The sequence below is a fragment of the Lutra lutra genome, chromosome 14 (genome assembly GCF_902655055.1).
Source record: "Lutra lutra chromosome 14, mLutLut1.2, whole genome shotgun sequence".
NCBI classification, from domain to species: Eukaryota; Metazoa; Chordata; class Mammalia; order Carnivora; family Mustelidae; genus Lutra; species Lutra lutra.
This window is the reverse complement of record NC_062291.1, coordinates 8,250,906-8,539,263: the sequence shown is the minus strand read 5'-3', so window position 1 is coordinate 8,539,263 and position 288,358 is coordinate 8,250,906. Positions and strand designations below refer to the sequence as shown.

At 43.6% G+C, this 288,358-nt stretch overlaps 1 protein-coding gene across 1 annotated transcript; it reads right to left on the bottom strand.

Moving 5' to 3' along the window:
- Nucleotides 1–88,673: 88,673 nt before the first annotated feature.
- LOC125084687 (contactin-associated protein-like 3) lies at nucleotides 88,674–247,657 on the bottom strand. The gene is made up of 24 exons (XM_047702357.1): nucleotides 247,478–247,657; nucleotides 226,290–226,400; nucleotides 216,960–217,153; nucleotides 191,713–191,860; nucleotides 183,932–184,135; nucleotides 183,060–183,244; nucleotides 181,837–181,980; nucleotides 178,958–179,219; nucleotides 173,669–173,815; nucleotides 165,288–165,459; nucleotides 150,466–150,572; nucleotides 146,373–146,492; nucleotides 133,891–134,091; nucleotides 130,513–130,669; nucleotides 124,186–124,313; nucleotides 112,632–112,802; nucleotides 111,496–111,714; nucleotides 109,041–109,280; nucleotides 108,268–108,498; nucleotides 106,918–107,051; nucleotides 106,030–106,117; nucleotides 94,158–94,388; nucleotides 93,860–93,931; nucleotides 88,674–89,359 (listed from the first exon to the last, which is right to left on the bottom strand). The coding sequence occupies exons 1-24, from the start codon at nucleotides 247,560–247,562 to the stop codon at nucleotides 89,169–89,171; spliced, it is 3,942 nt and encodes a 1,313-aa protein (XP_047558313.1). The 5' UTR covers nucleotides 247,563–247,657; the 3' UTR covers nucleotides 88,674–89,168.
- Nucleotides 247,658–288,358: the final 40,701 nt, after the last annotated feature.

Below are 288,358 nucleotides of genomic sequence, written 5' to 3'. Positions count from 1 at the left end.
GGAGCCTGCTTCCTCCTCTCTCTCTGCCTGCCTCTCTGCCTACTTGTGATCTCTCTGTCAAATAAATAAATAAAATCTTTAAAAAAAAAAAAGAAAGAAATGATTGGAGAGGCCTGCTGGTTGCATGGAGCTTGCCTCCTCAGGTGGAGTAAGTGAAGAATGTAATTGATGGTCATCTGCTGGGTGATTACTAAAAACAATGCAAGGATAAGAGTTTAATAAGGTGAATGGTGACTTTATAAAGTAACATTGGAGATTGTTTATATTTGAACAAATAGACCAGAAGACCACAGGCCCACCACCACTACCAACGACAACAGCAATAAGACAGAGAAAGGAAAACAAAACAAAACACCTTTCTGATTTAAAATATTTGGCTTTTGTTTTGTCTTCTTTTTTGTTTTTGTTTGTTTGTTTGTTTTTGGGTTTTGGTTTTGGCTTTCCTGTCACAAAAGATCAAGACAAATAAAATAGAAAATGTTACCTATCGTTGGAGTTTTTCAGTAAATATCTGTACTCAGCAAAACTAAAACTAAAACACAAGCAAGGGAGCCTTAGTTTTCTGCTTTCTGCAAGTCAGCTTAAATTTAATGAATGAAATCATTACTTTCAAAATTGGTAATGAACAAAGTCAACAGATAAGTCTGGAAATTTCTCCATTAAAAATTCTTTTTCAAGAACAATGCCTGAAGAATTAACATCTTTATTTCATTTGAAAAAAAAAAAGTATTCATACTGACTACAATATCATTACAGAGCTCTCATTGTACTGGTCCACGTAAGACCACATCTGCCTGTGGGGGAAGGGGTGACTCCTTTAATCCTTTCCACATGTAGCTTTGACAATGGATCCTCTGGGGGTACATTTCTCAGCATTAATATAAATTATAATTTCTGTCAAAAGACTGACATACTGGTTGGTTTAGAAAGGCTTATTTTTGAATTCAAGATAGGCTTGGCAGGTTTTGACACAAGTCCCATCCTCAGATACTGTCATATTTGGAATCTGAGAGATCCATCTTGCTGGAGATGTGGATTTAAAGCTTGCTGGCATGAATTTGAAGCCTGATTGCTTTTCAGGTGCAGCAGCTTGACAAGGTGGAGTCGTCAACTGTCCTATAAAAAAGTCACATTGCTGTGGACAACAGGCAAACCTCACCTGCTGGCCTTGTGAACCTCAGGGTTGAGTAAAAGGAGACTGCATGTGGCTCTTACATTGTAGAAAGCCAGCAGAATGGCTTTTATTTTCAGGCCTGACACTAAGATACTATTCTGTCAAGACTGGCATCTTTGTGAATTCCTAGTGTTTGTTTCCCCACTGTGATTCCATGTCCACATGAGAAGCAAAAACTGGCATAATAATTAAAATTACAATACAAGAGAACTATTAGAGGGGTCTCCCCTATTCTCTGGAGAGTTAGATAAAATTTAATGAAATGCTCAATTCTATGTTCTGTGGAATGCCAGTACTTTCCTCCAAACTCATGAAATTTTCCAGATGATAGCAAATCTCATAATTTTCCTGGATGAGAATTTCTGTTTCTTCATTTCATAGATCACTTTGTATCCATGATGCATATATATTAAGTCATAAATGAAACTAATTCCCTTCCTCAATTTCAACAATCAAGCTAATGAGGAAATAACAAGATTGTCATAGCAACGCTGGGCCACAAAATATGAAAATAAACAAGTGGACATCTTGGAAATGTAATATGACATTGAAATGAAAACCAGGTAAACCTCAAAAGAGATGAGTAGAAAATTACCAGAATTAGTCAATTACAATAGAATTAATGATTTTAAAGTTTATTCTGAAAAAAAAATTACCATTTATTCTGAAATGAAGTTTTTTTTTTTTTAGGTTTTTAATTTTTTTATTTTTTTCAGCATAACAATATTCATTATTTTTGCACCACACCCAGTGCTCCATGCAATCCGTGCCCTCTACAATACCCACCACCTGGTGCCCCCAACCTCCCACCCCCCACCCCTTCAAATCAAGATCAAAAGCTTTTGCACAGCAAAGGAAACAGTTAACAAAACCAAAAGACAACTGACAGAATGGGAGAAGATATTTGCAAATGACATATCAGATAAAGGGCTAGTGTCCAAAATCTATAAAGAACTTAGCAAACTCAACACCCAAAGAACAAATAATCCAATCAAGAAATGGGCAGAGGACGTGAACAGACATTTCTGCAAAGAAGACATCCAGATGGCCAACAGACACATGAAAAAGTGCTCCACATCACTCAGCATCAGGGAAATACAAATCAAAACCACAATGAGATATCACCTCACACCAGTCAGAATGGCTAAAATTAACAAGTCAGGAAATGACAGATGCTGGCGAGGATGCGGAGAAAGGGGAACCCTCCTACACTGTTGGTGGGAATGCAAGCTGGTGCAACCACTCTGGAAAACAGCATGGAGGTTCCTCAAAATGTTGAAAATAGAACTACCCTATGACCCAGCAATTGCACTGCTGGGTATTTACCCTAAAGATACAAACGTAGTGATCCGAAGGGGCACGTGCACCCGAATGTTTATAGCAGCAATGTCTACAATAGCCAAACTATGGAAAGAACCTAGATGTCCATCAACAGACGAATGGATAAAGAAGATGTGGTATATATACACAATGGAATACTATGCAGCCATCAAAAGAAATGAAATCTTGCCATTTGCGACGACGTGGATGGAACTAGAGGGTATCATGCTTAGTGAAATAAGTCAATTGGAGAAAGACAACTATCATATGATCTCCCTGATATGAGGGAGAGGAGATGCAACATGGGGGGTTGAGGGGGTAGGAGAAGAGTAAATGAAACAAGATGGGATTGGGAGGGAGACAAACCATAAGTGACTCTTAATCTCACAAAACAAACTGAGGTTTGATGGGGGGAGGGGGTTGGGAGGGGGGGTGGGGTTATGGATATTGGGGAAAGTATGTGCTATGGTGAGTGCTGTGAAGTTTGTAAACCTGGCGATTCACAGACCTGTACCCCTGGGGATAAAAATATATGTTTATAAAGCTGTAAAAAAAAAAAAAAAGAAGAAAAAAGAAAAAAGAAAGGATGAATACCCAAGTTTTGTAGCAACATGGACGGGACTGGAAGAGATTATGCTGAGTGAAATAAGTCAAGCAGAGAGAGTCAATTATCATATGGTTTCACTTATTTGTGTTGCATAACAAATAGCATGGAGGACAAGGGGAGATGGAGAGGAGAAGGGAGTTGAGGGAAATTGGAAGGGGAGGTGAACCATGAGAGACTATGGACTCTGAAAAACGATCTGAAATGAAGTTTAATGTGATGTACCTAGAATAAGGACTATACTCTGAACACAGTACAGTGGTATTAAGAAACAGAAAGTTAAATAAAAGAGTTTAAAAGAGATTGAAAATGTCACTCAAGATAGACCAATTAACTTACTGGAGTTTGAAAAGTAGAGAATAGCAAAGAAAGGGGCATTATTTTATCTTGTCTGCCTAATTCCAAAACACAATACATCAATTAATTTTGAAATAACTACACGCTCTGTTGTTCCTCAGTTCATTTTGTTCTTGAGCTGGCAATGAGATCTCCTCTGCATTTCCTTATGATCTGTACTATGTCTCTCTTTTCTTGCAGATTTCTGTCAGTAGAAGTTAAAAGGAAATAATGTTGCTCAAAGTGTGCTATACAAAAGATATCACCAGAGGCTGTGATGAAACATAACAAATCCACGGTCCAACAAATTGGGAAATCGGTCCACCTATGAAAGGCTATGGGAACTTCCGCAGCAAAGAAACATGCCTGGCCTAATTGTAAGACATGTTCTGAAATGACTTCATTTTGGAACTTCTTTTTCACTTGTAAAATTGAACGATGCCAGAACTTCCAGCTCTAATGGAGGAAGGAAGAAGGGCTGCCACTCCCTCCCCACAAAAGCAGCTATAGATGAGCAAAAGTAACAAAACAATTCTTTTGGATGTCTGGGAAATCAACCAAAGTCTTGAAACAATCTGAGAACTGTCCCTTCTCGGAAAAGTGCTAAGTCTGGGGTCAGAACAGAGGAATCGCAGGCGCTCTAGCCCGGGGCTCAGCGGGCGCAGACAGGCAGACATGAAGTGGTGGGCGGTGGCAACCGCCAACTTCTCTCCCATGGTAAACAGAGCTCGCTGGCAGAAAGAAAGGTCTCCAGTTAGCCACAAATACAGCAGATCCCGAGGCTGTCTTCAGGCACAGAAAAAAGGGGAATGAGCAAGCACAATGTATAAGCCAGGCTTGAAAACAGCCCAAAACTTGAACTTGTTCTTCCAAACCCACAGACACTGGCAGAGATAAATACCTCATGGGCTTGAGGTCTTGGAGCACAATCTGCTGGAGCTTCGGATTAAGCAATGCGGATATAGGGAAGTCAGAATTGTAAATTAAGAATATAAAAATTTTTTGAGCAGAGACATCAGCTTCTGCATGCCACAGAACTTATAGAGTCTGTCAAGACAGGATAATAGAGAAACCAGCAAGTGAACAAAACCAATAATAACAGCAACCGAAGACGAAAGTCAGAGTCCAACTCTGATACGTTATGTAAACTGTTCAGTTTTTAACCCAAACTAGGAGACATGGAAAGAAAGAGGGATCCATGGCCCATGCTCGAAATGAAAGGGAACAAATCCCTTCATATATGCCTAGATGTTATACTTGTAGGAGAGACTTAAAGCAGCCAAGACAAGTATGTTCAAACAAGTGAAGAAAACTGGACATAAGGAATTACAGTATGAAAATAATCTCTGTTTCAATAAACCAGTAGAGAGTCTAAAAGGGATACAATTTATTTGTTACAAAAATGATCTAAAGGAATTTCTGCAGTTGGATAAGAATAATAACAGAAATGAAAAAAATCACCTAAGGGGCTCAACATCAAATCAAGATAGCAGAAATAAAAGCAGGGAAATAGCATCTAGATAAACAACAATTAGCTTATCTACAAAACATGGGAAATGACAGAATAAATCCCAACAGGAGAGACCCACAGGAAACCACTGCTGTCATACAAGTCTCAAAGGAGAGAACAGAGAAGAAATGTAGAAAACATATTCCACCAATGAATGGCTAACAACATACCAAGAAACTCAACAAATTCCACAGAAAATAAATATAAAGAGATCCACACCTAGGCACATCATAGTCAAAGATACAGTCAAAGTTAAAGAGAAAATCATAGAAGCAGAAGAGAAAGAAAGAAAGAAAGAAAGAAAGAAAGAAAGAAAGAAAGAAAGAAAGAAGAAAGAAAGGAAAGAAAGAAAGAAAGAAAAAAAGAAAGAAAGAAAAAGACTAATGACTTGTCACATATAGAGAAGTATCAATGGGATTCATCATGGCTGATGGACATCTAACCAGACACAACGTAAGGCAAAGAATATTGGAATGCCATATCCAAAGTGCTGGGGGACAAGTGGGATAGTCCACCAAGAATTCTATTTCCAGAAAAAGGATCCTTCAAAACCAAAAGTGAAATAGAGATATTTCCAGATAATGGAGTGAAAGAGTTTTTTGCCAGCAAAAAGGACATACTGGAAATATTAAAGAAGACTTGTTGTCTGGGGAAAAAATTATATCAGATGGCAACTTGAAGCCACAGGAAGAAAAAAAAAAAAGCCATGAGAATGGTAAATGTGTGGGTTAGTATAAATATTCTATAAGCGATGTTTTTCTCGTTTCTTCTCTTAACTATGTTAAAAAGCATGAGATTGTACAAGTGATAATAATAACAGTATTATTAGACTTACACAAAAATGGAATATATATGGCAATGATAGCACAGAGGTGGGTATGCAAATGCATCTATATTAGAGAAAAAGTTTCCATATTTTGTCAAAATTAGGTTCTTGCTAATCTGACCTAGGTTGTGAAAATTGGGAAATATTGTAATCCCTATAGTAACCACTAAAAACAAAAACAAACAAACAAACAAAAAAACCCCTCAAAAACATAGTTAAGAATCAACATAGTCTTTAAAATGCCGCAGTGAAATAAATTTATTACAAAAGGTAGCGGCGAGTGGAAAGACAGAGGATCAAAAGACAGGATGTTTTCTGACTGCAACAGAATCAGAAATTGACGGCAAAAAGAAAGCTGGTAAACCTAAACATATGTGGAAACTAAAGAACTCACTTCTAAATGACCATTCAAAAAATTTCACAAGAGAGTTTGGAAAAGATCTTAAACTGAATGAAAGTAAAAAACATGACCTATCCTAATTTATGGGGTACAGTTTCTGCAGGGTTGAGAGAAAAACCTATGTATGTAAATGCTAATGTTAGGGAAACAGTAAGGCTCAAGTCAACCACCTAAGATTCCCCTCAAGAAACTAGAAAAATATGTAATAAAAAGTCTGACTGTTTGATGTTCGACTACTGATAACACTTATATCTCACCATCCCAGTTCCCCCTCTGCCTGCCATCTGGACAAGCTGGTAAGAAAGTCCCCGTGCTCCTTCCTTCGTGCCCATGGGGAGTTGAAATACACCTGAACATCCACACCCAAGCCCCAGACCCTAAGCACTGTCAGAACCGCAGGCCAGTCTTCTCTTCTTGGTTTTCTCCAGCAATTCTCATTCCTGCCAGGGAGCCTCCTTTCCTTCTGAGAAAGCTTCATTATGCTAGTAATAGACATTTCAGCTCCTCGTGGTGGATGCCTGTGGCATCATCAGTTTTGACATCCAGACCAAATTTGGGGTGCACAGAAAATAAAACAGAGTTCCGTTGAGGCAAGGAATCCAGTTAGTACGACACAGGCAACCTGGATGAGGAGGAACCAGAGGTCACTCTGGGAGGATGGCAGTGTGTCTGGGGCCACAAAGTAGCACGGAATCTCAGACAGAGAGGACCCAGGGGTTCGCAGGAAGTGCCGAATGTGGCATTTTACCTGATCTCCTCTACTGGGCAGGAGGGAAACTCACAACCACCAAGAGAAGTTCCTAAAATTTGGCTTATCTTAACAGATTGATTCTTATGTTACTGTAGCTTAAGAAGTTTAAGCAATGCAAGTCTACATTTGTTGCTTTTTTTTGTTTTGTTTTGTTTTTTGTTTTTTTTTCCCAGTGTTCCAAGATTCATTGTTTATGCACCACACCCAGTGCTCCATGCAATATGTGCCCTCCTTAATATCCACCACCAGGCTCACCCACCCCCTACCCATCTCCCTTCCAAAACCCTCAGTTTGTTTCTCAGAGTCCACAGTCTCTCGTGGTTCATGTCCCTCTCCAATTTACGCCAATTCACTTTTCCTTTCCTTCTCCCAATGTCCTCTGTGCTATTCCTTATGCTCCACAAGTAAGTGAAACCTTATGATAATTAACTTTCTCTGAGTGACTTATTTCACTCAGCATAATCTCCTCCAGTCCCATCTATGTTGATACAAAAGTTGAGTATTCATCATATCTGATAGAGACATAATACTCCATTGTATATATGGACCATATCTTCCTTATCCATTCATCTGTTGAAGGGCATCTTGGCTCTTTCCACAGTTTGGTTATGGTGGCCATTGCTGCTATGAATGCTGAGGTACAGATGGCCCTTCTTTTCACTACATCTGTATCTAGATGTGCAGATATCCAGAAGTGCAATTGCAGGTTCATAGGGTAGCTCTATTTTTAATTTTTTGAGGAACCTCCACACTGTTTTCCAAAGTGGCTGCACCAACTTGCATTCCCACCAACAGTGTAAGAGGGTTCCCCTTTCCCCGCATCCTCTCCAACACACGTTGTTTCCTGCCCTGTTCATTTTGGCCATTCTAACTGGTATAAAGTAGTATCTCAATGTGGTTTTCATTTGAATCTCCCTGATGGCTAATGATGATGAACATTTTTTCATGTGTCTGTTCGCCATTTGTATGTCTTCTTGGAGCAGTGTCTGTTCATGTCTTCTGCCCATTTTTTGATATGATTATCTGTATTTTGGGTGTGGAGTTTTAGGAGTTCTTTATAGATCTTGGATATCAGCCCTTCATCTGTAGTGTTATTTGTGAATATCTTCTGCCATTCTGTGGGTTGCCTCTTCATTTTGTTGACTGTTTCCTTTGCTGTGCAGAAGCTCTTGATGAAGTCCCAAAAGTTCATTTTCACTTTTGTTTCCTTTGCCTTTGGAGACCTGTCTTTGAAAGAAGTTGCTGTGGTCAGTGTCAAAGAAGTTACTGCCTATGTTCTCCTCTAGGATTTTGATAGATTCCTGCCTCATGTTGAAGTCTTTTACCCATTTCGAATTTATCTTTGTGTGTGGTGTAAAAGAGTGGTCAAGTTTCATTCTTCTATATATAGCTGTCCAGTTTTCCCCGCACCATTTATTGAAGAAACTTTCTTTTTTCCAATAGATATTTTTTCCTCCTTTGTCAAAGATTATTTGACCACAGAGTTGGGGGTTCATATCTGAGTTCTCTACTCTGCTCCACTGGTCTATGTGTCTGTTTTTGTGCTAGTACCATGCTGTCTTGGTGATCACAGCTTTGTAGTAAAGTTTGAAATCAGGTAACATGATGCTTCCAGCTTTGTTTTTCTTTTTCAACATTTCCTTAATGATTCAGGGTCTTTTCTGGTTCCATATAAATTTTAGGATTGTTTGTTCCAGCACTTTGAAAAATGCCGGTGGAATTTTTTTTTTAAGATTTTATTTATTTATTTGACAGACAGAGATCACAAGTAGGCAGAGAGGCAGGCAGAGAGAGAGAGAGGAGGAAGCAGGCTCCCCGCTGAGCAGAGAGCCTGATGTGGGGCTCGATCCCAGGACCCTGGGATCATGACCTGAACCGAAGGCAGAGGCTTAACCCACTGAGCCACCCAGGCACCCCAAATGCCGGTGGAATTTTGATCCAGATGCCATTGAAAGTATAGATTGCTCTGGGCAGTATAGACATTTTAACAATGTTTATTCTTCCAATCCATGAGCATGGAATGGTCTTCCATCTTATTGTGTCTTCAATTTCTTTCATGAGTGTTCTGTAGTTCCTCAAGTACAGATCCTTTACATCTTCAGTTAGGTTTATTCCCAGGTATCTTATGGCTTTTGGTGCTCTAGTAAATGGAATCAATTCTCTAATTTCCCTTTCTATATTTTCATTGTTAGTGTATAAGAAAGCAACTGATTTCTGTGCATTGATTTCTGTATCCTGCCACATTATTGAATTGCTGTATGAGTTCTAGTAGTTTGGGGGTGGAGTCTTGTGGGTTCGCCATATAAAGTATCATGCCATCTGTGAAGAGAGAATTTGACTTCTTCTTTGCCAATTTGAATACCTTCTATTTCTTTTTGTTGTCTGATTGCTGTCGCTAGGACTTCTATTACTATGTTGAACAACAGTGGTGAGAGTGGGCATCCTTGTGGTGTTCCTGATCTCAGTGGGAAGGCTGTCTGTTTTTCCCCATTGAGAATGATATTCACTGTGGGTTTTTCATAGATAGACTTTATGACATTGAGGAATATTCCCTCTATCCCTATACTTTGAAGAGTTTTAATCAGGAATGGATGCTGTATTTTGTTAAATGCTTTTTCCTGCATTAACTGAGAGGACCATATGGTTCTTCTCTCTTCTTTTATTGATTTGTTCTGTCACATTGATTGATTTGTGAATGTTGAACCACCTTTGCATCCCAGGGATAAATCCCACCTAGTCATGGTGGATAATCTTTTTAATGTATTGCTGGATCCTATTAGCTAGGATCTTTTTGTGAATCTTGGCATCCATATTCCTCAGGATATTGGTCTGAAATTCTCCTTTTTGATGGGGTCTTTGCCTGGTTTGGGAATCAAGGTAATGCTGACTTCATAGAAAGAGACTGGAAGTTCTCCTTCTGTTTCTTTCTTTTTTCTTTTTTTTTTTATAAACATATATTTTTATCCCCAGGGGTACAGGTCTGCGAATTGCCAGGTTTACACACTTCACAGCACTCACCATAGCACATACCTCCCCAATATCCATAACCCCACCCCCCCTCTCCCAACACCCTTCCCCCCATCAACCCTCAGTTTGTTTTGTGAGATTAAGAGTCACTTATGGTTTGTCTCCCTCCCAATCCCATCTTGTTTCATTTACTCTTCTCCTACCCCCTCAACCCCCCATGTTGCATCTCCTCTCCCTCATATCAGGGAGATCATATGATAGTTGTCTTTCTCCGATTGACTTATTTCACTAAGCATGATACCCTCTAGTTCCATCCACGTCATCGCAAATGGCAAGATTTCATTTCTTTTGATGGCTGCATAGTATTCCATTGTGTATATATACCACATCTTCTTTATCCATTCGTCTGTTGATGGACATCTAGGTTCTTTCCATAGTTTGGCTATTGTAGACATTCTGCTATAAACATTCGGGTGCACGTGCCCCTTCGGATCACTACGTTTGTATCTTTAGGGTAAATACCCAGCAGTGCAATTGCTGGGTCATAGGGTAGTTCTATTTTCAACATTTTGAGGAACCTCCATGCTGTTTTCCAGAGTGGTTGCACCAGCTTGCATTCCCACCAACAGTGTAGGAGGGTTCCCCTTTCTCCGCATCCTCGCCAGCATCTGTCCTTTCCTGACTTGTTAATTTTAGCCATTCTGACTGGTGTGAGGTGATATCTCATGGTGGTTTTGATTTGTACTTCCCTGATGCCGAGTGATGTGGAGCACTTTTTCATGTGTCTGTTGGCCATCTGGATGTCTTCTTTGCAGAAATGTCTGTTCACGTCCTCTGCCCATTTCTTGATTGGATTATTTGTTCTTTGGGTGTTGAGTTTGCTAAGTTCTTTATAGATTTTGGACACTAGCCCTTTATCTGATATGTCATTTGCAAATATCTTCTCCCATTCTGTCAGTTGTCTTTTGGTTTTTTTAACTGTTTCCTTTGCTGTGCAAAAGTTTTGATCTTGATAAAATCCCAATAGTTCATTTTTGCCCTTGCTTCCCTTGCCTTTGGCAATGTTCGTAGGAAGATGTTGCTGCGGCTGAGGTCGAAGAGGTTGCTGCCTGTGTTCTCCTCGAGGATTTTGATGGATTCCTTTCTCACATTGAGATCCTTCATCCATTTTGAGTCTATTTTCGTGTGTGGTGTAAGGAAATGATCCAATTTCATTTTTCTGCATGTGGCTGTCCAATTTTCCCAACACCATTTATTGAAGAGGCTGTCTTTTTTCCATTGGACATTCTTTCCTGCTTTGTCGAAGATGAGTTGACCATAGAGTTGAGGGTCTATTTCTGGACTCTCTATTCTGTTCCATTGATCTATGTGTCTGTTTTTGTGCCAGTACCATGCTGTCTTGATGATGACAGCTTTGTAATAGAGCTTGAAGTCCTGTTTCTATTTTTTTTTAAACAGCATCAGGAGAATAGATACTATTTCTTCTTTGACTGTTGGTAGAATTTCCCATGGAATCTGTCAGGTCTTAGACTCTTGTTTTTGGGAGGTTTTTATCACTGCTTCAATCTCGTTACTAGATATTGGTCTATTCAGGTTGTTGATTTCTTCCTGTTTCAGTCTTGGAAGTTTATAAGTTTCCAGGAATGCATCCATTTCTTCTAGGTTGTTTAACTTATTGGCATATAACTGTTGATAATAATTTCTGATGATTGTTTCCATTTCCTTAGTGTTAGTCATTATCTCTCCCCTTTCATTCATAATTTTATTAATTTGGGTTCTCTCTCTTTTCTTTTGGATTAATTTGGTCAGTGGTTTATTTACTTTATTAATTCTTTCAAAGAACCACCTTCAGTTTCATTGATATATTATACTGTATCTCTAGTTTCTAACTCACTGATCTCTCCTATAATCTTAATTATTTCCCTCCTTGTGCGTGGGGTTGGCTTAACTTGCTATTGATTTTCCAGTTTTTTAAGGTGTATTGGTGTATTCTGGATTTTTCAATTTTTTTTGAATGAGGCTAGGATGGCTATGTATTTCCTCCTCAGGACCACCTTTGCTATATCCCCTAAGGTTTGGACCAAGGTGTTTTCATTCTCATTGGTTTCCAGGAATTGTTTAAGTTCTTTGATTTCCTGGTTGATCCAAACATTCTTGAGCAGGAAGGTCTTTAGCTTCCAAGTGTTTGAATTCCTCCCAAACTTTTTCTTATGGTGAGTTCCAGTTTCAAAGCATTGTGGTCTGAGAATATGCAGGGAATAATCTCAATCTTTTGGTATCAGTTGAGAACTGATTTGTGATGGATTATGTGGTCTATTCTGGAGAAAATTCTGTGAACACTTGAGAAGAATGAGTATTCTGTTGTTTTAGGGTGGAATGTTCTGTATATATCTATATAGTCCACCTGGTCCAATGTGTCATTCAAAGCTCTTGTTTCTTTGTTGATTTTCTGTTTAGATGATCTGTCTACTACTGAGAGTGGTGTGTTAAAATCCCCTACAATTAATGTATTCATATCAATATGACTCTTTATTTTGATTAACAGTTGGCTTATGTAGTTGGCTGCTTCCACGTTGGGTGCATAAATATTTATAATTGTTGGATCTTCTTGGTGGATAGACCCTTCAAGAATGATGTAGTGTCCTTCTGTATCACTGTCTACAGTCCTTAGCTTGAAATCTAATTCATCTGATATAAGAATTGCTACCCCAGCTTTCTTTTGAGGCCCAATGACATGAAAGATGGTTCTCCATCCCTTCACTTTCAGTCTGGATGTATCTTTAGGTTCCAAATGTGTCTCTTGTAGACAGCATATGGACAGGTCCTGTCATTTTATCCAGTCTGCAACCTTGTGCTCTTTTATAGGAGCATCTCGGCCGTTCACATTGAAAGTGATTATTGAAAGATAAGTTTTTATTGACATCATGTTGCCTGTGAAGTCCTTGTTTCTATAGATTGTCTCTGGAAATTTCTGTTCTATGTCACTCTTGGGTTTGTTCTTCTTTTATAGAACCCCACTTAATATTTCTTGTAGTGCCAGCTTGGTGGTCACATAATCTTTTGAACTTTAACTGTCTGGGAAGCTCTTTATCTCTCCATCCATTCTGAATGACAGCCTTGCTGGATAAAGTATTCTTGGCTGCCTGTTCTTCTCATTTATTGTCCTGAATATGTCTTGCCAGCCCTTTCTGGCTTGCCAGGTTTCTGTGGACAGGTCTGACGTTATTCTGATGGTCCTTCCTCTGTACATAAGAAATCTCTTCCCCCCAGCTGCCCTTAAGATCCTCTCTGAATTTATGTCTCATGAATTTCACAATTGTGTGCCTGGTGGTATTTCTAGACCTGTTGATCCTGGGGGTGTCTTTTCTGCCTCTAAGGACATAAACACCTGTTCTAGTCCCCAGATTGGGGAAATTTTCATGCAGTGTCTGTTCAACTATATCTTCTAGTCTTCTCACTCTCTCCACCCCTTTGGGGATCCCAATAATTCTAACATTGGAACATTTCATGGCATCATCCATTTCCCTAATTCTGTATTCATGGCTTCTAAGCTGTTTGTTACAGACCTCCTTCGGATCCTTCCTTCCTATCAGTTTTTCTTCTAGATCACTAATTTGATCTTCTGCCTCGGTTACCTTAGCTGTTGGAGTATTTAGATTAGATTGGATCTCATTGATAGCACTTTTAAGTTCTGCAAGATCAGCTCTCACTTCTGTCCTCAGAGATTCTATGTTGCCACTAATGGTTTTCTCCACCCAAGCCATTGCCTGGATAATTGTCACCCTGATTTCCATTTCTGACATATTGTTTATGTACGTATCCAATAATTCTGTGGCAGAGGGCATAGTCTCAATTTTTCCTCTGTTGGGTGTTCATTCTCCTAGTCATTTTGGTGAGATGTGCTTGAGGGGATATATAGCTGAATGTATCAACCACAATCTAGGCAAGATGCACCCTGGAAAGTTCCAGAGCAATCAGAAATCACCACCAAAAAGAAAGAAGAAAGTAAAAAGGGAGAGAAAAAGAATAAAAAAAGAAAAAAACCCATCCAAAATGAGCTCCAAAAGTAAGATTTATAAGATAAACAAAATGAACAAACAAAAAGATTGACAAAAGTAAAAGAAGAAAAAAGAAAAACCCAGACAAAATGAACCCCGAGAATAAGATTTATATAGTACAAAAAAGAAAAAATACACAGAAACACTGATAGAAGAATAAGATGGGAAGATGGTTATAAACTCTCGATGTGGGCGAGGAAGGTTATTTCAGTTCTTCATGGGTGTATCTTGTTATCCTTGTTAAAAGACTCAACATTCCAGAGATATAGGGAAATTAAAACTGTTTTATATGTAGGGGTAGTATTAAATAGGGAAAAAGGATTACCTTGAAGTTTTTATCTATCTATCTATCTATCTATCTATATCTATATATATAAAGAAACATAAGTTTATGTATGAAAAAATTCAAGTTAAAAAGTTATTATGTAACATATTGTATTAAACATCTAGTTGTAATGGTAAATAGGTTAAAAAAATAAAATAAGAATCGTGAGAATGAATTTTTTTTTAAAGATTTTATTTATTTATTCGACAGACAGAGATCACAATTAGGTAGAGAGGCGGGGGGGTGGAAGCAGGCTCCCCACTGAGCAGAGAGTCAGATGCAGGGCTCAATTCCAGGACCCCGAGATCATGACCTGAGCTGAAGGCAGAGGCTTAACCTACTGAACACTCAGGTGCCTCCATGAGAACAAATTAAAAAAAAAAAAAGTTGTATCTATGAAATATACAGGTTTGGGGGCAATACTGGAAGCTTAATATATTGTTTTCCCCTGATGTTGGGGTTTTAAAGTTTTATGGGGACCCTGTGGTGGTTGTCCTCTGGGTTTTGGGCTTGTGTTCTTGGGGAGGGGCTTGCTGCATTGTTTTCCCATCAGTCTTGCTAGGGCTGAGTCACCCTGCCCCCTATCAAGGGGCTGGGCTCTGTGGAAACCAGTTTTTCAGGCTTTGTTCTCTGGAGGTTTTTGTTCTTTGGCAGCTTTTTGCTAGCAAAACTAGATTTGCGTGACCCGGATCTGTGTCAAAGTTGGACACATTCTATCTAGTTTGTCTCTTGTCCTAGAGAAGCTTTTAAAGAGGGTCCCTCATGGAACCTAATTTTTCCAAAGTGAGGTGACTGCTCTTTGGCAAATCTTTCTTTCTTTCTTTCTTTCTTTCTTTCTTTCTTTCTTTCTTTCTTTCTTAAGATTTTTATTTATTTGACACACATAGAGAGAGAGAGAGAGAGAGAGGGAACACAAGAAGGAGGAGTGGGAGATGGAGAAGTAGGCTTCCTGCAGAGCAGGGAGCCCAATGCAGGACTCAATCCCAGGACCCTGGGATCATGATCTGAGCTTAAGGCAGACACCCAGCTGACTGAGCCACCCTTGGCCCCCCAGGGAATCCTTTCTGACAGTTTCATCTCAGCTGTGAATATCTGGGTAATTGTGTAGCTTGGAAAGAGGTGCCTGTGGTAACCCGGATTGTTGTGGGTCATCACTGTTCTTTGCCACTTTGTCTCTCCCCTGCATCCCTGCATGGTTGTGGGACCTGCTGGGGAGAATAAGTCATCAGACACCTCCAATGAGAGAGTTTATTGAAGTCACAAGAATTATTTTATATTTACAATCATCGATCATGTTTTCCAAGTAGATGTTTAGTGAAAACGGTCACCTTTTAAATGTATGATGAATGGGCAAATATGTTTACAGCAACATTTAGGTAAAAAAATGAGGTCATGATTTATTTCAGATGCTAGGTAGTTGTCAAACAGTATTAATGTCTGCAAATCAATAGATGAGCACAGAAGAATTACAGCGAGGTCTGTGACACAAGCATAATGGAGTCCATCTTTCATCAACTTAACCAAATTCCTCCTGTTCCTAATGCCTCTTCCCATAGGATGAATGGGCTTTGCTGAGGCGTGTGCACAAGCCATCTCCTACTTAACAGCTACTGAGGGCTGTGTGCTGACAGGGAAGAGCCAGATGGTTATTAGAGAAGCCCCTCACATGAATGACAACTCTATGCAGAGGTGACAAGACATAAGCAGACTTCTCATCTAAGTTTTAGAACATTGGAGGAAACTGAGAGCTTACAGATAATGCAGACCAAGGCACTTATTTCATGTTTGGCTCAGTGATGAACTAGGGAAAGCCAAGCCCAAGCTCAGTGAGGAGGAGCCAGGAAAGCTAGCAGAGACCTCTGGGAAAGCCTTGAGCAGTATGGCCATGCTATGAGACAGCTTCGGGGAGTCAGAGCAGACAGAGCCTCAGGCTCTGCATTGAGCCCCACTCCCTGGGCTCAACCAGGGTAGTTGGGGGGACCTTTTACCTTGGACAATTTGCAAGCCAGCCTCAAGGGGACCCTGACCTCCGTCATCCAGCAGGAAAAGGTGAGCCCATTTTGTTAGAGATGGCAGACCTGCAAGAGGCTCACCTAAGGTTTCTCTTCTGTGAAATCTAAACACCAGCCCACTCCAGGAAGATTCCAGCTGCCCAGCTGCCCAGTGACATTCTCCAAGGGACAACACTCAGGAGTCTGTGGGTAAAACCCTGTTTGATTCTTCTGTCCCTGTACTTAAAGCATCATGAGATTTACTGGTGATCCAGAAGACAAACATAACCATTTGGCTGAATTTCTTAACTTAAAAAATGAATCCCAAACGTTGCTTATCAAGGCAGATTACGTATTAGTCACTATAAGGAATTTAACAGATATGCAGGGTACTCAAAACTCCCAGGGCCCAGAAGCTAAATCAAGATATAATGAAGAAGATCAGGAGAATATCAACATCTGAAACCATATGTTTTCATGTAAAAAGAAGCAAAGCCTAGGGAAATGAAAGCTAGAGGGAGAGATGCAGAAAGCAAAAGAAGAGAAAACCCAACTTTATATTTTGTGTGTGAGAGTGATGAAAATCCCTCTCTGCCACTCAGAGACAAAGAAAACAGTAAAACATTCTTAACTTGGCAAACTGAACAAACCATAAATCACTCATTCAAGAATCCTACCCAAATTAGTGAGGTATAGTTTAAGGGAACATTCACAAAGTACTAATTATTTTCTAGGTGAAAATTTAGCTGTGATTAAATCCAGTTTCTAATGCATGATGAATTATCATGCTGTAAAATACCATGACTTCTAAAATAACTTTTCCTTCATAAAATTGGAGGTTTACAACCTTAAAAATTAATCTAGGACAGCTCATTGGAAAATGGAACACAGAATGTAAGATAAATGATTATAACACAACAGGTTTATTCACATGAAGTTAAACAATCAGGAGAGAAGTGAACATAATTTGATGTCACTGAGGAAACAACAAAAACTTTGTTTTCTAAAAAAAAAAAAAATTAAGATGTTTATGACTCTGTACCAGAGAAAGAGAGATAGTATCCAATGAGATTTTTTTCTTTTAGAAGAAATTTCCAGGGGCGCCTGGGTGGCTCAGTGGGTTAAGCCGCTGCCTTCGGCTCAGGTCATGATCCCAGGTCCTGGGTTCGAGCCCCGCATCGGGCTTTCTGCTCAGCAGGGAGCCTGCTTCCTCCTCTCTCTCTGCCTGCCTCTCTGCCTACTTGTGATTTCTCTCTGTCAAATAAATAAATAAAATCTTTAAAAAAGAAAAAAAAAAAAGAAGAAATTTCCAAACCACAGTTTATTCTTACATGTACTATTTACAATCTAATCTAAGCTTCTGGTAAAATGTTTTTGTTCTTTTTTTTTCAATAATAAGCCATCATTTATTAAAATAAAGTAAAATGGAATAAAAACATATAATTCTTAGTATTTATAATATTTTGATAGAGTTAATGGTGGAGATTCTGAATTTATAGGCACTCATGAAAGTCTTCTCTTTAGAATTTTGACTGTATGACTTCTTAGTTAGCCTGGCTGGAGGCTTGTGTGTTTTATTGATCTTTTCAAAGAATCAGCTTTGGTTTTGTTGATTTTCTCTGTTGATTTCTTACTTTCAATTTCACTGATTTCTGCTCTAATTTTTATTGTTCCTTTACTCTTCCTTACTTTGTATTTAATTTGCTCTTCTTTTTCTAGTTGATTCAGGTGAAAATTTAGATAATTGATTTTTAGATATTAGGTCTAAATATAGATCTATGGAGGTGGAGGTTCTTAGATCTTAGATCTTTCTTCTTTTCTGGCGCACTCAGTGAATGCTATCCATCTCCTTTGAAGCACAGCTTTGGCTGTACCTTGAAGACTTTGATGAGTTATGGTTTCATTTTTACTTCATTGAAAATTTTTAAAAATTTCTCTTGAGATGTCTCCTTCACCCATGTGGTATTTAGAAGTGTGTTGTTGAATCTTCAGGTATTTTGAGATTTTCCAGCTATTGATTTCTACTCTAATTTCAGTATGGTCTGAGAACAGACATTGTATAATTCCCCCCACCCTTTTTTTAATCTGTTAAGGTCTGTTTTATGGCCCATGATGTGGTCTATTTTGGTGACTGTTCCAAGCGATCTTGACAGTGATGGGTGCTCTGCTGGTGTTGGATGAAGTGGTCTATAGCTGTCCATTATGTGTGGTTGGTGGAAGATGCTGCTGAGTTCAACCTTGTTCTTACTGCTTCTCTACCTGCTGACACACCCATTTCTAACTGACAAGCGTTGGTGTCTCCAACTGTAATAAGTTCACTGATTTATCTTATTCTTCTTATGGTTCTATCAGTTTTTGTCTCATATGTTTAAATGCTCTAAAACATACTTTATCATTATGTAATACTTTTCTTTATTTGTTTTACATTTATAATCTCTACACCCAGTGTGGGGTTTGAACTCATGGTCCTGAGATTAAGAGTCACATGTTTTCCTGACTGAGCCAGCCAAGTGCCCCAATGCTTTTCTTTATCCCTGGTAGCCATTCATTGTCCTGAAGTGCTCTGTCTGAAACCAATAGAGCCACTTCTGCTTTTTTTTTAAATTAAGGTTAGCATGGTATATTTATCTTCATACCTTTCTACTTTTAATCTATATGTGTCTTTATATTTAAAGTGGGTTTCTTCTAGACAACATATAATTGGGCTTTGTTTTTTGATCTACTGATGGTCTGTGCCTCTTAATTATTGATACAGTTGGATTACTATCTATTATATTTGCTACTATTTTCTACTTGTTGTCCTTCTTTCTTCCTGGTTTTGTTTTCCACTCATTTTCTACATGGTGTGGCTTAAACATTTGATTCCATTTTCTCTCCTTTCTTAATGTATCCATTATATGTATACCTCTCCTTTTTTACTAATAGACTTTTATTCAATCACTTTTATTTCTTATTTTTATTTTTTTTACTTTAATCATTTTTACTTGGCTTTGTTATATTTGTGCCTTTTATTGTAAAACCACCATAGATGTCTTTTGGAATTAAGTAGATATAAACAATTTTAAATGTAGAGGCAAAATCAGCTTAACATATCTATTGCATCTAAGAAAATGAAAAGTCAGCTCTTTTAATCCAGAGAGAAATAAGAAGATAGAAATTACATTTAAAATTAAAAACACATTTTAGAAATGTAAATATCAAGTCTGGTTTTACAATTGTATCTTGACTTTATTTGGTTTATGTTATCTGGGACATTGACCTCATGATTCAGGGGAAAGAGAAGAGCCAGGGAGAGGGATCTCTAAACACCATGGAAGAGAGAGTAACTGAGAGTGTCAACATGTTCAAATAACCATAAAATTCAGGGCTAAAAATATGGCACTGGACTGGGAAAATGGTGGGCCACTCATTGGCTTGTAGAGAAATTGGATGTTGTTCACATAGAGACAAGGTGTATCCTGTTGGAACCTTTGCTGGGGCTCCGATTTCTTGGAAGAAGTGCAGAGTAAGCACCATTTGTCTTAATTATACCCATGCTATTCAGGCATTTCCCACTCCCCATGAACTTGGATCATATTTATAAAATGCTATAATTAGTACCAAAGTAAAATATATGTGAGAATTTCCAACTACTATGCACAATTTTGAGAGACTTTGATGCTTGATGCATTTAAATAAGATATGCAAAGACTTATTCTATTTAGTTGGATAATTTATTTAATAAACTATGAAATTCACAGGATTTTTTCCTTAAAATTGGAAGTAAGTTTGGAAAATGGAAGTTTTGTGGAAAAGCACTAAAGCTTTCATTTCGCCTGAACCACAAACTCAAGAGATTATCTCATCTTAAAAGAACTCAGCTGAAAAAAAGAAAAATCCAAGACACTAAAAACATGGATAAGGTCAGAAGTAGCATCTTCTGAATGCAGAATTCAGCAGATAATGTAGACATAAGGAATGCAGTAAAATTCAATGAAAAATCTAGAAATACATTATTTTGACATTTTGCTTCCCCAACAGAGACTTGGGGAATAGTGTCCGCATTTGGATTTCTAGTAGGTGTGTGTCCAAAATCTTCAATATATGCATCAGGGAAATGAGGGGTGGGGTTGGGGGAGGAGTATCAAGGGCTTCCAATTCAATTAAAAGGATTGTAATATTTATCTCTACTCTCTTATCAAGTCTTTTTTAAAGGACAGTAAATGGATTTATGAAAGACATGTACCCACAGGACTGTAGTAAAATAGAGAAGATAACAGCAAAATAATTTTGCAAGTGAGCAACAAACCCAAAGAAACCAACCCCAGGCTGGGAGATGGAAAGCTGAGGACACCTAAATCCGTGTTCTGAGAGACCCCGGAAGCTGGGGAGCTGGAGATAGCCCAAGTCCCCGGAAGTGCAGGCAAGGGGCCCGTTGGCAGCGCCCCACCCCAGGGAATGTGTCCAAAGGCCAGGGGGTGACACGGGGCAATAACACCTGGCTGCTGAATCATCAGGGTCCATTCTGGGGGCTGCCCACCTCAGTCAGTATTGATTTCCCCAGGGAGAGTCAATGTGAGAAAAGACCATCTTTGGTAAGAATTAAGTGAAATCAGCCTTAGAAATGAGAAATGTTAAATGCAGTTTTCAGGGCTTTGTCAGAGATGGAGACTGGATAAAATAATAGAAAAATGCATTCATGCAGAAAATGAAGATGTTAGGAAAACCTTACATTGTAGGTAGTTGTTACTCACCTGACTGATTTCTTCCTCTCAGATCAATGGACTGACTTTCAGGATCCCAGACTCTCGAATGCCTATTTTAAGAGTTACAAATAAAAGTTCAAGGTTTGTGAACTTGGCATGTTGACATTGTGCAATTATTTCCATTTGTCCTTCTGCTGTAATGGTGGATCATATTGTGCCGAAGTTCATGAGTTGGTCAGTAATCTGGGTTGTTATGTTGATTAATTATCACTGCTGTAATAATACCCACTATTTACCAATAACCATTATGTTCCAAAGCACCAGGTGAAACTTTTCATCATGACTCTAAAAAATGTACAGACTTGACTTCTGGGCATCCTCTTGTGGTCCAGACCATCAGCTTCTAGCATATCTGACGCTGTTCTGAGATCGGCTGAGCAACAGCCAAGCCTGCAGTTTTGGACCCTCCCCCACTGTAAAGCCCATTTTTTCCTCTTGTCAGAGTGAGAGTCTCAAGACTGGTCCTTTCTTCATGGTGGCTTTTCTGCTTTCCTCCGTGGAGAACCCACAAAGCTAGAAGACAACACTAAGTGAATCATGTGGGCTCCACCATCGCAATCAATGACTTCTTATAACAAGTGATGCTCGTTTTAAAGAGCAGCATGGGTATGGCACAGTCTCTACCAGGTCGATTCACCAAAACCCACACAAAGCTTTAGAGGTGGCCAGGTAATTTATCAAAGGGAAACGGGAAGAGCCATGAAGGGGATCTTGCTTCATCGGTAGAAGGATGGACGAATGCACAGAGGAATTTTGAATGAAGCTAGGATTACTGCGCGACAGAGGAACGGTGCCTTCCCTCTGGCAGAGAGCACTTTGAAGGGAGGAAACCTGGACAAGGAGCAGAAGAGAACACTGAAAGAGAATGGGATGGAGAATGGAGGCAAGTGATGGAAATGGCCGAGAGGACACTTAGCGGGTGGGGCCTCGGCAGAGACAAAGCACAGCCCCCACCACTCCCGAGCACACCTGCCCCCTCGACACTCCCTACACAGGGCTGGTGTAATTTAAATTACAGAACATCCAAAAGCCTTTGCTCAACGGCCTTGGTGTGCCCCACAGGAGACAACGGCAGGAGCAGGTGTGAGTCTAACCCAAAGGAAGAACACAGGAGGGTCCTATGGAAGCCGTGGAACCAGCGTCAGTAAGGCCCATTTGTATTAAAAAAAAAAAAAAAAATAGCCCAGCACTCTGATCTTTGACTTTTTTTTTAGCACTTTTCTGAAAATACAGTGCTTCTAATTAACTTAAAAATCGAGGAAGAAAATTGCAGTTCCGCCTCTGGATGGGAGGAAGCCCTCAGGCCGCACCCCAGCCTGTCCGCGCTGCAGGCGAGCATGCAGCCTGGATCTGCCCCACTCGAAGCCACTGAGCTGCCCCGCCCCGTCAGCAGTGAGCAACGCGGAGTGAGGAGTTGTTCCCCATCAGATGACCAGACCCCAGGGAGTGACGGGGAGCACCATGGTGGACAAGTTATGTGAGGGCCGGGCCAGGAAAGCATGGTTTCCCTCCCCCTTGCAATACAGGACTATGATCTCCTTTCCCTGGTTTCTAAGATTCCAAATTTAAAAATCCTTTTATAGCCTCCTCTCCGGGTTGCAAGTGGTGGAGAGAGAATAGAACCAAAGTGGCGGGCTGCTGTCTACCGATTAGTGGGTAGAAGAAGGGGACGTATTTTCATGATGATAAAGTACGTATCCCTAAGTCAGTTTCCCCAACAGGATGCCTCTTTCAAACAATACTTGCATTTCAAAGTAATGATGTCTATTTTCCGATTTATACTTATAAATAAAACTTATTTATTCTATATTGTATCTTCTATTTGATGGTGTTTTGGAATCTAGGAGATATGGAGGGATGAGGCTTTATCTGGACTCAATAAAGTAAACATTTATTGTTGGGGTGAATGGGAAAAATAAGAAAATAATGTCTGTGAATGCGATCCTTGATATAAAAAGGATGATCAGAGGAGGAGGAGGGGAAGGAAGGAAGGCTGAAGGTTTTACCCAGAAGAAGAGGTAGGGGAGAATGTGAGGCACCCCCCCCAAAGCTGCTGGTCTCCCCGTTTTGGAGGACAGACCACTGTTAGGACACGCAGTTGTGCAAATTCACCCCTTAGCTGGAACCCATTTATGATCTGTGCGGACATATTTAAAAGGAGAGTTGTTAGCCATCCAGAGAGGGAAGGATCTTGAAACTTGGGAAGTTAAAAGTCAGCAGCAAGGACGAGAGACAAAGAGGAGAGAGCTGGAGAGGCCCCATGATTAGCAGAAGGGACTGTGGAGCCTGTTGGAGGAGGGGAGTTGGAAGCTAGGAAGAGAGGTTCTGCATGCCCTGCAGGACAGTTTCTGTCTGGGACTGCATGTGTGAGCACCCGATCTTCTCCTGGCTGCTCTGTCCACAGTCACATCGGGCTCAGGGAACAGCTCAGAGACCCAACACCAAAAAATGGAGCAAGCAGTGTGAAAGGCACAGAGGTACCCACCACAGAGACATGCTTTATTCGGCAGCCGTGGCTAAGCAAAGTGAGCCGCCAAGCCACGGAGGCCACCGAAAGGGTCTTGGCTCCCTTGGTAAACCCTGCCTGCCCAGCCGTTGCAAATCAGGCGGGAAAGAGGCACCGTGGGAGAAGTAACTAGACACAAAACTTTAAGAGGCCAGCAGAGAAAACCTCTCACAAAGCAGAAGACAAAGAAAGCATCCGTACCGCTAAGGAAGTGCTGAGCTGCATGTCACAAGCCTGTCAGGGTCAGGGTTAGTGTTAGGGTCAGGGTCAGGGTTGGGGTCAGGGTCAGGGTTGGGGATTGCAGAGACAGAAGGAAATCTCACCCTTCAGTGCAGCCAAGCCAGGATGTGCATGATCTCGGGGTAAGTGACAAGCTGCCCTAAAGGACAAGGACTGGAAAGTGCCATTTGTCACACGCAGCTCATCCTCAGCACTCCTGGCCCTCGGGGGGCCACCTGTGTTTGCTAGTTGCCTTTATCCAGGGGAAAAAAGAAACTTCTTGTTTCTTAACAATAAGAGATCATTCGTACACTTTAGGCCAAACAGTTGGGTTAGTCTCCTACCCTCCCACTGAGACTGGGAGGTGGGACCTCACCTTTCTCGATGATTACATTTTAGAGACGGTTCCTGGGTCCCCAAGAAGAGTGTCTTGGGTGGTAAAGTGGCCAGAAGCTTGTGCAGGCTGTATAAGGATTTCCACTTATCTGAAAAGCAAAGGGCAAGGATTGATAATTACAGGGTTTCTAAAGGAAACGTCCTCAGAAAAGGGAAGGAGAACATTATTTTGCCCTCCTTTCCACCTGGGACAGCTAAAAAAAAAAAAAACAAAAAAACCAAAACGCTTCTTTTTAAAAATTGGTATTTGCCCTACAGCACCTGAGCATCTGAGGTTTTACTTCAAGAACAGAAAATTTCCAGGCCTTAGAAGCCCCAGGAGTGCTCTGTTTGCCCTATAGGGGATTCTGTTCATTTTTAAGTTTGCTGTCAAAATTTAAATATCACACGAGGGCCTGAGAAATCCAGACTTCCTGCATCTCAGAGAACTCAGAGCATTTTGTGGCAGTCAGCTGGACCGAAAAGTAAAATATTAAAATGTCATCCAAGTGTTATTTCAAAGTGGATTTATTTACTGTTAGTGAGCTACACGCTAGGCTAAAATCTACATTGCACAGCACAGGGGCTGAGGACATTTCCAGATACAATAAAAACGATCATTCGTTGAGCACCTGTCATGTACTGTGCTGTTGTAATCATCTCCTCTTCACCCCCTTGGTGAGGGAGGGATTCCCATCCTAGGGTGGCAGGGATGGCCGCACACATGGCTTGGACAGACATGATGGGTGGCATTCAGCTGCCACAGGTGGGGCAGGGGAGGTCAGTGCACATACTGGGAAGGGCACACGGGGCATGCCCTTGGAACCCAAGAGAGCCAGCAGGTTCCTGGAGGCAGCTTTGTGGTGACAAGAGGGTGGGGCACCCCAGATCCCGCAGGAGACTGATCCTGCAGCCTGTCAGTGAGTTGGAATCTGCTACTCAGGCCAGAGCAGCCACCTCGCCTGGTCTGCTGGATGAGGAGGACTGTTTGCCAGGGGGCACCTCACCCACAGGTGCAGGGGGAGCTGGATGTCAGGCTGTCTAAGGTTCTGCTTGCTTCCCGTGTCTCTCAATAATATTAACTTGGACCTATGGCCACCCTTGCATATAGACTATGTCAGTGCTCATAGCCCCTTTGTGAAGTAGTCCTTCTCCCATGCCCATCTTACAGAGGGGGAAGCTGAGCTGTGGCCCAGGAAGAGATTCAACCACAGTGACAGCCCCCTACAAGTAACAGGGATGAGCCTGGCTCCAGGCGCCAGAGCTCCAACTCCTACCCAGGGAAACAGATAAGATTTTACCAAAATACTTGTCTCTATTATTTAATTTTACCATTTTACCTTGATGTAGTTAAGCCGTGTACCAAAATGTACTGTAGGCTTTCATTTCACTGAACCAAAGTGAAATGAAATTTTTCCAGTGTCTTTGGCCATAAACCAGTTCAACCCTTAAAGATGCTATAAATAAAAATAAATAGATAAACATCAGAAAACCATCTAAACATTAGAACACCATCTTCGCCTCTTGAAGTTAATATATTTCCAGAGTAAGTTGCTTCGATTCCAAAAATTGTTTTTACTTCTTTTCAGCCATGATGGCTAAATGATGACACCAAGCACTGATCAATGGATGGTTCATGGAATAATTACTCCAGAATGCCGGTAGTTCCCAAGAGCAAATGTCAGGAAATGTGGAGAAAGACTTTCAAGTGGGTAAAAAATATTATTGAGTATCATCTCTAACACATTTTCGGTTACCTCTCTGAATGAACTACTTTATAATGCTGCAAGTTGTAGCATTTTTATAGCAATGCAAGTCTTCCTATCCTTAGAAATGCAGATTTGTCCCTAGAAATGCAGTTGAGACCCTGCCCAGGCCGGTCAGTATGACTTCTAATGCTTAGCATAGAATAGAGCTTTGCATAACTTTCACCTTGTCTCAGTCTCGTTCCCCTGACCAATCAGTTTAACTTCTAATACTTATCATAAAATAAAACTCTAAATAACTTCCACTTTGTCTCAGTCTCGTTTCGTTTAATAAAGGACCTAACACTGATACCTGTAAATGTGCCTGTGTGTGCTGAATTCTCCGTTTAACTACTTGTTATGTTCCCTTGTGGGATAAAACATCTTGAACACATGTTTATCTTTTTATTTACATGACAGTCATGATTCACCTCTTTTTTTTTTAATCAAAGTATCACTTCAGACAACTGTCTATTACAATGTTGCCTTTGATCTTTGAAATGACACCATACGACTCTGGTATAGATGTAACTTAAATTTGTGTGAGGAAATCTAACCTGCTGTGAATCAGAAAATGGATTCTCTTTGGTGCTTTGAACATGTCAAAACTAGTTCTGGTCCTTAAAACTGATATCTAAGAGTAAAAGTCAGTAAGGCATGTGGGAGGATGAACTTGTTTTGGGGATGGTGATAACAAGTGTCTCGTCAAGGCACAATAGTGTAGCACCTAAAATCAGAGTCATCACTCGTGTCCCAGTGTGAATTAGTTCAAAGCAGCTAACACAGGTGCACTGGCCGCCTGCACAGTTCTCCCTCAAAAGAAACTGCTGGGGTCAAGTGTGCTCTGCTCCTCTCAAGGCCCTGGGTGAGCACTGGGCTGGGCAGACGCTCCCACAGCTGCTCTCCGTGTCTGTTTCAGGCTCACACAGTGTGTCCTTGACCTTCCAGGGTCTGGCATATGTGGCCTTGACAAGTGGCCTGAAAGGCCCCATTGGGTAAAGACAATTCAGTCACAGTGTTCTGGTTAATTTTCATTGTAATTTAATTTCAAACTTAGGGAAGAATTTTGAGAGCAAGACGAAAAATTACTCTCTCCCCATATTGTTATTGCTAGTCTTTGTTTTCTGGATTCTAATGCTGCATTTGCCCCACTTCCCTTACATTCTTTATTGCATGTTTCTAAGGAGCATAGACATTCTCTCGCCCAGCACTGTATCATTAGCAAAATCGGAGTATTTAACTTGATACGATACTATTAACTAATGCACTGTCCTGCAGACATTGGCAATTGCACCAACAGTATCCTTCATAAGTATTTAAGTTTCCTGTCCAGCACCTGACGCATGATCACAAATTGTCATTATTTGTTTGCTCATCTTCGATTCAGAAGAGCTCCTCTGCCTTCTTTTGCCTTTCTTGACCTTCACATTTGCAAAGATCACAGGCCATTCTGAGGAGTGTCCTTCATGGGGCGATGGTCAGATGTTCTCTCATGAGTGTCAAAATGTTATGGATTTTGGAAGTAACAGCAAAAGCCATGTGTCCTCCACAGTACGCCGTATCAGAAGACACATTCTGCCCATCTGCTCCTGTTTTGGTCACTGTCGTAAGGGCAAATACATTTTATTTGTGTCATAAATACAGGGGAAAGAGTTTAAGGATCTTTATTGGACACGAGAAGTGGTTATTGGACACCAAAAATGGCATTTGATAAATCTGTAATATGCAAAAGAAGATCTCCATCCCCCTGCCCCTGAGTCATGTGGACACAGCTTCTGGCTTCTTGTGGAAGACGTGGCAACTGGTAAACTCTTCCAACCTCATGAGTGCACACCCAGGAACACTGTCTGGCCAGGGTTAGGATACATACAATGCCAAATTTAATGGTTCCCTGTGTCTGTGCTGAATAATGACAGAAAGTAAACGAGACGATTTTTCACTGTAATGAAAGACTTCACAAAGCTGACTTCTTTTTTCTCATTTTCCTTTTATTTTTTTGTTTATTCCTTTTCCTGCCTTCCTGTCTTTCTTAGTCTTACATTCTATTTATAGTTATTTCTTCAAACACTCTTAAAATACAATTATGAAATAAAAAATGTCACTTGCCGCAGATCTATGCAAATCCATTATAATATGACTATAGGTTGTTCTATAGTGGTCTTTAAAAACAATTCTAAAGTTTTGCTGATTTGCACTGCATTTACTCTGCAAAGACAAATAGCAGTTGTATTAATTTTGATTTAAGGTGATGTAATTTGTTCTGATTTAATCTGAGAAGCAATGAGTTTTCCGTCGATATGTATCATGTAAGAGTGCGATTTCACCAAGAAAGCCCAGCACAGCAGCTTTCTTCATATTTATGAAATATTAATTAAAAGTAGTCAAATATATTTTGCTTCCAACAGTGTGTAGAGAGAGAATTAGTTTTCCAATGTACCAATTTAGAGCATGTTAAATAGCTAGATAGTCATGAAATTTTATGTAAATAATGGATAGGAGCTAACTCATAGGATATTATATATGACATACCTAAAAGTGGATATAAATTACATTCAGCTTTCTGGTGGTATCTGGGGAATGAATTTCTGATTTAATTAGTTCTATAATCTCTATTTCAGAATTTATAAGTGTTGAAAATCATCCAATGGTTGCAGATAGCTTTTAGCTGATATAACTTTATTCAATTTAGCACCCAACATTTTGAAAAGAATTTTAAACTAAATATTATATAACCACATGAGTCATCTCTAAACTTTTTGCTAATAGTCTTTAGGACACAACCATTTGAAGTTGTAAGAGGAAACATTTTCCTTTATGTTATGAAGCATAAGGCATTTCTCATTAATTTCATGTAAATCACATTCACTGATATTTTTAAAAGTCATGATTCACAGGAAACCGTATCTTACAAAGTGAAGAACGTTTGGTTCAGCCTTTCTGATCCACACACCCTAAGAAAACGCTGTACTAGGAAAGACCAGCATTGCAGTGACATTTCTCTTTGACCGTGTGAAGGAGCACAAATACGTCTAGTTCAGTTTAAACCATCTCTGTCTCCTAACCACTGTGCTGCTACAAACACACCATAATATGTTTGGAGAAAAATCTCTAGAGGGAAAGTTTGAATATTTTTCTTTAGTAGACGGAGTTATATACAAGCCCGACTAGGCAGTGACTTTGTCAGATGTGATGGAAACTCAGTAGGACTTGTCCCGTTCTCAGTGATGCCAACCTCTCATTTTGGAGGCACGTTTCAGGCTAAGGAGTTGCCCACCTTGTTGTTTTTCTGGCTGCCATCACTCTCCCTTGGTCCCTCACCTTCCATTGGTTCCTGTAGCCATCTGCTGTGTGACGTTCTACCTGCCTTGGGATAAATGGGTCCAGCGGGAGGTGGGAATTGAGATTAGCTGCCCTTGTCACCTGCCTCTGTCTAGATTTTTCCATCAAGCTGGTTAGCTGCTATAAGTCACTACGTCATCTTGAGAGAGACGGAGAGAAGGAGAGAGAATTCTTGGCCCTGATGACAGCTGTTGTGTTTTGTTGTTGTTGTTGTTGTTGTTGTTGTTATTGTTTTTTAATACGAGGAGTTGCCTAAAAAGATTTTCCAGGGAAAAGCTATCTATCTGGTCATACTAGGAAGGCAAGGGCAGACTGGGCAGCAGAGAGGCTGGTGTCATCGGCTTGGACCCAAGAAGCTTATCCCTATGTTAAGCTGTGTCACCCCGAGGGAAATGACTCCTGCTTCCTTCTCAGAGAAGCCAGCTCAGGAAGAAGCCATGTCCGCCCAAGTAGGCACATGTGCTCCTGTTCACTAATGCCTTGCACAGATGCCTACAACACCTCCAATGGACCAGGAAGTATGGGGAAACCTGGGTGCATGGGGGCCTGGACACTACATGCCCTGTCATCCCACAGACCTGCTTTCTCCTGAGGAGGTGGACACTGACAAGAGCAAATTCAGATGACAGTGTAATCACAAGGGGCCTGGGGGTCAGTCCAGAAAGATCAGACCAGTTCACTCAGTTAGTGTGTCTGGGGTGTTCAGTCAAGGAGGGGATGAAGGATGTGTGTGTGTGTGTCTGAGTGTGTGTGTGGGTGGGTGTAGGTCTGTGCTGTGTGGTATGGGTGTATGTCGGGGTGGGGAGGCGAGTGGGACTGAAGGTGGGACCAGAGGACCAGCTTGTGATTTAAATAGTGAGTATTTACTAAATTTGCCTGATACAGAGCTCAGATTTTTATTTTAAGCTAGTTTGTGACATGTGGGGTGCAGGTTAGAGAATAAACATATCATTTCTTCTCTGTCATATTTTCTCCAATACAAATGATGCCAGTTGCTGTGGTGTTACTGCTGGTAATTCTAATTATTCTGCATCTGGTTCAGGCAGATGCAGGAAACCTCTTTAATTAAGTGCATCCAAGGAAATTCAGCTCAGCAAAGTCATGACAAGTACAAGACAAGGGCCTCGGGGCTCCCCAGGTCGTCCACCAGCCTCGCCTCCTAGTGAACAGGTCTGACCCAGACCTTGTGCTTACGGCTTGGACACGCTAAGAGGGGATGGTTTTCCAACCTGTGTCTCCGAGCTCCTCTCCAGGAGGAACTGGCCAGCTGGGCTCCAGGGCTAAGACCCCCACCCCACGACGTCCCCTCCCAAACAGAGCAGGAGAGCCTACGAGTCCCTATTTCTCAGCCTCTTAGTTCAGCTTCTCTTCCAACCAGGTCATTGTGTTTATACATCTTGTCTCCAGGCATATGAAGACCATTAATTAAGCTACTCTCTTTTTGTAACTTATCATGACTTAATTAAAAATGTTCCTTGCCGTTTTGTCTTCTTTTTCCCTGGGATGATGGGAGTGGGGATTTTGTTTCTGTGGCTGTTGGTAGTGACCTGTTATGCTTTGCTTGTGAACTCTGAAACTTTGTGAACCCCAGAAGCATAAAGGAAGGCATGGGTTCCCCATGCACCCACCCCCACCCTCTGATCCCTGGAAGTGAACCTCTGTCAGTTGGATGCCTCCGAAGCAGGAGGCTCACAGAGCACTTGGAATTCATGCTGGGGGCAGAGACAAGTCTGATCACTGTGGGGCTGTTCCCCTGCCGCACCCCTGCCTGTGGCATTGCACAGACAGGTTTCCTATAGAAGGGGGGGAACCCTAGCTGAGCCCTAGACTTCTCATCCACCTGTGAGTTGTTTATACCTCCCAGTTAATTTCTACTGCCACTCTGGAGACTATTTCCGTGGCTGATAGTCAAGAAGCCCCATGTTTGCAGAATTCATCCGTGGTGAGGGTGAGGTCATTGCCCCATCCGCATCGGACTCCACATTGGAGTCCTGGACCTACATTGTACTAGGCGAACCCTGATTTTGCAGATTTGAAAATGTCTTGGCAGAGCCATGGAACTATGGAGCCTCAGGACCAAGATTCAGACATGGGTCTACCCACTTTAATTCAAGTCAAGAATATTAACTCAGGGGCCTCTGGGTGGCTGAGTCATTAAGGATCTCCCTTTGGCTCAGGTCATGATCTCAGGGTCCTGGGGTCGAGCCCTGAAACAGGCTCTCTGCTCAGCATGAAGCCTGCTTCTCCCTCTGCCCCTCCCCCCACTCAAGTTTTCTCTCTCTGACAAAAAAATAAGTAAATAAAATCTTTTTTAAAAAAGAATATTAGGGGCGCCTGGGTGGCTCAGTGGGTTGGGCCGCTGCCTTCGGCTCGGGTCATGATCTCGGAGTCCTGGGATCGAGTCCCGCATCGGGCTCTCTGCTCAGCGGGGAGCCTGCTTCCTCCTCTCTCTCTGCCTGCCTCTCTGCCTGCTTGTGATCTCTCTCTGTCAAATAAATAAATAAAATCTTAAAAAAAAAAAAAGAATATTAAGGGGCGCCTGGGTGGCTCAGTGGGTTAAGCCTCTGCCTTCGGCTCAGGTCATGATCCCAGGTCTTGGGATCGAGCCCCACATCGGGCTCTCTGCTCAGCAGGGAGCCTGCGTCCCTTCCTCTCTCTCTGTCTGCCTCTCTGCCTACTTGTGATCTCTCTCTGTCAAATAAAAAAAAATAAAGATCTTTATTAAAAAAAGGATATTAACTTAAATCATCTATTCTACTTTTTATGGGGAAGAAATATACAAAGTGTTGGAACTGTTTAGAAAAAAGCTAGACAACTAGTGGAATCGAGTGCCCGTGGAGATTTCATGCTTTCCCCATCACATGTGACTTCTGCCTGCAGTCACAAGAGTTCGCACCCCCCACCCCCAGACACAACGGCTCTGGAGTTGTCTTTCAACCATAACGGTAAGCCTGGTTCTCACGGGCTCAACACATGGCCATCTTGATTCTTCCAGCTCTTCCTACACTCTGTGCCCCGGGGACAGCTAGTATCCGACTTTACAGACAAGCCCACCCAAGCCTCAGGGTCATGCATGGTCCATGGAAGAGGCAAGCAATAACCCACGTGTGTCTGATTCCCGATCCTCGATGTGGCCACCTCCCCACAGGAAGGCCCTGTAATGATCTATTCATGCCATGCACCGCCACTGCGGTCATCCTTGGCCAACAGTTACAGAACAGGTGATTTACTTCTTGTTCCTTCCCACTCCATGAATCCAAAACTTCCCTTAGAAACCCTCCAAACAAAGAAGGACGGATGAAGTCGGTGCATTGTTGTGCTCTCCAAGTTGTTGCTGTTTGTTGTTATTAAAAAATGGTTGCTTGATGTCACTCATTCACTCAAATATGCACAGACCACCTACTCTGTACCTGGCCCTGTCCTCGGTCCTGGGATATGATGATAAATCAGAAAGAAATGGTCCCCCCACATGGAAATTCCATTCTAGCCATGGAGCAAATGCCAGACACTCTCAGTGTGGAAGGTGAAGGAAGGTAAGGTGCACACTACGGACTGAACACTGCTTGGGACACTCGTGCAAAGTAAGAAACATACACCGTAGATACATACAGGGAAAAACTGGAAAAAGTATACATATCTACTACAGATGACACATTGTATGTCAATCCAAAAAAAGGTCATGAGCCACCCAGTCAATGCTTAGAGACAATTTCCATTCAATTCATAAACAAAATAAAGGCAAAAATGAAGATAAACTTTGGGGGTAAAAATAAAGATGTGAACATTGACCCAAACCCATGAGCACAGAAGAGTAGAGACAGTCTGGAGGAGAACAATTCAATTTTTCTTACAAAGGGAAGATAATGTCAGAACTCTACAGCTCAGTGACACTGGAATGATTTTCCTAGAAACAGGAGGCAGTGAGGGATTCATATCTGCAAGGCTTCAAAATAGCTCTTTTTTTGTCTGCTTCTCAGGGAGTCGTGTATGAGTTGGCCCCAAATGCAGCTTAATTCCTTTCTTATTGTTTGTCCTGCTCTGTGAGCTGCATCATTTTTGCTTTCTTACAGGGCTTTGGGCTTTATCTCTGTCGACAAGGCACAAAATGAGAGGACTGCACACATGTGGGCAGAACCTTTCCAACCTGCCTAGATACTCCCAGCCGCTCTATTGTTGCCACTGCCCCTGGCCAGTGGAGCCTGGTGTTTGTTCTGTCCAGAAAGCGTGTGCACCAGATAAGGTCACTTTAATTAAACTTGAAATCAAGAACTGAAGCAGACGCTTACAGTAAGCCCAGCACGGATGAGCTCAAAGCTGTTACCTTGAGTAAAGGAGCCTCACACATAAATTCATCCTGGATATGCCCATGCCTACAACATTCTAGAACCAGCGAATAAGTTCAGGGCCCTGGCTGGCGCTGGGGAGGAGTGGGGGGTCAGGGATGTGGCAGCTGCTCAGATCTGCTGGAGAAGAACTGACAGGTGGTTTGCTGCCGTCTGTGGGTCCACACCCTGATGCTGGCAAGGCTGCCCCTCCCCCACTCTGCCCACAGCCCATGATCAGCTCGAGGCTCTAGTGCAGACCCATTGCTGCCCACTGGGAACCTCCTACCAGAGCAGCTTTGGCTTCTGGACTCCCCATCGGGCTGGCCAAAAATCCCCAGCACAACACTGCAATGAGACTCCCAGGACTCCCTATGCCTCTCGCAGCGTCAGAGGGCACCGTGGTCGGATGGCGACTCCTCTCTTCTTCCCTTCCCAGACCTTCACCCGGCAGGTCTCTTGCGTGTTTTGTCACATCCTGGTTCCTCTTCTCAGAAGCCCACACAGACACAGTGATGGAAGACAGAGCTAGATTTCTCATTAAAAGAAATATTGTGACCAGATGCTTGAGAACTGGGTCATTTTAAATGCATGTGGAAGTCTGCGGGAAGAAGTAGGCGGACATTTGCAATTTTCTCTAAAAAGTATCAGAAAGAGGCGCCTGGGTGGCTCAGTCGTTAAGCGTCTGCCTTCAGCTCAGGTCACGATCCCAGGGTCCTGGGATCGAGCCCCGCATCAGGCTCCCTGCTCAGTGGGGAGCCTGCTTCTCCTTCTCCCACTCCCCCTGCTTGGGTTCCCTCTCTTGCTCTCTGTTAAATATATAAATAAATTTTTTTAAAGTACCTTAAAAACAGTTTCACTGATGCATAGATAGAGAAATGAATATAAGGGGCGCCTGGGTGGCTCAGTTGGTTGAGCGAATGCCTTCGGCTCAGGTCATGATCCCGGAGTCCAGGGATCGAGTCCCACATGGGGCTCCCAGCTCCATGGGGAGTCTGCTTCTTCCTCTGACCTTCTCCCCTCTCATGCTCTCTCTCACTCTCAGTCTCTCAAAAGAAAAATAAAATAAATAAATAAATAAAAAGAAAAGAAAAAGAAAATATAAGGGTAAGAAAAAGCGAGGTTAGTGATGTTAACGGTGGAACCCAAGCAAGGGGTTCTCTCAGGAGTGTTGGGAATGTTCCCATCGGGCCGGGAGGTAGGTGCCCACCAGTCAGGACACTATGATGCAGGGGAACATTTCTTGGCTGCTCACTCTCCTGCCGGATGTGGCAATCACTTGCAGACACTTGGAGAACGCAAGCGGCCCCAGAGGTGGGCTGAACCCTATCCCTCCAGAGGCGCCCCCCTTGGGGAATGACCCAGGAGGTAGTGGCGGAGCCCGGGCTCTGACTGTCTGCTTCTGATTCTCATCTTCCTGGTGCAACTCCATGCATGCGGGATGAGGAGAACAAGGCTCTGTGCCCCTTCTTCCCCTCCTTTTGGGCACTCTGCCTGTCAGGGCGACTCACCCCAGTCAGCCACAGAACTGCTGGCCACGACAGAGGGTCCTCCGAGCTGAGCCCAGCCTGCCTGTTGGCAGGTAAGGGGCAGGTTCTGCATGAGGTGTCCTGTGGGGTGTCCGGGGCCAGTGCAGGTCTTCCTTAGCCCAGAGTGTGAGAGCTGCCAGGATGTGAGGGGTCATCCTCTGTCCCCAAGTTCTTGAGTTCCCTGACCGCCTCATCTGTGACACACACAGGGCTGTGGGTGGCACGTGGCATTGGCCATCATCACAGTCAGCGGCAACTTTGAGAAGAAGGAGAGCAAACACGGCTTCCTAGCTTCCTGCATCTTGTCTTTGCTTACCTGGGAGCCTGGGGGGATCACTCCCGGTCACGCTCAGTGCCGCTGAGCTGCAGGGTGGAGAAAGCTGGGGCCTCCCTCCATGCGGGGAACCCCCCACCCAGTGGGCAACACAGCCGTTTGGGGTCATCTTCTATGTATTTTAAGACTCCCTGGCATCCCCGCAGCCTTTATCAGGATGCAGGAAATGAGGCTCAAGTTGCACACAACTGAAAACAGGCTGTCCTGGAAACCAGGACCCAGCTCTCTTAGTAGCATCGCTGCTGGAGGGCAAATTGACCCGGTGCAAAATCAACACTTCATCCTCACTGTGGCAGTGGACACCTGCTGACCGGGGGGCCAAATCGATCCAGTACAAAATCTACCCTTCGTCCTCACTGTGGCCGTGGACACCTGCCAACCGGGGTGTGGCTGTGCTCATCCCTGGGGCCCTTCAAATGTTCCACCGAGTGTCTCCACCAGCGACAGAGCTTCTAGGGGCACACTGAGCCCATTCAGTCCTCCCCAGTGATCGCCCAGCCGGTGGCCCCGTTCACGCATTTAAAGTCAATATTCTAAAGATGGAAAAGACACAGAAAACTGGCGGGACTGGAGGAAAGGCACATAAAGGAAGGGGAGTCAGTTAAGGGCAGACAAATCTGTTAATTAGAATCTCTCCTGCAGAATTTATGCCTTCACTGTCTTTTATTTTTCTTTCCCTTTTTTTTTTTTTGTAAAATACCCAAACAAAGCCACCTTCACACAGCCAGGATTTGGAGATAATAGGGAAAAGACTTCAAGCCACTGTGAAAACTGCTGGGAAAGAAAACTCATGCCAGCCACCTCTCTCTCTCTCTCACACACACACACACACACACACACACACTCACTCACACATACTCACACTCATCCACACACACTCACACACTCACAATCCCAAACCAGTTCATTGGCCCTGTAACTGCAGTGGAGCCAGCTTTGTTACACGGTAAGGAAGGAAGAACCATGGCATGTACCAAAGGGCTCTCTGTGGCTGATAAGGCCTGTGAACCTAAGCTCCTCCAGCTCACAGGGCTGGAGTTCAGTGAGATGCTAGACATGTTTCCAAAAGAATACAGTTGAAAGAAACTTACAGGATAATAACACCATTCCTGCACATTAGGCATTTGGCATGATTAAAGAAATTCATATTAGTGTATTCCCAGTACAAGACACTTTAAAGTTAGGGAGCAAATTTTCAGCTCTAATGCTAATAAAATATTTATCCTTCAAAATCTCAGATAAAATATGAAATAGATTAATGATGTAGGAGAGCATAGACTATGTACGATGTTACGCTCTAAGCATCCGGCACGTCCCAGAGAGGCTTGAATGTGATGATCACTCCCGTCAGTCACGGAGCTCCATATGCAGCAAAGTCAGGCAGAGAGTGGTGGGGAGACTCAGGGGCGTGTTCACTCCTGCCAGGTTCAAGGGCATGTGTGTTGCACATGTGTCCCTCAGCCACTTTACCTGGGGGTGGTCTGGTGCTGCATGGCCATGGACGCCGGTAAGGGAAGACTGCTTCAGAGGGCTCTGCACCAGACATGAGTTCTGGCCCCTCTGTGACTCATCCCAAAGCACGCCCCTCCCCTGCACTCCTCCCCGTTGTTGAAGGTCAACGGACCTCACTGTGTGCATCCAGTCCCGAGAATCCCACGGATGGGAGCCTGTGAATTTCTTAAGGGGTAACTCACTTGTCCTTCTTGACCTTCGTATTTGCAGTAAAACCTTCTCTGTCTTTAAAATCAGATAGGGAGGCCTGGGTGGTGCCGTTGGTTAGGCCTTGGACTCTTGATTTCAGCTCAAGTGAGGATCTCAGGGTCATGAGACCGAGTCATGAGATCCAGACTCCTGTTGGTCTCCATGCTCAGCGGGGCAGTCTGCTTGAAATTCTCTCTCTTTCCCCCTCTGACCCTCCCCACTGGGCACACACATTATCTCTCTAAAATAAATAAATACATCTGTAAAAAAAAAAATAAAAATAAAATCAGGGGTGCCTGGGTAGTTCAGTGGGTTAAGTCTCTTCCTTTGGCTCGGGTCATGATCAGGGTCCTGGGATAGAGCCCCGCATCAGGGTCTCTGCTCAGCAGGGAGCCTGCTTCCCCCTCTCTCTCTGCCTGCCTCTCTGCCAACTTGTGATCTCCCTCTCTGTCAAATAAATAAATAAAATATTTAAAAAAATAAAATCGGACAACAGTATTCGTTAATTCAACACAAGGAGCCTCAATTAATTGAGCCCAGGTGGTGTTGCACTGTTACGACCTCTGGTATCCCTTTCCTGTTCTTTTCACTTTTCACAGCGTGCGCTAATCACCATTGAAAGTTGCTCAAACTTTCATCTTAGTCATATATAATACATGCCCTTGTTCATCTAAAATTCAATTATATCCCTTCTCTGGGCCAGTGTGGTTTGTCTTCTCTTCTCCAAATTTCCCAAAAAGTAAATTATATTTTATGATTAGCTGGATTGTTTTCTACGTCTAAACATTTTAAAAGTACTTATGTGATTTTATAAAGTACCGGATATGCCATCATTTTGCAGAGTTCCCCAGAAAAAGGTTATTTATGTGAGCATAACATTCATAATATTTATATTTCACTCTATTAATACTATTTATGCAAGCTGGATCTTAGCTTTCTGTCCAAACTTAAAAGGATGGACCTAGAAGCCTCGGTTACTGACCTGGCTCTCCTAGATCCTCCAGCTTTTTTTAAACGAGGAATTCTGCATGAATGATGGCTTCTGCCATGTGACGTTCTTTTCATCTCTCAATCACAGACATCGCTGGGCCACTATGAACGGCTTCACTGTCTCCAGGGCTCCTCTGATGCCCACTTGCTTCTTCCTTCCAAAGCCTCAGTCACAGGAGGCAGGACACACAGCCCCATCTCCAAAGCCAACATGCCACGCGCCGCTGTGCCCTCTCCTGGCCCAACCCTCAGGAGAACATCATGACTACAACAATCCCTCCGAGTGACTGTCCAGTGCAACATTTTTCCTCCAAAAAGCTCTTCTCAGAGCTTAACCCACATTGCCCCGGGTGGATTCTGGAGCTGGTCTCTACATTGTGAGTTGTTACTTTGTGAAGGGAGCAGATGGAGGGTAAAGTTTGGATGTATTCCTCTCAAATGTGTTACCGGACTCCATTCAGTTTTATCTGATGCACATAATTGCAGTCAGTCCTCAGTCTGGGCCAATGTAGAGACAGCACAGAGATGCTCATCACAACAGTCAGTGAATATTGGGGAGATGCCCAGTATGAAGAAATTCTTAGTAGCATCAGCAGCTGGAGGTGAGAAGAATCCCCAAGACTTAAGGGGATGGTAGAGCTTTCTTTTCAAATAACAAGCATTCTCAATACCTTCACAGCTAACTTAGCACATAAATCCTGAGTGAAGATGAAGTACCTGGATATTTGACATGGCCGGGGTGGGGGGAGGGTTGTAAGAACACTGTTGACAGCTGTTCACCTTGGAGTGGGAGAGTGGCGTGTGCGGGTTACGATAGCAAACCCACAGAATTCCCCTGTGATGTGTATCTTGGTGCCAGGAGAAGCCAGACAGCAGCTCAAGTTAGCATAAGAGAAAGATCCTCTGAACACCCGGGATCAGGGAGATGCTCAGGAGCCAGGAGAGGGGTCCGGCTACAGCTCAGGGATCTCACTCCCTGACGATCTCTCGAAACAACACCTCCAAGAGCCTTGATTTTCTGCCCAACAGAGCAACTGCTCAACTCAGCAGCTGAAGCCTTTTCTCAGTTACTCCCAAGCAGGCATAGGAACAGTGAGAAGGACCTTCACTCCTCCTGCAGGCCCTACATAGCTGAATTACTATAAATTAATCCCACACTTAGAAGAAAGGATTTAGAAAATACCTTCTAACTGCAAGGACCATAGATGCACATTTCCCTGCTCTCTGGGCTCAGACTCACATTCCGTCACATCCCAGCCATCCGAAGGAACGGAAGAGACCGTGCGGCCATCTGGGTATTCACTTACACTGGGCATTTCTAGTTCTCTGGAAGATCAGGAAGGAGTATCAAGAAAAGACAGTCAGTACCGAACCTGCAAGAATTTTGTGCTCACAAAGAAAGTGAGAAATAATGGGCAGCCTTAGAAAATTTGCTTTCAAAAGTTTTGCTTTTAGAAGATATTCACATTTGGGTTAGATGGACTTGGCTTTTAAAGCTCCTTCAGCTCCTACTAGTATCATCCCTTAGATCAATGGCTGGCCCTGTCCAAGTCTTCATAAAATCCACTGAGGCTCATGGGGTCTGTTACTCCTAGGGGGTCTTCATGAGAAACAGATGACACAAGGTGCATGGGGTACTCGGCAAAAGGCTTGGTCACAACCTCTGAACGCACAGCTGCCAGCCTCCCCATCTAGGACGACAGGTAGATGAGCTCGTGCTTTCCACTCTGGTCCTTGGAAGCAGAAGGCATTCATCAAATTCAACTTCCCCTCAGTGGTGAAATCTGACCCCAATATTGCCTTCAAACACTATTGCCTTCAAACAAAAAAGCATCTCTGTATTAGACACATGCATACAAAGACAAATGATTACAATTAAATACAAGAGCAAATTTCTAGAATAAGACCACTGTTGGAAGCGGCTAACAGCCGTTAATACCATGAAAAGTAAGAAATAGAGGGTGAGTCAGAGAAATGAGTACTGAAATGCAGAATTAACCCCAAACTATTATACAAAGATACACCCATCTTCTACTGGAAATGTGCTTTAAGTTCACAGCATCACTGTTTGCTTAAGAGTTGCAAAACAACATTGATGGTCGATAGAGCCATATTTTCTTAAGGACAGTTGTATTTTAAGTGATATTAGCAAATTGCTAAATACCGTCATGCATGACTCATTTTAAAAACATGTGCACGAGTGAGTGTGTTGTATGTGTATGTGTGTGTGGGCGCGCAAACCACTTTTTAAAAATTGGGCTGAGAACTCTGGATAGCTGCAAGGAATTGCTAATTATATAAAGAGATGCTGAAATAGACGTGGATATTTGATTAAGAGGATATTACCTTGGCAACAGTTACAATCAGATTAAACCTTGGTAAGATTCCAAGACGGTCTCAAGAAGATATTACAAAGGCAGAAGTATGGAAATGGTGCTTTGAATGTTACACAGAGATCCACTTTCCCTAGTGTGCTTTTATGAATGGCAAACTCTTCTCTTTTAAATTCAGTTTCTTCTCTGTATCATTTTGTACACACAAAATCTTTTTAGTGGAAAGCCCTGGAATGAGAAGTTTATTGAATACCTCATTTGATTAAGCAGAGAATGTGGATACTGCATCTTATAAATAATTGAAAAGCCATTTTTGATAAACTTAGTGAAAACAGAAATAACAGATGGGACCTCGTAAAAACATTGCCTGAAAGCTTGGGTACAAAGATGCTGACTGTTATAATTTAAAACTTATTAAATCCAAGTGATAAACAGTGAACTTCTTTTTGAAGTTCAACCTTGGCTTCCCAATTCAAAATGGTGAATTAAACACATATGTCTATATGTGGTTTTCCCCCTCATTTTCCTCTCAGTTTCCTATTGAAATGACAGAGATGATGGACAGAGGGACCCAGTCTGTAACTGGGATGACAATTGTGGTACTTATGAATTCCTGGTACTCCCTGGATTTTGTAGCCAGATGGTTGGAGGACACAGTTGACACAGGAGGCAGACCCTGTCTTCTTCCCCCAACTCTAACACACCCCCCGTGCTTGAGCAATGGGGGTGGATTGTGCTAATGGGAAAGGGAAGGAACCATGACAGTATTAGAAGACTGATTTTAGAAGGTCATTGCATCACGACCTTTGCTCCCTTCAATCTTGGCATAAATGTCAACAGAGGTATTTATAAGAAACCCAGAAAGCAAGCCAACCTATAGACAGCCGGGTAAGAAATGAGCCAAGCCCAGAAAAGATGAGCTAATCCTCAGTCTTCTGGCTCAGGACACACTAAGGGATGCAGGTTCAAGCCTTGGGTTTGGAGTGCTTTGTTGTTGCAGCAATAGCTAATTCATACAGAATTTTGGATTCATGGAGCCATGGTAACATCACTGAACTCAGTGATCCCAGAGGCCTGAGCAGGGTGGCCTCAGGAACCTCTGTGGGTCCTCTCAGAGGAGCCCTATTTGACTTTCTAGAAAATCCAAGATGTCGGGCGCCTGGGTGGCTCAGTGGGTTAAGCCGCTGCCTTCGGCTCAGGTCATGATCTCAGGGTCCTGGGATCGAGTCCCGAATCGGGCTCTCTGCTCAGCAGGGAGCCTGCTTCCCTCTCTCTCTCTCTCTGCCTGCCTCTCCGTCTACTTGTGATCTCTCTCTGTCAAATAAATAAATAAAATCTTAAAAAAAAAAAGAAAAAAGAAAATCCAAGATGTGTGAGCACACTGGGGCTTGTGCTGGTATTAGAACATGCAAGGACATTCAAGGCAAACGCAACTAGTGAACGGAATCCGCTGAAATAAACAGACTCCCATGAAAAATTCCGCTCAGTTTGCTTAAAAATGTATTGACAATGGACTAATGTCAGATTGTTAAAAATAACATCAATGGTTATTTGATCTCAAATGAATTTTTCATTTGTAGCCTTAATTTTATGCCCGTTACAAACATGTCTTGTAAAAACTGTGACTCAAAGAGAAAACAAACCAATTCTTAATTTAAGGATCAGATCTTTCAGTGTGACAACTGCTGTAAGCAATGCATTTTACTTGCACTAGATGCCCAGGAACTGGGCACAAACCCATGTTCTCATTTTTTCTTTCCCTAACTCATGTTAATTAAGTTTAAACTGTCTTGACATCTACGTTTGGGGACTCAAGTTTATGGCTCAAGCCAAGTTTTCATAAATTGTAATTTTCCCTTGGCCATGAGATTTCTTAATCTTTCATGACTGACACTTTTCCTAATATAGAGCCCAGGCGTTGTAGGTCCTTACTAAATCTATTCAAACTGCACATATTTATTTCTGTATTTTATATTAAATATCTTATAGGAGCTAAGTGTAGAGGACAGCCCTGTGCATCCAGCCACAGCAGAATAATTCAGTTCATTTGATCTGTCCATGCCATCAGTTGCAGTAAAGGCAAAATATAGACAGTCCTTTCTGAAACTAATTAGAGTGCAATTCAAAAATATTTTTACCACATCACTGTGGAATACCAATTTATGTTATAAGATATAAGAGTAGCTCTTCAGCTCTTGATTTTCTAGTTAAAAATGAGGGGAAATGCCGCAGCTACCCTTTCAAGAGTTTGCATGTTGGGAGTAACCCAGCCTGAGAGGCTCACGTCCTGCCCCTGGAAGGGCTCACAGGGATGGGGAGGGCCGGTGCTCCCCAGAGCACTGCTTCTAGGGACAGCACCTGTCTGTAGCGGAACTGTTCCAAGGCAACATGACCTCAAGGCCCTAGTTTTCCCTCGTGGGAAATGCATCGCTTCTCAGGAGAGAACCCTGTATCCCAGTGCTCTGAGGGACAGGTGGCCTTTCTGTTTCCCTTTTCCAATTCAGAAATCCTTGTCCTAAGGATCCAGCACTCAAAGACACACAGAGACTGGCTTCCAGGACACCGGTCCCCTCAGACTCTGCTGCCCGGCGCCTGGCAGCTGGTAAATGGTCTGCAGGAGATGTCTGAAACAGAAAGGTTCTTTCTTGACTAGAAGGGCCCATTAAACACACTTCAGAAACAATAATGCCCTTCAATAAAGTTTCTGTTTACTGGCTAAATGACAGGGGTAGAAGCAGAAAAGATATTGTAGTAAAATTCTTATATTTCCTCTCATACCATGATTTTTTAACAAAAATTTCCTATTTCCTGTATTGAAAATACGTGACTTTTCTGTATTCGGTTCCTTCGAAACCTGTCTCTACTTCAGCTGTGTAGTGAGAGGCTTTCTTCCTGTGTCGGCATTTATATTTCCTGCTTTTCTGGGTAAAATATGCCCACTTGGGTCCTTGGTCTCCTTTGAATGTCCTCTTATTCCCGTCCTGTCTTGTATTTAAACAACAACAACCCTCACACAAAGGATGATAATCTGACAAAAGTAAGGCAGGCGTATAAAACATAAGATGGTGTCTGCTCTACGACGGGTGCAGAACTGGTCAATTTTCCTTTCAATTTTCCAGAATTTATGGCAAAGAGGAGTCTCAGTGGTACAGCTGACCTGTGATGTGACCAGCTCCTCAGGTGCTGGGCGTTTGGCGGGCTCTCAAGTAAATGCCCTCTGTGGGGACCTCACAGAATGGACCCTGAGTACGATACTGAGCAACATTTTAAACAATTAAGTGTATTCATGGGGTTGTTTCCTTTCCTTCCCTTTCCTTTCCTTTCCTATCCTTTCCTTTCCTCTTTTTCTCTTTCCTTTTGTCATTGGACAAATCTGCTTTGTGTTCATGAGGTTCATTAAAAAATCCCTCCAAGTCAGGAGATGGCAATAATAATGAAAGCTGTATTCTAGAAAAAGCAGATCTTTATGGGGCCAAAGTAACAGGTTCCTGTTTAAGCTCACCCTTCACCCTGCTTAATGGAAAACAAATGATCAGATGCAGAGAAATACTTGAATTTTACATCCTCTAGACCATCCTGAGCAATTAATTATTCTTTTTAATCAACTTTCATTTTGTTCAGAACAAGAGTGACTCCACAATCAAGGGCCCTGGGAAGAACGTGTCATGCTGGTGCTCTGTCCTACAGTGGGTTGGCGGGGGGGAGAATGTGACCATATGACTCAGCAGGCGGCCAAGCTCAGGAAAGGACAAGGTCCTCTTAGGAGAGGTGACCACCAGGGAAGGGCTCAGATCTGTGCATGGGTGGTCCCCCGGGAACCTGCAGGTAGAGTGTCATCAGAGCAGAATCACAGTCATGTGTCCCGGGGCCTAGCCCCTAGGGCCAGTGCTCCCAGACATATCCACATGTGGGAGAACAAACGTATACTTATGAGGCTTTTTCCTATAAAACTTTATGGAAGCAATAAAACTCTCTGGTTTATCCAGAATTAAATGCATGTAATCATTTGCCTGCATCAGACTTTGGATTTCGGGGATCATAAAGCCCACACAAGCACAGAAAAATAAAGAGCAGGCACACGCAGGAGAATCTAGTGTTGCCCGAGTGTCTGGCCAGACAAGGCCAGAGAAGGCCATTAGACACAAACAGATTTCCCCTTACTGTGATCCCAGCTATTTCACAATGAAAAGTACCTCAGCAGTTGTAAAATACAGAACAGACAGAAGAGTAAAAACAGAGGAGTCTTTAAAGTGGAAAATACCCTGTTGTGACAGTCTTCTTTTTTCTCATTTTTCTATGGATGAAGTTTATCCATATTTTGATCTTCTTTTTGTCACTGTATTGGAGTGTGATAAGCCCTGGGGAAGGTGAGTTAGATGCCTGGGGCGAACCTGCCATTTTGTTCGAGGATTTCCCAAAATCGTGTGCTTAATGGAACCAGATTCTTCAGATATATGATCATGTAATGACAGGCTTTCGTACTGGATTTCCATTCAAACCATTTCATGAAAATATATTTTATTTTCAATAAAGTTTCATTTTCTTAAAATAGTCACAAAATTTCCTGCTGCCTACTATGTCTGGATAAAAGTAATAACCATTCCCTAAATTCAGAAGCTCACCGAAATCCTTATCTCGATGAATTATTCTCATCTTGGTAGACTCTCAAACTGAGAAGTTGAATTCGGTGACAGGTCTGTAGTCTGAACACTTTGAAGACACGAAGTCTGACTTCTTAGTTGCAGCTCGGAAGTGGACAGCATTGATCTCCCATGCCTCCCAGAGTGGTAGAGACAATGACCTGTTTCGTGGAGGGCACTCTCCCTCCCCCTAGTCTCCTTGCCCCATGAGTCACGTCAGACTGTAGGTCCATCTGTGGCTCAAGCTATGAGTCAGGTAACTTTGGCTCATGTATAGGATATGGGCTCCCGTACCATATCACCCAGGCATAATCAGCTCCAGCAGGGTATGGACTGTGTCTGTGATAACCAGCCCTTCTTCCCCAGGAGCCAAAACAAAACAGCTGAACAATATTTAACACTTAAAAAACTCTATGGAGTCCTCTAATGAAAACTAGGCATGTAGCTCCCAGGCACAAACATAACCTACTGGACATAGTCACTTCTCTCAAACGAACTTTAATAACTTGTGAATTTAGAGCTGCTATTCCAGAGAAACTATTGCCCGGGTCTTGGTCATGAAGCTCTCTGGTTTCCATGAACGCAAGCCACTCTGAGTCTTGTTCCCCACAACATGAATTCTCTAGCTTCCAGTTGCCCAACAGACAAAGAAAGAAACTTGAACTGAGTAGCTCAGACCATGCGTATACCAGGTGTCTGATGGGGTGTCTGGCTATGCGGCGATCATCCTGACGGTATGGGAGAGACCACAGTCTGTGTTGCTGGAAACGATTTTCCAGTTTCGAGGTGAACTGTTTCTGCAGCTGACCTTCCAAAGTAAATTTACATAACTTGCATCACCTTTTCCATAAAAATAATTTCTAATACATATAGAATTTAAATAGTAAATAATAGTATTTTAATTTTCAGTAAATACTAGATTTGCGTGTCCAAAAGCAAATGAAAGATTAAGAAATGATGCACATTACATCGTTCTCAAATCATCCCAGGTCAATGAGCTCCTGACCCTGGAGGAGCACGGTGTGTTCCCTGTGCCCCATGCAGCTCCTCTCCCGTGCCCCATCCTCCCCAGGGGCAGACTCCGGAGTGCACGCTGACAGCTCAGTCATGGCAGGAAGGCTCAGTGTTTCACCCACCGTACAGTTTGATGGGCATTGACTTCTAGTGACTCCGTGCCTGGGTTCTGAAAGTGACGGGATCATCCCTTTGTCTCCATTTCTGTTCACAGTGACTGGAGAGGGACTCTGGGACCAGAGATGAAAGCCCCTGAGGGACTCGGTGGAGATCCGGCTGGTGGAACCTGCTCCTGGGCACTCGCTTGGGGCTCTCTGAGTGTCTCCGAAGGCAAGTGTGCTATTTGCCTTAAACGATGAGGCCTCAGTGTATCATTTCTTCCCCGTCCATGTTTGCTGTTCCAGGAAGCATTTCTTTGAGGATTTATTTATTTATTTTTAGAGAGAGAGAGAGAGGGTGAGCAGTGCCGAGGGGTAATGGGAGAGGGAGAGAACCACAAGCAGACTCCCACCGAGCATGGAGTGTGATGCAGGGCTCCATCTCACGACCCCAAGATCATGACCCGGGCTGAAACAGACTTGGAGGTCCAACAGACTGAGCCATCCAGGTGCCCCAGGAAGTATTTTCTCTTCTTTAGCTGTTAATATTGTTCTTACTAATCTCCAGGGCTTCCCTATGCTAGGTGGGAGCATTTATAGAAACTCCATTCTTTCCTACACCAGTCTCTCAAAAGTCCTAAAGGGCAATGTTTACAAATGAAAACATGACAATTTTTGTTCTTCAGTAGAAGAGTCTTTGATATTTATCAAAGGAAAAGATTATTTGCTGTCTTAAAAGTGGGAAAGTGAAGGGGCGCCTGGGTGGCTCAGTGGGTTAAAGCCTCTGCCTTCGGCTCAGGTCATGATCCCAGAGTCCAGGGATCGAGCCCCGCATCGGGCTCTCTGCTTAGCAGGGAGACTGCTTCCTCCTCTCTCTCTCTCTTCCTGCCTCTCTGGCTACTTGTGATCTCTCTTTGTCAAATAAATAAATAAAATCTTTAAAAAGAAAAGTGGGAAAGTGAAAAAGCCAGAAGTGTTATTAAACAGAGCCTGAGTTTCATCTGCAAACGCAGACTGCCCAGGTTTGAGACTGGATTGTATTCTGGGGTTTACTAGATTCATGACCCTGGCAAGTCACTGACCTCCGCCTCCTGGTGATTGTCACCACACCTGCCCCACAGAGCGGCTGTGAAGATCAGATCAAAGGAAGGAGCCCCCTCAAGTGCTCAAGACAAAGCGGGCTCCCAGGGGCAGATTCGAGACCCCCACGTGCTGACGACTGCACGTTTTCATGCTACCACATAAAGCATCAGCAAGGGTCTGACGATGGAGAACTCCAGAAGGAAATCTTTGTGGACTTTAAGAAGTCTGAATATTTTAAAGACTCACTAATTCGTTCATTCTTGGATCAGTTACTGGATCCCAGCTCCGTGCTGAGCATTGCCTTTAACGCGAGCGCTCCATAAACACAAATAAATAAAAATTTAAAAGACAACACCCAAACACAAGTGCTGGACTTGAGTTGTGGAAGTGGGAGATGGCAGGTGATCAGAAGACAGGCTCCTGAAGGTCCTGGACAGGGACGGTCCCCAGGGAAGGTTCGTACAGGGTGGCCTGGGGGCACGAAGCTGTAGGCAAGACCTGTCTGCTGACAGTCCCTGGAATGGGTGGGAAGAGCGAACCCCCAGGCACCCTCCCTGCTGCCATTCGAAGTCACCACCCCACCCGCCCATCAGCTAAGGAGCTTCTGGTTGGACGCGACTGTTAGAGGAGCGTGGAGACTCACCAGGGTCCCCTCGCTGCCACATTTACTGATACACAGCCCAGTGCGGGATGGGGATGATGACCTGTGCCCCCTGGAGAGCAGAGACTATGACAACCCATGTTGTAAGATGCTGGGACACCACAGGAAAGCCCCTGCCTCATTAAAAGGGGCCGGATAGAACCGTCTGGAAACTGGGCTACACGCAATAAAATTATATCTTTATTAGACTCTGGGAGGAATTTGGGTTCAAAAGAAAGCAGTTACTACCAATAAGAATTCAAGAGCTATCCCGACTGCCACAGTGGTGTGTGCCGCACACATCGATACTGATCAAGTGTAGTGCATCGTGTGTTATTATATATCAATTAAACCTCAATGAGACTGTCAGAAATGAAGCTCTGTTCTATTAAGTCACCTGTGGAATTTGGGTTCATAGAGAGAACATAACATTTCCGACTAGTTTATGGCTTTGTTCATAGATTAAAATAATTAGAATGTTTTGTGATTTGATTGAAATTTCATGTATTTAGAACCATGTGTATCACAATTATTTCTACATATGAGGCAGCTCTTTTATTCTCAGAATTCAATGGGGAAGACGTTTAGACCTTTTGTGCTGAGTCAATAAATATCACGGAAGCATTTTGATAGTATTTAAACTTATTTTAGCTTGAAAACTGTGGGTGTTTAAAATTATCTAATGTTTCAAAATCAATAATAAATTCTAGGGGCACCTGGGTGGCTCAGTGGGTTAAGCCTCTGCCTTTGGCTCAGGTCATGATCTCAGGGTCCTGGGATCGAGCCCCACATTGGGCTCTCTGCTCCGCAGGGACCCTGCTTCTTCCTCTCTCTCTGCCTGCCTCTGCTTACTTGTGATTTCTGTCTGTCAAATAAATAAGTAAAAGCCTTAAAAAAAAAAGTAGATAATGAAGAAGCACTGAAGATAAGTGTCTTGTAACCAGGTAGTTGAGCCTTAATGAATTTCCAAAACCACATTGTGGAGGATTTTGAATCTACGTTACTCCTTCCCAGTAATCTCGAAGTCATTCTCTGGTTTATGAACACGTCAAAGGCTTCTTATAACTGCCTCTGTTCACAGCTCGCCGGCTGCACACTTCTTTTCAGATGTCTCGGGCTCATTTGATTCTTGAGTTGTTCTCACATCAGTTCTGCAAAGGAAGTACCATCTCTTCATTCCAAAACATAAAATAAAACAAACTTTAAGGAAGAATCAGAAGCTGTAGCTGGCAACAGACGACATGTGAAGGGACCGGAGGTTAATTCCCTTCAGACTGTCCAGGAGGAGTCTGAGGTGCTCCCTTCAATGGGGGCCGGATGCGTCATGTCCTGCCATGTGCTGTGCTCATGTAGGAAAGGGCGAGGGGGTCAGTGTGCCCCAGTAGACATGAATAACTTTTTTTAAAAGATTATTATATTTTCTTAATATATTTCCAAAAAAGTCTTCCATTCGATAACATAAGCAGGAAAGCATATTATAGTGACAATTAATTATAATAAGCAGGAAAGTGTATCAAGCAATCTCCTGAATGATGACAGGAAGTTTTTTGGACAGCCTGGCTTACCACTGATTAAATCATAAATAGTTTAGATAGCGTGTAGAAGGAGACGTCCCCCTTCCCTTTACTGCAGCTCAGTTCTTGCTAGAAAATCTCGGCTGACTTGAAATCTTTCAGATGCATTTTGAATGGCTTTGGGTTAACAAGTGTGGGGCCTGTGGCAGGACAGGAGCACGGGGGCAGTGTGACTGGTGTGCTCCCTTGGCCTCAGCCAAGCAGAGGCTGACAGCTGCTCTGACAATAGCTAAGGGTGAAGGGTTACGAACCCCCCTTCCCACGAGCACAGGCAGAAACCCAGATGGAAAGACCAATGAAGCTAATAAAGTTTTGGGAGGTATACCTAAAGGCAGCTCATCATGTGTGTTAACAAAGCCATAGCAAAAGTGATTGCAGGATTTTAAATTCTGTAATACTGTAATTCCATGGGTTAGTATGTCGAAGAACATTTGTATTCGTTACCTACTACCCTGCAGTGAATCGCCACAGACTTGGGGGCTTAAAGCAGCGCACGTGTATTAGGTCACAATTTCTGGGGGAGCCCAAACCCAGCTGAGCTAGGCTCTCTGCAAGGCTGCAAAACACCAGCAGGGCTAGTGCTCTCCCCAGGACTCTGGGCCAAGCTAGGAAGGGTCTGCGTCCAGGCTGTCTGTCTGCAGGCAGCATTCATTCCTTTGCAGTTGTAGGAACAGGATCCCATTTTCTAGGTGGCTGTAAGCCAGAAACCCTGGCAGGCTGATGGCTAGAGTTTGCCTCTATTCCTCAAGGCCATGGCCAGTTCTTTGCTCTGTGGGTTCCGTAATAATGCTGTCTGCTTCATCGGAACCCAGAGCAGAAGGAATGTGAGTCCCTTAATGAGATGAGTCACAATCCTATGTATGGATATTGCAATGGGGAGTCACACATTCCCAACACCTTTGCCGTATATTGTGGATTATTAGCAAGTGACAGTCCCAACCTCAGGGAAGTGGGCAAGGAATCCCAGAAGGATGCGAACACCAAGACGCAGGGGTGGGGGGTGTAGGACACACCTTTAGAGTCTGCCTGCCTCTGCTAATGGTGACTTTTCCTTAAGGGTGAACACAATAATCACGATGGGCTCGTCAATCATCTAGAGTTGCATGGGCCAGTATCTGGGGTTTCTTGTCCAATACTGTAGCCACAAGCTACACGTGAATATCTAAATTTAAATTTAATTTAGCTGGAATTAAAAGCTTGGTTATCTGATCACACCAGTCACAGTTCAAGGGCTCAATGGCCACAGGGAGTAGTGGTTAATGTATTCAACAGCCCAGGTGACAAAATATTTCCATCATATCAGCAAATTCTATGGGAACCAGTTGTCTAGAATGACTTTCAAGTTGGTCTATTTTGTTTACAGTTCTGGACAGACGACACTGTTTTTCACAAATTATGAAGATTCTTTATATTTTATATCTTGTGTTAGATCAGAGACAGTTGTTTTTTGACATATAATTCAGAATGAAATTTTCTATCTGATTTAAATATATAATATAATAACTCTAAAATAATGAGAATAAATAAAAATACGTACTTTTTAAAATAATAAAACACTACCAGCTGTGCTCTGTTAGCATATATGGGTAGAAGGATTTTAAATTCTGTAATATTGTAATTCCAAGCAGATAAAGTTGAATTCTCTCGATTTTCCATCTGTATTACAAACATACATAAACACATATTCAAATATTTCCTTCCTTCCCTCCCTCCCTCCCTCCCTCCCTCCCTTTCTTCTCTTCTTTTTGCCTTCCCTCCACCCTTACAAAAATATTTATGCAAGACCTACCATAAGCCAAGCTCTGTTGCAGCTTGGGACACATCAGAGAACCAAATGTGCATTCTAGTGATGAATAAAATATTTTCTGAAACTCAATCTCTTCCCTACAAGATTATGATGGGAAACGACCAAATAGAATAGAGCAGAGTTCCTTCGCTGGTGTCCCTTTCAGCTTCCAGATAGGCACGTCCCCACGCATGGGAGGAACCCTTCCAGCCTCTTCTTGACGCTGCCTTGCTTTGCCCAACTGGGGAGACTCCTAGGGCACAGTTAAACCTCATTTCTAATGTTGTCCTTATTATAAACAAGCAGAACAAAAACCCAGTGAAAACAAGCAAAGAAATAAATAAAAACGAGGTAACACCTAAAGAGAGTCGATTTCTCAAGCTGGAACATCTCATGAAGTCAATGATGTCAAAGTTTTCAAACTTCACCATCACGTCCCTAACTTCAGATCTGAATGATCATCGAGAGTCTCACAAAACCTATTAGAAGTCAGTCCCTCACATTGCTATAATTACCAGGAGTATTCCAAAGTATATTGTCAGTTCAGTTATTTTTAAATATTTCTTACCATCTTGGGATTTTTTTTAATGAATTGACATATAATTTTGAGATATAGGGAAGAGCCTTTCCAGAATACAGATGCGTCACTGAGAGATCGGAAAGGCCTTGATCACGAAGCATTCTGTAGCTCCATTTTGCTTCTCTTCGTTGACTGATGAAATGTTCAGTTAATTCACTCAAGTCAGAATAATTTTACTTATAAGAACATTGATTAGGGGAATTATTATAAGCCTCTCCCAAATCACCTAATACTTAAATGAAATGTTCATTCTGTGTAACACATGACAACAAAATAATAATACACCAGGCAGGAGTAGATCACTGTATATGAATTTGCTGATTTTTGTAGCTTTAGTTATCATGTTTCTGGGTGAGGAAGAAAACTCTCAGGATAAACACTTTATCTGTATTTGTCCTGATCCCACATAATAAAAGCCGTATCATTCTCATTTCCACGGAAACTTCCATTCTCAACACCCAGGGTTGTTTTTTTATCCACTACTTTCCAGTTAGGAATGAGTGCAATCCTATTAGATATGCGTGGCCCCCAATCAGATATGTGTGCCAATCAATCAGACAAGCATGCCCGGCAAGCAGACGTGTGAGCCCTCCAGTTAGACGCCTGTATCTGCCTATTGAATATGCATGTCCTCCGCCAGACCAGCTTGGCCTTCTGCTACAAATGCAAGCTCCCCAGTTAGAATGCTCTGTCCTCTGACTGTACATGGTGGCCCCTCTGTTAGCTCTGCCTGCCCTCCGGTATGACAGACCCAGCCGCAGTTAGGTGCATCCTCCCTCCTATGAGACTGGCACACGCCTCATGAAGCAGGAGGAGCAAGCTGTGTGGCACACGCAGAGACTCGAACAACCCCAGTAAAGGACCGAGGGTATCCCATGTCTTCAGATGGCTGCTGAGATCTTTTGGAGCCCTTCAGCCATCTGCCAAGACCTGTCAGAAGAAAAACTCCCCCGTGTGAGAGGGCTCAGATTCTCCAGCAGCAGAAGAAGGCAGGTGCGGGAGTTACGTCTTATGGAAAAAGTGAGCAGCTGCATGCTGCCTAGTTTGAAGAGGCTCGGTTGCCTGAAGGCAAAAAACGGTGGGGGGAGGGGGGAACTAAAACCCAATAACCAAATAGCATTAGCCGGTGCTTGGAGCATTTAGTAGGAATGTCTGTTGGTTGCTGGCTTATAGGTGACATTTCTCCTGGGTGCCTCATTGTGACCTCTGCTGGTCCTAAGAGCTTTTGCTTTTGTGGGCCCCTTCCTCCACAAGAGATACTAAAATTTATATTTTGCGATTATATGGATTTAAGGATTTATGTAATTGAGTCTGAATTACTTTTATTTTCCATGAATATCTGTTTATTTGTCAATTTTCCACAGAAGTTTCCTCTACCAGATTCTTTGGGCTGCTGTGAAAAATCAGTAGTACAAAGTCGGGGGTTTCAAACATCAGAAATTCATTTGCATATTCCTGGAGACCTGAAGTCCAAAATCAGGGTGTTGGTAAGCCCCTGCTTCCTCCAAAGCCTCCAGGGGAGGGTCCTTCTTTGCTTTTTTGGCTCCTGGTGGCTCCTCGTGGCTCCTGATGATTCCTGGTGGCTCCTGGTGGCTCCTCGATTTCCAGCACATCATCCTCATCTCTGCCTCTGTTTTCACAGGGCTTTCCTTCCCATCTTCATGTGTCGTTTCTTTGTCTCTTATAGGACACACTCATTGGATTTAGACTGTAACTTAAGCCAATATGATCTCATGTCGGTCCTTATCTTAACTACATTAACAAGGACTGTACCCAAATGAGGTCTCATTCTGAGGCTCTGGGTGTCCATGAATGTTGGGGAGACCCTGTTCAACCCCCCATACTACACAAAAAATACTTTTGATCTTGTGATTTTAGATGATGGAATTGTTATCTTTCCTGTGACTGTGCAAGAAAGTCGCTGAAATTCAAAACGGAAGCAATACGGTAAAATTGTAATCATAAAGGAATTTGCACTTTTAATACATGACCTGCCACTGATGTAAATGAGTTCTGTTCATTTTGCTCGTGGCCGGTTTCTTCATTCGGATCCTGTTGCCTCCACCCTTCCGTCCCTTCTGTCTCACTTTTCAATCGCCTCCATCTGACTTCATTCTGAGACCTCCTCCATCTTGGCCACTTGTTCCCACCACTCTGTGGCCTTCGTGTGTCCAGATCCCCCAGCTATGACCTGTTCTGAGTAGATGGGACTCCACTCCCTTCTGCCGAGCGCAGCGGTGGGAGGCGAGTGTGCCCTGGAGAGGTGTTTCCCATTGCTGACTGCCATGAGTTCACGGGGCTCACAGAGGAACCTCCTAGGTCCACTTCACAGACTCTGATCACGTCATGTTTTCATACTTTGTGTTTCAGACCCAAGGGCAGGGTAAGGACGTGTGTTAACACAGTTCCCATCACCAACCAGACATTTTCCGAGTTGCCCAGTGTGATGCGTGAGTGTGTGCTTTTTATGTGTAAGACACCAAAAATATTTCCTAATGTAAACGTGAAAATTATGGAGAGAGCCTCTCTCTCTTTCTTCCACTCTCCCTTCTCTTCAGTATGTTTAGTACATCCAACCTGGCCACTGTGGCCAGTGGCCCGTGTCATAGCCCGCCGAAGCCTGAGGTCCCACGTGCTGTTCCACCTGGCCGGCTTCTGGGCATGGGAGCCCTTCCTTCTCCTCCTCGCAAAATTCCTTTTTTTCCATTTTCTTGCTGCCCTGGAAGATAATTAATATGCTAATGGCACCAAATCAACTGAATTCATGTCAGTGTTGCTAGTAGCTTAATGTTCTTCTCCTCAGAAAGTATCTGCACTATAGTCGCTTCCCTTTCACATGGGTCATGGGGGGAATCTCAACTCTAATATGTGAGTGAAACCTCGCCGTGCACGCACACAGCAGACCCACACACAGACCCAGCTGACGTGATGTCAAGCCTCCTTCTAAATAAGCCCAGTATCCTCCATAACTTGCACGAAGTTTGTGATGGGCTGTATTCAGCAAGATAAAGAGGTTGTTGTTCAATGAATACCAATGTAAAGGGTCAGAATCATAATGCAGTCCTTTAGAAAAAAATCCACAATGAGTATTTATCTCTCAAATATTCACTTGCCTTGACATACCTCATAATTGACTATAAAGCAAAGTATAAGAAGGAAATGGCTTGAAAGATAATTTAAAAAGAAAATATTAGCAGAGAAGCTCTGTTATCAGGAAAGAGGCTAATGTATAATGTCACTTTTCTGACAACTGTTCTTGAAGAATCAGATATTTTTAATAAGTTCCTCATTCCATCACACACGAAACATCTAGGGAAAAAATGTATTAGAGAAACCTAACACTAGCTCATGATTTGTGGTTTTGCCCTAGAAACTATCCTGATACAATGCGTAGCTTGTGTTTGCCTAAAATCAGAATATAGGTAGGACTACTCACGGCCACACATAAATGCTCATCCATGTAAAGTGACGTCAATCATCACCGGAGTAGATTACAGAATGAGTGAGTGATCGGACTTGAACTGACCATTGGTTATACGGTGATAGAGCCCGCTGATCAATTTCTAATGCTCAACCTCAAAATGACTGACTTAGGAGAGCTTGTTTAGCCTCTCTTGGCCTCAGGTTCCTTACTTACATGATGCTAATAATTAATAAAAAGAATAAGACCCCACCCCATAGAGTCGTTAATGTGAGTGAAGTGAATCAAAATATCGAGTATGCTCAAAGCAGCACGTAGGCTATTTTAAGCAACCTATCAAGATTTGTTTTATTGGGGCTCCTGGGTGGCTCAGATGGTTGGGCATCCACCTTCAGCTCAGATCATGATCCCGGGATTCTGAGATCAGGTCCCGCTTCTCCCTTTCCCTCTGCCTGCCACTCTTCTTACTTGTGATCTCTCTCTATCTCTCTGTCCAATAAATAAATAAAATCCTTTAAAAAATGTGTTGTTATTATTTGTGACTATATCTGTCCCCAAACTAGAAACCCTAGTGCTAGTCTTCACATTGTTCTTACATGCTTAAAGAAACCTCAAGAATCTTTCGGTTCACTGACTCATGAATTGTCATTCACACGGGCTGACCTAAGTCACATTTTCATTCTGGGTATCTGAGCCCCTCATTCTGATGGAAAGATCACATGTCTACAGGATGGTTTCATAAATGAGCAGGATCAAAATGTTCAAAGAGCTTACTCTGAGATTTGACTACACAGACGATCTCAAAGACAAGGAGGCTTGAATCAGCATCACGGAGCGAATGGCAGGCAGCTGGTGGAAAATCTTAAACAGAAGAGTTTGCAGAGCATAGTCCTTGGAGGGGGAGGGAGCAGGGAGCAACTGAATATGGCAGGTGGCCCATTAGACTGGGATGTCAAATCAGGGGTCTGGAGAGGCACTAAACCAGGCTCCAGTGCACAGTAAAACCAGGGTCTCATTGGCCAAAGATAGCGTGTGAGCTGCGTCTGCATTAGGGCAGGTGTATTCCTAACAGGCAAGAGTTTAGCTGAGCTGGGTGCTGGCCATCAGATGCGACAAAAGAGGAAATGTAAGAAAGCTAGAGCTTTGCTAAATAGAAGAAAGAAATTGTATATTTATTCCAAATCCTGACCATTGGGCACCAGCATGCAAGCCGGCATCTGATATCTGTTTATACAATCCATGCGTTATCATTCATTACACGAGTAGATTAGGTGGTATGTTTGCCTTATATCAAATCACTAAGTTTTATATTAGAGTGATATACTCATAATGCTTTGCTTATCAAACCAGAAAATTCATCACACGAAGTCCATTTTTCACAGCACGTCTGGATATTTATTTCCTAGGCAGCCAGCCCAGTCCGTGCAATTCCTTTTGACATCACTGCCCAGCTTGGAAATCAGAGCATGCCCTCCGGGAGCGCTGAATGCATCGTGGTAATGGCTTTCTAAGACTATTTGTTTTTCCAAAATTGAAATGCTTGTAACGAAACTGTGTTATAGGGCACTATAGATGTTTATCTAAAATTGCACACAATGGTTGTCTACTTATATCCAGTACGAAAGCCCAGGTGCTTTCCTTAAACAATTCTTGAATAAAAAGCAAGTGAGGGTTTAAGTTTAATATCAGGGCCTGACAGTAAATGTATTATGTATGTTGTCACAGAGAATGGAATTTATTCCACAAATGTCTCCTGACACAGGAATGTAAATTTAAGGAAACTGTGTTAATAAGTTGGCATTTTCCATATTTTTATTTTCCTGGAACTGAGTTCCCTATATATGCAACTATTTTTCAATTAAAATATACAGCTTAAGATTGGAAATAACCAATTAAGAGTTTTGGATTTATTTTCAGAATAAATCAACCCAGAACCCAATAAAACGTGTTTTTACCTGTAACAATTTTTTTCTTTTGCTTTTTTCTTAGTTGCTTAATATGCAATTATTGAAATTTCTGCAACTTTGATTAGATAGAGAAATTGGTAGATTATAGAGATAGGTGATAGAGACAACTGATTGATAGAGATAGATGATAGATAGATGTTGGATGGATGGATGGATGGATGGATGGATGGATAGATGGAAGACAATGGTAGATACAGATAGATAGATGATAGATAGATAGATGATAGATAGATGGATAGACAGAGAGACAATGGTAGGTAGGTACCTGGAGAGATGAAAGGTAGATCTATCTGTCATCTCCCGTCACCTCTGCCTACCATGGAACTTCACCCAGTTGGTCTGAGGTCTCAGTTTGCTTGGAAGAGTAAGAACACCAGGAATGTCTCCAGAGGAAAGGAAGAGAGAGAGTAGGGAAACTTCCAGCTCTTGCTCTATGGAATCCAACAGAAGAGCCCACAGGGCACTCCTGGGCACCTTGCTCCTGGGGACTAGGAGATCTCGGCTCCTGAGCAGAGCCAGGTGGCAGCTCGTCAAACAAGCTCAGTGCCAAACTTCACCAAGTCCTTTCACCTGTAGTTTTAACTGGTTTCCATTTTTCCTTCTTAATAGTATTTTAAGAAACATTTGATTTGTCACTGCCTCCCTGACCCTGATTCTGGAGACTTAAGAATAGACAGAGAGCTAGAGCCCTGAAATATATTCATAAGATTATTGAATAGGATTAATGTTTAAGACTCTCTTTTTGTTAATATATTCTTTTTCATCAGAATGCATTCATATGATGTTCTTCCCACTCAAGAGCGTACCGAGGATACATACATACATAAAAGAAAGTGTTCTTTGAGAATACATTCCTAATGTATACATTATCTGTGAGTAAGGCCTATAACAAACATTCATTAGTGAGAAGAATATATCCATGGGAAAACTCTACTGAGGAGAAATCCTCTCATTCACAAACACATTCATGTGAATGCATTTCTCTTCTTCCCATCAGCTTACCTCGTTTCAGCCTCCAGCTACAGCAGCAGGGAGCCGCTACAAATAAAGTGGACATTCTTTAATGTGCTCTTAACCTGAAAATAAGTCAACCCCAAATAACAGAAAGAAACACATTCTGCCAAAGAATCATTCAACAGATTGACCCCATGGTGACCTGTTTTTTTCTGCTGGCCTGGGTATGAGCATGTGGGACCTGTTGCTGCAGGACCTCCCAGGGCTGGAAGAGATGACCCCGAAGCACCCAGGGACAGTTGGCCAGATGGAGAAGTGGCTAGGTCTCAGGGGTCTGAAACCAGCAAGAGGGAGAAGCAAGTGGAATCAGGAAGGATCTAGGGCAGGCATCGCCCAGGGATGTTCCCGAGTCCAAGAGCAGGCCCAAACTCCGGTGAAGCCCCTGACCACCAAGGCATCGAGTGACAGGCCATGTCCAGGGCACATCCAAGGACACAGTGACCCCGGAGGCCCCTCCCCATATTCACAACCTCAGTAATCCAGGGAAGATCCACCTTCCTGCCTCAAACACCCACATGAGAAGAGGGAAGGAAACTGTCTTGAGTCCAAACATTACAGCATGGCCCTTGGCTCTCTGTAATCAGGAGCAGACCAGAGGTGGCTTGCTTTGGCCTTTCAGCTACAGACTCTGACCATTCAGTTTCTGATTTTTTTGATTGGGCTTTTCAAAGGTGCTAACTTTTGGGTTTGCTGCCAAACTCCCTGGTGGAGGCTAAGATGACCCATCAGTAGGAGACAGAGTAATGAGTTCATTCAGTGACCCGACCACACAAGCTCATCTGGAAACCAGTCTGCTGTCTCCATGATGCCACGCAGTCCTCTAAACATGAGAGAAGTTTCTGGAAGCAGAAGATGAATTATTGTCTTTCCTGAAGCTTCTATTGTTGCATTTTAGAATTGCCCTGTTTCCTTCCAAGTCCAGGCCATGAACATTTAAATGAATTTGCGATGACTGAATCACAGTAAATGACTTTCATACAGATTATATGCCTAGTCGGAAGTTAAAACTGTCTTTTCTTTCCCACAGGAAGTGGGAAAGTGACCCATAGGCAGAGGCATGTTTTTTAAACTGTTGACCTTGATATTTCCTTTCTTGTTGGGTTTCTTGGCCAAGATGCTTCTTGGAATTTGAGAGGGGAAAAAGTTCTCGAGAGGTGTTATTTAGCTTTATGTGATATAATGAAATTGCAAAGATGCTCTGAAAATTATATTAAAAAATATAAAAATAATGAAGTGGTTACCCGTACCCCACACTGCCCTTCCCTACGCATTATCACTTGCTCAATGAGGCAATGTGCACATTTCCACACAACTGTTAAGCCATTAGGGGCTCGTGCCAAGGTCAGTGCTTTCTTGAAAAATATAAATGTCTATCAATATTATCATCGTCACTCCAGACTGGTTCCGTATTTGCAAAACATGGCTTATACGGCAGTAATAAGAGTGGCAATAATCTGTGGTGGCAAGACTGGGCCCATGTGTCCGTCTGTGGTCAGATCAACCAGCAGGAAGTTCTCACTCTTGTGCATCTCTGTTTATCCTTTTTTATGTAAGGATACAACCCATCAAGTCCCAGTTAAGTCTGAACTCGTAAATAGTCGAAATCACGTGGTGGGGAGATTCACTTGAAATTTACTCTTATTTCTGTTCATGTTCAATAATTGCCATGTTGTTTTAAAGAAGTATACATTCTTAGATGTTGTACAGCTGAAAATAGTCTACCTTGAAAGAAATCTTAACCACAGAAACAAATATTTCTATTTCTATTATCTGTAGAAAAAGTACTCACTAATAAGTTTCTGACCAAAAAGCTAAAAGTGGTGTCTTTCCTCATTTTCCCATAATTTAGATGACACATCAGTATTGACACAAGTTGCATGAAGCAATACATACTCACAAGCTTATAACGTCTGTTTAAAATAAGTCACTTCAAAATAACATCAAAACCCATCTAGTACATGGCTGGTACTTTAAAAAAAGTATTTTCCTTAAGACTTGAATTTCTAAAAACAGTATCACAAGCTTGAGGTGTATCATGCTGCTTAACTCAACTCTGGTCACTGAAACGAACGTGTAATAAACAGAACGTGGCCAAGGAGTGTTGAGGTCGCAGAGGCAGCTGGTATGGATGGACGAGTTCTGGTGGGGGGTGGTTCTAGCTGTGTTTCCCATTCATTCATCACACAGCATTCCTAATGAAAGGAAGGCTCTTTATCTTCTTGCCTTAAACCCCATTTGTCTGTTTATCCATTGACTGATGGACACAGCTATTTTCACTCCCTGTGACTATCCAGACTCAGGTCCAGTGTTTACACCCTTAGAATGCACAGACTTAGAAAGGAATCCCAGGGTCCCCCAGGGGTCTCAGTGGGTTAAGCATCTGTCTTTGGCTCAGATCATGATCTGGGGTCCTGGAGTGGACCCCAAGTCAGGGCCCCTGCTCAGCAGGGAGCTTGCTTCTTCCTCTGCCCTTGCCTCTCCCCTGTGCTCTCTCTCTCAAGTAAATAAATAAAATCTTTAAAAAAAAGGAATTCCATCAAAAAGAAGTATTTTATCTCCCTTTCTATGACATTCCCTTTCTTGAAAGGTAATTATTTTTTTAAGAAAGGTACAGTTCTGATAGAAATACAAAGCGAACAGGTGGCAGAGTTTTTATTCATGGCATTAGATAATGAGGGAGCCTGCAAGGGGTAATGACCAATATGAAAGAGAATCAGAAGGACAGGCCATACAAAAGGCTACTAAGAATGCTGAAAGAATTTGCTCAAGAGATGTGGACAGGGCGGCTTTCACACCAGGGGAGGGAAATCAGTGGCATTTCCACCTGACACTCCTTCACCCGCCATCCTTCGCCCGCCATCTCAGCACAAGGGCCATTTGCATGGCTCTGCAATTATCTACAATTCACAGAATTGCGGAACAGCTCAAAAGTATTGAAAAGCAGGAGGGAGCGCTAAAGGACGGGCACTGAGAATGTTCAGTTTGAAGTCCATAATGTGTCTCTTGTAACTATTAATTATCACGTAGGCATACACAAATTACATCGTTTGGCTGCATAAACGGGGGGTCTGACCCGAAAGTAAGTCTCACTCAAATAACCGAGTGTGTGTGTGCTTCAGAGACCTGCCAGAAGTTCAAGTGCGAACAGACCCTCGGAAGAAATACAGCTTCAAAGCACCACACGATTCCAAGTTGGCATCTCTCTCTATTGCATTCTCTTTTACGAACACTTTCGTTACTAAGTGAAAATTACCATCGGGCAGAACAGTAATCCCAAACCATGAAGCCTATCCTTAGGTGGAATGGTGAGACAAAGGGAAACTACTTTATGTGATGAATTTTCTAGCTCAAAGATGGAGAATTTACACTAATACATATTAGGGAAGTTACAGGTGACATGCAAGTAAGTCTCACTCTTCTGATTGGATTAGATCATGTTAATTCACACACATTGAAATGCACCTGCATTTGTTGGTCTGTCTGTGGGATGCAAACCATCTCCTAGACCTCCTCCCACTGTGGACCCTAAGTGACCCTCCAGTTATGCTGTGAACTGGATAAGATGAATCTTACCCTCATCCAGTTACCTTTAACGCGATATATCTTTTCAAGCTCTGAAAATCCTCTTAACTGTAGCCCATAATGGGATGGCGGAGTCTTCTGTGTGGGTTCTCCAAAGCTGTGGGGTTGATGAATGTCTCCGAGTCCCTGCTAACCCACGTTTGAAATGGATTCAATTATGGATGCACCCTCTGGACTGCTGTGCCCTTAAATGAGATCACCCACGTTAAAAGGTGAAGGGGTTTAGAACAAGTGTCCCACTAATGTGCCACTTTGTCATGTGAATTGCTTAGGACCAAAGGCAATCAGCACCCAGCAGATTCAAGAACATTATTTACCTCTCCCTTAAACTACCTGAAAGAATTAAGATAGGGGACTTGGTCCAGAAAGAGAACTATGACTAAAAGATAATTTTTTTTTTTTAATCTGAAAGACCTATATATATGGCAGAACAAATACCTAAGTACCCAGCATCTGGTCTTCTTATCAACCTGTGAATCACCTCCCTCCGCTTTGAAGCACCAGGCCCCCTCCCATTCCTCAGCTCCCGATGGCACATGACCTTTGACTGCCCAAGTGTCCTTAGGTCACATTGTCTTTGTGGAGTAGTTCACACGTGATTAAATTTGTTTTTCTCCTTTCTATCTGTCGTCCTATGTTACTTTGCCTATAAATTAGCCTAAGAACCTGGAAGGATAGAGTAAAAAGTCTTTTCCTCCTAAACAAAGGTCTTCAAAGGATTTGACATTAATCGCTTAAGTATTGTTATTGTCATTATTATCACTATTGTCCTCAGCCAAGAGGCTGAATATACAAACCACCAATGACCAGGTCGTATAAGACAAGAGAACTCTGACCCCTAACTAGGCACCACGTGCCCACTTCTATCTCTCATACACTTTCCGAACCACCCACATAACAGGCTTTCTTCCACTTAGCCTGCCTCTAGCTTCTCTGGGCTAACAAGCTCTAATGACAGCTTACCTAGAACCTGATTTGTTTCCACTACCAAGTTTTCCCATTCTCTTACCTCCTTTAAGTGTCTGCAGGCACAGATGATGGTGGCTGACCTTCTGCCTCTAGGGAGGCCCAATGGCCTTTGGTTGTTCTCACTGGGGTGATGGATCTCAGATGAATTTGTTGGTGTCTGCTCCTTTTTTTTTTTTAAGAGTGTATTTATGTTTTGACAGAGAGAGAGAGAGATCACAAGTAGGCAGAGAGGCAGGCAGAAAGAGGGGGGAAGCAGGCTCCCCACTGAGCAGAGAGCCCAATTCAGGACCCTGAGCCCAGGACCCTGAGATCAGGACCTGAGCCAAAGGCAGAGACTTTAATTCTCTGAGCCCCCAGGTGCCCCCGTGTCTGTTCCTCTTTGCCAGATGGCTTGCCCCTTCCTCCCTGGTGCCATGTGCCATTTACCTTGGCATCATTAATGTTTAACACTCACCAAGTCACCACCAAATACAATTTGCTGAGTGATGGAGTACATCCCTGAAAGTCCAGAACTCTGCATTTTCCAGTCCTTTAGTTCCTGAGCTAGGACTCAAGAGACCAGTGGTCTGTTCTACCCAATCGAGGTGAAAAGAAGAGAAAAGGAAGAAAAGAGCAGAGAAGTGAAAGATCTGTTCTGGGGATGGAAGGGATGGGAGTGGGTAGTTGATGTGACTATGAGCTGCTAGCTGGGCTCTGAGTGAGGTGGGTCCAGAAGCTTAGGCACTTCTGTAAGGCAAACAATAGAAATTTAGGTATAAGCATTGGAAGAGGCTGGTGCAAATGGGTGCCTCGAACTCAAGCCACCTTAGCTTCCGCGTGAATCTGTCTCCAGGATCTGTGGATGGCAGAGGTTAAGTTTTGTGAAACTGACACGTCCCTTGTGGCTGTCTTAGCTTTGACATTGAGAATCATTAAAAGTTAAATGGAAAAAGCTTAAAAAAAAAGAAAGCTTAAAAAAAAAGTTAAATGGAGGCATATAAAACTAGTAAGAGTTTATCTGAGCAAAAATCAATTCCAGTCGGAAAGCACACAGTGTAGCAGAAAGAGAGGAGCTTCAAGGAGTCATACAGAATGAAAGACCTTTGCAGGCAGAAGGGAACGGGAACGAGGCAGAAAAGCAGATTGATCGTTGTTAGCTGACTTTCCTTTGGGGGATGACAGGGCATCCACCAGGCTGAGGACCCAACTAACGCTGATCAGGTGATTCCTGCCTGGCTGGTTTAAGATTCCATTTCTGGGAGAGACAAACTTCCAAGTCTTGGTTCAGTGACATCGGACTTAGAATAAGCCAACCGTCCTGGGCCTGTCGTCTTATTTTTCACAGACTACCGCAGGTCAACCTGGGACCCTATGGAAAATGTCTAGGGTGTAAGGGGAGGAAGGCTACTGTAAACTGAAGGTGGCTAGTGCCCTGTTGAGGTCACCTAACTCCCTTGGTGAGGCCCTGTTTAGAGTCAAAGTCCCATAGCATTTTTTCCCTAACCTAGACTGCTCCTTATACTTTTACAAAATGTCTTGCAGGGAATATTCAAAAGTGTCCTGGCGCTGCCTCCAAGAACAGATTATTCATCTGTGGCCTAGGGAGGGATGCCAGGCAGTGGGAAATGACACTGAGCTCCTGTGCATCCCAGTTCCTAACCTCACAAGTGTTCTGGCTGCACGTTCCTTGCTTCCTCGCTGTTTATAACGAGTCCAGAACTCAGCTGTGAGGATGTCGTTGCTCTGGGAGATGTTTGTTTTCCTTGGTGTCCGCTGAGCTGTTTAATTACTTAGGCACCAAGTTCACAAAACACAATTTCTTCAGTATAGTAAAGAGATGTGCAGGAAGCAAGGGGACCCAAGAAGGAGATATTTTTAAAATGCCATTGTTTTTGCTGAAGGGTTTTATCTCTATTCTTAATTGCTAAGGAACAGATATGAAAACTAGGATCTAGGGGACTGGGAGGAGTTACGTAGAGCTGTTCCCGTACCAGACCTTTTGGATGCAAAGACTAAGGTAAGGTTTCCATCCTATCCTATGTTTGACATTAAGGCTGTTTACATCAAATCTTTTCAGAATGACATGTAAACCATGAAATAGAACTGATCTGCTTATAATGAAAAGCCAAGGCTCCAAGCTCCTAAGCTCCTGCTCTCAGCCTGTCCAGCGAGATGTACCCATCGTTGCAATACGTGTGCTTCTGTGGAAAATGGCCCTGTGTTTATGGGAAGCACACCTTTCAGGTCATCTGACGCAGACCCTGTGCTTGCGCTGAGCCTTTTACTGCCCCTGAGCGATTTAACAACTAAGAAAGTTTCTGACAACTGAGGCTATGCTGACTGATTCTTGTCTACAGACACTCAGATACATTCTTTCCAGTGGGAGTCCATGGACTCCCTCATTCTGGGGAGCAGAGCAAAATATACCATCCCCAAACACGCTTCTTTGACATAAATTTTATCTTGAACTGATTATTTTTAAGAAATGGCAGACACAGAAGAAGCTCCAGAAACTGAACACAAGGAGCCCAGGGACCCCTCGACTATAACTGGTATGCGGAGTGCAGGGCTTGGACAGTTTCAACATTGTCACCTGTTAACTCGATCTCCTGTTTTCCGGGTTTAGGCTTTTATTGTTTTTGTTGACCATGAGAGAACCTGAACAAGTCATTCAACTTATCTTGAAGCTCAACTATTGAATTCATATTTAAAAATATTTCCAAGGGTAATTTCAATTTCCCAATTTTTTTTCATTTTCTTATTATCTTTTCTTGGAAAGGAATTTTATATATGTATCATTTTCTTGAATCCCTCTGAGGATGCTAATTTGAATTTTTAATAAAACCATTACTTCTGTTGCCTGAATTATTGATCCTTCCCCAGGATCCTTCCCCAGGGATCCAGTCTCCACCTTCCTTACCTTACAATTTCTATTACATCTTTTCTGCTTAGATCTGGTGATCTCTGGCTGCACATTTATTTTTAAAACTCAAGGATTAGCAATCAAAATGAAAGAGAGGGCTTGAGGTTGCTTTTGCCTAGCATGTTGTGAGATTGAAGTGGGACGGGGAAAAGAGCTGATGCAGGTCATGGTGGGGGGGCACATGGCCCCTGAGATCTCCATCTCAGTGTTGCCTCTGAGTGATTTTAAGGGAGGCAGCTCAGGTGTCTGTGCCAAAGGAAGGTGTTTTCCCAAGAATTCCCTCCCCAGGTTAGAGGTCTGCCTGGAAACCCCGTGGGCGGGTCCAGGCTTTGTTTTAAATTCTATGGCTGAGCCACCACTTCTTCAGAAGCCCTGGCCCTGGAAACCAAAGTCGCCCACCCAGCCCAGTGGATGGTTCACGTTAACATGACTTCGCTCTTCCCGTCTTCACTGACATTTTCCCAAGAAGCTCAACCGCAGGGACCAAAGCAGCAGTGACCCCGAGGCTCATTCCGAGCTCCCTGAACAGCCTCTGACCTTTCAGGAACAAGTGTCCACGACTGTTTTGCTGCCAGTTCTGGGGTGGCCACCCCCCCCCCCCCCAGGCCCCGTCATTCTCACGCTCCCAGGAACTCCAGGCCATCCCCCCAGTGGACAAGCCCATCACACAGTGATCTCTGTGCAGGGTTACCCTCCTCTGGAACAGCTCGTCTGCCGTGGGACTAGGTGGGCACCGAAGGGGAGGACCCTTACGTGTCTGCGACCATTTTCCAACAACTTATTCCATGATGGCCCCGGAGTTTGCAAACTTTCCACAAGCCAGATTGTACTTGGACTCTAAAGAGATAAACTTATGTTGGTGTTTGAAGATACCAGTTAGTGTTTTTCTAACCCTGAATTCCCAAGTTCACACTTTCCTACGCCTGTGTGTTGACAAGGGTCTGCAGCTCCACACAGGCCTGTCTCTGTAATTAATGCTGGAGGCCCGTAGTCTCTGTGCCACCTGCCTCGTTTCTTGTGCCTCACTCTCTGCCCGAGGCCACCCTCTGTGGATGACAGCTGGGAGTCCCATGCCCTCTGGCCAGCACGGACTCTGGCAGGAGAACAGAGAGAGGGAGAGAGCGGTCAAGCTGTTTGTTTCCCTAGTTCCCTCTCGGTGTGGTCGTCCCGGGCTCTGTCCCTGACAAAGGTCACTGCTGCTGCCAAGGTGGCCTGTTCTACAGAATCTTCCTCCTTCCAAGTTCTGGTGACCTCCCTCCGTGTGCCTTTGATCCTGGGGTGCTGCGGCCAGCCCTGAGCCCCTGCACTGTCCTTCCCTGAGACCTGCACCTACTTTATAATTAGGCTTTTTGGTAAATAAAAGCTTCTTGAGGAACCTCCCTGGTGCACACCATCTGTTTCCTGTTGTGCATCTGACTGATACAGCAGACTAGTGCAGAATTAAAAAATACAATTTTCTGCACAAGGAGAAATTTTCTGCCTTTGGGACTGGCTGGGTGATAGGTGAGTCCCATTCATTGAGTAATGACAGGCCCTTCGCTCGGCACAGCTGTGGACGGTATCCTGCGTGTCCTCAGCTTTATTCAGCTTAGGTGTGCTCATCGGCGCTGGTCTAACCCACTTACATTTCATGACAAAATGATGATTCCCCAAGTATCTTAACATTTAAGCAAACGGCCAGCATTTGTACTCATTACAGCATGAGTTTTTGCCATTTTGTGATTTTATTTACCCCATTGTCCTAAAACTGCCGTACTGGAGATCCAGGATTCTGAACCGCCCCACAAAGGCAAGGACAGTCCTGATTCCTAAGGTCCTTCCTACCATTGTACAATGCTCTCCAGGGATCAGGTCTCGGCTGCCCCCCGAGATGGGATAGCAACCTCACTTCCTCCTTCCTCTGGTCCCCACCTTATCCTGCTTAATTCCCCCCCCCAAACATTTACATCCCCCTGACATTTAATTTGTTTGTTTGTGTGTTTGAATTTCTGTGATTCCCTGCAGTGGAATGTGAGCTCTGTGAGGAGGAGGCTTGGTCTGGATCCAGCTCTATCCCCAATGCTCAGGACAGTTTTCAGTGGTTATCATTTCAAAATCCCCTATTGAATGAAAGAGCAGTGGATGTGGCTCTGGAGCTCCAGAAAGAGACCTGAGTCTTTGGAGATGATAGAGAGAGAGAGAGAATTTCATTATCATTAACGAAGAAATGGTGGTTGACTATCACTGCATAACTGGCCACTCAGAGTGCCTCTGAAGGCTGAAGACAAAGGAGAAAGAAGGCTGGAGGCATCCTGAAATGGAGCGGCCGGAGGAGAAGAGGGAATCTGGGGGTGCTAAGTGCTGTCATGGAAAGCCATGTCATAAGGGAAAGGGGCGGAGAAAGGACGAGCCACCTAATGTTCAAATGCGGCAGAGAGCCCTGGTGAGGTCAAGGGACATGTCCACGGGCTGGGGGCTGCCTCACCAAGTGTCCACTGGGCACAGCTCACAGGGACTGCAAGATTCTTGCACACTGGCCCCAGGGCCCTTTCCTGGGAAATGTGCATCAGCACCGTCTTCCCCGTTGTCCTGGGAATGGAGAGGGGCTGGTCTAAATCTACCTCGTGTTCATGTGTGGCCAACACCGACTATCTTCCAGGTCTGTGCAAAGCTAAACAGAAGGGAGGTGGGGGCCCTGGGAGTCTTCCTGTGCCGTGGCTGGTGGATGTGAGCACCCCTGGGTCCTGACATGGAAGTCAGAGGGAATGCAAAGGAAGGAGAGCTGCCACTGCCAGGCAGCATGAGCGAGAAAAAAAAATCAGATGCCTGATGCTTGCGACCGGCTCCTCACAGCAGCAAAGCTGGCTGGTACTCCTTAACACGCACAGACACTTACTCTGGTACCCACTTGTAAGCAGAAGACTGTCACCGGGTCAAGAGTAAGCCAGGCTAATAGGGTTCAGACCTACAGTCCTAATGACCAGCATGAGCCTGATACGACCCCTAATCAGTGATTATCAAATATTCTGTGGCCATATATGATGGACTGGTTACGTCTCTCGATCATGGGCATTTCTGGAAGAGTTTACACTCTAGAGGGTGAAGTAAAGACATGTGATGCACGATCATAAATTAGTAAAAATATAGACTCAAAAACACAGCGACTGACTGGTCATATATTAAATATAATCGATTCATATAATCAATTCATTTATTCTAAGACAACAATGGGAAAGTTTGCTCCTCACCCCTCGTTCCTCCTTCAAACTTACTCTGCAAATTTCTACCAAAAGGAGTTCTGCTTCCTACCTCATGCTGGCCCCAAGCAGCTGAATCTCACTGGGGAGGTCACAAGGGCTGAGCGATGCTGCTGTAGTTAGTTCACAATGGTCCCAAATGGGCACTGAGGAGTTGCCGGAAGTCCTACTGTGCTTCTGTAGTTAGCTCTGTCTCCTGTCTGTAAAGAAGACGCTGTGACATATTGTCGAATTTTTTCAATGATCTCAGCACAGAGTCATGCTTCCCGTGGGAAAAACACTCTCAGAAACGTTGTCATCTTTCCGGTGGTACAATAATACCTCTCCATGTGTCCTTATTTTCCCTCTTTTTCTGCCTTTTTTCATAAAAAGGAACATCCCATCTCGGATCAAAGAGGGAACAGGACTCTCAACTCTCCTGCCTTGTCTGGGGACTCGGTCCCACTCCCTGCTTCAGGGACAGGAGAATCTCCCACAGACCATGTACTCTGTAGGACCTGAGGTCAGCAGCAAGCCAGACGCTGGGGGCAAGGGAAGGGTGATGGCAGCCTTGGGCTGCAGTAACTCTGCAGATGGCAGTGCTCTGGACCAACATAGAACGTACCGGAGGAAGAGGGAACTAAGAATTCCATTTTGATACGTCTAGGTTTCAAGCTGTCTCTCTGACCTATAAATGAACACCCTTGTCTGAGGAGGCTCCAGTGGAATTTACTGAGAGGCAGAGCCCTAGATGAGCTACCTGTGGACACAATAGAGCCACAGGAGAAGACCCTGGAGCGCCGCCGATAGCCTCTGACAGCCTGCAGTCCGGTGACGGGGAGTCAGCAAAGGAGTCTCAGCAGGAGCCGGCAGTCGAGAATAGAAACCAGAATCCAGTGGGCACGTTCTTCTGGACGTGCTGGGTTCAGATGACGTGAGTTAACATCACTGGGAATTGGCATCTCTGCTGCCCTAACCCAGATTTCAGAGGACCAGCAAGAATATTATTCAAGAGCCTCAAGAGTGTCCCTAAAACCTCATTCATCCACATTGCGTCTAACAGGCACATTATAAATAATGTATTAGAGCAGTTAAGATGTGGGAGTTTAATTAAAAATTATAAGCCTTTACTACTCACATCAAGAGGTAGAGAAAGCATCTAAGATGTTGGAATAGAAACCATGCATAAAAAAATAAAGTAGGCCCAGCTGCAATCAGCATTGGCATGGAGTGCCACCCATACCGCATGACCCAGTCCAGGAGCCAAGGAGGCTGGTCACACTCTGTGGGGGGCTCACTGGACCTTGTTGTTCAGACGCTGCTTCCTCTGACCCCAATAACACGAATCTTACAGAGCCATGTGGGCAGGGAAGTAGCCCTGAATAGAAACTATAAATGATCTGCTTGTTAATTCACAAATTCCAAGATTTTTGGAAACCTGACTAATATGGAAATATGTAAAGATTTGTTATATCTATACAAAAAGAGAGCATACAACCAAAAATGTATTTTATTTATTGCATCCAAAAAAAAAAAAAAAAACATGGAGGGGCTCCTGGGGGGCTCAGTTGGTAAAGCATCTGCCTGGGGCTCAGGTCACGATCCTGGGGTCCTGGGATCGAGCCCCATGTTGGGCTCCCTGCTCAGTGGGGAACCTGCTTCTCCCTCTCCCTCTGCTGCTCCCCCTGCTTGGGCTCTCTTGCTCTCTCTTGAATAAATAAACAAAACCTTAAAAAAAAGACTGCCTCAAAAAAGATACAATCATAAAGTCTCTGGTGTTTCAGAAATTATATATAATTTTACATTTAATTTAACATAACTTTTGTGCTATACAAAAATGAATCTCTGATTTTAGGTTTTGGTCTAGAATGGAAATGATAAAACGACCCAGGAAATCACGATTCGTCTCCACACATTTGGAGATAAGCTTCTCTATAGCACAAAGTGACTCAGAGGTTTGGTACTTACCCACTGAATTTAGGCCATATAACCTATCAAAATAAATAATTTAAGATACATTTGTTGCAATAAGTAACAAATTATATTTTATTATTACTACTTTAAGTAAGTAGGTAAATCCGTACATAGAGAAATATTCGGGGGAATAACCACATCTACATCAGATTTAGCAGTATCTCCTGATGGTTATTTTTTTCCTGTTTTATCGACAAACAATTGACATACATCACTATGTCGGTTTAAGGTATACAGTGTGTGGGTTAGATTTACGTACATTGTAAAGTGATCATCACAGTAGGTTTGGTTAACATCCATCATCTCATACGGATACAGTAAAAAGAAAAGACAAAAATTCTCTCTGTGCTCAGTTTTTAGGATCTATTATATTGACTTTTGAATGTTATCACAGAGCACTGCGAGCCCTGGTCATCACGTTGTACACTGTATCCCTCGTACTGATGCATCTCGCTGCTTTTTGTTTGTACCTTTTAGCTACCTCCCTCCAGGTCCCTTCCCCAGCCCCCTGTCCTCAGAAACCATGCATTTGACCTTTTTCTGTACGAGTTTAACAGGATTTTTCTGTTTTATTCTGTACTTTTTCTCTAAATTTCACACACAAGTAAGATCGTGTGGTATTTGTCCGACTTACTTTCCTTAGCATGACACTTCCCAGTTCCATCCGTGTCATTGCCAATGGTAGGGCGTGTGTGTGTGTGAGAGAGAGAGAGAGAGAGACAACTGCTTTATCCATTCACTCACCGACGGACACTTAGGCTGTTCTCGTGTCTTGGCTCTTACAAATACTGCCACAGTGAACGTAAGTATGCAGATGACTTTTCAAGCTAGTGTTTTCATTCTTTTGTTTATATTCCCAGAAGTGGAGTTGCTGGATCATATGACAACCCTACTTTTAATTTTTTGAGGAAACCATACAGGTGTAATGATTTCAATGGTGGTTGTTCCAATTCACAATCCCCGCAGTGCCCGAGGGTCCCCTGTTCTCCACGTCCATGCCAGCATGCACATCTCCTGTGTCTGCGATGACGGACACTGTCACTGGCATGGGGTAATAACCCACGTGGCTTAATCTGCATTTCCCTAGAGACTAGTGGTGATGACCATCTTTCTATGTAACGTAGCCACCTGATGTCTTCTTTGGAAAAATGTCTATTCTGGTCTTTTGCCCAGTTTTTAATTGGATTTTTTTTTTTTTCTGTTGAGTTGTATGAGTTCTTGAAGTATTTTGTCAACACTGGGTACTAGATTCAGTAGTAAATGGTATAAATTACTCCTTCCTTATCAGTCAGATTCTCAGTGCCTGAGCCCTGCAGATTCTCCTGCAATCCCTGTGGTGTGATGTCAGAACAAGATTTCCCACAAAGTGACCCACAATGCTGGGAAGGCATCTTCCTTCTCTTCTCCCCTCAGGGGGGTCCTCGCCAAGGGGTGGGGCCTGGAGGAGAGGCAATGAGGACAACGTGTAGCTGCCCCTCTGCCATCTGCCTTCATCTGATGCAATCCGCCTTCATCTCTGTGGTACAGGGGAAGTTTCGGCCTCATGCCTGTGTTCTAGGATTTTCTCAGTGGTGTCTTGATCATAAACAGTTGTTAGGTGTTCTTCTTGTGAGCGGGAGCAAAGTCAGGCATAACATATGATCCTATCTTGGTGGCATTACTTTCCTGGCAGTTATTAGAAATAATTTTCCAAAAAGGAGAAAATCATGACTCTCATAAACAAATAAAATAAACCTGTGTTAAAGATTTTATTTAACTCATTGGATAAATGGAATAACCAAGCATAATGTACACATGAAGGCAACACAGTTTTTTTTGTTTGTTTGTTTTTTGGGTTTTTTTTGTTTGTTTATTTGTTTCCGCATTGGGGGTGGGGGTTCTCCCTCAGGACTGAATTCACCTGCACATCTCTAGACAAGAATTATTCTGCACTGTGACTCGTTACTTACAGCTTGCAGAGCTGTAAGAGCCTATGAAGTCGGCATCTGATTACCCAGAAAGAGTGCTCCACAGTGAACACACACTTTCTCATTGAGGCACACGTCTTCTCCACATGGCCTGCATTGCATGAATGCTCATGAGGAAACTAACCAGGAGGCCCTGTGGCATGTGCTTCCTGCCTGGCCAACCTTGGCTGAGAGATGAGAAGGTGGCCAATGCGGCAGTGAGCAGGTGTGATTCTGAGAAGGTCTTGTCTTCCTGCCCACCGTGCATTAACCATGACAGCCTGGTGCCTGCAGAGTGTGAAGCCTTCCACGGAGACCCTCCAAAACCTGCCAGGAGCTCCTGGGGTCCCTTAGATGGCAGATGTTTGAAGAGTTCCAGATGGCACATCAGAAGAGGGTCTGCTTGTAGGACTGGTCACTGTTATGGAAGACAATTCTAATTCCCTTAGATAGTAATGTCTTGAAGAAAGGTGCCACACAGTTCCTCCCAGAGTGATAGCCTCCTGCTGAATAAAAGACGGACTGGATTTGAGGGCGCAGACGATGTTAGCAGCCACATACCATTGGCACACATAGCACAGCTGTGGACTCTGCAGATGATGGGGTAGGAAGCAGTCACCCATGGGCAGACCGAGTGTTGGCCTCACTGTGAGCCCCCTCACTCCTCAGGGGATTATTGCTGACTCCTAGGTCACATGTTCGGAAGGCAGATTGTAAGATTTCTTTAAAAAATGAGAATCATTAACACTTAAGTTCCAGGAGTTGAGGGCTGGGGGTATTAGCATTAAAGTTACGCTTTACTTTTTCTGGTTCTGATGTTCTAATCATTCTGCACCTGTTAAAAACCAAGAAATAGAAGAGATGCATTAGAGCATGGCTTTGCCTGGACACCTACTGTGTTTTTAAAAGAAAAAAATTATATATTCAACCGACAACTGGAAATTTTTCAGAAAGCCTTCCAACAGAAAAGCTTTGTTCTCAATAAGCAGTGTGTGTGACTAGGAAACTGATTACACAAGCCTATGTTTAAGTGCTGTGAAACCCATTATGTAGATAAGGCAAAGTCAGTAATAATATTGAGGTCTAGAACTGTAGTGGCCATTCCTTTGACTGTGGCTGGGGTCACGGCCACATGGATACAATTTGATTTGTGAGACAAAATTGTTATTATGAGCCATATTTTACAGACAAATGTAAAATGCCAATTCCCTAGCAATGTTTGGGAGATACTGGGTCAGAAAGAGGAGAAATGAAGCAGGTTTCCCCGAAAGCTCCGTGAATTGATACACTTTGCAAAGCAAGGGGCAGGACACCTTTTTGTACCATGGATGGGCAGCATCTTATTACCATGTTCCTGCCCCACTTTGCCTGTTGCTAAGATCTAGTGGCTTCTTGGCTCTGGGAAGGATCCCCCTCTCTCCTTCAGTGGGGTGTAGACTCTGAGAACCAGCCGCAGGGTAATGATTCTGGAGGCCAGTGCACAATGGCTTCTTGTAAAAGAAAGATGGCAGGTATTCAGAAACGAGCGGATGAACAAAGATGGAAGTGTTTGTTGGAAGTTCTCAGGCTTGTTCTCAGTCTCCTTTCTGGTTCCCCATGTCTGTTCATCCTGCTGTACTACATTTGCTATCATGGAGGCGGGGCAGGGCGGGTCCCATGTCTCTTTAGTCAATTCTCAGTCTCCTGGTGAGCCCAGGAATCCCTCTAGATCATCCTCCGCCACAACCACACCGCACATCTCAGGAACATTTCCGCTGCTGGAAGTCGTCATAGCGGGGCTGTTAACCTCATCTGACCCCCAAACACACTGAGATGCACTGTTTCTTCAATCGCAGAGTAAGGACCTCAGCAAACCACTCTTCCAGGTGCGGGAAAAAAAGAAAAGAAAACCAACAAAACAACAAAATGCCAACCAAACAATTCATATTTATGAATGCACAGAATTGCTATTTTCTAAAGTCATGCCTGCTGTGATGCCTTGAATGCCAAGCATGGCCACTGTCTACACACTTGGCTTAGCCCCTAAGAATCTGCTTCATCTGCCAACGACCATGAATTATAATTGCTTATTTCTGTTTCTATGTATAGCTCCTCATGAATTCAACTTCTGCTAAATACAAATTATTAAGATACGTGCTTGAGGGTGTAAAATAATGAATGGTATTGCACAGGGTCAACTCACCCGCCTCCAGAGACCCATTGAAGGGCACCTGAATCGTCGACGGGGATGACCTCCAGTAGCTCTTCCCGGGTGAGTCGTGCTGAATTATCAATGGGGTCGACCTCCAGTAGCTCTTCCTGGGTAAGTTGTGCTGAATCGGATGTCAGCTGACATGAAACAGTGGGGCCAAAAGTGTGAAGAAATTTAACTTAAGAGTTTTTTCCCTATTAATTAGGAAAATGCCAGTCTCCTCAAAGTTAGTTAGCAGAGCACTTCTGTGCACATCACAAAAAGTTAGAAACTGAGAGAACCAGGGTGATTTCTGGAACATCAGAGGAGAGTCGTTAATCTTGTCTGACCCCAAAACACACTGAGGTGCGTTTCTTCAACGGCAGAGTGAGGACCTCAGCACACTGGTCTTCCAGGAAAACAAAACAAAACAACAAATGCCAAGCAAACAATTCAAAGTAATTAGTTTTGAATTCTGGAAATGAACCCAGTCACAGAACAAACCAACAGCCGTCTGTCCAAAAGAAGCCACTAACCCTTGGTGAGAGAATGTTTTAACCCCCGCCTCCTTGCACACCCCATCATCCCACACCCTGCTCAGCGGAACAATGCAAAGTTGGCTGGACGTGTTAACATCTTAACAAGTCTGGCCTTGTACTGAATGTCAATTAATACCATACACCAGACTAATAGAAGGAAAAAACAAACAGAAGAAACGTGATAACCTCAATAAATGCATAAAAAGAATTTGACAAAATGCATTACCTACAAATGGTCCAACATGAAATTAAGGAAACAGTTACATTTCAAATAGCATAACTGAGAATAAAATACCTAGGAATAATTTTAGCAAAAGAGGTGTGATACTCGTATACCACAAACTACAAAGCAGTGTTGGAAGAAGTTAAAGCAGGTGTCAGGAAGCGGAAAGACACCCCCGCTCGTGGACTGGAAGGCAGCATGATCAAGGCGGCTCTCTCTCAAATGGGGCTGCGGCTTCACTGCACGCCCTAGCGAAATCCCAGCTGCCTTTCGTGCATAAATAGACAAGGATGATCCCAAAATTCACATGAAATGCAAAAGGCCCAGAAAGGAAGAATTAATCTTGAAAACAAATAAACAAACAAACAAAAAAGGAAAATGTAAAGGTCTTGTATTTCCTGATCTCAAAACCAGCTACAAAATACAGTGACCAAGAGAATGCAGAACGTAGGTAGGGACAGACACAAAGACCAAGGGCACAGAATTGAGAATTCAGAGAGAAACCCTCACATTTATCAATCGATTTTGACAAAAGTGCCAGGACCACTTAATGAGGAAAAATAGCTTCCTTAACAAGCAGTGTGGGGAGAACTGAATATCCTTGTGCAGAAGAGTGCAGCTTGTCCCCTGCTCACACCATGTGCAGAGACACACTGAGAGTGGGCCACGGAGTGACACACAGGAACTGAGACTGTAGCCTTCCAGAAAAAAACAAAGTAAATCTTCATGGAGTTGGCTTAGGCAATGACGGGCAGTTTCTTAGAAAGTTGAGCATAGGGGCGCCTGGGTGGCTCAGTGGGTTAAGCCACTGCCTTCGGCTCAGGTCATGATCCCAGGTCCTGGGTTCAAGCCCCGCATCGGGCTTTCTGCTCGGCAGGGAGCCTGCTTCCTCCTCTCTCTCTGCCTGCCTCTCTGCCTACTTGTGATTTCTCTCTGTCAAATAAATAAATAAAATCTTTAAAAAAAAAAAAAAAGAAAGTTGAGCATAGACTTAGCATGGACCCCTGCAAATGCACTCCCAGATGTACACCCAAGCTCACTGAAAACCTACGTCCACACACTGTGGTGTGGTGTCTGTGCACCAGTGTTCCCAGCAGCTTCATCCCCAACACCTGAAGAGTGGAAACTCCTCAATGTTCGTAGGTGGGTAAATGAAAACACGAATCTTGCACCCATCCGATGAGCTCTCATTCAGCTTACCCAGGGGCCACAAAACTGGAGGTCACGGGCACAGTCTTCTAGATTGCTCCATCTGCCCAAGACAGCAGACATCAGCCCAAGTCTGGAAATTTCTGAGACCCTCTTCACTTCAGAGCGGCTACAAGCTTGCGTATCCCTACAGACGCATTCAGGTCTGGCCACTCTGCTGCAATGACCCACGGAACTCAGGAAAGCGCTCTACTTTCAGTTTTATTATAGCAAAAAGGTAAAGCAGAACCAAAGGAAGAAACGTACACAGTGGGTCTGAGACAGGGAGGGTTCCAAGCATTAAGTCCTCCGAGAGGCTCTACCCTCCTGGCATGTGGGCAGTGCACGCATGAAGGACCGTCTGCTGGGAGGTACTCAAGCATTGCTGTTCCGAGGGCTTCCTGGGGCTTTATCACATGGACGTGATTGACTGAGCCACTGCCCATGTGACTGACCTCATTCTTCAGCCCCAGTTCATTCTCAGAGGTCAGGCTGACATCATCTGGCTCATTAGGTGAGCCTGCCCTGAGATTGTCAGTGTGGCTAGCCCTACCACAAGCTATCTGGGAGCAAACTCTAGCAGCTGTAGTGTGAAGGGACCCACAAGGACCTTCTAACGCTTGGGAAATTCTAAAGATTGGGAGGTTGTCTCCCAGGAACTGGGGACAAAGGGCAGTGAAATTCTTTACTACACAAGCCATAGGAAGGAATGAACTACTGACTCATGCCACAACACAGATTCAGCCCAAAATGCATGATGGTAAGCGAATGAAGCCAGATGTCAGAAGCCACATATTGTGAACTGCAGCTTCTATGAGATGTCCAGGAAAGGAAACCCATAGAGAAAGGCAATAAATCAGTCATTGCCAGGGGCTGGGGGATGGAGGCATATGGGGAGAGACTGCTAATCTGTCTGTGGTTTCTTTGCTAAGGGGGGGGTGATGGAATGTTCCAGATTTAGAGAGTGGTGATGGGTGCACAACTCTGTGTATACACTTGACACAGGTGACATTCATGGCACTTGAATTATCTTTATAAGAAAAAGCACATAGGGGCGCCTGGGTGGCTCAGTGGGTTAAGCCGCTGCCTTTGGCTCAGGTCATGATCTCAGGGTCCTGGGATCGAGTCCCGCATCGGGCTCTCTGCTCAGCAGGGAGCCTGCTTCCCTCCCTCTCTCTCTGCCTGCCTCTCTGTCTACTTGTGATCTCTCTCTGTCAAATAAATAAAATCTTTAAAAAAAAAGAAAAGAAAAAGCACGTAATAGTGATCCGAAGGGGCACATGCACCCAAATGTTTATAGCAGCAATGTCCACAATAGCCAAACTATGGAAAGAGCCCAGATGTCCATCACCAGATGAAGGATAAAGAAGATATGCTATATATATATATATATATATATATATATACACACACACACACACACACACACAATGGAATACTATGCAGCCATCAAAAGAAATGAAATCTTACCATTTGTGACAACGTGGATGGAACTAGAGGGTATCATGCTTAGTGAAATAAGTCAATTGGAGAAAGACAACTATCATATGATCTCCCTGATATGAGGAAGTGGAGATGCAACGTGGGGGGGTTGGGGGCTAGGAAAAGAATAAATGAAGCAAGATGGGATTGGGAGGGAGATAAACCATAAGAGACTCTTGATCTCACAAAACAAAGGGTTGCTGGGGGAAGGTGGGTAGGGAGAGGGTGGTTGGGTTATGGACATTGGAGAGGGTATGTGCTATAGTGAGTGCTGTGAAGTGTGTAAACCTGGCGATTCACAGACCTGTACCCCTGGGGCTAATAATACATTATATGTTTATTAAAAATTTTTTTAAATTAAAAAGAAAAAGCACGTAATTCAATGATTCTGTATTTAAAATTTACCTATTCACTAAAACTTACTTGTCCTCCAAAGTCAATACTTAGTGCTGCTTTCAAGCCATTCATTCACGGACATGCGCAGGGTGTTGAAAAATTCATCACCCAGCGCATGTATTTCCTGCTGAGTGACAATGGGGCGTGGGCAGCTTTCTTGTCTTGGCTTTCAGACAGAGATGGACAGAAGACACAGATAGCCGGGAAGGCACAGTGTAAAGCCCGCAGCTTCCACTCTGACACCTGCTGGGGGGAGGGGTGGCCTTAGGCAACTCCTTAACACTTCTGAACCCTCCTTTCTCTTTTGTAAAATAAAGAAAATCAATTCGGGTGCCTGGGTGGCTCAGTAGGTTAAGCTGCTGCCTTCGGCTCGGGTCATGATCTCAGGGTCCTGGGATTGAGTCCCGTATCGGGCTCTCTGCTCAGCAGGGAGCCTGCTTCCCTCCCTCTCTCTGCCTGCCTCTCTGTCTACTTGTGATCTCTCTCTGTCAAATAAATAAATAAAATCTTTAAAAAAAAAGAAAGAAAGAAAATCAATGCATTGCTCTTAGTATCTAAGGTTTTAATCTATGTGGGAGGGGGTGTTTGTGTGCACGTGTGCACATCCACAATTTTTCCTAGGGGAGATGTTTCAGTATTCACTAATTCAGTGTTCACTGTGACTGTGTAGAACATAAGGAGCAGGTATAAAGAGAATCCAATACATACATTGGATTCTCCTTATTCCTGCTCCTTATGTTCTACACAGTCACAGTCTCTTTATATATATGTATATATATAAAACCATATGTGTATCTTTACATACATGTGTTAGTCATGTGTCTGTGCCCAGAAGTCTATTTTAGCTGATAAAGGACTGCTTCCTGCTAATGAATATGTGCGTGATGCGACATTCTTCATTCTTTTCCTTCCAACCTGCCTCTATTATTATATTGAAGATGAATTTCTTATAGACAACATGTTTCCGAGTCTAGATTTTCATTCCATTCTGCCTGTCTTTTTGGTGTTTGGTATTTTCATTGGTTTATTGTGACCAGTTATATTAAAATAATCCCTTTTGTTAGGGCTTAAGTTCATGATTTAATTTTGGTGTGCTGTTTCTTCTCTTTGATTTTAGGGTTTTTGTTTGTTTGTTTGTTTGTTTTTAATCCTTTCTCCTGCCTTCCTGTGAGTTTCTCGAGCATTCTTCTAGAATTCATGTTGATTTATCTCTAGTGTTTTGGAGAGTGTCTCCTGCATAGCTTTCTAGTGGCCGCTCTAGGTGCTACATTTTACACACATAAATGACTGGGGTCTGCTGTTGAAATGAGGTCCCTTTACTCTTCCTGGTTATAGTTGTCTCAGATATTTCCTAGTCACGCTTTCGGAAATTCATCACACTGTGTTGTGATTTTTACTTTCACCGTCCAACATAATTTTTTTTTAAAGATTTTATTTATTTATTTGATAGAGAGAGATCACAAGCAGGCAGAGAGGCAGTCAGAGAGAGAGGAGGAAGCAGGCTCCCCGCTAAGCAGAGAGCCCGATGCGGGGCTCGATCCCAGGACCCTGAGATCATGACCTGAGCCGAAGGCAGCAGCTTAACCCACTGAGCCACCCAGGTGCCCCCACCGTCCAACATAATTTAAATAGTTCAAGGGGAGGACAAAAATCCCTTGAGGTGAGGTGATGGTTCCCTCTTGAGGCTTTTCAGAGGTCGTGTCTTCTGATTGATGACAACGTGTGGTGGGTTAGAACTCTTTGGGTTTCACTGGCAATCTTGTCTCTACAAGTTTATGTCTTTTGCCAAATTTCAGAAGTTTTCTGCAAGCCACTGTTTCTTTTTCCTTGCCAAAGTGCAGTTGACACATAGAATCGTGTTGGTCTCGGGGGTATAACAGAGTGATCTGACAGTTGCGAGGACGCCCTCACCGTCTGTCACCGTACTGTCATTACGAAGTTACCGACTATACTCCCTGTGCTGCACTTCCCGCCCCCACAAATTCTTCACTTTCTAACTGGAGGTTTGTACCTCTTGATCCCCTTTTTGCCCAGCCCCCACGCCCCCCCCCCCCCCGTTCTGGCCACCGTGAGTTTGTTCTCTGTATTTATAGGACCGATTCTGCTTTTTGTTTACTTGTTGGTTCATTTATTTTGTTTTCTAGATTTTGCATGTATATGAAACTGCGTGGCCTTTGTCTTTCTCCAGCTGACTTAGCATGTTACTTCGCACAATAACGTCCAGGTCCATCTATGCTGCTGCGAGGCTGGTACTTCTTTGAATATGTTTTCAGCCCAACGTCCTTCTGTCATCCCGAGGCTCCAAGGACACGTACACTGGAGCTTCTGTTACAGTCCCACGGGGTCCTGAGGCTGCGTGCATTTTTTCAGACTGCTCTCAGTCTCTTGTCCAAACTGGCTAATTTCTATTTATCTTCCTGTTCGTTCACCCTCCCCTCTGTTACTGTGCCACCCCCTGAGCTTTTTATTTTGGTTGTTATATTCTGCACTTCTACGTGTCTCATTTGGTTCCTCTATAAGTGGTCTATTTCTCTGCCAAGACTGAACTATGAGACCTAACTGTTTTCTATTTTGTTTCAAGGGGGCTCATAATTGCTTGTTGAAGTTCTCATATGCTAGCTCATTTAACATATCTGTTGGATAATTCTAATGGCTCTGCGACCTTGGTCTTGACATCTATCGACTGCGTCTCCTCATTCAGAGATCTCTCCTGGTTCTCAGTGTGACAAATGGTTTTCTTCTGAAGCCTGGACAGCTTGGGCATTACGTTGTAAGACTCTGGATCTTCTTTAAAGCTACTATGCGAGCTGGCTTACTTTGACACTTGTCCGTAGAGGAAGTGGGGAATGCCAGCTTATGTCTGCCAGGTGGGGGCAGAAGGGCAGGTTCCCTATTTGGCCCCCTTTAGTCCCCATCCCATGAGGGTTCCTCATGACTTTTAGGCAGGGTGGGGGGTGTGACCGCACACTGGGACCTGTGTGATACTTCCCTGGCTGGGAGAGATGGTGGTGTCTTGTGACTGCTCCCCCGTGGCCTCCAACAACATGCCTGGGAGGAAGGTTGGCCTTGTTGGATTTCCCTAGACACCTAGGGGAAAACCCGGCCATCCACCAAGGCCTCCTCCCACAGCGTCCCTGTGGGGGGAACTTGCTGCTGCTGGGTGGATGAGGGAATCCAGCCTCCCATGTGCTTTCTGCACTAGGACTTTGGGGGATGGAAGTCCTGACCTCTCAGCAGACCTTCTTCGACACTACCCTGGTCATGAGCGTGTGTTGGGACAGTGTGCGATAGCCTCACGAGGGAAGAAGTGTAGGATCTGCACCTGACCCTGCTGACATGTTGAGAGTGGGACTACGGGTTTTCCTGTGCTGTGATTGAGAGTAAAACAGTTACCCTAAAAGTTTTCTTCCCCGACGGGCTGCCCCTTCCCCATTCCTTTGGTTAGAGAGAAAGCAGGATTTCGTTAGGGGTGGTGTGTGTGTGTGTGTGTGTGTGTGTGTGTGTGTGTGTATGTGTGTGTCTGTTAATTTTAATAGAAAACAACACACCACATAAAATTTTCTACTGTAACCACTTTTAAGAGTGCTGTTCAGATCAGTCGTGTTAAGTACATTCACCTTGTCATGAAACAGATCTCCAGAACGTTTCCATCCTGCAAACTGAAACTCTATGCTCACTAAATAATTCCCCTTCCCCACATCTCATGGTAACCATAATCCCTAGTATCTGTTTCTATAAATGTGGTTACTCTAGGTTCCTCATACAAATGGAATCACACAGTATTTTTATTTTTGTGAATGGCTTATCCCACTTAGTATCATGTCCTCAAGGCGCACCCACGTTGTACCAAATGACAGGGTTCTTCAATAAAACTGAGGGTTGTTTTTGAAAAGATCAACAAAGTTGACAAATCCTTAGCTAGGTTAAGTAAGAAAAAAAAAACGGAGAACACTCAAATAAATAAAATCAGAAAAGAAAAAGAAAGAGGGAACATTATAACCAGTGCCACAGAAGTAAAAAGGGTTATAAGAGCATGCTGTGAAAAATGGTATGCCCACAAATTGGGTAATGAAAAGAAATGGAAAAATTCCTGCAAACTCACAACCTACCAGGGCTGAATCATGAACTGGAAAATCTGGACAGACAAATAAGTATTAAGGAGATTGAATCTGTGATCAAAAACCTTCCCACAAGGAAAAGCCCAGGACCAGATGGCTTCACTGAAGAATTCTACCAATTAAAGAAGAATTAACACCAATTCTCTTGAAAGCCTTCCAAAAAATTGAAAAGGAGGGACCACTTTGAAGCTCATCCTTGGAGGTCAGTATCACCTTTAGACCAAAACTAGACAAATAAACTGCAAGAAAAGAAAATTACAGCCCAGTATCTCTGATCAATATTGGTACAAAAGCCCCCAGCAAATACAAGCGAACTGAATTCAATGGCATATTAAAGGGATTATACACCACAATCAAGTGGGGTTTATTACCGGAATAGAAGCATGATTCAACACATGAAAATCAATCAGGGTAACTCACCACACTCACAGAGAGAAGGTCAAAACCACATGGCCATCCTGGTTGGTACAGAAAAGACATTTGACAAGATTCCACAGCTGTTCTTGGTGTACAGCCTTGGACTGGCAACCTTCGAACCCCGTCTTTTTATTACCTTTGTCTGGCTTTACTATCAAGAATGTGCCTTTTGTTTGTTTGTTTGTTTTCCCCCCTAAATATGTGGCATTATATTGGAAGTACTTACTCCTTGAGTAAGGGTAGAACTTGAGTCCACCAGGACTTGGACTTCGTGAGAGGAGTTTTGACTATTGATGTCTGGGGTCCTGGCTGGGATGCTTCCCCCAGAGAGGAAAGGGCCACCCAGTCCAATACACTCCACACCACCCACTGCTGAGGTTGTGAGGAAGAAGCAGACACAGAGGATACCCTTTGAACACCTCTCTGTCCCCTGAGCACTTTGGACCCTGTAAAGGGAAGGATTGCTGGGTCATCAGAGGTGTCACTCGCTAGCTGTCTGAGCTCAGCCCAGAACACCAGAGATAATCTCCCCTGCCACGTGTGCCCTTTTGGTTCACTACTGGTCTTCTTAGAGCAGAATCTCTCTTTTTCAGTTATGCCCCTATCCAGACTCTTGCTACCAGCGTAAGAACCTAGAACAAATGAAGTGGAGCCATATGCAATTACCATGTCATTAATATTACAGTTTCTAGATTCACCAGCTTACCCACATGTTAATTTTTTTAAAAAATCCTACAAAGGTATCAGTATTATTATTTTAAACAATTTTCTTGCGGTTTATCCACATATTTAACTCTGTGCCCTTCCTTCCTTCCTGCGTCTCAGACCCTGCAGTTCCTACAATTGCTGCTTTTGTGCGCAGGACACATCCTTTGATCCGTGTTGACCCACGTAGTAGCCGTTAGTCACATGTGGTTATTTAAATTTAAGGTGATTTTTTAAAAGATTTTATTTATTTATTTGACAGACAGAGATCACAAGTAGACAGAGAGGCAGGCTCCCCGAAGAGCAGAGAGCCCGATTCGGGGCTCGATCCCAGAACCCTAGGATCATGACCTGAGCCAAAGGCAGAGGCTTTAATCCACTGAGCCACCCAGGTGCCCCAAATTTAAGGTGATTAACATTAACATTTACATGAGGTTCCCCAGTCAGAATAGCCACATTTTACATGCTTATTGATAACCACATGTGGCTGGTGGCTAATTTTCTGTCCTTGTAGAAATTTCTACTGAGCCGTGGTGCTTTAAAATGTCATTAATGAAGATCTCCACGTGCAGACGTACTCACGTTTTGATATCCAAAGTGTCTTCCCTTCGCACTCCCTTTTCACAAATCTTCTTCAGGTATAGGATTCTGGGTTGAATCCCTGCATTTGCATATAACAAGGGTAGTAATCCTGCAGCTGAGAAACCCAAGGTTGGGGTCCTTCTCCCTAAATCTGACCCCTGTGTGCAGCCCCAGATGAGGCTGGAAATCGGGGCCTGGCCTGGCTGGCTCCTGCTCCTGTGACTGCGAGTGTCCCATGACCTGGACGACCGCATCTGCGGCTCCTGTTACTCCCCTGTAAGCATGGATAAAGTGGCTCCCACACCATTAGCTTGGATGTGAGATGGTTACTAATGAGTTACTTTCAGTTAATGACTCTTTCCCATGGGGCCTGAACTATCAGAGTCAACTGTTTATATCTAAAAAAAACTGTTTATATCTAAAAAAAAGATACCCAAATAACCACGTTCATTCCCACTTCAGTTTACTTTATATGTATGAGATCTCCAAAGCCTCAGCTGACTCAACAGAAGCAGTAAACTAACAGACTCACTGTAGGTTAGGGGCTGCGCTAAGCCTTCCCAAGGGTTAGGTCAGTGCTTATGAATACATTCGTCCCCCCCAAAACGTCGTAATACTCGTGTAGGTTTAAGTAGCCCGAAGATCTAGCACTAATAACATTTTTGTTCAGCTGTAGTGTTTTCAATGTGTAGAGAATCTTCCAATGCCCTAGAGCTTGAAAACGAGCCCATGGTCTCCAGGGGAGCTGGAGATGCACCAAGTCCATTTCCTCATTTGGAAGGCAGACCACTTCATGTTTATCACTATCTTCTTAATTCTTCCTCCCATGTTGCCACGCCTGATGAGCCAGGCTGGCTTAGGAGACCACCAGGACCACAGAGAGCACCCAGGGACTCCTTAACATGTTAGTTACATGCACTGCGAACAGATTAAGCAACGCAATAAACGTGTCCATTCATTATGGGTCCACGACCCCCATGTGGGAAGACGGTCCACGGCCCCCTGTGTGGGAAGACTATTTCAACATCCCAGTCGCATTGTCACCATCAGTTTATGCCTATACAGGAAAATACATCCATCGCGTTTGTCCTCCTTCAGGGTAAGAATCGTGAACTTTATATTTTATTTGTAAAAAACCCATGGAAAACAATTATCTACCAGATGTTCTGTAAGGAAAGAAAAAAACAAACAAAAATTCCAGAAATGGTGATTATTCTAGACACACAGAATGCCCCAACATGTTTTTCTCTACAGCTACATAATCCTGGGGTGGTAGTGAAGGGGGCTTTACTTCATCATGGAGTAAGCAGGGGTTCTGAAGTTCTAGTCCAAATAATAAGTGTTAATTATGTGCTATTTTCCTTTACCGTTTGGAAATAAAACTTGGGGAATTATTATCTTTGAACATTTATTTCATAGAAAGGTGTTATTTGCAAACTGGGATTTGTATATTTACAGTGCTCTAGAAACCCAGCTCCGGGGGGAAATTTTGTGTAACCTGTTTTGAGTACATAGTAAACATTCAACAAATAACTTACTGAATGCTAAATTATTGTTCTCTGGCAAACGTATAAATACCTACATTCATAGGTATTTTAAGTCGTAGTAATCAGTAAATACTAGGCACTTCATGTTTTACTTTGTGTTTGACAATTTAAATACCTTGGCAAATCATATTAACAGAGCATAGTACTCTCTATATACAGCAGAGATAAAATAATACACACACCACAACAGAATATATGCATTTGCACAATTTTTAATATTTTAGGGGGAAATCAATATAATTTCATAATTCAAATTTCATTCGATTTCTCTTAAAAATATTTTCCTAATTTAATTCAAAAAGATTATTTCATTAACAAATAAGCAGGTAAAATTTACAAATCAGTAAACTGGGTGACACGTCACTGCAGTTTGGTACAAATATTTTGTTTTCTCTTTTAAAAAGAGAGCAGAATACAATTAATTTCACTATCTATAAATCTGCAAAATGCCAGCTACCAAAGTGATGAACATTTCCGGAACTTATTGTGATCATTTGTTAAAGTTGTCGTGATTTCAGGGTGTTAACAGTCAGCTGTGCATTAACTAGAACCTATCATTTTTATGCTGAATCCTTCTCCACTGTGCATAAGCCTTTTGGGGCGGGGGGAGTATATATCATTCACTGAAGTAGGTTCTTCATATATTACTCTATTGAAACCCTGAAAATCCTTCATTCTTCACTTAAAGAAACTTCAATATAGTACTGTGGTAGATTAACTTTCACGTGACTCCCATGATCTCAGCCTGCTGGTTCAAGTCCTTCTGTGATACCCCCCTCTTCAGTGTGGGCAGGACGTAGGACTTGCTTATAACCAACTGAATTTGGCAGTGGGGATGGGCCTTCACTCCCATCATCATGTTACAGTATTTAAAACTCCCTCTTGTTAGCAGACTTGCTCTAGAGTCTCTGTCTCTCTCTTTCTCTCTCTCTCTCTTGCTGGTCTCGAGCAGAAGAAGGCTTCCAGGAATCTTCCAACAGTAAGGAATGGAATGCTGCCCATAACCATAAGACCGAGGACTTCCCCAGTTGAGTCTCTGGATGAGGACACAGTCCTGGCAGATGCCTCAAGGCAGCCTTGCAGAAAACACGATAAACCCCGTGCCCAGCTCCTGATCCACAGAAACTATGAGATAATATATTATGGTGATTTGTTAAACCTTATAGAAAACTAATATGAAACCATAAGAAAAAAGGGTTTTTGTTTTGTTTTGTTTTGTTTTTTGAGAAAAGGCTTAGTACCGAGGATATCTTTTTCTATTGTTTAAAAAAATCACAGAAAAATAGGCATACACTCAAAGGTCATAGCAAGGCTCCGTGTATGGAGTTCTGGGTGGTCCTGTTGTGGTCAAAGGAAGCAACGTGATTCCTGGCAGGCACGTGGCAAGTGGCTTATCAAGGCATTTCACTTAGAAATGGCTAGTGAGTGCAAATGGTCAGCTCCGTGCAATTATCCTCTGACCCCTACCACAAAAGTCGTTACTGGAAAAATTCCTGTGGTTAATACAAATTCTTTATGCCCCGAGTATGCAAATATCCCCGAATATGAAATGAACTGGTTGATTCTGGGTGCTCTGATGGATGACTCTGACTCTGAGATCCTAGATTCCTGACCAGAATGACAGATTGGGTCCACATCCTACAACCTGCATTTTCCCTGGCATCAGCACCCTTCCCCCGACATTCCAAACAGTGACTAGACTGAGATGGTATTTCAGAGAATGGTTTGCCTAGATCACTCGGAATTTAGAAAAAAGAAATGGAGAGCTTTTGTTCAAAACGGGACTTTTCCCAAGTAAATGAAAAGACAGTTGCAAGAAATCCAGTTGTTGTGACAACCTTCAGAACAAGAGAACCACAAGACTGCAAAGAATTGTGACCATAGCACCCCACATTTGAAAGAAACAAATTTAGGATTAAGTTCAGGGGTGCCTGGGTGGCTCAGTGGGTTAAGCCTCTGCCTTCAGCTCAGGTCATGATCTCAGGGTCCTGGGATGGAGGCCCGCATCAGGCTCTTTGCTCAGCGAGGAGCCTGCTTCCCCCTCTCTCTCTGCCTGCCTCTCTGCCTACTTGTGATCTCTCTTTCTCTCTCTCTCTCTTTAAAATAAAATCTTAAAAAAAAAAGGATTAAGTTCATTCTGATGAAAGGGAGGAAGGATACATTTGCAGTGTCCAGGCCAGTTTATACCTGGGCACTATTTCAGTTAGAAAATATACATGTTGGGGAGATGGTCAGCTGATCTTTATCATAATTTACAAAGATTAAAATGACAAATTACAAAGAAAAAAAGCAAAGTAGCGCAGACTAGAATGCTTTACGCGCTTTGCTACCTATGAATTTTTCTGTTCCGTAAATGAATACAATACTACAATTTCATAGCTGGCATTCAATATTCATTTCATCACTAAAAATGTATGCAAGCTGACTTTAAAGAGACAGATCATAAAAACAATCGGCAAAAAAAAAAAAATGTTTTTTTCTAGGTCGCTAGTGCATTTTCAGCCCGTGGGCTCTGGTTCAAACAGAGATAGAAACGCACTCCAAGACCATCAGAGAAGCACTTCCCGGCTTAGAAGCATCCGCAGGTGATCGATAAAGGAGGCAAAACACAGATTAGTACGCAACACACAACACTAGGGTCCAACTTTGACATTTATAAACTTCCAGGTCTCATTTTTAAGAGAGTAGGACCACAGCTTACATCCTTGTTCTCACTTCAAACCCAAAGTCATTATGCAAACCACGTGTGAATTTTCAACAATCGGGCCAGACAGACACCGCCGCACAGGGGTTAATGGGCACTGCCGAGTCCTTCTACACACACAGGTCATGAAGCAGCACAAAGCAGAGCCTCCCAGGACCGCACTCGAGCAAGCTGACGGTGCTGCAGGATGGCCACCTGTCCGGGGAACGGGGGTGGGGTGCTTCATCTGCTGGGACCCCCCCTGCTTAGCGAGAAAGTCCCACCAGAGCCTGAAGTGAGGCGCCGCTGCCCTTCAGAAGTACTCTCTCTGGCTCTCACTGACTGAGCTTTGCACATTGACCTCACTCTTCAGAGCCGTCTCAGCGCTGTCTCCAGCCGGGGGAACAGTTGACTCGTTTTTTTGGTACAGCCATCTCTGCTGATAAATGCGTGCGGCCACGGTGGTGAGACAGAGCAAGACAAATACCACCACTGCTATCACACCTGGTGAGAGAAGTGGGAGGTGCAGTCAGAACAGACTTGTAACGTGCAGGACTCACGTAGCTGATAGCAAGCTCACGTACATCACACGTGCACCGTCAGGAAAGTGGGCACTGCCTACTGGAACACTGAGTTCTAAGTCCGCACGTCCTTTGGATACAGCAGTTTTTTGCCTTTAGGTTAAAAATCTATTGGCCTGGCTTTCACTTGGTGCCTGCCTGTTAAAATTCGGAACCACAGTGTGGCCTCTAGGTCATGCCCTCACTTCATGCTAACAAGCAAGCACGTTTTCATTATTTTAAAAGGACGGAGTATATAGACTTGTCATAGAGTAATTAAATACTTATGTACAAGTACATTAAAAAGATCTGCTGCTGGCGTTCTGCTGATTTACAGCTCTGTGGTGAGTACACCAGTTCCTTCTATGAGCCTAGAAAAGTCTTTCGTGATCTCTGCTGCTGGGGGCCATGCCTTGTGCGTGATCCCCTTCAGTTGCTTGTGTGTAGGGCCTGTGGCTTGTTTTTAACCAATGAAAACAACAGAGGTGATGTGCTGTACCTTGGTTATGATTTTATGGTATATGAGATGGTAGCACCTGTCTTATGGAACCGTCCCTCTTCCTGCTGGTGGTAAGGGGGCAGGTGTCATGGTGGGAGTCCATATGGGAATCCCTACATGGCACAGAACTACAGGTAAACTCTAGGTGCTAAGGGCAGCCAGCAAAAATTGAGACGCTCTCAGTCCTACAGCTACAAGACTCTGAATGCCATCAACACCCATGCGGAGGAGGAAGTGGATCCTTCCCCAGAGGAATCTCCAGATGAGACCTCAATGCTGGCTGACACCTTCATTGCAGGCTTCTGTGACACTGAGCAGAGGACCCAGCTAAGCTCTGCCCAGACTCCTGACCCACAGAAACTGGGACATACTAAAAAGGAGTTGGGTTAAGCTCTAAGTGGGTGGTGATCTGTCAGGCAGCAGTAGATAACCAATATACCACTGTATTAAAAATTTGTAGAAAGAGAGACAATGTTCAGCGACAGGGAAAGTAGATTATTTGACATCTTTTGCTGATAATGCTTTAAGTCCTGAAGTGTTAGCTGTGTCAGTGCTTCTCAACTTTGGCTGCACAGCAGATGATAGCTCAAAATCTTCAGTGGGAGGCTTGGACACCAGTATTGTTTTAAAATTTCCTCTGATTTTTTTCAAGGGCTGCCAGGGTTGGGACGGTCAGATGAGGCCTAGAGGGGTTTGCTCAAGCTGCCATATTCATTAAAGAATGAATGTTAATCCATACCGAAACAGGGAGGTACCAAAACAGCGTTCGTCAGTCAAACACCTTTAAGATGACTGACACAGGCATTGATATTGCAGTTAGCAAATGTTAGAAAATGCACTACTGTTTAGTTAGCTAAATCCAAATTCGTGTTGTTAAATGGAGATTCTTCACTATGCTCTGGGACAGAGATAAAGAGCATAATGGAGCCCAACAGACTCGCAGCTCGGTGGGTGCCTCTGGTCACAGAGATTCCTGATCAGATGCTCAGAACCTCTGGAAAGGTTCTTAAATACTAACAAGTACAACAGTCGACACGTTCACTACACCTTGCACCTCACCTGACAACAAACAGTTGTCGCTTTAATTACTCTTAAGTTTTGTTATAGGACTTCACTTTGAAAGGCTACATTGTATCCAATTTTAGTGTCAGGGACAGGAACTCAATAACAGTGATCAGGCCACTTGGTTATCCAATCACTGTCACCATTACCCTCAAACACCCAGGATGTTATTATGTATGTAACTGAGTACTAGCTTGCTCATTCTGTGAGACTTGGTAGGGTTCTAGAGCAACCTCTGTCTTCATCTGCTCTCTGAAGAGACTAAGATGACGTGACTAATGCATCCGATGCCTTCCATAACCTTCCTTTCAGCAATCCAACTGTGAATGCATTTGTGAAAAGCACTTAGGTCTGTCTGCCTCTCCATCCATCTACACATCTGTGTCCTTCTCTGCCTGTTCATCAACATGATGGATCATGTGGCAAGAAACACTCCATGATCTCCGGTGTACCAGGTGTGAACATGATTTAGGTTAATTCCCCTTCCTGTATTATACCCTTTGTTTGCAAGAGGAGAGGTGATGGAGCGTAGCACGTGGAGAAATCCACCTGCTGGGGTGGTTCTTTAACTGGACTAAGTACTTTACATGTGGTGCGGACTGTGGTCATTCGGACACAGGGCTGAGGATTCCACCCAGGATTCTACACTGCAGCTCAATATACTTGGCAGCAGACACACCACGCAGCACACAGCTACCATACAGATCGAAGGCAGAGCCACATGAGTTGCAGGGGCCATAACCTGAGTTGTTACCTCCCTAACACCCCATGTGCTCTGATTCTCCCTCCCGTCTGTCAGGAGCTACAGCTGACCCTCAGAACAATGTATTACTTAAAATATAACCCATGGGGAATTTTACTAGTTACCAAGCACATTTAGATATAGCCTTAAGAAAAACACATACTGGCAACAGGCTGTAGGGGAGAGGACGGTAATATACGGCCTTGAAGCTGAGCAGCTGGGAACGCCTGGCCCACTCAGGGTGGAACGCCGCCTGCTTCATTTTTCCATTATCTCCCCTTCCCCCCCCCCCCCCAGAGAGCACCTGTGGCTACTTAGATAAGTCCTTTGAATGTGCTTGTTCGACTATAAATTTTATACTGCTTGTCCAGACATATTTTGCCCTCCTTCTTGTTTATCTACAAGGCCTATGACTAATGTTTGGCCTTCTTCGGCTCTTCCGTTGGTTACTGTTTCTATCTAATGAAAGCGGGACTGAGGAGTTGTTCGGGGCAACAGTCTTTTCTACTGTTGTCCCCTGCTCGCTTTCTCTTGCAGCTGACTTGTTTGTGCCTCATTCTTCTCCCATTCGCTGACAGGAAGCGGCAAGGAGCCAAGCAGGATTTCTCAAGGGGAAAAATATTGGTGCAACTTACTTACTTTGTACAACTTGCCAGTGATATTTAACCAAAGGCAATACAGCTCCGAAGACCACACCTTCTATTCTAGCACCAACCTATCATCGTTGCTCTCTCTAAACATGGCACCAACCATGACATTTTGCATGTTTGGACTTTGATTCCTACTTCAAAAACATGAATCACATTTAAGTCGATTTATTTTAAATCAACTTTTCGCTTTATACTGAAGTCTTCTCACTCAAAATAAATGAGAACAGTTCAGGATTAAGACTTGATTTATATTTTAACACAAAAGTAATCCTTTTAAGTGTACATTATAAATAACACATATGTTTCTTTGTTCCTGGAGTTGTGAAATCAGGAGATCATATACCTCATTCATTAGAAAAACAGAAGTGGTTACGATAGGAATGGGCAAGTTCACATTCTTACACAGATTTGGTCAGCACGTGAAAATGTCTGAGTACCTTCCTAATAGTCTGGAGAAAACTGGCATCTTGATGAACAGAAACCCAATGGGCAGATGCAGTCTGGTCTGCCTGAAAAGTGGACACCTACCTGCATCCCCCAGCTTGGGGATGACCTCCCTTATCTGGAATAGCCGTGGAATGGAGAGCAGCTCGCTCCCTCCTAGCCCGCAGAGTTTACAACAGACACATTCCATTAGTCTAACAAATGTAAGCGTTCTCTGAATCATAAGGAGGAAACTTGAATATTCATTTTTTAAAGCAGGCCTAAATAAATTCTGTTTCAGAGAATACAGTGGGAGATATTTAAGATGGAATTACTTGTACCTCTTCAAACATATGTAAGTACATAAAAAATATAAATATACATTATATGTGAATATATATGTAAATACATACATAGTTTATCTATAGGACTTTGTTTTAAAGAGCTGTGTTATATCCAGTTTTACCATCACATGTATAGAATACATGTGACACTGAACGTGTGTATATATAATACAAATATATGTGAATAGTTACATTTAGAAATACAAATAAATATATGTAAATCTAAGATAAGACTGACACCAGAAAACAGTTCCATATATTTATGTTTAGAAAAATCTGTTTTCTATCTTTGTGTTTATGAAAATGACAACTTGCACAGTTTAGGTGGTTCTAAACTCACCTAATGCTTTACTTCTAATATTATTTTTAAAAGTTTTGGGCGAATGGACTGAGAAGTCGTGGCTATTTTGGATCAAAGAAGTAAAGGTGAATATGTCATATACCTGCGGTGTCTATATAATATGATCTCCTGAGAGATATGAATGGGTATTTTCAAATGAAAAGCCTTATTACTCTGTAGTTCGGCAACTATCCTTTAAAGGATAGTTCCCTCCACTCAGCCCCACTCAGCCCCAGCAGAGGCCTACATGGGGGCAAGCCCGTGAAGAACGCCCGCAAAGGGGTGTCCTGCCATTGACCTCGCCCCTCAGCTCGACTCCAGAACACATGTTTATGCCCGCGGTGACAGCAGTGCCAAGGACCAGGTCGTTCACAGCCCTGTTACCTCCGATGACAGCAGGGCCACTTCTGTCAGCGCTAACTAAGGGCTCTTCCCCGTCTGTCGGTCCAGAACCACCTACAGCAGAGAAAGGGAGAATGACAGGGGAAGAGGACTTTGGTGACATTCGCAAACATCTGACAGGAGAAGACAGGAGAGCAGAGCGCTGCGCAGGCGGGAAGGAGCATGAAACCCAGACCAGAGCAGGGCCAGGCGACCCCACCGAGGTCCTGGGCAGCCCTGGGGTGCAGACCGGGTGGAGGACCGCGGCGGCAAGCGCAACCGCGGGCGGAGGGGCACGCACCTGCGCCACCTGCGATTGGGCGGGTGGCCTCCCACGCCGGGGCTCCGGCCCCCTTGGGCTCCACGCACTGGGACGCGGCGGCCACGTGTCCGCGCACGGTGACCGCGACGGGGCCGCCGGGGCGCAGCGCAGCCTTGAGCGGAGCGGCGGGGCCGAAGCGCACGGCCGACAGGCAGCCGGTGAAGCCGCGCGCGCTGGCCCGCAGCGTGTCCGGGTCCGCGCCTGGGGGCTCTGAGGGCAGACAAGCGGGGCACGCATTAGGGCGCGGGGGTCGCAGGCCTGGCCCGCGTCTGCAGGGCCGCCACCAACCGACCCGTCCTCGGAATCCTCGGCCCTTCCTTCCGTAGGGCAAGACAGGCAGGGCCGTCCCTGCGGCCCCCACTGGTGACCGGCGGGCGCCAGCTCTCCCCGCGGGCAGGCCGAAGCATCCCCGGGGGCAGTCCCGCCCAACAAAGGATTCCACCCTCTGCTGTTGCGCGTTTCAAAGATCACGGCAGTATTTTGTAACAGGATCTGTGGCCGGTAATCGAGGTGGTCACAGTGAAATGTCACCCGCATGGGGTCAACAGTGCTCTGGGAATCCCTGGGGCGTTCTAGCCTCCCCATTTACACTTGACTCTGGCCCCGTTCTCAGCCCCACAGAGGCCCCGCGCCAGCTGCAGCTGCCACTGGGGAACCCCACCTCCTGCTGCCTTTCCCCCGTCACAGCGGTGGGCTCTGTCCCTTTCCCGTAAGTCTGGGCTGGCTGCCCGTCCTAGCCCCCGACCTGGCTCGGATCTGACCGAGGTTGGTTAGCGGGAGAAGGGCCGCGAGGGACCCACGAGAGCAGAGCACCAATCCCTTCACTTTGAGGACGATTAGCCCCTACACTGCACTTGCTCAGTGCGCCCCAAATCTGACCCGGCCCAGTTACGTGCACACGGCTTCGGACGTTTAATGGATGTGCAGGGAAGCCGCCTCAGTGTGGGGACCCGCGACATCTGCATCTGACTCCCTCCCTGCTTCAGTGTGTCCACTGGCCGGCTGACATCTCCTACCAACCAGACACAGCAACCAAGAATTCACCTGGTGCCTTCCACAAGTCGGCCACCGTGTGGGGTCTTTTGCAGAGCTGTAAAAGACCTCTAAAAGCAACTAAAATGAGGGGCATGTTTACATTGCTACAATTCTAATAAATAACTCTCTGAAACACACAGTTCTCTTGGCCAGGCTGATCATATCAAGGAGGCTTATGTATGATGAATTTCAGGTAAATTCTTACAGTGAAGTAAGCCAGCTGGAGACAACTCAGTTGAATGATCATTTTAGATTAAAGAGCTCTTCTGGGGCACCCAGTGGCTCCGTTGGTTAAGGGTTGGCCTCTGGCTCAGGTCATGACCTAGGGGTCCTGGGATTGAGCCCCTTCATGCTCCCTGCTCTGCGGGGAGTCTGCTCTTCCCTCTCCAACTGACCTCCGCCCACCCCCAGCCCTTATGCACACTCTCTCTCCCTCAAATAAAAAATAAATAAAATAAATAAAAAATAGAGTTCTTTAAAGGTCACTTTTTTTTTTTGCATTCAGACAATATATATTCATTCCGTAAAGAAAGGCATCCATGCTTGAATATACTTAAAAGAATATCAAGAAGAACTAAAACAGGAAAACGCTGTGATAGTAACATAGGACTGCCACAACGCTAAAATACTAAAAACAAAAACAAAACACCACAGGCCAATTAAAAGTCCAGCCACTGAGCCAAAAGAGGAACCGGACAACACTAGCTTTCCTGGTCAAAGTCTGACACGAGCGCTACCAGGCCCGGGTCACAGAATCAATCCTGGGCAGACATGTATCTTAGTAACTAATTGGACTAACTTTGTGAAATTCATTTTAAAGATAAATTTAAAAATGTCTATAGGCAGAGCTATTATTCAAGAAAGGAACACCGGTAGAACAATGTATTGCAGTCAAGAACTTGTACTTGACATTTATACGTACTTGTGGATTGTGGGTATGGGCATATGTGGGTGGGCTCACGTTCGCCCATAGCCTGTTATTAACCCCCACAGCTGTAGCCATGACTTTGTATGCCTACAGGTTACCAAGATGCATGCAAGTTTACTGCTCATTGCTCTCTGCTGCCTTCATATTTTCCATCCTGAGGTCATGCTTGTGATTCGTTTTTTGACTGGAATAATTCTCTAGTATTTTCCTCAGATGGGAGGCATGGTCCATATTTAATCTCCATCCTTCCTTGTTACCCAAAATATCTTTTTTAAACCTTGTCAAATACATTATATATTAGATGCTTGCATTGTGGCTCATTCCTCAGCCATACTAATGATAATCCACATCATTTTTTTATCCCGCTGTAACAAATGAGAAGTTAGATGCTGATGCCACAATCATTATTTTTTCATTGTACTAACTTCTGCCTGGAAAGTTTGGAGGACTTTTCTCTATGGGTTTTGCAATTCGGAAATTTTCTCAGTTGTATGTCTTTTCTCATTGGAATTGATGCGTTCTTTTAATCTGCAACTCCAGTTTTCCTTTAGCTCAGAGAATTTTTTTTTTTCATGCATAATTACTGTCTTTGCTTCCAGTTCTGTTTCTGGATCTCTAATTATCCCCCTTAGGTTTTCTCTTATTTTCCCTTCTAATTTCTCTCTCTTAATCTTTTTTTCTCTGCGATTTGAGATAGCCCATCTCTGTAATATTCCAGACCACTGTCTAATGAGAACCAGTGATGATTCTCTCCTTCAGATAACCCTGTGAAATTGTGAAAACCCGTATTTGCTTTAACCCCCAGAGTTGGTGTGTGACTTTTTCAAGTGTCCTTGAGTGCCAAGACTCATCACAGTTGTGTTCTGTCTTCTTTAATGGCTCTATTTTGATGTGGGAATTGTAGTTGTCTTCAGTCCTCCTCCCCATCTTCTTAGGGGCGACATCATCTTTTTAGCCTTTGATTTATCGTTCAGTTAGTGAAAACTCCATGGCTGAGGATCTTAGATGGTATGGGGGTCCTGGAAAGCTAGAGGTTGCATCTTTTCTGCCCCATACCCAGCAGTGGACCTGCAGGTTCATGATCTGGCCCCAAACAGAATGAAGGAAGACGTCTCTCTCCCTTACCATGGCAGAAGGAATATGGTGCAACCATCCAGCCCATCCCCTGCTCCACGAGGGGCACTGAGGATAGGTATAACCATGCTGAGCAATGCTGACCTTCCCTCTGGAAGTCAAACTTTTTTTTTTTAAATTCTAGATAAATGACATAATTAGAAAACGAGTAGAAGATAGACTTTTCCAGTCCATCTTTCCAACAATTCAGAGCCAGGGGGCCCTGATTTTCAGAGTGAGAAAGAAGTAAATGAATTATTCCTTCCTCCCCAAAACACAGGCCCCCAAACACAGGCTCTCCCAGTGCTTGCAGCTAACACCAGAGAAGAAATCAGGGGTAATCTGGGACCCGATGTGCTCAGAGTGAGCAATGCTAGTAGGCACTTCCTGGAGCACTAGTCCTTAGTACATAATACAGACTCTTCGTGTAATGACACGTAGGCAATCCCCGCCACTCTTTCACCCAACAAGGTGATTACATCAAAACTCTACACAATCGTTGCTCTTAGTTCTTTAGTCGTCTTCACAATTGTGCAGTCCCTCCCGATGTGCCTCTGCCCGTTTCAGCAGTCCTGAACCCTGAGCCCTTCCACTTCCCTCCCCCCACCTCCCATCACACCCTGTCCTGGAACACACTCATTCACACTTCAGACTAGACACCCAGTTACAACTCATCACTCACCTCTCCCAGCTGCGTGTGCAGAAGAGGCATTGGCAAAAGAAATGAATCTGTAATACTTTTTTTTTTAATTGAGATACAATTCACAAACCATAAAACTGATCTTTTTAAAGTATACAATTGAGGGGGATTTTGTATATTTACACAGTTGTAAAACCGTTACCAGTATTCACTTGCAGAATCTTTCTATCTCTCCTAAAGAAACCCAGTACACATTAGACTCCACATCGCATTCCTACCCCTCTCCAGCCCTGGGCAAACCTAAACTTTCTGTTTCTATGATTTACCTATTTTGGACATTTCCTACAAAATAAATCACACAGTAAGTCACTTTCCGTATTTATCCTCATTTATTTAACATCATGTTTTCACCCATTTGTAGCCTGTGTTGCTACTTCATTACATTTTATGGCCAATATTTCACTTTTGTTTGTGGCACACAGTGAAACACTGGCATGAAACATAACACTGTATCACTTAGTCATCGGTTGCTGGGGTTATTCCCATGCTGTGTTATTAGTGGAGAACACAGCTATGGGGATTTACGTACATCTTTTGTGTCTGGACATATGTTTTCAATTCTCTTGGGTATATACCTAGGAGAGGTCATATGGTAACTCCGTGTTTAACTTCCAGATAAACTGCCAAACTGTTTTTCCACAGTGGCCACACATTTTACATTCCCATCACCAATGCACAAGCGCTCAAATTTCTCCACCTCCTCCACTTGTTATGGTTTTTTAGTGATATCTTGTGGTTTAGATTTGCATTCCTTTGCTGGCTAATGATCTTGAGCATCATTTCATATCAGTTTTTGGTAAATCTTCTTCAAAGAAATCTTTGATTTCAGCCTTTGACCAGATCTTTTGACCATTTTTATATTGGGTCATTTGTCATTTTGTTTGGCTGTGAGAGCTCTGTATACACTCTGTACAAAAAATTTCTTATGAAGCTGGAGCAAACAATCCTAAAATTTGTATGGACTCAGAAGAGACCCCGAATTGCTAAGGAAATGTTGAAAAAGAAAAACAACTGGGGGCATCATGTTGCCTGATTTCAAGCTTTGCTACAAAGCTGTGATCACCAGGACAGCATGGTACTGGCACAAAAACAGACACATAGACCAGTGGAACAGAGGAGAGAGCCCAGATATGGACTCTCAACTCTATGGTCAAATAGTCTTCAACAAAGCAGGAAAAAATACACAGTGGAAAAAAGACAGTCTCTTCAATAAATGGTGCTGGGAAAATTGGACAGCTATGTGTAGAAGAATGAAACTCAACCATTCTCTTACACCATATGCAAAGACAAACTCTAAATGGATAAAAGACCTCAACATGAGGCAGGAATCTATCAAAATCCTAGAAGAGAACATCAGCAGTAACCTCTTCGATATCAGCCACAGCAACTTCTTTTAAGATATGTCTCCAAAGGCAAAGGAAACAAAAGTGAAAATGAACTTTTGGGGCTTATCAAGATCAAAAGCTTCTGCACAGCAAAAGAAACAGTCAACAAAACAAAGAGGCAACCCATGGAATGGGAGAAGATATTCGTAAATGACAGTATAAACAAAAGGCTGATATCCAAGATCTATAAAGAACTCCTCAAACTCAACACACACAAAACAGATATTCATGTCAAAAAATGGGCAGAAGACATGAACAGACACTTATCCAATGAAGACATACAAATGGCTAACAGACACATGAAAAAATGTTCATCATCACTAGTTATCAGGGAGATTAAAATCAAAACAACATTGAGATACCACCTTACACCAGTTACAATGGCCCAAATTAACAAGACCATAAATAATGTGTGTTGGAGAGGATGTGGAGAAAGGGGAACCCTTCTACACTGTTGGTGGGAATGCAAGTTGGTGCAGCCACTTTGGAAAATAGTGTGGAGATTCCTTAAGAAATTAAAAATAGAGGTACCCTATGACCCTGCAATCACACTACTGGGTATTTACCACAAAGATACAGATGTAGTGAAAAGAAGGGCCATCTGTACCCCAATGTTCATAGCAGCAATGGCCTGGTTTCCAAACTGTGGAAAGAACCAAGATGCCCTTCAACAGATGAATGGATAAGGAGGATGTGGTCCATATATACTATGGAGTATTATGCCTCCATCAGAAAGGATGAATACCCAACTTTTGTATCAACTTAGACAGCACTGGAGAAGATTATGCTAAGTGAAATAAGTCAAGCAGAGAGAGTCAATTATCATATGCTTTCACTTACTTGTGGAGCATAAGAAATAACACGGAGGACACGGGGAGATGGAGAGGAGAAGGGAATTGGGGGAAATTGGAAGGGGAGATAAACCATGAGAGACTGTGGACTCTGAAAAACAATCAGGGTCCTGAAGGGGTGGGGGGTGGGAGGTTGGGTGAGCCTGGTGGTGAGTATTAAGGAGGGCACGTATTGCATGGAGCACTGGGTGTGGTACATAAACACTGAATTCTGGTACACTGAAAAGAAATAAAAAACAAATAAATAAAATGTTACTTGTCAAAAAAATTTCTTATGAGATGCATGACTTGTGAATGTTTATCCTCATTTTGTGGATTGCCTTCTTATTTTTTTAGTAGTGTCTTTTGAATTACTAAGGTTCTAATTTTGAGGAAGTCTGACTTATATTTTTCTCTTTCTGCTTGTGCTTTTGAGAAATGATGATCTAACCCAAAGCTTTTGAGAGGCCTTCTCTAAGAAACCAGTGCCTAACCCAAGGTCACAAAAATGCACAGGCATTGTTTGGTCTAGGAGTTTTATATATGTAGCTCCTACATGGAGGAGTATCATTCATTTTGAGTTAATTTTTCTAAATGGTGTGAGGTAGGGTCAATGTCGCTTTTTTAACTTGTTGGCTCTATACCATTTAAGATACTAGTCTTCCTCCACTGGATGGGCCTGGCACCCATGTCTAATGTCAACTGACAATAAATAGTTTGACTTCTCGACTCTCAATCTACTCCGTTGGTCAATATGTTTGTCCTCATGCCAACATCACAAAGTTTTGACACCATGGCTTTGTACCAAGTCTTAAAATCCAGGGCAAAAACTCAAGCTTCACTCTTCTTTTCAAGATGGTTTTGGTTAATTGGAGTCCCTCGCATTTCCATATGCATTTGGGATCAACTTGCCACTTGGACTTGGATTGGAATTGTACTGAACCTGTAGATCAATTTGGGGAGCACCACCACCTTAGCAACGTTAATACTTCCAGTCCACAAACACGGATGTCTTTCCATTCGTGTGAATCTTCCTTAATTCCTTCCAGCAGTGCTTCATAGTTTCCAGCGTATGTGTCTCACACCTCTTCTGTTCAAGTTATTCCAAGGTATTTTATTCTTTCTGATGCTACTTTAAGTGGAATTTACATTTTGGTCTTCATTTCATTTTTTTATTATCCATTGCTAGTATAAAAATACAATAAATTTCTGTACATTGATCTTATATCCTTGCTCCAACTGTGAACTATCTCCATTAGCTTTTCTCATGGATTCCTTACAAGATCCCGTTCTCTACAAATAGAGATAGTTTTACTTCTTCCTTTTCATTCTGGATACTTTTTACTCTTTGTTTATTGCCTTGTAGCCCTCACTCAAACCTGTACTACAATTCTGAAGGAAGGTGGTGAGAGTAGATATCCTTATTTTATTCCTGATCTTAGGGAAAGATTTCCATTATTTTCCATTAAGTGTGATGTTTAGGCATGGGGTTTTTGTAGCTGTCTTTTCTCATGTGAGGAGGTTTCTTTCTATTCCTACTTTGTTTTTTTGTTTTGTTTTGTTTTTGTTTTTATGAAAGCACAGTGGATTTTTTTCAAATGCTTTTTCTGTGCCTATTGAGACAACCATGTGGTTTTTGTCCTTTATTCTATTAATATGCTGTATTACATTGGTTGTTTTTATCTGCTGACCCAACCTTAAATTCCTAGGATAAATCTTATCTGGTTGTGTATAACAATTTGTTTATGTTACTGGGTTAGATTTGGTAATATTTTGTTGAGGATCTTTGCATTTGTATTCATATTGCTGAAATTATATAAAATCTTCGTGTCTTCCACCCTATGACTTTCCTCCCAAATGAGATAAATTCTTAGAGCACAGCAAAGACAAAACATACATCACAGAAGTCAATGGAGCTTTTAATATCCAAACTGTAGTCTGTCCATGAGGGCATCAGTAACTCCCACATATTATTCATAACCCAATTCTCATATATGGAGTTCCATTTCAACACAAGATCCTTCAGTGGGTTTCTTTTCCCCACTAAGGTTTATCCGCATGACTGCACTGACTTGAACTACATTCAACTTATTGTACTCTTTCCCAGAAGGAAAGAGAAAGGCACATCTTTACTCTGCACCCTTCAAAACAGATTTTTGTTTTGGTATTTTGGGGATCTTTGCTGTTGTTGTTTTTTAATGCACAAAAGACAAAATCCACAGAATACCATTTACACAAAAGCCTTTAGAGAGATCAAACCTAGTGAAAATGCCAGGACACCTTACTGGGTTGTTGTATTTTAAAGCTCTCATACTTCAGGGTTACAGGCCACATCCGAGTCAAGACTGGACAGAAAATTAGAAACCTAACAATCTGCACTTAAACTAGGATTTTACTAAAATTATTTTATAGTAACCGGGAGCACTTGACCTGAGTAATCGTCGTTAATAAGACCACTGAAGAATGGGAAGAGCAGCCTGTTACTCTAGAAGATGACCCGGAACCGCTCCTCCCAGCGCGTATTAGGGTAAATAATAATGATGATAAAGGAGATCCATCATGAACACTCCTTTATTCTTCATGTTCCCTATTGTACTGAGAGCACTTTGAGGGCAGGTACAATATGTCTTGTTTCTAGGATTCAAAATGCCCAGGGAAGTACAAGTGCACATCAGGGACCCAAAGCTTTTTTACTGAATGGACATGTTGTTGAGTCGAGGGAGCTCGCCAAAAATAAGTGGAGGACAGCTTGCCATAGCTCGGGACAATTGTCTTTGGAAAATGAATGGCTCTTCATTAGCCAGTCTGTTGGTCTATTTTATGCAACTTTATGAAAGGAAGCTCAGCTTCTATTTCCCAAATCTGAACACGAAATAGTCATCTTCTCGTAGTTACTGCTAAGTAGAAGCTATCCTAAATAAAGTTACCCAAAACACGAAAAGTATTATTAGCCTTTGATCAAGATGCGTACCTCCCGGTACAGATGAAATGAATATTTATAATTTTATTAGACTCAGTTGCTTCAAGCAATAAACTTCATTGCTGAATTTCAACTTCAATTTCTATAACCTGAGAGAGATGCTTTTTGACTAGACCATTCTCGAATCAAAACATTAACATCTTCGATTCCGTGCTACTGCTCTCTACAAATGAACTTGCAGGAAAATAAAAATGTATATGATAAAATGTATTATTCTCCTTTTTATTAAAATGATTCCTTTTATATAAGGTAGTTTAGTTATTAAATCAGTTTTCATAATCCATGACATATCTTTTTACAGATAATACATTCAAAGCTAAATTGTCTTTAAAAATGTTTGTCAATTTCACACTTCCTGCTGGCAACTTCCTACCTTGTGCCACAGTCACTTCTGAACCTGCCTCATCTCCTGTCAGAGCTGGAGTCACTGAGGGCAAGCAGTTAGTTGTATGTGGTGTGTTCCTTTTGTTCCTTGACCCTATCTGTCCTCCTGGCTGGGAAGAGTGCCCACAGAAACCTGCTCCAGCAACAAAGGAGGGATGACTCTGCTGGGGGCAGGCGGGGCCATCCCTACACTCACAGACCGCACCTGCATGTAAGTAAGCTGAGCTCTGAGGCTTGCACACGCCTAAGATGATCTACTCCTCACTCTGTTCAAGCCATGAATGGTAACTGACAGGCCAGAGAGTGGAGCTCAGTAGCACATAAAAAAGGAGCAAATTCTTTTCCACTTGGATATTAAAAATTCCTTTCCACTTGGATTGTATAAAAAATTATACTATTCAGCTGACAGCCGAGGATGGGGTTCCATCCCACTGTTCTGTGAAACTCATTGTGTGCTCTGACTTTTTAGGAACTTCATAACCTCTTCCTGCTAATGGTATACTGTTATTCTCATGGGTCAAAGCCAGAGGAGAACCTTATCTCTTTCCATTGTTTTTCCAGTTCTTGTGGTTTTTCTATACTATGCCACTGTTTTTGTTTGGTTTGGTTTGGTTTCGGTGTTGGTTTTGGTTTTTAAATTTATTTGACAGAGAGAGAGACAGTGGGAAACAGAACACAAGCAGCGGGGAGTAGGAGAGGGAGAAACAGGCTTCCCACTGAGCAGGGAGCCTGATGTGGGGCTCAACCCAGGACCCTGAGACCATGACCTGAGCCGAAAGCAGCTGCTTAACGACTGAACCACTCAGGCAAACACTACCCCCACCTTTTTTTTTTTTTTTTTTTGCCACTGTTCTAAATAGAATGAAAAAAAACCTTACTGGGTGTTGTATCTAGATGATGAATCACTAAATTCTACACCTGAAATTAATATTACACTATATGTCAGCCATCTAGAATTTAAATAAAAACTTTAAAAAATAGAATAAAAAAAATCTACTCATATCACAAAAACATGGATGTCCAGAAACGCCTAGAAAACTCACCTGAAGTCACACATTAGAGACTAAGCTATTCCCCTCCCTTTCCTATGGGCTGTTTGAGCTACAGACTTCTCCCAGTGCTCGAGGGGAACAACTGTGCTCATCTGCATTTCTGCGCCAGCTGCTGGAGGCCCACTCTGCACGTGCAGAGGAGGCAGGAATGGCGAGCCACAGCAAAGCCTTTCTGCCAACACATCATGGGGCCCGACTCTTTATCCACACTAAGGCACAGTTAGAAAGCAGGACCACCACTTCGGCCCAAAGTTGGTATCCATTACATGATGCCAAGACTGTTTTCACAGCAAAGAACCCCGGGACCCTGCTTCACTGGCTTAACCTGCACCTGTAACTCCCTCCCAGGACCAACACAGAGCTTCCCGTTCCTTCTACCATCTAAATGATGTGCATCTGCATTTACCATTTATAAGGGCATGCTGCAATCTGCCCCATTTCCTCTGAAAAATAAGAACTTATAATTTTATTGCCCATCATCTTTTAGAAAAATGTCACCGTTTTAACAGTTACTGTGCTTCTTACCCTATTTTGAACATGGGCTCGTGGGCTGTCTCTAAATCTCCAGCATCTGTAGGATGTTTTATGTGTCAGGGATAAAAGAAATGATCAAAGAATCAAGGTACAAATGGCTGAAAAGGTAGTAAAGAGTCCATGAATTATCTCGGACCAAACACAGCCAGATGAGTGTCATGTACCAGAGCAGAAATTCTACCCAAGACTACAAGAGGATTTCTCCCAAATAACTTTAGATATTGACAGCACATACAGTTTACAATATAAACAATCAAAAGGAAAAAAAAATCCTTTCAAATTTTACTTTTATTTCAATTTAATTCTTGGTGACAAGGGGGAAAACAAAGGCATAAATAATTTGATGCTTAAGTAGTCTGGTATGCTTTTATCAGCCCTGAAGGGGGTGTGGGGGATCTTCAGATCCTGACCTTCCAAGGGTAGCTGGGAGCACTGAACACATCTCAGAGCAGGGCCCAGCCTACCACCCAACACGTACTCACCTGCTCAAAGAAAATGTGAGTCCTTTCTTCTTGTAAATGTAAATCTATATTTACTGTTGGGTGATTTCTGCATTTGACCCCTGATTAATATACAATTGTGAACATGACACCTGCTTTGATTTTGCCTTTCCTCAATTGTTATAAAAATACCAAGTTTCATTCTGCTTGATTGCCAAGTGAGAGGGCACATGTGGAGACACTTCTCAGGGGTCACTGTGGCTCACCTAGCAGACAGCCCTCCCTGGTGATTTACAGGCACACTCGGACAGAAGAGCGGCTTCTCCCTTGATTGTCACTTGCTGGGAAACCATGAATACGACAAGGAGCTTCTTCCAGCCTCATGAACCCTTCCCGTGTTTGCAACCTGACACTTCTGATCCATGTCAGGAGGTTGGGGGTGGGGGGACGATGCTCTTTCTGACACTTACCTAAGATTGTCCCCAACATAAGGGATTTGACAGCATTGAATTCTGTCCCTGACGACAGGACGACTTGTCTCCTCGCATTCTGGTTAACCTATTAAATATTCCACAAGAAGCAAACATCAAAATGGCGAGTAATTTTGGTGATGAGAGAATGGGAGTCTGAGGGAGACCAAGGAAAACGGTAAAAACGAGCCATATGTTCAGCTGTCACAAAGGTGAAACGGTTTCATAGCAATTGTTTTAACACCTCGGATTTCACACCACCCCATTGCTTATTCTTTCCCCTTTATTTGTCGTCATGGTTTAGGGATCCGTAATCGGTACGATCCACAAAGAAATGCAATAAGCTATTTCAAACCTTAAAGCTTTTACTTATTTCAAACAGAAATTAGTACACAAGCCACAAAAGGTATTACTGGCACAGATTCAATATATAAAGGTTATTCTTCAAAACCCAGTGACAATGAATAATCGAAACATGGAGGCTTTTAAAAAATGTATTCCCACTTTCAGCAAAATCTTGCTTTTCCCCTTGTGTTTACACTTCTGCCGCCTTTGCTCTTTTGTAGTCAGATGGAAAAGCCTCTCATTCTCGTCGGAATGTCGCCAGTAATCGCTGGGAGAAACTGGGCAACATTTCCCTACTGACGAGGACAGCTTGGCATTTTCAGCGGTCAGATAGTAACAAGAACCCTGTCAGCATCTTGCTAAACAAACAAACGACATTGCTAAAGAAAACACTTTGACTATGTTTTCTGTCCCCAGGACTTTCTGGGAAGACTGATGAACGTGGATCTCTTTTACTAGGATTTATTCTCAAAGCCTTGCTGGAGGTCATACACTGAATGCCACAGGTTTGGTTACTGTGGCTGCTGTGAATCTACTCCTTACCTCTACAGAGACCACCGCTGCTTCTCTGTAAATCGTCACCTGGTGAAGCCGCCCATCAGCAAAGTTTTTAAAACCAAAGTTAAAAACATCAGGTTCTTGGTGCCTGTCCAGCTTATACCTGATCTGCAAACTTCCTAAACAAGACCAAAAAAATGACATTTTTAACTAAAATGGAATTTTATAAAAACCATCAATGCAGGTTCTAAAGCACATTTTGTTTTTATTTATTTCCTATAATTTGAATTTATTGAGCATTCGCTTAAGAACACCGAGAGTCTCTATTCCTGGAAGAGTGATCATTTATGTGCTATTCCAGGGCTGAATTCAGAATCCGATTACACTATTTTAAAAGTCAAGACCAAATGGTCTTTCCCCAAGTTCTTCCATTTTCCTTAACAAAAGGAAAAAATTCTAAGTTATGCATATGGGAACTCAGAGCTAGGCTCGAAGTTAATTATTCATGTGGTATTCATAGTATCAAATGGTAAAACCTCAAGCAATATTGCATTAACATTCAGGTTCCATAAGCATCACTTCTTTTAATGTGACTTATTTTAATGCATTTTAATGTATTGCTGACATTTGCATAAACAATCTTTTTGCACGACTAGAATTTTTTCCCTAATGTTTCTGCCATAATCAAGAAACAGAAGAAAGACCAATGATTTGCTACAACATCTAAATCTCCTGATGTCCTTCATAGGGATGCCCACTGCCCCATAACCATGTACTGCCTAGAGCAGATCTTCCAGAATGTAGGTCTCTGCCCTTCCGCTCTGTGAAGTGAGGTTACAGCTTGGGCTAATGCTCCATCTGCAACAGTCTTGGAAAGACTTGGTGGCCATGAGTTGGGTACCTCTCATCCCACTTTTCTTCATATGTAGATATTGCCATGAATGGCTTCCCAGCCACTGAAGAGTAAAGAACAATCCTATTCATGTGATGCGTAGGAATAGTGGATTTTAGATAGTTTAATATACTTCTTTACTTTGCTAAGAAGGAGGAGGAAATATTTTCCATGTACAAAATGAGTTATCTTGTTTCAAAGTGAATTGCAGAACTAATTTATTCATGTACAGAAGGAAAGACTTCCCAGAATAGCAAGAAGCCTAGTGGCACATCAAATACCTAAAATGATCAAACTTCCATGGGGGAAATGTATCTTAAATGTAATCATGGAAATGTGAACTTTAATGATAAACACTTGAGGGTTATCATGAACTAGTGTAACAAGCATGGCAAGCCATGCAATTGTGTTTCCCTTTCGTAAGTAAACACCTAAAGGGTCCCTGTCATTGTGGTCCTTATTTTCCAATTCAGCCTCCTCGTTCTTACAGTCTTGACACTCACCATTAGGGGCGAGGATCACGGACAGGTACTCCTCGTAGAAGGAGCTCACGTAGAGGAGTAAGCTGGGCGTCCCTGTGGTCCGGAAGCTCAGTGTGGCCATTTCTCCAGCCAGCGTCAAACCCTCATGAAGTAAAGTTGCAAAGGAGCTTGAGTTCTTGCTGGTGGTGTAGTTAGAATGTTCCTGAAAGTCGTAGATAACAGACGAGCCAATTCCAAAATACGCAGAAATCTCTGGAATGACACTCATTTTTGTTATGTTAGCACGAAGTCAAGGCGAGGCTCTTCTCTATGTGTATTTATACACTATCTCTAACCCTTAGTCTCTCAAGACAGAAAATAAGAATGTCACATTTTGCTGTTTTTTTTAAATTTAGAAATATTTCTGATTAAAAAGGTAATCAAGTATGGATAAAAAGATAACTTATCCCCGTGCATATTCGCATGATGTTGAACTGAGTAACAATATTTTATTATGGCCCACAAAATGCTTCATCTCAGAGTTACACAGCATTAAATGCTGAGTATAAACATACACTTAGAGTTATTGTCCATCTCAGTGTCACGTGAATGATGCTGAATCCAACAGAATTCATCATGAGTTTCTCAAGAACAGAATCATAAATGGACAAATTTGGGAGAGAAACAACTTTCCTTTAGCCAATCAGAGAGAACCACCTTATCCTTTCGTAGAGAAAGGGTCAAATGCCAGAAACATGAGGCAAAGATCCAAATAAAGTGCCTCCCTCTCCCCGTCCTGCCCAGGGCATACTCACCGCTCTCGCAGAATGGCCCATCATATGCAGAGAAGGCACAGTCGCAGGCAATGCCCCTGGGTCTCTCCCTACATCTCCCTCCATTGCGACACAGGCGTCCATAGCTGCTGCAGTGTCCTGGGCAGCCTGGGTCCACTCCCGGCGTCATCGTGGCCCTTTCTTCCAGGTCCAGGGCCAGCCCATTCAACCGCAGCGACCGAATGCACCCCAGGAAGCCTCTCTGTCTGGTGGCTGTCCCGCCTACAAGGGAAACAATTACAGCCGTGCCCGGGGGCTCTCGGTGGCGTTTCCAACCCACATCCAACTGTGGCCGGACCGATCGTGTCAGAAAGGGGACCCACCGGAAGCTTTACAAACACATGCGATTTTGAAAACCTAGGCTGTGATCTCATACTAAGAATCAGCAAACGATATCGAATAAACCACGGACGGAAATATTTTTGAAATTGAACTTGGTAAATATTTATTCTAAAAAGTACTTCTTCAAGTTCTATTTAGAAAGATTTGTACATTTTTAAGTTGGTTCCTTCATTTAAAAAAAAAAAAAGACCATCTCTCCCTTTTAAAGTTTAAGTGTATAAACTGTGATGGGCACAATAAAGTTAAATAGTTGAAAATCTTTGCAATATAATACATATTACAAATTTGTAACATGCAAATGTATACACATTGTATAGGGTTAATATGTAATATACATTATAATTTGTATATGGATTTGTCATACATATTTTGTTATGTGTTTGTTATACACTTGTTATATATAATATAATGCATATATTATATATAATAACAAATTATATATGTAATACCATCCTTTCTTAGAAATGCTCCCATTAACAATGCCATGAAAAGGGAATTGAGGAGCAGGCAAAGAAAGAGAAAGTAGGGGTGACATTAAAACCCAGGCTCAGGCCTGCCTTGCTCCAGCCTGCTGGCTCTGAGGTCGGGAGGGTAACAGTCACTAAACACTGAGTAGCTCTCTTTTTATCCTGCCTCACGTGAGCCTAATCTCAAATCTCGGGGTGCGGGGTCACCTGGAGTGCTTGCTACTCCTGGGGTTCATTCCCAGAGATTCTGACTCAGTGGGCCTGGGGCATATAGATCAGCATTTTCCGCCAGCTTCCCATGCTCTAGAAACATTGTTTCCATGAGGATGTCAATTCCAGGTAGGTGTTCATGCCAACTTTGTTCCTAGAAATTCCATTCCTTCAGGATTACGAATCAGAAAACAGAATTGTTTAATTTGAGTAACAGTTTGATGACTTGACGCGAAGCCTTGAAGTTTTCTGTGTCATGGGTTGTGCGCGCGCGCGCGCGCGCGCGCACACACACACACACACACACACACACCTCCCTGCATTGTACAGCACCCAGAAGCTGTAGGTGTCCTCTGGCAAAGCAGACCGCGGGCTAATCTGTGATTTAGATTAGTTCCTAATTGGACCAGCTCCTTATTTACTTGAAAACACATGAGAAATGACCAAGGAAGACCTACCTCATTGATTTGCTTGCTTTCCAAATTAGAATAGAGTTATCTGAAAAGTAATGTAGCAAAACTTATCTCTTGCTTTGAGAAAAAGGAAAAAAAATCTTAAAAATAATAAGCAAGTAAATGAAAAGGAAGACTTCCACTACCCAGAGCTTTCATCCCTGAAGCACCGGCAGCGAGAATGGAGCCAGCCCGGTTTTATTTTTTTTTTATTTTTATTTTTTTAAGATTTTATTTATTTATTTGACAGAGAGAAATCACAAGTAAGCAGAGAGGCAGGCAGAGAGAGAGGAGGAAGCAGGCTCCCTGCTGAGCAGTAAGCCCGATGTGGGGCTCGAACCCAGGACCTGGGATCATGACCTGAGCCGAAGGCAGCGGCTTAATCCACTGAGCCACCCAGGCGCCCCGCCAGCCCGGTTTTGAACCTGGTGTCTGCAAGGACTGGGCAGCGGAGGAGGGCAACACAGCCACGCGAGTCCTCCTGCGGTCTGCGTTAGAGGGGACACGGGAGAACTCGGGCACAGTCACACGGCAGATTCCCTGACTGCACTGAGAAGTGAAGCCGGGAGTTCTGGATGAAATTTGCTAACCGCTTTATAAATAGCATTGATAAGAAGTCACTAAGGCAAACACAGGTCATCAATACTGCTGAGGTCCAGCCTGGGAATCCACCCACTGGGGACTGGGTTTCTCTTCTATTTCAGTTTCTAGACTACATCACTCGCTCTCTCTGGACCTCCATTATCTCATCTGTGACTTGGCAAATCTATGGAAACCATGATCCCGAACAACACACTATGGAAACTGTATTAACAACCATCTGTGGAAAGAGAGCCTGACTCTTGCTCAAGCTCTCAGTCCGTGGTGCTGACAGGAGTCGTGTGCACCTGCTGCCATCACGGCTGGACGGCTCTCGACTTCTCTGTATCCACCAGCACGGCCCAGCCAGAGGGCAGCTACACTCACCCACGAAGAGCTGGCTATTGAGCTGCAGGCGGGCATGGCCGTCCGCGGGCGCAGCTTGTGTCTTGCTGGGGAGCTGGTCCACTTGAAGGGTCGCCTCCTTTACGTTCCTCTCAGCCCTCACGTGGTGCCACCGGTTGTCGTTAAAGGGAGTGGGAGACCGCACTGTGACCTCACATCGCCCGTTCCCCACATCGAAGGAAAAGGTCACTTCTGCAGGAGCTGCAAACACAGAGAGGAGAGTAGCTCGGTTCATTCCCCGGGGAGGAAATTCAGTCTCAAGAGATGGGAGGGAAGCAGCACGACACGCTCCTTATGAAAGCGGGTGGTGACACTGCTGCCAAACAATGTCATTCTGAGCTGGCTAGGAGGGCAACAGAAATGTGTGTCCTGAGGGAAGAAAAAGAAAGCCATTTTACCCTATTCCTCCTCAGAGAATGCTCCTCATCTTGCTAAACCTTAAGGAGTAGAGATCTTTCCCCACCGGAGGGAAACTGGCCTGTGACCTGCCTTCTTATATATCAGCTTATTTATTTCAAGGTGGGTGGAATCCTCATGTACTTTATTTAAAAAGCCCTCCGTGAAATTTTGAAGTAAGGAACCGAGTCTTGCATACATGCGTGAACAATGTGGCGAGTCAATTACATGAAATGATTCTGCAATTTAGGGAGTAGTTATCAGACCAGTTTGGTTTAAAAGATCCTTACTGCACACACAGTTAGGGCAGCACAAAATTGGACAGACTGCGAATGTTTTGTGAATCACTGTTTTCCTCTCTATTAAAAATAAGGATTTAAAATAATGGAGCTTTAGGCGCTCCTGGGTGGTATGGTTGGTTAAGCGTCCGACTTTTGGTGTGAGCTCAGGTTGTGATCTCAGGGTCATGAGATCAAGCCCTGTACTGGGCTCCACACTCAGCATGGAGTCTGCTTAAGACTCTGTCTTCCTCTTCCCCCCTCCCAACCCTGCTCTCTCTCTCTCAAATAAATTAATCTTTTTAAAAAAGGTATTAGAACTTTAGTATGTACTAAAGGAATACAAGTGACGAAGAAAGCATAGCAGTGCTTTGGGAATTAGGTTCCCAGAAGGGTTATTGCTATATACTGAGATCTGGTGGCTTTGCCCAGGTGGTGACTCACCGTGTAGCTCTAGCCTGATGAAGTCTGTGATCCCCAGGTTCTCTACAAACACCCCAGAAGGTGCTGTCGTCTTAAAAAAGAAAGAAACATCAGCACTGAGCTCTCCACGGAACGTAGGGAAGTGAAGGTATGAGGTTTCGGTGTTGAAGGAAGCGGAATTCCAAAATGAATCTGTTTCCAAAAAAAAAAAAAAAAAAGACAGTGACAATAGCAAGGAAACAGAATAACAACCATATTTTGTATTTCTAGCATTTTTTTACCATTATTACCATTTTTGCCATTATTAAATGCATTTATTACCTATGCAAGCCTTCATTTGGGGGTTCTTCCAAACATACAGCCACAATGTGAATATCCAGATAGTGACTCTTTCAAGGATTAAGACGGACAAGACTGCAACTGAGTGGACAGATAATCACTGGAAATACCCTGCGTTTTTAGAAGATGATATTATTTATAGATTACCATTAAGTCAAATTGACTTTGGGGGGACATACAGTTAGATGAACTCTAATACACATGTAGGGTTGTATAACCACCACCAAAATCAGGATAAAGGACAGCTCCATTTCCCCTCCTCCCTCAGACTGTTCTCTTACAGTCACACCCATCTCCTGCCCCTAAGCCCTGGTCATTGTGATCTACAGTTGTGCCTTTTCCAAGTGTCATATAAACGGAATCACACTGTAGGTAACCTTCTGAGACTGGCTTCTCTCACTCATTGGAATTCGAGATTCATTCAGTTTGCCACGACTTATTGCTGCTCTATTGTCCTTCATCACGTGGATCGGGCCACCATTTCTTTGTCACTGGAGAACGTCAGTGTGGTTTCCAGTTTTGGTCGTTCACAAACAGAGCTGCTCTAAACATGTCTGCTAATCACACGTGTATCTGCAAATAGTTTTCTTTCTTGCTTTCCAATCTGGATGCCCTTCCTTCCTTCCTCGGTTGCTGCACTGGCTAGGACGTCCAGTGTGACTGAAGTCACAGAACAGAAGCGGTGAGATTGAATATCCTTATCTTGTGCCCACTCCTGCAGGGAAAGGGTTCAGTTTTTCACCAGTAACCATGCTGCCAGCTGTTCTGTATATAGATAATCTTTATTAGGATCAAGAAGTTCCCTGTTATTCATAGTTTCCTAAAAATTTTATTGTGAGTGGTATCTGATATGAATGTATCATGTTAGTTCATGATATAATCATAGTAATTCAAATGATTGTGTTCATATCAGTTGATGCAAAAAAAAGCATCTGGTGTGATTTTTCTTCCTTAAACTGTTAATATGGTAGATGACGTTGATTGATTTCCAAATATGGTCAACCCTTGAACAACAAGGGGGTTGGGGCACTGACCTTTGCACAGTTGGACATTCACATGTAACTTTGGACCCTCCAAAAACTTAACTACTAATAGCCTACTGGACAGGTTGACTGGACACTTACCAAGAAGCATCAACGTTTGATTAATACACACTTTGCATGTTAAGTATTATATACTGTATTCTTACAATACAGTGAACTGGAGAAAACAAAATATTATTAGGAAAATCACAAGAAAGAGAAAACACATTTACAGGATGGTACTGTATTTATTGAAAAAAATCTGCACATAAGTGGACCTACCCAGTTCAGACCCATGTTTTTCCAGGGTCAGCTGCACTGAATCAGCCTTGTGTCCTGGGGTAAACCCCAGTTGGTGATGATGTATTATTCTTTTAATGTTCCTGGATTTTTTGCTAATGTAGTTGAGGATTTTTGCATATGTATCTGTGATGATGCTGTCCATAGTTATCTCTGTGTTAATTTTTTTTTTTTTTTTTGCATTTTCTTTGTCTAGTTTGGGTATTGGGGCAATGTTGGGCCCTCATAAAATGTTGGAAAGAATTTCCTCTGCTATTTGCTGAAAGAGATTGTGTAAACACGGTGTTATTTCTTCTTTGGTGGAACTCACCAGTGAAGTCATCTCCGACTGAATTCAATTCCGTCAATACTTCCAGGTCTCTACTAGTTGTTCAATTTATCTTGAGTGAGTTTTAGTAGTTAGTGGTTCTCAAGGAATAAGTCTGTTTTATCTACATTGGAGAACTGACATGTGTAGAGTCGTTTGTGGTATGCCATTATTATACTATTGATGTCTGTAGGGTCTGTAGTGATACTCCAGCTTTCACTATTCATACTGGTAATATTTCTCCTCTCTCTCTCTCAACAATTTTGCTAGAGATTTATCTATTTTATTGTTCTTTTACAAATATTTTGTTTTTATAGATCTCTGCCTTTAATTGATTTATCTTCTTATCTTTATTATTTCCTTCCTTCTGCTACTTTGAATTATTTTTTCTTCTTTTTCTAATTACTTATGGTAAAAGCTTAAATCATTCAGTTGAGATCTTTTTCTTTCATAATACAAGCATTTAATGCTATTACTATCTCTCCAAGCACTGACATAACTGCCTCCCACCATTTTTGATATGTTGTATTTTCCTTTTCATTCAGATCAATATGTTTTATAATGTCTGTTGAGATGTCCTTGACTCATTTAATATTTAGTAGTTTGGTGTTTAATTTCTAAGTGTTTGGGGACTTTCTCACTCTCTTTGTTCTTTGTTTCTAGTTTAATTTATTTATGTCAGGGAATGTATTTTTGTGTGATTTATTTGATATGTGCTCAAGTTTGTTTTGTGACACAGAATATGGTGTATTCATGTGCAATTTAAAAGAATGTGTTTTGGGGCGCCTGGGTGGCTCAGTGGGTTAAGCCGCTGCCTTCGGCTCAGGTCATGATCCCAGGTCCTGGGTTCGAGCCCCACATCGGGCTTTCTGCTCAGCAGGGAGCCTGCTTCCTCCTCTCTCTCTGCCTGCCTCTCTGCCTACTTGTGATTTCTCTCTGTCAAATAAATAAATAAAATCTAAAAAAAAAAAAAAAAAAAAAGGAATGTGTATTTTACTGTTGGCAGGGTGTTCCATAAATGTCAATTAAATTCTGTTGCTTTGTAGTGACATTAGGTTTTATGTACACTTGGCTTGTTTCTCCCCTTTTAGTTCCAAAGATTAATGAGAGAGGAGTATTTGATTCTCTAATTATAATTGTGATTTTGCCTACTTCCCCTTTCCATCCTGTCAGTTGTTGCTTTATGTATTTTGAAGGTCAGTTATCAGTGTACACATTTAAGATTCTCATGTCTTAATTGCTTTTTGTATCTATTAATTTTCTATGCATTCAAACAAAAATTTAATACAGAATCTCCAGCTTTCTTTCAGTTAATGTTTGTGTAGTATATATTTCCCTGTCCCTCTTTTTAAACTTATGATATCATTATATTTGGAGTGAGTTTCTTGTACAAAGTACATAGTTGAGTCATACCCATCTGTCCTTTAACTGGTTTGTTTGGACCATTTATATTAAATATAAATGTTGACAAGTTCAATTTAGTTTTATCATTTTATTATTTTTTTCCTGTTTCTTAGGCTTTGTTGTTCTTTTCTGTCTCCTTTGGGGTTAAACATTTTTTAGTATTCTATTTTTGTTTGTCTATAGCAGATCCTTGGTTGATTATTTTAGGAGTGACAATATATACAATTAACTTTTCAGAGTCTGCTCAGAATCTACATTTTAACCACTTGCACTCATATGTCAAAACCTCGCCAACAATTCTGTCAGTTTACTGAGTGCCCTTCATTTATGTATGCCAAATGTATTCCATCTGTACAAATTAATAGCTCTATGAAATAATGTTGTATTTTTTGCCTTCAACCAAAGGTATATTTAAAATAACTCAACAGGAGAATAGTCTATTATATGTACCCCAATATTTATCATTTCTCAAGCTGATTTTATACCCTGAGATCCCAAATTTCCTTCTGATATCATTTCCCTTCTTTCTGAGTCTTTCTTTAAAAGTCTTTTAAAGTATCTTCTGGTAAGGAATGCTTTTAGCTTTCCTTCATCTGAGAATTTCTTTATCTTCATCCCTGAAGGAGGTTTTCGCTGAATATGGAATTCCAGACTGACAGTTCTTTACTTTTAGCCCTTGAGAAATGTTTTGCCACTTCCTTCCTGGCTTCCATATTTCTAATGAGAAAGTCATGGCCATATGAGTAGGAGTTCACCTACAGATGATGCATCACTCTTCTCTCTGGTTGATTTCAAACATTCTTCATTGCCTTTGTTTTCAGCAGTTTGATAATGATGTGTCTGGAGGTGAATTTGAGTTTATCCTGTTTCAAGTTCATCCAGCTTCTCAAGTCTGTTTTTTGCCAAACTTGGACAAATTTCAGCCTTTTTTTTTTCCATTTTTTTTTCCATTTTTTTTTTTTTTTTCCAGCACCACACTATTCTGTCTGCTTCTGGATGCTCAATTACATCAATGTTAGTTTTTTTGTTGTTGACTCAGAGTTCCCTGAGGCCCTGTTCATTTTTAGATTTTTTCTTTCTTTTGATCAGATGAGTCATTCCCATCATTAAGGCCACTGACTCTCTCATCTCAGATCCACTATTTGGCCCACCCAGGACATCTTTTATTTCAGTTTTGTATTTTTCAGTTCTAAAGTTTTCATTTAGCTCTTTGGATATTCTATTTCTTTGGTGAAATTTCTTTTTCTATTTCTTACAAAAGTGTTTATGATCACTTGTTAGAGTTCTTATGTAATAGCTGCTTTAAACTCTTTATCAATTTGTTCTAACCACTGTGTCACAATTGCATTAGTATCTGTTGACTATATTTTCCTAAGCCAGCTTAGATTTTTCTGGTTCTTTGTGCTAAGTAATTTTGGATGACTTCCTATATATTTTAAATATTATATTAATAAATTCTGGGCTTTGTTTAAATGTTGTGGAGCATGTTGATTTCATATATATATATATATGAATATATATGCATACATATATACAAATATTATTTTATTTTTTTTATAAGACAAAGTGTTGTTTATTTTCACAACAAATAGCTTTTAGACTAGATGGTAAATAAAAATATCTATAAATAAAAATAGAATAAATGCTAAATATATTCTTAGGTATGGCAGAGAATTGGCAATGAATGAACAAACCAACAAATTGCAGAGGTAACAAACATGCTATATTTAAAAGTTGAGGATTTTTCATGATTTTCCATGTCTGGACAGATCTCAGAGTTATTGTAAATAATAAGAGTATGCAATCATATTTGAGTACCTTAGATAAAAGCATGAAATGTATTGACCAGAATAATTCCTGAGAAACTCCACACCTTGTCACTTCATGTGTGCCTGATCTGGAGACTCATTTGCAAAGATGTCTGAGAAAACAGCTTGGACGTGGTATAGCAACAAAGCTATACCAATCTATATCTTCAAGAACTTTGGATCATTCCCGTTCCTCTTCACTTGTGTTCCTGCTTAGACTCCACTAATAATGCCTGTGGAGCTCAAGGTCACTCAAGCATGGTATATGTTTTGTGGTTTCCTTGTTAAATGTCAGACCAATGGAAGTCAGGTCACCTGTTTTCTCATTTCAAGAGGGGACTCAGTCCTTTTTACAATGTCACAACATTCCAAAAGACTTTTGCATGGCTTCACATGAGGTCTGAATCATATTATATAAATGTAGGCATGGCTTTACATGACAAGTGTATAATAAATGTGTTGTATTAATATATTATCTTTTCATGGAATTTGTATCAATTTAGAACATACTGTAAAAGTTACATTATATGTTCAAAAGCTTCCTCAACTTCTTTTTTTTTTTAAAGATTTTATTTATTTATTTGTCAGAGAGAGAGAGAGGGAGAGAGAGTGAGCACAGGCAGACAGAATGGCAGGCAGAGGCAGAGGGAGAAGCAGGCTCCCTGATGAGCGAGGAGCCCGATGTGGGACTCGATCCCAGGACGCCAGGATCATTACCTGAGCCGAAGGCAGCTGCTTAACCAACTGAGCCACCCAGGCGTCCCAGCTTCCTCAACTTCTAATACACTATAGTCTATGCTCTCAGGACAAATATAAAAGGATCAAGGTCCTCAAAGCAGTTTTTGTATTCAATTGGGGGATTATTTTTCTTAAGTATCATATGACTAAAATTAAAATTATTTTTAGAAAATTACCATATGCTGGGCGCCTGGGTGGCTCAGTGGGTTAAGCCGCTGCCTTCGGCTCAGGTCATGATCTCAGGGTCCTGGGATCGAGTCCCGCATCGGGCTCTCTGCTCAGCAGGGAGCCTGCTTCCCTCTCTCTCTCTCTCTGCCTGCCTCGCCATCTACTTGTGAACTCTCTGTCAAATAAATAAATAAAATCTTTAAAAAAAAAAAAAAGAAAATTACCATATGCCTTTAGGTTTCAAAAGGACTCATGTATTTCTGCTTTCAGTTCATTTTTTTTAATATCTAAGTTTTTCAAGTTAGAGGGTATTTTTTAAAGTGTATTTATTTTCTAGAGGCTCAGCCATTTTCTTTTCTTTTTTTTTTTACTGTTTTTTTTTTTAATTTCTTTTCAGCATAACAGTATTCATTGTTTTTGCATCATACCCAGTGTTCCATGCAATACGTGCCCTCCCCAATACCCACCACCTGGTTCCCCCAACCTCCCATCCCCCGCCCCTTCAAAATGCTCAGATTGTTTTTTAGTGTCCATAGTCTCTCATGGTTCACCTCCCCTTCCAATTTCCCTCAACTCCCTTCTCCTCTCCATCTCCCCATGTCCTCCATGTTATTTGTTATGCTCCACAAATAAGTGAAACCATATGATAATTGGCTCTCTCTGCTTGACTTATTTCACTTAGCATAATCTCTTCCAGTCCGTCCATGTTGCTACAAAAGTTGGGTATTCATCCTTTCTGATGGAGGCATCATACTCCATAGTGTATATGAACCACATCTTCCTTATCCATTCGTCCATTGAAGGGCATCTTGGTTCTTTCCACAGTTTGGCCACAACCTGAATAGACTGATATCTAGTAACAAGATTGAAGCAGTGATCAAATGCCTCCCAAAAAACAAGAGCCCAGGACCTGACTGATTCTCTGGGAAATTCTACTAAACTTTCAAAGAAAAAATAACACCTATTCTCCTGAAGCTGTTTCAAAAAACTGAAGCAGAAGGAAAACTTCCAGACTCTTTTTATGAAGCCAGCATTATCCTGATCCCCAAACCACGCAAAGACCCCACCAAAATGGAGAATTTCAGACCAGTATCCCTGATGAATATGGATGCTAAGATTCTCAACAAGATCCTAGCAAACAGGATCCAACAGCACATTAAAAAGATTATCCACCATGACCAGATGGGATTCATCCCTGGGTTACAAGGATGGTTTAACATTCGCAAATCAATCAATGTGATAGAACAAATTAATAAGAGAAGAGAGAAGAACCACATGGTCCTCTCAATTGATGCAGAAAAAGCATTTGACAAAATCCAGCATCAGTTCCTGATTAAAGCCCTTCAATGTATAGGGATAGAGGGAACATTCCTGAACTTCATAAAATATATCTATGAAAAACCCACAGCAAATATCATCCTCAATGGGAAAAAGCTCACAGTCTTCCCACTGAGATCAGGAACATGACAAGGATTCCCACTCTCACCACTCTTGTTCAACATAGTATTAGAAGTCCTAGCAACAGGGGCTGCCTGGGTGGTTCAGTGGGTTAAGCCTCTGCCTTCAGCTCAGGTCATGATCTCAGGGTCCTGGGATCGAGTCCCGCATCGGGCTCTCTGCTGGGCAGGGAGCCTGCTTCCTTCTCTCTCTCTGCTTGCCTCCCTGTCTGCTTGTGATCTCTCTCTGTCAAATAAATAAAATCTTTAAAAAAAAAAAAAAAGAAGTCCTAGCAACAGCAATCAAACAACAAAGAGAAATAAAAGGTATCCAAATTTGCAATGAAGAAGTCAAACTCTCTCTCTTCGCAGATGACATGATTCTTTATATGGAAAACCCAAAAGATTCCACCCCCAAACTACTAGAACTCATACAGCAATTCAGTAACGTGGAAGGATACAAAGTCAATGTACACAAATCAGTGGCTTTCTTATACACTAACAATGAAAATACAGAAAAGGAAATTAGAGAATCGATTCCATTTACTATAGCACCAAGAACTATAAGATACCTGGGAATAAACCTAACCAAAGAGGTAAAGGATCTGTACTCGAGGAACTACAGAACACTCATGAAAGAAATTGAAGAAGACACAAAAAGATGGAAGACGATTCTATGCTCTTGGATCAGAAGAATAAACATTGTTAAAATGTCTATACTGCCTAGAGCAATCTATACTTTTATTGCCATTCTGATCAAAACTCCACTGGTGTTTTTCAAAGAGCTGGAGCAAGTAATCTTAAAATTTGTATGGAATCAGAAGAGACCCCGAATTGCTAAGGAAATGTTGAAAAACAAAAATAAAACTGGCGGCATCACGTTACCTGATTTCAAGCTTTACTACAAAGCTGTGATCACCAAGACAGCATGGTACTGGCATAAAAACAGACACATAGACCAGTTGAACAGATTAGAGAGTCCAGATATGGACCCTCAACTCTATGGTCAAATAATCTTCAACAAAGCAGGAAAAAATATACAGTGGAAAAAAGACAGTCTCTTCAATAAATGGTGCTGGGAAAATTGGACAGCTATATGTAGAAGAATGAAACTAGACCATGCTTTTACACCATACACAAAGACAAACCGAAATGGATAAAAGACCTCAACATGAGACAGGAATCCATCAGAACCCTAGAGGAGAACATAGGCAGTAACCTCTTTGATATCAGCCACAGCAATTTCTTTCAAGATATGTCTCCAAAGGCAAAGGAAACAAAAGCCAAAATGAACTTTTGGGACTTCATCAAGATCAAAGCTTCTGCACAGCAAAGGAAACAATCAACAAAACAAAGAGGCAACCCACGGAATGGGAGAAAATATTTGCAAATGACAGTACAAAAGGTTGATATCTAGGATCTATAAAGAACTTCTCAAACTCAACACACACAAAACAGATAATCATATCAAAAAATGGGCAGAAGACACTTCTCCAATGAAGACATACAAATGGCTATCAGACACATGAAAAAATGTTCATCATCACTAGCCATCAGGGAGATTCAAAACCACATTGAGATACTACCTTATACCAGTTAGAATGGCCAAAATTAGCAATACAGTAAACAACGTGTGTTGGAGAGGATGTGGAGAAAGGGGAACCCTCTTACACTGTTGGTGGGAATGCAAGTTGGTGCAGTCTCTTTGGAGAACAGTGTGGAGATTCCTCAAGAAATTAAAAATAGAGCTTCCCTATGACCCTGCAATTGCACTACTGGGTATTTACCCCAAAGATACAGATGTGAAAAGAAGGGCCATCTGTACCCCAATGTTTATAGCAGCAATGGCCACAAATTTTGTTTTTTGTTTTTAATTTATTTTGTTATTTTTGTAGGCACTTGGCCTAGTTAGGATCTGGCCGCACATTGCAACCTTCCTTCTGTGGGTTGTCTCTAATGGCAGTCCAGTTTCCAAGGTCTTTGCAGCTTGACTCAGCTCTGCCTCACTTGTGCACGACCCAGTGGCCAGCCTGGGTCTTGGGTGGTCAACTCTCCATTCAGTTCTCAATTTCTTGGGTCTACAGTTAGGACTGGATCCATGCATGTGTCGCTCCAAGATGAGCCCAGGACTTCATAAACAGCATATAATATGCTTTCCTGAATGGCTGCCTCCCTCTGCTCTTCTAAGTACTTTCCGGTCCCCTGGTCTCCCTTGTCAGTCACGGAACTGGAAAACAGGCTCTACTGAGACTGCTCTGTAATGCTCTCCTATGCAACTGTACCTGGTCCATTACCAAGCGATGGGTGAGTGGAGGAAGAAAACAAAAATAAGAGGAGTCTTCCCACCATCTCTGAGCCACAGCTGCCCTATGCAGAGCAAAAGTCCCCTTCTGAAGTCCTGGCTCTTGTGCGTTCCCTGGGCAACCTCTGCTGTTATCGTCATGGGTCTGCCTGGATAGAAAAAGAGGGAAATGGGATTCCTGCATTCCCTGAAAGTTAGGAACTTTCTGTTCCAGCCTCTAGCAAGGGCTTCTCCTGGAACCTCTCTGTCCGTGACCCAGTGCCCACGTCTGGGTTGACTGACAGATACTGGAGGGAAAAGTGATGACTTCTGGTTTCTCCTCCTTGCCTCTCCTGGCTTCCTAGAGTCCTGAGATAACTGTTTCAGGCGTTCGGCCCAGGTTTCATAGGGGGACTCGTGGGAGAGATGAGGTTGGCATGCTTAGTTCGTCCTATCCGGAAACAGAATGTGGTCTGCTGTCTAAGGTCATGAGTGGGAAGAACAATTCTTCGTACTATCATCCATCAAGGCATGTTCATATGTTCTTTACACTGTGACTATCCACCTCTCAATATTTTTGTCATCTGAAGTAGGAAACTTCCTTTTTCTGAATGGCAAGGCTCAGAAATGCCACGATTTCTTCACATGGCAACATCTCCTATGCGGCCCTAGGAAGGATTGGCCACCACAGCCTTGGTAGATGTTGAATTTTGGCCTCTGCTCTGATACAAGTGCCACTGGAGAGTCTGGGCCAGAGGACTGACGTGCCCTGACTTTTCCCTCTGGCCGTTCTGTGGCGTCTCCGCTAAGTGGGCAGAAGCAGCTGCAAGCAGGCCAGTCAAGCCCCTGGGAAGGGGTGCTGGATCCAGTTTTGAAATTCAAAGTGATACGATTTGTATTTGTGGTTGAGTCTGATGGGTGTTAAGAGAGGAAAGAAGTCATGAGTGGCTGTTACATTTTCCGTCTAAGAGAAAGAAAGCATGGAGTTGCCATGCCCTGAGTTGGGGAAGGTTCTCATGGAAACACTTTTTTTTCCTTCTTTTGGACAAACTGTTTTGAAATGCCTATCGAGCCTAAGCAGCTGGGTGGCAGAGGTGGGAGTGCAGGGAGACAGCCTGGGGTATAGCGATGACAGAATCATTGACCTCAAAGTGGGATTTAAAGCCATGAGCCTGTTGGGAACAGCTAACCACTGGAGAACAGAGAGACAGAGGGCTGAGCACACAGGCCAGGGGCACCACAATAGGATGTCACTGGCACGGGGAGGAAGGAGGGAAAACCCAGAATGTTGTGGGTAAGAAATCCACATGTAGTGGGAGGGGTGAGGACAGTTAGGACCACTGAGGTTCACAAACTGTCAGAGGGTGACAACGAAGAGGCACGTGATGGCTTCCATCACCCTGTTTCTCAGTATCTTACCAGTTTTAGGCATCTCAGCACTCAGCCAATACTTACTCCAATTAATTAATTATCAAATGACTAGATTTTGCTGACAGGGTGATCAGTGTTTCAGATCATCCCACCAACATTCACAGCAATAGTCCAACTCAAATACTACACAGAGGACACACACTCCGAAGGTAGTACAATATTCCTCATTTTTTTCTCAAGCAGAACGCCAATACACACTTCTTTTATAAGTTAACACATTCCTAATGAGATGCAGAGTATTAGCATAGACAGTGTTCTTACGGACTCAGGCAGCTACATGTCTCCTAAAACACTGACATGCATTTCCAGGGGTCAAGGCAGTTCCTTTTGCCACTACTTACTGTCCCCTGAGCAGAGCAGAGGCCCCAGCGCATAAGCCGCTTCTGAATGTGGTCGGCCTGTGTCTCTCATCGCAACCTGAGTGACTGGCAGGTGCTCCTTATGGGAAAGGACTACTGTGTCGCTGGTCCTACAAAACAAAAATGACCACCTTAGTATTATTCTGAATGACATCCAGAGAAGGAGCAAATATTTTCTTACTGCAGCGCAAGACATGGTAAGCTAAATTTGTAAATATGTAACAATAAGGAAATCAAAGGGCTCATCTGAACTCCGACATAGTAACGTACTTAATAAGGTCTGAGGGTCCCAGATCCTTGTTCCTCTGAGTGACCACAGAGATAAAAACAGGCAGGGCTGAAATCATAACCGTCAGTGCGAGCACGAGATTATATTTCCCTGCAATGAAGCAGCTCGCAGCCCTTTCCCATCTGCCCACCTTATGAGATTTAAATGCAAAACTTCCACATGCAAGATCTGCCTGGCTTTGTTAAAAAAAAAAAAAAAAAAAAAACACCACCCAACTGAAAAGATTTAAGTTTTCAATTCCCAGATTTTTCTTTTTTAACTCAATTTTCCAAAATTCCTATCATGGTTACTAAGCATTTCCTTATGTATTGATGCCATCCGTTAAAAAAAATAATAAAGAGAGAAAGAAGGAGAAGGTTGATTAAACCCAACTGAAGGTATGATACAATGTGCTCTTAAAATTAATAACTGGGGTAATGCAGGGGAAGAGCTCGTCATGACTGTCTCTCTCCGTTCATTCAGCCAATGAATGCATAGGGACTCCTTGCCAGGTCCTGCATGTCGGGGGTGTGGGCATAAGAACCACATCAGTATCACCAAGGAATCTAGTGGATATTATAAATAATGACAAAAATATAATTGTAATATAATAAAATCACATAAGTGAATATTTAGGACTGAATATCTATAGTTCCAATGTAACAAAAACCAGACTAGAGCCAGAGGTCCTGAGTAGGAAGCTAGCTGTGCCACCAACCACCACTCTGGGCAAAGAAAGAAGATTCTTCTGCACCTTGTGAGCTGCTCATGTTTTTACGTCCTGCTTCAATTACATATGTACTTTGGATTTAGAACAAATAACAGTGTGTCTAATGTATCCTTCAGGTGCCCTGCATCTGTGTAGAACCTAGGAAGTTTCAATTTCTAACAATTATAAAGCCCCCACTTGCTCTGGAAACTGATATTTTTGCAAGTCAAAACAATCAGCAATTTCAAATGGTTCAGCTGAATAGCTTTGCTTCAAAAAGACCCTGCATCACTTGATAGTTAATCATTCCAATTCTGTTGAGGCATCAAAAATATTCTTTCGAGGTAGGAAGTTTAAAATTATTAGCATTTTTATTTTGCTTTAAAAATTGACAAGGTGACTGCTGGTGCATATTCGCAACATATCAAAAATTTGAACTAAATATCCTGAAAGTTCAGAAACATTTTTTTTTTGAATCAGATGGTTTCCAAAAATCAGATGGAACAAAACCCCAGGGCTTTATTTGGGTAAGGCCCTGCAATTCTGTGCTTGGAAGCACACAGGCAGGTCGTCCCAAAAACAGAACTCCTGGCTTTGTTGGAAATGGAACAGGTGGTCGGTCACAAGACAGAAGGTGGCATGGATGGTGGGGGGAGTCAGTCTGAAAAAATGCTTGTTATAAATGTGGGACTAACACAGCAAAATTAATTCCTGGTGTTAAGTATCAGGAAATGTTGCAAATAAGCATTTTCATTCCTGTCATTGCTATTTTGGTAGAACATCTAGAGGGAAAATATAAGGGCATTAGTTATTCATTGAGTAATCCTGAATTTTAAAGGACCATTTAAAAGCTACATTTATAATGTAGTGAAAAGCTACGCTTTGTTTTTAGCAATGACAAAGCACAGAGAGCCCTGCAAAAAGACCTAAGGAAAATCATAATGGGTAATTGTGTGTGTTAAGGCAGATATAATACGTTCTTTTTTCATTCTGTTGTTTGCAAAGTAACTTCCTGAGCCTGAGGAAAATTTAAACAGCTCAGAACTGAGAATACTTCTCAGCACAGGTCATTCCCAAATGCCCACGCTTCACATAGGACGAGATTCATTGCCAAGATCACCAGACTCATTCGAAATCGCCGAACTCCGTTACATCTCAGGATTTTCCTTGCCTCTCAGTGTTTCTCTCTTTTCCCCAAGGCCGGAGTTTTGCTCTCTCGGCGTGACGACTCTCATGGTAGGTTCCGAGCACTCAGTGAAGGGACTTCCAAGGCCGCTTCCTCTTGGTCTTCCGTTCCCGGCGCTCTAAACGCTTCTTGCTCCGGCTGTTTCGCAGAACACCTCTTCGCAGGTGCAACACAGCCACCGCGACCCCTGAGTTCTGGGAAAGGCTGCAGGGAACCAACACCGGGTCGGCTTTTACGTTTCCTAATTGTTCCAGAGAGAGCGAGCCTGTGGACCACGGAACCATCGCCGCCCAGAGCTCCCTGTTTCGAAAGCTCCTGGGCTCGCTCTCCGGCTGTGCTGTTCACCTCGCTGATCCCGTCGGCAAACGCCCTCCGTTAGGAGCCTGCCGTCCCCTGACACTCCAAGTCCTGGGGGGGGGGCAGTCTCCTGTCCTTGCTTCCACCTTCAAGACCGCCATGGACCACTGCTTTCCCACGCGCATCTTCCCAGCGCCTAACCATCCCAAGCACTCAGCAAATGACTGGTGTTGGAATGAAATGGAATCAAGAAAATGAAATTTTTCCCACTCATGGCAGTCATGTGATATTTCCATTTAGATACACCTTCTTATAATCTCATAATAAAACATAAAAGTTCTGCATATTTCTGTTATCTTTATTGCAGGATCTACAGTCTTCATGCTGATTTTGCAAGTGGTTTTCATGATATTTTCTTATGGTAATAAGTTCTTTGTAGGAACTCAGTTATTCTAAGATTCAGTGGGTAGCCCTACTAAATTCTCATTAATTTCAATAATATTTCTGTCTATCCTCGGGTTTTCCTGGTAGGCAACCATATTTTCTATGAATAATGTCATCTTCATTTCCTTGTTTCTAATCATTTGTGGCTTTGAAATGCCACCTATCTTTTTGTCCCTCTGCTATTCATTTCTAACCTCAGTGTCCTGTAATCAGAGAAATTGTCCATACCATAACAACTTCTGTAAAATTTTTTGGGTTTTGTTTCATGAAACATTAGGAAAATCAGTTTGCAAAAATGTGCCATGTGTGCTTGAGAAAATTATATATTCTGTAATTTTCAGGGCCTACCAAATCAATTCCTTGATTTCATATAAAAATATTCCATATCCTTAATAATTGTCATCTGCATGATTTACCAGTTGCTAACAGATGTATGTCTAAACCTCTCCTTACAATGGTTGATTTGTATATTCCTTCTTTCAATTCAGTCAATTATTTTCTATATATATTTTGAGTCATGTATGTTAGAAACATACAACTTTAGGATTACTAGGGGTTTTTTGGTGAAATTAAAAAGCATCATTATATGGTGATGCTAATTGTTCTATATTAAGACTTCAAAATTTTGGGGTGCCTGGGTGGCTCAGTTGGTTTAACCTCTGACTTTGGCTCAGGTCATGCATGATCTCAGGGTCCTTTGATGAGCTCCAAGTCGTTGGGCTCCCCACTCAGCAGGGAGACTGCCTCTCCCTCTGCCTTTCCCCCACTTATGGGCACAGGCACCCTTTCTCCCTGTCAAATAAGTAAAATCTTAAAAAAAAAAAAAAGACTTTTAAACTTAAATTATTTCTGTGTACATTTGCTTCGTAAGTTGTTTTAAGATTTTGCGTTCAACATTTCTAGGTGTACAAACAAGATATACTTATTTTTAATTCAAAATGACCTATCTGCACTTAAATGGCTATTTTGTCACATTTATTGTGCCTTATTACTCATAATATTCTTTTTTTTTAAGATTCCATTTATTTATTTGACAGAGAGAAAGAGATCACAAGCAGGCAGAGAGGCAGGCAGAGGGTGGGGGGGAGCAGGCTCCCCGCTGAGCAGAGAGCCCAATGCAGGGCTCGAACCCAGGACCCTGAGATCATGACCTGAGCCGAAGACAGAGGTTTAACCCACTGAGCCATCCAGGTACCCCCATAATATTCTTATATCATTTTGTTGCTTGTTGTTTCCTCTTCCTTTTTAAAATTTTATTTTCTACCTTCTTTTGGATTAACTGTTCTTAAAATCCCATTTTTTCCTTCCTTCCCTCTTTGGATTTGAATATTACACTGTTTCTATTCTTCAGTGCTTACACTTGAAATCTTAATGCGTGCACTATGAGCCATTTAATGCTGACAAACTTCTACAAAACAAGTTTCTAAGTTCAATCATATTCTTATTTCTAACCCTGGCTGTAGTCCTGGACAGGACCACTCCCACCTGTTTCAGTATGGTACATGCCTGACACATGACTGGTGTCTCATATTTGCCTCTTATGTTTCTGTTAACCTCTGAGTTTACACATTGCTTTCCTCGGTATTTCTTCTAGGATCTGAGATTCTCCTTACCAGATCACCCACTTTCATTCTAAAAACCATTCTTGGGTGTGCCTGGGTGGCTCAGTGAGTTAAAGCCTCTGCCTTCAGCTCAGGACATGATCTCAGGGTCCTGGGATCGAGCCCCGCGTCGGACTCTCTGCTCATCGGGGAGCCTGCTTCCTCCCCTCTCTCTGCCTGCCTCTCTGCCTACTTGTGAGCTCTGTCAAATAAATAAGTAAAGTCTTAAAAAAAGAAATTAAAAAATTTTTAAAAAATTAAAACCCTTCTTGAAACTGTCTTTTGGAATCGGCTGGTGGTGTATTTCTTCTGTGTCTGTCTGTCTGGGTGTCCCTGTATCTTGGCTGGGGACACACTTGGAATCAGACAGTACCGTACTTACTGAGGCACAGCGAGGGGAGTGCCGGCGCCCGCAGGCTTTGCTGGATCCACAGAGGGAGTCTTGCCTGGCTCCAACAGTCCTTGCTTTGACACCTTCTGGTCACCTCTGCTCCCTTTCACATTCTCTTTAATCTTCCTTGATTTCAGCATGATGCTTCTACAGGTGGATTTACTCTTATGTATCCTGCCTGGTATCCTAGTATTTTCTCAAGTCTGGTCAATTCTTAGTTATTTTAGCCCTTAATTATCTCCAGTCTTCTCTGTTAAAACTTGACTCCGACCCCAGTTCTCCCCTCCCTGTCCCTGGTTTCCTTCCTCCCATGCCGGTCTCTCTGGGCTAGAGTCCCTGCCACTTATCTACACGCATTTTCCGTTTCACCAGTGTCCTGATCCCGTGTGTCTAGTATCTGATCTGACAAGTCTTAAATTTCAACAAGAATATTTTCATTTCTAAACATTCATTCGGTTCTTTTGTAAATCACGATCACCTTTGTCAATAGTATCTGGTTGCTTTCTCAATCAATCCCAGGCCTTATTTTTCCAACATCTCACGCATTTATTTTATCTGATGTTCTTAAGTTATCCATGATCTGGGATTTTTAGGCATCCATTTACTCCATTGTTTCTTCTGCCTCCCACTTCCGTCCCCTGGGGCTGTGTAGCCCTGATTGTGAGCTCATGTTTGGTGCCATTTTTATCTGTGGGAATCCTCGGGGAGGGCTGGCCTCTAGCAAGAATGTCATCATTCTACGATGAGCCATTGGTACTGCTGACCTGTGGCCACACTAACTTAATCCAAGGACCATGTAAATTTGGGCTCCGGATCTGTGTGAGGGCAGGTCTGTGGATGTGTGTTTTCAGGGAGTTATTTCTTGCTACCTGGGGGGTTAGCTGGAAGATCAGTCCCTTTCCACCTTCTCTCTGGGTTTGGAAGCCTTCTAAGACCTCCAGCGACAGGGAGAGGTTTGTGTCCCATAACCCCCTTTTATGCACCCTAGACCCTGTTTGATTTTCCCTACGAGGCCATTTAAAAATGCAGCTGGCAGCGAGGGAGGTGAGCAAGCACACCGGGGTTGGCCACGGGGCCATCATCATATCTATCGGGTTAAACTTAACCATAGGAACTCTGATAATGGTACTTTCAGTGAATGGGTAACATTAATCTGGTATTCCTATCTTGTCTTATTATGAAAAAAATTAAATGGACATGATTAGTTACTCACAGGTAAGCAGAAACAGCTACCTTAATGCCTCAGTCCTCAGATTAATTACACTGTACACATCAAAGCTTACACCTCGAACTGGCTGGGGAATACTTTAATCTGTTCTCTTTATACAACTGTCTTGTCCAATGTCTGCCTAACTTACACAGTTTAAGCAATACAGAATGACAGTTTGCACAGGGAAATTATATGGAAATCACCATTCATTCCGGACAGCATCACAGTTGCAGTGATATTGAGAATCAAGGCAGTTCCCCTGTAATCCACAAGCACATTTTTGAGCACCAGGCAGAGAACCTCCCCAGTAAGTGTGTGTCTCATTGGTTCTTCCAACCCACCAGCTCACTGGGGTTCCATCTGAAAAACAAGTATGAGAAAGGTGACACCTACTTTGCCCCCCAACTGCCTGCCTCCCCAGCATAGTCCTTTATTCCCCTCTGTCTAAAACACAGATAAGCAGAGGTTAACTCCACAACAGGGTCCTTTCTTAGAGGACTTCCAAATGTTTAAGACATATTTCCACATCTAGATGTACGTTCTCACCATATGTTTTACTTTTATTAGAAAACGAGCAAGTCGTCCCCAATTCATTCAGGCGTGATATCTACACATTTCTCTTGAGGACTTCAATGACATCATTTATTTGGAAACAACATTGAAGGAACTGTCATTTAAAAAAAAGGAACGAACGAAAACCAGACTAATTTGTACACTGCATCCAAATGCTGTTCGAGAGCCTAAAATGCCATTGAAAGATGTAATATGAGACAAAATATGGATTTCTTATCTATTGGATGAAAACACTGGTACTCTCCTGTCATGTCTTCAAAGTCTGCTGGAGGAACGAGCTTCTTGTACTGACAGGTTGGCTTTGTATCTGGAAACCACAGACATGGCCTGACGAGCCTCCCTCATGCCTGAGGTGGGTCCTGGGCTCTGGACAACTGAGGCCAGTCTAGCTCAATGCTCAAATGCTCCAACAGGGCCAGAGGCCACCTCAGCTCTGCTGGGCTGTGTCCTCTGCTGAGGCCCCAGGACAGACGTGCAGGGTGAGGGTGACAGGGAAGGAGGGCCCTCGGGAGGGTGGAGAGGAACAGTGCCTCATAAACAGAGTCAGAGCAGGAGAAATGGAAGTGACCTCCATCGGCTGCCCAAGAAAACGCCTGTCCGTTTCAGCATGCTCCCTCCCTCAGACCCTCAGGTTGTCCCACCTGGCCCGCACCGGGAATCTGGAACACATCCCACCTTCTCCCTAACTTACAGCTACCACCGCTCCTTACGGCTCCCTGTTCAATGAGGCTTCACCTGCTGCCCACAGCCTCCCAGCGGGCGCACACGGGCCGCACTCATTACCGCCCACCGCAGGCCAGCTGGGTGAGAAGTGCACCAAGAAATCAATGTCAGCAACGTTTGTTTTTTCCCCCTCAGTGTGTTGAAACTTATCTGTAGGGGGTGGAAGATCTTTTCCACTCAACAGATATTTTTTAAAACACCATTTTAAACACAGGATTATTCAACATCCTTTTCATAGATGGAGGAGCAAAGAAATCATTGCCCACAGATGCACAATTGTTTTTTTACATCCGAATCTCTCACTTCCTCTATCAAGTAAGAACCAGCAAGTGTTGTTCAAGGTACAGAATGCATTTGGCTCCATTCGAGGTTTCTTGGAGCAATCCAGAGAATTTGCAGAAGGATCATTAAGAACAAGGTGAAGAGGAAGAAAAGGCTGAAGGGAAGGGAACAGGGCTCCCCACACCTCCGGCACCTGAGCCCCTGGCTGGCTGTCTTCCGCTCCAGCCACAAGGGCAATCCTCAGGGACCTTAATGCTCATGGCATGGAGACCAAACAGTCTCCTAGAATCGGCACTTGCCGACCTTGAGCTCCCTCTTAGGCCCCCAGAACCGCAGCCCCTGAAACCTGCAGGATAGAGACCTACATGCTGCTGCAGGCAAAGGCCGCAGGACCCTAACAAGAGCTGAGGCCCACTGTTCCCCAGCAACCCTCCCGGAAAACCACATGAACCAGGGCCTGCGACAGCGAGGCCCCAGCTCCACCTTCTCTCCTCTCACAATAAACCCCGGGGACCTGATAACAACCGAGGACTTGAACACAGGAATTCTTGGGGGGAAAACTCAATTCTGACTGAAATTCCCGTTCTCAGTCTGCTCCATGACACTCTTAAGCTCCCTGTTCACACACGGCAGCTGCCTAAGGTGGTTTTCCATGGAGACATTCCACTGAGGGCTCCCGGGGAAGGCTCCTTGCACTCATTCGAGTCCTGGATGACACATGGGGAAGCAGTGCGACCCTTTTAAGTGTCAGGCAACAGTCTTTAGGCCTCACCTGCACCATAATAAAGGGCTGCTGGGATCACGGGCTGGACTGCGTCCATCTAAACGAGGTTTGTACAAGTTCTCCAGCAGCAGCCCACGGAAGTGTAGCCTCCAGCCTGTGTAGTTACGAAGTCCCTTGTTCTGTCTCCACCCCAACCCCAGTTAAAGCCTCAGTTTGGTCGCTGCTGTGGCTGCGTTATTTACTGCTGTGGGAGGGAGCACAGCCGAGGAATCTCTTGCGAATCAGGTAGGGAGAGGCCCGCCCTCCGTGCGGGGATTCTCTACTGACCCGGGCCTCGTGTCCGGGCTGTGGCACAGACCACACACTAGCATGCATGAGTTTGCTCCCAGATTCAAGGGGGTTTTGCTTTCTGACACTGCTAGCGGCTGGCATCTACACCACTCTGCCTTTGCCTCTTTCCCTGCTCCAGCAGCCCAACCTGCCCTGAGTTCCTCCCCAGGAGGCTGCTTTCTCCGCCCCTGGGAGCAAGCCGGTTTAGCTCGCTCATCTGTTTGGCAGGAACCCAGTCACAACAAGCACTAAGCCCCCAGCACTAACTACGCATCCACATGCTGGAGCAAGGCCAACGAACAGCATTTGCTTCACTCATCGACATTGTGCAGTTCAGTCCCGGCAAGGTCAGTGTCTGAGCGTGAAAGTCTTGGGGAGATGAACCCCCAGGCTGCTGAGTGGCAGGCTCGGACCCTGAGCTCAGAGGACCCTGACTATCATTCTGACAAAATGAGGTATTTCAAAGGAAGAAAATATGAAACCAAAAATAGAATTTTCAAGAACAGAAGCGCTATGAAGAATGAGCCTCTAGCCGGTGTGCTGTGTGAGAGGAGCTGCGTGACACCGACAAGGCTCCCTATTAATAATGACCAAGACTAATCACACTCAGCCCATGATGAAGAATCTCCAGATAACTAAGCCCACGTGCTGTCCCCCATATGTCTAAGACCGAACATTTCGGAGGCGTGGCCGCCCTTCGTGGTGGCTGAGCACCCGGCGTCCCATGGCCTCCTGAGGGGCTTTCGTTGATCTGTCACCCACTTGAGTTGGGAAGAGACTTCCCAGCTCGTTCTCCGCTTTGATCGAGGAGCCACACATATGGACCTTGCTCTTCGCTCCGAGGAAAAGCATCTCTGTAATGTCCCAATCGCGACATGGGCACCTGGGTTAGGCCCCTGCCACTGGCGGGCACGGCAGCCCGAGATGGCAAGGGACTCCCACTACTCACCGCGGTCAGCTGAAAGCCTCGACTTCTTGCAGCGAAGGACCAGCTCCTGTCGGCAGTCATCCGCACCGTCCATGATGGCTTGGAGCTGGTCCGGGCTGGCCGTGTACTTGAAAAACACGGGCTGGGGGCTTTCTCCATTCGAGCTTTTGACCTTGGCCAGCTGGGAGCCATTGTGCTGTACCGAGGTCCAGGTGGTGTCCTCTGGGCAGAAACAGGGTTGGGAGGGAGACTGGGACTGTGACTAGGTTGGAGCAGGTAAACATAATGTGAAAGTTGGAAGCCTCTTTTATCTGAATTAGGGTTTTAATGTTTGTAGCTATCAGGTGGTCTCTTTGATGTTGGAGTCAGCATAAGGGACACTGTTAAACTGTTAGGAATGGGGACTCTCTTTACTGGAATTCGTCTTACCCTGAATGCAGCCAACATTGTCAGGGGGCCAATTCTTAAAATTCTGCGCTATAATATTCAAAGTTATAAATAAAACATTTTGTCCCTTAATTTATGTCTTTCCATTACTGTAAGAAGAAAGCTAAGTTGTTACTGTGTGTGTATATACACCCTTATATTAATATACATATTATTCTTCATTGGACTGAGCATTTTTTCCTCCGGTAATCAAAGAAATGCATAAGAGACACATGAAGGGAACAAGCAGTTCATATGACCATGCAAAATGATAGGAAATCAGTATTTTTGACAAAATTGACGGATCGTGTGTCAGCATCTCATTCAGTACCCAGCCCCAAACGAGGAGCCCACTGGAGTCGCTAATATAACCATTCCTGTCAGGAACACGACACACTAATGTCTGCTGGCAAATTCTGACATGTTTCTGTTCCATTGATTACCCATATTTTTAAAAGAGATTTAAAAACAATGGATGAGCACTCCACAGTGTTTAAAACAGTAGAGAAAGATCTCCCTTTCTTCTACCTTCCCCCAAAACCTAGCTCCTCCCACAGTGTAAAAGGGCCGTGGTTCAGGGGCCAAAAGTCTGGCTTCACGTTCTCCTAACCCAACTTCATTTATAGCATCAAGTCTCATAAAACTTCGTCTGGAACACGCAACGGGTACAAACATGATCGGTCGACATATTTCCAAATTATAGGGGCTGGAAACAGTCACATGAGGTTTATTCTTACTACTTTTAATGGCTAAGACCTAAACAAGGTTTAAAAAATGAAAACAATGTTACCAGGAACCCTCAGAGCCCTCCCTGCCAGCCCCTCCCCATCCTGCCCCAGGAAAAACCTAACAGCCCTACTGGTGCTCAGGGACCCATCAAATACAGTCAGAGATCCAGAGCAGAGAACGCCCAGGGGCCCTAGCTCAAAGCCTTTGAAAAACACCGTCAAATATGCAAAATCCAGCAGGAACAGGAGCAGACTGTGAATCAGCATGAGTAATGCAGTCATTCAGTCAGTCAGGGAGAAAAAGCTTCATAGATCATCCCCTCTCTCCGCTCATTTAAGGGGCTCTGAGTGTTCCTATAGCAATCTGAATCCTACAGGTTTTTCTCCCCCCGCCTTTAATCATGTTTTCACCAGACATTTTACACTTCAACATTTTCCTGGAAAATTTCTTAAATGGACCTGGTGTTATTTTTTGCAATTACCTACTCACATTCACAGTCAGGGTTTCTTCCACCAGACAAAAGGGGGTGAGAGCACTGATGGAGAAGCCAGGGGCTGGGCTCGGGGATTCATGGGTTCTAATGCCGGAGGGTCATTTATGTCCATGGTTTACGGCACAAAGAGAAACGCTGTGCCTGAGGGGCTCCCGCAGGCTGGTGGCTGTGTGATGGACTCATGGTCGTGCATGGTTACAGTGTAATCAGAGAACTCTTTCTTGAGTGGAGAGAAGGGAAAGCCTGAACAGAATCTCAAAGCTGCCTTTTGAAAAAAGAGAAATTTCAATGCTTGTCCTTTCTAGAAATATCACTTGTAAGGCCCCAGCAAGGGCTTGCTATGTTTCCTTGATGTAGCACAGAGTGGAATTTTTATAGGTTGTATGTAGCTGGGAAGGCACCCTGGAGAGGCAACGTGACGGAAGCTCTCAAGGACGAGGAGACAGACCAAGGAACTGAAGGGACCAGCGTGGTGGAAAGACACTTCGTACAGAGCACAAACGAGATCAGAGGAAATTAACTGTAATGGGGAAAACTTAAAACAGGACTTTTGAACTGTTGAATGAGGCTCCTTCATATCACGTTCTCCAGCTCAGCGGAGCCTCTCGTCTGCACACAAGCAGGGAGGCTAACTGGGGCTCCTGGCCCACTGTTTGCTTGGGCAAACCAACCTACATTAATGTGACACTTTGGTTTGGTAAGCAGGATATAAAAAAAAAAATAACACTGACTCGCCATATCATATGACACCCCTAGTTTCTCTTTTTACTTTTCCAAATTATATCTACTTGGCAACCTGCAACACTTCGTATACTGTGGATTGTATCTCTGAACTATACAAGGCATCTTTTAAGGGAAAACAGGTGGTCGAATGGGGAAAAGGAAACGGATGTGTATTTTCCACGGTCGGGGAAATGTGAACCCAAGGTGGGTCTGCTATGCTTGTTTTCATCTCCCTAAGGGAAAAGAAGAAAAAAGACTTGATTGTAAAAACCCCGATGCCTGTCTAGGTAGTCGGTCTGTCCCTCATGAGATGGACATTGATCTCCAGGAAAGGGAAGGCAAGAATCCCCTTTCTGACAGATGCCTGAAATGAAGCCCAAGCTGGGTCCGACACCACCTCTTCGGAAACGAAGCCAGCTGCCTGCATCTCTTCTGATGGGAAGTGGGTGCTCGAGTTCAAAGATGAGGAGGAAGGTAACATGCGAGGTGATGGGACCCGTTGCCTCACACATGCAGAAGAAGAACCAGCGGAGGACGGGCACTCACAGTGACACAGGACGGCAGAGGGATGGGAAGACTAGCAGGCATCCCTGGAGTCACCAAGATGACGTGAACACTGTGTTCTGGGCGGGACAGCCCCAACCCTTCTCAGGACTCCGCAGTGTCATGATCCAGAGGGAAATACCACAGCAGGTGGCTCCCATCTCCTGCAGCCCAGTCCTCCTGCTGCACAGAAAATGGAAGGGAAGCCTGGGAACACCCACTCACCCAACTTCAGGGAACTGTGCCACGTCACCACGCAGTGTGGTCACCAGACCTTCTGAGGTGCTCAAGTTCTCAAAGAGCACTGAGGCCCATGACCTTTCCAGAGTGCCTCATGCACCTGGGTCATATCCTGGATTTCAAAGGAAAACACTCCCAGGGAAAATAGAACCAGATCACGGGCTCTGATGGGCACCTGTGTGCACACAGGGCTGGGAGGGCCAAGCAGCTGCTGTGAACGTCCAGTGGGGGCCAGAGGAAGACAATCGGTGGTTCTGATCTACCCCCGCCCTAGACCTAGGAGGCACCGGCCCTGCCGTGTTGTCCATGTGCCAGAGCCCAGGAGGATCGGATGCTTGTGTTTCACCCAGGAGAGGGACGGCTCCTCAAGCAGGCAGCCCCTAGGTCCTGGGAGACGCCCAGAGGCCGTCCTGTCTCAGTCCCGCCCCTTTGGGTCTCTCCGGATCAATATCTGCATTAGGGCCCTTACAAGGACTGCTATTCTTGTCAGAGTTTGGAGGCCTTGAGCTTTCCATGATTTACTTTAATATTTTCCACGCAAGACAATGCTCTGAGACACAACTAGACACCCCCAAGAAGTGTAGCTACTTCACGGCCTTCTTCTCCTGGGGTTTCAGAGGGTTATCTTGTCACTTAATAGGTCACATTAAGTGTAGATTTATATGTCTGCTCAGTCATTAGTGTGGACCCTGCTGTTTAACATGGAGGGACATGGAGCCCCACCCCCCACAACCTCCCACGTGTTCAGTACCATGAAATGTCATTAGAGTCTACCCCTGCATTTTAGCCCACGACATGGCAAGAGAGCAGTTTCCTCAGAGAGAACACTGTGTAGACACTTACAAAATTAGATACAGATGGAGCACTGTGTCACGGTCAATGGGAGAATACAGGCTCTAATCACAGCGCTCTTGGAATCATCAAAAATTTCTCTGAGCCTTCAATGCCACATTTGGTAAATGGGGAGAGTGAACCAAGTCACGTCAAAAGACTGAAAACCATGGTTCTGGCTGTCTTCAAAGGCCATTAACCAGGCACACTGCTGGCCGAGCCGCCATCTGAGGGCTGGGATCTTACTGCTTGTCGAGACCATCTTCCTGTCCATCCACAGGCAGGGCCGTGCTGATGAGAGCGGGAAGACGAACTTTCCCAAAACACGTGTCTCTCCACTCCCTTGGGAGCAGAGACAGGACCTGGTCTGGAAGTTGTGTGTCCCCATGCACGCTGGGCACGCCTACTTTCGCAACTCCCTTTAGAAGCTGTAGGAGATCAGCCAGAATTATGTCCCCTCCATGGGAGCAGGAAGGATTCCTTCCAGGCAAAAGCCCATAGAAAGAAATGCAGGGTCGTGGTGTGTGACCATCATCAAAGAGCAGATTTTCTCTCTCTTTTTTTTTTCCCTTGCAAATTCTAACATTTCAACATTATAGAATCTTCTGGAAGAGATGCTATTTTCAAGCAAAACTTGCCACATGTGACGTGATGATGCCATGCTTACTGTCCATCTCAGTTTTCAAGGGCAAAACAGAGAACTACGAAATCACAACTCTTCCCAAGCAGAGAAAAATATATTCCTCAGCAGCTGTGTGTGTTCACGAAGGAGACTCTCCAACCCACACGCAGAGCCTTTTTATTTTGTTTTACTTTATTTTATTTTTTACAAATTCCCACCAAGTGTCCCTATCTACAGGTGTACCTCAGAGATACGCAGGCCCCAGTCCAGACCACCTGAATAACACATATACCGCAAGACAGAAAGATAGAAGAACATTTCGGTTTCTACTGCGTGTACAGGTCACCTCTCGGCCCTCCTGGAGTCAGTATGAAGTGTGCAATGACATGACGTCTAACAAACGTACATACCTCGATCAAGAGTGCCTCTTACTGAACGAATGCCAGCCATCATCGGCGCTCTCAGTGAGCCGCGATCTTTGCTGCTGGCGAGCCTTGCCTTGCTGTTGGCGAGCCTTGCCTTGCTGTTGGCGCTGCTGACTGATCAGTGTGGAGGTGCCAAAGGTCAGGGCGGCCGTGGCCACTTCTGAAAACAAGACAACGTCTGCAGCACGACTGACTCCTCCTCTCCTGAGTGACGTCTCTATAGTGTGGGATGCCGTCTGGTCGCATTTTACCCACAGTAGAATTTCTTCCAAACTGTCAACTAAGCTGATGCAACATTCTAAACCCTTTGTTCTGTTAAGCACCTTCACCAGGAGTAGATCCCACCTCCACAAACCACTTTCTCTGCTCATTCATCAGTAGCAACTCTTCATCAGTCCAAGCTGTATCCTGCAGTGGGTCTGACCTGTCCTCAGCCTCTACTTCTAATTCTGGCTCTCTTGCTATTCCTCCACTCCTGCAGTGACCTCTTCCTCTGAAATCGTGAACCCCTCAAAGTCATCCATGAATACTGGAAACTACTTCTTCCAGATTCCTAACAATGCTGATATATTGATCTCTCTCCATGAATCATGAATTCTCTCCATGGCACCTAGGACAGTGAATCTTTCCCAGAAGGTTTTCAATTGACCTTGCCCAGATCCATCCAAGGAAACACTATCCAGGGCAGCTATACCCTTAGGAAATGTTATTTTATTTATTTATTTTTTTGAAAATGTTATTTCTTAATGACGACGACCTGCCAGCTGAAATGACTCCTTGATCCATGGGCTGCAGACCGGATGTTGTGTTAGCAGACATGAAAACAACATAAATCTCACTGTCCGAATCCATCAGAACTCTGGGGTGATCAGGTGCACAGTTGGTAAGTGATGATAATGCGAAAGGAATCTTTTTTCTTTTTTCCTTAGGCGGGTCTCAACAATGGGCTTAAAACACTCAGTACACCATGCTGTGAACAGATGTCCTGTCCTCTAGGTTCTGCTGTTCCATTCAGAGAGCACAAGTAGAGGAGATTTGCCGTGATTCCTCAGGGCCCTAGGATTGGAGAAATGCTCAGCACCTGCTACACATTAAAAGTCACCCTTCGCACTGGCCCCGACCAGATGATCAGCCTGTCCGTGGAAGCTGTGAAGGCAGCACTGACTCCTCCTATTGAGCCGGGAAGTCCTCAATGGCACCTTCTTCCTGTGGGAGGCTCTCGCATCCACCCTGAAAATCTGTTGGTCAGTGCAGCCGCCTTCAGGAATGATCTCGATCTTCGGATCTTCTGGATCGATCTCCTGGTCACTTGCTGAAGCTCCGATGGCAGCGCGTGCTGCTTCGCCTTGCACTTTCGTGCCATGGACGAGGCCTCTTCCTGAAACCTCAAGCCCGGATCTCTGCTCATGTCAGGCTTCGCTCCTGCAGCTTCTTCCCCTCTCTCTGCCTGCACAGAACTGGAGAGAGTCAGGGCCTTCCACTTTGGCTGAGGAGAATGTCGCGGCTGGCTGGACCTCTTATCCACGAAACCTTCTTCATATCAGCAATAAAGCTGTTTCACTTTCCTATCATTCATGTGTTCACTGAGGTAGCACTTTTAATTTCCTTCAGGAGCTTTTTCTTCGATTCACGATTCGGCTAACCGGCATCAGAGGCCTCAGCTTTCAACATGCCTTCCTCACTGAGCTTTAGTCATGTCTAGCCTTTGGTTGATAGTGGGAGGCATGCAGCTTCTCCTTCCCGCTGAACATATGGAGACTACTGTAGGGCTATTAATTGGCTTAAATTCAATACTGCTGTGTCTTGGGAATAGGGAACCCAAAGACAGAGATGGACCTATATGAGGAAATGGCCAGTTGGTAGAGCCATTTACCAATGAAGTTCGTGGTCTTGGACGCACATAGCTCATGGCGCCTGAAAACAACTCCAATAGTAAAGATCACTGGTCAGAGATCATCATAACAAATATGATGGCAACAAAAAAGTTAGAAATATTGTGTTACCAAAATGTGCCACAGAGATGCCAAGTGAGCAGGTGCTGTTGGAAAATGGGGCTGGTAGACTCGTTTCACGCAGGGCTGCCATAAACCTACAAATTGTTTCAAAAAAAAAAAAAAAAGCAAATCCCTTTAATCTGAATCCAAGTTCAGTAAAGCAAAATGCAATAAAATGAGGTATGCCTATATTTAAAATAGCAAATGCAGGGTGCCTGGGTGGCTCAGTGGGTTAAGCTGCTGCCTTTAGCTCAGGTCATGACCTCAGGGTCCTGGGATTGAGTCCCACATTGGGCTCTCTGCTCAGCAGGGATCCTGCTTCCCTCTCTCTGCCTGCCTCTCTGTCTACTGTGATCTCTCTCTGTCAAATAAATAAATAAAATCTTTAAAAAAAATAGCAAATGCAAACTTATAATAATCATAATATGTTCAGTGGGCTGAATTACATCTGTCCCCCTCCCTAGTCTGAAGGTCAAGGAGAGAAGTTCATTCCTCTTCTTACTCAAACGCGGTGTGGCCCCTGGGAGCCCACAGTACAGCGGTCAGAGGTGAGGATGAGTAACCAAACACCTGAGTTGAACATCTGACTGGAAAGGGAGGTGTTTGAGTGGGCTGAGACCGAAGCTGTTGCAGGAAGACAGAGGCAAAAGAAACAGAAAATCCATACAAATCCACAAACATAAAAAGCACAGCAGGATGCTTGACAGGCGCCCATTCTGTAGAGAATTTCCTTTTGAAATTAATGGGAGAGTATGTAAAGCAGCTGATTGGCTGTCCTCTGTTCTACCACGCTGGCTGGAGGCCACTCGCAATTTCTGTCATGGGAAGAAGGAGGCTGTTTAAGAAAACACGGTGGCTTGGTTAGCACAAGCGTGACAGAGTCCATGGTAAGTGCTGAGTAACTGACACGCTGAGTCGATGAATCAGGATCTGAGAGGGACAGTGGGCAGGTGTGTAGCCGACCATGTCCTCAGCGTGTTCCTTGAGCCCCTGCCAACTCTTACGAATCTGATGCGGAATCATAGCTCTGCCTTCATGCCATCTCCTCCCTGAGACAAGTGTTCCCACGGTGCCATGTCTGGGAACCAGTGTTTGGAGCATGACTAGGAACACATCAGCGAACAACTGCAGGGGGTTTCTGGGGGCACAGACGGACCCACTGTCCCTGCAGGCAGAGCCATCGAGCTCACGTTTCTCATCCCGCCATCAAAGAAGTTAGATTCTGTCTCTTCTGCATAGGAAGGGGTTCGATCTGTTAACAAATTGCATAAACAGTCCCTTCAAAATAGCTTTTTTTTGTTTGTTTTGGTTGCTTTTATACTAAAGATACTAAAATTTATACAGAGTACATTCAGAGTATATTCTGACACCAGGGTTTGGAAGGCTGTTACCAAGTATATACTTATAGCCATTGCTTTAGAATTTTGATTTTTGCGTTTCTCCAAGTGAGAGTATTTGTTTATAATAATTAAAGAATACTTCATTGTCCATGGGCATGGTAGCTTCATGGAGAAGGTGACCTTGCAGCGGAAATATTTCCCTCCTGGGAGAAGAAGGCCAGGATCTTATTTCTTCCGCCGTCACACAAGGTTTGTCGGGGGACTTCATGGAACTGTAACTCTGGGTCCTTCCTGGATCACCTTGGATTGTTTTAAACTTTTGATTAAAAACTTCACAGTGTAGCTTCTGGAAATATTTGTCATCTTAGCACAGCACTTTCCTTATGGCTTTGAGTTTCATAAAAACCTTTGGCATTTAACATTATTTGGAAATCTTTTCCACAGTATTTCTAACAAGGCAGGATGTGTGTGTGTGTGTGTGTGCACGTGTGTGCACACACGCGTGTGTGCTTGTGTGTGCACGCGTGCATGTTCCATTCTCCAGCTCAACCCTAACTCATAGAACTTGATAACATTTATTCATCACATAGAATAAGAATATACTAACCTTAGGGGTTTTCTTTTATGAAAGGCAGCTAGAAACTTTTCTAAAAACTTAATTACCTAAAAGGTCTTTGTGACACAATGATCTGTACTTTGCTTGGTCATTTTCAAAGTAATATAAAGGCATCATGGTTGTTAAGTGTTATCTGATAATAAAAACATATAGTAATATCAATCATTAAATCATTACCCCTAAAGTTCATGAATTCCTATACACACAGACACACACATGCATGCTTTTAAGCTCTAAGACTTTCCAAGATCAAGTTAGAGAGTTTGGAAGATGTTTAGCTTACAGAATCCATGCCTTCAATATTATCTTAATGCATGTAAGCGATTCTGCTGCCTTTGTGGATGTGGTGGTCATTAAATTCCACCACAGCCAATTTTACAAATGGAGCAACAGAACCGTGGCCTGGACCAAGAAATGAACAGTGGCACCAGAATTTTACAGCTGCATTGGTTCTATTTCTCCTTTCTGTGATGCCTTTTGCCCTCTTTCCATTTTAATTTTGGTGGACACAGGGCAGGCTGTGCCAATGAAACCAAAGATCCAAGCCCCATGGCCATGGCTTCTGAATATGTATGTACATCAGAAAACCACAGGGAGCTTCATAAAAACACAGCTTTTCCTGGGATGCTGCTGCAGAGCCTGATCCTGCTGAGAGCAGAGCTGCCCTTCCGTGGACAATGGACAAGGGTTTGGGGACCTAGAGATGCCCCATGTTGCTGTGGGATGCTGGACAGCATCCACCAGCCACCCCAAAGCAAAGGGGAGCCTGCTGGTCTGTTCAATTAATGTGTAAAGTCACTCTCCAAAATATATTTTTAGAAGTTCATATTACCAAGGAGATTCTAACTACCCAGCGGGCTTACAGATGACACATTGCACTTGTTTTTATGACCAACAGGTCCCCACTAACTATTCACACAGTTGGCAACGCAACCTCAGGTGTTCACTGTGGGAATCCTGCTCTCCTCTGCAGACCCGCCTCTTCCCTGCTGCTAATACCTGCACCGTCCTTCCAGGGCTCGGATGCAAACATGGAAGATGTTCCAGATGCCTGTCTTCCTCCAGCCACATTCTGTCCATGGATTTGCCCCAACTCCCTCCCCTCCTCCATTCCCACCTGCTCCACCCCATCCCCACTAACGGGTCTCCTTGCTCCTGCACAGCCTGGTGGCCAAAGGCCCCAACTACTCTGCCAGTGGGAGTCCTGGACCTGTCACTTTCCAGCAGCATGACTTGAGGGTCCCCCTCGGGTCCCCACCGCCCCCAGCATCTGTCCAACAGATTAGGATCCCGGGAGCGCACTCCCTCTGCTTGAAGCCTTGCTCGGATTTTCTGGAAGCAAACCTAACTTTCAAATTGAGTGCTTCTCTGGATGGTTCTATCTAAAATTGTGACCCCTCCCCCCATCCATGGTCTGTGCGCCCCCCCCCCCCCACCGTATTCAGCGTCACAGCACCTGCTGCTGCGCACCAGCCACCTGCTCCAGCAGCAGCTCTCAGGGCTCTGGTTCTGCGCACAGACCTGCGTACTGCACACCAGGGGCGGGGAGTGTTCTCCTCCGCTCCCTGCCATGGTTACCACCATGCCCAGCGCAGAGCAGGTACTGAGGACACAGGAGCTCCATGTTTGGGGGCACTGCTTTTTCAACTCTTCAGTGTGGGGCATTACTTGGACATTCCTAGGAGTCATGCCTGGGAGGAAAGTGATTTGCATCCTCAGGAGACAGTCTGTGAGGCCTTCCTCTTATACATAAATTGGCTAAGAGATTTTACCTTTTAGAGGCTCCTTCTTGCCTCAAGGATAAAAAACAAACAAAACGCTGGCTTATATGTCATCAGATAGTTTCTTGTGTTACCCAAAATCAAAACCTGAGATCTCTTCTTGCTTTCTCTTTGCACTTTGACCGTAACTACTCTTCCCTCTGCTAGTGGGCTCACTCTGAAAAAGGCAGCAGCAATGACAGACCATCAAAACACATCAGCGATGTTATGAAATTCATATTAAAACAAGTGTCTATGAGCCAGCGGTACATTCCGAAGGCACTTTATAAATACGCACAGTGAAAGCTTCCTGGTGAAGCCTGGACCATGTATCCACTTGCATGATTAAACTATTTTTCTTTTATTATGACCATACACTGCAGAGAATCAGGCAATTAGTCATCTATCAGGCCTTTCGGCAGTAAATGTCTTTTTATTTCTTTATTTTTTTAAATAAATGTGACCTCAGCCTTACTAACCCTGCCAGCAGCTAATTATCAAGAAAACAGCTTCAAAAAAAAAAAAAAAAAACAAAAAAAAGAAAAAGAAAAAGAAAACAGCTTCAGTCATTGAAAATTTGCTCATCTTTGCAGTGTGCCAGCTGGGATCATTTTCACTTTTCCCCAGATCTCAAAAATTTTCAGTGTATAAGGAACTTTGCTTATAGGACAAAATATATGAAAATCTTTAATAGGTCCTAGACTTCTGTGATAATTAGGCATGTGATTAATAAAAGTAGAATATATTACTGGGATGCCAGGATCTTTATTTAGCTTTCTCTGTTCTTGGCATTCACTTGAGCCATGAAAACCAAGCAGAAATTGAGTAAGTTGAAGGCCTGTTACAACCACTGGAGCCCAGGATGTCTAGAAAGATCCTTACGTACTTAACACATCACATACCTTTCAATAAAGTAAGTCAATATATTTACCTCTTATCCTGTTGCAATGTTTTGCTCAGTTTCTATGATAAGATGCTTGCCCCAAAGCCCCCAACAGTCATACATCCATCCAATGCAAAGTTGGGGGTAGTTTTGGGGCTGGAAGATATAATTGATCCAATTCAGATCAACACTAGATTCACCATCACCAAAATGCTCAGATTTTATGTATGCAGAGAGAGTAGGTATGGAAACCACAGCAGAACTTCCAGCTTGTCACAAACCACCATTGTCAATTCCCCCATAAATGACTCCTTCCATCTAGAAATTGCAACCCTATCAGGGTGACACGTAGCCAGAGCAGAGAAAGCAAATTATAACCAGGTCAGGGTTACCTGAGAACCATTTACAGCTGACTCTTTTCTGACCAGCGTCTCAGACTGCAGGGTCAAACTCTAAGGTTGCCGAAGTTCCCACCAGGTCCACACCACTAGAGTAGCACAGGAAGTTTGTAAAGGAGGGTTGTTTCTGCTGGTGAAATGTGACGTGAGCACAGAAGAAGATGTGGCCACCAACACACACACACACACACACACACACACACACACACACACACACACACAGAGGTGTTCGAAATTGCATTAGATCATGAGCAGCAGTCATTGACCACAGTACACACACTGATCCTTTGCAGGACTTGCCTATGACACACCTATATCCATCCACCATGTATAACCGGGTTTCTGGGAAAATGAAATACTGCTTATACATAGTTTCACAGGAACACACACATTACTCGACGGAGCTAAACCTTGTGGTTTGGCACACAGCAACCAATCACACGAGCTTTATGGGCACAGTAAAGTATATCATTAGCATACCTGTCATGTTGCAGTATACAAGAGCAGGTCCCAGTGGGCCACTTCCGTCTGAATCAATATAGTAGAACCCTGAGGAGTCCCCTCTGTGCCTGTGGGCATCACAGGACTGCTCGAACAGAGCTGCAAAGGACAGGGGTCTCAGACAGGGCTGCAATGGGATGGATCCCTCCCTGTCCTTAGTGATGGGATGCTTTCCCCAGTGATACTCGTTCTGCCTTGCACTCCGGGACAGTTTTTCCAGGGGAGTGTTCCCCTGTGTCAGTCAGGCAGCATGAAGACCCTGAAACTTGGAGCAAAAGATTTTAAGAGGTTATCACCTTTTGTATCTGAACCCTCCCTGCTCTAGCAACAAGATTCATTCCAAAACCATGGCAACTGGCCTCACACTATCTCCTTCTATTCTGCCCCATGATATCTAAGCCTCAGAAGTGCACTGGTTTTGTCTCCTTGAGTGATCTGTTATTACCTAATAACCATGTCGATGTATTAAATTACTCAGTAGTTATATCCTCTGTTTACTTAAAACAATATACTTGTGCAATGCATTACTTTCCAGAGGAGTTTTATAAATCAGCAAGTCTCCTTCATTCCATTTATAATGTGTGTTTTAAAAGGAAAGTTCCTGAAATGCTTCACAAATGATTATTCAAGCAAATTGAGATTCAAGCAATTTGCTTGAATATGAAATTTGCTTGAATTTCATATATATATGAAATATCTCTCAGTAATTTCAATATATCCCGATTCTTAGTTGAATTTTTTTATATGTACAATAAATGTTTTGCTATCACCAGGCAAGTGACTAACATTAGTAGATGATGGACTTAATCAATGTTCAGAATAAGTCTAAATGACTAATCAACTGAGTAATAGCTCCCACGTGTCTCCCTCATTTCCTTGACATGAAAGACCCTTTGAAAACCTGAGAAGTGGCTAATGGCAGCCAGTCAAGGACAATGCAGACTGGGTCCCTCAGCCCCCCTAAGGCTGAGACCTGGCGTCCATGAACACAGACCCGCAAGTGGCCAGCCGAGAGTCACAGAGCAGAGTGACCCTAGCAGGGACAGAGGGGGCCGAGCGTGGATGGAGAACAGACACCATTCTAAGCTCGCTGAATTATCTACCTTTTAAATCTCTGCCTCTTTTGAAAAGCGAAGAGAATCCGGGAGAAGCGGGGCAGCCAGGGCAGAGGGATTTTCTCCTTTCTCACAGAAGATCAAAGTCATGCCTGCCTGCCCAAGGATTTTGCAAAATACGACATTCTTTTATAAATTATGGCTGAGTGTCAGTGTGTCAAATTAGATTGGCCCCCATCTGTCACACACCTAGCACCACCATCCACTCATTGCCACAGAGACAACATGGATTGCTTTCCCAGACATGCTGGCAGTTTGCCCACTCATGTTTGTGTTTCTGCAAATACATAAATATGCTCATAACTGCCTAGGAGAGTGTCCAGAGGGACAGACGCAAAGTGCTAATGGTGGTTACATTTGGGTTGGGGCTGGGCCTGCCTGGGGACAAGAGGTAGCGAAGGAAACACTAGGAAGACACCTGCTGTACGTGTGAATGTAGACACATTCACTGGACCCTTACACCAAAATCTCATCATCTCTGATCCCTTCCTGTGGCTTTGGAATTATCCCACCTTCACTTCGGTAGACAGAGAATCACAGTAAAGTCAGTTCAGTCATTCGACCAAATCAAATTATGAAGGCCACGAGGGAAAGACCCTTTTTTATAACACCTGGGACTTTTTCAATCAGAATTGTTTGGAACAATGTTTAAATAAGAGTTACTGATAACACTTTAGCAACTGTGCCTTAGTCATTAAGTCTGTGTAGGACACCTTGCTCGATGTGATGGGCAGACACTGTAAGTAGGAGGCCACCCCATTCCTAGCTGCAACTCTAGACCAGTCACTCAGCCTCAGACTGCCCAGATGCCCAGCTCCTTCCAAATAGTTACCTCAGCAAGTTCTTACCTGGTACCATAATAGTAAATAGAGATGCAGGTAGAATTGCTCTGGTTGAACTTACGGGATTTTGGGGGGTTGAGTGACCTCCCTTTGTCTGCAGAGCCTCCTGGCCCCTCTACAGAACCCCCTGGGCTGGGGACCGGGCCTTCTCATCCCAACAATGATGCCTGCTTCCTTGGGGTTCAGTTCACTTAAGGTTGGATATGGGACAATCCATGCTTTGCTGGGTGAATTTTCATGTCATGCTGTGTCTCTAAAGGCCCAGAGAAGGGAGACATGCTAAAAAAGAAGGGACTCAGAAATGGTGGCAGCCACTCTGGAAAACAGTACGGAGGCTCCTCAAAAAGTTGAAAATAGAGCTATCCTATGACCCAGCATTTCCACTACTGGGTGTTTGCCTGGAAGATACAAATGTCGTGATCCAAAGGGGCACGTGCGCCCCAATGTTTATAGCAACAATGTCTACCATAGCCAAACCAGGGAAAGAGCCCAGATGTCCACTGACAGATGAATGGATAAAGAAGACGTGATGTGAAAATACAATGGAATGTTACTCAGCCATCAGAACGGATGACATCTTGCCATGTGCAACAACATGGATGGAACTACAGGATATTATGCTCAGTGAAGTAAGTCAATCAAGACAGACAACCATCATGTGATCTCACTCGAAATTGGAATTTAAGAAATAAAACAGAGGAGCATAAGGGAAGGGAGAGAAATATAAAATAAGATGAAATCAGAGAGGGAGACAAACCATAAGAGATCCTTATGAAAACAAATGAGGGTTGCTGGAGGGGAAGGGGTGGGAGGATGGGGTCACTAGGTGATGGGCTTTAAGGAGGGCACAGGATGGAATGGGCACTGGGTGTTATAGAAGATGGATGAATCACTGACCTCTCCCTCTGAAACTAATAATATACTATGTGTTAATGAATGGAATTGGAATAAAAATAAATAAATTTTAAAAAATGTCACTGATACACCCAAAAAAGGAAAAAGTAGAATAAAAACATAAACAACAAAAGCTAGTAATTAGAAAGCAGTGAGGATCTTGGGGCTCTGTTGTGAGCTTCTAGTAGTAATGAATTAGGGGTCAATAAAGTATGCTTTGCTATGAAATTGAGAAAATAATTCTTCAGGAAAGAGACTGGCATCCAAGGTGGAAGAAATGGGATGGAGAGGTGGTCGAGAGCCCTCGCTGGCAGCAGTGTCACCACAGCCAAAGGAGCTGACCTCTGTCTTTCCTCAAGCGCACAGTGTGGAAAATAAAGCACTTACTTTCCAGGGCAGTTCTGAGGGTTAAAGGAGTTGAAACATGCAGAACTAGACAAAGTGAGGGTCCCACAGGCATGTGGTAAGTCCCCAGTGTGTAAACCACCACCATCATCAAAGAGCATCAAGATTGCAAGGGACCTGAACGTTTGCCTGGCTTCTGGATGACATCTAGAAACCCCTCATGGTATTTCCCATCCTGTGCTCCTCCAGAAACTCTCCCCATGTGATTTTATAAATACTAACCATAAGTACTTTGTCCTCTTTCTTTGGCAGACAGGACTTGAGAACCAAAGTTGGGTCCAACCCAAGGAACAGAACAAGTAACACCACCATGCCATCTAGATTGCTTTTTGTATTGGGGGAGAGGGAGCTTGTTTTTTCACTTTTTGTTATATTTTATCTTCTTATACTTATCTTCCTTTGCCTCCTATTTTATTTTTTTTCCTGTCCTATTTGATATTATGGATTTCCGTAAGCTACTGTAACATGACTAGGAAGTAAAATTGATTAAAAATAAACCAGACAAGGGCACCTGGGTGGTTCAGTTAGTTAAGTGTCTGACTCCTGATTTCAACTCAGGTCATGATCTCAGGCTCATGAGATCGAGTCTGATGTCAAGCTCCATACAGGACTGGGATTCTCTCTCTCCCTCTCCCCCAACCCCTCCCCACCTCTAAAATAAATAAATAACCAAACCAGACGCAAATTAGTCTCTAAAATACCTACTGGTTTTGTTGTTTTCCACCACATGATTGCACAGATACAGACATATATACACCAAATCACGGAAAGGAAAAAGGAACTGCACGGAAATTGAGACTGCTGTATGAGGCTTACAGGAATGGCAGGTTGCGCCCGTGTATCCAGTGTGCGTGCAGTCACAGCTGAAGGTGTCCCAGGACTGGGAGCATTCGCCCCCGTGTTCACAGTAGCTGGGCAAACACCTGCAAGAAAACAGATACACTGGCTTTTCCCCACATTCTGTCAGGAGAAAATGTGTGTCTTAGCTCTATCCTGCTACAGTGAAACATGGTACCAACAGGGCCTTCGGGAGAAAAATGAGACCGTGGACAAAACCTGCTGGGTCTGTCAAGAAGGTTTCCTAATGCAGTACCCACCACAGATAAGAAACCCACTAGATACTACCGATTGTTCTGTATTGGCAGCAGATCAATTTTTTACACATTGCATTCTGTCAAAAAAATGTGTTTGCTTTTTCACAAATAAGGCAAGATTGGTTTCATCCATGATCAAAGTCAAAGTGCTAGCAAAGGCCAAAGGCGGCCAGCTGTACCTGTTCCCCTCCTGGCCTCCATGTCCTTGCAGTGGGACCTGCAGATCCTCCCACCAAGAGGCTTAGCCTTCTTCAACCTGGGTTGGGCATGGGACTTGCTCTGACAAATGGAGCATTAGCAAACTGAGACATCGGGGGCTAGAAGAGTGTTTGGGGGTGGAAGACCTGTACCTGGAAAACTATAATATATTGATGAGAGAAACCAGAGATGACACAAAACAACAGAAAGACATGTTATGCTCATGGATTGGAAGAATTAGTATTGTTAAAACGTCCTGCTGCCCAAAGCAATCTACCTATTGAACGCAGTCCCTATCAAAAGGCCAATAGTACTTTCTACAGAACTAGAACAAAAAAAAAAAAATCCTAAAATTTATATGGAACGACAAAAGACCATGAACAGTCAAAACAATCTTGAAAAAGAAGAACAAAGCTAGAGGTATAATTCTAGATTTCAAACTACCGCCAAGCTACAGTAAACAAAACAGTATGGTACTGGCACGAAAACAGACACAGAGACCCATGGCATAGAAGTGAGAGTGCAGAAATAGACCCATGATCGTATAGTTAATTAATCTATGGCAAAGGAGGCAAGAATATACAATGGTGAAAAGAGAGTCTCTTCAATGAATGCTGGGAAAAATGGACAGCCACATGCAAAAGAAGGGAACTGGACCACTTTGTTACACCACACACAAAAATAAACTCAAAATATATAAAGACCTAAATGTGATACCTGAAACCATAAAACTTCTAGAACAAATATAAGCAGTAAACCCTTGCCCATCAGCCTTAGCAATATTTTTCTAGATATGCCTCCTCAGGCAAGGGAAACAAAAGCAAAAATAAACTATTGGGACTACATCAAACTAAGAAAGTTTTGTCCCATCAACAAACAAAAAAGCAACCTTTCAAATGAGAGAGGATATTTGCAAATCATATATCTGATAAGAGCTTAATAACTAAAATATATAAAGAGTGGATATAATGCAACATCAGAAAAACAAATAACAAAAAATCAGCACTGAATCTGGACAGATGTTTTCCCAAGAGGCCTTCCGATGGCCAACAGACACATGAAAAGATGTTCATGACTCATCATCAGGGAAAGGCAGATCAGAACCATGATGAGATCTCATCTCACTCTGCTCAGAATAGCTAGTATCAAAAAGACAGGAAATAGCAAGTGTTCGGGAGAAGGTGGTGAAAAGGGAAGCTTTGTGCACTGTTGGTGAGAATGTAAACTGGTGCATCAACTAAGGAAGCAGTATGGAAGTTCCCCAAAAAACTAAGAATAGATATGACATATGATCCAGTAATTCCACTTCTGGGTATTAATTCCAAGAAAAACAAAAACATGAATTCCAAAGGATACATGCACCCTATGTTCATTGCAAAGCATTATTTACAAAAGTCAAGACATGGAAGCAACCTGACTAGTCATAACAGATGGGTGGACAAGGAAGATGTGTATATAAACACACAAGGAAGATATGGTATATAAACACACAACAGTAGACTGCTCGGCCATAAAAGAAATCTTGCTATTTGATAGAACACGGATGGATCTAGAAGGTATTATGCTCAGTGAAATAAGTCAGATGGAGAAAGACAAATACCATATGATTTCATTTGAATGTTGACTCTAAAACAAACAAACAAACAAATGAGCAAACAAAAGACCATAAAAAAGAAACAGACTCATATATATGAGAACAAACTAGTGGTTGCCAGGTAATGGGGGAGGGGAGAAGGGCAAAATATGTGAATGGGATTGAGAGGTACAGCCTTTGGTTATAAAATAAGTGCCAGGGATGAAAAATACAGCATAGAGAATATAGTCAATAGTATTATAATAAGTTTGTGTGGTGACACTTGGCAAGAACACCATTCAGGGTGAGTGTTTCATAATGTATATAATGGCTGACTCACTCTATTGTACACCTAAAACTAATACAATATGTAAACTGTGTTTCAATTACAGATTAAAAGAACTTAAAGTTAACCTAACTTAGATCATAGACCTAATTGTAAAATACCAAACTGTTAAACTCCCAGAAGAGAACGCAGGAGAAAAATCTAGCTGACCTTGGGCATGGCAATGACTTTTCAAATATGGTCTATGAAAGAAAAAATTGATAATTCAGGCTTCATTAAAATTTAAAACTTAAGGGAATGAGAATAGAGGCCGCAGACTTGAAGACTGTCTTTGCAAAATTTGTATTTGACACAGGATAGATATCCAAAATATAGATAAAACTTTTTAAAAATTCAACAATAAGGGCAATGAACAACCAATTAAAAACTGGGTCCAAGGAGTCAAAAGATCTGAACAGATGCCTTACAAAAGATGACCAGACGGAAAATACACGTATGTAATCATGAACAGATGCCTTACAAAAGATGACTAGACAGAAAATTCACGTATGTAAGCCTGCTCAACATCATTAGTCATTTGGAAAGCGCAAATCAAAACCACAATGAGATGCCACTTCTCACCCACTGGAATGGTTCTCATCAAAAAGACATCATAATAGGTGTAGGCAGGGCCAAGGAGGATTTGGACCCTTCTACATCACTGCTGGGAATATAAAATGGTATTTTGGAAATCAATCTGGAAGTTCCTCAAGCAGTTAAACACAAACTCACCCTGACCCAGCAATTCTGCTCCTAGGCATCTGCCCAAGAGAACCAAAAACACAGGTCTGCACAAAACCCTGTACATTCATGTTTATATCAGCATTATTCATAAGAGTCAAAAAGTAGAAACAACCTGTATGTCCATCAAATGAAGAATGGGTAAAACAAATTTGTTAATATCCTCACAAAGGAATGTTATGCACCACACCTTTTCAATGATGTAGAAATGAAGACTGACATCAATTTAAAGGCAGATTACTTGGGTCCTGACAAGCCACATAGACTCTCTTATAATACAGTTAAAGCTCTCGATATAGTCCTTCAGAAGCCTCATACATATGCAGGAACTTACATAAGTACTTGTTATCCTCTGGAGCTCAATGCCTATTTCTCTCAAGGAGTCAAAGGAATGGGTAACTTTGGGTTCCTTCTACTCTATAGGCAGTTAGCACTCCTTTGCTGTTTGGGAGGAAGGTGCTGGAAATGAGCCCAACGTCTTTCAAAGGACACACATAAACACTCTCCTGCTAGGTCTTCTGGCATTTGAATATAAGACACCTGATTCCATGCCAAGAACTAGAAGGTGAGCTTCTTGGGAAAATGGAAGAATGTCTCTTCACCTCCAATGATTATAGAGCAGGTCTGTTTGTACCTGGGCCCTTTCCTTAGTGACTGTTGTCCCATGTCCTTGGTCTATTTAGGACAGTTTCCTTGACTCTACACACCTGAGGTCATCTTCCTTACCCCAAACCTCCAGCTTTCCTGGCAGGACCCAGCATGCACAAGGAAGACCAGAGAGAGGCACCAGCTATAGTAAGAAAACTAAAATGGCGGCACACCCCCACATTTGTGATTGGTGGAAACCACAAGTCCAGCATGCTGGTGATGCTTACACGCAGATGAGGTGAGCTTGGTCTGCACCAGTTTCTTTGGGGAGGGAGGTTATGAATCCTACATATCGTGCATGGACCAGGTCCCTTCCATATTTAGGGAAGATGTTGGCCACAGTTGGTGCAGAGGAAGGCAATCAGAATTGAGATAGTGCTTAATGCCTTGACATCTAAACAATTGCTAAGAGAACAGACATTAGCCTAGAGGAGTGCCAATGAAGGGAATTCACTGAGTACTTGTTGGACTATGGGGATAAAGTGTGCCTAAACTTAGAGCAGGAAATATGAAGATTCGTGGTAGAAATCTGGGTGGAAAAGAGGACACTGATGAAGCATTTGGTGAATGGGCAAGGATCTCATTCCTGAAAGATGGAACAGAAACAGGATTCTCTTCTCTACAGTGAGAAAGAGATCTCCGCTTTGAGATGGAAACTTCAATAGATGTCATGCTTAAGATTCTTCTCAACTTTAGGATTTTGTACTTCTATGATTCCCTAAATATCTTCAGATTTAATAACTAAGCTTCTTGACTCTGCCTCCCAAAATCGTGCTTCTTCTTCAGTGTTCCATTGAGTGGTGACACCACCCTTTATCTAGCTGTCCAAGCCAGAACCCAAGGGTCATCCTGACCTGTCCCTCTCCATCCCCCCATAGCCACGCACTCATCAGCTTGTGCTTCTGTTGAACAAACACCGTGTACGTCATCTACATTTTTCTCTTCCCTACCTCAGGCTATCATCCCTTCTCCTATGGGTAGGCAGGTCCTTACCTGGCCTCCGGGCCACACACCCTCTCTCTGTGGCCCACACCCAAAGCATCTTCCCCCATAGGCAGTATTGCTTAGCTGTGCAAGTGGCTTCCTAGCACAGAGCCTTCAGTGACTTCCTGGGGAACCTTAGATCAGTGTCCAGATTTTGAACTGGCCACCAGGCCTCTGCAGTGTAACCCCTTCCCATCCAGGCAACCCAATCTCTCGCCATCCCTGCTGCTCATCCTCAGACACCCAATTTCTACAGCAGCCATGTTCAAACAGGCAGACTCATGGCGGAACTTTGGCTTGGGCTCATGGCTGTACCTTCGCTGGATGTCCAGCCTCTCTCACTCAACTGATGTACCCACCTTCCACCCCAGGGTAGGTGTCTCTCTTCCTCTCTTGTCCCAGCACAAATTAGGCACCCGTCCTGCATGTCTCCACAACCTCCCCACAACTTCCACTTCAGTCTACTGATCTCTAAAAAATAACACGTAGAGCACATGATGCTGCATTTAGCATCTAGAAGATGAACACTGGCCAAAGTCCACTGAGGTGGGAAAAGTGGCCCCATCAGTACAGTTCATGCCTAGAGATGTTCAAGGTGGCATTCCTGTGATCCTAAAAGAAACCTGGAAAGGACCGTGTAACCTGAGTTATAGGACACGAAATCCTAATATCCAAAACACAATTGCTGTGAGACATGATCCTTCACCACAATAACCTCGTTCCTGAAGCCTTTTCCCCAAGAACCCACAGCTTTCCCAGTTTCATGGGAGCCTGGGGTGCACAGAGCACCATACGCATGAGTCCTTGTGCAGCTCAGGAAGGTCTCCTGTATCCCCAGCCAGTTTCAAACATCTTTTCATAACCTGCTGTGCCGTTGGGCCAGGAGTGCTGTTATGCATCATGAATTATTAACTCCTTTGCCCGACTAGATAAGAGTTACAAAATTGCCTGCATTGCAATCATAAATCGCAGCTTCACCTGAACACAGTGTGACTGGCTCTGGACAGGAAAGGTGCAGGCTGGCGACAACGGGCTCAGCATGGAGCAAGTGCCTGGCAAGAGCCTGGCATGGATGGTTGCTCTGTCGTATTTCCACGTGAATCTCTTTCATGATGCATTGAACATGGAGGTGGAGGTGTGGCCTGAAGCACTAAGGAAGAGTGAATGTTTGTAATAGTGAAGAGTAAGGATGTGTTTTCTGATGCCACAAAAACCATAAAAAATTACAATTATTGGCTACATCAGCCAAATTGCCAATGGCTCTTTTCAGACCCACTTACGGGATTGCCATGAACCTCAGCTTCTGCTTTGAGTGGGGAAGGTAACTTAATACCCCAGATCCCAGAGGTCCCTTTCCATTGCTGGTACATACTTCTAACAACAATTTTTGGGTGTGATATGGAGAATCTTTCTATTTTGGAGAAACACACACACACACACACACACAGAGGCATACCTCATGCATACTTTGTTGTTGTTGTTGTTTTTGGTTTTGGCTAAAGACCTGTCTTTCTTTTTTTTTTTTTTTAAGAGTACTTTACTTATTTATTTATTTTTTTAATTTTATTTTTTATAAACATATATTTTTTTTTCTTTAATTTTTTTATTTTTTTCAGCATAACAGTATTCATTATTTTTCCACCACACCCAGTGCTCCATGCAATCCGTGCCCTCTACAATACCCACCACCTGGTGCCCCCAACCTCCCACCCCCCACCCCTTCAAAATTCTCAGATCGTTTTTCAGAGTCCATAGTCTCTCATGGTTCACCTCCCCTTCCAATTTCCCTCAACTCCCTTCTCCTCTCCATCTCCCCTTGTCCTCCATGCTATTTGTTATGCTCCACAAATAAGTGAAACCATATGATAATTGACTCTCTCTGCTTGACTTATTTCACTCAGCATAATCTCTTCCAGTCCCGTCCAAGTTGCTATAAAACTTGGGGATTCATCCTTTCTTTCTTTCTTTTTTTTTTTTTTTACAGCTTTATAAACATATATTTTTATCCCCAGGGGTACAGGTCTGCGAATCGCCAGGTTTACACACTTCACAACACTCACCATAGCACATACCCTCCCCAATATCCATAAACACACCCCCTCTCCCAACCCCCTCCCCCCATCAACCCTCAGTTTGTTTTGTGAGATTAAGAGTCACTTATGGTTTGTCTCCCTCCCAATCCCATCTTGTTTCATTTACTCTTCTCCTACCCCCTCGACCCCCCATGTTGCATCTCCTCTCCCTCATATCAGGGAGATCATATGATAGTTGTCTTTCTCCGATTGACTTATTTCGCTAAGCATGATACCCTCTAGTTCCATCCACGTCGTCGCAAATGGCAAGATTTCATTTCTTTTGATGGCTGCATAGTATTCCATTGTGTATATATACCACATCTTCTTTATCCATTCGTCTGTTGATGGACATCTAGGTTCTTTCCATAGTTTGGCTATTGTAGACATTGCTGCTATAAACATTCGGGGGCACGTGCCCCTTCGGATCACTATGTTTGTATCTTTAGGGTAAATACCCAGCAGTGCAATTGCTGGGTCATAGGGTAGTTCTATTTTCAACATTTTGAGGAACCTCCATGCTGTTTTGCAGAGTGGTTTCACAAGCTTACATTCCCACCAACAGTGTAGGAGGGTTCCCCTTTCTCCGCATCCTCGCCAGCATCTGTCATTTCCTGACTTGTTAATTTTAGCCATTCTGACTGGTGTGAGGTGATATCTCATGGTGGTTTTGATTTGTATTTCCCTGATGCCGAGTGATATGGAGCACTTTTTCATGTGTCTGTTGGCCATCTGGATGTCTTCTTTTGCAGAAATGTCTGTTCATGTCCTCTGCCCATTTCTTGATTGGATTATTTGTTCTTTGGGTGTTGAGTTTGCTAAGTTCTTTATAGATTTTGGACACTAGCCCTTTATCTGATATGTCATTTGCAAATATCTTCTCCCATTCTGTCAGTTGTCTTTTGGTTTTGTTCACTGTTTCCTTTGCTGTGCAAAAGCTTTTGATCTTGATAGAATCCCAATAGTTCATTTTTGCCCTTGCTTCCCTTGCCTTTGGCGATGTTCCTAGAAAGATGTTGCTGCGGCTGAGGTCGAAGAGGTTGCTGCCTGTGTTCTCCTCAAGGATTTTGAAGGATTCCTTTCTCACGTTGAGATCCTTCATCCATTTTGAGTCTATTTTCGTGTGTGGTGTAAGGAAATGATCCAATTTCATTTTTCTGCATGTGGCTGTCCAATTTTCCCAACACCATTTATTGAAGAGGCTGTCTTTTTTCCATTGGACATTCTTTCCTGCTTTGTCAAAGATGAGTTGACCATAGAGTTGAGGGTCCATTTCTGGGCTCTCTATTCTGTTCCATTGATCTATGTGTCTGTTTTTGTGCCAGTACCATGCTGTCTTGAGATGACAGCTTTGTAATAGAGCTTGAAGTCTGGAAATGTGATGCCACCAACTTTGGCTTTCTTTTTCAATATTCCTTTGGCTATTCGAGGTCTTTTCTGGTTCCATATAAATTTTAGGATTATTTGTTCCATTTCTTTGAAAAAAAAATGGATGGTAGTTTGATAGGAATTGCATTAAATGTATAGATTGCTTTAGGTAGCATAGACATTTTCACAATATTTATTCTTCCAATCCAGGAGCATGGAACATTTTTCCATTTCTTTGTGTCTTCCTCAATTTCTTTCATGAGTACTTTATAGTTTTCTGTGTATAGATTCTTAGTCTCTTTGGTTAGTTTTATTCCTAGGTATCTTATAGTTTTGGGTGCAATTGTAAATGGGATGGACTCCTTAATTTCTCTTTCTTCTGTCTTGTTGTTGGTGTAGAGAAATGCAACTGATTTCTGTGCATTGATTTTATATCCTGACACTTTACTGAATTCCTGTACAAGTTCTAGCAGCTTTGGAGTGGAGTCTTTTGGGTTTTCCACATATAGTATCATATCATCTGCAAAGAGTGATAGTTTGACTTCTTCTTTGCTGATTTGGATGCCTTTAATTTCCTTTTGTTGTCTGATTGCTGAGGCTAGGACTTCTAGTACTATGTTGAATAGCAGTGGTGATAACGGACATCCCTGCCGTGTTCCTGACCTTAGCGGAAAAGCTTTCAGTTTTTCTCCATTGAGAATGATATTTGCGGTGGCTTATTCTTAGATGGCTTTGATAATATTGAGGTATGTGCCCTCTATCCCTACACTTTGAAGAGTTTTGATCAGGAAGGGATGCTGTACTTTGTCAAATGCTTTTTCAGCATCTATGGAGAGTATCATATGATTCTTGTTCTTTCTTTTATTAATGTGTTGTATCACATTGATTGATTTGCGGATGTTGAACCAAACTTGCAGCCCTGGAATAAATCCCACTTGGTCGTGGTGAATAATCCTTTTAATGTACTGTTGAATCCTATTGGCTAGTATTTTGGCGAGAATTTTTGCATCTGTGTTCATCAAGGATATTGGTCTGTAGTTCTCTTTTTTGATGGGATCCTTGTCTGGTTTTGGGATCAAGGTGATGCTGGCCTCATAAAATGAGTTTGGAAGTTTTCCTTCTATTTCTATTTTTTGGAACAGTTTCAGGAGAATAGGAATTAGTTCTTCTTTAAATGTTTGGTAGAATTCCCCCGGGAAGCCATCTGGCCCTGGGCTTTTGTTTGTTTGGAGATTTTTGATGACTGTTTCAATCTCCTTACTGGTTATGGGTCTGTTCAGGCTTTCCATTTCTTCTTGGTTCAGTTGTGGTAGTTTATATGTCTCTAGGAATGCATCCATTTCTTCCAGATTGTCAAATTTGTTGGCGTAGAGTTGCTCATAATATGTTTTTATAATTATCTGTATTTCTTTGGTGTTCGTTGTGATCTCTCCACTCTCATTCATGATTTTATTTATTTGGGTCCTTTCTCTTTTCTTTTTGATAAGTCTGGCCAGGGGTTTATCAATCTTATTAATTCTTTCAAAGAACCAGCTCCTAGTTTCGTTGATTTGTTCTATTGTTTTTTTGGTTTCTATTTCATTGATTTCTGCTCTGATCTTTATGATTTCTCTTCTCCTGCTGGGTTTAGGGTTTCTTTCTTGTTCTTTCTCCAGCTCCTTTAGGTGTAGGGTTAGGTTGTGTACCTGAGACCTTTCTTATTTCTTGAGAAAGGCTTGTACCGCTATATATTTTCCCCTCAGGACTGCCTTTGTTGTGTCCCACAGATTTTGAACCGTTGTGTTTTCATTATCATGTGTTTCCATAAATTTTTTCAATTCTTCTTTAATTTCCTGATTGACCCATTCATTCTTTAGAAGGATGCTGTTTAGTCTCCATGGATTTGGGTTCTTTCCAAATTTCCTCTTGTTATTGAGTTCTAGCTTCAGAGCATTGTGGTCTGAAAATATGCAGGGAATGAACCCAATCTTTTGATACCGGTTGAGACTTGATTTAGGACCAAGAATGTGATCTATTCTGGAGAATGTTCCATGTGCACTAGAGAAGAATGTGTATTCTGTTGCTTTGGGATGAAATGTTCTGAATATTATCTGTGATGTCCATCTGGTCCAGTGTGTCATTTAAGGCCTTGATTTCCTTGTTGATCTTTTGCTTGGATGATCTGTCCATTTCAGTGAGGGGAGTGTTAAAATCCCCTACTATTATTGTATTCTTGTCGATGTGTTTCTTTGATTTTGTTATTAATTGGCTTATATAGTTGGCTGCTCCCACGTTAGGGGCATAGATATTTAAAATTGTTAGATCTTCTTGTTGGACAGTTCCTTTGAGTATGATAGAGTGTCCTTCCTCATCTCTTAGTATAGTCTTTGGCTTAAAATCTAATTGATCTGCTATAAGGATTGCCACTCCTGCTTTCTTCTGATGTCCATTAGCATGGTAAATTCTTTTCCACCCCCTCACTTGAAACCTGGAGGTGTCTTCGGGTTTAAGATGAGTTTCTTGTAGGCAACATATAGATGGGTTTTGTTTTTTTATCCATTCTGATACCCTGTGTCTTTTGATGGGGGCATTTAGCCCATTCACATTCAGGGTAAGTATTGAGAGATATGAATTTAGTGCCATTGTATTGCCTGTAAGGTGACTGTTATTGTATATTGTCTCTGTTTCTTTCTGATCTACTACTTTTAGGGTCTCTCTTTGCTTAGAGGACCCCTTTCAATATTTCCTGTAGAGCTGGTTTGGTGTTTGCAAATTCTTTCAGTTTTTGTTTGTCCTGGAAGCTTTTAATCTCTCCGTCTATTTTCAATGATAGCCTAGCTGGATATAGTATTCTTGGCTGCATGTTTTTCTCATTTAGTACTCTGAATATATCATGCCAGCTCTTTCTGGCCTGCCAGGTCTCTGTGGATAAGTCTGCTGCCAATCTAATATTTTTACCATTGTAAGTTACAGACTTCTTTTCCCGGGCTGCTTTCAGGATCTTTTCTTTGTCACTAAGACTTGTCAATTTTACTATTAGGTGATGGGGTGTGGACCTATTCTTATTGATTTTGAGGGGGGTTCTCTGAACCTCCTGGATTTTGATGCTTGTTCCTTTTGCCATATTGGGGAAATTCTCTCCAATAATTCTCTCCAACATACCTTCTGCTCCCCTCTCCGTTTCCTCTTCTTCTGGAATCCCAATTATTCTAATGTTGTTTCGTCTTATGGTGTCACTTATCTCTCGAATTCTCCCCTCGTGGTCCAGTATCTGTTTGTCCCTCTTTTGCTCAGCTTCTTTATTCTCTGTCATTTGGTCTTCTATATCGCTAATTCTTTCTTCTGCCTCATTTATCCTAGCAGTGAGAGCCTCCATTTTTGATTGCACCTCATTAATAGCTTTTTTGATTTCAACTTGGTTAGATTTTAGTTCTTTTATTTCTCCAGAAAGGGCTTTTATATCTCCCGAGAGGGGTGCTTTAATATCTTCCATGCCTTTTTCAAGCCCGGCTAGAACCTTGAGAATCGTCATTCTGAACTCTATATCTGACATATTACCAATGTCTGTATTGATTAGGTCCCTAGCCTTTGGTACTGCTTCTTGTTCTTTTTTGTGTTGTGAATTTTTCCACCTTGTCATTTTGTCCAGATAAGAGTATATGAAGGAGCAAGTAAAATACTAAAAGTGTGGCAACAACCCCAGGAAAATATGCTTTAGCCAAATCAGAAGAGATTCCAAATTGTGAGGGGGGAGAAAGGAGATAGAAAGGGGTTCAGAAAGAAAAAAGAAAAAAAAAGAAACTATTAAAAAAAGAAAGCTGATAAAAAATATAAAAAGGAAATATATATATATATATTTTAGATAAACTATTTAAAAAATGTTAAAAAAGAAAACGGTAAAAGTTAAAAAAAATTTAGCAGAAGAAGAGAAAAAAAATTGAAAAAGAAAGAAAAAAAATTAAATTAACTGCAAGGCTAAAGAATCATGGGGAGAAAGCCTTGAGTTCCATGCTTTACTTTCTTCTCCTCTGGAATTCCGCCGCTCTCCTTGGTATTGAACCTGCACTCCTTGGTAGGTGAACTTGGTCCTGGCTGGTTTTCTCATTGATCTTCTGGGGGAGGGGCCTGTTGTAGTGATTCTCAAGCGTCTTTGCCCCAGGCGGAGTTGCACCGCCCTTACCCGAGGCGGGGCTGAGTAATCCACTCGGGTTTGCTGGGTTTGCTTTCGGGAGCTTTTGTTCCCTGAGCGCTTTCCGTAGAGTTCTGGAAGACAGGAATGAAGATGGCGGCCTCCTGGTCTCCGGCCCGGAGGAGCCGAGAGCCCGGGGCCCCACTCCTCAGTGCGCCCTCAGAGAACAGCGCCCAATGACTCCCGTCACCCTGGCCTCCAGCCGCGCTCCGAGCTGACTGAGCCTGTGACCGGTTCAAGGTAACCCCGAGTTTAGAGCTCACTCCTTGGCTCTGTTTCTGTAGCCGGCTTCCCTGTTCCAATACCAGTAAGCTCTGCAACACTCAGACACCCCCGATCCTTCTGTGACCTTGTGGGACCTGAGGCTGCGCTGACCCCGCCTGGGCTTCACCCCAGTTAAGCCTCTGGAGAGATATCCCTCAGCGGAACAGACTTTTAAGAGTCCTGATTTTGCTCCGTTGCTCCGCCGCTCGCCGGGAGCCGGCCCCTCCCCCCACGTTCTATCTTCCCGTCGCTTTGGATTCACTTCTCCGCCAGTCCTACCTTTCAGATAGTGGTTGATTTTCTGTTTCTAGAATTGCTGTTCTTCTTCTCTTCAGTCTCCCGTTGGATTTGTAGGTGTTTGCAATCTTTAGATAAGCTATTTAGCTGATCTCCCGCTACCTGAAGTAGTCTCAGCTGCTACTTCTCCGCCATCTTGACTCCTCCTCCAGTTTTGGCTAAAGACCTTTCTGCACATAGGAGCAATATGCATTTCTTATGTAAGAGAAACACTGTGATTGCATCATGCTTTGTGCAGGAATTCCCAGGGCACTGAAGTAACTTCCTGTGAGCATTACAAGCTCCACGACTGAACAACAACCTGACCCCTGACCCCTGGCCCTCCTGAGCCACTGACAGCCATTCTCATCATTGAGGGCTATACCTTACCTCCAAGCGAGTGTTTTTGAACCCCCTCCCAATACTAAGATTCAGGATTCCAGAACTGGCGGAAGCTATAACTTACAGACGAAGCCAGATTCTACGCCAGCATAACTTTCATAATCTGAGAATTAGGATTCAAAGTCTTTGCCTAATTCTTTGAATCTCCTTTTGCCCCTACAAATGAACAGAATGTAAACAATACCCATGAACATCTGCATTAAGGAAAGCAAGTTCTTATGAGTTAATATTTCAAGTTACTGGAACTTATGGTTTTCTAACACACTGCCAAATTGCAACATAACTTGTACTTTATTGGACCTGACGTGGGATTCCGACTACTGCCGTTAAACTGGGAACAGATTTACTGCACAAAGCACTTTGCACAGCGTGAACTTGGAAGAGGATGGCCACACACAGATGTGGGAGGGTGTCTGGAGTGTGCTCACTTATTCAACAGGAACATAAGGCAGTCCTGCTTCAGGAAGGGCAGACATACCAGGCACAGAAAAAAATCTAATGTCATCAAGCTAAGCCATCCCTTTTAGCTAGAAAACCTGAAAGTCCAAGAGTGCGACAAATAAGACAGTTTGAATAAAGTTGCAAGACTTCGTGATTTTAACGTCCTACGGTTTCGGGGGTCTTCTTTCCTTCTTTCTTTCTTTCTTTTTTAATTGAGGTACAATTGACTTAAAACATTATATTAGTTTCAGGTGTACAATAGAATGAGTCAATATTTGTGTATCTTGTGACATGATCACCACAATAAGTCTCACTAACATCCAGCACCACACACAGTCACAAAAACTTTTTCTTGCGACGAGAACTTTCAGGATCCTCAGCGACTTTCAAATATGCACAACAGTATTCACTACAGTCATCATGCTGCTCACTACGTCTCCACACTTACTTATTTTAGAGTGGGAAGTTTGTGCCTTTGTCCGCTTGCACTTGTCCCCCACTATGTCCTCACTGACTGGTATGTTGTTCAGTGTGCGGTAACTGGGTTCCTTCCATTCCTCTTCGTGTTTGTGTGACTAAGAATCCCCGAGGCTGAGACCCTTCTAGGGGAAGAGTTACTTTTCATTTTCCACATAGAGAAGGGAGTGTGGGGTGAATCCCGCTGACCACATGTGGCTTTCAACTTCCTGGTCCTCAACGATTCATCATCTTTCTAGAATATTCTAATCTGTTTTGTGCCGTGAAAGAATTTTTAGAAGTATTTTTACTCATCAGTATTTACACTCATCGACAATTATAGCACCACGTACAGGATTCTATAAAAACTAAGTGGCTTGGGGACAAATGCAAGGAAAACTCACAACAGTGCATCTTCTAAGAAGACACCATCTGAAAGGAGCAACAGTTTGAAATTAAACAGGGTCGTTTTCTAGTTTTCAATTAATTATATTTTTCCATACGGGTTGGCTATCAGAAAGAGAGAAGGGGCTAGAAGGAGGTGCTCCCCCTCAGCAGCTCATTTCTTCTTAACCCACTACCCAAAAATTGAAATCAGGAATGCCAAAATGACCTGGGACGGCTTTACCTGTCAGTGAGGCCACATGTGTCTATCTGGAGGTCACGGAAAGTCCCCAGCGACCCCTGCTGTACCATGATAGGGTCCACCGCCTGGTCACCAATGGAGATGAGCCTCAGGCAGCCCTGAAACCCGCCCAGGGGACCTCCGCATCCAGGGCCAGAGCTGCTGTCAGGACAGCCTGAATGAACATGGAGACACACAAAGGAGAAAGTCAACAGTCATGACCAAAACAGCCGTCAGTATTCTGTACGTGCAAGTTTGCTGCCTCCTGCTCGCAGACGCCTGAAGATTACGCTTCCTCATGGACGGGGCAGTGGAGGGCTGAGAACAGACACTACTGGTTTTGCTAAAGCACAGAAATAACAACTCGAGCCAGGCTGGTGGCTGGCTGAAGGTAGCCAAAGGTAGCCGAAGGTAGACTCTACCAGTACAGTCAAGGCCCATTTACTCTAAGCTGAGTTTGATTTCTCTTTCGAAACCACCTGAAGAAATCGGTCCTTTCAGCATGATATTAAACTATATGAAGTAAAGGCCATGGGATAACAGAATCAGAAGGAAAAAATCACAGGCCTACTAGGACCTATGAAATTTAAAATGCTTGAGAAATAACTATGTATGTGAGATTCCTACTCTGGGCGTGCGTGTGTGCGTGTGCAAGCACAACACAGTTAAAACAAGGTTTGACCATACACACTCAGAGACCTCGAACGACAATGTAAGTGACTTACATTTCCAACTGTTTCTGAATGAGGCATTTTAGTGAAATACCTTTTAACACACACACACACACACACACACACACACACACACACACAGTTAACAAGTATCTCAACAATATGGCCCTGAGAATAACGGAGAAAAGTTAGCATCCTGGGGCACCCCATGCAAAAAGAAACGGGCTTTGACTGTTTTCAATAATAGTAAATTTTTACAAGTTCTGCTGCATTCACTAATTAGCTTGCTGTAAATTACTGTTAAATTAATGAAGGAAAGAGGCCATCAGACCGCGGTGACTCACCAAAAGCTTCAGTGGCCTAGGACAGCAAACCATAGTTTGAGACTGTAAATGAGTTTGATTTCTGTGTGGCTTCATGTGGCTCGTCAAGGCTCTGAAACTGGAACCTACGGACAGCGGCCCCAGCCAGCCACCCCTGCTTTCAGCCAGAGCGGAGCCGATCAGTAATTCCTCTCCCTGCTGCCACCCCTCCTCTCCGGGAGCCCTTCCCCCGCTCCTGCCCACGGAGCACTCCTGACCACTTCTACTTCCGTGTTGTATGATTTGGATCAGTTTTTGCTCCAAAACACCCTTAAAAATTTGAATCTGCCTCAGGTTATCTTCTACCATTACAAACCACAATGCTTAGCCTGTGGTTTTATTGTATCCCCCTGGTTTCCCACGAAGACAAGGCTCTTATACCCATGATGAGCAAGGACACAGCTTTGAAATCAAAGTCAAAGTCAATTGGGGTTCAGAGCTGCCTCCTTCTCCTCGTGGGGTCAGGAGACTGGCACGTGCTCTCCCAACCTCTGCAGAGCTGCCCTCAAAGCAATCACAGGTCCTTCGATGTGAGCACCGCCAGATTCCCAGGGGACAGGAAAAGAGAAACAGACTCACTGCAAATGCTTTGGTGAAATGCCATCATGCGGAGAAATCTACAGACACAGCTTCATCTCCATTTCACACACACCCCTCATTTTGGGGACTGAGGCTGAGGTTCTCCTCAGAAACTGCCCTAGCTGCAGGGAGCAGAGTCTCATGGGTGGTACCCTCCCCAGGGATGGCCAGTGCCCATGGATGCAATGGATGGGTCAGTGACCCACAGCCTCAACTGGGATGTCCCTGAGGGGCAATGCTTCTTCAGAGCTCCCTTGAGGTTTCTATGCAACGGCATCGTGCCTCGCCTTATCTCTGCTCATCCCAGCTGCTCTCTCCCCTCCCTGGGTGGGGGTCGTTCCTGAGAACTAACCTCACTAAACCACCGTACACATGAGTCTCCCAAGCAGAGAGCCAGCTTCCTGGGGAACCTACCTGTAGCCACGTGGGATAAAATCTCAAAGCATTCACTTAATTGAGTATTTTACTTTCAGAAACAAACACAATAGAAGGACATCTTTAAATAATTTAATATTCTTTTAATTCCAAGAAATTGTGAAACAAATTTTATGCTTCCTGAGAAACTCACCTATTTAATTCATTCTGTGCCTTATACAATTATGTCTCATTGACATCATTTCCAGGAGAATGTTTTCTTTTAACTTGTTAGATACAGTGTCATAACTATTCATCTTTCTTAAAAAAATCATTAAAAAATCATTTTCCAAGCATTTAAATATTAAGGAAGTTTTTGGTAATATTTACAGGTGGGGTTTGAGGTTATTTTATAAGTCTCTTATTTTTTAAATGAAATAGAATCAGTAATTAATTTTTTTAGAAAGATTTATTTATTTATGTGAGAAAACGAGAGATGGAGACAGTGACAGCATGAGGGGAGGAGGGACAGAGCATGGGAGACTCAAGCTGGGAGCCCAACGTGGGGCCAGATCTCACGACCTTGAGATCATGCCCTGAGCCGACATCAGGCATCAGACATTTAACTACATCGTCCAAGTGCCCCTGGAATCAGTAATTTCATAAAGATTTTACTCATTATGCTTAAATGTTTTTCATTCTCCTCTGTCTGAACTTTTGTCATGAGGGTCACTGGTGCACCTTCAAAGGGCAGGGACTGAAGACAGAGCCTCCTCTCCTTCCCACCCAACAGCCACAAGCTTGCACCTAAGAATTTCCACAAGACGCACATGGTCCATCTCTCCTCTTCTTTCAGTGACTGAAGCTTTGCATTCCTGACAAATATACCCCAAAACCAGCCAAGGCCTTCGTCCGGTGAAACCCACTGTTGGGCACAATGAAGCCCCATAAATTAGCCTCATGGAGACGTTGACAATTCAAATGTGATGTTACATTACAAAGAACAGACAAACCGTCCAGTTTCCCTTTCCCTTTTCCTTGTTTTATGTGAAAATATGCACATTTCCATTTGTAAAAGAATTTCTGGAAGGTTGGATATGTTTGGAAGATACCTGGTGTATCTTTGTGTCTTTATAGGCGACTTCCACCGACAGTGCTTAGGGACTGAGAACGATAGGATACAGGATCAGAAATGTTCAGCCAATAAATCTTTCCCTTTCTCCAGATCACAAACTTCAGATGCATCTAAAATACAATGCAGTATCTGGGGCACCTGGTGGCTCAGTCAGCTGGGCATGCAACTCTTGATTTCCACTCAAGTCATGATCTCAGAGTCGTGGGATCGAGCCCTGTGTTGGGCTCTGCACTGGGCAAGATTCTCTCTCGCCCCTTGTCTCTCCCCACCCATCCCCACTCACACACTCTCTTTCTCTCTAAAAAAAAAAAAAAAAAAAAAAAAAAAAGAAAAGAAAGGAAAAGAAAAAAATGAAAAATAAATACAGTGCAGTACCTCAGTGTTCCTACAAAGACTCAACTGAATCCAGCGGTCACAAAGAAAATTTTCTCAAAGTGGAACATTAAGAAGGAAAGGTCAAACCACAAAGTCCTTCCTTGCTCCAGTTACGAGAGAAAGGTCAAGAAGCAAGGGATGCCACAGCCCAAGACAAGCCCAGACCACCAGCTGTCTGTTCATCCACACAGATTGGCCAAAGTCCCAACGGTAAGATGGCAGAGGGTCATTCCTCCATGACCTGATTCGGGATGGACAGTGAAAGTGGACAGGGATATTTACTGCTAAGTCAGTGGCACATACCCATCACCATGTAAAGAGTCAGAAATTTAAGTACCTCTGAGGATGACAGAGAAATTGTCACTGGATGTCACGACCCCAGAATGGGTTATGAGGTGAGACCTTGTTACAGCCGTCATTGTTCCCTGGTCTGCAAAGGCCTCACACACACAACGACCCTCGCGAGATTCGGAGCATAATTTGATGTTTCCCAACTCTGCAGAGCATGTGTGCTGGTGGACAGCACCACGATTCCACAAAAGGAATCCAGAGGACAGCAGCTTCCCACTACCCTCCCCGGCAGGCACCGAACTCTGTAGAGGGTAGAGCGAAACTATTGTCAGAATAATTTACAAACAAAGCTCACACTGAGGAGAAATAGAAAAGGAAAAAGGGAAACCTGCACCACATGTAAAAAGGCTACGAATCTACGAATCTACGAGAGGAACTTTGTCATGGAAAGAAAGCAACAGAGCCCTGCTTTATGCCTGTTGTCCTGCCATAATTATCAAGATCATCCCCTCCATTCACTAAAGTGTCCTGGTTTGGACAATAAATTATTTGGCCACCCTAACTGTAATAGGAAGGCACCCTAATCTGCCCTTATGGGAAAGCATGGCAACAAAAAGTCACTGGCCACATGGTGAGCGGGAACTTGCCACTGAACCTCCATCAGAAGAGCGGGCTAAGGAGGGTCTCGGAACATGGGGCACTGGCTGTCATGAATATGGCATACTGCTACCGAGCATGGACTGGATAAAGTGGATTTCTCTGTTAACACAATACACATTCCAGTCCCGATGGACGTCCATTAAGAAGATAATTAAAGAGACACTGGCATACACGATTCTTGGGACTGGATAAAACATCTCTGGCATTGACATCTTTGGGTCTCAAAGTTCCCACTCAATTTGAAACTGACCTGCACCCCTTTCCCCAGAGCAGAGCTGGGGAGTCCAATGGACCATACAGACGAGGGGCTCTGAACAAGGGATTCTTCCCCTGTGCATACAGCTTTGAACACAGCACATCGACTGAGAATCGGGCTGCATGTTCACTGGTCCTAGACCTGCCTCTCCTGCTTTTCCTTCACAACAAATAATTCTCATCTCCTTATTTAACATCAGTAAATTGGGGTGTTTTGGTTTTGTGTGTTTGCTGCAGCCTGGTGACAGCATTAACTGGGTTGTTTGGAAAGAGTATATTCCTTCTCTAGGAAAAAAGATGCAGTTATGTTGGTATAAAAAGGATCCGTTGGTTTGAATCAGTGCCTGGAATTGCTCTGTAGGAATCAAGTGGGTGTTTACAATGGAGTATGTACAAGTCATTCTGAATTTACACATTAGTTACAGATAATGTGCTGTGATTGCAAGATCTTACACTATTTTTGCTACTCAGTGCCAAATTTTAATTACAACCAAAAAATAGCAAACTGGTAACGAAGAACAGTCATTATACTCTCTCATGGGATGTTTAAACTTTGTAATTCCATTCATCTTAGAGACACGATTTGTTATTGGAAACTAAACTAACAAGACAGTTTTTCTGCACATCTTCACAATTTTATGAAAACATGTAAGAAAAGCCTATTATGCTTTTTTTTCCAACACATTGCCTCCAAATCTCTAGGGTCCTTTCATAGACCAAAGGCTGGAAACAACCAAAGGTTATTTCATTAAATTGACTATGCATATTAGGAAAGATTGATAGTTTGTACATAAGGAAAAAAATTTTTTAAAGATTTTTATTTATTTATTTGACAGAGAGAGATCACAAGTAGGCAGAGAGGCAAGCAGAGAGAAAGAGGGAAGCAGGCTCTTTGCCAAGCAAAGAGCCTGATGTGGGGCTCGATCCCAGGACCCTGAGATCATGACCTGAGCTGAAGGCAGAGGCTTAACCCACTGAGCCACCCAGGGGCCCCTGTACATAAGGAAAATTTAAAAATCACTGGCAAGATGATTCTTGGCAGCTGTAGGATATTTATCACACCTTTTATAATAGCAAAAAGATGGGTACCATCAAGTTGTTGCTCAACAGTAAAACGGGATGGCAGATTTAATATGTGAAACATGGTGTTGTACACATCAAAACCACATGGCAATAAAAATTAATTAACTTTACCTATAAATACTCACAGGGCTGGATCTCCAAAACTAATCTAGAACAACAGTGACAGCAATAACAATAAAAAGAACCCAGAAGAAGGCACACGGTAGTGCTCTATTTGTAAACTGAAAAGCAAGGGAACACAAAACACTACTGTGTGAAGTCACCTACATGGATATAGCTTCTAAAGAAAAGCAATACATTAAAAATTACAAACTTTCAGTTGTAAAATAAATAAGTCATAGGGATGCAACATACAGCATGGAGTTTACAGCTAATAATACCTTATTGTCTATTTAAAAGTTGCTAAGAAAGTAGACCTTAAAATTTTCATGACAAGAAAAATTATAACCATGTATGGTGGTGGATATTAATTAGTTATTGTGGGATTATTTCCTAATATATACAAACACTGAGTCATATGCTCACATCTGAAACTGACATGGTGTTACACATTGATTAAAACATAAAAAGGCGATACAAAGATTAGTAAAAAGGGGGGGCAGGGTAATACTTAACTGGGGGAGTGAGAATTTAGAGGAGTGAGGGAGACATTAAAAGCATTGTAGTGTTTAATTGTGTACATTAGGGGATTAGCCCACAAACACTCTTTCAAGAAACATGAGTAGTATTTTAAAATACATACATGAATTACATAGTGACTTCATATCACATCAACGTGTAAGTATTTATGGAAAGTACCTGTTCTCATGCAGCTGTGCATTGCACATTTGGAACATGCCCTATGCTCAAATATGAGAGAAGACTGTGTGGTTTTAGAATATATATATATATATATATATATATATATATATATATATATATATATATTAAACTTTTTAATACAAAATAACAAGCATTCCATTTTGCACCATTAAACAATACAGCAAGGATTTTTCTTCCTGTCCCTTTTAGTGCTTCAAAATCTTTTACATTTTAAGTTACAGCTCCCAGATAAATTCTTTATTTAGTTTTGAAGGAGTCGTTTCCTCTGCAGAGCTCTAAAATCCATCATAAGCATAAAGGTTTAAAAACCTGTCTGGGTCAGAAGTGCACCATATTTGGCAGGCGGGGAGAGTGAGCAATCCAATGTTCTAATGCTCCTGGCTCTACTCTATGCTCACAGCAATGCTTGTTTTAGGGGGTTTGAAAGATTAAACACCCTAATGCATGTTGTATGGGCTTACTATCAATTCTTAGGGAGGATTTTATACTTTCTTGTTGGGCTATCAAGTTATCTCCACCATGACCTCAAACTTATTTTGGAAAGAAACAACCATAAAATGCGAAATGGGAGTAAGAGCAAGGACGGCTTCCAGCCACGATTAGAAGGAAGTCTCACAACTGACAGGCCTAAGTTCTGGTGGCTCAGACTTTTCACATGGATGCCTCAGAACGGACATTTGTTACCCTCAGAAGCTCCCCCTCCCTGGCTACATGGATCCTGGACAGACTCGGTCAAAGTTCTACCAAACAAGCAAACCCGCCATCTCCCACAGTCGGGGTGATGGTCTGGTGTTGTCTTGGTAAAGTTCACCACGAGGTAGTGAGTGAGTGTCAGTAGCCATTACGTTCCTCTCTTGCTCTGGTGTAGGTAACGGTGTCCTTGTGCCTACACAGTGGGCAACAGGACCCTTCTTGAACATTTAGGGCAACAGAGCAGCTGGAGATCTTGGGGAAATGCAGATTGTGGCTCAGGAAGTCTGGGGAGTTATGTCTGCATCTGTGACAGGCTTGAAAGTGGTGCTGCCACGGGTGGCTCCTGGGCCACTCCAGAGGCCCTGGGCCCCTCAGGGAGGAGAGCGGCTGACAAAAAGAAGACCACACACGTGCAACAAGGAAACTGTTGCATAAAAACACCTGAAGGAAAAGTTCTAAGGTTATCTGGCCTCCCGAAAATACTCTACAGTGAAGCACAAAAGGTAAGACAGAGAGTGAGGACCCTCAGAGTGGCCTACACAGAGTCACCTGGAGAGCCCACTCCCTGGGCGTCAGAGCCAGAGAAAGCAGATCTTTAGGGATGGAGACAGGTCCTAGCATTCTGGAAGCTTTCCAGGTGACTGCAGTGAAACAAATGCTAAGTTCAAAACCAATCTTAGCAAATGCACATCAAAACAAGGCCCCACATAGACTTCCATTTTAGGCCATAATTTACCGTCTTTGTCCAGGGCGCCTGGGTGGCACAGCAGGTTAAGCACCCTATTCTTGGTTTTGGATCAGCTCATGATCTCAGGGTCATGAGATTGAGCCCCATGTCAGGCTCCACACTCAATGGGGAATCTGCTTGGGATTCTCTCTCCCTCTCCCTCTGTCACTCCCACTCATGCTCTCTCTCTAAAATAAGTAAATAAATCCTTAAGAAAAATTTACTGCCTTTGCTCAACATTTTCATTGACTAAACTGAAAGAGAAACCTCACTCTTCACTATTAACCTTCATTTAAAATTGCCGGTTGTCTCAGAAGGCAGGACCTGGAAAGACAAGGATGGTTTGATTGCCAGCACTGCCAGTTCCTTTCACTTACCACCCAAATAATAGGTGTCCCCTGAATCAATCTGCCCATGCAGGAAGTGAGCCACAGAGGCTGCCTCACCGTCCACCATCACACTCAGGTGATTTTCTTTCAACGAGACGGACACTGAATGCCACTGCCCATCACTTAATCCGGCACCTGGAAGTAAACAAAATTGGGTAAGAAATTCCTAAAAACCCTATAGATGCAGCTACTTGAAAACAATACAATCACGATCTTAGACATACTACCAAACTTCACCTGAAGTTTGAACTCACCTGAAACCCCCCAGGTTATTTAGCGGGCTGGGCAATGGAGACCAACCACAGAGGACAGCTGGGCCTCTCAGAGAGAAAGGGAGAGGCTTGGGACAGATGTGGACTTGGGGGTTTCTTAACAGATGATGAGATCACGTGGTATCCTGGTCATGTTTCTCTAGGAGGAATGGGTTACCTGTGGAGTGAGGCTCACTGAGTAAATGTGTGGTTCCAGAGGGTCCTTGCCTCTGACCGCCCCCAGTCATAGATTGGCCAGTCACATTCTAACACAAATTATATTCTAGCAAAAATTACTGTGGTCAGTTAAGAGTATTAAGACATATGTGCACATGGCAATGTCTGTGTTTCACTTTATCATTGCTCAGTTAAATCAGAAAAGTATGGGGAGAAAAAAAGAGAAAAGAAAGAAAGCTGAATTGAAAGGGGAAAGAAGAATCAAGAGTGGACAGTCTAAACATTCTGCCTTGGACAGCACAATCTTAGTTTCTCCCAGTGCTAGGACTTTAACAGACTAACACAACAGGATCCTGAACAAGCTTGAAATGATAAAATATCTTAGTCCCCTGGCACAGGGCATACTTCCCCCTCTTCTAGTTTGTTAATATTTTAGGATGTTGAGAAGGAGAAGATTTTCCAAAATTGTTGTTATAAAAATAAAATCTTGTCTCTACTTTCACGTATTATTACTATATATAACCTTGGTAGACTATTTAGAAAAATATATCATATATGTTGATGTAACTCTTTAGAAAAAATGTATCAGCAACTTAAGTATTACTAAAACATGAAAATTCATTGAACAAAATGTAAAGTTTAGAAAGCATCACATTAAAGTGTGTGTGTGTGTGTGTGTGTGTGTGTGTGTGTGTGTGTGTGTATACTCAATCACTGTCTAAAAATGGACAAAAACCAGTAGGTAATATTTTTAAATGTTAACATTAACTTTGGATGAGGGAATTGTGTTTGCCTTCATGCCCATATTCCACTCACCAAATCGAGTCATTCGTTCAAAGGCAAGGGTCTCCTCCCCTCCACGGGGAGGCCATGGCCACTGTCACAGCCCCAGAGACACCTGCTGCTCTGAAGGAGCACAGTGAATAATTGGAATCTTTAGAAATTGTCTTGCCCAACAGGGAAACAGGTCGTAAACAAACACTTCAGCTCATTGAAAAAAAACAAAGTGATAGACTCTTGATTTCTTTGATGTCATGCCCAAGCTCACACATGAGCCTGCCTGACTCTAATTTGATCATCTCGGGGAACTGTCCTGATAGATTAGCCTATACCTCTTGCAAATGAGAAAGGTCTGACTGCTTAGAGCTCTCTAAGTTTGGAAATCAACCTGCAAGGGTCAGAAGTTATTTTCTAGCTCATGGGGTATCAGCCCCAAAGAAAATACAGCCATGTTTCTGGTGGAAAGTTAACCAGGCATATTTAATTTAGTATCAGAGTTTGGCCCAAGGAACCCAATCAACTCCATAAATCCATGTCCCTCCAGTGCTCGTTAATATGTCAACGATACTGCAATTAAAAATGAAAATACAGCTTTTTTTTTGTCTTGGCTTCATTTCTCATCAGTGATGTTGACATGGATTCAAGACCCATATGCATGGGAAATATGTTTCTGGCCTGACCCCGAAGGTCATAGATCCTACTGTAAAAATCATGATGCCTCTGCTCCTCTCAGACTGTGAAATAGGAGCAATGGTAGTTCCCAGCACTCCCTTTCAGGGACTTTAGCTCTTTGCCGTGTATACACATTACTCACTTTCTGTGTCACATTTGTGAATCCAAAACTGTTGTAAAGAACCCACATGGGATAGGTTCATGAGCAATGATGAGAAAGCCAACAACAGAATATGGAGGACTGCGGTTAGATACTCAAGACCTATATTATGAAACTGGTCCTGAAGGAAATCCTCCAGCCCTGGAGCTGAAGGAATCCACAAACAAGAACCTGGGAGTGTCCCTTCCACTCTTATCATTCGGTATTTATTTTAAAGTTTACCTAACATTATCTGTCAGGACAGAACCACATCCATTTAAAATCTGATGTTAATGGGGCACCTGGGTGGCTCAGTGGGTTAAGCCTCTGCCTTCGGCTCAGGTCGATTTCAGGGTCCTGGGATCGAGCCCCACCTCAGGCTCTCTGTTCAGCGGTAAGCCTGCTTCCCCCTCTCTCTGCCTACTTGTGATCTCTTTCTGCCAAATAAATAAATAAAATCTTTAAAAAAATAAAATAAAATCTGATGTTAAAATTCCCTCCTGTCCTCTCCCTCCCCCCTCCACTTACCCATCTGTCTAGGACATAGAGGTTTTTTCCTGGTAGAACTTGCAGAAAACACTTCAGAATATCTCCTTGAATGGATAATAGATACCATTTACCTCTATAATAAAAGACTGTTTTTAATAAAATTTGGCATTCTCATTTAAAAGTGAAATGCCTGCTCTTATGATGATTCTGTTTCTCCCCATCATAATTCTCAGCGTTTGTGTTTCTTTTGTATGTCTTCTAACCTCCCTACTTCTGACGGAAGGACGGCCTGTCTCCCAGGCAGCACTACAGTCAAAGGATGGATGGAGAAGGGAGGGGCGGGGGTGTTTTGATTTGTGCTACTGGGAACACGATGCTCATTCTCCCACCCACCTCCCAGCTCCACAAAAGCTTCAGTCTGGGGGGCCAGTGATGGTCTCGGGACTAGTTCTGGAATAATGAGAACTAAAGGTTTTGGAGTGACTGCTGACTAGCAGGCTCTGGGCTCATGGTCTGTAGGCTCAACATCATTGTTTCTACCATCGGTCACACTAGTGTCACTCCAATGATGAGGACCCGAGGCTTGGGGAGAACATGGGTGGCGCTTTTCGAGCCCATCAGCCCTAGCAGCACAGAGGTGGTTCTGGAAATGGGCCTGGGAGGCAAGCCCTCTCACGCACCCCTCCCACCAGCTTGTCTCAAATCTTTCCTGATTGCAGAGAACACTGCCCTGGGCAGTCAACTCCCTTTGGGAAAGGGTGGACTGTGTCTTTTCCTACAGAAAGGGAACCCACATTCCCCTTCCCCCCACTGACCTTCTGTTCCCACCACGCTCCACTGGCCCAGCTCCACAAGCACATGGACACTAGATTGTACACTCTGGACCTTTTTAGATCCCTTCACAATCACAGTGAGGTAACTATTTGGAAAAAGGACCCAAAAGCTGGAAGCAGGATTAACAGTGACTGGGTGTCCTTTCCTGGCATTCAGCGTGATTATGTCTCACTCAGCCTTTAAACTTTGGTTCTTGGTTTGGTAGGTGCTTTCACACTTCATCCAAGGTTTGGAGTGAAAACCAGTCGCCATCTGTCTCCTCTTCCTCGCTTTCTGTGCTTCACAGACACCACGCCTTTCTTCAGCTGAAGGCTGGTGGCCCGCTGCCCGGACTGCGTCTCTCGGGGACATTTTTCCAACAGCATCTGCTCATTCTGTGTCTGTGTCACGATCCTTCAGACTTTTTTTTTTTTTAATCACTGTGACATTTGTGATGCTTATCTGTGATCAGTGATTACAACTCGCTGAAGGCTCACGTGACACCATTTCTTAGCAATAGTGTATTTTTTTAATTAAGGCACGTATATTGTTTTTCCAGACATAAAATTCCTGCACATTTAAAAGACCATGGTATACTGTAGACATAACTTTTATATGTGTGGGGAAGCCAAAAGAAAAAAAAATCAATTTTGTTCACTTTGTTGCAATATTTGTTGTACTGGGGTGGTCTGGAACCAGACCTGAGTATCTTGGAGGCAGGCCTGTATTTCAAAGGTTAAAAAAAAAAAAATCACCCCTCAAATGCTTCTTTATTTTTTCTTTTTAAAGATTTTATTTATTTATTTGACAGAGACCACAAGTAGGCAGAGAGGCAGGCAGAAAGAGGGGGAAGTGGACTCCCTGCTGAGCAGAAAGCCCTATGTGGGGCTCGATCTCAGGACCTTGGGACAACGACCAGAACTGAAGGCAGAGGCTTCAACCCACTGAGCCACCCAGGTGCCCCACCCCTCAGATGCTTCTTTAAAAAGCAGCAAGAAAAATGCACCAAAAATTAACGCATTGCCCAGTGAAAGCTTAAAAAATCAATTCAATAAAATATTTCTGTATCTCAGTGCCAGCCTTCAAAAAAAGTTAAATAACTAATCCCAGTGTGTTGGAAGGGAGAACGGTGTGTACTCATGTGAAGCAACAGCAAAACACCATCTCTTCATTAATAAGGCATGCAGCTTGTAAATCTACACAAACCAAGAGTGAAGCAATTTCCAAAATCTGACTTGGTTGTGCTCATCTGCTGAGGTCCACAACGGAACTCCCTATGCCAGTGGTCAGATTTTTTCTTTTATTTATAAAGAGAAACAAAGAGCTACGTTTCATTCCTGGCTTTCAATCCTGATCTGGTAATCTGGGTCAGGCAAGGTGCTCCTTCCATAGTCAACACTCGTGGAATGATACCTACCTGGCTTTACATTTTCACCAGCACTCTAACGCAAAACAGTCCCCAGACTCTGAGGATAACACAACCCCGGAAGGGAGTTTAGAAACGTGGGTCCTTCTTGGAAGCCAAGCAGAACATTCACCCACAGTTATAAGAAGCCTTATCCAAAACAGGGATTCCCGAAGGAACAGAAAATCCGGGAAAAATCGTAACTTCAAATATTATGACTGGTGTGTGTATAAACTCAAAAGACGGTATAAGGAACCTCTTTTCTCAGGACTCCGACTTAGGATACTGTTCTCCAGTGTTTCAAGCAGACTGCCAACTCCCCACCATCAGTTGATAACAAGGTTATTTTTTAAACTTTTTGAGAGGTATGTGTGATCTGCAGCTAACTTCAGCTCACACTGACTCACACACCAACAGCCTGGAGGTACCTAGTTCAAAGGTAAAAGAACTCTAGTTCCCTCTAGAAGGATTATGAGTGTCTTACTGATTCAGTCACTCATTTAGTGCAGAGGTGACAGAAGGACTGTGCAGTCACAGCAAACGCCTATTACCTGCTGTGACGTCCCTCGCTGGATGTCCGGGCTGGGAGAGACTCAGCCTGAGTTTTCCATCATTAAGAACGAGGATGAGAGCCGCTGGCCTGTGTTGGAATTGAGTGGTCAGCAGCAGCCCTGCCCTGTTCCACGTTCGGAATTGGAAAGCAACCGACACCTTGCCCTCTCCGATGGTGCCCGGCAGAGCCAAGTAACTCCTGGAGCTCAGAAAAGTCACGGGCATAATTTGTGGGTGTGAGCATGAGAAGGACACATTTCCCTGTGAATACAGTGGAAAAGGATTTAGGAAGGGGCAGAAGGGATGCTTTCATGAACAACGAGCTTTCCAAGAGGTGCAGTTTCCTATCAACCTTCCAGCAAGCAAGGACTTAAGAACTAGGCTTCCCCATCCAGCTGCAATCCAGATTTACCTGATAGGTCCCTCAAACTGTGACACTGCCCTGGCTGGGCAAACTTCCTTCTGAGACTTTTAGGGCAGTTCTGTCTCCTCCATTTCTGGGCATTGGCAAAGGAATCTCGAGACACGACTTTCCCAGGCCTTGTGCTGGGTGCAGGACACAACAGAGGAGACAGATTTCTTATACCTCGAGGCGCTGGCTGTTTACATGCGGCATGAAGCCCAGCACCATGGAGAGCGGCTCTCGGAACTTTTCTGCACTCCCCTTGGTTGTGTAAATGCTTACACACCCGTTACTCAGGGGACATGAACATCTGGCTCAGGTAGGCTGTGAGCTTCAGCCCGTCTGAGGCAGGGGTGTGGCCGGCCTGAGTGGGCTGCCTGCCCCTTAGAGGCTCCCATGGGCCTTGTCAATCAGCACACTCTCCCCAGCCTTACCTCTGACCTGCCAGCTGCCTGTTGCTTTTATTTCATTCTATTTTACTAAAAAACACACCTTTGGGCTTTACATTATATCTACTGCTCCAGGAGCAAACTTACCTTTAATCATAGTGTTTGGGAAGAAGGAACTTAAGTTCTTAAAAGAACTCCAATTAAGTAGGGCACCTGGGGGGCTCAGTGGGTTAAGCCTCTGCCTTCACCTCAGGTCATGATCTCGGGTTCCTGGGATCAAGGACTCAGTAGGGAGTCTGCTTCTCCCTCTCCCTCTGTCTCTCCCCCGGCATGTGCTCTCTCTCTTAAGTAAATAAATTCTTTAAAAAAATTTAGATAAATTTTCATAAATTCCAGAGGAATATGTGCCCAAACATTGCCCTTCCTCTCCAAAATATATACCATAAAAGCACTGTAATCAAGTCAATATGGCATTGGTATGGGGTAAACACAGCAGCAGAGCCCAGTGACTGACCCACAGAAAGATCTGAGACCACGGGTACAGCCAGTACATGGTGAGAGGTAAGATTCAAGCCTGTGAGAGGAGGTTGGGTCTGGTCACTAAACAGCTCAGGCACGAATGGGTACCCACGAGACCTAAAATAACTACTGATTTGCACAAAGAGTAAAGCCCAGACAGTCAAAGACTTAATTTTTTTTCAACTTTAAAGTAAATAAATAAATGAAACCACCTTAAAACTTTTTACAGGAAAATCCTTGAGACTGTATCTAGAGCCTAGGGTTTCAGAAGTATTTCAAAGCAAGACCAAATACTACAAAGCTATTAAAAAAATACATTGAGACATTGGCTACATACCAATAAAGGCATTTATATACTCAACATGGCCCATAACATTTAATATAAAAGATATGATATATGATATATAATTATAACATGATCTTATATTTCATAGAAAATTGGTTAATCTGAGAAAACATTTGGATCATGAATGACATAGGGTGATCTATCAAACCTAAAACTCTCATAAATTGGGGCACCTGGGTGGCTCAGTCAGCTGAGTGACCGACTCTTGATTTCAGCTCAGGTCATAGTCTCAGGGTCCTGGGATTGAGTCCCATGTGGGGCTCCAAGCTCAGTGGGGGTTCTGCTTGAGAGATGCTCTCTCTTTCTCTCCCTCATGCTCTCTCTCTAAAATAAATAAATCCTTAAAAAAAAAAAAAAAGCATTCCCACAGGTTTCGCTGAGTTGGAAAATGGAGATGGAGAAAAGCTTACATAAAACAATCCCATTTCTGTAAACGACACTCGATATGGAGGCATCGATATTCACAAAGCTGGGTGTACTGATTGTAGAGGATTCGGGTCTAAGGAACCAAATGTGGAAGGACAGATGCTAGCTCAGTAACACGCTGGCCCGGGGGAACGGCTGGCAGCCGCGTGGAGAGATGGAAGCCTGACAACAGTCCAACCCGTCTGAAGCATCCACCTGCTTTGAGATAACATGCTTCTTATTCGCTGATCTAAGTCCCCAGATCCACAGCAGACAGACCCCTGGCCTTGGGGCGAGAAGGTCCCAAACTTTCCCAGTTGCCTGTTCAAAGCCACATCCACCTTCCGAAGAGTCAAGCAAGTTTTCTGGCAAATCTTTTTCTTTCTTAGGTCACAGGACTGATTTTACTAACCTCCCTTTGTGTATCTGTGGGCCTTGGCCTCCCTTTGCAGAACAATGGGGCGTTCCTGCACATCAGCCCCTGAGCAACGGAGATAGGGTTTGTGGCCGGCACCATGGAGTCTGCCAGGGATGGAGAGATGCAGCGGACCACCCCCTCCCTTCACCGACCCACTCCTAACCCCTCTGCAAATCTCTGGGCCCGGCAGAAACACTGTATGTTAGTGACTGGAACTAAAATTTTAAAAAGTTAAATTAAAAAATCAAGTTTATTATTTAGTGAATTAAGTCAAAAATGAACTAAAAGGTATACGTGATTGGCACTTTCCCTGCCTTCAGGAGAGGCATATTCTAGACTGGGTCCATCAGACAAGCTGCAGTTCCCTGCTCCTCTGACCTCGCGTGTAGCTTTCTTACCATGATGAGGATCTGTGGTGTGTGTTTCTTGGACAGATCAATGATATCCACTCCATTATAGTAGAGATTTTCAAAGCAGCCGTGAAAGTCTTTATGTGGGAATGCCACTGATTTTCCATGTCCAGGAATCCCTCCAAAGCTGATCTTAGAAAGAAAAAATGACATAAATAATATTGCTTAATGATTTTCTGATTGTCTGCCTAAAACACGTATGCTCAGCAGGTATGGGATAATTGCCTCCAATCTATCTGGCATTATTTTAACATTAACATGTTAATTTCAGGTGAATTTTTAGACATAGAGGTACTGGTTCTTTCTTTATTACATTTAGATAAGTAGGTTAAATACACCTTCTCGCAATTTGCTACTCAAAGGGCTATGTCACTTCAGCTGATGGGGAATGTTGTACATTCATTTCCACGGTCACTTTTGATCTGGGTGACAAGGCGGCTGACCGTGATGACATTCTACTTTACAAACCTTCCTAGAACCCAGCTTCAGGGTCCGGGTCTTTGCCAGGACACTGCTGATGGGTTAGAATAATGAAGGCATCGATAATCTCATTCAGGACCAGGCTCTGCAGCTGGCCTCCTCAGCTGAGGCCACTTACACTAGATGAATGTTGAAATCATCCCCTTTGCTCTGATAGATGTGCTGAGCAGAACTGGCAGAACAAAAGGTGCTCTCCAGTGCCAGTTAGATACATGCGGGCAACACGCTGGGGATGCATTAAGCCTTTAAATGTCCCTAGAAATGGTATTTTGAATCGCCTGACTCTGGCTCTCTCGTTCCTCGAAAAAGCAGGTTGGAATGTATGGTGATTACTTCTCCAAGCACCCTAGATTGCTAATTCTGTTTACGATCGCCCTAAAACACAGAGATCTCCAAAGGAATGGGTCATGGCCAACACCAGAGATAACACAGAAAGCCGTCCAGACACGTGTATTTTACTGTGCCGCCTGTCATACTGATAGCTCTTCATCCACACACTTCCCGAATTCAACAACTACTTCCTCCCAGGGAAGAACTCACAGCTATGAGTGATACAACATCTCAACAATGCACATGGGTCTCTCTCTGGGCCGACATCACCCATGGGAAATGTTTCACCAGAATTCCAAATTACTAGCAATGAGAATCTCTCTGTGCAGCAGTGTTTTCTTAAAAGGTTATGTTGCGTTTAAATAACAAAATCTGTAATACTTGTAAAGAAATGTTCACACCTTATAATCAAGATCCAAGTAGTAGGACTTGCCCTCGGCCTGGAAATGCTGACTGTGCCTGTCCACAGTGAAGTGGACATGCGTGTTCCCGAGCTCGATGAGGACAGAATGCCAGTGCTCGTCATCCAGCAGGTTGCCCAGGGTGAGGGTCGCTTGGGCATCAGGGGAGGGCAGGTTAGCATGGCCTACAAGGACAGGCAAAGCAAATGAACTGCCCCATCCAACCCGGTACCATGGGAGTTGGGAGGCCAATTCAGTACCATGGCTGCCGTGTGGGAGGTCAACATGCCCCCCAGTCACTTTCCTTGCACACTTCTATCCAGAGAACTGGTCAACTGCCTTTACCTCAGCCTCATGTACAACCTTCTCTCACTCGGGAATGATTTCTTCTACCTTTCTTGTGTTTGTTATTATTAATTATTGCATTTTCGTTTTCTTGGAAGTATCTTCTTCCGAGAACCTCATGAAGCACATGGCCTCACGGCTCCTGAGAACCTCACGAAGAGCACTGTCTCACGGTTTCAGGGATCCACCCCTTGTCTTTGCAATACTACCAGGTTGTTTACTGAACATGTGCAAATGGTCTTACACACTAATCGAGCTATAAAACTTGTTACAGCAAAGTATATTCAGGATACATGCGTGTTCTCTGTAGTACACCCCAACTATGGAGCGACCACACTTCCATTTGCCCAGACCATTCTGTTTCATGCCCCTTGCTCCAGAGTAATTATTTCTAGGGTCTTCTTTCTTTCTTGAAAGTGTTCTGGTTTCAGGATAAATTAGCTACTTAACTGTGAAAAACTAAGCATAAAAAGATACTTCCATCTAAAGAGGTATATTTTTGAAAACACCCACTGGGAACTTTTTACCTGAATTAAGCAATAAGATGAGCTTTCCTCTAACTAACTGCAGGGTGATGTGTTTGCCGTTTTGTCCTTCTCTGTGGAATAGAATCCCGTCAGTCTGCCTGGTTTTAAATTTCAAAGAAATAACATCTTTTGCTGGACTCATGGATTTCTGATTAAATGTGTATAGCAAGAAGCTTTTCCCATCAAAGTTAACCATCTCGGATCCTATAGCGGGAGAAATTAGAAAATAATCTAAGTATAATACATCTTTACTCATGCAATGAAATGAGCAAATTGACACAAACACATGCACACATAATATATCTCTGGTCTGTTTAGTGCAGAGGGGAAAAAATGGTGCTGCCCATCCTCCCTGATACCTGTAGTTGAGATCCCTAACCTCTACTCTTTGCCTTTTCTGACATTTTCCCTAACATGTATCAGCTAGAAATACTTCTGTTGACTAAGCCCAATTGTGTCTGCCTTTGTACTGGCCATTTCTCATCCTGTAAACAACAAAAATCGGTAAAACAGTTGAAGTCACTCCCCACGGTGGCACATCGTGGCTACAAAGTTGCCATTGTCCCTCAGCTCTCTGATAGTCTTATTTTTCCCACTATCAAGGTCACTTGCATTCTCTTTATTGAAAAAGTTATATTTTGTCATTAATGTAAAAAGAACACTGGTCAAAGCAACCAAAGACAGAACAGGAGACACACAAAGGGATTCATACTACCCAGAAGAATCTCTGGTATTTCTCATATTTCACAAGTAAAAAGACAAGACGTTACTGTCCTTAAAAAGTCAAAAACCGTATGATTTTACTCATACGTGGAATCTAAAAACAAAAGAAATGAATAAACAAACAGAAAGCAGAACCAGACCTATAAATGCTGAGAACTGGTGGCTATCAAAGGGACAGGGTGGGGGATGGGTAAAGTGGGTGATGTGGAGTGGCAAGTTCGGGCTTCCGGTCATGAAATGAGTGAATAAGTCACGGTGTGAAAGGTATGGCCAGGAAATTAGTCAACGATATTCTAATCGAGTTGTATGGGGATGTGCGGCAGCCACACTGGTGGTGAACATCGTACAACCCATAAAATCGTCAAATCACCATTTTGTACACCTGACGCTAATGTAACATTGTGTGTACGCTGCACTCAAATTTTTGAAAAAGAGGTTTTTTAAAATGTGTGTGTGCAATAAATGAAGGTGCAAGAGGAAGACAAAGAAACAGGAAGCTGATGTCTTCTGAGCCGATGATACGACATTGGGTTTATTTAACTTCACAAAAGCCTGGGGCCAATGTACACTAGGACCTACATTTTATTCAGACGAACTAAAATGCAAACCCTTTACATTCACAACTCTAAGGAATCCTTTATTTCATGCAGCCACCTTTTGAAAATTCAGGAGTTTGATTCTGGTTCCCATACATCATGGAAAATATATAAACACAGCAGTGTGTCTAAAAATCATGGAAACAAGCAATTATTCTCCATTGCATAGTTAAATGAACGTCTGATAAAAACATATCCTTTTGTCAAATTCGAATGAATTGTCCTGGCATTTCAGGTGAGCACAGATCTGGCCCCATCCCAGAACTGCCACTCTGCTGGCCTGGGGTGGGACCTGAGAGTCTGCTTTTCTAACGTGTCCCCTAGCGATGTAGATGATGTCAGTGCCGCTGGTCTGTTGACTACATATGAGAACCACTGCTCTAAAGAACATAGATTATATTTCCTGGCACATTCCCCTCAGGCAAAATGGAGTAGTGAAAAATTTATTGGATTTATAGAAACACAAAAGAATGGGCTGAAAATCCTTTTGTTGTAATGTTTTTGTTTCCTCTCCAGTGAGATCCCTAACACTCGTACCTAGAACAATCAACCACAAGCTAATCATCACATCTATCTTACAAGGCACATTTAACATGTGTTTTGACAGGTTCTTTAAGCCTAGAAGGGGACTGAGTTATAATCTAGAGATGTCATCAATGGAGTAAAACAAAACCACTTCAAACAACATATCTTGTAGTAAGTCCTGGTGGTTTCACTAAAATCTTAAATGGTAACAAATGTAAGCTCAGTGGAGAGGAGTTAAAACAGCACAGATAAAAATGAGGAATTGCTTTCAGAAGTCTGGAATGTGAGGCTGCTTTCTCTTCATCTGAAATGACCCACATCACTCTGCAGCCTGTATGGCCCCATGAGCTAATTTTTAAAGGTTCATTAAAAAAACAAACAAACAAAAAATGAAGAATCGTGGCAGAGAGCACAGGTGCCCACAGACCTAAAATGTGTGCTGTCTGGCCCTTTACAGAGCCTGTCATCCCACACTCAGCAACATTAGCCAGTGATCCTTTCTGAGCCAGATTCCTGACTGCTTACAGGTGGCTGTGATAAGAACCAGCTCACCGCAAGACATGTGGTGATCCTTGATCGATTTAAATATTAAAAACCCTATTTTAGATGGGAAATCACAAATTTAATTATTTTTGTTGATCTGCCTGTTGAATAATTCAATACTCTGTTTGTGGCCTTTCATGAACCTATATTTATGAAGTCAAAAAATAGGTAAATATTATGGCTCCTGTGGAATATCACAGAAGACTAGTTTTATATGGACCATCTTCCGTAGCTTCAGACCCTGCCTTGGCAGAGATTTGGCTTTGGAAAATACAGTTTTGTTATTAAAAGACAATTTTCCCCCATATTCCCTTCCTCCCCTACCCCCACACTGCCCTGACTTAATTTCCAATTTGTTCCCACAAGTACACTTTCTTTTCATTTAACATGGGTGTAGCACCCACTAGGTGCTGGGATGCTGGGAGGAAACCCAAGAGGGCAGACATGGCTTGGCCTTCCCAGAGCTGACAGTGCTCCCCTCACTTTCTCACTTCAGCTATCATGAAAAGAACACATTTCACCAGAAATAGCCTAGTCTTACTGTGGTCTGCTTAGGAAACTAGAGACAAGGACGATCACAGTCAGGAAGGAGGAAGTGGAGCACGGGAGAGGTCTTCTCTGGGGAAGTGTCTAGAGAGAAAGAGGGTAAGACCTTACCAATCATATGGCATGTGTCACACGCAATTTACAGATAGGCACCCAAAAGCAGCCAACACGGTTCAAACAATGGGCTATACTGTTGATCAAGAAGCCCCTCATGAGGGGCACCTGGGTGGCTCAGTGGGTTAAGCCTCTGCCTTCAGCTCAGGTCATGATCTCAGGGTCCTGGGATCGAGCCCCGCATCAGGCTCTCTGCTCAGCAGTGAGCCTGCTTCTCCCTCTCTCTGCCTGCCTCTCTGCCTACTTGTGATCTCTCTCTCTCTCTGTCAAATAAATGAATAAAATCTTAAAAAAAAAGAAGCCCCTCATGATAAATGTGAAGCCCATGTGATAAGTAAGAGTGTGCCCTGTCACAAGGACAACTTACAACGGGAATGTGTGGACTGGAAACTCAGTTTCAGGCCTCGTCAAAGAGAATCAATTCTACAGAATGTTGTTCACTTACAAATGTTCATGAATCAGTCACTAAACATAACATGACATTTTTAAACATGTGTCACTCATACACCATTTTTAAAGGCAATAGATTTTTTTTCAAAGATTTTATTTGACAGACAGAGATCACAAGCAGGCAGAGAGGCAGGCAGAGAGAGGAGGAAGCAGGCTCCCCGCCGAGCAGAGAGCCTGATGTGGGGCTCGATCCCAGAACCCTGGGATCATGAAGTGAGCTGAAGGCAGAGGCTTAACCCACTGAGCTGCCCTGGTGCCCCAAAGCAATAGATTTAAAAAAAAAATTAAACCAAAACATCGTATTGTGGTAGAGAAGACTTAGCTCAGGGAGTTGCAGGGCCTAGCTCTCCAAGCACGGATGGGGGACAGCCCATCTGTAGAAGCAGAGGTTCCCTCACCTTCATGCCCATGTTGGTGATAGCCATCAAAATATAGCCCCAGTTAAAACCAATAATTATAAAATAAAATCATATAAATTGGAAAAACACTTCGAATTTTCAATGAAGCATCATATCACATTTTCCATTTTGGAATGCAGGTTCTGCACTCTTGCAATGGACAAAACTACTGGTTCCCATTTTGATTCATAATAAGTGGACCTCCATCTCAAGTACCCCAATAATTTAATTAGTTGAATTACGTACAAACACATTTTTCATAACCCTTCTTGTAAAAGTTAAGTGTGATGGTAAGGGATAATTTAATGCATTATTTTGGAGTTTTTATTCAAATAAAAATATTTTAGAGTTGGTTATTTGTATTAATTATGGACATTTAAATTTTTATGATATTTATATTACATATGTAATTATATTACATATGTATTTATATTTATAGAAATATATAAATATCAAGGATATTTTGAGGTTGCTAAACAAAACCTATAAATTTCTGCTGTAACAATCTGTACATTTTAAAAATAAACACAATATTTTAATTTTTTTTAACTAGGCTCCATGCCCAGTGTGGAGCCCAACATGAGACTTGAACTCATGACCCTGAGATAGAGACCTGAGCTGATCAAGAGTCAGATGCTTAACTGACTAAGCCCCCCAGGTGCCCCAGATAAACACAATGTTTTAAAATGGCCAATTACATGTTTTACTCCCAATTTTATTTTCATGCCTGACTTGACACAGGACCAGAGTGCCACGGGGATGACTGGTAGGTCCCCATGTTGTTGGCCATTTGTGCCTACATAGTCCATATTCCCAAGGACTCATGCACTCCTTTCCTCCTTCTTCTCTCCTTCTGTCCTCCCCTCCTTCTCTCTCTCTTCCCTTATCCAGACAAACAACATGCTAATGAACAGAATACGACATTACACCACCACAGGATGGGACTAGTACAAGCTCAAGGGAATGTTTGAGAAGACACTGACCATGAACACAGGGGTCAAAGTGGAAAAGAAGGAGCAGAAGATGTCCCAGGGAAGAATAACAGTCAAGAAAGAAATGAAGGAGGACCTGGGGCCAGTGTTGGTGTCTGTGGCTTACAAAGACCTACGTCAAGGATGTCAATGAGAAACTGATCAGAGTGTGTAAATGTTACTGAAAATTTAAGAAAGCAGAGGACACCCAAACAGAAACCTTTTCAGAGTGGGATACAAAACCTAGAACAAGTCCATGGGGAATATGGCCCTGGATGCCCCCCTTCCTCGGTGCTGCTAGAGGGGCATGAGACTCTAAGAAGACCCCATGTACACACCACGTGCACTCTAGAAGTTGGGGGAAGGGAGGGATTTCCAGGTAGAGAACGTGTGTGTGCCACCCCAGGAAGCCATGAAGAATGCCTGGTGTTTTTAGGAACAGCAAATATCATTGTAATTGGAGTTTAAAGAAGTGAAACCAAAGAGAGAAGCTGCATCTAAGAGACATATTATATGCCAAGATAAGCAATATGAACATTTTCTCAATATCAACAGGGCAGTGAAAGTAGAAATGGGGGGGCAATAATTAGCACTTTGGGCTATAAATCATATCATATACAATTACTGTCAAAAACAAAAGTGCAAAGCTCTATGCTTGAACAATTGCTCTTATTAATAGTAAGAATGAAGATAAGACAGAAGCTCCACTAGTAAGCCACAGAAGCCGCATAGTTCTGCGAGTTGCCGTGACTGTTATCGGTCCAGAGTTTTAGGTTAGGAGCCCCCCCGTGGTGCACAGCTCGTGTTTGCTGACTTTAGGGTGCATGCAGGTCCTTCCCGGGACCAGGCCTGCAGCTTTGATCTCCCTGGGACTGACCTCTCCCCCAAGGAGGTGGTACCACCTCACGAAGAACATCAAGCTAATGGCAAATCGCTATCAAAGACCTTGTTCTGCTTTGAAGTCAGTAAACCTGAAGAGTAATGGTTGGAAGGAGAAGCTGATTATATGGGATCAAAGAGAAAACAGAGTATCGGTGTCCCAAGCGCTTGCCTCACTGAGCACGTTCACGGATCTCAGACACAAAAGGAGGGAAGGCGATGGCCCGTGGAAAGAGTGGGGAAAGGGCGGGAAGCATCGCGAAACCATCTCCAGTGAATGTTGCATGGAAAGGCCAACACAGAGACAGGTTTGGAAAGTGGAACCCGTCTGAGCTCAGGAAGATGGTGGAGCTAAGGCTGAAGGGGACCCTTGAATCTAGGATGGGGTCGCTTCAGGGATGGTGAGCCCCACCTCCAGAAGGTCTCCCTGCCTGTGGGATCAGCAAAGGGGCGATGGTATCCTTACTTTGCAGCGGCTCCCTGTGCCCAACAGCACCCACACCCTCCCAGACCCCGAGACCACAGAAGCCCAGAGTCCCACAGCCACTGTATGCACGCTCCTGCCTTCCTCCCTCCAGAAGCCCCTCCCTACCCCAGGTCACTCCGCAAGCCCTTCACTCAGAAAACTGTCTGACCGTCCTCCTTCCTAGGCCCCAGGACCGTGTTCCAATATTTCACATTTGTTTTGTACAATTTTATGACTTCTCATAAAATCCTGACGGAGAAAACCAATCATTTTAGAAGAGCCCTCTACATCCAGTCCCTAACACAGTTCTTTGCAAATAGCAAGTGTCCGATAAATTCTGACATGGCACGTGAAGGAACAAAGAAATGAAAGCCTGCATAATATAATAGTTATGAAAACCAAATTTGGGGGGAAGACAGAGTTTTAAAATCCTAGGTCCAGTATGGAATAGCTCTCGCAAACATCTCCATGTCTCCACGGTCAAGTTCTTCTCCCTCGAGGCCATACCAGATCCATCTGGCTGGTGTGGTTGTTGAATGAGAAAATGTCTGCTAGGTAGGATCTGACATATTAAACATTCCGCCTGTGACAGATCTCACTGACACTTTTCTGCAAAGCTAATGCTCTGATCAGGTATGAAATGAAGTGTGACCAAAAACCCAACATCCCACGATGTTACTCTTTGGGTTATTCTCCAGTTTTCTAGAAATTTTTCTTTAATATTTTTTTCTTTTTGTACTCATTTTAAAAATTTCAGTATATTCCAAATCATCAAAATGGCAACGGTAGAGTCTATTTCCCCACAGACGTCACTGAATGCGTTTCTGCTTGTGTTCATGCTCACATTGGCTGTGACTTTTATCCCAGCTCATCAGTGGGGAAAAGAGGGAAGACACAACACATAAATGATGTTCAAACAAGGTTTCACGTCAAGGAAAGTGGGGATTTGAGCAGCGAATATGGGAGAAGCCCAGAGTCATTTTGGATTACGGGGAAAACAAGATCACCTGTTGTCCCCTGCGTCCCCACACCAGGGTCACCTCAGTGCCCAAGAATGGCACCATCCATCGCAGTGAATTGCTGTGGTTGACTTGGAGCTCGTTGTTTGGATGACACACCCACTCTAAAACAGGTACCCTGCTCTCTCCTCGGATTCTCGGATTCTGAGGCTCAGTTCAGGCCCACCTCTATGTTCACCTAAAGTAACTAAAGACAGAAGTATCCAGGCTTTCCACAAAAACACACAGAGAGGGGCGCCCAGGTGGCTCAGTGGATTAAGCCTCTGCCTTCAGCCCAGGTCATGATCTCAGGGTCCTGAGATCGAGCCCCACATCAGGCTCTCTGCTCGGCTGGGAGCCTGCTTCCCGCCCCCACTCTCTCTGCCTGCCTCTCTGCCTACTTGTGATCTCTGTCTGTCAAATAAATAAGTAAGAATTAAAAAAAACACACACACACACACAGAGATGCCTAAAAAGTTAGAAACAAGTCAAGCTCGGTTTTCAGCCTGGCCATGAGAGCATGTCCCTCTGTCACTGATTTTGGGGCAGGGAGAGGGGTAAACAGCACTTACGGTACGTGCATCCGTACACTTCTATCCTCATTCCAATCCTGCCCTTGGGGCTCCAGGCTAAGGGGAGGAAGCGCAGGAACCTGGCTTCCAGGGGAGGCTGCAGTCGGTGATGCACCACGCTGTCCGCGTTTGTGTTTCCTGGAAAACTCTGGGAGAGAACGGAGAAAAGGATCAGAGTGTCTGCAGAACTCAGAGCTCCAGGCTCTTCTCCTATGGGTTAGGGACAGAAGCTTCACTCTGTTCTTATGCAAAAGCCTGCCTGCTTTATAGAAAGTCTGCTAATGTTTAAGAGGGATGTGACCACATTTCCTGGGGCCTGGATTAGTCACCATTGTTCTAAGCTTTCCTTATTTGCAGGGTGATTTACATTTCAGCAGCACCATTAAGCTGGCTGTAAACCTGCCACCCTTGAAGGCTTGCTCTTCCCCTAAAGCATTTTCCTCATCTCTAAGCAGCGAAGACGCTCTCCTGCAGCCCCACATCCAAGGCAATCAAGCATGGTGTTGCATCCCTTCCTTGCCATCCACGCAGGAAGAACCCTCGACTCTGGGGTATGAGCACTGGGAGGGACCTACACAGGGTTCTAGTTCCAAACCCTTCATTTATAAAGGCAAAACCGAAGTCCAAGAAAAGTAGAAAGAGTCTGCGGCGGTAGGGACAGCGGCTACCCGGAATGGCCAAGACTAGATTCTGGGCTTTGGATTTCAATCGCAGTGTTCTTAGTGTGCAGTCAGGTTGCCCCCAAGTTAGCCGCATTTCCGGAGCACTGGGGAGACCCACAAGACAGAGGGCTGCCCTTGCCTGGACACAGGCACCTGGCCTCAGGCTAGAAGGGGCCAGTGTGAGCATAATGGACATTGTTACAGGGGATGAGCGACTCGTTTCTCACCGCGTTGATTTCATATGCAGATCAGCATATGGGGAAACCCAAAAAAGGGTGATGCTCACATATACACACATCGATCATATCACTAATGATTTAATCTATTTTAGACAGCTATGTCGCTAATGGTTTAATCTATTTTAGACAGCTATGTTACTAATGATTTGCTCAGTTTTTCAAAGGTAACACATACATGTGAGAAGAATCGGAGAACAAAGCACAGACTCCAACATCAGGAAGTGCGTCCCCACGCAGCCTCTCCGCCCTGACCTGCAACCTCTCTTGAATGCTCCTGAAGTGCTCCGTACTTGTGTCCAGGAAGAAAAACATGGGTGGGCTTCTGATGACATGGACTTAGTTACCTCTGTCGGCGAATCCACTCCCCTCACCCCAATGGTCCTGCCTACCTTAGCATTAACTCCCGAACAGTGATCTTCCAGAAGCTGGTGTGTGCCTATGAAGTCCCCTGAGACGCTGGGCTCCTCTGTCCTGCCACATGGGCCCCAGAACCTCCGCTAGCCTCCTTCGCACCAGGATTTCGACGGGCTCTTCCTGCTCTGGGCATTTCGGTGTCTGCCCCCGACACTGTACACCCCCTTTTAAAACTGATTCCATCGACTCTTCCTCAGATTGTCCATCAGTTTTCCCAGAGGACCTATGCAACAGCAAAGCCATAACAGCCTAAGGTTTTCCAATTGTAACACAGCATCTTAGCTGAAAATGCTGCCCCATCCAAGGACCTTACTGGTCTATGATCTGAAAACAAACAGAGCCCCAGCTATGGTGCGTCTCTTCTTAAAACCTATGTCAACTGGTACATCTACCTCAATGCTATCAGTTCTTTGGAACCCCCTGTCAAAAGTTCAAGTTCTGCATTCTTTGATCTCTCCAAGTTTTATCATCCAGAGGGCCAAAGATATTCTCATAATACTCCTTCATATAATAGTAATAAAATGAGGGAACAGAAGACTTGACCCTTTCTTATGCTCCCTTACACCAGAAGGACACACTCCACCTCCCACTGCAGTTAAAAGGGTCAGACATACTCAGGCCGCACGGGAGCAAACTCGTAGTTGGGCCAAAAAGAATGCCCATCTTGTCGTTTTGCTTTGTGAAACCCTAGACCTGGCCTAACATCCAAACCCAAGCAAACCAAGCCCAATCACTACTCAGGCTTGTAAGCCATGACAAGCAGGTAGGAACAGACAGAACCAAGAACGCAGAAAACTCAAATGTGGTATCGGGGCCAGTCTCAGACCCTATAACACTTCCTCTTGGCTAGTGAATGAAACATCATCTGGGAAGCCCTCTGGCCTCTCTCTCTTGCTCAGTGAAAGCGCCATCTTTGTCCAGTGTCACCTGTTCTTCAAGGGTTGGCAACCGTTACACCAAGAGCAGGCAAACCCTCTCCATTGCCTCCGTGCTCTGAATGGGAAGTCAGGAACATGCCCTCCCTGCCCCCAGCTTCCTGCACGAACTGCAGGCTGGCGTGGGTAGGAGTTGCTTTGTACCAACATCACCACTGTCCAGCACACGCTCCTAACTGTTATTACAGGCTCCCAGACCCACTGCCTTCATCCACAAAACCAGCTTGGTCCAGCGAACTCTGAAAGTTGAGGAGCTATTACATGAGATAATACCTGACAATCATGTTCCCACACCTGCCTGGAGGTAGGCAGTCCACAAGCACCAGCCACCGTGGACATGGCCTTGGCTGCCATTTTGGTTATGGCAGGCGCATCTGGCAGAGGCTGCTCATCTGTCCAACTCTGCATCCTGTTCCTTAAACTCTGTCTCAGGTTCAAGACCTGAGACGTGCAGATCACCGTCGGCTCCCACATTCACTGTGATGCCAAGGTTACAATTCAACCTCAGAACTGAAGTCCATGTTTATCTGAGGGTAACTGACAAAAACTAGGAAAGGTATTTGAACCAATTGTTTTATTTTCCTTGGATATCATTACTTCCTTCTGAAGCACTTTGTCCGTGGAAGGTAAATTCTGGACACCTTCATTCAGACTGTGTGATGGCAATGCCATATAGCAAAAGGAATTTCTAGTGCTGTTTTAATGGAATTTAGACAGAATACTATTTAAGGAATATTTCAAGTGGCAATAATGTCTTAATAGTTTATGAAAAGAGGAGATTCAGAAGGCACTCTTTAAAACTTCTGAGAATCTGTATACGAAGCATTTATCACACACGATTTTAATTACATTCAGATATTGGAACATATGTATGTATGTGTGAATAGCTGTGTGACCATGATAATTCATTCTAATTTTAAGGAACCACATTATTTTTGTCTTACAAAGAAATATCACCAGTCCCTTTGGGTAGAAATCAATCATGCATTTCTTTAAAGATACAGAAGTTAAATGAAATGACTGGCACAGGACGGATCCCTACTAGCATGTCACTCTCAATTTCAGGGCTCATTACTGAAATGATCCCATATATTTTGGTGAAGCTAGTGTTTATCTCTTAAGAGGTAGTGTAATCTGTTCTTTGCCGTATGTATCTTTGCTTTGGTTTTCCAGAACGGATCTGGGTGAACAGGCCACACAGACTTGCAGGAACAAAGGCCCACTCTGTGTTCTAGTAAATGGGAAGATGAACGAAGACCCGTGCTGTGTTCTAGTAAGTGGGAAGATGAAAACCCCATCTTCCCCATCTCTCATGACAGGAGTGACCTCGGGGAAGCCAGCATTTTCGTGTGTAAAGTAAGAACAAGAAAACCTCTCTTACAATTTTGATGAGTTAGTGGGAGGAGTTCCATGGGCCTGTCTTTCTGGCATCCCTCTTGGCTCGCTAGCATTAAGAAACACACCGACAAGACTCTCCCCATGACTGATCACCAGGGACACTTCATCTGGACACGGACTCAACATTCGGTCACTTTAAAGGCATCACATTGAATCCTTTGTCCACTACTAGGAGCAGACGATGTCTGATGAAGTCTTCTGTTTCCACGTTAGTTAGGTTGAAGGTAACCCAAGTCCATGGCTTGGGCTCCGCTCACGTGCTATAAACATGTTTCTGAGATAATTTCTTTTAGGAATCGGTGACATTTCTGAAAAGCTGCCAACTCTGCAGTGATTTAGTTAGCAGTCTATGTTAGTAGACTATAAATCCGGAGAAGGGATCATTGGGAGACTTCCGCGGAGCCATGGACTCAGTTGTAAACTGAGTCATCACAATTCCACATTGGAGTCAACAAATGACCTCAAGATGCCTATTATGTATTTGTCATTTCAGGTTTGAAATATCTGTGTCCTAAGGTCACAGTCACTGGTGACTTTTATACCAATGCCTTCTTTCCGAACACAAGCGGTGTTGCCTATAGAAACAGGTGTTGGTGATTTTAAAAATAAATAAATATTAAGCCTCTACTGTGGGCCCCTAGGAAATCCAAGCTTCATTATTCACTCACCGATGTTCATTTTATTTTAAGACCTCTGAGGTAGGAGGAAGGATGTTGCCAGGATCAAGAGAGTGTGCAAGAATCCCAAGCTCTAATTCTGGCCATTTTAATTCCGGGGCCATGATGGTCTTGGGCAAGATGCTTAAATCTCCCCACATCTCAGCTTCTTCATGAGCAATGGGGGAATAATAATAATTACTGTTACTATTAAAAATAATATTTTGTCCCCATTATTTCCAGAGGCTCACGGACCATGAAAGGACATACTAAAATTATTTCCTGTCATTTTACTGAGTGAGCCGGACTGGGATGTCAGAAGTATGACCTGGAGGGAGGGCCTGACCCCTTAGATGTCAGTCAGCCAGGCGCTTCGTGCGAGGTGAACGCTAGAGTTTAACTCGTGCAGATGAGTTGACTTCAACAGTGTCCTAGAAAGTGAACGAATAATCTCCCTTCTCACTTAAAACAACCAGACAGGTGCCTGATGAGCATCTTCTGATGTGACAATCTCGGTGTGTCGGAAAAAATGTGCACTTAGTAAGCATATCCTGGTTTCTTTCACGGACTCAGTGGAAGCAAGTCACACCGTCAAACCAGTGACTGAGCAAAAAGAGATGACCATGTCTCTGGGTCCCAGCACCTTCCCCTACCTGGAGAGGGAACCCGCCCTGTGACTGAGCACAGCTACACCTACCAGAAACCCATAGCGCCTGGCCCTGGACTCATCCACATCCCAAGGCCAAAGCAGGTGCAGGAAACAGGGTCCCGAATGCTGCTCTTCATTAATGTGCTTTTGTAATCTCAGCTGTATAAAAGGATAATGTAAACATATCCAAAATATTATTGAAATGAAGTATTTTTAAAACACGTTGAGAAGTTGTAGGCCTTTACTGCTTAGTTTTACCATCTGCTTGAAATACAAACCCAGCAGACAAGACAAGACAGGTTTCTGAGTCTGTAAAAAAACCAGTAGGGTTTCACAATGCTCCTCCCTTCCCTATCTTCTTAGGTGATCAGGAGAAATACATTTTATAAGCTATCTGGAAGGCCCACTGGTGTTGGCAAAGAGGTTGAAAGTAGAGAAAAAGCCAGAAAAAAATATTTCCAATAGAAAAAATTCATACTTTAAAAGCAATGTATGGTTATTGAAAACAATACCAGAACATCGCAAAAAAAGGTGTGTGGTTTGATACGTGGCACGAGCTTATTTTCTGGAAACTGAATTAGCTTTCAGTATTTGAAGAGTGACACCAAAGAACAAAATGAAGTATTGTTAGTGTTATAAGAAATGCCTCAAATGAGTGTTTAATAGTGTGCCTCTCCTATCAGCAACTTGAAGGAATTAAATAAGTTAATTGAATGAGAAGAATTAAATATATAACTTGACTTAAATATAAACTTGACTCCAGGCACAGTTTTGGGGCATTCTTTAACAACTCAGATTATTGGCAGAATAGCATGATCCTCTTAGCCTCCTGCATATGTTCAAAATAATGATATATCAAATGGGTTATTTGTACAAAATTTAGAAGATTTCTCATCGAGAAATATCCGTGACTTGAAGAGATACCATATGTATTTAATTCAACATTAAAATACCTTATAAAGTAGGGAACCTGGGGCGCCTTGGTGGCTCAGTGGGTTAAAGCCTCTGCCTTCGGCTCAGGTCATGATCCCAGGGTCCAGGGATCGAGCCCCATGTCAGGTTCTCTGCTCCACAGGTAGTCTGCTTCCTCCTCTCTCTCTGCCTGCCTCTCTGCCTACTTGTGATCTCTGTCTGTCAAATAAATAATTTAAAAAATACATATTTAAAGTAGGGATAAATTGTGTCCCCCACCCCTAATTCATATGTAGAAGCCTGAACCCCCCCCCCCCATACTTCTGAATGTGACTGTTTGGAGAAGGGTCTATAAAGAGGTGATCAAGGTAAATTGAGGCCATTGGAGTGAGTCCTGATCTGACGAGCCTGGGTCGTTACAAGAGGAAATCTGGACACACAGAGACCCCAGGGAATGTGCACATGGAAGGAAGATCCCGTGAATACCCAGGGAGATGTCACACATCAACTGCAGCACAATAAATTGGGGGGGGGGCGTCACACCAGCATTAGATGCCTTGAGCAAAAACTCCCCATTTTTAAATAACTTCTGAGGGAGACTGAATACCACTGGGCAACTAAAAAAATACTTCTGAAACCTTCTCAGTGGCTTCCCATTTCTTTCAAGAGGCTAACTGCCAGGTGTCTGGCCAGCTCAGACAGAGGAGCATGCAACTTTTGATCTCAGGGTCTTGAGTTCAAACCGCACCTGGGGTTTATTAAATAAGTTACTCGGTAAATAAACTTTAAATAAATATATATTTTTAAGAGGCAAATGGCCCATTTTAATACAGGGGAACAAGCAAACAATCCTGCAGTAGTAGAATGAAAATGTTTTCCGAAATGAAATTCTGAAATGAAAGTTCCGAATGAAATGTTTTTCAATATTTTCTTCTCCAGTAGATATTTGGATTTATCCTAGACTGTTTATAAGGGAAACACACTTACCCTCCCAAGATTCTGCTGTCATACATACAAAAAATCAGAGTCACTTCTGAGTGGTAGGCACAACTTTGCATTCAAAGGAAGTGTTAATTTTTATAGGATTTAACCAAATAAGTTAAAACTTGTAGCAAGATCAAATAGCTGTTTTTCAACTAATTGTCTATCTAAAGTTGTTTTGGTCATTTTAGAAACCCCTTGCCCCCCAAAAAGCTCTTTTCTTAGCATTTTAAATTTGAGTCACCAATACTGTTAAACAAAAATGATTAGGGTCACTATGAGTTCAGAATTAATTCTGACCCAAGAATTGTACTTAGAATAGGAAAAAAGAAATACACATCTGAGAAGCAAGTCGAAGTGAGTATGAAGTAAGTCCTTTGCTGCGTCGACTGACCATTTTCCAGGGAAGATAAAAGGCTGTGGGGGCCAGAGCAGAGGGAAGAAAATTCTCCATGGGTTTCTCCCATTTCTGCACATCTTACAGAGCGAAGCCCTGACTGTCTTTTCTTCTGAACTGTCTTCAAAGGACATTTATATAGAAAGCAGCCCTGTAAGATCATTTTTTTTTTTTCCTTCCAGGCAAAGGGCAGGCATGCTTCCTGCACAAAAGACTCAGGTTCTCAGACTCTTGTAACATAAGCCCCTGAGTGTGCAGTCATCCACCTGGGCATGACACACACTCACATGACACACGTGTGATGTAGGGTCAAGGAGAACCAAGGCCAGGATGCGATGCTGCCTGCCAATAACCAAGTCAGCCCCACGCTCCCCATCTCTGACCCAGGAGTCTCCCATCTCCTCCCACATTCAGGAAAGAGGAAGGCGAACTTGTTGCAAATAGAGCAAAAACTCAAACACCTCATAGTTCTAGATGGAAAGTCTGAAGTTCATCTCCCCGCAGACTTCTGAGAACATGTAGGGAAAAAGGCATAGGACTAAACACTCTACTTCATTCAAGCCGCTATGTAAACATTTGTACATTTGACTATATCGGTCTGTTATGTTTTTCTCTTTTGTTTGCTTTTATTAATGCATGAATCCAAATTATTTTTTAATTTATTTTTAAATGTTACACTGTTTCTTAATTAAAAAAATACCAAGAAAAAACAAAATGTGGTCTGTGTTCTCACTAGCAAGAAAACTCCTGTTGACATGAAAAATAAATGAGAAACATAAATGGCTTTGGCTAGAAAAGTCAAGTAGTGCAGAACAGCTTAACATGCAGAAGCCACTCTTCCTGCCCTCTCCCTGTCCCCAGTTAGCCATTGTTTATAGTTTATTATAATTGTCTTCTGCGTTTACTGCTTCCCACCTTTTTTTTTTTTTTCCAGATTTTCTAGTAGGGATCCCCGTGATTAGAGACAGGCAGACATGAAGTCCCCGGCTAAGGCACAACAGGGGCCATTCCTCTACCACAGAATCCTTCCCATCACTAACCATGTTCTAGAGAAGCTCCAGCCGATATCCCAGGCACTGGGGGAAATATTAGCAAATACTGCTCATGCCTCCCCCCAGCAGGAAAGCAAGCTGGATCCACAAAACACCAGTCCCTGATACCTGGATAGATCCCTCCTCCTTTCTCCTCCAAAAGGTAAGCAGGGAGGAGAGATCCACCCAGGTCCCAATCTTCAGAAAGACCGATCAGGAGCTCATGTTTGGTTTAATCATTAAGCCCAATCAAGTGAAGTCATGTTAGTAAACTGCTTAGCACTCATTTTTATTCAACACGTGGCATGATAAGAAAGCATGCCTCTCATTACCTACACACTGCATTTGCTCAATGGTAAGTTTTGTGACGCTATATTCTACTCAACGTATTTGGTCTCCACAGTTTGTCTCTGCAGTAAAATTCCACCTACATAAAATTTTCACAGATTTGGAAGAAATCTGCTGAAGAATTATGTTCTGTGTACAACTCAGATCTTTTCCATTTCAAAATGTTTACCTCTGTAATTCAGTATGCTTGACGATCTCATTTATAATCTCAGGGTATGTTTTAGACTCTTTAAATATGCAGACTAAACTAGAATCTGGGATTCCAGAGACACAGGGGGTGATGACATTATAGTCTGAGATCCTGCTAGTGTCAGGGAGGACTTCCCATCTCTTGGAGAGGGCACTAGACAAAACTGATGCGAGGCAGATGAACAGGAGAAGTGTGTTCATACAGATGGGAGAGGAGAAGCTAGCTCAGGGCTGAAGCTGGAGGCTAATTAGACCTCATTTAGCAGGGAAAGAGGGAGGAGGCAGGGATCATAAGGGAAGAACAAAGTAGTTGCTTTAGGAAAGACAAATGGGTTTTAGGGAGAATGAGCCAGAGATGGGGCAAGATTTGTTTATGCAGGTGAAAGCGGTTTTTCTTTTTCTGCACCATGAACAGAGGATGTGGCAAGGATTTAGGGTGGGTTTATCTCAGTCTCTCTCCTGGGAGTGGATCCACCTCGAGGAGGGTACTCACAGCTGCCTCACCTCTCAGAAGCGGCTGCTTTGAGTCAGATTAGCACCTTGAAGGCTTCTTTCTGCAGCTGTTCCCCAATGCCTTCAGGTTAAAATCTTTTTAATGCCAGCTCAGGGTTCAGAGAGGGTCCCACTAGGAGCCCCTCCCCCTGTGTCCTCACCATGGGCTCCCTCCCCTCACCCCATGGGGCCATGCCTATTCTTTACTCTGCACAGAGGACAAAACTGGCTTCCCAGAGGTCTGCTGGCCAGAGGCAGAGTAGGGTTCCTCCCAGGGATGTAGGACTCCAAAGCCCTTTGAGATCTGACAACTCGAGACATCTCAGAGCCACTTCGATCCAAACCTCCTTGCAATCTTCAATCACTTTGGCTCACTGTCAGCCACTACCTGAGATCCTGGACCATCTCCTTAGCCACTCTGTGCCTGTAAAAGAACAGCAGCACTCACTGCTAATCATGTTACTTCTACTAACTATCATCAACTTTGTAGGCAGCAAGGCCTTCTCAGAAACACCCAGAGAACAAGCCCAACCCATACTGAGAGATGCCCAGCAGCTGTTGCTGTTGGGCTGTGACAAACACCATGGCAGGGGCCATGAACGCCCCAGTGTGAACAGGGGAGTGGGGAGGGCGCCCTGAGGGCAGGTATCCCGCACTGCCAACTCCTATGATGGGGATCTCCCTCGGAAGCCTGTGTGCACACAACTATGAACCACGCCTCCCCCCGTGACAGAGGAGCTTTACTATGCATCCTCACAATCCATTTCTGATGGTGTTTGACCACTTAAGTAATGGAAGACCATCAGTTTCCAAAATTTCGTGAAATTTACATTAACTGAAAATTTTGTTTTCTAGACTCTATCTATTGGGGGGGGAGGGGGGAGGAGTAAAGGAGGGAGGGAGAAGGACAAGCAGATTCCCCACTGAGCGGTGAGCCTGGGCCCACCGGTTCTCAGGACCTGAGATCATGACCTGAGTTGAAACCGAGAGTTGGTGCCTTAATCGACTGAGCCAGCTGGGTGCTCCTGAGATTTTTGAAGTAACTTTCCAAGTACGCAAGAGAGGAGAAAATACGTTACCAAAGTATTCACAAAATGGTAATGATGGTGATGTTCTGTGCTTGTGGAGGGTTTCCTCCTCATGAATCCCTGAGTCAGGACCTTGGCTTAGAGCACCTGGCTCACAACCCCAACCCCCTCCTCTAACCCCTCCCCTAACCCCTCTCCCAACCACTTCTCTAACCCCTCCTCTAGCGACTCCCCTAACCACTCCCACCTTCCCAGGAATCAATCCATGTAACTGATGAAGAGCAGGAAAGTCTGTTGCTGTTGTCTGCTTCGTAAAGCAAGGTTGCTTGCTGCCACCTCTCTTCTGGATTATTTCACAGACATTAGACAAACCTTTAGAAGAAAGTTCTCCCTCATCTAGGAGAGTGGATCTTCCCACGTTTTATCACAAACCTTTCCTACAAACATTTCAGAAATGCCAATATAATACATGATATTTTCTACAAATGAATAAAAGCAAAGATTTATCTCATTCATGTAAATGCTAAGAAAGCAAGACAGCGAATTAGTGATTGAAGCCTCACACCTGAGGCTTACGCAGATGAGCAGAGACCTGCAGTTGATTCAGCTACAGAGAAGGAAGATACACGTAAGCGACGTCGACTTTGCAATCACGGGAAAACTATGATGTAGGATTTGAAAAGTCCTAGAAATGGTCACTGCCTCTCAAAACATCCCTCCTATTCTTCCCCACAGAGCCCAAGAAGCCGACGAGGCCTCAAACTTTTGATTTACCATAAGCCATAAAAGCTTTTCAATCTGGAGAAGTCCCTTTCTGAAATGGAACCGCCTTTTTGTGGCATTCTTTTAAGTCAGGTTCTCTCCTTCATTTCTTCATCCAAACTTATTTGTTGAACAGCCAGGGTCAGCATGGAGCCTGGAAGAGGACCCCCCCATCAGCCTCTTTGCTGGCTTGAACCACACAGACAGACAACTAAAGAAAAGGTCTCACCTGTGGTGAGATCTGTTTCCAGGACACTAAATGTGATTTTTTTATAAGCAGGATCTCAAGAAATCCATGCCATGACCCTGTGTGTTAAGGTTAACCAGGCTGTTTTTTGTGGAAAGAAAGAAAAACAGAGGTTGAGGTCTGGAAAGTTTCTTGGCCAAGGGGTCATCCCCCCAGAGGCCTGCCCCTGAGACTGAGGGTGGGAAGTTTCTGGAACAATGTCCCCCACACTAGGGCACTTGCTGGGAGGAATGCACTTACTGACAAGAGGTTTTATCTACACATACTCCTTGGTTTTCCTACCAAATAGGAATGCTGAGTCATGGAAACACTAAGTAGGAATTCTCAGGGGAAACACCAAGAAAGAAACATCAAGACTAGGGTGCTGAGTGACTGTCTTAAGTCAACCCTTCATCTGTCTCATGCCTTCAAACTACCCTTTGTCTCATACCACAACTACCCATGTCAGCATGTGGAGGGTTCGGACAGATGGGCTCAGAAGCCCTACAAACTCTGACTAAAAGAAAGACCCTATGACAAGATTTCACCTATGTCCAAGAGTTTAAAGGACAGCAGAGAGAGCCAAGATTCCACATCAGAAGAAGCCAGGATCTGGAGGAGAAAGGTACAGCTTAGTCCCTCACAGGCCTGCTTCGCATGGAAAGAAAGGCAGAAAATTCTGGCACTCCTTCCCGTGAGCATTGAAAGACCATCCTTCCTTCATTCCAAACTTACCACCCCCCCAAAAAACAAACGAACAAACAAACAAACGTAACATGCGGAAAGGCTGAGCCAGGGGCAGTGGTTTCTACCCCAACTATTCCTGAGTTAGTATTATGGTCTTAGAATACCTCACTTTTATTGTTTAACTGTCTCTGCTCTGAGTACATTTCAGAGAAAATTCTTAAGTGAGCATTCAAGTGAAGCCATAAAAATGTTCTATACTGTGATCAAGTGGGCATTTTAACAACTTATAATTACGCTTCTAATGTAGGAAACACTCCATGCATCCCAAGCTAAGCTTGTTAGGGGTCAGACAGATTCATGAATGTATGCAGTCTCTGTTATATTTCCATCCTGGGCTGTTTTTCTTCTAAGTGTTTATAGCTGCTTAAGCAGTGATTTAGAAAAAATACTTTGACTACTTTTTTTCACTCTACAAACCCACTTCAAATATTGTGGAAATATTAAAAGATATAATTCTCCCATTCTGTTCTCGTGCCTCAATGCCTTTTAGTTTGTGTTTTTGAGAACGCTGTGCATTGAAAGTAAGTGTGCTGGGTGTCCTGATACAAGGGTGGTGTTTTCCATTTGATGCCTGTTTCTCGAAGGTTCACTTAAGCCCAGAGGAGCCGCTGACATGTTCTGCTGCTCCTGTTCGGTCTCTGCCGTTCCATCACTGGGCTTACTTGCCCTACTCTGTGTTGCCAACAGTTTACCGGACTGCTGGGGGTCTGTGTTCTGGGATCCTGGCGTCTCAGCTGGACCCACCGGGAGAGCCCTGGAGACCACATGATCTGCCCACAGAGTCCTACCATAGCCCAAGGTAGTAACAGGGAATATCAAGGGCAGTGAGAATGCTTAGCACTGTTTCCCTGGGCTCCCTGTCCCCCTTGCCGGGCAGCACCCCACCTCAGCTCCTGGCCACCCACTCCCAGGACACAGTGGTGGCTGATGCAAATGAGGGTCATAAGAGCCTTCTGCACAATGTGACATACATGTAATCTTAGTGAGGCAGTGGCGGACCAGGGAAGAAAACAGTATCTGTTAAGTAGCTCTAATGCAGAGCTCCACTCTCCTGCAGTGTCCATGCGCAAATCTTTGACTCTTCTTGGACTTCCACTCTTTCCATGCAAAATTGAGGGGACAGTGACTACCTGGCTAGCCCCCACCATGGAGGAAGGAAGGGGTGCTTGTGATTTGTAAACTGAGAGAAAGCACACAAATACCATGGCCGATGATTTGTGGTACCAGGCCAGGTAGGTAGAAAGAGGTAAAGGCAGGAACAACAACAACAAAAAAAGGTGCAGTGTCCTTTTCTTTCAGAGAGTAACAGATGCACCAAGGAGTCTGAAAGGTGGCCAGGAGCTAGGGTCCAGGGCCTGGTGGACACCACGGACCCCTGAGCCTCAGCAGAATGCACAAATCTCAGTTCCACGTCACCATTAATGAACTGAAATATTTCCTCTCTGTCAATTTCAGGTGATGAAAGACTGTTTATATATTTTGGAACTGTCCTGGGCAGTACCAGAGTCTTGGTTTTCCTACCTGAGAAGGAAAATAAGGTTGAAAATGAGAATAAAGGGTGAAGACTGATCGTAAATTGTTAGCATTTCCTCTCTCCCTGATGACTCAACATCGCCAGGCAGAGGCTGTGAGCCCCCTCCTGGGCCCACCAGGGTGGTCAGGTTGGCTCCTGTCACAAGGTCCCCATCTCCCCCTCCCCTGTCTGTGACCCAGGGACTCCAAACATACCAGTGAAATCCCCTCAAGGCTTTGTGGCCATCCCAACACAGAATATAGGAACCTGCCCAGAGGTTCTCAGTGGTTAAGGTCTGCACCTACTGGATACAGTCACCTCCTGGACCCGCCTGCTGTGTGGCCAACAGCAAGGAGTGCTGGTTGTACCTCCCGCCCTAGCACCTGTGATCGTAACAAGTCCGGTCATTTCTTATCTTTCCTGAGCGTGATTTCCACAACCACGCTGGAATGTTCCTTAAAGACCCCACAAGGGGGACTGACGTCCCCCACACACAACACAAGGTATTGGCAGAAAACAGAATCTTCATTTTAAATACATGTGGTTTGGGAAAGCTAAATGATTCACTAAGCCAGACTTCTAGAAGTTTCCTACATCCTAGATGCCTGATGAACTCAGAGAGCCCGTTTCCTGCACAGTGGATCACAACAGCTCAGTTATTCTCTGCCCAAAATCCTTGCTTCCCTGCTCATGACTGACCCCGTTCTCATGACCCTCAGCCATGGCTTATGACTTGTCAATTCCCTTTGTGTAAAATACACTAGAAGGAGGACCTTGCATGACAAATGATTGAGACAGAAGAAGTCATACTTCTACCACAGTCTCTTAAAACACTAAGAAACTTCTTAAAACATGAATCAGAAGATGTCAGGACATCTAGCACAGGAGGCTATGCAGCTCTGTCTGAGTGGGCCAGTCCCTCAGATCACTCACCATCTATGACTGATTTGAAAAAGACAGTGTGTACTAAGTAAACGTAATATAACTTATATAATTTTGGAATGCTTTACAAAAAGGACAGAGTTCCTGATATTATCTTTTTATGATTCAGAAAAGAGTTAGTTTGACCTTTGCTCAGTATTTATTCAAGTGTGATTTTTAAGCCCCATTTTACCAAATGAGATGAATTATAAAGCTATGGGATATTGTAGCATGAGCAGTTCAGAAGTACTGAATGCAGCTGAAAGGCTAACCCATGCAGAGAGGATCTAAGGACAGGGGACCCGGAACAATGTGCTTGTGGATATCACCATAGGCTTATGTCACACACGACTTTTCAGTCTTACAATGAATGGGTTTTGTAAATTCAAAATTATTGTGCAGAAGCTGTGATAGCTGTCCTTGCCTTCCATCATCATTCTGGTGACTGGACACTAGGAATCCTATAAAATATTTTACATCAGCCCTGCCCACCCACCAGTGATAGAACTACGATATGCTCTATACATAGGGAATCATTTAAAAAGGTTATTTTCTATGAGATGACAGCTGCTTTCACCTGGAAATGCAGTAAATACTTTCCTTACAAGATTCCTATGACTGACGGGTGAGGAAACACACTGGACACCAAGTGCAAGGGGCTGGAGCCAGGCTCTCAGGGCTGCCCAGGCTGGTGCTCTGGGCGGGAACCAGCACCACCAGATCGGGAACCCCAGAGCCCAGGGTCTGTGGGGAAATGCAGCAGGTCATTGGTCGGAAGTCAGGGAGTGCTCTCTGGAGGAGGAGGAGGTGGATGCTGGGTTTTCACGGCACAGAGTTTAGACTGAGGCCACCAGAGCAGGGACGACTGGGGCAGGGCACACCTGCAGGGAAGACACCAAGCTGGAAGGAGGCTGCAGGGAGCTGGCAGGCTGCCCCCGGGACACGGGAGGACATTTAGGACACGGGCTGGCTGGGGGACAAGCCCGCAAGCCAGGTCAGGATGCCGCACTGTGAGGGGTCCTGAGTGTCTGAGCCAGGAAGGGTGACTGCGGTCTCCAGGCAAGGCTTCAGGGCACAGACCCACACATGCTTAGTGGGATGACCCCGCAGGGCCTGGAGTTGTGGAGGGGAGTGGGGCTGCTGGGAACCTGGGCTGGGAATATCTTTACAGACTGTATCTGAAATGGAGCTAATTAGTGATCAGGACTGAGTCAAATGGAGTGAGACCAGTTCTTGGAAGGTTGCAAGCTGGTTTGCCTCCTGGTGCCCAGCCTGGCTTTAGCTGTTGTCAGGTTTCCCTTCTTTTCCAAGACCCAGCCATGAAGTCAGCATCAGGCAGAGTTCCAGTCACTAGCTAGGCGTGGGTGGGGGCCGCCAGGAGCAGGGTCCCCATCTCCTCGTGTGGATACAGCTCCCCGAGGGATCCCTGGGGGGAGGGCCGGTGCCCTGAGAGACTCACGTGGATCTATGGTCCTCGATCCTCCCTAACCTGAGGTCGGAGAGGGGGCTGTCCCTCCTTCCTCTGGAGGGGGTGTCCTGGAGAGGGCACTGAGAGGGGGCCTGCAGACCTGTCATTTCTTTGCCAGTGGCCTCCCTGCTGCACTTGTTAGGGTCCCTGGGCTGTGAGGATATGCCCCACAGAAGTGGTCATTTAGTGAGTCCCCAAGATGGCACTGCTTCCCCTCCGGGTGACGGTTACATACAGCTGGCCCTTGGGAAACATCTGTTAGGAAACGGGAAGTGCGGGTGCCTGAAAATGGGCTGGAGGAGGGAAGGGCGAAGGGGCTTTGCAGAGCCAGCAAAGAGGCACACAGGACACTGCCGTAGGTTGGCAGGGACAGGTGAGGAGCCTGTCTGAGTGCTGGTCCCAGCTTGGGCTCCAGCTCTCTGTCAGTGTCACACACTGCCCACAAACCTTCCCTGAGGAGGGAAGGCTGCTTTGGTCACCAGCATGTTATTATGGTAACTGTCATGGCCTGAGCACCAGTGGGATGGTCCCTGGTACCCAGAAGCCTTGTCAGTGCCCTTTCATGCTATGAGTGTCCAGACACATGGTGTGTTTCCAGCAGCATCTGGAGAGAAGGATACCAGCCCTCAGTGCAGGAAGCAGATCTGTGTGCAAGGAGGAGCCTCTCCACTTATATGGCGGTCACTCAGTCTCTGTAAAAGTGACACTATCCCTGTGCAGTTTAAAGGTCCTCCTAGGCATCACACATACCAGGCTGGCAGGGTAAAGACCTCTTCTTCCACAAGTGACTGGAACCCACTAACACTGTGTTTTCATTTTAAACATATGGAAACTGTCAGATAAAAATAACAGAACATGAACATGTATGTACCAGCACATTTTGAAATAGACTGGATATTTTAAAAACTTACTTTAAAAATTCAGGAAAGTGATGTCAGCAAGAAGACACATAAGAAAACTCCAGGCCTGTTCCCTCCACAGAAACACCAAATACACAACTAGAGACTGACCAAAATAACATATGGGAACTATGGGGATGGCCGAAGAGTCACAGCAACCAAGTGAGTGCCCAGTCAAGAATGAGCCTAATGTGGCAGGGCAGGAAATTCCATGACTGTGCTGGGCAGAACAGCTTGAGCAGAGTGGTCACCACAAGCTAGTCCCCTCTGCAAGCCAGAGAGAGCAGAGTGGACTGATCTGCAACCTTTTGATTTCTAACCTGTCTAGGGGATACCTGAGGGACTGGTCTTGGGACACTCAACAAGAGTTCAGACAACCAAAAGTGGCTCACACCACAGAAGTGGAACGTCACTGGAAGCAGCAAGTATGACTTGTGAAAACCGTCCAAAACGTAATTACAGACACAGACATCTGGAGCAAGTGATTACTGATTGAGGAATACAATAGAACAGCTAACATCCCTAAAATGAGAAAGGGCATGAGCCTAACAGAGAAGAAAGCATTAAAAGCAGCCATATCAATGAGAGACCTGGGAAGAGAGCACATGCTCAGATGGAGGGACAAGAAAGGCATGAGAAAAATGCATGCCAAGCTGATTAGCGAGAGTCTCCCCTGCATGAAGCCAGCATGCAAAGCCTGGGAGAGGGGGCTGTTTTTAAAAATATCCAGTTTTCAACAGAAGATCACAAGGTGTACAAAGAAGAAGTAAAATGTGGCTCATTCAAAGGAACAAAATACATCTCCAGAAACCATCCCTAAAGAAAGATTGTCTTTGGACTTACTAGAGAAAGGCTTTAAAACAATTGCCTTAAATATGCTCTAAAGGCTAAAGGAAAACATGGACAAAAGAACTAAAGGAAATTGAGAAAATATATGAGCAAAATGAGAATATCTACAAAGAATTTGGAATTATTAGAAACAATCAAATGGAAATTTTGGAGGTGAAAAATACAAAACTGAATTTAAATAATATCATTTAAGGGGTTCAATAGCAAAGGCAAACAGAGAGAAAGGCTCAGCGAACTTGAAAATAGGTCATTTGAAACAGACATTTGAGACAGAAGAGTAAAATGAGAAAAAAAGGAAGAACAGTGAACAGAGCCTGAGAGACTTATGATGGGAGAACATCAAACTGACCAATATAGACATTATGGGACATGCAGGGGACAAAAGACAGAGAAAAAGGCAGAGAAGTTACTGCAAGAAATAATGGCCATGCATTTCACAAATCTGAGGAAAGCTATGGATATAGCAATACGAGCTTAACAAATGCCAAGTAGGATAAACACAAACAGACCCACACCAAAAGAAGATATACAGGGCAGCCTCTGTAAAACTATCAGTGGGTTCCTCAGGCAAAAAGGCAAGTCATGGAGAATTCAACATTAGGCAAATGTCCTGCAAAAATGAGTGAGAAAGAAAGACATTCCCAGATCAACAACAGAAACTGAAAATGTCCATTACCACTAGATCCGCCATTCAAGAAATGCTAAAGAGAGTCTATCCAGTTGGAGTTAAAGATGCTAGATGGCAACTCAAAGCCATATGAAAATATCAGATTCTTCAGGAGAGACAAACACATGGACAAATACAAAAACTAACAAAGTATTATTGTACTTTTAAATTGTTACTCCTTTCCACTTTTATTGAGAAATTACTGAAATACATATATATAAATTGACTTTTTATTCTTTTACAAGATTTACAACAAATAGCCATGAATATATGTTTAAGTATATATAGTAATTATAAACCTATGTTACTAAGTACAAAATATATAAAGATGAAATTTGTGACATCAGTAGTGTAAAGTGTAGGTGAATAAATAAATAAATAATAAGGTGTGGGTAGAAGGGTGAAAAGAAGGGGTGTTGTATGCAATAAAGTTAAATATCAGGTAAAAACAGGTTATTATAACTTTAAGATATTATATGCAATCCCCATAGAAATCACAAAGAAAATATTTATAGAATTTACAGAAAAGGAAATGAAAATTAAATCAAAATGTATAAATCAAAACGAGTAAAAAAATTAAATTCAAAAGAAGACAATAAAAGAGGAAAAAAACAGTTAAGACATAAAGACAACAAATAACAAAATGCCAATAGTAGGCCATCCTACCAGTAACCACTTTAAATGTAAATGAATTAAGTTCCGCAATCAAAAGGCCTGTATTGACGGAATGATACCAAAAAACTAAAACAAAAAACAAAATCAAAAAACCCAGGATCCAACTTTATTCTCTCTATAACACACTCATTTGAGATGTAAGGACACAAACATAGAGTTGGAAGTAAAAAGGATAGGACAAGATATTCCATGCAATTAGTAACCAAAAGACCAGGGTTGGGTATATGAATATCAGATAAAACAGACTAAGGCAAGAAGTCAAGCAATGAAGAAGAACATTATTCAATGATAAGAGGTCTATTCACCAAGAGGATATAAGAATTATAAATAAATGTGCAGCCAACGTCAGAGCACCTACATATCAAACTGACAGAACTGAAGGGAGAAATAGATTGATGTAGAATAAAAGAAGGAGACTTCAATACCACATTTTCAATAGCAAACAGAATAATCAGATAGAAGATCAGTAAAAATTAGGGGACCTCAACAAGACTATAAGCCAATTGGTCACAAAGAGATTTACAAACTACTCCATCCCACAAGAGTAGAATACACATCTTTCTTGAAAAGACATGGAACAATCTCCAGTTTAGATCAGATGTTAGCCCATAAAACAATTCTTAAAAAATTTAGAAAGATGGGGATCATGAAAAATATCTTTTCTGATCAAAATAAAATGAAACCGGAAAGGTTTCAGAAGGAAAACTGGAAAATCTACAAATATGTGGAAATTGAACAATACCTTAAACAACAAATGAGTCAAGGAATAAATCACAAAGGAAATGTGAAAATTTATTGAGAAAAATGGGAATAAAACCACAACCTAGCGAAACTTATGGGATGTAGCAAAAGAAGTGCTGACAGGGAAATTTATAACTATCAATGCTGACATTGAAAAAGAAGAAATATCTCCAAGTCAGCAACCTAACTTTACACCATAAGGAACTAGAAAAAAAGAAGAAGAAATGAAATCAAAAGCAGCAGAAGGAAAAAAATAATAAAAATTAGCAAAATAGAGAATAAAAATAAGATAAACAAAACAAGATAAGCAGAATAGAGAGTAGAAACAGAGAAAATCCCCAAAATCAAGAGTTGACCTTCAAAAATCAAAAACTGACAAGCCGTTAGTGACACTGACTAATTAAAAAAAGAGAGAATACTCAAACAGCTAAGGGCAACAATGAAAGTTGGTCATTACGACAGATTTTATAGATAGGGAAGGGTTATAAGAGAATACTGTGAACACTGAATAGTAAAAAATAACTGAGATGAAATGGATTAATTCCTAGAAATATGAAATTTCACCAAGACTAACCCAAAAAGAAATAGAAAATATGAACAGATCCATAACAAGTAAGGCTACTGAATCAGTCATCAGGTCTCCTTACAAAGAAAAACATTGGACTTGATGGTCTCACTGGTGATTTCTACCAAATATTTAAAGAAGAGCCAACACCAATCCTCTTAAACATTAACAGAAATATGAAGAGGAGAGAGAACTCCCTGACTCATTCAATGAGGCCAGCATTACTCCATAATCCAGAGATACTACAAGAAAAAACAACTGCCAACCAACATCCCTGATTAAGACCAGTGCAAGAATTATCAACAAAATACTAGCAAACTGAATTTGGTAGCATATGAAAAGGATTATGCATCATTACTAAGTGCGATTCATTCCTGGAATGCAAGAATGAGTCAATATACAAGAAACAGTCAGTGTCATAGGTCACATTACGAAAGGAAGGGTAAGTCACATGATCATCTCAACTGATGCAGAAAAAGCACTTGACAACATTCAACACGTTTTCATGATAAAAGCACTCAACAGACTACGAATAGAAGAAACTATGTCAACATAATAAGAGCCATATATGAAAAACCCACAGTGAGCCTCATACCCCACAGCGAAAGGTTACAAGCTTTTCCGCTAAGATCAGGAACAATTCAGGGAAGCCAGATTTTGTCACTTCTACTAAACATAATACTGGAAGTACAAGCCAGAACCGTTAGGCATGAGAGGGAATCCAAATTGGAAAGAAATAAGTAAAATTATCTCTGTTTGCAGATGGCATGATCTTATATGTAGAAAACCCTGAAGATTCCAGGAAAACAACAACGATAGTTGACCAAAATCAACATACAGAAATCTGCTGCAATTCAATACCCCAGCAATGAATAATTTAAAAAGGAAACTAAGAAAACAATTTCATGTGTAACAGCATCAAGAAGAATAAAATACATTGGAATAATCTTAACCAAGAGGTAGTAGAGTTGTACACTGGAAACTATGAAATGCTGCTGAAAGAAATGAAAGAATACACTTATAACTGGAAGGCTATAACTGGAAGGCTATACCATGTTCATGTTTTGGAAACCTTGATATTTTTAAGATGTTAATGCTTCGCAAAGGGATCTACAAATAATTTTCAACATGGGTGCCAGGATTACTCAACAGGGAAAGGACAGTTTTCCAACAACCGAGGCTAGGAAAATTGGATAACAGTATGCAAAGGAATAAAAATGGACCTTCACCTTATACCATATACAAAAATTAACTCAAAATGAATCAAAGTACTCAGCATAAGACCTAGGGCTATAAAAACTCTTAGGGAAGAAAAACAGGACAAAAGATTTATCACATTAAATTTGATGATGATTTCTTGGATAGGACACTAAAAGCACAGACAACATAAGATAAAATAGATAAATTCAAATACATCAAAATTTAAAACTTTTGTGCTTCAAAGAATGCCATCAGCAGAGTGAAATGGCAACCCATGAATGACAGAAAATATCTGCAAATTCTCTATCTGATTAGGGGTTCATATCCAGAATATATAAAGAACTTTGTACATCCCAGCAACCAAAAAATCAAACACCTTGATTTTAAAATGCACAAAGTACTTCAATAGACATTTATCCAAAGAAAATATACAAATGTCCAATGAACACATGAAAAGATGCTCAACTTCAGAAGTCATCAGGGAAATGCAAATCAAAACTACAGTGAGACACCACTTCCCACCCTTTGGCTATTTTTTTTTTAATGGGAAATAAGATGTGTTGATGAGCATGAGTTGGAGCCGTGGTGCACTTGTGGGAATGTAATGCAGCAAAGCAGCCATCTCCTCAAAAACTTAAAAATAGAATTGCCACAGAATCCAGGAATTGCACTTGTTGGTATACACCCAAAAGAACTGAAAGCAAGGTCTCAAAGATATTTGTTCATCCAAATTCACAGCAACTTTATTCACTATAGCCAAAAGGTGGAAAAATCCCTCAGGAGAGGAGATGAGCAGAACTGGCATATACATGCTGTAAAACATTCTTCAGAATTCGACACACGCCCCAGCACTGATCAATCTAGAGGACATTATGCTACGTGAGATCCACCCGTCACAGAAGGACCAAAATGGTATGACACCACTTAGATGAGGTGCCCGGATGAGTCAAATTCACGGAGACAGAAAGTGGAACGGCGGTTGCCAGGGTCTGGAGAAAGGGAGGGATGGGGAATTAGTATCTAGAGGGCAGTGAGTTTCAGTTCGGCAAGATGGCAAGGATTCTGGAGAGACCACAATGTGAAAATGCTAATGCCATTGACCCGTCTACTTAAAAATAGTTACAAAGTTGGGCGCCTGGGTGGCTCAGTGTGTTAAGCCGCTGCCTTCAGCTCAGGTCATGATCTCAGGGTCCTGGGATCGAGTCCCACATCGGGTTCTCTGCTCAGCGGAGATCCTGCTTCCCTCTCTCTCTCTGCCTGCCTCTCCATCTACTTGTGATCTCTCTCTGTCAAATAAATAAATAAAATCTTTAAAAAAAAAAAAAATAGTTACAAAGTTAACTTCTATGTTATGTCTGTTTTACCACAATAAGAAATATTTAAACAAAAAGTACACTTCCATTAATGTAAATGAGACCCAGCCTGATTTGTGATGCAGTGAGAAACCCAATTCCTGCACATACACTCCCTGGGGTGATGGGGAACCTCACCCAACCCGCCCCTCCATGCAGATCTCCTGGTCACCCTGTGCATCAGCCACCATGCCCACCCCCAACATCATGGCAGTGACATTGGACCCACCTGCCATCATGCCTCGTTTCGAGTCACAGAGTGGCAGGACGCTTGGCACAATTTCTCACCTGTCCTCACACAGTGGGAATATACCCACCACCAACTTCACATGGTGAGGGCCCCAAAATGCCCACTCCGGTGTTTCTTTTTGTTGTTGTTGTTGTTGTTGTTGTTTTTAAGACTTTACTAATTTATTTGAGAGAGAGAGAGAATGCATGTGCATACACTGAGAGAGAGCACATGAGCCAGGACAGGAGAGAGTGAGAAGCAGCCACCCCGCTGAGCAAGGAGCCCAAGGCGGGGCTCGATCCCAGGACCCCAGGATCATTACCTGAGCTGAAGGCAGACGCTTCACCACCTGAGCCCCACAGGCACTCAGAATGCCTAGTCTCTTAACCTAGATGTAGCTACCACCAACACCTTTTATCTTCAAGGTAATGAACTCTGACTCATTAATCCAAACAGAGTAGTGAAACACAGGAAGTTACAATCCATGACTCCATTAGGATAAAAGCAGAGGCTTCCCCTCCCACCCCCTTATGATTTGCATGGGGGCAGGGAGTACAGCTGAGCAGCCAGGTCTGACTGAAACAGCCCCCTGCCCCAAGAACAGGTAGCAGCCTCTCCCAGAAAGCTGTCTGTGGGCCTGTCCCCACTGGGCTTCTTAGGGACTGGAAAGCAGTGGATCATCTCCAGAGGTGCCCGGTAAGCTAAGCAGGACCGAGGTAACAAAATCCGCCTTCCGCAAACAACATAAAATGTCTAATTAAAAAAAAAAAAGTGTAATTTGGGAGTCACAATGCTAACATCAGGAGTAAGAAGCAGAAAGCAAAACCGAAGCACATTCAGCCACAAAGTGTGAAGGAAAAACTTAAAATGAGATTTGAAAATGACATGGAATTGATGAATGGAGAGCCTTGGCTCTGGGGTGCTGTCCAGCCCCCTGCCGGGGAGCTGCAGGGAGACTGGCAGTCAAATGGCAGGCGTCTGAGTCTCTGCCTGTGGTGATGGAGCCAGGAACTTCCAGCTACCTCTCCCCTATGTCCCCTTTCCTAATCTCATGATTCTTCTGATTCATGCTTGGCCCACAGTAGTTCCTCAGAATCAGGCTCCAGGTTTGGAGTGATCCAGAGAATAAGAGGTATAAGGGCTGGAAAGAAGGATTTCCTAAGACAGCGACTTCAAAGAGAAAGGATATGAGAGCCAGAAAGACAGAGAGAACTGAGCTCAGAGACACTCTGTCCAGACAAGGGCCACAGAAAACCAGAGACTTCTAGGATGGCCGTCTTCCCTGCCTTGCATTTCCCTGAACCAAGATGCCCCAAGATGCTGAGCAAGTCCCCAGCCTGGGATGAGGCAGGCAATGGGTTTTCCCAATGCTGAGCAGCTCTCTTTGCTGGCACCCAAACCTGGAGGGAACCGCTGGGCCTGCTCTGCATCTCACTCCCACCAGAGAGAAACCATCAGCAGAGGCACCGTGGGGGAACTCTGAACAAGATGGCAAAGCTCTAGGAACCGAGCCCAGGTGGGACTGGGACGGCAGCCAAAACACATCATTCTGGAATGCCACAGAGGATCCCGAGGGCAGCAAGTGCCCAGACGTCTCCTGACCACTGTCCTTGGGTACTTTCCTGGGAGAATGACAAGGGGCCACACAAGTGCCCAGGTTCCTGCTGGAGCCAGACATGTGTCCCTCAACATGCTGTCGTCCAAACAGAGACTGCCCATGACGTGTGTGTCAGTGTCTGGAGACTTTCAGAAATCTCACTTAACCAGAGGACTTGGAAGAACGAATTTACTTGGCTAAACAACTGACACCAACTCCCGGGCTCTGGGAGGGAAACTACACTAGGCTGCACATGACCTCACCCCTTCGATTGTACACTACGTCCAGGAACAACGGGGAGATGTTTTCAGTGTTTCACTGCAGCACAGGGCTGTTTGACTTAGCGCATAGATCATACAGGGCCACACGCATCTTATATTCACTTGAAAACATGCTCAGGTACTTTGGGGGGACTCTGTCTCTGTGCTCAGTCTGACAGATCCGCAGCAACAGGCAGTGACTGGCACAATTCATACTGAGAGACGGCTCTCAGGAAGGAACATACCGAGATGCTTTCTTCTCGCCAGTACTGCTTCCAGTTCCTCCCGCCGTCACTGAACATGAGGACATAGCTGCTCACCCAGTCGGAGCTCCCGTACCCTCCCTGCGTGGCCACAGCTGTGACCTCCATTCTCTCTCCAAGGTCGACCTGCAGCCACTGGTATTTATCTGACGCAATTGGAGACCAGCCACCGGCCCCTTGAGGGGAAACAGAAGCAGGAGAAAATAGTAAAGGGAAAGAAATCATTAAGACCTACATTATCCTGTGAAGAAAGAGATCATAAATAAAACTTACAAAAATCAGAATTCCAAATTCTAGAACATATAACCCCCCCATGATCACAACAGACACACATGCACTTAAAACCATGGGTTAAGTGAAGAGATGAATCCTACATTCCTCATAAATTGCTCTGATTTCTCGGTCATAACCCTGACTCTCGGGTGTCCAGCGGTCCCAGGCAACAGATGGCTGACCAAACACCAGGTCACCGCATCCCTGCTTGAGACTAGTGTCACCACCGGCCTATATGTATGACATACCTTTGGCTGGACCTGAAGGAAAACAGCAGACCGTGGTAGAACTAGAAAAGCTTAATTCTGGAATCCCAGCATGAGAAAGTACCGTACCGAATGACGGGATAGGAAGGGTGGTGATGGCAAACCTGACATTCGATACACTTACAGGTTCATGTGAGAAACAGGCATTTCGAAGAACCATCCGAAATGCAGAGCGGCAGGGGTGGATGTGAAGGTTTTCCTGCGCAGGGAGGGAGAGCCTGAGGGGCAGCGAGGAGCTTGAGGGAGAACACAGAGCAAGCGAATAACAAGGACATTCTAGGTTTTCGAGACAACAGGTGCAGAGCAGAAATCATGAGGCTTTGTCATGTCCAGTGAGAAACAGATGAGACACAGACTCAGAGTAGGCTCCCAGAGGCTGTGTTGGGACATATTTTGTTCTTCCAGGTCCCAGAAACGTGGATTTTGAAATTGGAATTAGACATCACATTGAAGTTTCTGGTTTTAAATTAATAAGTAATTAAAAAACTGGAAAATAAGCTTGAAACACCTTCTGGAACTGATATTTTGCCAATTATCTATGTCCAGAAAACACGAGTCATGGAAGTCACCTGTAATATGATAAGAGGGGTCTTGGAAAACAATTTTCTCCACCGTCTGACACCTCGCTTGAGGTTGTCATAACGAGGCCTAACGCATTAGACCGCATTGACCATCTTCCCGTGAGGGGATTTTACAGACCCCCGCACTGGGTTTGCTAAGGCCTGTAGGGCTGGGTGTATGTCAGGAAGTGTGTGACATGGTCCCAGGATGGCTGGGAGGGAAACGGAAGTGGGGTGCTTGCATCAGGATTGGGGGTGTCCCCAGGGGGCGGGCACGGACATCTCTTCACCATGTCCTCCCTTCACGACATCTTCCCCTTCACCACGTCCTCCCTTCACCACAGTGTTCAAGCACGGACTTCAGGAGAACCCAGATTCTTTCTCATTTCTTTCTACCCAGATTTCCCAGACTGAATCTTCGTTCAAGTATTCCAAATTTTCCTCTCAATGTGCCGCAAGCACAATGCATTTTTCTTTGACCCAGAATCCAAAATGTGCTGCATTTTGGGTTGTTCTATAATGCATTTTTAACTTTTTCTTCTGAAATAACTTCCAATTGCCCAAATAGATACAAATGTGGTAAAGGGGATTCTTGTCTCCTTTTTACCTGGTTCCCCCCAAAGTTAACATCCTACATCGTCATGGGGCTTTTATCAGGATGAAGGTATTTACACAGGTACAGTATTAATGCAATGACAAACGTTATTTGGATTCCCCAGTGTCCCCACTGACCCCATTCCTCTGTACCATGAGGCTGTTTACACATCGAGTCTCCTCTGTGTCCTCAGCCCATACCAGTTCTGCCACCCTTCCTTGCCTCTCGTGACAAGATTGGTTCTGCTGCTTTGTCCGAGGGCCCCGCTCGCAGCTGATGACTGGAAGTCTTTCTGTATTCTAGCTGAAAGCCACTCACAGTCCAAGGGATATTTCTTGTCAGCCAGGCATGATTTTTATAATTGTCACAAAAATAACCTTAAAAATTAGGTGTTGGCATTCAGCAGATCGTTTTAACGTGGAGATTCCACATTGAAATTTCCTACAGATCACTTTAGATCTCTGAGGGACTACTGATGTTCTGTATCTGGGTTCATCCTCGTTCACAGCAGAGTTCTGTAGAAGGTACTGATGATACCCTTGCTGGAATTTGCCATCTTTCCCCATGAATTTTAACCTCTCTCGAGGCCAGGAAGTATCACCAGCATGGCGTCACCCGTGCAGGGAAGCAAATCAGTAAACAGATCACGATGCCACCAGCATGTTGCCCTGGGACCAGCCTCTCCCACAGGTGCAGCTGCCTACCTGTCAACTAGCCTCCCCCACCCACAGGTAACCAACCCTGAACATCTCATCCTGACCTGCGGTGAGGACATGCTTCTGGCATGCATGTCAAGCCATCTGATGAACTTGAGGCAGCGACAGGCATGGAACGGCAGAATCCGCTATACCAGGGGCAGTTCGCTCCAGCAGGCTAACAAGGTCCCCGTGCCCCCAGATCGCTGCTGAGGGCCGATGTGCAGGGGGAGTGTGCAGCCCCCACCCCCGTTACCTGCCTCTCTCCCACCTCTGCCCCTTCCTGAATACAGTGTCACAATGTGTACCAAGGAAAACCTATCTGGGGGCCCCACCTGCATAGAGCAAACTGCAGAGCCTGGAAGGTCACCCCACACAGAACATCCTTCCCCCTCCTGGGGACAGTGTGCTAGCTGTGTGTTGCGGCAGTGAGGGAGGCACAGCAGGAGGATATGTGCAGCACCCAGTGTCGTCCCTCCCACGGGCTGCTGGGTGCTGGATGACAGTCGCCGTTACAACGGCCGTCTCCACCGCGGCTTCCAGGTGCATGAGGGGCCACAGCGCTGGTGCTGAGATTTCTGGTGACCTTATCACTGAAGGTCTGTTGCCTGCACTTCTTCCCAGACAAAGGTAAGATGGCGAAGAAAGTCAAACTTGTCACTCATGCGTGATGGGCCAAGGACCTCGCCCGGGACCCCACGTGGGACCCCACAAGCCCCACACCCAGCAAGCAGGACCGGCGTGATGGTCCCTGCTCTGCCGATGAGGAAGACACAGCACTTGAGGTTCCTGTGAGGGTGTTGGATGAAAGCTTGGCCCCCTTCCACTCTCAACCCCTTGTACAGACATCTCCCTGCAGTTCCTCAGTTATTCAAGATTGTCTGCTGACCACCAGTCAGACTGTATTTAAATTGATCTGTTGGAAGGTTTCCATCTCTAGTTAATCCTGTGTGACTGCTTCCCCCCCGCTTTGGTGGCCCTGACAGCGTCAGGGACACTTCCTTGGGGAGAGGAAAGGTTGGCTAGGAAACTCTCAGCGGGGCCTGAATTGCTCTGTCCGCTAATGGCAATGACAGTGACCACAGCCCCTGGTGCTCACGGAACACGTGCTCATGTGAACGTTGGCTTTATGCAGAGAAGAACATGACCCCGGGGGCGAAGAACCAAACCTCACGCTTTCTTCAAGCTTCAGCAAGCATGAGAGCAGCCCCAAGAGACTCTTCGCTCCAGGAAACCAGGGTGGCTGGAAGGGGAGGTGGGCGGGGGATGGAGTAGCAGGGTGGTGGGAACAAAGGGGGTCATGCAATGTGATGAGCCCTGGGTGTCATTCGCAATGACGAATCACTGAACTCTAGCCTGAAACTAAGACTGTACTACGTGTTAACTAACTTGAATTTGGAGGGAGAAAAGGTACCCACAGAGCAGAAGTCAAGCAGGTTAGTTGGAAGTGAACAGACCTACCCATCTTCAGAGTGTCTATGCTGAGCACATAAGTGGCTCTGCTACAATTGTTGCCAAGGGGAGTGTCCCCCCGCGATCAATACTCCGTTGTCTGGGAGGGGATCACATCCAGCAATGGTGTTCTTTCCTCATTAGCTCTGAGTTCTACGCAGGGCCCAGCAGGAGTGGGAAGGGCAGGAGAGAAGCAGGAGCCCATCGCTGCCTGCCCCAGGAAGGTGACAGGCATCCCCAGGAAGGTCATGGGCATTCCTAGGAAGGCAACGGGTGTCCCCAGGTAGGTGACGGGCATCCCCAGGAAAGAGGGGCCAGCAGGCAGACAGGCTCTGGCGATGGTGTTGAGGTCCTCCTGACCTCCCCACTCAGGGGTCCCAGGGCTGAACGAGCTGAAGCCTGGGTCAGACGCTGCTGTTATTGAGGGCATTAAGGCATTTGCTGCAACTCTGGTTCCTCAAGAGGCAGCACCAGCTGTGTCCAGGTAGCATTCCAGCCATCAGGATGGAGTAGGCCCAGAAACCCTGCATGGGGCCCTCAGCTCCCCTGCCTGTGTGCTTCCTGCACTGCACTAGGAGCCTCAGCCGGGAGAAGAGGACATTTCCCACGAAGGGCACCTGGAGGGGAACGGTCACCGCAGCTGCCTCAGTGTGAGCCGGGTTCCTACGTGCAATGCAAAGACGCCCGAAATGGCTTGGTAAACAGACCCTTTGAAAGTCAAATGAAAATATGTGCTCGGTGCACACCTGTCACCCTGAGTTTGCTTTAAGTGCCAGTGATCTTGAGGAAGAGAAAGTGCCTCACAGGCATTCACGTGTGACCTCCCCAGGGACAGATTTCCATGCCCTTAGGCACGAAGTGTTCTGACTGCAGCTCTGTTTGCATAAAACAGACAAAAATGGGTCAGTCCCATATGTTTTGTTTTGCTATCCTCACACAGACTCCTGAACATGTAGTAGAGACCCACTGAGATCTGACCAGAGGCTCTCAGCTCCAACTCATTGGAAGTTCTGCCCCGGCAAAACATGAGATGGTTCTGCCAATTTCCCACTGTGGAAACAGAACAAGAATTGCCCAGCAAGCCTATCACGATCCAAACAGGTCATAAATCCTTCATTTATGACCGAATAAAATGTGTGACTGACCTCATTCATGTCCTGTGAAATCTCTATGTTTACAAGGAGTGCAGCTCTGGACGTGCCCTAATTCTAGGAGGGCATCCTCTCAGCGGCCCCCTGACTCACGCAGAACAGATGGGATATCAGATCACCCCCGATGCCATCAGAACAGGGGCACCTCCCTCTGCTGTGGGCAGACACGTGGGGAGTCCAGGGCCCCAGAAGGGCAGGAGGCCAGCCAGCCCACTGCTCCTGACAGGAGCTCAGCTGCATGCTTGCAAGGCAATGTCTCCTTTTTAAAAAATCCAGTATGGTGGAGGATTGTGTCAAGAAATGCAGGGGGCGGGCGCCTGGGTGGCTCAGTGGGTTAAGCCGCTGCCTTCGGCTCAGGTCGTGGTCTCAGGGTCCTGGGATCGAGGCCCGCATCGGGCTCTCTGCTCAGCAGGGAGCCTGCTTCCCTCTCTCTCTCTCTGCCTGCCTCTCCGTCTACTTGTGATCTCTCTCTGTCAAATAAATAAATAAAATCTTTAAAAAAAAAAAAAGAAATGCAGGGGGGAGCTGCTCGGAAGACAAAACCATGACAACTAAATTAGCCACCCATTTGTGACTTCTCAGTCAGCCAAATGCCTCTGGGGAAAAAGAAAGAAAATTCCATTGATGCTAAAACTTGCACTCTCTTGAAGGACACTGTATGGCTTAATTCCTAACTGTTTGTAATCACGCCATGAGAGTCTCTGATGAAAAGAGTTGTGAACTGATTACCTGCTGTAGGAAACAGAGTATTGTAATGAATGCAAAAATGGGGAGGCCTGAGCATCACGTGACGTGATGAGCAGCACAGTGCGGGGGGGTGTGCATTCAAAGGATGGCACGTGAACATGTCAGAGCAAACCCCACTCCCCCGATTTCCTCAGAGGAACACAGCAACGGGACAACAGTCAGACTGCAAGGATGGCAGGAAAGAGAACAGGGGGCCCTGGGATCACCATTCCCCCATCAGCCCCTAGTCCAGGCAGGTCTCCCTTCACGTTCACAGCAGCAGAGCAGCTGACCACAGGGGACCCAGGGAGGTCCCAGCAGCCCTTGTCCCTGACTATGGTCCTCCTGAGTCACAGGTTAAAGGAGAAGTTCAGGACTCCCATGTCAATTTCAATATGGTGCCTGTGACCCATCAGGGATCCCAGGTGCCTCGGGAAGGATTGCTAACTGGACCCCACCACTTTGGCAGACAGGAAGGCCACCTTAGCTGGCAAATCTTTAGCCAGGGGCCCTGGAAAAGAAATTCCTAGGAGGGGGAATGTGGATGAACATGGCTGGATGGAAAATAAATGTAAAGATAAAGTGTTTATGCCTTTTCTTAGAGAAGTGATCTGAATCACAGCCTTTCTTCTTAAACAAATTCTCAGGTGTTGCTCTCCACTCAAGTCATGATCTGGAGGGCATGAGATCGAGCCCCATGTCGGGCTTTGTGCTCGGTGCAGAGTCTGCTAGTCCCTCTCCCTCTGCTCCTTGCCTCACTCACATGCTCTGTCCTTCTAAAATAAGTAAATCAATTCTTTAAAAAGAATAAAAATAAAGAAAATTTATGTACTGACTATTGTCTTACTACCTTATACATCAGGTAGATGCAACGATCAGCTACATACAAAATCCCTGGTAGGAGCCATGAAGGTTCAGATAGTTCTACTTTTCTATAAGAATATTGAAAGTTCAAAGACTGCTGGGCAAAATAGGGAGGTAAGACAGACCTCCAGGTACCATAATATAGACCAAGGACATTTTAATCATATAATCAAGTTGTCTAACATGGCTTCCATCACCAGATCTTGCACCAAATTTTCAAAAAAGCTACAACTACTATATAGGAAGAATCATTGTCATCATTATCATAATCCTCCATATTTTATACGGTCCACATTTTACATCATAATATCCTAAGCTGAAGCGTTCTCCAGCATTTACAAAGTCAAAAGAAATTCCAGGAAACAATCTGAGATATTGGCTTTAGTTTTTTTTTTTTTAAGATTTTATTTATTTATTTATTTGAGAGAAAAAGAGAGACAGAGAGAACACAAGCGGAGTGAGGGGCAGAGGGATAAGCAGGCTCTCCTATGAGCAGGGAGCTTGGTGCAGGGCTCAATCCAGGGACCCCAGGATCATGGGCCCAGCCAAAGGCAGAGGCCCAACCAACTGAGCCACCCAGATGCTGGCTTTCAACAGAAAATATGCATAGATAATCTTTCAGAAGGAACATTGACAAACCGTGCTGTCTGAATCCTGCCTTAGGAATGGGTATGAAATCAGATGGTAAAATGAAGGAATATTTAATGATTTATGTATTGTGTACAATCAGAGTAGCAACAGCCACAAGAAAGAACCTCATCAGTTGATTGTCATGCTCTTAAAAATTTAATTTAATGGAAGGGGAGGTGAACCATGAGAGACTATGGACTCTGAAAAACGATCTGAGAATTTTGTTAAGGGGTGGGGGGTGGGAGGTTGGGGGCACCAGGTGGTGGGTATTGTAGAGGGCAGGGATTGCATGGAGCACTGGGTGTGGTGCAAAAATAATGAATACTGTTATGCTGAAAAAATAAAAAATTAAAAAAAAATTTAATTTAAATCTGCAAAGAGTGATCTGACTATAGTAAATACATTTGATATTTACAATTTTACAATGGTTGCTTATGATAGTCTAAGTTATTAATTTTTTAATTAAGTATAATGGAAATAAATTCATCTTAAACACTGGGATTTTCAATTCTGATGCTTATAAACTTCACAGTGCCACCACACTGACAGGACCAGAGGCCTGAATCATAAAGATATTCTGTATATGCAAATCCGAAACACAATACACAGGCCCCTTGGGATCCTTTAAACTAATTAAGGATGGTGCTTATTTGATTTTTACAGCCTTTGGGCAACCATTGGAAAGTTTAGATGTTAAGCTGGTATTAGAGGAACCACCAGACCAAAAATAGTAAATTTGATCATTTGATTATTAATTGAAAACTGGCTTCAGTGAGAGGCTATTTTCAGCAGAGGACTGAAAGTCATCATGACTGATGCTTCATAACTATCTGGATGAGAAAATATCTGGCCAGAAATGGTTCTTCATAGTAAAAGATCATGAAGGTAGTCCTCAGCGGTGTGATCTCTCCACCCCCCAAACTCACCAAAATCCTCCACCGTGTCCTTAAGGGGCCCTATCAGTCTATTTGATTTCTTGTGGGGTTCCTGCACTTGACTTTTGAGGACACAATAAAATTCAAGCTATACTTAAACTGTGATCTTAGAAATACTGAATAAAGGGAGGCAAAAGCTCTGTTCCATCATCATAATCTTCAGAATTTACGTGGGACACAGTCAATTTTTTATTGGCGGGGGACACAGTCAATTTAAAATTTTACTTTCTGGATGGATCATTCACCAAAAAAGTTAATCTATCCCTTTTCAAGGTAGTAAAACATTTGCATTTTCAGTGCATGTATTACTCAGTCTGCTGAACTATTATTTGTGCAAAAGTGAAAGCAACTTCATCCATGACAGTCAAGGAGCAAGAATGAATGAATGAACACCTCCCCCCCCCCCCCCAAGAAAGGAGGCCTTCAGCTCCCTTCCCAAAGGTACGATCGGAATCTATTTTCAACAGAAGGCTTTGCCCTGGCTCCTCCCAGGCTAGGTCCTGGGATGGGGCTGTTTCCCCATCACTACCCTGTGGCAGCTTCCCACCTCACTGGTGCCAGCCAGTGGCTTGCTGGGTGTTCCCAGTGCCCGTGACATTGGCTCATTCATTTGTTGTTGGGTTTTTTTTTTTTTTTAAGACTTTGATTATTTATTTGAGAGAGAGAGAGAGAGAGTGAGAGAGATAGAAGAAAGAGCAGGAGCTGGGAGAAGAGGGAGAAGCAGGCTCCCCACCGAGCAGGGAGCCAGATGTGAGGCTTGATTCCAGGACCCCGAGATCACTGAGCCACCCAGGAGCCCTGTGTTTGTCGTTTTAGTTACCCACAATAAGCACACTTGCTAGTCACCCCTCCGTGGGGTGCTCTGAAACTAAAAAAGGATGACAATAATCTGGAGCCTCCAGTAATTTCCTTCTAATTCGGATCTCATTTATAACTACTTGACGACCATCAGCAGGGAAGGGAAAAGTCAGAACCAACAGAAAAGAAGAATGCTCCAGATGCAGGAAGCTAGAAATGATACAATGCTGAACCTGCTTCTTCATTTCCACCCAACTGCGATATAATTACTCTCTGAGCCACAAGAATGAATATTAAGTAAGAACGGTCATTATTCTCTCTGAGAAAGACTCGTGATGGGCTAACAGCAAGACAGCATCAGACTCACCATCTCTGCGATTAAGACTTGCGAACCCCGGGCCGTGGCTCCTGGACAGCTGCGACGAGCAGCTGAAGGACTCTCGTGGCAATGTGGATGCCAGTGGGACATCACAGCCATCTGTGAGGAAAACCCCAAATTCAGATTAACCTCCTGTTCCAGGCATTCCTGACTTCTTCCCTCCCTCCCTTCCTGCTTCCTTCTTCCTCTCCCTCCTCTCTTCCCTCCTTTCCTTGCTTTTAGTTAACAGGCCAAGAAAATGCTAAAGCCTATGGCAAACATCAGTCTTGATCAGAGGTGTGTTAGTAGGTGGTAAAGAAAATAAAACCCCTGATGGGTAGCATTCGCCATCTTCTGTGGTGTACATACTCCCATTGTGGGAAATTCCCAGCTGTCAGTGTGATGTCACCAGCCATCGCAAGGGTAAGAGGGTCACATATGACACTTCATTATACAGTGTTTCCACCGTGCAGATTAAGAGATTAAAATAACCTCAAGAGCATAGACAAGAGATGCCATGAAAGAGAGTAGGACGTGGTGAATTTACCTTTGTTTTTAACATTATTTACTTAACTATAACTTTATACAAGTTAATCTTTAATAATGACTGTGTTTTAACACCTGGCTTACAAAATTCATGAAAAGTGAACGAATGGCTCTTGCTGGCTGCTAAAAGTTGGTTCCAGCCCACTGCCCCTCAGTGGAGAACTGTTAGAAGAATTTCCTTTAAAATCAGGAAGACTTTAATAGGCATCACAGCTTCTGCTGAAAGCCACTCTCAAAGTCCTATCAGTACCTAAGAGAACATTTAAGAATTAAAAGCAGAGACTTGGGAAAGAAAAAGTATAAAAGCAACCACCATCACTTCCAGGTGATACGACTGCTGAGGCAGAAAGTCCAAAAGTCAGTAAGTGACTGGTTTAATAGCTCAACATCCCAAAACCGATTTCATCTTAAACTCTAGCTGGGGTCTGATGATAACTAGAATAGCAAATAATAACAAAATACACAAAGTATCTAAGAATGAATTTTACAAAGCTGTGCAGAACATTTATGGGGATTATTGTAAAAACTGTACTGAATGACCTTAAAGAAAAACTGAGTAAAATACAGACTCCCATGATCACAGACAGGAAGACGGCATTTTTAAATGCTCAGTCATCCCCAGTTTGAGCTAAAGACTCATTAGAAGTCCAACAAAGGCCCAAGAGGGTTTTTCATAGAAACGGAATTGGGGAACCATGACTCAGCAGTTCATAACATGGGGTACAGACATGATTTAAGGAGCCTGCGAAGACAGAGAAAAACTACATCTTTATTTTCATTAAACCTCCAGCTAAAATTCAGCATTTTCTTAATCATGAGCATAGACAAACCACAGCATCTTCAGTAGTGCCCATGCTTTTTTGTTTGTTTGTTACCATCATAAGTTACAGACAGTCTTATAGCAATCTTCATGGATATCCAGAAGTATCATTTATGTTCCTCCTTACTTCCAAATAATTGTATTTGACCCAGCACTAGATTTTGTTATTTAATGAGCTAATAACAAAGGAGACATTATATTGCAATTTCTGATTTATGGATATCAGCCCTTCACTGTAACTGGCATATATGTGTGTGTATATATATATATATATATATATATATATATATATATATAACACATTTATAACCATTGTTATGAGAAGGGGACACAGACTTCAGGAAAGTCCCAAAGGGGTCTGTGGCACAGCAGGGCCTAGGAAGCCCCCATGATGGGTGTGTGCACAGGCAGCACAAAGTGTTGGCCTATTACTGGGGTATGGTTAGTTCTTCAGAAAATTCCAGAAGAGGGGTATTATCCACAGGTCATGGTCAATGGAGCTAACTTGAGAGTTAGCCTAGAAGTCTCTCAGGGTCTAGCACATTGAGCAGAACAGGCCTGCATTAGTCTCCCTGTATGCAGGGGGTCCCAGGGACCTCACCACTACCTTGAAATTACACAGCAGATTGACAGCAAGAGAGGGCTATTGCCATTAATTGTGTGTCTAGGGAAGCCTGCTCTCTTCCCAGCCCTGGCCCCACACAGTCTCCTTTAGGGTTCTGTCTTGATGCTAGTCCTCTCTGCTCACACTGTTGTCATCTCACCACTGAAGCTAGCATAGATTTTGCAACTGGACTTGGGTGGGACTGGCATTCACCAGCCTTGCCGACTCTTGGGTGTCACTCACTCTTCTCTAAGCCTCAGTTCTCTCCTCAGTTCAATGGGGAATCCTACAACTGGACAGTGATGATATCACACAATTATGCAATGGGGAGCCAACCCCCACAACTGTATAGTGGGCCATTACACAACAATACAACGGAACTCACACAGCAACATGGCAGGGAGTACAATGGGGACTCACACACTGAGAGGACTGCTGAGGGTTGAAAGTATTTGCTTTTATTATTTTCACTCTGCTAAGACAAGTCAACACTTATTAAGTTCCTTCAAAAGATGCTATAAGGACATGTTCCCCATAGAGAGATGTAAAAGGCAGTGTTCAACATTCCAAACCATATTGTCATTTTTTTATTCTTTCTTCAAAGAAGGCATATGAAGCTTCATCTTTTAAAAGAAAAAAAAAGAAGTAATAGCATTTGTGCTGTAATCTTTCTTTGGAAGAACAACTTATAAAATTTATTTTTAAATGACAATTTTTTTATAACCCTAACTTAGAGGCTTCAAAACCAGTTTTCCAATTTACTCCAACAAAGAAGAAGCCAAGGACTTGTGTGGTCAAAAACAAGGTGGTCACATCCTTATAAGGTACCTGGAGAGGAGAGGTTCAGGATTTGGACAGTGTTTCCCAGGCATTCAGCGTGTTTCTAACTGAATTTAATCCATGTAATGTGAAGCCTCCAGAGCCATCCAAAACCTCCATTAACTACTGTTTTCAATCTGAAATGTTTAGGTTTTCTACCAGGATTCCTGAAGCAAAAATTGTCAAGACCCAATTTAATTTTCTTTTTTCATTACAAAACATGTGAATCCCACGAAATGAGTAGCATTCTCAGGAATAATCTGATAAATATTATTTCTGTCAAAAAAAAAAAGATGATTCCTGAAATGTTTCAAAGGTACAAGAATTATGGGGTGCCTGGGTGGCTCAATGGGTTAAAGCCTCTGCCTTTGGCTCGGGTCATGATCCCAGGGTCCTGGAATCGAGCCCCACATCGGGCTCCCTGCTCAGCAGTGAGCCTGCTTCTCCTCCCCCCACGCCTGCCTCTCTGCTTGATTATGATCTCTGTCTGTCAAATAAATAAATAAAATCTTTAAAAAAAAAGGTACAAGAATTATTCACAAAGTGTGGATTTTGACAAGTGAGATGGCAAAACAATTTTAAACAACTACTATTTATCACTTAGAGGGGAAAGCAAGTTGAGTACAAATAATAAGCTTATGAGAGTGTAAACCTGGCGATTCGCAGACCTGTACCCCTGGGGATAAAAATATATGTTTATAAAAAATAAAATTAAAAAAAAATAAGCTTATGAGAATTAACATATGAAAATAGAGAATATTGCAGTTAAGTAAGCTAAAGCAATTTTATTTCCCTTCATAATAACCACCCGTATTGAGAATGAGTCCATGGAATAATCTTAATTTTGAAATGCACTTATCCTTCAGTGGTTCAAATGTACTCCAAGTGAGGTTCTCAGAGAGGCTTAAGAATGCTAAAGGAAAAGTGATGGTCCGTTGTCATGGGTTTTAGAGAAAAAACAAAGACACCACAATTGTTCATGATTTATGTATGACTCAGATCAGAGTGCCAGAGACATCCTTATGTGCATTCTGATATAATAAATCCATATTTATGAAATACCCAAACCTTGTCTCACTAGGTGCACCTATTACAATGCCATTTTAATCAAAAGCCTATTGTACGTCTTACCAGCAGAACAGCCTTAGACTGAGATTATGAAACAATATTCCAGCTTCTGTTTTTTAAAATTATATATATTTTTTCCAGGTGAAATCCTAGAAATTTCGAACTTCCCACAACTGGGGAAAATAGAGCTGACTTAGTCCTTCCACTCTAGCTGAGCTGATCTGGGGGTTTTCTAGGCTCTTGATCTCCTTCTAAAACTACTTAAATTCATGACCTGAGCCGAAGGCAGCGGCTTAACCCACTGAGCCACCCAGGCGCCCTACTTAAATCTACTCTTCCCCACAGACAGAAAAGAAGCCCAGACAGACTCCGTTGGTTAGCCACAGCATGTCTGTAATATATTTGTTCTGGTTTCTTTGACACTTCAAATTCAGTTTGTACTCAATTATGTGTAAGTGGTATCTTTCAAGATGCCTTATCTTCTGGATGAGATTAAAAATTCCTCAACACAGAAAATTCATGTTTGTTTATTTGTTGCTTGTTTTTCATCCTTTAGCATATCACAATGGACTCCAGTCCCTGGAATGGAACAGAGAGTATGACCTAAATTCCCCCTCCATTTCCGGCCCTACTTGCTCCTCCCAGGTGGGCAGCTGGAATCAAGGCCCAGACCCACACAGGGGTGCCCCTTGGCCACTGGACCAGCAAGGACATCTGGACTCAGAAAAGCCTGAAGATATCTGGGAATCTCTCTCCATCAGGAGGAATGAGGCCCAGAGCTAGCCTGCTGCTCCAATATTCCCCGATCTCTGGTGGCCCATCAAGGCCACTGAGAACTTTGTGAACATCTGGGGCCCCCACGCCTCCCCTCCCAAGGTGTGTGCTTACAGAGTCCCAATCCGTACAGGTTCCTATCCATGCTGTCAGCACTTTGGATGGTGGTAGTGACCTTGGCCAGGATTCAGGGGCACTGGCCATTCTCCAACCCTCAGGTACACACACCTGTGCATGTGTGTGTGATGGTAATGTCCCCCTAGAAGCGACAGGACATTCTGTAAGCATCGCATACAGGATGCTCTAGGGACCCATGCCTAATTCTCCAAGCCCATCTCAGCCACCCCCACCCTCACTTACCCCTGAAAATGTGTTGTGTGCTCAGACTGGCCATTACCCATTGTGGGATTACACTTGGCACCAACTGGGCATCTCATGAGTTTGAACAACTGCAAGTTTGAGCTGCTTAGTTTCATGATCCTCAAAGCCCAACCTGTTAGGAGGCCAGCTGAAGGAAAGCAGAGGTGATTTCAGATTTCTTGTCTGTTCCAATAAGTTGTGCATGCCAATAATAGAATATAGTCATATCTCTGTGAGAAGTCAGAAAGGGCAAATTACACCAAGTTCCTGGCTAATTTATTTATCTCACCCATGCAGAGAGTGTTTGCCTACCCATTAGCACAGTCCGAAGTTAAGCACTCTTGTTTTTACTTCTAGGCTGGCTTTCCTATCGTAACCTATGCTGTGAATTATTTCAAAGGTTGGGTTTATGTTCACTGCATTAAATGAGAGCTATTTAATGATTAGCTCTAGATCCAGATGTCTGTAAAATTATTCCTCGGCATAGAAGGATTCACTTTTTTTGTAAGTCAAATGGTAACACTACAAAAACAATTTACCATTAATTTTAGTGGGGTGATATATCAAACTAATACTCATTAATTGCAACTATTATTAAGTATGAATTTGAAATAATTATTGTTCTTATAATTAAAAAATACCTCATGTTCCCTCCAGCTGCGTGAACTCATACTGATAGTGTTCCCTTTTTTAGATCAAAGCACTTGTAAAATGTCTTACGTTATTTTTTAGAAAATTCTAAACTACAAAATAATATATTCCAAATGCTGAATCCAAATGGTAGAGAAGATGTAACTGGGCAAATATTTGTTAATAAAAAGAACTTCCTGACTAATGGTCTGGCTTTGATCTTCCAGAAAATCTGCAATGGAAATTAAAACAATGGGATACCACCATAAGGCCATCAGCATGGCCGACACCTGAAACTGGGCCAACATAAAATGCCGGCACGGACAGAGGGCAGCAGGAACCCTCATCCATTGCTGGTGGGAGTGCAAAATGGTACAGTCTTCTTGGAAGACAACTTGGCAGGTTCTTAGAAAACTAAGTATACTCCCTCCATGCATTCCAACCACTGCACTCCTTCGTATTTACCCAAAGGAGTTGAAAGCTTATGTCCACACAGTAAAACACACATGCTGTTTCTAGCAGCTTTACTCACTGATGGCCGAAGCCTGAAGTCAAAGAAAGTGTCCTTTAGTCAGCGAATAGCTAAAGAAACAGTGGCACAACCAGACAAGGGGATCTTTTCAGCACGAAAGAGAAGTGAGCTATCAGGCCATGAAAAGACATGAAGGAACCTTAAGTGCATTTAGTAAGTGAAAGAAGCCAATTTGAAGAGGCTACACACTTGGAAAAAGCAAAATTATAGAGACAGTAAAAAGATCAGTAGCTGTCAGAGTTTAAGAGGTAGACCGGAATGAATGCAGGGGGGTGGGGGTGGAGCGCCAGGACTCAGGGCAGCTAAGCTACTCTGTAGGGCACTGTCATGGTGGATATAGGTTTTTATACATTTGGCAAGTCCCACAGAGTGTACAACACCCAGAGTGACCCCTCACATAAATCATGAGCTCTGAGTGATAACGGGTTCATCAGTTTGAAGGAAGGAAGCACTGCGGGGTGACTGCTGGTAATGGGGAGGCTGTGCATGTGTGGGGAGAGAGGGAATATGGGAAATCCCTTTACATTGCATAATTTCGCTGAGAACCTAAAATTGCTCCAAAAATAATGCCTCCTAAGAAGCAAAGGCTTTCTTTTTACCAACAACTGAGAATTTACTTAAGAATAAAGGCTGTGATCCAAATAACTTCCCCGGGACAAGACACGAACAGTTCCTCTTTAAACTGATTTTATTCCAGCTCTACGTCAAGAAGACTCTGAAATTTCGCTCTAGTGCTTTGCTGGAAAATTCAAATTTATTCCTTCCTGGTTTTAAAATCATGCAAAACTGTGTGATTTCCCAACCTCAGAGGAACCGCGGCCCTGGGGGAGAACTGTTCTAGGTTTCTCACAGGTTGCCCTCCTTCCGCATGCTAAAGAGCCAAGAATTTGCACCGTTTGAAAGGCAGAATTTTAATGATCTCAATCATTATCCACTAAGGTCCCCAAAGAACTTATATTCAGCAAAAGGCACAGACACCCAATGGTTACTGTGGCTTCAGCATTACAACCGGCACCATTTTTAATGACTCATCCTGCTTCTCATGGAGGATCCAAGGGTCTTATAAAGAACCAATATTTACCTTTATTTCCTCAGCTTCTAGCACACTGCTCAGCACGGGGCAGGCATCTGATAAACGTGCTGAATTCAGCGGGGCCACAAGGTGGAGAGCGACTTTCTGAAATCCATATCTAAGTTCTATCTCATTTCGACAGGTGTTGAGCTCACGCCTCCCAAGCAACCAAGTTCGTCCTGATAGGAAAAGCCTGCAGGCTTCACTTCCGGGCAGCTCCACGGGCCACCTGCTGTCACGGGAGCAGCCGGGCACCCGTGCTGTGTTCTCTGGGTAGCGTTTAAACCAGGACTGGTGAATCAGCAGGTAAGAATCATGACTGCAAGAATCCGGAACCCTCTCCTGCTCCTACTCAGAGGGCCGCACTTGAGAAAGTCAGCTGTGGACTCATGTTGGCATTGATGTGGCCCTACACCTTGAGTTTAAAAAGAATTTAACTAGTCATAGCTCACCAGCTGGAGAACTGCCTTGCTGACCCATAAATCTGAACTATCCATTTCGAGGGACAGAGTCTAATATCCCACGGACTCTACTCACGTTGTTAAAATGGCCACAGAACAATGGAGTGTGCCTGTTTTTAATTGTTTTGTTCACACGTTGTTCACACGCGTTACCAAAATACTGTGATTCTCATTAAATCACGTAGCTTCATTCTATAGATGGTGCTTCTCCGTAAGCTGCTTCATGGAACAACAGCTAATAAATATTTCTTGGGGGAATACATAATTTATTTTGAAACTTTTAGACAAATTTTTTAAGTTTCTCAATTTGCACCACCAAAAATTTGGAAACAAAGTTATTTCATTCCCTTTCTACTATCTGATGGTAAGATGATAGAAAACGATAGGACAAAGTTTGAAAAATTTACAAGGACACATGAAAGGATTTAGATGTTCATTAATATTTTAAGGAATGTTTCTCCTGCAAGTCCACATGATTTTAAGGACTGACAATTTTTAACCAAAAACAGCCAACAACACCTTATCCTATTTGCCATAAATATTATCACCAATAGTTGAATTTTTAGGAAAAGGCTTAGGTGACTTGAACTTATTATCTTGGAAAGAATATTTAGTATTTGGGCATTTTCACTGGAAAGCATTTAAAACAATAAGTACAAAATAACTAGCATATTCCCAAGCTAAAGACTCACTGCTTCATGAGAATGAGAAACAGAATACATGCCACTGCAAAGAAAAATGTATTTTGTGCTTTAAATAATCAACTGGGAAGTTCAAAATCTGGTGTGACCACTGATGAACATCTAGTCACAAGCTCTATCATTTGGATCCACCTGCCTTTTGCTCTCTCTCCTGCTTCCTCCAATCCTGCCCTTCTTCCTTGTCTCCCTCCCTCCCTCCCTTCTTCTTTCCTCTGACAGAGTCAACAAGGACAGTTGTTCAGAAGAGCCTGCAGTTGGTGGCAGCAGGTACAATCAATGCAGCCCAAGCATGAATATTTGTACATGACCCTTCCACAAAATACTGGTTTTCCCCATTTTGTTGGAGGGAGGAAAACACAAGGCAGTAATTTCTTTGTAGAGCTCCAAGAATGTATACAAGATACATAGGGGGGAGGAAAGTTTTTATATTATGGAATTTGATATATTGTGGAATTAGATGATTCTGAAAATTTAAGTACAATCCACACACAGTTAAGTATTTTCTGGAACAGCCCACTGAGGTCCTGGTACATAACAGCATTGCTGTTTAATGTAATGTTTACCTAAAAATTATTTGAATTTAAATAGTAACAGTTCACTGAAAACTTGGGTCTCTGCCCAAAAAAATTTCCATAAAACAATCATTTTGTTTAATGATTCATGTTTATTCAAAACTAGAGACCACTGCTAGTACACAAGTGGAAAATCCAATCATTTTTAGGAAGTGTGTGTGTGTGTGTGTGTGTGTGTGCGCGTGCGCGCACATCAAGCAAATACAAACTTAGAGCACCATTGAATAAAATGGTACTCTTTCCAGTATCTCGTTAGACACATTTACAAAGGTAATATATCTATTTGGTGTTATTTCCAAGGGTGCAACTAAACATTTCTTTTCAAAATTCACCAGAAGAGGGTGGGTTTCTTTCATTCCTCTACTAACCTTTCGAGCCATGCGGAGATACAGCACTCGTGTCAAAGACAAGGGGAAATGCTGAAATGTTCGGCAGCTAGTAGAGATTTAAAACTCACAGCATGTGTCAAAACGCACCATGTATATATACTGCCTTTTCTTTTATAAACCTCTCTATCTGCATCCTCTAGGCATTCTATAAGACCACAGAACTTAAAATTAGTTTATAAAAGATACAAACCTGCTAATCTCAGGGAACTCCAGATTCTAACAGAAAAATGCATGATAAAAATCCAATGTTTTTTTCTGTTTTAAAATATGAGAAATAGCTCAAGATTTCAGACACCCGTAGAAAAATGCCTCTGTAATTTATCAGCAGTAATTGTTGAAACTTAATAACGTCACAAGTATATGAGTAAAGTGCCATGAGCACGAATTAAATTGTGCCACCCAAATCACCCATGGTGCCAACAGCGACACTTAGGATTATCGCTGTAACCCTAACAGCAGTCCATAAGCAAAGGAGATCAGATGAAAACCCACACATTTAAATGATCCCAGTCACCTGCTTTCAAGCATAAACACATTTTCTTTGTTTAATCAAGAATATTCTCAATATCAGATAAGAGAAAAATGAATGAATAAACATACGACCAAATTAAAATATGAAACAGAAAACATTTTTTCCTAAAGAGGAAAAAATTTCACGATGTTGCACAGCATGCAAAATATCTCATTTAATTCATTTTTCGCTGAGTATCCTTCTATTTTTAACCCAATGCTTACTCTCAATTTTTGAACAATGCCTCGAGCAAAATTTTACTTATTTCCCAAAGACCATTAGCAAAAGTTTATTCTCCCTTGTCATTCTCCCTACTCATGACTGTAAATTTCCAATGAAAAAGTTATTTTCCCTCATAACTTGTATTTATTTCTGCTTTTCCTTTTGCTTCTGATCTTACTGTTCCAATGACATCAAACCAGCTCTTGTTTCATTATAGCAAATCAGTTTACACCATTATCTTTGGTGACCCAAACTGGGACCATGTTTCCCTGTTTTTCCCACTTCCACTATCTTCATACAACAATTCCCATTATTGTGTTCCATTTATTTAACTTGGCACAAGAGCTTCTGTAATCGAACATTATTCTTTTTCAGTTTTAGGAAATTTTCTTCTACTTTTAAGCTGATAATTCTTTCAAATTTACTGAAACTGGGTTTGATTTTGGGGTTTTTTTTGTTAAGTAAAAATGTAATATTCTTTATTTTTTAAAGATTTATTTGACAGACAGATCACAAGTAGGCAGAGAGGCAGGCAGAGAGAGGTGGGGAAGCAGGCTCCCTGCTGAGCAGAGAGAGCCCGATGGGGGGCTCAATCCCAGGACCCTGAGAACATGACCCAAGCCAAAGGCAGAGGCTTTAACCCACTGAGCCACCCAGATGCCCCAAAATGTAAATATTCTATATATAGTTGAAAACCTGAATAATATTGTCCAATATATTCTATACCCAAAATATAAAAGCTGGAAATAATTTCTTCAAATCTCTATATCCTTATCACCTCATTACAGTTTATTTTATGTACTTTCTTATTTTTCAAAGCTTTCTTATTTTGAGAAATCCAAAGCTTTCTTATTTTTCTTTCCCTCTCTTCTTGCTTTCTTTTGAATAGTCTGAAATCTGTCCCCCACCTAGTCCATTTTTTAAATTATATTGGCTTGGAAGGTATACTTCCTATTAGTATTCTTCTTGTGGGCCTCCTTAAAATATTATACTACACTCTGGTTTACAATTTAACAAAGCCTACAATCAAACCAAATTTAATTCCCTCCACAAAATAATGCAAGGATCATAAAATGCCTTATGTCTGATCACTCCTTTCCATGTTGGCTTTCCATTGCTCATGTAGACTTGTCTTCTTTCTTTTCATCACACAAACTGCACATTGATGTTGTACATACAGCTTTATTGTTACTCAAATGTCTGATCAGATTTGCACACTAGTTGCTAGATTTTTACGTCACATACTGCCCTCTGTAATCATGTCCCTTCTTGCTAAACTTACCCATCAACATTTCTTTAGTGAAGCTTTGTTGGTCTTTCATACTTTTGGATTTTATTTTTTCTATGCATGTCTTTATCTCACCTTCATTCTTGAACTGTAAAGCAATAGTCTACAATTCCTGGCTGGCAATTATTCCCTTTCACAAACTTAAGAGTTCACGTCCCTGCTTTTATTGTTTGTCATTCATCTCTCAGGACACTTTTACCAGCTTCTCTCTATTCTGGGGTTCAACAGTTCCAACATAAAGTGTAGCTGTGGTTGGTAATATTTTTGTAGTACTAGGGATTTGAAGGTCTTCTGGAATCTAAAAATTGGTGACTTTTCAATTCTGGGAAATTTCTATAGATGGCCTCTATAGATCACCTTTCTATAGAAACACATCTTAAGTGTTTCTTCTTTCCACATCTCCTCCTTCCAGAACTCCTAACTGACACAGAGATCTTGTGCTCTTCTCCCTGCCCCTTGGCCTGGTTTTCATATTTCCTGCCTCCTTGTCTCCCTACGGAACATGCTGGTTCTTTATTCCATGACTGTCTTCTAATTTGCTAAGTCTCTCTCCACCTGTGTCTAATCTGCCATGTCAGCAGCCACTGAATTCTTTACACCAACGATAAAGAATTTCATTTCGGGGCACCTGGGTGGCTCAGTGGGTTAAGCCTCTGCCTTTGGCTCAGGTCATGGTCTCAGGATCCTGGGATCAAACCCCACATCAGGCTCTCTGCTCAGTGGGGAGCCTGCTTCCCCCTCTCTCTCTGCCTGCCTCTCTGCCTACTTGTGATCTCTCTCTCTGTCAAATAAACAAATAAAAAAAATCTTAAAAATATATTTTTTAAAAAAGAGAATTTCATTTCAACACTGTTCTTTTTCAATTCTGCTCAATCATTTTGATCATCCTTATTCTCTCCATTCTCCCCATCATTTATTTCCTTACACCTATACAACAAATTGTACATTCTAAATTGATCTCAGTATCTACATTTATTTTTAGCTGCGCAGTTTCTCATTTCTTCTGATTCTCCCTCGTGATGCTTTGTTTCTTCTATCTGTTTTGTTCTTATTTTTATTGCAGGTATGTGTTTCCTGGACATGGATCCATGAGCCTAGATGACTGCAGGAGCAAAACACATTCAATAGGAAGACAAGACATCAGAAGACAGAAATGGAAACAGGTGTGTGCGCGCGCGCGCGCACGTGTGTGTGTGTGTGTGTGTGTGTGTGAGAGAGAGAGAGAGAGAGAGAGAGAGAGAAAGCCCTGGTGAGAATGTCAGTGCAGTGAGGTATCTGTAGTTCAAGGTCAGTTAAAGAAGGAGATGAAAGCAGTGAGTGAAGAGAAGGGACCTTTCAATAAGTGTGTGTGTGATATAGGAAAATACATGAAAGTTCTACCAGGGAAAGTAAAATCATCTTTAGAAAGATTACTCTGGCAGTAGAATAAACTGGATTAGGAGGAGGTAAACTGGCAACAGGGAAACCATGGAGACAACTATCGCACATCAGTTCCAGAGACATGTGTAAAAATTAACTTTTTAGGGGCACCTGGGTGGCTCAGTGGGTTAAAGCTTCTACCTTCGGCTCAGGTTATGATCCCAGGGTTCTGGGATTGAGCCCCGCATCGGGCTCCCTGCTCAGTGGGGAGCCTGCTTCCTCCTCTCTCTCTGCCTGCCTCTGCCTACTTGTGACCTCTGTCTGTCAAATAAATAAACAAAAATTTAAAAAAAATTAACTTTTTACTAGGCTACCTGCAGAGATTATAGAACACCTGTGAGGATGGTGCAGGGCTTCTGTATACTTTCAAAATAGAGTATTTTCAATATATTAATTTCTTCTTGGTAAATACTTAGCACCATCAGCCAAGCTGTAGGGACAAATAAATGTGATTCTGTTTTCAGGAACTTTAAAATCTAATGAAGGAGGCATACATGTAAGCGACCATCTGCTACATGAAGCAGATAAGAGCCTGAAAGCCAATGCTTTCATCATAGATGTTAAACTAATTACCTAAATGGATGGTGCATTTCGCTTCCTTGTCAGGATGATACAGGCAAAGCACCGGGTCAGGGACTGAATCCCAATCCCTCCCTGGCTCCACCCTGGGTGGGTTAGAAGGCCACCCCCTCCCTGTCACAGTCCCCTGGTAGGAACGGCTGCACAGCCCAGCAGAGACAATACAGAGAGTCAGATCTGGGGATGTGGCTAGAAGTTTCGGGAAGGTAAATCATTGGCCTGTTTACATACTCAACAGCCTGCTGTCTCTCAGAACTACCCCCTCTCCCCTCAAGAAGTCCCTGCTTTCCTGGAGCTCAGAACAAGGGACAAGTAAGTAAGCACGCATCACTCTGAACCGATGAGGGCCGGAATCCAGCCAGAGGGGAGCGTGGGGAGTGTTGTCCCCAGCGGTGTGGCTGGGCAGCCCGACCTTGGCCATGGATCTGCCAGACAGAGCACCGCCAGAGCACCAGGCCCCCGTGGGATGAGGAGGAGAGACCAAGCCTCCGGGCACAGCCTCACCCGCTGGCCCCAGCCCTGCCCGAAATGAAGCAATGGGTGCCCACAGTTCCCCTCCTGGGGTAAGTCCATGTGATGGGGTTTTTTGCCACTTGAAACTGAAAGATGCTTGCCAGGGCCCTGGTCCTGACAGCTGCGTTTCTCACTGGTCTGCACACGAAGTCCAGGGCCAGCCCAAGCCCACACATCAGCCCAGGCGGTCACTCGGCCTCACTGTCCGCGCAGACACGAGGAGAGGATGAGGCTCGTGGAGGCTCTGCGCATGACGGCTGCGAAGCACTCCGTGACCACCCGCACCTTCGGGTTGGCCGCGCCTGCACCGACACGCACACGCGCGGACACGCACACACACCAACATGCACACAAGCACGCACCGACACACGCAAACGCGCCGACATGCACACGTGTGGACACGCACTCGTGCGGACACACACACGCACCGACATGCACACAAGCACCGACACATGCAAACGCGCAGACATGCACATGCGCTGACATGCACATACGTGGACACACACAGACACGCACACGTGCAGACACGCACACGCACCGACACATGCACACACGTGGACACACACACGCCGACACGCACACACACGCACTGACACACGCACATGTGTGGACACGCACACACACACGCACTGACACACGCACATGTGTGGACACGCACACACACCAACATGCAGACATGCTGACACACACACGGGTGGACACACACACACACCGACACAGGCACACGCGTGAACACGCACACCCTCAGACACACACACACGGACATGCACACGCACCGACACGCACACACGGGACACGCTGCCCCCGCCGGGCCGGGCAGCACTCCCACGCCACGCGCTTAGCTTCCCGGGTCTAGCTCTCTGGTTTTCCCGGGGACTTGCAGGCATAAAAATAAGAACTAACTAGAGCCGTGAGTCCTGCAGGCAAGGCCTGATTTAATGTCCCCAGGGAGCAGGTCATGCCCACAGTCATCTGAGCTGGCAACTTAACTGTGGGCTCACAAGCCCCAGAGAAAACGCCCGCGGCATCAGAGCAGCCCAAGCCAGGGTACGAGGGGACGACAGTGACTGAGCAGGGGAGTGCTGGGTCTCAGCGCTTCGGGAGGTCACCAAACCCTCAGCCCCACATGAGGGCCGCCAGCCCCTGCCCCCCAGTGGCCCTGTGAACGCGTGGCCTGGAAATTCCTTCTCCCTGGCAACAATCACTAAATAGGGGACAGAACCCCAAACCATAGATTCTGCGAAAGCCACATCTCAACCCTACTCGGGAAGCCAAAAACTTACAGCTTGTCATAGTCCCTGAAAATAACATGTGCCAAATTTATTCTCTAGTTCAGGAAGCAGACTTCTCCATGTTTCTCTGCATGAGTAACCCAACACCTATACCTAACACCCCTCACAACTATCTAACCCACGGTACTCAACAGTAGTAAAAGACCCCACCCAGATACATGACACCATTTCTTGTCCTACAGCAGTGCGACAGGGCAATAAACCTTCATAGTTACCACTTGTATCTGAAAATAAATCAGTGTAACATGTACCATCCTAGTGTCTAAGCTCTGATCAAACAGGAAATGACCAAGTTGGCCATGCTGCCTTATTCAGAAGAATTAGACAATCGTGTGGGCCTATGGAACAACGCTCGGAGGGATGGTACAAAGGTCATGCTGTCGTCCTCTCTTTCCACAGTATTTACAAGTTGTGTATAATTTTTCTCAATACGTGATAAAAGACATATTTAAAGCATGTCATCCTATGCCATAGAATTCAAACGAGGAATAACAAGTATGTCTGTTTGGATGGCCTAATGCCTCTCAGAAACAGGCTAACATAAATAATTCAGTCTTTATTTTTTTTTTAATATTTTATTTATTTATTTGACAGAGAGAGATCACAAGCAGGCAGAGAGGCAGGCAGAGAGAGAGAGGAGGAAGCAGGCTCTCTGCTGAGCAGAGAGCCCTATGTGGGGCTCGATCCCAGGACCCCGAGATCATGACCTGAGCTGAAGGCAGCGGCTTAACCCACTGAGCCACCCAGGCACCCAATAATTCAGTCTTTAAAAGTTACTCAACACAAACCAGCCCGTGCCTAAAGCAGCAGCACGACAGTGGCCATGGGTGGCCGGGGGAGTGGGATCCTGCAGAAGTCACTCTGAAGCATTTTGTATGTTGAAGCCAAGCCTTCAAGGTTCTAGAGAGTTAGTGGGGAGAGGCCCTTGGCTCTGTTACTTCCAAATTGTTGGAACTATTTTATACATTTTTAGTCAAAGACTAATTTTGATTTAAGGGGGAAAATTCAACTTGAAATTTGCTCAGTTCATTGAAAGGTTTCTGTTAGTGAATAGGTCCTTTATGAAGTATTTTTGAATGATTTGGGTTTTTTTTTTCCCCAAATCAACTTCAAAAAGCAGATTTTCATGACCTCCAGTCCTCTCCCCAAAACCTCCTTCCAGGCTTCGGAGGGTCCCTGATGACGTATCTTCGGGTTATTCTGTCTGTTCTGTGTAGGGGGTCTCCCAGAATTGGAAGAGCTGGTTCTGCTCTTGCCCACCACTCTGTGTTGAGGATCACCACGGACTGTGTGGGTTTTTGGTTTGTTTTCTCCGTGTTCCCAAAAGCATCTTCACCACCTCAGTATTTCTGGGAAGTGCATTCAAACACTATAAATACGGGTCTGTTTACTGGTTTGTCGAAGGCTCTTTCCAGACTGTCTGAACTCCGCTGCTCGCTACAGCACACACCCATCTATTCCCTGCTCATTTTGCCCAACACGCTTCACTGCTGCAGGAGCGGACCCCCCATTCACTGCTCCAGGGGCACCCCTCTGACAGGCTCCCTTCCTGCCCCAGCTGATGAATGCAGAAGACTGGGCTCCCTCCAGACAAACACAGAGCAGGCTACTGAGGCAAAGAGAAGCCAGAACCAATGAAAACCCTGGAAGGAGTTTAGCCCACACTGGTCAAGACGAAATGCTTTGACAGACCATATGGAGCCTCTTACCCTCACGGCCTGCCCAGAGATCGTGTACGCTCAGACAGTAACAAGGATGTCAACAACACTTAGCAAATAATTACAAGAATCCATGTCGGCTGAAAGAACAAGGCTCCTGAAAAACAAAACCCTCGAGAAGAGATACATGACAAATACGTTTACTTAAATGAATGCTCATGGGGCACCCACATGGCACAGTCAGTCGAGCGACCAACTCTTGATTTTGGCTCAGGTCATGATCTCAGGGCCGTGCGATCGAGCCCCGCGTGGGGCTCTGTGTTGAGTGGGGAGTCTGCGTGGGATTCTTTGCTTCTCTCTCTGCCCCTCCCACATGTGTGTCTGCTCACTCTCTCTAAAAAATAAATACATGCTTGTGATTTTATACCTCTTAGTAATTACAGAATTATGTCCAGTTACCAGGTTCCGCAGGTGTAAATTTTATTCCAGATTACCAAGGCTCATCGTGGCACCAGGTTAGGGTGATTTGAAGACTACAAGGGCCTCAATATTATACCAAACTGGGCACATTATTTATATTTTAAAGGGATAATACCGTGTGATCATTTCTATTGCAGGATTATATTCATGAACCTGTGTCAGAGAAGACACAGTATGGCTTCTGCACATAAAGAAGCTGAGGCTCGATGAAGGAAGGGTTCGACTCTGGTGCAAATCTTCCAGCTGAGGTGGCAGCACTACGAGGCCCATGGAGACCATGGTTTGGTTTCCCCTGGCAGCCGTTAAAATGGGCTTGGTCCACACCCCCAGTCATGGTCAGACATCTCTCCTATGTATGTAGGGACTTACTGGGGAAGAGGACAGGTGTCAGTATATGAAAACAAATTCAGATAATCACTCCTAGAACAGAAGTGTGGACCCCACCTGCAGTGGACCAGAAATAGATCTTTCTTTCTTGCAACAAGAAGAGCACTTTGGAAAGGAAGGATTCAGAGGAAGTTTCTAGAGAAAATTACAAGCACTGAGCTTTAACAAAGTGAAAACAAGTCAGTCATACTCACTAAACGGAATCTTGGATCTATAAAAAATGTTATCATTTGTGTCAAATAATCACCATCAAGGACTGAAATTTCTCACATATGCTTGGGTCCTTTTCTGGGGAGATGGAAAGGGGGCAGCAGCTGTCAGCCCTAGCTTATACTTTACTTACATTGGGAAAATAATTCGGATGTGCATTACCTTCCAATTGTGTTGTTCCCAAGTGGGGAGGGGGTACACATGACCCTTCAGAGCGATGCACAATCCGGGAAACTGGTTGACAACAACCAAAATGTTGACGTTTTCATACTCAGATTATATCTCTTCTCCCTCCCAAAGGGTCTTGGAATTCATAAAGGAATCGTGGGCTCACCAGCATAATTCTAAAGCAAAGAGCTATCACCTTCTTCCATTTGTGGCTCTTGGTAGGAAGTAAAGGAGCCAACAACAGCCTACATAGCAACTTCCAGAAAGCAGGGCTCTAACTTGGAATCTATATCCTAACTTCCCTCTTGAGTTATCTAAGAGGACAGATCTGCTTTAGAACACTCTCATCTTGACTCAGGATAGAGAGTTCTAGAAGGCAGACCAGGGAGATGTTCACATTTTTAAAAAATCAGGTCCTAAGCCCTGTTTTGTAGAATGCAGCTTGTTTTATCTTCAAAAAGACAGAGAATACAGAGCAACAAAATAAGCCCACAGTCATGGCTATTTAGAAATACTTTCCCTCCCGTGTATCATCTTCCTGATATAAAATTTCCCACTGATCACAAATGTTCGTACCACACGTGTAATCTCTGAGATGTCAAATCTTTCAAACAAGTCCTGTTCCTTGAAAGGATCTGTTAGGCTGGAACCTTGCCAAGGCTGACCCCTGGCTGGCTGCTTCACTACTGACAACTTGCTCTAAAGAGAGTAACTCTGTCTTTGGGTCTACATGGGCCAAGACTTTTGTCTTTTTTTACTCATATACAACTCTCATTAATTTATAGTTAGTGCTCAAGAATATCTCATGTTTGTTCATTTTAAAGTTCTATCTGAAAGGATTATTTGAGCTTTGAAAACACTAAAACGGGGCGGGGGGGCAAGGAGGATAGCCAACAAAAGACTTCAGCAATATTCATTTCAAGATTTCTTGTTTGTGCCTTAAATCCCACGCTGCCGGCAAACTCCTCTAGAATTTCTCAAATGTTGGGGCAGAACAAAAAAGACCCCTCTACCTTGACTTAGTAATAACGGATTGCAAATATGTGCTGACGTATTTTGCTTGTACACACATTACAACACACACGCCCCAAATATGCAGGAGTTAAAGAAACACTGATTTGGTCAAACTAACAAATCTAGACATGAGATTCATTGACCATTTACTTCTACTGCTACAGATGATGTGGCCAGATGTGATTACTGAGAAATTATCAAAGGCCATCTGTGTGGCCTCTATGAATCTTTAAATCTGCAAAGTCATTTAAACATACTCGATGCATGAAGGTGTCATCTCTGTGGTGATCTGATCAAGGACTTTAACCTGAGTGTCTAAGACATCCTTCCATTGCAAATGTACATGCGCTCTTGAATTTACTGAACTTTTCATAAGAGTACTAAATATACCTAAACACACAGGCTGAAAAGCACAGACTAGCATCAACACCTGGAGAGTCAGCCCGAGACCCAGAGGGGCTGAGCCTGGACACCCAGCTCGTCTCTGACCCAAGTGTCTGCATGGATATTCAGACACAGAACATCCCAGAGCACAGGATTCCGAAGAAGGATGTTCAATATGAAAGAGCCTGATACCTTTGTGGGTTTCAGGGAGTAAAACACTAAGTGAAAATAAATACCACAACAACCGATCTTGCCAATACGCTGTAATCAGCACCACGGAGATGAGAAAGTCAACACGGCACTCTGCTCTCCCTCACAGGAAGGATTTTTGAAGCATCTTTTCCTTTAAGTAGGAGTAACCTCCAGTGACTTTTTAATGGTACCTCAGAGTAGGACGTGAATCATCCTACAATTTACTAATATCAATGAATCGTTAGTAGTGGTCGTTTTTAATTTCTTAGCAAAATGACAAGAGCTCTATTGCAGGATCTGAGGATCTGATTTTACCTAAATTCCCCCACTTTAATTCAGAGCAGTTGTCGTACCAAGCTAAATTAAAATTGTGTCTGAAACACAGGGCAGTATTTGCTAAAAAGAGATTAAGGCTCATTTTGAGGAGTGACTCATACCCGATATGGCATTAAATGAGCTAATACTAGCTGATGATACCACAAAATCATCATGGCCCTCCGGCATCCACGGATGAAGGAGTGGGACAGTGACTTCAGGTGCAAAGCTTTTTCACTTTAGCCAACTTCCCGGTGAGGGGAGAGTCCGGCCGCCTTGCAAGGGCTGAATCTGGACACCCCCAGCAAGGTTAGTTTCTGAAGGAGCCTGCTAACCCTTTCTTGAAACGCACACCAGCTTGACCTACACCTGATCTGTTATTTTATTTTATTTTACTTTATATATTTATTTTATTACTTATTTTATTTATTTTATTTTATTTTATTTTTCTTGAAAGGAATAGGGGCCAGGAGAGAAGACGAGAGGGACTTTCTTAAAACCCTTTAAGGGGAGAAAAGCCTCGGATGGCGATTTCAGTCTGAGCAAGTCTTCCAACTTTGCCTGACGTTCAGAGTGAAATCCCCGGAGGACCGAGCCTCTGGACATGCAGCGCCGTCTTTGGACGGGATAACCCCGAGCTCTCCCGGAGCCGCAGGCTCTGGCCTCGACGAGCTCTGCACCCATCACCGCGTGGAGCCGGACCTGATGCGAGCCCGGAGGGCAAGCTGCGCTCCCGGGGGCGCGAGGGGTCCGGCCTCCCCGAGCTGCGGGGTCGGTCCGGGGCGGGCTGCGGGCTCCAGGGCGCGGACTCCGCAGGGCGCGCACTGCAGACGCGCTAATGCAGGACCCGCCGCGCGCAGACCCGGCTCCCGCAGCCCTCACCTCTGGCGCCCGAGGGACACGGCCCCGCCGACCTGGCCCCCCTCGGGCGCCAGCCCCCTGCCTGTTCTCGAGTGGACCCTGGGCTCCACCAGAACTCGGGCTGTCCCCGAAAGACTCCGCTCCCGGCAGGGACACCGCAAATACCCGGTTAGCTGTGCTTGCGACTTGGCGGGAGTGAAAAGCCCGGCGAGCCCCGCTGCGGGCGCTGGGACGCAGCGCGCTGCCTCGGGACGCCCCTTTCCCGCACCCCGCAGCGGTGCCTCTGCAAACCCGCGCGCTCAGGAGAGCACGAATCCCAAGAGCCTGGCAAGTTCCCGGAGGACGGGCGTACTCACGAGCTTCCCCCGCCGCCGCGGGGCTCCAGGGCCGCGCCGCCCAGACAAAGAGCATCCCGAGGAAGGCCGCCGCGCCCGGCTCCATTGGCCCCGCGCCCTGCGCCCGAGGCGTCCCGCGGCTCCCGCCAGGCCCGCCCACAAGCTCCCAGCCGGAGTGGCGCCGCCCGCTCCGTGGGCTCTTCCTGCCCGCGCGCTCTGCTCGCCCGCGCGCTCTGCCGGCCAGCGCGCTCTGCCGGCCTGAGCGCTCCGCTGGCCCGCAGCTCCACCTGCGGCCACACCCACCCCCGCCCGCCCTGCGCCCACGCTGCGGCCCCGCACCGCCCCGGGCGCCCCTGGCGGCGGCGGGTGGAAGTGCGCGCGGACCCCGGCCTGCCTGACGCCCGCGCTGCGCTGGGGACCCTGGGGCCCCCAGCCGCCAGTCCAGCTCGCTCATGCGAGGGGCTCCCGCTCACCGCGCGGCCTCGCCTGGCCCGCCGCAGTCCAAGGAGCGTCCACCCCGGCGGCAGGGAAGGGTCTCCTGCGGCTTGGGGGTGGGTGCGCGCGTGTGGGTGTCCCTAGTGGGAAAGGTGAAGCTGGGAGAGAAACAGCTAATCGGGTTGGAAGACGACGTTTACGTGTATGGAAAACTGTTGTAAAGAAGACTTCTTGCCTTCTGAACTCATTTAATGATTCAAGCAAAAACACCTTGTGATCTCCGTAGGCAGGCCAGACCGTGATGGACATTGTAAGTTTTGGCGGGGATCTGTGTCCACTTGTAGCTCAATAAGGCCGGAAAAAAAAAATATATATATATATATATATATATATATATATATATATATATATATATATATACATATACATATATATATATATATAGTGTGTATATATATATATATTTTAACTTTTATTTTAAACCCTCCCCCACCTGAGCTACGGGTCAGCATTTTACTATGGACAGCCCTGCTTGGAGATTTGAGGGCTAACACCGACCAACAGATAAAACCACAAACTGCACCTTGGCAGAAGGAATGTTGTTCCAAATGCCATGCCGAGCTGACCTTATACCTAGTAGGTGCACTGAATAGATTTAATTGAAGAATGAAAGCTTTTGAAACAACTCGGTCTACTGTATGTGCGTTGCTTTCCACTCAGATTCTCTCATAACAGTTTCCCAAAGAGCATATTTTTTTAATGATGGTGTATTAAAGGAAAAGCATATCAAAGGGGGCAGGGGCTTCACAGCATAAAGATAAAAACCAGAAGCCCATGGAGGGAGAATCGTTTCAAGACCTGTGACCTGGAACTCACTTGGCAACTTAGCGGCCTGTCTCCTCCCTGAAAGGACCCCTAGCAGGTGTAAATCCAGGAGTTATGAGCTCGACATCACAGATCAATACGGTCCTAAAACTGATCAGACTCGTGACAAATGCGCTGAGATGGGGAAACAGGCTCCAGGCATCCTCGTGCCGCCCAAAGTGACTGGAATACGAAAGGAACTTTAACCTTTAGCAAACCCCCACTTGCCTGAGAGCACAGCAGGCAGAAAAGGGGTTTTTATGGTTATTTTGCCTGGGAGGTGAGGAGGACAAAACCAGAAATGGAAAATTTAAATAGCTTTGCCAGAGTCATAGTATTAACCGCTGGAATGACTGAGAATTAGACCAAATACAGAGATTCTGATCTCGACTTTATGGCTTCCTCCACCCTCACTTGGGCCCCTGGGAATCAGGAACACTCTCCCCTCCCCCAACCCCAGCAAAAGGCAGCAACAACAAAACCTGTTCAGAAGGTGTGTTCAGAACCTTGCAAAAAAGCCACAGGCATTGCAATGACCTTCATTCGTTCATCAGACACTTCCCCCCGGGTCTGCCAGGAGTCCTGGACTGGGACATTTTGTTTCTAATTTCGTAAAGCAAATATAAATTAACGATTTACATTAAGGGTCTAATACATTTTTTAAATGAGCTATGAACCAAGCACTGTAAGTGTGTGTATTCTTAGCCTAAATAAATGGTCACAATGTTCGAACCTCTGAAGTAAATACTAAGCCCTGTTAACAGATAGGCTGGACCTCAGAGAGGGTTAGGGGTGTGTCCAGAGTCACACAGCAAGCCTGGATTGGAAGCCAGGTTTGCTGAACTCTGAGAACACCTTCTCACAGAGACAGTGTCTCTGCAATGGAGAAGTTGTCACCCTGTGAAACTATACTCATTTGGAACACTGAAAAAATAAAAAAAAAAAAAAACAAAAAAAAAAAACAAAAACCTGTACTCAGTGGTTCACAGGAAACCCATTTAGAATGCCTTGGTCAGCACCTAAGTAATTGATACCAATAAAGCCAGAAAGGACAGTGGTGGTAAATCACTTGAGCAGGGATTAGGATGGGTTTTTACAAGTCAGATGAGACCCAGCAACAGGAGGGAGTGAGACCCCTGGGTGGCCTTCCCCATGCAGAGCACAGCATTGAGCTGTTAACAAAAATTCAACTGAGTAAATTTTAAAGTCTATTTGACTTTATTAATTGATTCAGGAATCCAGCAACTTCCCATCTAGCAAACCAGAGGGGAATTCCAAAGGGCTCTAGAACAGGAAAGGTTTTTTAAGGATGAGGGAGTCATAAACAGAAAAAGAAAAAAAAAGGATTATTTGGGGTAGGATCACCTTCCTTTAGGGAAAAGGGGTCTTATTAGGTGGATTACTTCATCTTGCTTTGGGGGTTGGAGAGGACCCATGTGACAGATTACCTTTATACATTGTTGATGCTGACCAGAGAAGCCCGGATTGATCAGTTAAGACTATATTGCTGGGGGAGGTTGAAACTTTGATTAGGTTAGGTATTAAGCCCTGGTTTGGTGGCTTGGTCTAGCATAAATAACTCAATTTGGGGCTTGTGGTTTTCTTTCTAAAAGGATGCTGGACCAGGGCACCTGGGTAGCTCAGTTGGTTAAGTGTCTGCATTGGTCTCAGGTCATGATCCCAGAATCCTAGGATCGGGTCCCAAGTGGGGATCCCTGCTCAGCAGAGAGTCTGCTTCTCCCTCTCCCTCTGCCACTCTCCCTGCTTGTGCTCTCTCTCTGTCTCTGTCAAATAAATGAATAGAATCTTAAAAAGAAAAAGAATGCCAGACTGGACATAAGCACTGGGTTCACCTCCCAGAACAAGGGCAGCCAGGGTGTGCAGTGCCAAGAGCAGAGCCCTGCGAGCATGTGACCCGTGAGGCGCGTCCATTCCTCCCTCTCCGGCTGTGTCCTCCAGGAGGAGACTGAGTGGCTTGCTTTTCGGTTGTTTGGTTTGTGTCATGGGAACCACAGCCTGACCTAGAACCATGAGGGAATCGCGGGTTTAAAGCCCCCGCAGAAGTCTGAAGACTGCAGTGCAGACCAGCTGCAGAGACACCTTGGAAGCTGGCAACAGCCTTAGGCCCCTGCCAGCTGCTCAACACCTGGGAGCCTCAGCTTCCTGGACTGTTCCATAAGGTCCTCTCCGTGGAGGACGGCTCCAAGCACTAAAGGAGAAAATGTGTGTTGAAGCTTAACGTCCTGTGCTTGTCTGGAGGGCACTGGATCAGGCGGGCATGTCGCTGGGAGCTCTGGGCTGGGAGAAGAAGGCATGCCAACCCAGGGACCACCAACAACTGGGAGCTAACGCACTCTATTCCCTGACCCTTCTCCGTAGCTCTTTGCTATTTTAAATAGGAAAGATGAAAAAAAAATGTGGAGATAGAATCTGGCACATTGCTAGAGCTGATGATTCAGACCCCCAGACTGTGCGCGCACATGGCCATCAGAGTTTGTACCAAACACAAAAGAGAACTTAATCTCAGCGTGAGTCACAACAGAAGATAAGAAATGACTGCTCACGTTCGGAGGGTTGTAGGTGCTCGTGTATGTCACTGCACACAGGCTGTCTATGGAAATACTCCAAGAGAAACCGAGCCCCTAGCATTTCCTGCCAATGTCCTCTGTCCTCCCTGCACACCTGGGTCCCCTCTGTCCCCGAGTGGAGGAATGACCAATTTGCCCACCACAGTGAAGATTCTTCTGAAGGCTGTCCACAGACTGAAACATGATGCCATTAATTCCCGTCTTCATTCAGCAATTTCTTCCCTATAAATTCTTATTTCTGCATGTTTTATTTAAGTCTAGAAATACATTTAACTTTACCCTCATAGTGAGAACAGATTTGTCATTAAATCCTCTGAAAGTTAGAATACTGTGAATAAAATATAATAGTATTTCTATCAGGAGTGATTTTCCCATAAGCCCCTGAGCAACAAATCCTGAAGAACAATTATCGAGAAACAGACTTCAGCAAGAATAAATGTCCCACGTGTGATATAGGGCACACTGCACAGTATCTTTCCAGGTTCTCTCTGATGAGCTGTGTTCCCTGTAATTAGTCCTTGGAAAGCTGGGGTCTTAACAGCCAAAGGGTTGTGCATCTGATTACATAAATCTCAGCTACAAGAGTAGTCAACCTCATACTTCTTACAAATTCAGTCTGCTTCAACCCAGTAGGACCTTTTGTGACGACCACTGGTGTCTAAGACAACTTAAAATAAGCCCCCACCAAGAACTTGGAGTATAAAAACAATACTGTGTGGTATTCCCCAAAGTGTGTGAGGAAACATTCCACATGAATACTCCCAGATCATCACACACAGTTTCCCTGCTGTTCTGGCTTGGATGGAATTAGAGAAGCTTAAAATTAAGATGGCCCCCAGAGTCAGGCAGCAAGCACTCCCCCAGTTCAAGCACTACCTTCCCCAACACCAATCCTTCACATGCCAATGGATGGCAAAGGCCAAAGCACACCCTTGGGGAAAGAAGGCAGATGCTAGAATTTCCTCCAATCACAACTCACCGGCAGATACATTCACGGAGTCAATGACATGAGTTTCCACAAACAGTTCTCTTCTTCTTTTAAAAAAAAAAAATTACAGAGATCTATTTGTACCTTTACAACCAAATTTCTAATTCTATAGAAGGCATGAAAGTTACCTCTGATTTTTTTCCTCACTTCTTTGGGGCCAGGAGGAAGGAGGCAGCATGGAATGTATCTAAAAAGTTTTGTTATTTTTCCACTTAAAATTAAAATCAAGGGGCGCCTGGGTGGCTCAGTGGGTTAAGCTGCTGCCTTCGGCTCAGGTCATGATCCCAGGGTCCTGGGATCGAGCCCCACATCGGGCTCTCTGCTCAGCGGGGAGCCTGCTTCCCTTCCTTTCTCTCTGCCTGCCTCTCTGCCTACTTGTGATCTGTCTGTCAAATAAATAAATAAAATCTTTAAAAAAAATTAAAATCAACATCTGAGCTTGGCATAAGAATTTTTAGAGTCCTCCTACTGGAAGGGGCACGATTTTGAAATATAATTTTATACATTCAAACTCTAAATTGTACCTCTTTCAATATGGAAAGTGAAAATAAATAAATAAATAAATCCATTTGGGTTGAGAGATTCGTTTGCTAAATGAGCTTTTAGGGCAAAAACAGATGCCAGTTAATATACTGCAGTTTGAGGAGAGTTTGAATAGAACCCAAAAGGGAGTTAAACATTTTTATGACTTTAGCTGTTGAAATTGTTAGGCTTAATGGTGAAAAGCTAAGAAACTCTTTTTCAGAAGCACATACTTAATCTCTAAATCATGGTCACCACAAACAAGTTAAGAAAATGTAAAGAAAAAAAAAGGCGCCTGGGTGGCTCAGTCCATTGAGTGACTGCCTTCAGCTCAGGTCAGGATTGAGTCCCAGGATCGAGTCCCACATGGGGCTTCCTGCTCAGCAGAATGTCTGCTTCTCCCTCTGACCTTCCCCTCTCATGGTCCCTCATTGTCTCTCTCTCCCTCCCAAATAAATAAATTGAATATTTTTTAATGTAAAAAAAATTGAAGAAAGAAGAGAAAAGAAAATGTGGGCAGTGTGAAGTTTTGGTTTTATTACAGGGTAAGACGAGTAATAATGACATCTTGAGCATCCAATTCCAGGTATAAAACACACTTTCTAAATTTGGTTGAGAACAAAATTGGCTCTGGTCTCAGTGGGACGTCTACCAGAAGGCCCTGATAGTGCCTCTATACCATGTTTTGTATCCTGCCATCAAGAATCATAAAGTTTGCTCTTCAGAAAGTCAGGAAGCATGAACATTGCTGCATTTTTTTTCTCTTTTAGGTTGATACTTGGACAAGAAATTGTATTGATTCTATCCCTTTTTTGTTGTTGTTTTTAAAAGGTTTAATGTGCTTTAAGGAAATGATGCTCATAAATGCAATTTATATTGTTGTAATCACTGGTGATGAAATGTTACCATTTTTGATAAATTTGTATTTGAAACTTATTTTGACAATAAAGCATGCTCCAAACTGTGTCAAATTTAAGAATATTGAGACTCACCATAATAATAATAATAATAATAGTAGTAGTAGTAGTAGTAGAAGGACAGGGAATAATAAACATTGGTGAAGAAGTAAACTAGGAGTCTTTGCCCACCCCTGGTGGGAACGTAACCTGGCACAGCTGCTTTGGGACACAGTCTGGGGGTTCTTCCAGTGGTTAAATACGGAGTGACTATAACAGTGTGACTACCAGCTACGCATGCAAGAGACAAGAAAACGTGCCCCCACATGAACTTGAGCGCAAATGTTTGTAGCAACATTACTCACAAGAGCCAAAAGGTGAAGACAACCCAGACGCCCATCAACACATGAGTGGATAAACGAAATGTGGTCTATACAGACAATTAAATACTATCTCACCTTTAATGGGAAGGAACTTCTGATGTATGCTCCAACATGTGAAAACCCTGAAGGCATCATGCTGAGTGAAACAAGCCAATCCCAAGAAACCAAACAGGATATGATCCCACTTCTCTAAGGGCACTCGCAGAGACAAGTGAAGAGACAGAAAGTAGGTTAGTGATCACCAGAGGCTGTGGGGAAGGAGCATAGGGATATAGTGGTTCATGCATACAGAGTTTCAGCTAGGGAAGATGAGAAAGTTCTGGAAGGTATGGTGGTGAGGGTTGCACAACATCATGAATGAAATGCCCCCGAATTACATGCCTAAAAATTATTACAATGGTGAACTTTATGTTATGCATATTGTATCCCAGGAAAAAAATAAGAAAGAAAATACAGCTTTGTCGATGCAAAAGTTGTAATTTTAGTAGACTTACAGACCTTGATTTGGATGAATTTCAGTCATTAATTTCAGTCATTAAAATGTTGAGTGGGGAAGAAATACTACTGAAGTATTTGGAGGAACCTTGAAAACATGCTAAGTGAAGGTCGGCCCCAAGGACCATGTGTTATATAATCCCATTGATAAGAATTTCTCAGAAAAGACAAATCTATAGAGACAGAAACTAGACTATCTCTTGCTTAGGGCTGGGCGTGGGGAGAGGGAGTAGAAGAACAAGAGGATAACAGTTAAGGGGATTGCAGACAGAAATGTGACTGACAAATGAGAGGTCACATCCATAAGCCACTCATCAGTTTGTTACTGTCCTAGTAATGCTGTCGAACAGCCTCAGACCTGAGCAGGAGACACCGCCAGACTGAGCTCCCCAGGCTCAAGGCCACGGTGGGCTCAAGCAGGTGCTCCTGTCTCACCTCGCCAGTGTTGGGGATGCCGGCCGTTGGCTGATCTAGAATGGCCCCAACTAGGATGCTTCAACAAGCCCAGCCAACAAGCCCAGCACCTCTTACAATGGGGTGTGGAAGCAAGAGGAGACGCAGGAGAAGATGCAAGTCAGCTCCAAGCCCTTCCTCCAGCACCTTGGCAAGCACTCCACTGACCAAAGCAAATCTCACAGCCAAAGGCTGATTCAAGGGCCAGGATGGCAGATCCGGCTTCACTTTCATGTTCTCCCCCATTTCTACGTACAATTGTATCCAGAACTTTGAGACGTCTTGCTTTCTTTCTGTCTCATTTAATTTAAATATTAGCCACGTTTAACATTTTTATAATTCAGCTTGAACAACAGCCGCATAATTCAGGTAGATGGAAAAGCGAATCGAATCTCTTTGCAACAGCGAGTTCTGAAATGCCCCTGGACAATGCTGTACATGACGTGAGCCTCCACTGTGTCTGGTACCTTCTCCTTAAATCGTCTTTGTAGCAGACGTCCTGGCTGCAAGGGTATTCACAGCAAGCATTTTTGCTGTACAACAAGCAGGGAAACAATTTTGCCATAAAAAATTTAAAGGACTGGGCGCCTGGGTGGCTCAGTGGGTTGAGCCGCTGCCTTCGGCTCAGGTCATGATCTCAGGGTCCTGGGATCGAGTCCCACATTGGGTTCTCTGCTCAGCGGAGATCCTGCTTCACTCTCTCTCTCTCTGCCTGCCTCTCCATCTACTTGTGATCTCTCTCTGTCAAATAAAGAAATAAAATCTTTAAAAAAAAATTTAAAGGACTAAAAAAAAATGGTCGGATGGCAGTTTGGTTTGACAGTTTGGTTTCATTTCTCCATTGACATGCTGCTCTCATCGTCACAGCATGTAAATCTTAACCTCCACAGTGGCCCATGGAGTGGCGGGATTCCGACCCATAGATCTTTGGAACGTCTGTTGATGGGCATGTTGGCAATATGCCAAGAGCAAACAACAGTGTGGAAGGCTTTCACACATGCCACGGAACTCAGTTACAAATATGTGCCCTGGTCTTTGAAAACTGATACTCCTCTTAATGAAGGACAGAATTTTAGTGGAAAAAAAGTGTGATGCTCAATGAGGAGACAAGTTGACAGGCAAAAAAAAAAAAAGTATGAACAAAGAGGCTAGAGATAAGTGTTTAGGTACAATCCAGAAGATCAAAGCAGTTAAATGCAGTGTTGCCATGAATCTACACACATTTTAAGTGTATTCAAATATTTTGCACTTCACAGCAAAGTGTTTTAAATTTTGTTATGGATTTTTCATGTTATATGTTGTCCTTTTCAATGAATGTGTCTCTTTCATTTTTTGTGATTTTATCTTTTATGGCAAAATTGCCTTGGCCAATTAGGAACATGGCGGAAGTGTTTGCTGTGAAAAGGCTCATGGCCAAGATGTTTTCGGCGAGACTACGGAGAGCCCAGCTTGATGACTTGCCTTTTAATTATAGGAAATTTTAGCTTTTGCAAAGATAACTACTTTTTCTAAAGTGCTTTTCTAAATATTCTTCTCTTATCACTGAAATGCATGCCTGTATGCACAAAGAATAATTGGAATAAGAAAATGTTAATAAAGATCTGTAGCACATGTGCACGTGTGCACGCACGTGCGCACGCACACACACACACACACAGAGACACTGCTCTTGCCTGTGGATGAAAAATACCAGGTCACTGATGAAACAGATGATAACTCTTTCTTTATGCACACTTATAAGACTGGGTTCATTTTATTTGTGTTGTAATTATCCTGTGACATTACTCTGCATCTCATTCTGGGTTTGCACATCTTATTTCCAGAGAGTGGCTTCATATTTGGAGAATGAAATCCTTTTCTGGCCTGTCAGTTTAAAATGACTTTGAATTGCAAATGGATCTCACGTGGTCTGCCTTTAACACACTCTTTTTTCTTGTTACATCATGATGGACTGTTACAAAATGATGGACTGTATCGGTCACATGAATTATGTAACAAATGCCCACCTGTATAGCACTGGGCACACTTTCTATCCACAGGCACTATCAGAAGAAAGAAATGATTATATCATTAGAGTCTTTTTTTTTCTTTAAAGTGGTGGCTGTGGCTGATTTAGAAAGGTGTGCTTTAAAAGTGGTGGCTCAGGCAGAAGAGTCAAGATGGCGGAGAAGTAGCAGGCTGAGACTACTTCGGGTAGTGGGAGATCAGCTAAATAGCTTATCTAAAGATTGCAAACACCTACAAATCCAACGGGAGATTGAAGAGAAGAAGAACAGCAATTCTAGAAACAGAAAATCAACCACTATCTGAAAGGTAGGACTGGCGGAGAAGTGAATCCAAAGCGACAGGAAGATAGACCGCGGGGGGAGGGGCCGGCTCCCGGCGAGCGGCGGAGCAACGGAGCAAAATCAGGACTTTTAAAAGTCTGTTCCGCTGAGGGACATCGCTCCAGAGGCTTAACTGGGGTGAAGCCCGGGCGGGGTCAGCGCAGCCTCAGGTCCCGCAGGGTCGCAGAAGGATCGGGTGTGTCTGAGTGTCACAGAGCTTACCGGTATTAGAACGGGGAAGCCGGCTGCAGAGACAGAGCCGAGGAGTGACTCTCAGCTCGGGGTTGCCTTGAACCGGTCGCAGGCTTGGTCAGCTCGGAGGGCGGCCAGAGGCCAGGGTGACGGGAGTCATTGGGCGCTGTTCTCTGGGGGCGCACAGAGGAGTGGGGCCCCGGGCTCTCGGCTCCTCCGGGCCGGACACTGGGAGGCCGCCATCTTCACTCCCATCCTCAGGAACTCTACGGAAAGCGCTCAGGGAACAAAAGCTTCCGAAAGCAAACCCAAGCGGATTACTCAGCGCGGCCCCGGATAAGGGCGGTGCAACTCCGCCTGGGGCAAAGACGCTTGAGAATCACTACAACAGGCCCCTCCCCCAGAAGATCAACGGGAAACCCAGCCAGGACCAAGTTCACCTACCAAGGAGTGCAGTTTCAATACCAAGGAGAGCGGCGGAATTCCAGAGGAGAAGAAAGCAAAGTACGGAACTCATGGCTTTCTACCCATGATTTTTTAGCCTTGCAGTTAATTTAATTTTTTTTTCAATTTTTTTTTCTTTTCTCTTCTTCCGCTAATTTTTTTTAACTTTTACCGTTTTCTTTTTTAACGTTTTTTAAATAGTTTATCTAATATATATATATTTTTTCCTCTTTTTATATTTTTTCTTTATCGGCTTTCTTTTTTTAATAGTTTCTTTCTTTTTTTTTTTCTTTCTTTCTGAACCCCTTTTTATCCCCTTTCTCCCCCCTCACAATTCGGGATCTCTTCTGATTTGGCTAAAGCATATTTTCCTGGGGTTGTTGCCACCCTTTTAGTATTTTACTTGCTCCTTCATAAACTCTTATCTGGACAAAATGACAAGGCGGAAAAATTCACAACAAAAAAAAAAGAACAAGAGGCAGTACCAAAGGCTAGGGACCTAATCAATACAGATATTGGTAATATGTCAGATATAGAGTTCAGAATGACGATTCTCAAGGTTCTAGCCGGGCTTGAAAAAGGCATGGAAGATATTAAAGCAACCCTCTCGGGAGATATAAAAGCCCTTTCTGGAGAAATAAGAGAACTAAAATCTAACCAAGTTGAATTCAAAAAAGCTATTAATGAGGTGAAATCAAAAATGGAGGCTCTCACTGCTAGGATAAATGAGGCAGAAGAAAGAATTAGCGATATAGAAGACCAAATGACAGAGAATAAAGAAGCTGAGCAAAAGAGGGACAAACAGCTACTGGACCACGAGGGGAGAATTCGAGAGATAAGTGACACCATAAGACGAAACAACATTAGAATAATTGGGATTCCAGAAGAAGAGGAAACGGAGAGGGGAGCAGAAGGTATATTGGAGAGAATTATTGGAGAGAATTTCCCCAATATGGCAAAGGGAACAAGCATCAAAATCCAGGAGGTTCAGAGAACCCCCCTCAAAATCAATAAGAATAGGTCCACACCCCGTCACCTAATAGTAAAATTGACAAGTCTTAGTGACAAAGAAAAGATCCTGAAAGCAGCCCAGGAAAAGAAGTCTGTAACGTACAATGGTAAAAATATTAGATTGGAAGCAGACTTATCCACAGAGACCTGGCAGGCCAGAAAGAGCTGGCATGATATATTCAGAGTACTAAATGAGAAAAACATGCAGCCAAGAATACTATATCCAGCTAGGCTATCATTGAAAATAGACGGAGAGATTAAAAGCTTCCAGGACAAACAAAAACTGAAAGAATTTGCAAATACCAAACCAGCTCTACAGGAAATATTGAAAGGGGTCCTCTAAGCAAAGAGAGACCCTAAAAGTAGTAGATCAGAAAGAAAGAGAGACAATATACAATAACAGTCACCTTACAGGCAATACAATGGCACTAAATTCATATCTCTCAATACTTACCCTGAATGTGAATGGGCTAAATGCCCCAATCAAAAGACACCGGGTATCAGAATGGATAAAAAAACAAAACCCATCTATATGTTGCCTACAAGAAACTCATCTTAAACCCGAAGACACCTCCAGGTTTCAAGTGAGGGGGTGGAAAAGAATTTACCATGCTAATGGACATCAGAAGAAAGCAGGAGTGGCAATCCTTATAGCAGATCAATTAGATTTTAAGCCAAAGACTATACTAAGAGATGAGGAAGGACACTATATCATACTCAAAGGAACTGTCCAACAAGAAGATCTAACAATTTTAAATATCTATGCCCCTAACGTGGGAGCAGCCAACTATATAAACCTATTAATAACAAAATCAAAGAAACACATCGACAAGAATACAATAACAGTAGGGGATTTTAACACTCCCCTCACTGAAATGGACAGATCATCCAAGCAAAAGATCAACAAGGAAATCAAGGCCTTAAATGACACACTGGACCAGATGGACATCACAGATATATTCAGAACATTTCATCCCAAAGCAACAGAATACACATTCTTCTCTAGTGCACATGGAACATTCTCCAGAATAGATCACATTGTTGGTACTAAATCAAGTCTCAACCGGTATCAAAAGATTGGGATCATTCCCTGCATATTTTCAGACCACAATGCTCTAAAGCTAGAACTCAATAACAAGAGGAAATTTGGAAAGAACCCAAATACATGGAGACTAAAGAGCATCCTTCTAAAGAATGAATGGGTCAACCAGGAAATTAAAGAAGAATTGAAAAAATTTATGGAAACAAATGATAATGAAAACACAACGGTTCAGAATCTGTGGGACACAACAAAGGCAGTCCTGAGAGGAAAATATATAGCGGTACAAGCCTTTCTCAAGAAACAAGAAAGGTCTCAGGTACACAACCTAACCCTACACCTAAAGGAGCTGGAGAAAGAACAAGAAAGAAACCCTAAACCCAGCAGGAGAAGAGAAATCATAAAGATCAGAGCAGAAATCAATGAAATAGAAACCTAAAAAACAATAGAACAAATCAACGGAACGAGGAGCTGTTTCTTTGAAAGAATTAATAAGATTGATAAACCCCTGGCCAGACTTATCAAAAAGAAAAGAGAAAGGACCCAAATAAATAAAATCATGAATGAAAGAGGAGAGATCACAACGAACACCAAAGAAATACAGACAATTATAAGAACATACTATGAGAAACTCTACACCAACAAATTTGACAATCTGGAAGAAATGGATGCATTCCTAGAGACATATAAACTACCACAACTGAACCAGGAAGAAATAGAAAGCCTGAACAGACCCATAACCAGTAAGGAGATTGAAACAGTCATCAAAATCTCCAAACAAACAAAAGCCCAGGGCCAGACGGCTTCCCGGGGGAATTCTACCAAACATTTAAAGAAGAACTAATTCCTATTCTCCTGAAACTGTTCCAAAAAATAGAAATAGAAGGAAAACTTCCAAACTCATTTTATGAGGCCAGCATCACCTTGATCCCAAAACCAGACAAAGATCCCATCAAAAAAGAGAACTACAGGGGCGCCTGGGTGGCTCAGTGGGTTAAGCCGCTGCCTTCGGCTCAGGTCATGATCCCAGGTCCTGGGTTCGAGCCCCGCATCGGGCTTTCTGCTCAGCGGGAAGCCTGCTTCCTCCTCTCTCTCTCTGCCTGCCTCTCTGCCTACTTGTGATTTCTCTCTGTCAAATAAATAAATAAAATCTTTAAAAAAAAAAAAAAAAAAGAGAACTACAGACCAATATCCTTGATGAACACAGATGCAAAAATTCTCGCCAAAATACTAGCCAATAGGATTCAACAGTACATTAAAAGGATTATTCACCACGACCAAGTGGGATTTATTCCAGGGCTGCAAGGTTGGTTCAACATCTGCAAATCAATCAATGTGATACAACACATTAATAAAAGAAAGAACAAGAACCATATGATACTCTCCATAGATGCTGAAAAAGCATTTGACAAAGTACAGCATCCCTTCCTGATCAAAACTCTTCAAAGTGTAGGGATAGACGGCACATACCTCAATATTATCAAAGCCATCTATGAAAAACCCACCGCAAATATCATTCTCAATGGAGAAAAACTGAAAGCTTTTCCGCTAAGGTCAGGAACACGGCAGGGATGTCCGTTATCACCACTGCTATTCAACATAGTACTAGAAGTCCTAGCCTCAGCAATCAGACAACAAAAGGAAATGAAAGGCATCCAAATCGGCAAAGAAGAAGTCAAACTATCACTCTTTGCAGATGATATGATACTATATGTGGAAAGCCAAAAGACTCCACTCCCAAACTGCTAGAACTTGTACAGGAATTCAGTAAAGTGTCAGGATATAAAATCAATGCACAGAAATCAGTTGCATTTCTCTACACCAACAACAAGACAGAAGAAAGAGAAATTAAGGAGTCCATCCCATTTACAATTGCACCCAAAACTATAAGATACCTAGGAATAAACCTAACCAAAGAGACTAATAATCTATACTCAGAAAACTATAAAGTACTCATGAAAGAAATTGAGGAAGACACAAAGAAATGGAAAAATGTTCCATGCTCCTGGATTTGGAGAATGAATATTGTGAAAATGTCTATGCTACCTAAAGCAATCTACACATTTAATGCAATTCCTATCAAAGTACCATCCATTTTTTTCAAAGAAATGGAACAAATAATCCTAAAATTTATATGGAACCAGAAAAGACCTCGAATAGCCAAAGGAATATTGAAAAAGAAAGCCAAAGTCGGTGGCATCACAATTCCGGACTTCAAGCTCTATTACAAAGCTGTCATCTCAAGACAGCATGGTACTGGCACAAAAACAGACACATGGATCAATGGAACAGAATAGAGAGCCCAGAAATGGACCCTCAACTCTATGGTCAACTCATCTTCGACAAAGCAGGAAAGAATGTCCAATGGAAAAAAGACAGCCTCTTCAATAAATGGTGTTGGGAAAATTGGACAGCCACATGCAGAAAAATGAAATTGGATCATTTCCTTACACCACACACGAAAATAGACTCAAAATGGATGAAGGATCTCAATGTGAGATCTCAATGTGAGAATCCATCAAAATCCTCGAGGAGAACACAGGCAGCAACCTCTTGGACGTCAGCCGCAGCAACATCTTCCTAGGAACATCACCAAAGGCAAGGGAAGCAAGGGCAAAAATGAACTTTTGGGATTTTATCAAGATCAAAAGCTTTTGCACAGCAAAGGAAACAGTGAACAAAACCAAAAGACAACTGACAGAATGGGAGAAGATATTTGCAAATGACATATCAGATAAAGGGCTAGTGTCCAAAATCTATAAAGAACTTAGCAAACTCAACACCCAAAGAACAAAGAATCCAATCAAGAAATGGGCAGAGGACATGAACAGACATTTCTGCAAAGAAGACATCCAGATGGCCAACAGACACATGAAAAAGTGCTCCACATCACTCGGCATCAGGGAAGTACAAATCAAAACCACCATGAGATATCACCTCACACCAGTCAGAATGGCTAAAATTAACAAGTCAGGAAAGGACAGATGCTGGCGAGGATGCGGAGAAAGGGGAACCCTCCTACACTGTTGGTGGGAATGCAAGCTGGTGCAACCACTCTGGAAAACAGCATGGAGGTTCCTCAAAATGTTGAACATAGAACTACCCTATGACCCAGCAATTGCACTGCTGGGTATTTACCCTAAAGATACAAACGTAGTGATCCGAAGGGGCACGTGCACCCGAATGTTTATAGCAGCAATGTCTACAATAGCCAAACTATGGAAAGAACCTAGATGTCCATCTACAGACGAATGGATAAAGAAGATGTGGTATATATACACAATGGAATACTACGCAGCCATCAAAAGAAATGAAATCTTGCCATTTGCGACGACGTGGATGGAACTAGAGGGTATCATGCTTAGCGAAATAAGTCAATCGGAGAAAGACAACTATCATATGATCTCCCTGATATGAGGGAGAGGAGATGCAACATGGGGGGTTGTGGGGGTAGGAGAAGAGTAAATGAAACAAGATGGGATTGGGAGGGAGACAAACCATAAGTGACTCTTAATCTCACAAATCAAACTGAGGGTTGATGGGGGGAGGGGGTTGGGAGAGGGGGGTGGGGTTATGGATATTGGGGAGGGTATGTGCTATGGTGAGTGCTGTGAAGTGTGTAAACCTGGCGATTCACAGACCTGTACCCCTGGGGATAAAAATATATGTTTATAAAGCTGTAAAAAAAAAGAAAGAAAGAAAGAAAAAAGAAAGGATGAATACCCAAGTTTTGTAGCAACATGGACGGGTCTGGAAGAAATTCTGCTGAGTGAAATAAGTCAAGCAGAGAGAGTCAATTATCATATGGTTTCACTTATTTGTGGAGCATAACAAATAGCATGGAGGACAAGGGGAGATGGAGAGGAGAAGGGAGTTGAGGGAAATTGGAAGGGGAGGTGAACCATGAGAGACTATGGACTCTGAAAAACGATCTGAGAATTTTGAAGGGGTGGGGGGTGGGAGGTTGGGGGCACCAAGTGGTGGGTATTGTAGAGGGCACGGATTGCATGGAGCACTGGGTGTGGTGCAAAAATAATGAATACTGTTATGCTGAAAAAATAAAAAATTAAAAAAATAAATGAATAAAATATTATCAAACTATGTGACCTGATAGTATTTTTATTACAACCAAATAACAGTATCAATTCCAGTTTCTCTTGAATTCTTCTACTGGCACAAATTACCAAGAATTGGTTAGTTTTAGGTGTGACTGGCATCGTGTTTTTATGACAAATATTCCAAACTGTTCATAAATGATTGTCTTGCTAAAAGTTCCCATATATATTTTCTTCAGATGAGAAAAAAAAACAAGCTTTATAGACCTAAAAACAGCAAAATAGAAATCTAATTTCATGACACAGTAATTGTTGGAAACAACGTCATGCCATCTGCCAACTCTTTTTTTTTTAATTTTTTATTTTTTCAGCATAACAGTATTCATTATTTTTGCACCACACCCAGTGCTCCTTGCAATCCGTGCCCTCTACAATACCCACCACCTGGTGCCCCCAACCTCCCACCCCCCACCCCTTCAAAATTCTTAGATCGTTTTTCAGAGTCCATAGTCTCTCATTGTTCACCTCCCCTTCCAATTTCCCTCAACTCCCTTCTCCTCTCCATCTCCCCTTGTCCTCCATGCTATTTGTTATGCTCCACAAATAAGTGAAACCATATGATAATTGACTCTCTCTGCTTGACTTATTTCACTCAGCAGAATCTCTTCCAGTCCCGTCCATGTTGCTACAAAACTTGGGTATTCATCCTTTCTTTTTTCTTTTTTTTTTTTTACAGCTTTATAAACATATATTTTTATCCCCAGGGGTACAGGTCTGTGAATCGCCAGGTTTACACACTTCACAGCACTCACCATACATCTGCCAACTCTTAATCAAGAGAGTAGCCCTGGACGTGAACCATCTCCTTGCAGGAAACAGGAGCCCTCCTAGCCTGTGCTGCCTTTCACCTTGTTTTGGGACTGTCTTCTCTTCCCAGCTTGACATGCAATTCTTTGTTCTGATTCAGTGTGTGTAGGTGTCATATGGCACCTGGCCAAGCCCACTGCTCTACCTTCTTCCACCGGGGAGGAAATGGCTTGCTCCCCTTGCAGCTGAGAGGGGTGCATGAAGACCATGGCCATGCATGGGTTAAGGGGTGAGACATGTTCCCTACTAAAGGCGTTCTTGCCCTGTCCCTTCTACAGGAGGAAAGCATTGCTCCATCCAGTGCCTGTGTGGGTCGTGTCTTCTTGGGCAGCCCTGGTTCACGCAAACCCAACAGGGACTGACGTCCTGGACTGCAGCTCTTGTGGGTAGAATCTGCCATAAGAGGCCTCCTCCCCTGGGAGTGGAGCAGGTGTCACTTACTTGGCAGGATGACAAAACTGCAGCTTTGTTTGACCTGCCTTGCGGGACTGATTGTTCAGTTAAGTAAGTGTAATATTGATTTTGTCTTGGATTTAGTAGAAGTACTTGTGCTATATATTTTTTTAAAGATTTTATTTATTTATTTGACAGAGAGAAATCACAAGTAGGTAGAGAGGCAGGCAGAGAGAGAGGAGGAAGCAGGCTCCCTGCCGAGCAGAAAGCCCGATGTGGGGCTTGAACCCAGGACCTGGGATCATGACCTGAGCCGAAGGCAGCGGCTTAACCCACTGAGCCACCCAGGCGCCACTTGTGCTATATTTTTGAAACTCTAAGAAATGTCTATAAGTCAGAGATGATTAAATCAGAAACAAAAAGAAAAATTCTAAGCCCTAGTGAGCACACCAACCAACCTTCTTCCTCCCTCCTTCTTTTTTCCTTCCTTTCTTTCTTTCCTTAAGTGTCCCCTTGACTATGCATTCTCACGATGAAACCAATGAACAAATATTGGTATATTTGTGTAGACCGTGAGAGAGGCATTACAACAAATAAAGGATAGAAGCTTTGTAATTCAAAAGGTTGGGGTTAAATGCTATTTCTATCACTGAGTAGGTTCCTGACATTTTTTAAAAAAAGATTTTATTCGTTTATTTTGAGAGAGAGAGAGTGTGTGTGCACCTACAAGCGCATGAGAGTGGAAGGAGGGGCAGAGGGAGAGGGAGCATCTCAGCCTGGCTCCCTGATGAGCACAGACCCCAATGTGCTCGATCCCATGACCCTGAGATCATGATCTGAGCACAAACCAAGGGCCAGACACTTACCCAACCGAACTGAATGTGCCACCTGGGTACCTGACTTTGACACACTTATCTACTCGCACCTGTCTTCAGTTTCTTCACTTGTAAAGTAAAGTGAGCAAAACCCCTTTCTCAGAATTGCATGGCGACTGAGTGGGCTGACAACTACACAGTTAAGCTCACAGTTACTGGGACGTACTTAATAGTCAGTACATGGTAGCCATTCATAACTTCACTTTCTTTTCTTTCTTTCTTTCTTCCTTTTTTTTTTTTGAATGAGAAAAGCCTAAATCTGGATGTGAGAGCCCAACCCTGCATTTAATTTTTTCTAGTTATTTTTCTTTTTTTCCTGTGCCCTAAATTCAAGTAGGTCTTCTGACAAGATGACAAGATTTAGGACTAAAACACATGCTGAGAGGGGAGTTTTACCTCCACACTGCTCAGTTCCCTTAGTCAATTAGCAACATACATATGGTCACTTACTTAATGTTCCCTTTCTCCAGTGGGTGACTCAATGCCCTTTCTATGTGTATCTATCTGTATTATTGAGGCGGGATAGAGGAACCAGGGACTGACATTTGTGTCAGGTGCTATACTCAATGCTTTCTTGTTTTTCTCTCTCAATTCTCAGAGCATCTGTCTGATGGAAATATTACTTATTTAATTTTATTTACCAAGAAATGAATGGCTTGAACAACTTCTCAAAAACAATATACCCAGGAAGAAGTGGACTGGATTTTGAATCCCCATTTGATTCTATGTTCTTTCCACCATACCAGGTTACCATGGACATAACAATAACATCTTCATGGTCAAATGAAATGATTATTATGATTGCTGTTCAAAGATCACCTTTAATAAAATACACTATTTGCCTCTGTTAGAGCTATTTTTGATTCTATGTGTTGACTTTAAAATCAGTTTTTCTCTTTCACAATCTACAAACTGCAGGCTCACTGGGCAGAATCCAAATCTTTCACTCATTTTGCACGTTGTGTTATTCTCACTGATTCCCACATAGCCAGCTCTCCCATTGGCCAGCATCAGGGGAAAAAAAGAGCTTTCCCCCCATCATGATAAGTGTACCAAAAATGAGCTTCTTACAGAAAGAAATTGCAAAGTTTTCATGGAAAGTAGGCAAGACTCGGGAAAGTTACAAGGTTCCCCATCTCCTGTGGTAAAAGAGAAATAGCTTGGGGTATTCATTCCTTTTGGTCAGTGTTTATCAGGAATGTCCACAAAGACTGGAGTTCTCACATTGTTTAGCTAAATTGGTAGACTCTATTGATTTTTAAAAATGTATAGCAGACTGACTTGGTGAAGATAAATATGACTCAAAAAAGTGATTTTAGTTGATTCATAGCAAATCCCTTTTTTTAAACAATTTTAAGGCAGTGGAGATTTTTTTTTTTTAATATTGATGACGTAGGAAAAAAACTAGTCAATGAACTTCAGGATACTTGTACTTGCATAAATCCAGATGACAGGCCAAAACGCCACACACTTCTTACCATACATGTTTCCTTGTCAGTGTGTTTACAGATGTAACCGTTCTTAGTTCCAGCACTCTCGTGCATCTGGACTTCCCAGCTTCTTCTTGTGTGTCTCCTCTGCACCAGACTTATTTCTCTTCTGAGATTTTCCCCTTGGAGGTTGATGTCTATGACTTTCCAGCTGACAGCCTCTTTGCTTTATGATTTTGCCTTCTCATCCAAAGGTCCTGCTTTCAGAACCATATTCATAGGAGTAAAATATACTCACAAATTAAATAACAAACCTCACTCAGAAGGAACAGTCTTCTACAAGCATGTATTTATAACGTCTGCTACAGTAGTAAGAGTTCTTCAGTGTGGTGGTTCCATTTGTATTTATATTTTAAATGGCTTGATGAAGTAGTTAGGAAGGAAAAGAATATTTCAGTGTTCTGGCTCTTTTTTAGCTGCCTTAAAGATTTCTTTTTTTTTTTCAGAGTTTTTTTTTAAGTTTATTTGTTGAGGAAACTCTATATCCAGCATAGGGCTTGAACTTACAACCCTGAAATCAAGAGTTGCACGATCTTCTATCTGAGCCAGCCAGGTACCTCACTTTGTCATTGATTTTTAATAGTTTTACTTTAAAAGACCAAGGTCTGGTGTTTTGTCTTCTTTTGTTGTTTTGGTTTGGGCTCACCAAATACCTCTGGGTTAATATTTTTTCATCAATTGTGGAAAGTCCTTGGCCAGTATTTCTTTAAAAGTTGTGAGTTTTGCTTCTGCTCTATTCTGTTTCTTCTCTCCTGTTGAAACTCCAATTACACATCCCATAGAGGAGTTCACAAGAAGATGGCGGAGAAGTAGCAGGCTGAGACTACTTTGGGTAGCGGGAGATCAGCTAAATAGCTTATCTAAAGATTGCAAACACCTACAAATCCAACGGGAGATTGAAGAGAAGAAGAACAGCAATTCTAGGAACAGAAAATCAACCACTATCTGAAAGTTTATCTAATATATATATATTTTTTCCTCTTTTTATATTTTTTCTTTATCGGCTTTCTTTTTTTAATAGTTTCTTTTTTTTTCTTTTTTCTTTTTGAACCCCTTTTAATCCCCTTTCTCCCCCCTCACGATTTCGGATCTCTTCTGATTTGGCTAAAGCATATTTTCCTGGGGTTGTTGCCACCCTTTTAGTATTTTACTTGCTCTTTCATAAACTCTTTTCTGGACAAAATGACAAGGCGGAAAAATTCACAACAACAAAAAAAAAAGAACAAGAAGCAGTCCCAAATGCTAGGGACCTAATCAATAGAGACATTGGTAATATGTCAGATATAGAGTTCAGAATGACGATTCTCAAGGTTCTAGCCGGGCTTGAAAAAGGCATGGAAGATATTAAAGCAACCCTCTCGGGAGATATAAAAGCCCTCTCTGGAGAAATAAAAGAACTAAAATCCAACCAAGTTGAAATCAAAAAAGCTATTAATGAGGTGCAATCAAAAATGGAGGCACTCACTGCTAGGATAAATGAGGCAGAAGAAAGAATTAGCGATATAGAAGACCAAATGACAGAGAATAAAGAAGCTGAGCAAAAGAGGGACAAACAGCTACTGGACCACGAGGGGAGAATTCGAGAGATAAGTGACACCATAAGACGAAACAACATTAGAATAATTGGGATTCCAGAAGAAGAGGAAACGGAGAGGGGAGCAGAAGGTATATTGGAGAGAATTATTGGAGAGAATTTCCCCAATATGGCACAGGGAACAAGCATCAAAATCCAGGAGGTTCAGAGAACCCCCCCTCAAAATCAATAAGAATAGGTCCACACCCCATCACCTAATAGTAAAATTTACAAGTCTTAGTGACAAAGAAAAGATCCTGAAAGCAGCCCGGGAAAAGAAGTCTGTAACGTACAATGGTAAAAATATTAGATTGGAAGCAGACTTATCCACAGCGACCTGGCAGGCCAGAAAGAGCTGGCATGATATATTCAGAGTACTAAATGAGAAAAACATGCAGCCAAGAATACTATATCCAGCTAGGCTATCATTGAAAATAGAAGGAGAGATTAAAAGCTTCCAGGACAAACAAAAACTGAAAGAATTTGCAAACACCAAACCAGCTCTACAGGAAATATTGAAAGGGGTCCTCTAAGCAAAGAGAGACCCTAAAAGTAGTAGATCAGAAAGAAACCGACAATATACAATAACAGTCACCTTACAGGCAATACAATGGCACTAAATTCATATCTCTCAATACTTACCCTGAATGTGAATGGGCTAAATGCCCCAATCAAAAGACACCGGGTATCAGAATGGATAAAAAAACAAAACCCATCTATATGTTGCCTACAAGAAACTCATCTTAAACCCGAAGACACCTCCAGGTTTCAAGTGAGGGGGTGGAAAAGAATTTACCATGCTAATGGACATCAGAAGAAAGCAGGAGTGGCAATCCTTATAGCAGATCAATTAGATTTTAAGCCAAAGACTATACTAAGAGATGAGGAAGGACACTCTATCATACTCAAAGGAACTGTCCAACAAGAAGATCTAACAATTTTAAATATCTATGCCCCTAACGTGGGAGCAGCCAACTATATAAACCTATTAATAACAAAATCAAAGAAACACATCGACAAGAATACAATAACAGTAGGGGATTTTAACACTCCCCTCACTGAAATGGACAGATCATCCAAGCAAAAGATCAACAAGGAAATCAAGGCCTTAAATGACACACTGGACCAGATGGACATCACAGATATATTCAGAACATTTCATCCCAAAGCAACAGAATACACATTCTTCTCTAGTGCACATGGAACATTCTCCAGAATAGATCACATTGTTGGTACTAAATCAAGTCTCAACCGGTATCAAAAGATTGGGATCATTCCCTGCATATTTTCAGACCACAATGCTCTAAAGCTAGAACTCAATAACAAGAGGAAATTTGGAAAGAACCCAAATACATGGAGACTAAAGAGCATCCTTCTAAAGAATGAATGGGTCAACCAGGAAATTAAAGAAGAATTGAAAAAATTCATGGAAACAAATGATACTGAAAACACAACGGTTCAGAATCTGTGGGACACAACAAAGGCAGTCCTGAGAGGAAAATATATAGCGGTACAAGCCTTTCTCAAGAAACAAGAAAGGTCTCAGGTACACAACCTAACCCTACACCTAAAGGAGCTGGAGAAAGAACAAGAAAGAAACCCTAAACCCAGCAGGAGAAGAGAAATCATAAAGATCAGAGCAGAAATCAATGAAATAGAAACCTAAAAAACAATAGAACAAATCAACGAAACGAGGAGCTGTTTCTTTGAAAGAATTAATAAGATTGATAAACCCCTGGCCAGACTTATCAAAAAGAAAAGAGAAAGGACCCAAATAAATAAAATCATGAATGAAAGAGGAGAGATCACAACGAACACCAAAGAAATACAGACAATTATAAGAACATACTATGAGAAACTCTACGCCAACAAATTTGACAATCTGGAAGAAATGGATGCATTCTTAGAGACATATAAACTACCACAACTGAACCAGGAAGAAATAGAAAGCCTGAACAGACCCATAACCAGTAAGGAGATTGAAACAGTCATCAAAAATCTCCAAACAAACAAAAGCCCAGGGCCAGATGGCTTCCCGGGGGAATTCTACCAAACATTTAAAGAAGAACTAATTCCTATTCTCCTGAAACTGTTCCAAAAAATAGAAATAGAAGGAAAACTTCCAAACTCACTTTATGAGGCCAGCATCACCTTGATCCCAAAACCAGACAAGGATCCCATCAAAAAAGAGAACTACAGACCAATATCCTTGATGAACACAGATGCAAAAATTCTCGCCAAAATACTAGCCAATAGGATTCAACAGTACATTAAAAGGATTATTCACCACGACCAAGTGGGATTTATTCCAGGGCTGCAAGGCTGGTTCAACATCCGCAAATCAATCAATGTGATACAACACATTAATAAAAGAAAGAACAAGAACCATATGATACTCTCCATAGATGCTGAAAAAGCATTTGACAAAGTACAGCATCCCTTCCTGATCAAAACTCTTCAAAGTGTAGGGATAGACGGCACATACCTCAATATTATCAAAGCCATCTATGAAAAACCCACCGCAAATATCATTCTCAATGGAGAAAAACTGAAAGCTTTCCCGCTAAGGTCAGGAACATGGCAGGGATGTCTGTTATCACCACTGCTATTCAACATAGTACTAGAAGTCCTAGCCTCAGCAATCAGACAACAAAAGGAAAAAAAGGCATCCAAATCGGCAAAGAAGAAGTCAAACTATCACTCTTCACAGATGATATGATACTATACGTGGAAAGCCCAAAAGACTCCACTCCCAAACTGCTAGAACTTGTACAGGAATTCAGTAAAGTGTCAGGATATAAAATCAATGCACAGAAATCAGTTGCATTTCTCTACACCAACAACAAGACAGAAGAAAGAGAAATTAAGGAGTCCATCCCATTTACAATTGCACCCAAAACTATAAGATACCTAGGAATAAACCTAACCAAAGAGACTAAGAATCTATACTCAGAAAACTATAAAGTACTCATGAAAGAAATTAAGGAAGACACAAAAAAATGGAAAAATGTTCCATGCTCCTGGATTGGAAGAATAAATATTGTGAAAATGTCTATGCTACCTAAAGCAATCTACACATTTAATGCAATTCCTATCAAAGTACCATCCATTTTTTTCAAAGAAATGGAACAAATAATCCTAAAATTTATATGGAACCAGAAAAGACCTCGAATAGCCAAAGGAATATTGAAAAAGAGAGCCAAAGTCTGTGGCATCAGAATTCCGGACTTCAAGCTCAATTACAAAGCTGTCATCATCAAGACAGCATGGTACTGGCACAAAAACAGACACATAGATCAATGGAACAGAATAGAGAGCCCAGAAATAGACCCTCAACTCTATGGTCAACTCATCTTCGACAAAGCAGGAAAGAATGTCCAATGGAACAAAGACAGCCTCTTCAATAAATGGTGTTGGGAAAATTGGACAGCCACATGCAGAAAAATGAAATTGGACTATTTCCTTATACCACACACGAAAATAGACTCAAAATGGATGAAGGACCTCAATGTGAGAAAGGAATCCATCAAAATCCTTCAGGAGAACACAGGCAGCAACCTCTTCGACCTCAGCCGCAGCAACATCTTCCTAGGAACATCACCAAAGGCAAGGGAAGCAAGGGCAAAAATGAACTATTGGGATTTTATCAAGATCAAAAGCTTTTGCACAGCAAAGGAAACAGTTAACAAAACCAAAAGACAACTGACAGAATTGGAGAAGATATTTGCAAATGACATATCAGATAAAGGGCTAGTGTCCAAAATCTATAAAGAACTTAGCAAACTCAACACCCAAAAAACAAATAATCCAATCAAGAAATGGGCAGAGGACATGAACAGACATTTCTGCAAAGAAGACATCCAGATGGCCAACAGACACATGAAAAAGTGCTCCACATCACTCGGCATCAGGGAAGTACAAATCAAAACCACCATGAGATATCACCTCACACCAGTCAGAATGGCTAAAATTAACAAGTCAGGAAAGGACAGATGCTGGCGAGGATGCGGAGAAAGGGGAACCCTCCTACACTGTTGGTGGGAATGCAAGCTGGTGCAACCACTCTGGAAAACAGCATGGAGGTTCCTCAAAATGTTGAAAATAGAACTACCCTATGACCCAGCAATTGCACTGCTGGGTATTTACCCTAAAGATACAAACGTAGTGATCCGAAGGGGCACGTGCACCCGAATGTTTATAGCAGCAATGTCTACAATAGCCAAACTATGGAAAGAACCTAGATGTCCATCTACAGACGAATGGATAAAGAAGATGTGGTATATATACACAATGGAATACTACGCAGCCATCAAAAGAAATGAAATCTTGCCATTTGCGACGACGTGGATGGAACTAGAGGGTATCATGCTTAGCGAAATAAGTCAATCGGAGAAAGACAACTATCATATGATCTCCCTGATATGAGGGAGAGGAGATGCAACATGGGGGGTTGAGGGGGTAGGAGAAGAGTAAATGAAACAAGATGGGATTGGGAGGGAGACAAACCATAAGTGACTCTTAATCTCACAAATCAAACTGAGGGTTGATGGGGGGAGGGGGTTGGGAGAGGGGGGTGGGGTTATGGATATTGGGGAGGGTATGTGCTATGGTGAGTGCTGTGAAGTTTGTAAACCTGGCGATTCGCAGACCTGTACCCCTGGGGATAAAAATATATGTTTATAAAAAAAAAAAAAACCACATCCTGTAGAAACTTTGAGCATGTTCTACATGTCTCTTATAATTTTATTTTTCCCCATGCTTATTTTCTTTCCTACTTATTTTGGATATTTTCTATTGATTTGTCTTCAGGTGCAACAATCCTGTCCAAGCTACTCTTACGTTTATCCACTGATATCATAATTTAAGATACTGTATTATTTCAGTTCTAGAATGCTTATTAGATTTTCATACATTTCAATCCTCTGATAAAACCCTCCATTTTCCATCTTCTCCATCTGTCTCTTGAATACATCAATCAGTTATTTAAAAGCCCTTGTCTGCCACTGTTAATAGCTAGGTCATCTGTAATTCTGTTTCTCTCATCCCTTGTCTCTCTTGGTCACCAGCTCTGTCATCTTGCCTCTTTGCGTGGCTCCACTCTGAGAGTGTTCCAGGTACGTCCTTAGAGGACCCAGGGATGTTCCCCACTATTGGAGGGGTTCGTCTATGTCAGAAGATGTGTGGGGGCTGATTCCCCACATTGAGTTTTGGGAAAACACAAAAATAAAGCCTGCTGCCAATCCAGAAAATATTTCCACAATTTTTTTTTAAAGCAAGAGAATAGTTTTGTTATCAAGTAAGCATTAAACTGATATTGTATAACCATTAGACAATCCACTAAAGATACTGCAAAGGCAGAGTAGAATCCCACCCTTTCCCACAGCCAGGGATACTCATCCATTGCATCCTTGTACATTGTCCTAACTATCAAAAAGAAAATTAGAACTTGTGGTGTCTTTTTCACAAACAGGAAGTTACCACTTGGAGCTAAGGGTTGAAACTTGAACCCCCTGAAACAGAAAGATGGGGTGTCATACTCCTTAGTGTTTGTATTTTGAAGAGATACCTCCAAGATCTTCAAGAAGGACATTCTTGGGATGCCAAGAGTCCCAATTTATCTTTGCACATCTCGTAGAGGCAGACAGAGCACTTAAAACTTCAAATTTCCTAAACAAAATGATACAGAGACATTAGGAGGACAGAGTTCTCCTTCCTTTATGCACCAGGGAACATCTTACATTTCCTTTTTTTTTTTTTTCCTCAGATGGGTATTTAGACTAACACCAGTCAGAGTTACACTTGACCAGAACTGGGTGGCAATTTGGGTAAACTTTAGTGAGATTCAGTGTACTTTCAGTTCCTCTCTAGTCCTTTCAGTTGAGAATCCATGGTGGATCTGGTTGGGTTGAGAAGATCCACTTCCTTTTTTCACCTTCCTTTGAGCCAAACAGACAACAGCTTCAAAATCTCTCAAATGTCTTCAGTGAAGAAACCGCTGTGTGCTTCAACACTCCCCCCCACATCTCTAAATTTGTTACCCTAATCTCATGCAAATGTCCATAGCAGAAGTCTCCCACCAAATGCAGCAGAAACCCTCAGGCCAGGGTCAAGTGTAGACCCTCAGTGTCTACTTGCTCCTCCCTGTAGATATCTCATCTCAGGCACCTACTGCCACAGGTCTTTCTTTCCTGAAGACCCTGAGGCTACAGGAGATCTTACTCTGCTTTTCAGAAGCTTTGGCATTGCCGGCTCCTTCCACACAAAATTCAGCAGATGTCTTCTGAGGAAAACTACCCCGTGTCTCATGTTCAGGAAGGCTCCCGTGGTCTGAATCTGGATGAGGGCCAGAGCTCTGCTGGTTTCTTTTGTCTCTAGAGGTAGTTGTTGGCCTTGGCCAACCCCTGGTCCTCAGCCAGTGCCCAGAGCTGGCAGACATGAATGGGAGGGGGAAGACAGCCAGCTCTTGGGGTGCATGGAATGGCCATCCCCTGTTAGGAATGGCATTTCAGCCAGCCCTTGTGGCTCCCACAACCCCCCAGTGCCATTCCCAATACAATCTCTGCAGTGCATGCCTTTGTTGTAAGGGGGATGGTTCTGTGCCTATAGGGATGGGGTGGGGCAGAAGCTTCCCTCTGGACCACTCTCTGAGGCTTTGCTTCTGGGATGAAACCTTGAGCCTGTGCTCTTATTAAAATAAGTAGATAAGTAAGGGATTGACATTTCTCCACAGTTGTAGCAACCAATTCTTCAAAAGTACAAATTACCCCTAAGTGCTCCCTTTTTTAAAATTTTAAATGCCCACGTGCCTTTCTGTTTTGTTTCACTTTCTTGACCTGTGATATTTTTTCTCAAATGACGGAACCTCTGTCCCAGGCACAGTGACATCATTTAACCAGTCTGCCCGCATTGGCTTCCTCTTAGCTTTTTGGTCCGAGATGTTCCTGGTTACAAGTTATTCAGTTACGAGTATCTTCTGATGAGGTGTGAAGAAAGCATAATTGCTTTTTTTTAATCTTATTTATTTATTTGAGATAGAGGGAGAGGGAGCAAGTAGAGGAGGGACGGAGGGAGAGGCAGTATCTCAAGCAGATGCCACACTGAGCACAGAGCCCAACTCAGGGCTCAGTCTCACTACCCTGAAATCATGACCTGAGCTGAAACCAGAGTCAGACACTTAACCCACTAAGCCTCCCAGGCCCCAAAGCAGGATTGCTTTCTTTTGTAGCAAAAGAAACAAATGATTTTATGTGAGTGATAACTCCTTAATTTATCTGGCTTGTTACATTTGTATTCTAAATTTACAGGGAATGCATATTCAGTGCATGGCATATGACATCTTAGAAAGTTTAATATTTGATTAATGAGTTAGAATCGTACGGGTGGATTAAATGAAGAACAGATCGCAAGTCACACACACAAACACACACACACACACACACTGAAATAAAAAGAAAACAATACATGGCACATAAGTCAGAATTTTTGGGTGAACCTGTCCCCTTTTGAATTCATTTATTGATTGATTTGTCCACAGCTATGTCAATATTGATCACTCTTAGAGTAAGCACTCCAAGGACCACTGACCAGGGGCTGTTCAGAACCCTATTTGGTGGAGAAAGTGGTTAGTAGACACTTGTAGATGGATTTGAAAGATGACAGACATTCTCTTTAAAAAGTGCTGGACAACTAAAAATCATATTATTTGAGGGGGAGATAGCAGGTTGTTAACAGCAAAATATGAGATGCTCACCTCTCTGACCATCTCTATTAGCGTGAGAACAAGAATGGTGTGGCCAAAAATAGTTCATGTACTTCATGTACCATAGACATCGGTTGGTAAACCACCCCTCGACTGAACAGCAAGCATCATAAATAACAGAAATTGGGATCAATAATACCAATATCTGGCTGTATATTGGAATAGGCATATTATTATTTCTTATGCTTTGAGGTATAAAAAAATTAGGAGTCTTTGTATTTACTGCAAGAAAGATCATAAAACCTTGAGCAAAGGGGTACATGACGTCTCTTGTCTTGTCACTTGAACCTGCAGCAGGTGCGAGGTCACCTGTGCACCGAGGAATGGTCCTGGCTGGAACCAGCGAGCCAGCCGCAGGGCGCGAGGGAACCGAGTCGAGTCTCCACCACAGCACGTGCACGGAAGATGGGCTGTATCCCTACGGACTAGCTCCTTCCCCTCTGTGCTCTCGTGTGACACCAGCACCCCCGCTGTCCACTGTTCCTAGACCAGAACCTCCTGCAGGCCTGGCCCCTGTGAGGGGCGGCTGACGGGGCGGTCCCACCACCGGCAGTCTGTACCCACTGACAATTAAGACGTACTCAGGTCAGGACACGAATACTGACTCAGGAAAACCTACCAGGTGGGATCTGGAGTCTGAAGATGGGGTCCAAGTTTCAGTCCTGCAGGTGGCCGGTGCTGGTACCTTGGCCACGGTGGAGTCCACTGAATGGGACTGGGAGCCAAAAGACCTGGGGTTCCTCTCTCAGGCCCACCCCACATCTCTGGGTATCAGCCGGCTTACATTTGGTCATGGTGGGCTGAGCCCAGGCAGCCTCGCTCCTTCCCTCCTGCCTTCTTTGCAGCACAGATGCTCACAGACACCCACCCAGCCAATGTGGGGGGGTACCCTCTCTGGCCAACAGAAGGGGAAAGAACCACTACATGCAAGAGCATGGGAGACCCAGGGACCAGCAGAGGGGGCTTCTCCAGACTTTCAGTGCTGGGAGCAGAGGCAAGACAGGCAATAGATAGCAAGGGGACTCAGAGTGTCAGAAATGGCCAACAGCAGGGAGAAACATAGAGGAGAGGGGAGAGAGTGCCCAGAAGAAGGCTGCTGTCTCCTTCCAAGGAAGCCCCCTTGACAAGGGGATGCTTGAGCTGAGGTCCTGGGTGGTGAGGGAGGCAGCCGCTCACACATCTGGGAAGCCTACTTCTGGCAAAGGGAGAGCAGGTGCAAAGGCCCAAAGGCAGGGCATGTCAGCTATGTATGAGGAGCAGCAGCTGGCAGTGGCTGAAGAGTGAGACTGGGGAAGATGGTGGGAGATGAGATCTGAGCAGGGCTAGGTCATGCTGCACCTTGCAGGCCACTGAAAAACTCTGACCTTTACTCCGAGTGGATGGGGCACCATGGGAGGGTTTGAGCCAAGGAACCATGAGAACACGGGGGACATGTATTAGGCCTTTATCCCCATGTCCTGGCACAGAGCTCAGAAGACCCTTGGAATCATCAGAGTAATGAGAGTAGCTTCTGCTTTCCAGTGACATGGCTGGTGGCCCCAGGATGGGGGCTGACAGCCAGGAGACCACCCATGTGGCTAGAGGGCTGGAATTTTCTGCCCCCCTTCCTGACTTCCTGGGAGAGGAGAGGGGCTAGATGTTGAGTCAATCACCCATGACCAACAAATTAATCAACTGTGCTTATGTAATGAAACCTCCCTGAAAATTCCAAAAAGACCTTCTGGGTTGGTGAAGGCATGGAGGTGATGGAGGTTGGTGCCCCCCAAGAGAGTGTGGCAGTGCCCTGTCCCTCTCCACATGGTTCGCCCTGTACCTCTCATCCATCTGGCTGTCCTGGAGTTGGAGCCTTTACAATAAACTGACAGTAGTGAGCAGAGCCCTTTCCTGAGTTCTGTGAGTCATTCTAGAAAATTCTCAAACCTGAGGAGCAGGTTCTAGAATGCCCAGGATAAAGCTGATCCAGCTGAAGTGTGAGTGGCCCAGGACTTGCGATTGGTTTCTGAAGTGGGGGATGGTCTTGTGGGACCAGGAGGTCTGCCCCAGCTTGGGGTTACTTCACATCAGAATGGATCTGAATTGTTCCACACCCAGCTGGTGTCAGAGCCTGGGACCCTGGTGTACAAAACGCCCATGAACTTTGGTGTCCAAGGCATTGTTAGTGAAAACAGCTTGGGGAAGATGCTAGGAAGGGATTGCCTGGGGTGGTAGCATTCCAAACAAAGCATTGCAGCTTAGCAGCCTGTCTGCATTGGCCTGGTCGTCTGATTGGGATGGGGGAGGGGAGGACGGCAGCCATCTGCTGGAACACCTGGTCTCCGAACACCGCTCAGTCCATGCTTTATTTCAGACTACGTTGATCGTCTTGTGCTCCTCCAGGTCTTACAAACCCTCCCGTCCAGGCGGCGATGAGGCATACATGCTGAGAGTGCTAAGGGGTCCTCATGGAGAATGAGGACAGGCAGGGAGAGGAGATCCAGCCACCAGGGGTACAGGCCAGGACAAGGCAGCTGAGCCTGGAACACAGAACGTGCTCTTGCTTGAGATTATCAGGAAGCAATCCGGTATTACAGAACAATTTCAGTGAGCCTGTCGCTGTGTTGTCTGTATGGCCAAGGGACAAGAGACATTTGGCTTCATCATCTAGGTATTAGGGAGCCAGGGGAAGCTTTCAGATTGAAAGGAGACATAGCAGAACCATGGCTCACACATCTCCTGCTGCAGTGTGGTAGGGACCGAGGTGCTGTGGGATGTGGGTAAGAGACAAAAGGCAGGACTACCAGAGGAGAGAGGGCAAAAGCGGCCTGGGGATTAAACCCAGGGAACTGGGAGGCTGGGCCAGCAGCCTCAGCCAGGAGTGCTGGAGGAAGAAGAGATGTCATTTGGGTCACAGATTCCAGGGAGTGGATGCCACACCCAGGACATGGAACCAGACCAAGTGTCTAGTTTAGGCAGGAAATAGTCTTTAATTTTCAAAATCAAACATCCAGTCTTAGGATTTACTCATTTAATGTAGAGTATCCTGTGGAGAAATGTGCTAGCATTTCCACTTTATATTTAATTTGCAGTATTTCGGCTCACTAGAACTTTCCGAAGACTTCTCATGCCTTCATTAAATTACACCAGAATAAATGAGTTGAAAACTTGGATCATTTTCCCAGTTCAAAGTCCTATATGCAATCATCCTCTGTTGTCTTACATTATTGCTTTTTTTACCTATGTCACTTCTTCAACATTGCATATCTCATTACCCTGCATCTATGCTTGACTCAAGAAAACCTAACCAGAGATAACTTGTGGGACAGCTTGTGACAACCTGAGGAATCGAGGAACATTTTTTTTTTTTTTTATGGCAGGTGCTCCAGAAGGGAGAAGCACCTCAGAGTCCAACTGATTCGATGACCTCGAGGTCTGAATTTTCTGTGTCTCTGTACTCTGAGCACTTTTCTTCCCTTCGTGAAAGAGAATTCAACCTTCTCTTTTTTGCTATGGCTCCCACTGCATTGAGCAGGGAGTGGTTTTGCCACCTCTCCCCCCTCTCTCTCTCTTCCCCTTTCTCTCTTTCCCTCAGGCTTTCCAGGACTATTTTGTCTTTCCCTCGGGGGTCAGAAAGCAAGTAGGGTCAAATCACATTTCCCTATATCTTCCTTCCATCAAAGACCACTGGTGACCAGGAAGGCCAGTTGGGAAAGTGGGGTGCATGGGGATACATAAACTCCTTTACTGGTCTCGTTTTGTGAGTTAATAAAGGTTACCAATGTCCAGGGTTGTAAATCCAGCTTCTGTCCTAGTCCTGAAACAGTAAACGCCCTTCAGAAGTCCTTCAGCAGGGAAGTGAGTTCACAAACTATGCTACATCCATACAATGGAACACGACCCATTAACAGAAGGAACACCTGACCCAGGCAAAAATGTGGGCGACTCAGCAATGCATTTCACTGGGAAGAAGCCCGGCCTGAAACACTCTCCAGTCTCTGAGTCCATCTGTAACATCCTGGAAAGGGGAAGCAGAAGGGATGGAGCACAGATCCATTACTGTCAGGGCTTGCCGGCACCTGGAGGGTTCCATGACAGAAGCAAAGCACGATGGGAGTTTTGCGATGAAGGAAATGGCTTTGCTGGTGGGTATCGACTGTGCACCTTGGTCAAAACCCACAGAGCACACACCATAACGGGTGCCATTAACTAAAGTTCACTCTTCACAGATACCTGTTAATGGGGGAAATCAGCCAGGAGGTGTGTTAAACCACCAGCTTTAGCCAAGGACCTTAGCTCTGTCCTAAATGAATAACATAATCACTCCAGGTCCTTGGGAGAATGAGGTCCTTACCCTCCATTCTGGAGAATTCCATCCTTCCACAAATTCCATTTGTGCAGGAAGGAAAGCACCTCAGCATGAAGCCAGCACTAAACTGCCCACTCATAAATTTGGGGAAGACCCCCTAGAATCATTCCATTCACCTCCTGCTTCTGGGTTTGCACCTTTGTCTCGTCCCTAAGTGAAGTCTCTTCCAGAGAAGAATCGGGAAAGTTTCTCTACAGCGGGATATGTAGTTTTCACCCTTGGGATTAGCAAACGTCTGTGTAATGAGAGAACAGAAATGGAGCCAGCCTGGACAGGAGATTCCGTCTCTGCTTTTGGGAAGCAAACCTTCCCAAAGCTCAAGACAGCAAGAGATGATCGAGGCATTTCTGTGACAGAATCACTCATGAAATGTCCGGGTTCTGCTCGAGCCTTCATCTATCACCTCCACGCCAGCCCACCCCTGAGGAAAACCACAGGGACCCCCAGTGTCTGTGGGAGTCAATCTGAAAATCACTGACTGAGGCAAGAGGGGATGGAGGAAGGAGGAGGGATACCCCATTCTGTGCATGGTCACGGTGGTGGCCATCGATATGCATAAGCAGTTGTGTCACTCCCTACTTAAAGGGGGTCACATGATTCCCTGCATTTCACTGCACTTTTTGCTCTGCCCCTATTTTGGTGACTCTCCTTGTCTAACACTCCCAGTGCACTGGGAATGTCTATGATGTAGAAGAATTTCCATGTTCCAGGTCTTTGCTAGCTGTTCTGACTTTATGCATCCGCTGACACCAGGTTCCTAGGACGCCCTCCTGTGCTTGTCTGTTTCTCAAGCTCAAGTTCATGCTGCAGTTCAAGGGCTTCTGCTGGGGCCCCCGCTTGCCCTCAGGCACCCACACTTGTAACTATCTGAAGTCCTACTTAACAGACCAGTTTTAATGGGAGTAATGAGTAGACTCAGCCAGGGGAGTCTTAAATTCCTTTGGACCTGGTCTCCTTAGAAAATCCTTTTAAACCTTTGTTTAGGAATCAAAAAGCAGAGAGCGAGAGTATTTAACAATTGCACACAAGTCTGAGATAAGTGGGCCCCTTTCCTCCCCCACTGTGGGTCCCTTAGGTGACCTTGCAAACCAGGCTGGACCCTGGAGGCCGGCACTGAAGTGGCCTTGTCCACAGCAGAAAGCGCTCCAAGGCTTGGACCAGGGCAGTAAGTTGATCAAGCCATGTAGTAGGGCAAAAGGTTGTTTGTTTACTTGTTGAGCAATGCTTTGGATGGACTGAAGAGACTCACAATAAGGACAGGAGTGAATAAGTTACTGCAGGAGGCTTTGAATTGAAGACTGTGGACAGAAGCTGCCTGAGTGCCGAAGAGATGTATTTCACTCAGATTTTTAAGGAATGGATTAGTGAGGAAATAGCACACAAGTGTTGTGACTGGATGTCACCCAAAGAACGTCCTCATACATCGGAGATCTTCACCCCGTGCAGCGCCCAGGGACACCCCGCACAGCACCCAGGGACAGTGTAAAGCAGAGATACACTTACAGCGACTTTGAAGTAAAATTGTTTCAAGGTCACTGGAAGTACCTCTTTACCTGTGGGTTTGCCTCGTGTCCAGTGTACTCTGCATCCAAGATCCGGAGATCTTGTAGTAACCCCACTTTGTTCTTTAACTGTTAGTTTTAATTAAGTATGTTTTTTTGCCCTGCTATTTTTATTGAAAGATTATTATGTAGTCAAATTTGTCAGTCATAAATATCCATTCCACACCACATTGCTATGAAAAATTATTTCCTCCGGTTTATTATATCATCTGTAAAGCGTTTGTGGGTTTTTTTTTAATTTTTATTTTGAAATGAATTTTACTTTTTATTTAGTTTGGCAGAAAAGTTGCAAAGAGCACAGAGTTCCCACAGAGCCTTCACCCGGTTTCCCCGTAATGTTACCTCACATAATCATTGTACATTTACCAATTCTAAGAAATTAATATTGACACATTATTATCATCCAAGCTGAAGACTTGACTGGAATTTAACTGCTTCTTCCCCTGGTGTCCCACGATTCCGCACGGTATGTAGTCGCTGTTTCCTCAGGTCTTCTCCAAAGAGATAGCAGCTCAATCTGTCCTTGCTGGTCCCGATGTTTTGAAGAGCCCAGGACAAGTTTTTCATAAAGTGTCCTGGGGTTTGGGTGTGTCCAGGGTCCTCCCATGATCATATGGGGTTTCTGGGAAGATCTGGGAGGCATAGATTTTTGGAAGGATGCCACAGGGGTGATGAGCCTGAGTCCTTCCATTAGCTCAGTCACATGACTTATTTCTGGTGACATGAACCTTCAACAATTTGGCGCCCACCTGTTTCTCCACTAGAGTTACTATTTTTCCCTTTCTGTTCACTATTTATTAGAAATGAGTCATTAATTCTAGCCCACACTCAGCAGAAGGGAAATCAAGCTTCACCTCCTGGAAAGAGGAATATCAAATAATTTGTGGACATATGTTAAAACCAACATAGTTATTAATCAATATTTGGCATTTGTTCATGGATATTGCCAGCAGCAATATCGCTGTAATGTGCTAATGGTGATTTTCTATTCCCCTCATTTGGTCTGCATTCATTAATTGGAATTTTTCTGTAAGGGTGATTTTCTCTTTCTTCCATGTTTATTTATTAATTCAGCTGTTGGATAGAGAGTTGGACTCCAAATAGATTAAAGATCAAAAGAAGAAGGAAGAGAATATAAAACTAACCAAGGGATAAGAAAAACATCAGAAACACAACAAAAACATTCAAGACAATTAAGCATTTCTAATCAACAATAAACACCCACAGAGTGTTAAGAGAGACTTCAACACACAAGGTACCACATACATAAAACAGACTATATTTTTGAGACATATTTAAAATACAATAAATCAAAGTCTACCATATCCCAAATTCTTTTTTTTTAAGATTTTATTTATCCGACAGAGAGAAAGAGAGAGCTTGAGCACAAGCAGGGGGAGGGTCTGAAGAAGTGGGAGAAGTAGACTTCCCACTGACCAGGGACCCCCAATGTGGGGCTTGATCCCAGGACTCTAGGATTGTGACCTGAGCTGAAGGCAGGTGCTCCATTGACTGAGCCCCCCAGGCTTCCTATATCCAAAAATTCTTACAAATGAGCTACGAGGATGACAGCAACAACAAAGCTAAGTGGTCCCAATTTTTAAAAATCCACAAAAGACACAAAATCCACAAAAGATGGGCAATTTCCAGAGAAGAACACTAAAACTCCATTTGGTGAAAAGATGTTCCATCCACGAGTAAGCCAGGAAATGTATGTTGAAATAATGAGATACACTTCACATCCATCAAAGTGACTAATAAGGGGGTCATAATAACATGTCTCAGCCTAGGTGGGAGGAAACAGCCTTTTGAGCCCTTCTGTGGGAATGTAAATCACAGAACATTCTGGAAAGGAGTCCGGGGAGCATTCAGTGACAAAAAGTGTGTGTCCTATGACCAGTTATCTCATTCCTGTCCCTCTATCTAGAGATACTCTTAAATTCGTCCATAGGGAGACACAGAATCAGGCTCAGTGTGTTGTGGCAGGGAATTAGAAAGAACATACTCTCTATTGTTGGTGAACTGATGAGACAGATGCAGTCAGTGCTTGCTACAGAACCTGTGGCAGGGGAAAAGCCCCAAGTGGGAAGAAGGACTGACAACAACATAAGTAGCCCCAGAGTGCACAAGGAAAGGAGAAGGCAGAGAATGAGATTTTTGGAGCAGAACTGGAAAAGGAAAAGCACATGCTCAGAGCCCCCACATTGTATCCAGCTGCAGCATCTTTAGGGACACACACAAACATACTAAGCGGAGTGTTTTGTGGAGAAGGGAACAGAAACATGAGGATAAGGGTGGGAAACACTGTGAGGATGGTGTTTGCAGACCCCTGGTTCTATTAACCTCTGTGCAGAGGAAGGTGACTAACTTACTCCAAGTAATGGAATTTTTTTTTTAATTAGGAAGCAATAATTTGGACATGCCCTATGGCCCAGGAAAGACTGGTGCATAAGCGGAATGAGGTAAAAATAAGAGCTCCCACAGTTACTATGTTCAGGACATGGATAAACAAAAATGTGGTCTATCCATATAACGGGGCTACTATTTGGCTGTAAAATACAGTAAAATATGTGCTCCGGTGGGATGGCTCTCAAACATGTCGTGGTCAGCACAAGAAGAGGACACAAAGGGTCACACATTATGTGTTTCTATTGATAGGAAATAGTTAAAATTGGTGAATCCACAGAGACAGGAAGCAGGTCCGTGCTTGCCAGGGTGAGTTGGGGGCAAGGGAAAAGGGAGTAACTGCCTAACGGTTTGGGATCTCCTTTGGGGTCAGCAAAATTATTTTGGCTCCACACAAAGGTAACTATTGCACAAGATTGTGACTAAACTAAATCCCAGTAAATTGTAGACTTTAAAATTGTAAATTATATGTTATCTGAACTCTACTTCAATGGAAGTGTGATCTTCATGGTTACCACGGAGAAGAGCAGATGACTCTCTGAAGGGACCCAGCCTTGTCATAAATCCCAGTTTACTAAATAATTAGTATCAGTCCCGAAAACTGAGGGAAGCACACCTCTCAGACCAATCGTTTGGAGCAGAAGAAGTGGAGTATATCTCAAGTCTTTATAATCCATAGTTTGGCCAGGAAGCAAATAATGGATTTTAATAATGCCTTAGACATGCATTACTACATTAATAATTAACAATGTTTAACATTTCTTTGTGGTATGGGTATATGTGGTTATTATGCATGATATATTAAATATATTTCTGCACTAAACATATATTATACATATAATCATAAAATTATAATAATATCATATATTTATGTAATCATATATTACCCATGTGAGTGTATATAAGCTTACATGATGTAGATAATTATATGCATTATACATCCTGTATCAAGTGTATTCTAGTTCTGTGTCTGTGGGGTGTGTGTGTGTAGAGAGAGACGTGCACACACTTGTACATGTTAGGGGATGTTGCCAGAAGTGAAGTTTGGTATCTTACCCTGAAGACTTACTGAGGTTTCATTAAGGGTCTTTCTCCTTAGCCCAGGAACAGTTTAATGGGTAGCTATTAAAATGTATTAGGAAGGGCACTGGGGTGGCTCATTGGTTAAGTATCTGCCTTCTGCTCAGGTCATGATCCTGGAGTCCCGGGATCCAGCCATGAGTTGGGCTCCCTGCTCAGTGGGGAGTCTGCTTCTCCTTCTGACCTCCCCCCTTTCATGCTCTCTCTCACACACAAATAAATAAATAAAATCTTTTTTTAAATGTATTAAGACAAGAATAGATAAATTTTATAAACATTTTGAAAAGACTATTCTTGTTCCATGTGGAGAATAGATAGCATCAGTCTAATGTGGGTGTATGTGGGTCAGGGAGGGGTCTCCTGCAGGGTTCACGGAGAACAGGCAATTTGGATCTGGCCGACATCCAGGGAGAAAGACTTCCATGGCTGGATTTGAACCACCCGTAGGATAAGACCAGAATGACTGCATCTCAGGAAACAAAGACGTCAGGGATTCTGCTGGGCTTCCGGCTGGCTTCGCAATCAGACAGGAACGCCGGGAGTGAGACCCTGGCTGTGTTTTGAACAGGATGGGGTTGAGGTGTTTCTGACGGTTCCTGGCAGGGCTGCCAAGTAATCCATGCTCCCGAGCAGAGGCCGCTTCTGGGAGAGGTGTTCCACTCCTAGGGGATAAGCAAAGCCAGAGGCGTGGAGCAGATGGTTTATTGGGTTTAAAGTGAAATCAGCATCCATTTCTGGTTACCAATTTAGGGGAAGATCTTTGAGCTTAGGGGAATTTAAAGCCTGACACCAATATTTGAGTTAAAGGGCAATTAGTATTAACATTTCGTCCAAACTCAAAGCTGTATTTGAACATCACCCAACCTACTCAAGGCATTTGGCATATGCTAATTAGCGATGTACTAATCTCACTGAGTACTGATCTCACTAGCTAACAGCCAGACTCCTCTGAACCCGGATGAATCCACAGATCACCTCCTATGTTGTCCCATTAAAAAGTAACATGACAGAAAGCCAACATTCCTCCAAAAGTTCAAGCCTGAAGGAGGCAATCCCAAATGCCTTGGGGCTGGAGGTTGAGGATAGAAGGAACAGAAAGGCAGATCAAGACACATTTGCCAAGATGGACCCACTAAGCAGAGTCTGCATCTAATGTGGTGTCTTTGGGTCGGTTTGTCCAATCGGTTTGTTGGTGGAAACATAACCCAAAAGGTGGCTTTTGCTCAGTAAAGCTAAAGCACCAGGCCAGCCTTGGTGTCCTACAAAGGTGGGGATTCAAAGCTTAGGGGTTTGGTAGGCAGTTTGGGTTGGTGGACAAAGCAGCATCGTTGGGGGCCGTAATCACAGCAGGCTTATTTATTTCTCACAGTCACTGGGTCTGGAGGTCTGAGGTCAGGACGCCAGCGTGGTCAGCTTCTGGCAAGGGCCCAGGTTGCAGACTTCTAGTTTTCTCCCAAGGTATCTGGGGTGTTTTTCTAAAGAGCCCTAATCCCATTCATGACGGTTGCCCCCTCCTGATTTAATCGTTTCCCCAAGGACCTCCTCCCAAGACCATCACACCAGGGACTGGAATTCTGGCATAGGGATTTCAGCAGACAGAAAGACTTCATCTGTTGTGGCAGACTGGAGAAGTGAGAGTTTAGTTGTCACGAAGACATTCTGACCCACCCTGGGGAGGACCAGACCCAAGACCTTCCGCCAGGACTGTGAGAAATCATTAGTGAGTGGAGGCCGCATCCTTGAAGTGTTTTGTGATTGTTCTTCGCCATGAGCCAGACCCTCCCCAGCGGGAACTGTGGTTATAACAGGGAAACCGACACGCAATAGAATTGGTTGGATCAAGGGTGGCATCATTTGGGCCTT

Coding starts and splice junctions, on each gene's coding strand:
- LOC125084687 (XM_047702357.1), bottom strand. CDS start 247,562: ATGGAGCCGGGCGCGGCGGCCTTCCTCGGGATGCTCTTTGTCTGGGCG. Junction 107,052..108,267: donor CGTGATCCTCGCCCCTAATG/GTGAGTGTCAAG, acceptor GGTCTTGTTTAG/GAAGTTTGCAGATCAGGTAT. Junction 93,932..94,157: donor CCCAATCGCAGGTGGCGCAG/GTGCGTGCCCCT, acceptor TCTCTGCTGTAG/GTGGTTCTGGACCGACAGAC.